This window comes from Pogona vitticeps, chromosome 5, assembly GCF_051106095.1.
Source record: "Pogona vitticeps strain Pit_001003342236 chromosome 5, PviZW2.1, whole genome shotgun sequence".
Taxonomy (NCBI): Eukaryota; Metazoa; Chordata; class Lepidosauria; order Squamata; family Agamidae; genus Pogona; species Pogona vitticeps.
In genome coordinates this window covers 42,824,160-43,034,332 of record NC_135787.1, presented here as the reverse complement: position 1 = coordinate 43,034,332, position 210,173 = coordinate 42,824,160, and the positions used below count along the sequence as shown (strand labels likewise).

The window sequence follows — 210,173 nt, the reverse complement described above, 5'->3', positions numbered from 1 at the left end:
GCCCCCTAGATCGGACACAACTGGACAAAAATTGTCAAGGGGAACCTTTACGTTTACCTGGGCTCTGCATGTGTGTTTCGTGACTGCTCGATGCTACTATAATATCAAGGGATACTTGGCATGTGTGAGTCAACTACCACAGACAGGAACTCTGTTACCAGACATCTTCAGCTCAGATCCAACACTTTGTAGGTGAAATAACACTTCTGGATTAGAGTTACCACATAGTGATCATGTGATGTACATGTACACATGAACCGGTCATTTGAGTTAATTCAACTGTTTCTATTAAACACTGCCAGTTCCCAACAAAAACCCTCACCCTCCAAAATCTGTTTTAAAAAGTTGTATTTAAAGGACTCAACATAGCAAATAGGTAATATATACAACAACATACATCAAAATGAAAAATATGCTAGAGCTTTTTTTTCTTTTCCAGAAAATTTTAAACAAGTATTTGACAGCCTTCCATTCTTCTGGCTGTTGGAAAGAATCAGAACTTAATTTATCCCTTATTGTATAAAACATTTTTGTAATAACTAATGTCCAAACTCAAAATGACATGCCCTCAAGTTTATCTTTCCAACTTTTTCTTTAAACTTAAAAACAGTTATTTATTGGCTATAAGCTGTTTTAAACATTTCCCTTCTGGCTATGTACCCTCCTTTCCCTGTATGGGTGGAAAAACGGGTAGGGAAGATTTTAAGCAGAACATTTGCTGTGTGAGAAAGAGTTTAAGAGTTCTTTCATGTTGACCTTAAGACTCTTGAGTCTCTTGAATGAAAAAAAATAAAAACACTGGGAGAAAATATAAGCAAGTGCATGTCATATCTAGTTTGGGCCTAAATAAAAGTGAATCTCCACAGATTGTCAGAAATATTAAACATGCTTTTCCACAGTGCATAACATCAAATGAATAGAAAAATAGTTTTATTTCAGTTCTGTTTCTGTTCAGCTAAAAGCAGAAATTCTAGGAACCCAAAGGATAGCTTATGGACCTTTACTTTTAAAATTTATCCTAAGTGAAACCATAGTATTTGTCCTAATTCATATGTCCACTATGGACATTTGAAAGATGTATTCCATTCTTTCTTCCTATGGGTTTCAACTGATGATGCTTAATACCTCCCTTTAAAAATAAGGGAAATTAATGGATCTTCAACACCAGAGTATCTTTGTTGTAATAACCACAAAGATGGCAGTTTAAAATGTGAATTAATTGTCAGTATAAATTATTTTTCCAACAATTTGAATTAGTGGATTTAAAATTAGAAAGTTCTAACCTTCTCAGATATTGGGGTGGGGAGTGCAGGGAGAAAAAGAGACTAAATGCTTTTTCCAATGTTCTTTTAACTGGAAGTTGGTTCTGAAATCAATCAAGTCTTCAATTTAACTTGCAGGTTAGGTTACAAACACACACAATATAGCTATATACATATATTTTTTACACTTAAGAAGTACTTTTTATAAAATTAAACCACTTTCCTCAATATAAAGTAACACAAATCCTAACTATATAATTCCTGTTTTGGCAAAACATTAAATCCTTGCAGAAATGTAGATTTTCAATTCATTGTCATGTTCTTCACCAATTTCTTCACCAGCTGAACGTATCTGAAGCCAAGAGAGGCAACTGTATCAAATATATATATCTATATATCTCCATGGATACCATGTACACCTTCCAGGCACTCAATGGAAAGAATTAAAGAAACTGGACATAGTTTTGGGGAATGAGTCCTCTTTGGCCATTTAGAGTTCCTTCTAGCCATCCAGGTTCTCGTGAAAACTGCACTGTACATGGAAGAAAACAGACAAAATCCTATTAATTTGCTATTTATAACAGCACTCAGAGACAGAGCTTCAGACTATAAAACTCTTCAGAAAGTTATTAACTAATCTCTCGCATGAAAAGACTGAGTTGGAGCTTTAGAATCAATCTTGTTTTCTCCAGGACTACTACTTAATTACAGATTTGTCTCAGAACTGTTGTCCCTCTTTCTCTCTCTCTCTCTTTCAGGAAAAGCATCAAGTGGCTCAAATCTTGAGTAGGAGCTCATTTTGAGTAGAACACAAGGATGCTTCCTACTTTCCCTGTGGTTGCCTGCTTGAAATTCTCTCCCCTTCTCCACTGTCTTCCCACCTGTACTGAACAAAACTCTAAGGATCAGGGTTCCCAGTTGGGCATGAAAACTCATTGGGAGTGTAGAACAGGTACAGTAAAACCACTTCTTAAATGCCTCACTTACCTTGAAAGCCTATTAGGGTTGCTATAAGTCAATTTAGACGATGGCCCATAACTAACAAGCAAAATGAATTCTGTGATTGCACAGAATATTGAAATGTGCAAACCTTGAATGAACTGAATGCGGGAAAAGCATGATATGCAAAGAGATAGACTTGCTTGCATGGAGTCTAATCATCAGGACACTGCATATGAAACATACTCAAAATGAAGAGACAGGAGGAAATTTCTCTACCTATCAATCTGTTTTACATTATTGCTTCTTGCTCCCAAATGGGTAAATAAGCAAGCATACAGGCATGTGGGAGGCTTGACAAAGATTTGACACAAAAGGGGTAGGTAATGTCTGCAGATTTTTAAAGGGGACCAGAATTTATATTGGATCAAATAGGGTTATTCTTCTGGGGCATAACAAATTCAGTGTTTCAAGGGCTTTGGAGTCCCAAATTTGGTAAGGAATCGGCAATGCCTGAAGGCTTGGGAGCCAAATTAAAGTCAGGTCCAGAAATAGCCCCAAAGCCCTTTTTTATCTAGGGAAAAGGGGAAAAAATCGAGCAGGATGGGTACTTCTGGTTTCTCTTTTCGAAGAAATTCTAGATTTCTAGAAGCCCTTCCCTCCCCCCTGCCACTGTAAGACTTTTTTGTCAATATTTTGGACGGCGGAGTGTTTTTAACTGAACAAAATTTAAATTGGGGGTGGGTGGGGGAGAGGGAGAATAAAATATCCCTGAAAGGGCTGCATGCAGCTTACAGGCCTCACTTTGTTTACCCCTGGTTAATGTCCTTAGGAAATTTTCAAGCCATAGCAATTCATTGTGCTCTGAATTAATATCGTTTACAGTTTGCTGTGTTATCATATAAAAGGCAACATACCAAATGCTGCAGAAACTAGGCATCAGAGTTAAAGTGGTTTGTAGTAAGACAGCAAAGCAATTCTTATCCCCATTTTGGAAAGAAGAGTAAATTCTCTCTTCAGAACTGAATACAGCTGGAATAAGCACAGTGATGCCAACAGTAGTTTCATGGCATTTTAAATAAAAATAACTGATACTCTCTCCACTTTCAAGTGCTAATAGACAGCTTCAAAATCATCTGCAATGATGTAAAAAATTAAAAATACAGCTCATAATGGAAGGACTTGATTAAAGTTTGCCAAAAGGAAAAATATACTCCCCAAATGGAAACTTAAACCATTGTTAATAATTAGTATGCCATTTATCCTTCTGTTGTATTAATTGCAAGATTATAAAGTATAAGCACAGTTTAAACAATTTCTCTAACATCACTGCCAGGGCTTGAAAAATGCACTTGTCCACTCGTCTGTGATGAGTGAAAAATGCTGCTTGACAAGTCACAGCTCCCTCCCTGCCTGCCTACTTACCCTCTGCCTGTCTCTCTCTCTCTCTCTCTCTAATCCTGCAGTCCTCCCCTCCCCCTCCCACTGCAAAAGGAAAACTGCCCTCTTCTCATGAAGAGTTCAAATGGTACATAGAGATATGGCTCTGCAGGAGAATGTAGAGTAGCCCTATGCTGGAGAATATGGAGATTCCCTGCGCCCAATTTCAACTGAACGAGGACACATCCTGGGGTGGAAGGGAACTGTGGCTCCTTAAGGAGGCTGGGCATTTTCGCTTTCAGTTTTATTTTTTCTGGAGACATTCAAAAGAAAGGCATTCAGAATACAAGCTTCATGACCCCACAGGCATGCAGATAATAAAGCAACCCAAGTCTGAGGGTATTGATTTCCAGTTCCAATAAATTGCAAGGCTATAGTCCGGTCATGCTGACTGGTGACATTTTTGACTGACTGGTGAGACAATCTAAAATTTTTCAAGCCCTGATAATTGCAAATGGCCTTCAAAAAGTTGATTCACAGCAACTGTGACTTTGTCACTTTTGCTCATCTGCCTGTTTAGTATTTTAGAGCATTTCCATACCACTTTTCTATTTTACAATAAAACATACTTTTTAACTTTACTTATTAAGAAGGCAACTACATTACATGCATTGAGTGTGAATATATTCTCTACGTAAGTCTGTATATGGCAGGTTAGCTGGCTGGATAACTCAGTGGTTTAAGGTATTTGGCTGCAGAGCCAGAGGTTGAGAGTTTGATTCCCCACTGTGCCTCCTGAGAGAAAAGCCAGCCTGTGTGGCCTTGGGCAAGCTGTACAGTTCTAGGGTGCCCCAGAAAAAGGGAATAGTAAACCACTTCTGTGTATTCTCTACCTAAAAAATCTGTGAAGGACTGCCCTAAGTGAAAACTGACTTAGCAACACACAGTTGTTATTATTATGATGGACAGGTTATACAACCTCTTACAATCCCAACAAAGTATTGTGGCAACTTAAGGGCTAGCAAGTTTGAATTGGCATATGCTTCCACAGAGTGCAGCCTACTTCATTAGATACATGAACATTTTATGCCAAGTAAAGCTTGCAAGTTGCCACAAAACTCTCTGTTGTTTTTCTTGGGGACAAAAAAATTAAACGAAAAAGCTAACCACCCAGCCCACATCAGGAAATCTTTGATAATTGTTATTTTAAAGGTTATAATATGAGCTTTCATCATAGAAGAGTCATCCGCTATCAGGAGTAGCCTCCTCCACTTGCTTATTACTGCTTAGCATTGTTTTATTATGATTTTAACTGCCTACTCGGAAAAACTAATCACTCAGCATTTCTTTGAATGAGATTTGATTGCCGTCAAAAATAGCCTTTTACTGAATGCTGAATGCTGAAGCTTTTATATATTTTATATTTCTAAATGTATTTTCATATTTTACCTTATATTTTACCTCATATTTTACCTTATATTTTAACTGGAATCTGGATGGTTTGAAGAAGAGCGCCACATAAGACAACGAAGGGCTTTTACTGCCTAACTTTTTAATGAAGATTTTGTCTCTTGGTTTACGGCTGAAGCATTTCTTTTGAGTTTGCTTCACACCTGTGGCTTTAAATTCCCCTTCCAGAACTACAAGCCTCTTCACAAAGGATTACAAAACCTTTACTTCTACTTTATGAGAACTTGGACATTGAATACCGGAGAGGAGTGACTGTATGAGAAGTATTTGAGATAAACAAGGGAGACGGATTGTCTCAGTGAGAGGAGTAAATTGCCTTGAACCTGCAACCAGCAAATCCTCAAACTCTCACCAACCTAAAACATAGTGAAATTAGCAAGAATGGGAAATAAACGTCATAGATCAAGCCCAGGTCATCACCCAGCCAAAGCAGTGAAGCAACTGAAAATAGACAAGCTTCTAACAACCAACTGCACAGTGAGTAATTTAACTGCTGGGCCCCCCACAGCCCTAACCAACCAATTTGCAATATTTGAGGATGAAACACTCCCAATCACTGAGGAGCTAAATGCTGAACTTTCCCTGCCCTCCCCAGCTAAGGCTCTTTCAGATGCCACTATCAAACATCTGCCTACCCACTTAGCAGAACACTGTCTGCTCACAGCTCAAACTGTTTCCGAAATATTTAATAATCTACAAAGGGTGTGTCATAAAATGAATGCAGTTGGATCCACTTTGGGGAAACTCACAGAATCACTAACCCAAGCACCAAGAAACCCTCAATTAAAGAGGAAAATGCAAGGCAACCAGATGGGGGAAAACAACAGTATTGATCCACAAAAGAAACCCCAACCCCAACCTGCCCAACACTTGAGGGAGGCTGCAAGGAACATGAATATCTTTGAGCCTACTCAGATCCTGCTGCAAATCGCACCAATCTCCATCAATAGGAGGAGATGGGATTCACATGAGACTTTTTTTATCTTCCCTAAGCCAACTGTTAATGACAGAAGTACACAAAATAGACTTAGCAACCATTAAATGGCTTCCTTACTCCAGGGGTCAAAAGAGGGTACAACTCTCCTTTGAACATGCAGTGATCCCACCCTTCCACCACCATGCTTGACAGCTGATATGAGGTGCATGTGGTGACATGCTGTATTTTGTTTTTGCCAAACGTGGCACTGTGCATTATGGCCAAACACCTCTACTTTGTGCCCAGATTGATGGGCAGCAACAATTGCTTCTCTATAGTCACTGCTGATGTGTTTCCTCCTTGGTATTGTGTTAACACATACCTGAATGCTCCAGGCCAGCAAACTGCTAAAAACTTGGGTTTTATAGAGGTGGTAACACTTGATGATCACTTACTCAATGGCATTTGATTAGCAGAATCTGACTAGTTAGCCTCTTCATTCTTAGCAGTAAGGGTGTACTTAGTCACACATGGCTTCTCCATTTTGGCTTTATTTTTGTTAACTAAATCATGACACTGTGTAATATGTCATGTAGGATTGTTCATCTGATGTGGTATTTACCTAATTTTCTGACCTTCGAAGGACCAGGTGATTTTTTTTATGTCCTGATATGTAAAACCATAAAATTCAAAGAGGGTATACTTTCTTTTCCACATGAGTATATTAAATGCATGAAAGGACCTTGGCCGTAAGGTTTCCCAGTCCATTTTGTATCATCAAGCAGCTTACAGTTCATTATGATCCTGCAAACTGATGACTTTCCCATTTTGCAACAGGAAAAGGGAAGGATGTAAAGACAGTACAGGGATAATGATACTGGGAAGATGGAGAGGGGAAAGGAAAATAAAATAGAAGAGAGAAAACTATAAAATCCTCTTTAACGCAAGTGATACCTCATGTCAGATACTAATTTAACAGTTACTCTAATGGTTGATACTAACAGTATGTCAATTTGATGGATGCATTGTCACTTTGATAGTTTAAAGTATTGGTAGAGCAGCAAAAATGATGTATTATTATCTTAATTCTTCATTTGAGGGTTATTATGGCATATGGGAATTTACCCTAAGTGATGAATTTGAATGGATTACGTAGTGTTTGAATGCTGTATAAGTGCATAAGGCAGAGAGCAAGAAGAAAAGTGGAAGAAATGCATCTTTTGGAGGACTGTTCAAGGACAAATGAGAACAACTGGATGGCTTTATGGTTTTACCAAATAGGAGAGGTTAGCTAACTACTCTCCTTGATAATGAAAGTGTCAGTACAGTTCAGCTGGAACCACTTCATACAATTCTCTTATTTCCCACTGTCAGAAGGAGGCTGAGAAAGGCAGAAATGTTTAAACTCCACAGCCTCTTCCAATATCAATGGAAAGGCAGCTGGCACTAGTGCTTTCTGGCACTAGTTGTCCAAAAGCCCTAAAGAACCCATAAAAACTACTAAAAAATAAAAAGCAGAGGCAAAGCAGTCTATCAATTAGTCTGTGTCAAAAGCAGGCAACAGTACAACCAACCACCACGACTACTAAACAAATTAGTTCCTCAAACCCATTAAATCATACATCTTTAGCAGAATAAAGGCACAGTTTCCTTCCTTCCTTCCTTCCTTCCTTCCTTCCTTTATAAATCTAAGTAAAACACACACACACACACACACACACACACACACACACAAATAAATAAAAGAAAAACAAACACATATAATACGTCTTCCTAAAAACCAAGAAAAGCAAGCACGGAAATAAGGGCAAAAAATACAATCAAAGCTGAATGGGGAAGATCTCTCACACACACTCCTGCCCTCTTTTTTGAGGCAGGTAGCAAAAATAACCCAAGAGAGGAAAGGACCAAAGGGAGAGGAAATCCCCATAAAACCACCACCACCACCCCCAATACTCCCAACAAGGTACCCTGGCATGGGCAGGCTGCCTGGTGGAATCAGGAGAAATAATCCAAAGAAATGGGGAAAATCCCCACCAAGATTCAAGGAGAGAATGAAACTCTCCAAGAAGACTGAGGCATAGAGGCAGGCAGCACAAGATGAAGGAGACCAGTAGCTCACTCACAAAGAAAAAGTGAGTTCTTTCAGGAATCAACAAAAGAACACAAAGATGAAAAGAGTGAGTTTCTTTTTTTTCCCTTTTGTTAAAACAAGAAAGTCCCATTCTTAATATACATTCAGTAATCTAGTACTAAAACGTATTACAAGTATTGCTGAAAAATAATCAGTGACGAATCTGCAAAGGAAAGATCTGCGTTATTATCTGTTGTAGGGTACACAAGAGAGAAGTAGAGAGGAGAACGCTGTGGCCACTGAATACCTGAATTATTAAAAAGTGTTTGGCAGTAGTTGTCCAAAATTTGATAAGAAATCATACACCTGTACTGAGTACAAGTGTATGAAACAGTTCAGAAATGAAGGGAAATGAAATGAAGTTTCATAGCAAGGGAAGCTAGAAAGGGATCTATACTGGGACTAACACTTACTCCAACCTGGAAGCACCAACTGCTCTCCAAGATCCTTGTTTTTTACCTCACACCTTACTCACCATATTACCTTTTTCATTTCAAGACAGTAGGAATGAACATTAGAGATGGGAGCTTCGTATTTGTCTCCTGGGGAGGACGAATTTGAAGCTCGCCATCATAGATGGCCAGTGCAATTGGACTCTCCTCCCCCGAACCGGGTGTCCATTTACTGCTTGCAGCGCGGCCAACATCCTTCACACCACACCAATCCCAGATAGCCTGCCTGAGACTTCCCGCCTCCCTGCACTGCTGAGCAATCAGCAGCTGAGTGTGGAGGCTTGTAATCTCACCCTCTTGCCGGAATGGCCAGCAGTGCAGGGAGGTGGGGGAGCCCCAGACACGCTACTTCCACGAGCGGTGTGGTGTGAAGGATGATGGCCACGTCAAAGGTGGTAAGTGGACGTCCCAGTTCTGGATTGGCCACCTGTGATGGCAAGCTTCTCTAGTGAACATACAACTGTCTGTGTTCAAATATGTACTCTGCCATGGAAAAAATCTTAGGAAGTTCCTCAAAAACAGGTCTCAGTATGCAGCAGCAGCAATGTAATAACTCAGTAAGAATTATCACAAGAGGGGGAGAAAAACAAACTATCTCCTTCCTCCTTTTTCATTCAGGTGTAGCTCCAGTAATGGGAGAAATACATTACATAAATGTTCCCACATAGCTAAAGTTGTGTGTAATACTGTTGTAAGATTTTATTTTATTCTTGCTGCTGAGATTGAAAAATTCATTTTTTTCCTCCATACTATGTAGAACTAAAAGAGTTTGTGCATTTCTCACATTTTGACACCTATCTGCTGCCCAAAAGGTTGTGCAAGTTGGAGGTGTTTTTTTGGGGGGGGGGCAATCACTGTGACAAGATTCTGAACACAAAAAGAAACATTTTTTTCCACATGCTGTCACTGGCAAAAATGTACTGGCTGTTTTTTAATTTTTTTACAGTTGTTGGAAAGCAAAAAATTTGCAGCAGTTGTCTATTTTTCCAATGTCTCAAGATGCCACTTTGTAGTGAAGATAAGAGAATCTGTGAGGATTCTTTACATTCTTAATGTGTAAAACCTTTGTCTGTGTGGTTTATGGAGCCTTTCTGGTTTGGAACCATATCCACTATAGCCACCAGTTCCAGATGGCACTGCTGGTGTGAGGTATAGATCCACAGTTTCTGCAGTTTTGATGTAATAAGGAATATTTAGTAATGGGGGAAAAACAAAGGACTAGAGTCTCTGCTGCTTAGATATCATTTAAGTAGGATGTAAGAGGAAGGAGCTTACTACATCTTGCCTTTTTCTTTTGAGGAATGGATGCAAGGCACAACATGCCTGAAAATGTTCTGTTAAATTCCTGTGTCATGCACCATGTGGTTCAATGACTAACCTATTCACAGATTTGACTAGAAGGGATCTTCACAGACATGCTAAGCAACTCCACCCTTGTACTAAATCAAATAGGCTTTTAAGAGAAGTCTTTGAAGAAACTTAACATTTATCTAATTTCTCTTTTATCAGCCTTTTGACTTTGACACAATCTGCCTGTAAGGTAGCTTTTGACAAGAAGCATCTGCACGAAGCATGAATCCTTAACGGTAAATACACAAGCCAGGAGCAGCAGAAGAAAGGGGAGAACAGGAAAGGAAATTATATATGGAAAGACCCAAACTCTGTTATGTGTCACACACAAAAATCATAAAACCAGAAGGTATCTGTTACCTTTGCACATTCAAACAACAGTCTTAAAGCATATTTCTGGTTTAAAATATGCTTTTTTCTACTATAGTTCTCCCTTTTCTCTGCATGTACGGAAATATAGCTTTTATGGGTTTTTTAAAATCCGCCTCAGCCTATTTTAAAATGAGCAGAACACTTTGCCAAAACCTGAGATGATGAGAAGATTAGGTTTGTGAGAAACGTCCCCTAATTGGTAGTTTTCGGAAATGCCTGTAATGTCAGTAGGGAGCATTACAAGAGACCTGCGCCATATTTAAATGAAGACTTAATAGTTTGCATGCTTCTTTAAATCTGCTTAACCAGCATTTTTATTGGTTCCCTCATAAATCTCAAGTGAAAAGTCAGTGCTTTCACTCAAAAGAAAGGGAGAGAGGAACTGAGGTCTACAGTTTGCTCACCCTTTCTTCTTACTGCGGCTCTACTCTGATTGATTCCAGAGCTGGCCCTGAGGACAATGTCATTGAGAGATGAGACCCCTAGGAGGTATGGGAAGAAGGTGAGTCAAAAGGACCTGCTTAAAAAAGGGCACGATAGTATATTGCCTTTAGCTGCAGTCAATATTTTTGCAAAATGTAGTATTATGCTGTCACAATGCAACAAGAAGTGTAGCAAATAAAGCACTCATTTTCATTTCACACTCATATGGACATAGTGCCATTTCAGCATTGTTTTCCCCAAACAAAGCTATTTCTTAGGGAAGCTTAGAGAATGAGGAAATTTACAGGATTATATCATCTCCCTAAAAGTTAGATGGAGAGTCAGGAAAGAAAAGGAGACAAAGTATGCCTGCTGGTTTTGATAGACGCCCTATAGCCTCCAGAGCTGGCTGGATAGCTCAGTGGTTTAGGAATCTGGCTGTGGAAGCAGAGGTGGGCAGTTCAATTCCACACTGCGCCTCCTAGGGGAAAAGCCAACCTGTGTGGCCATGAGCAAGCAACACAGCCCCAGAACACTCCCAGAAGAAGGGAACAGTAAACCACTTCTGAATAGTCTCTAACTAGAAAATCCTGGAAAGGGTCAACTTGACTGTATGCAACTAACCATAATGTGCAGTTGCAGCCTGGCTAAGAAAATCCACAAAACATGTTTACCACTGACATGTGGCAACAAATTAAAGTGCAGTCTGTTCACAGGTATATTACAATTTCTGTTAGTGTCCATAAGTTAACTGACAAAAGGAGGAGATAAAACTTTGGCTTAGGAATTGTTAGCCTCAATAACTTTGAAGAAAGGCTTTCTGGGTCATAGCTTAGCAGGGAGGACTCTGTCCTCTTTTAGAACAGAGTTCTCTTGTAAAGCAAGCTGCAACATTGCAGGGGGCAGCTTTCAGACAGAGGCTGAAGTGCAGAATTAAATGGCTACATTCGCAACTGTGTCGCTTCTATCTTTACACTCCCAAGGTCCGGGTCTCTTGCCACTGAAACTGAAATTATACACCAAAAATGTATTTCTTCTGCTTTCTATACTGTGTTGTGGCTGCTTCAGCTGCCTCACTCTAAAGACTTCTGCTTCTTATCAAAAGTCCCACTTCATTTAGGGGCACCACAAGGCCCAGCCTTTTCACCTCAAGCCCTGGATTTAACCTTCTGGCCACTGTACTTTTTCTTAATATATTATGCACCTCTGTATATTGTGTCCATGACTGTCTTTTAAATTCCTGATCTTACTACATTGCTCTCAACAGTGGATTAATGTGGACATAAACTTTACTTAGTTCTAGCTTTTCTCTACAGGCCACAAACCAAAGTCCCCATTCACTTCTTGCTAAACTGTTTTTGCAACAATCCATTCACCTTTTTATATGAACTGAAGGTTTCTGCATATCTGATGATAAAGGTACAGATATTTATGGGAGAGTTGCATGGTCCCGTGGACAGGAGAGTGAAGTCCACAGAACTGAGGGAGGAATTCCATTATAAAAGCAAGTCAAGAGGCCGATACTGGAAGAAGAAGGAATGGTATTAAGCCCAAGTGGAAGCTGCAACAACCTGATGTACTTGAAATCTAATAAGCTTATAGCATGGCAGCCGCCAGGCAGGCAGTAGAAAAGACAGTTGGGGGTTTTGAGTATGAAAGCATCACCAGTTCTTTGCCAACAAGGAAGCAATTGGGCTCAGCATAATAAAGTGCTCCATACAGTATCATTATGACGGCAGATGAAAAAAAGACTGAGGGCTCAAAGTCAGGCATGTTTTATCATGCAATGGTAGGAGGGTGGGGCAGGGTTTCTCGCCTAAATTGTTCAGCTCTAGAATGTTCCATAGGAGACTCTGTGCAGGTACAGAAGCCCTCATTGGTGTCAGTCACAGAGAGATTGCAAGAAGAATGCCTGCCTGTCTTTGACAATAACTCTTGGCTCTTCAGTCGCTTCAGCTACAGAATCAGGTAACATACATATGCACACATGGAATACACTGCCATATTTGACTGAGATTCAACTTTTGTGTTCACACAAGAGAAAAACAAAGAAAGTGAGCATGAACGTTCTCATATGTATTATTTCTTTCGAAGATAATTTGCTTATTTTGAAATTACAAAAACTTTCTTACTCACCATCTTCAAAAACTGCCCCGGTCTGAAAAGATAATTCAGAGCTATGCTCTGCCTCACATGGATACACTGCTCTTGCTTTTCTGCTAACAACACTGAAAAAAAATAGTCAAAAGATTTTTGTCAGTATTTTTTTAAAGAAACTGCCCGAACAGTTTACAGTTGTTCAGTTTTATACCAGAAATGAAGGCAATATCATTCACATGGGGGCACTTTCATCTATATGAATATTTTCACCTGTAAAGATAGCAAAACTTCCTTTGTGTGATAAATCAAATCACATCATCTCAACACCTTGATAAAAGCAGGACATGCAAGATAATACTTTGAACTTAATGCAGAAGGGACTATACAATGTGCAGGAGCCTATTCTATCTTTAAATATGAACACACCCATTCTCAAAGAAATATATGCTGCTAATGGTAGCTACTGTAAAAAAGCCACCCAGGAAGCTACTTTAAAAAGAAAAAAAGAAAAACTGGCATTAGTGCCTTACATTTGTAAAGTTATATTCAAATCTGCACTTAAACAAATGTTCAGCATTAAAAAACTAGAGTACAGTAATTCAATTGTTAAACATGAAGAAACAGAGATCTATTGTATTCATTACTTCATATAATTGCAACCAGATGTTGTACCCCAAAGTAAGTAATGAGGAAAAGGGACCCAATAAAAAATAGCCATAGCCACTACAGAAAAGCTGCTGTTCCACACAGAGAGATGCAGTGTCCTTGCAGTGTAAAATTACGTGGAAGAATAGCCTACACCTATTAGACTTCCCTCACTGATTGACTGACTGATTGATTGATTGATTCATGTGTACATCCTCAAGGCAGCTTACAACATTAAAACAACCAATTGGGGGGGGCTACAAAAAACAGTAGCCCCATTTTTAGGAAACCCTTCCCCCTTAGGCAGCCAATTACTGAGAAAAAGAATGCCTGAAGGGAATGGTCTTTGCCTGCCTACAGAAGGAAAGCAAAGAGCTTGGGACACTTCTACAACCTGGGAGCAGTAACAGACAATTCTTTCTCTCCTCTCCTCACCAAAAGCACTTGTGAGGGCAGCAGGACTGAAAGAAAGGCCTGCCCTGATTATTTTAAAAATCAGGTAGGTTCATAAAGGAAGCTGATGTCTTTGTGATAGCTTGGACCCAAGTAACTGAGGGGTCTAAACCAGCACATTGAATTGTGCCCAGAAATGGAACAGAGCCAGCAGTGCTGTTATAAAAAAGGAGTCACGTGATCTCTGTAACCAGCTGCAGCCAACCATCTAGCAGCAGCATTTTGGATCTGCTGAAGTCCCTGAATACATTCCAAAGGCAACTCCATGTAGAGCACATTATAGTAACCCAAACACATTATAACTAAGGCATGTGTTACTATGCTCAGATCAGACTTTTCCAGGAACACTGCAGCTGATCCTCTAGTTTTAATTGTGCAAATGCACTTCTGGCCACTGCCAAGACATGGCTATCCAGGCTCAGGGATGAATCCAGGAGCACATCTAAGCTGCAAATCTGTGTTTTCAAGGGGAATATAATCCTATCCAGCACAGGATGAAACTATTTAACTATTTATCTTTCACCTGCATCACCAGGAACACATATGTCTGTCTGGATTAAGTTTCAATGTATTCATGCTTCTGAAGAAACCAAGGAACTGAGGATCATAGGACACAGAATTCATCTATTGGAAGCTTCAGTGCTTTTTTTGTGAGTGCTTGGAAAGCTGGCTGGGAAGGCAAAGGTCAGTATGTGCCCAGGACAAAAGGACAATTCACACATTCAACTGACCTGTTAAAGAAGACTTCAAAGGGTGCATTGAAGCAGCACCAGGAAAAATCTATCACTTCTGCTATAACTCTCTACTTGAAAAGCTGGCCCATTTCCCTCCCCAGAGTCACACAAATTGGGGCTGTGGGAAAGAGAGGAGAGGAAGATACTTTTGCATTGGGGGAAGATGAAAGAGGATTGAGATGTTCATCATGACAGATGTGGAATAGCACATTTATTGTATATGAGAGATTAGGAAAACTAATTACGACAGCCTAACCTATCTCCCAGGAAAATGTGCTTTGTTCACCCACTATTCCTTGATGCAGCGAAAGGGCTCAGTCTTACTCAGGAGGAAGAGACTGTGTCCATTTGTTATCCTATAATGTTGAGCCAGGAAGGATACACTCTGTACAAGTTCCAGAACTATAGAACAGCTTTGCTAAAGTTCTCTATTTTAGCTTTTGCTGCTTTCTGGTGTGTTTCTCCTGAATGTCCTTAAGACCATATTCAGAAGGCATTTGACACGATCTCTCACCAAAAGCTGCTGAGAAAACTTCACAGTCAGGGAACAAGAGGACAGGTCCTCTTATGGACTGAAAATTGGTTGAGAACCAGGAAACAGAGAGTAGGTGTCAATGAGCAATTTTCACAATGGAGAGAGGTGAAAAGCGGTGTGCCCCAGGGATCTGTCCTGGGACCAGTGCTTTTCAACCTGTTCATAAATAACCTGGAGACAGCAGTGAGGTGACCAGGTTTGCAGATGACACAACACTCTTCTGGGTGGTGAAGACCAGTAGGGATTGTGAAGAGCTCCAGAAGGATCTCTCCAAACTGGGAGAATGGGCGTCAAAATGGCAAATGAATTTCAATATAAGAAAATGCACATGGGGCAAAAAGTCAAAACTTTAGTTACCAGCTAATGGGTTCTGAACTGTCCATGATGGATCAGTAAAGAGATTTTGGTGTGCTGGTGGACAGCTCAATGAAAATGTCAACCCAGTGTGTGGCAGCCGTGAAGGCCAATTCCATGCTAGGTACCATTAAAACGGGGACAGAAAATAAAACAGTCAACATTATAATGCCATTGTACAAAACCCTGGCAAGGCTGCACCTGGAGTACTGTGTACAGTTGTTGTCGCTGTACCTCCAAAAAGGCATTGTGTAACTGGAAAAGGTGCAGAAGAGAGTGACTAAAATGATGACTAGGCTGAGGCACTTCCCTTATGAGGAAAGACTACAGCATTTGGGTCTCTTTAGTCCCGAGAAAAGGGACCTGAGTGGGGACATGATTGAGACGTGTTACATTATTCAGGGGATGGATAAAGTGGATAAAGGGAAGCTCTTTTCGCTCTCACACAATACTAGAACCAGGAGGCATCCACTCAAATTGAGTGTAGGGAGAGTGAGAACAGACAAAATAAAATCTTACTTTAACCAGCATGTTATTAGTCTGTGGAACTCCTTGTTACAGCATGTGCTGATGACATCTGGCCTGGATGCTTTTAAAAGGGGATTGGACAGATTTCTGGAGGAAAAGTCCATCGCAGGTTACAAGCCATGATGGGGACATATAATCTCCAGGCTTAAAAGGAAGGTGCCTCCAAATGCCAGATGCAGGGGAGGGGGATCAGGAGACTGGTATCTAGCTGTCTCGTGCGCTCCCACAGGCTGCTGGTGGGGCCACTGTGAGATACTGGAAGCTGGACTAGATCCAGCAGGGCTCTTCTTGTGTTCTTATTTTGCTACAAGTATTTTGGGGAATATTTTTGTAACTTTTTGGAATGTCCTTTAAATAATTTTTTCTTTTAATAAAATACAAAAACCCTTTCAAGTAGCTGTCTGGATTCTGGTGTAGAGGGTTTGTGGTATTACTGTGTTTCCCCGAAAATAAGACAGGGTCTTATATTAATTTTTACTCCAAAAATGCATTAGGGCTTATTTTCAGAGGATGTTTTATTTTTTTCATGTACAACAATCTACATTTATTCAAATACAGTCAAGTCATCTTCTTCTAGTTGTTGCACAATGGTGCAGGGCAGGGTTTTGTTTAACAGGGGCTTATTTTTGGGGTAGGGATTATATTACGAGCATCCTGAAAAATCATACTGGGGCTTATTTTCAGGTTAGGTTTTATTTTCGGGAAAACAGGGCATGACACGTCTTACCTTGACCAAGCTACCAGGATTTTTGGTGTTTGTGGGGGGTGGGGTGGCGGCAGCTCCACCCTTGCAAGGGAAGCATCCTGCTTACCTAGCCTTGTAGATTTTTGTTTTGAACTCCCTGCAGACACTGCCAGATCTGAGTAAATTGGAGTGTTGGGAATAATATGATCTCTGTTGGGCTCCATAGTTATCACCATCACTGACTGTTGCCTGGGCTCACCCACTCCAGGAGGAACAAAGGTAATATGGTAGAGTGGCTGTCTCGGGGACCATCACCATGAACTGTCACAACACTCATCCAGTCCATTACTGGCACTAGACATCAATTTGGAACCAACACAGCTTCCTTGAGATTAGTTAGAAAGAAGAGAGAGAGTTGGGTTTCATTTGTATACTGATGACACCAAACTCAAAAACTTGAGAACCTATTACAGAGGTTTTATATATATAGAAACCACACAGAACGGCTAAACGGCAGGAGGGAATGAACAGAACCCAAAGGGATGCCACAGGCAAACAAGCAAGTTTTCAGACAGGAGTCCCCCAGCACCAACCTCTGAGTTCTCGCCTTCAGGAAGGGCTGGAGCTACTATAGAATAGTGCCTCCAAGTCCTATCCGAGACAGAAAGCCCAGGGAGCACTGCTGATTATATTGAGAATCACCAAGAGGCCCAGCAGAACCAACAAGGTCAAATACCCCCATCCAGTTCATTCAATTCATGACCACCTACTGTCTAAACTCAAATCTCCCACTTGTTTCATTAGCAGAAAAATGAATATTTTACCTTGGTAGCCCATTATACTTCACAGTATAACTTGTTTTTTAAATTGTTTTTTGTTATTGTGTGTTTGTCTTGTTCGCCTCTTTAATCTGTAAACCACCCAGAATAATGTGTTGCACTAATGGGCAGTATATAAATTAAATTAAATAATGTTTAAGTTCAGTTGTCTAACTCCTGTATAGTACAGTTGACAAGGAAAACAACGTTTTATTTTCTTTTTACAGCAAGGGAGCCAAACTGAAATGAAAACAGTCATATAGCACAATATTACCTTCCAGAAGGCCTGTCAGTCTCTATGCTAGGGGATGAAAAGGAGAAAGATGCTGCTGGTGGTGCAACTGAGGTAGATGCTACACTTGACTGCACATTCATCCAAGAAACCACAGATGACTGGATCTCGCTGGATCTGAAAGGCATTTTGAGCAGAATTGATCATTTGTTCTTTCAGCTTTATATGTTTCGCAATGTGTGACCTTCCTGATAAGATTGGTCTGCTATCCCCGTTGGACCTAGCCAGCTTAGCCAATAGTGAGTGATCACCGAATGGGAGGTGTAGTTCAGCAACAACTGGACATCCTGAAGGTTGTCCAACCCTATATTTCAGTATGTGCCTTTGTAAGCAGTCAGTTTAAGTTCTGACATCAGTGCTCAATAAAATTATTTGCTGTCTGCAATAATGCATATTTTGTACCTATGATATGCCCTTTAAAACATGCCACCAGCCTTCCATGAAAAGGCTGTACTCATAGCAACTATCCTAATAAAGGAAAAATTATGGTTTGTATCAAACAGGCAAATATGATTTTATTCTTTACTGAGCCAGTTTTATTACTGAGCATGGACAATATGATGCTCTTAGAGCAAAATAGTCTCAGTTGAATGCTGACGTTCATACAGAGCAAGGTTAGTTGCCAGTGTAATAAAAGTTTGAGAACATCAAACAATTGCTAATTGCTTGTTTAACAAGAAGTTACAGATTATTATACTGCTATGTACATTAGCTAATATCCTGAGAGGTACTGATTAAGTAGCCAGTTGAAGTACTTTCACTTTAAAAGAGGGGGGAGCACACAATTCCTTTCTCTTTCTGAAACACCATAACATGATTCTATAGGAGAAATTGAGTTGAATGTAAACATTAGAGTGATGCAATGCCCAGCCCCAGTTTGTAGGCTTTAAGCAGAAGTAAAAAGAAATAATTTCACCAAATGGGAGGTCCATGAACAACTGGACACTCTGCAGATCACCCAGCCCTGCTTTTCTGTATGTGAGCATTTTAGGTTTTGAGACCAGTGGTCAATAAAAATATTGGAGTCTAATTGTCATGATCCCCCACACTAATCTTCCCCAAAGTAGTTTCTTCCCATCAGAAAAAAAAAAATAAGCCAGTTTAGTCCCAGACCCTAGAAGGAGGCAGTCATGACACTTAATTTGAACTAGCAATGCACAAGCTGTATATATTAGGCTACAAAAATATACGGTACTGTAAATACATTTCCATGCCATTCAGTTTGTCAAATGAAAAAGCACAAGTTTTTCAATTGCCATCTAACAGACATGCTACAAACTGAATGTACTATCTAAAGATAGATACAGTGGTGCCTCGCTTAACGAGCGCACCGTATAACGATGAAATCGCATAGCGATCCGTTTTTTCGGATCGCTAATGCGATCGCTCAATGTTTTTCCAATAGGGGAAAATTCGCTTTGCGAAGACCGGTAAGCGTTTCGCTTACCGATCTTCGCAAAACGAACCCCGACGATCAGCTGTTCGGCGGCCAAAATGGCCGCCGGAAGCCTGGAAATGGCCCAAAATGGCCGCGCGCAGCGTTTTCGCGCCCTCGTTAAGCGAGGCGAGGGCGCGAAAATGGCTGCCGGCCATCCTGAAGCATCGCTGAACGGTGAGTATTTGGCCCATTTGGAACGCATTAAACCATGTTTAATGTGTTCCAATGGAAATCCCTGCCCCGTTCAGCGATGCTTCAGCATAGCAAAGGTTAATCCGGAACGGATTAACCTCGCTATGCGAGGCACCACTGTACTTTAATAGCATAATAAACCTGCTCCACACTACTTTCTCTTTTGCTTCATGAGAAATTCAGTGTGGTTGTTCAGAAACCTACTGCAGTATTCTTGTCAGATACAGCTTCTGGATATATATGAAGAGTTCATGGCCTACAATGCGGCAAAGGAAAGTCCTATTTCTGAAAAGAATGTTGAAAACTCTCTATGGATGCAACTAAAAAGAAAGCTGTCTGTCATACATCCACTTGGACTATTATTTGTAATTCATCACATCTCTCAAATCCACTCATACTTTCACATTAAAAGAGAAGACTGGGCTTCAGCAATATAAATGAATACTGAATTTCAGAGATCACTCACTCACTGTATATACTACATCTCACCATTATGTAATGGTAAACTTATACCTAAAAAGATAAACCCAATTGATTATTGAGATTGTAAAACATTAGAATATTAAAGGTACTGAAATAGAAAGGTGGAAACTTATACAAAAAAAAAATCTGAAAAACACGAAACAATGAAAAGTGGCTGAAATGAAGCAAATAATATTACCTATAGAAGAGAGGTGTCCCCATCTCTCTTTGACAAAGAACAGTATTGCTTGGTATAGTTCAGTTTGGGGAGAATGGGTGGGGAGGTTGGAAACCTGGGAGAAAATAAGCTAGAGATCTTTTTTAATATTTTGAAATAAACTCCTTTTAAAAAAAAATTATCCAATATTTATCTGAGTTGTATTCTCAAAGGCTTTCATGGCCAGGATCCAATGGTTGTTATAGGTTTTTCGGGCTGTCTGGCCGTGTTCTTGAGGTTTTTCTTCCTAATGTTTCACCAGCCTCTGTGGCCAGCATCTTCAGAGGATTGGAGTCAGAACTCTGTCTGTGCTCTGGTGCAGTTTGTGGGACAATTGAGTATTTATAGCTGTGGGATCAGCTTTTTTTGTCCTTTTCAGGAGATTGTGTGTTCATGGTGATCAGGGTGCTTTTTTGTTGTTGATGTATTGCTATGATAAGGGGGAGAGATGATCTGTCGCTGTGATTGATGGGTGTTGTTAGCTGGTCTTTTGTGTGCAGTGATCACTGGCCACATGGCTGGGTAGAGTTCATTGACCTTTTGCACACTGTGTTTTTCAGTGCTGGGAGCCAGGCTTTGTTGAGTTTTAGACTTTCTTCTTTTTTGTTGAAGCTGTGCTGGTGTTTGTGGATTTCAGTGGCTTCCCTGTGCAGTCTAACATAATGATTGCTGGTATTGTTCAGTACTTCTGTGTTCTGAAATAGAATTTCATGTCCAGCATGTTTTAGGGCATGTTCAGCTACTGCCAATTTTTCCGGTTGTTTTAGTCTGCAGTGTCTCTCATGTTATTTGATTCTGGTGTGGATGCTGCATTTTATGGTTCCAATATATACCTAGCCACAACTGCAAGGTATCCGGTATACTCCTGCAGTGTTGAGGGGGTCCCTTTTGTCCTTTGCTGACCGTAGCATTTGTTGTATTTTTGTGGTGGGCTTGAATACTGTTTGTAGGTTGTGTTTTTTCAAATGTTTCCCATGCAGTCCGTGACCCTTTGATGTATGCAGAAATACTTTATTTGTAGGTGGCTGTTTTCCCTCTTCAGTTTGGTGTTGTTTTCTTGTTTTGACGGCTCTTGCGATTTCATTCTTGGAATGGCCATTTGTCTGTAGGGCCCAATTCAGATGGTTGAGTTTGGTGCTGAGAAATTGAGCTTCACAGTTCCGAATTGCACGGTGTACCAGTGTTTTGATTATGCCTCTTTTTTGTTATGGGTGGTGGTTAGAGTTTTTGTGTAGGTACCGGTCTGTGTTGATGGGTTTTCTGTAGACCTTGCGTCCCAATAGGAGGTCAGGTTTGCATATGACCATGACATCTAAGAAAGGGAGTTGGCCCTCTATTTCTTTTTCTGTAATGAATTGTAGCTGAACATGCCCTGAAACAAGCTGGACATGAAATTCTACTTCAAAATACAGTACTGGACAACACCAGCAAACATTATGTTAGACTGCAGAGGGAAGCCATTGAAAACCAAACACCAGCAGAGCTTCAACAAATTTAAAATTACCATTTGAATCAAATGCTAAGTGTAGTAACTGAACAAAAGGCCAGCATTATGGAAACTGCAAAACAAGACAAGGCTGCAAAAATCAGTAACTCAGACTTCTTTGTGCCTAGTGCTGTCTAATCTCCTTGTCAAAACATTCAGGCATGACTGAAATATAAATATTATATATGCCTCTTTCTAGTTGTGTTCTGTGTTGATCTGCATTATGTAATAGCTCTGCCATTCCTGTGACAGCTAAGCCACATATGAGATATGCTACAGAACTAGCCATCAGGAATCCACAAAGAGTCCTGGCCCCTTGATCACTGAGTGCCATACTGCTTAAAGAGCATCCCTGCACACTTCTGCATAACTCTTTGTAGTACAGTCCTTTGTACCATACTACAGAGATGGTGGCTTTCTTTCATCCAGTTGCTTTCTTTCTAACTTTACTTCTGGACTTACATACTGTGGTATCTTCTTAGTTTTTATGAGGCTGGAAAATTACAAAAAGCTACAATTTACCACTGCTCTGAAGACTGAATATCTATTTGCCTGTGCTTTATTTTAAGGACTTGTCATGACAAAGGTATCACTTCTATATAGGAAACTGCATATTCCTCACTTGTATATCATTATGGGTAACAAACATGAATGTCCATCAGCCTTGTGTACAGTCTGAAGAGTCCCACAGGTTAGGATCTCCAACATGGCTGCACTCTTAGTGTACATTGCATTTCCTACATAGGAATGAAAAGTGAGCAGAAAATTTGTCATTTATGAAGGGACCTTCGTCCTAACTGTAGAGTCTTCGGAATAGGCGCTGCAGTTTTTGAAGAACTAAAAACAGACAAACCTGACTCTGAGCAGTTGGAGATAGAGAGAGAGAGAGAGCAAGCAAAAGCAATAATAGGAACTTTTTAACAAGCTATGAGCTATATAAGTTTCCTTCTGCATTCTCTGAATGGCAGTAAAAGATTCACTCCTTTTAAAAGGCTTAGCATGATTCACTTTCTACAAAAGGTTTAACCCAGAATAGAATGTTACCCTGGGCTACACAACACAGAAACACGACTAGAACTGCACCACTCTTCAATCTTCCACTGTGACTGCCACTGTGATTCCACATTTCTCTTTTCCAAGTGATTGCACAAAGCACTGAACCTTTAGATGTAATATTATTTGGGGAAGAGGGACACATTACAATGCATCTGCAGCTATTCTTTGTAAAAGCTTTAGGGTAATTATATAACATCCCTGGACCTTCTATGGTACTATGATTTTGATGCACTTTCCCAAATGAAAACAAACCTAAGGCAAATCATTACTTCCATTCTGTAGGCAGGAGGGACTGAAGAAAGATAGCATAGATGAGTAGCAATCAGAGCCTACGGATTACACGAGGAAGCAATATTTTGTGAAGCTTGGGGGAAGAGCAGGGGGGTGAATACAGAACACCCACATTTCCTTGTACAGGTAGCCAAGGAAGGAAGGAGTGAAACAGAGGTTTACCAAGAAAATTGAGGATCCCTTCCATATAAGTGAGAACACACAAGATGATACTTCCACTAAACTGATCCAATACCATTTTAGAAGCAGTTGCCTGGGTGAAAAAAATGAAAATTGAAATTTACAGTACTTCATTCTAGAGCTAACTAGTTGGATCTATACTTAGGTGAAAGTGACAAGGCTAGCAAAAGTAGACATTTCTGCCCCCTCCTTCCCACTGCACATTCTGCAACCTCTTGAAAATGCTAAAGAGGATCAGGAACCCTACCAAATGAGTTGTGCTATCAGTTTGGGGAGCAATGAATTCTGCCCTGCCTTCAAAGAGAAATGTTGTCACTTACGGATTTGTTGCCCAATCTACTGTGTCACCACCATCACTTATAAGATGGTTTTTTTGTGCATCTGGAGGACTGCTGGGACCAGCCATTGTGGGAGACTGAGATGATAAAGAATCCATGCTACCTGTGAGTGTGCATTCTTTTGGAGGGTTAAGACTATCATCTGAAAAATAAGACAGAGAAATGGCATTATTAAAAAAACCCTAAAATGCAGCATGTTGCTTATTTTAGAAAACACAATGAAATCTAAAATTTGCAATGAATCCCGTGTCTCTTGAAACTGAATCCACTGATTGTACTGCACTATCTTAACTAATGGGTAGCTTCAGGCTAAAAGTAAATTTAACTATCCATGAAATTGCTGTTCACTAAAACTGGAAGAGAATGACAAGTCAGCTGTCCATTCATAAAATTAGCACACTGACATAACTGCAACATCATCTGGACAATTGATAATGCTGGATACTAGATAATTTTCTGAATAAATATGGTTAACGTTCAACAATACCTATCACCCAACCATTTGCATGCAAATTAAAATCCAAATAAGCATGTGAATTTCAGATATCCAACAACAGAGGTATGGCTAGAGTACATGTCTATCCAACTACTACCAGCAGCATAAATGAACTGAATTAACTCATATTGAGCTGATGCTTGGAAATATTTAAATACAAAAAAGGATTTTTTTCCCAATTCCTCCCTTGCACCAGACTTCTTGGGAACACAATACATCTGTTATTTTTTTAAAATAAAGCAATTTTTTCACATACTAGTGAAATTAGATCTAAACATATTTGCTTCAAGTAACCGTTAATCTAAACGAATTTGTAGTCACAGGCTATGTAAAACTTCAGAGGATGAGAATATTAATTTTAGAAATAAATCATTTCAGTTTCAGCCTAATTGTGCTTAAATAGCATATTGGGTCTATTTTCATGTTTCTGCAAATTTGATACCTTAAGATGGTGTTTTAGATATCACCTGCAGTTCATATTTGCATAACATAGCAAGAGTTCTTGCAGTAAATTTGTGTGATATTGCTATGTCCAATTTGCAGGTATGCATATGACATTAAGAAACATATTCAAAGAGATTAGACAATATTGTTTTTAAGCCACTTCACCTGCTAGTTCAGCAGAAACAAAAATGACAATTCATAACGGAAAGTCATGTTAACAAGCAACTAGTAGCATCACTACTTAGTAACACTAAAAGTCACATACTGGAAACAAATGTTTCTATCCTAATTACAGAAAGTAGAAATTTGTGCAAGGGCTCCAATAAAACTACGGTAATAAAAGAAAAATCCACTAAGAAAGGGAGAACACCACAAGGAAGAGAGCTTCACATTTACTGGTAAGGCACATCTTGCTACACATTTGCATTCTTATTACAATATCATCTTCAATGTCCTTTGGGGGGAGGGAAAGTGGGATATAAATTTAATAAATAAGCACTACATAGTAACCCAGCATTGTCCAAGAGAGACACAGATTCAGAGACAGGCACACTCATCTCTGTCTGAGGTCATCAGCCTTTGCACATGATTAGGACTGTAGTCCCATTTACACTTTCTCCTGGGATAAGACCTTATGGATTAAGGCAAATACATAGATTTTGCTGCAGTTATATTCCTATAGTTAGACTGAGGCCACAGGGCTGGCCTGAAAAGAACGAACATACAAAATGTGTCCTCCACTGGATCCCATTTTCCTGACTTATGATTCCCTCTCTCTTGTGGCCGCAGTGCATGCTAAAATCCTAGCTCAGATGACTGGAAAACTTCTGGATTAGGTTTCTTGACATCAGCTTTGCTTTTGCTTTTAAGTCTCCCTTCCTCTCTCACACACACTCACCAATCTGTGAATCTACAGAATCTACGGAATAAAGCTATACAGGAGACGTTGTGGGGGAGGGGGGAAGCCTGCCTATTATTCAGCTTGACTAATAAACTCTAAAATAGTTTGTAATTCATGTTTTGAAAAATTATAAAATGGACAAATTGTTATTAAGGTATGTTGCGCACCCCCAGTGACCCCTTGTGTGTTTTGCCTCTCACACAAGTTCACCTTTAGGCACAACTTGTTCTTTTACCACCTTTTATTCGCTGCCACCAGAGGATATTGTCCTCACTGTATTAAATTATGAGTCTCACACTCTTGCTGCCAAATATAATGAAATTTATTCATGGAGTATTAAGTAAATCACAGAAGGAAAATCATAGATGTTCTTTTATCAGTTATTCAATAAATGTATATTTGATTACAGTGATGCCTCGCATTACGACGTTAATTCGTTCCAGCGAAATCGCTGTAGAATGAAAACGTCGTAATGCGAAAATAAAAACCCATTAAAACCCATTTAAGGTGTTCCAATGGGCTAAAAACTCACCGTCCAGCGAAGATCCTCCATAGGGCAGCCATTTTTGGTGGCTGTCTTGCAAGGAATCCATCCCAGAAACAGTGGGGAGCCATTTTATGTCCCCGGCGGCCATTTTGAAACTACTGATCAGCTGTAGGAAAATCCTTGTTTTGCAAAGAATTGGTTCCCGAAGCAGGGAACCGATCATCACAAAGCAAAAAAAGCCTATTCAGACCATCGTTTTGTGATCGCTAAAATGTTGTTGTAATGCGGGGCAATCGTAAAGCCGGGCATGACTGTACTTGGAAGATTGCTTGTATTCATTTACTGTACTTTAATCATAGTCTCAATATATGCTGCCTGTCTATGTACTTCCTTTTAACTCTTTAATAATCTCTAACACATCAACTGTCTAATATCTTGTCTAACCAGTTCTCAGTCTTCTCTTTAACTGTCTGAATGCTTCACCATCTTTCTTATAACCCTGTCTCTGTCCCACTCTAACTGCCTCTCTGGCACTCCCAGTTGCCTTGACTCTGCCCCTCCTGTCCTGTCATAGGCTCCTGCATTAGAGCTCTAAAATGACTGACAGGAGTGACATGTGGGCTGTTCGCCACAAAGTATCATTCAGGAGAAGGAGATACTTATATCAATATGGGCCATCTTCCGCTATCTTCTGTTCCAAATGTGATGAACTGCAGGAACCAGCAAATGGAGCAAGAGTATGTTTTTATTGAGTCATTCAATTAATGTCCAGTTGAATACACACATAGCATGTTATACCTGCGGATCCTGCTTAAAGGGAAATAGTGCGGCACAGATATGAACTCCAAAATGCACACAGTAACTGCATTATCAATTCAAAGATAGAATTGGGTTACCATCTAAACCCATTGAGATGGGAGGGCTCCAGTCTGAATCCCTTACAAAAACAACTTGTACAACTAGTGTGGTACAAAATAACACTATCTGAGATGAAATTCAGAAGTAATTTCTAACAATCCCTTACCAAAGCAGTCATCTGAAAAAGATGCAACTTGAAGAAGACCAACCACTGAAACAAATTCTACTGGTCTGGTAGGCAGTCATACTATCTATAATACATACACATGTGTTGCATTTAAAAGCTGTGAAACAATTCCAATTAATGCAACAACACTTTTCTAACATGGACAAAGAGAGTTTAAGCACTCTTTAGCTACAGTGGTCCCTCCACTTACGACCACAATCCATTCCAGAAGATGGATGTAACTCGAAATGGTTGTAAGTTCAAGCACCATTTCCCATAGGAATGCACTGAAATGCAATTAATCGGTTCTGGCCAAAGGAAAAAAAACACTAAAAATAAAGAAAGAAAGAAAGAAATCACTGCAAGATTCATTAGAAATGTGATTAATTCCTTCTGGCTGAAGGGGGGGGGGAGAAAAACAAACAAGCATGCAAGACACATCAGAAATGGGGAAAAAACACTCCAAAAAGCAACAAAACCCCCAAGACCCATTGGAAATGGGGGGGGAACAAACAAACCTCCCAAGACCCATCACAGTACAGAAGCATAACCCCCCAGCTCAAAACCATGCTGCAAAAACACCCAGAACAGTTTTTAAAAAGTAGAAAACAGCACCTTACCTTACAAGACAGCCCGAAGCCTCCCTGCAAACACACACACACACACACACACACACACACACACACACACACACACACACACACACACACACACACACACACACACACACACACACACACACACACACACACGCTCTCAGAAGCAGGAGGCAGCCCCAAGCCTCCTCCAACAACACACAGTCTCTAACTGCTGGGGCGAAACAGCTAAAAAGAAGCAACTTCATTGCCACCTACAGTTAGCAATTTGAATTTCCTGCCTTTTCCCCCTGCCTTTTCCCCTTTTTTCTGTTCATAAGTGGAAGCTCCATTCGCAAGTAGAAACAAAATTTTGCGGCCAGAGCTGGTCATTACTCGAAATGGTTGTAAATAGGGACGTTTGTAAGTCGAGGCACCACTGTATTTCCCAACAGCTTTGATTTAGCATTTGCACTTACATTTTAGCTTCCTTATGTGATGAGGAAAAACAAAGATGGCATTATAGTCATTCATTATTATTAGGCAGGAGGCTTCCTCCTGTTGCACTAAAAGATTTAGCATTGTAAAAATCCAGTTACTGTATAAAAATCCATGCATCTAATATGGTGGAGTCAAGGTTTGATACCTTATCTGTTTAAGAGTGTTGGAACAATTATACAGGTATAGAAAATTGCCCTAAAAATATAGTATTTTAAAACTTTCAGCATGGAAATATTGTTCCAATATACGCCAGCAAACCAAGGTCAATGAGACTCTAACAGTTCTTTGGCAACCATCTATTTAGTTCCCCCCCCAATATACAGTGGTCCCTCAACTTATGAAATTAACCCTTATTGGAACAGTGGCTGCAACTCGAATCACCATTCCCCATAGGAACACATTGAAAACCATTTAATCCGTTTCAGCTGTTTTTGGTTCTTATGTAGTGGCGCTGTTCTTAAGTCAAAGCATTAGTTCCCATTGGAATTAATGCAAAACCGGTTAATCTGTACTCTACCACTAGGGGGAGAATTTTTCTTCTTTTGAGCTAAGATGAACTTAGGTAAAAAAAGGACAGGAAAGGAGGGGGGAGGGAACACCTTCTAAACAGAACACCTTTTAACTCAAGCACCTTTTAGGTTAAAAAAGGGCAGGAGAACAAACTTTAAACAGAACACCTTTAAAAACAAGCACCTTTTAAACCAAGCCAATTTTAAAAGAGACAGAGCGGTCACAGTACACAAACCCTAAAAGCCACAGAATCCAGCAAGCATTATTCCAGCACAGAACTCCTCATCACAAAAAGAGCACAGAGGGAGAGAGAGAAAAGACAATGGATGTGTGTGTGGGGGAGAGCCTTCAGTCTACAGTAGACTCCATTTTAAAACTGCATTTTAAACTCCATTTTAGAGCCTGCCAGCCTGCATCAACAAGCACCACAGCCCCTCACAGAATATTTTCTGATTTTAAAAGAGACAGACCTTGGAGCCACATTTTAAACACACACCTTTTAAAACAAAAGATAGGTCACAGTACACAAACCCTAGAAGCCACAGAAGGCAAAAACAAATAAATAAATTTTACATTTTAAAATTGCAGTCTAATTTTCACATTTAATTTTAATTTAATATTACAGTCTATTTTTCACATTTTAAATCCACACTGCAAGACCCATCACAGCACAGAAACATAACCCACCACCTAGCCCTAGCCCCCGACCAAGCTGCAAAAAACCCTGTATAGTACAGTAAATACAGTATAGTGCATGTACTCACCCAGAACAGGCAGCCTCTGTTTTTTTAAAAAAGTCAAAAATCAAAAAAGCAACAAAAAAATACAGCCCGTATAGTACAGTACCGTACCAGTTAGTACTGTACAATATCAGGCAATACCAGGCAGTCTAAAGACTCTCTCCCTATCCACTCTCTAACGGCTGGGATGAGCGAGACAGTAGACAAGCAGCCTCTTTCAGGTCAACTGAAAGTTCAAATTTCGCGCTTTCTCCGCCTCCCCTGCGGTTTTTCTGTTCGTAACTTGAAGCTCCGTTTGCAAGTCAAAGCAATATTTTGCGAACAGAGCTTTTCGTATCTCAAAAAGTTCGCAAGTTCATAAGTCGAGGCACCACTGTATACACAAGAGACAGGAAGATAGTAAACACTGACATCTGATGGGTAATTGGTGTAAATACAGGCAATTAACCACTTGTCAGTGGATATGTGATTTATGAGTGTTCATTTCCATGCTAATAGGCAGAGTTCATTGCTGTCTAGCAGTTAATGTTAACTAGCAACAAATTTGTTGCTCTTAAGCCACAGTCACTACTACATAGCAAATTAGATAAACAATAACTTAAAGGATAAGCAGCCTTTTTTTCTCACACTGCCATACGGAGAATCAGAAACAGCAACAGCTGCAAAAGACATCTTATCCAAGGAGATATATAAGGAAGCGGCTCCATGAGTAAGAATATGAAGTGGGTGAGAATATTATGATGTACTGATTTTGTGCATGTCTAAACAAGTTTAGAGCCTCAGAAATGCTTTTCATTTTATATTTTCTTATTGTCAGAACTAACATTTTTTCATGCATTTTTAAGAATTTTTTGCAGCTTTTGAAGTATATGTTTTAGTTTTTCAATGACATGCTCTAGAGATGTATTCTTTGCCTTTATAAGCTATGAAGCTCCTTTATTCTGTATGAATTTTATTCTGATTAGAATCAAAGTTTTGTATTTGAATGTGTGCAACTTTTCATAGTTGTAAGATACTTGCATATGTCTTCAATATATTCTGCATTTGCTATTTTGAAGTAATGAACCTAGAAGCTATATAGAAGAATAAAGGCTTGTAAAATTAACAAGTCTAGAGCTACCTGGAATTATTGCAACAAAAGAAATACTCTTACTCAGATACCCAGATGAATTTTTAAATGCTTGCGAATGATTGTCTGAATTCATCTCGGGATTAAAATGAACCTTTTATTGGGATGTCAGCTATGACATAGGCTTCTGAGACCTGCTCTGTAGGTCTGTATTTACAATTGGCTTGTAAAGGAAAACGTACTGAGCACCTCTCAGCGAGTTCCGGCAGTGGATTACAAGAAGACATCTGACAACCAATGCCTCCATTAAGACAACATTCCCTTTCCAAATAAATGACTGGAAAGCTATTATATACAGTATATATTTTAGTAAAACATTCTGGTTCTTTTAATTAATTCTAAATAATAAATTCTTTTTGCTACTCACTCTTCCTCCATCAAGCTTAGAGCAGGATATTATCCTGAAAATGTCCCTAAAGAAGTAAATTGGTGAAATAGCCACTCACAGAGCTTCACAGCAATATGGAGATCTCTCTGTCTTTGTCACCTGTTCCTGTTCAGGTTAGCACAGTGGGAAGCTCGAAGTTGTGGTCACACTGACCATGCATTTAAATGCATCTGCAACATGCCCACATATTCCTGGTTTCCCTGCCTTTCAGTATAAACTTACAGTGGACCATGAATTCTAAATCTCTGGTACACCTGGTTTTTAATTAAGACCTACTGTATGCCAAAGACCATGCTGTCCATTCTATATAACAAATATTGAATCTTTAAAAATATATATATATACACAAGGAACAATCAATATTCTGAAACTGGATTGGCCAATTGTTCTTTTTGTGATTAGGTCATGATTTTTTAAAGTGACAATGTTGGGTTTCAGAACCTAAGTCAAAACCATTATGGTGGTTCATTTCTTGTTTATATGCATACACACAGATTCTCTACTTGTGCTTTCTCATAACTGTTTCCTGCAGTCTGTGACATAGTGCTTCATCTCTCTACCACTGACTGCCCTGATTTGTTTTAACTTACTTCACAGGACAACATAGTAAAAAGAGTACAGCTAGAAATTGTGATGTTAAATTATTCATTTCTCACCACAGCAGGTTTTATTTGTGTTTTTGCAGTTTTTGCTTCTTCTTGGGTAATATATAAATCCAATGGCTTTTTTTCTTGAAATGTCAGGTTTGTTTCATTCTAAGGCCAATAGTGATCCTGGCTCTTCTCTTCTACAGAGGAAGGAACCATATTAACACCTCAAGACAACCCTCAGGTTGGCTGGAAGAATATCCAGCCACACCTAACATTTTCAATTTTTTTTTTTTAAAAAAAATCTACAGATGCACAGCAACCTCCTACATGAATCTTTCATCAAGGTAGTTAAAAATAAAAGGATCAAGAAATCACAATCTTGGCAAGCTGTGGAAAACAGTTCACAGCAGAGTTACAGATATTGTGTCAAGGTGTTAATTTAGATCTCATAATTAAAATGCCAAGATATGATAGATCCAAGAGTTACTGTACAAAAAGAAATTAGATACCAGCACAGCAAGGAGATGAACTTCATATCAAATTGAAAGTAATGTGACAAGCAGAAGTTCTATCTGAACACTGAAAGACTGAAAAAGAGTCAAAGATAGTGAAAAACTAATGACTATCTAATTCTGGATAAATGTACAATTCTGATTCTCCTAGACTACAGAAAGGTGACAAGGGATTGAACTACAGTATCTGGAAGACTATTGAGACAAAGGATAACTTTTCTTGGAAAAAATGTTTAGAAATAAAGGTAATTAATGAAATAAAGGTAAATAGTCTGGTAATATCATGTCTCTTCTTGGATTTAAACTTGAACAACAGAGAATCAACAGTTGTATCAAAATAAGAGAACTGATAATTTGACTAACCAGGAAAAATCTGTCAAATGATTGCTGAGGTGAAATTGCTTCACCATGAGGAATAATCTAATTTCATCTTCAATTCCCAAAAATGAGACAAAACTTTACCTTGTGATAGACAACAAACTTCAGAATGTAGCAAAAGTTGGTGGTGTTCACTGTCCATATCTTTGCATAGCTATTTAAAAAGTATTGAAGTCAATGATTTGCTTTTTATAAAATCAACCATTTTGACTGATTCCTTTAAGATCTGTTTTACTTTTTCCGGTATCTTCTTAGCAGCTAGAGCTTCCCTATGTATACAGCAATGGGACCAAGTCACCAATATTATGATTTCCTTAATCCATGCTACAAGTCCAGTGAGGTTGTGAGGGTCCCTTTGTCTTCGCCTCCCCCGACCCCAATAAAACAGGAGACGCCTTAGTACCAAACAACTTGTCTTCATTTATTAACTGGGGAAAGGGTATAGAAGTGTCTATTAAGCTGGGGATAAACTTCTCCTGAGGGAGCAACGGCTCAATCAGGGGCACCCAATCTTCGTCAAACGGATTACTTGACTTCGAAGCCCATGGACCGGCCTGAACCCGTCAGGGTTCTTCGGGTTCGAAGTCATCTGGATCTGGTATCAATAGTGGGGTGGCCTCTTCATACCCTGCATATCCCCAAGGTACATGGTTCTCCGTCCTTGAGTCGCCCCAGGGTCCTGGTAGCAACCCAGTTTCCTCAATTCCTCCAGATGCCATCGCCTCTTTTCTTCTCTCTCTTTCTCCACTTTCTTCTTCTCCTCAGCCAACTTACGTCGCCACTCCCTGGTCTCCCTTTCTCCCCAGTAAGAGGGGCGTACTACCATTTCTCTCCTTCTCTTCTCTTCAGCCTCCCTCCTAGTGAGACGCACCTGTTCCCACTGGCCGGTCCAAGGGTCTTGGATGGACACCCATTCCCATCCACCCTCGTCCACGTCACACCGGCTACTGACCTCCCCTGCCGCTCCCTCCTCTGGCTCCTTCCAACCTCTTCCCGCCCAAACCTGAGGAGTCTGGGTCCCTATACTTAACCCTTTCACGCCCCATTCTAAATCAACGGTATCCACTGCCTGGTGTAACATCCGGGGTGGAAATGGCTTGGGTGCTGTCTGGGTGCCCACGGAGGCTCTAGGGCAAGACGGCACTCCCAATATCACCTCACGACCTGGGGAGCGGGTATCACAGAGGTTTCCAGACACTGCTAATGCCTCATCTGTGCTAATTCCAATGCATTTCAATCAGTCCATGTCATGTTATAAACTTGTTTAAGCTGTTACATACTTCTTCAGCTGTAGTGTGTACCAACAAGGAGATGAACAGTATATATCTTCAAAAACATTTCTATCATGCTCATATCTAACATAGCACAATAAGGTTGTTTGCCTCTTATATCTATGCTGTTCGCCAATTGAAGTGCAAAGTAGGGGGGCATGCAAAATCTTTCTAATAATTGTTCCTTGATATTGCCTGACAAACAGTTGATTTGCTTCTTAACAGTGTCATTTCACAAAGGTATTAAGGAAAGGTCCTTGGCAGCTTTCTCACTGATCAATGTAGAAGCCATGATTTTTGCAGCTGGTAATATAATATCATCAGTTATTTTATGTTTCAAATTTGGCTAGCGATCCATTCTGAGGCTCAGCCAAAATGTATTGCTACAAAATTCACTGTGATAATACTGAAAAGTCACTTTATCTGACCAAACAGTTTTATAATAACCAAACGGCTTTATGAACAGAAATCAAAGAAACACAATCATGAAGTCTGTCCGAATACTCACTCACTGATACTGACTGACTCCAACTCTCTCTCTCTCTTCCCATGGCTACTGACTCTCTGCACAACAGCAAGAAATGTCACGTGCTGTCTATCAGCCACTCAGCATAATTCACTTGCATGTTCTCACCATGTGCAGAAATATCAAACAGTTATTTGCTTTCAAACAGTTATTTTCATAACCAATTTTTACTTTTGCTTGTTTTTAACAGAGGTGAAAGGTTAGAAAAAGTCAAGTTTTACACAAACAAGTAAGGGAAATTAAGATTCCTTCCTTCCTTCCTTCCTTCCTTCCTTCCTTCCTTCCTTCCTTCCTTCCTTCCTCCCTCCCTCCCTTCCAATTGCAAAAGGTCATAACATTTCTTCAAGCCTTCATAGACCCCCATGAGGACTTTGTGGCCCCCAGCGGTCCACAGACCACAAGTCTATAGCATAAAACATAACATGGAATGGTACATTGAATATGAGAAGCATGAATCAAGGGAAACTTGAAATCATAAAACAAGAAAGAACAGGTTACTTACCTGTAAACATGGTTCTTCAAGTGGATTCTCTATGAATACACACTGGTGGGTTAAACAGCGCCTGCACTGGTTCCTCTCGGAATTTTCCAGAGCTATGAGGAAAAAGATACAAAGTTTGAGTTGCCCTGCACTGCGCAAGTGCAGCCCGCCAAAAAACCCCAGTTCCATGTGCCGGCACATAGAGAGAGTTGGAAACTCAGTCAGCAGTGACGGACACGTGGGGAGGTTGGGCGGGTCGTGTGTATTCATAGAGAATCCACTTGAAGAACCATGTTTACAGGTAAGTAACCTGTTCTTCTTCAACGTGGTTCTCTTTGAATCCACACTGGTGGGTGACTACCAAGCTACTTACAGGATGGTGGGCCGTCACTGCAGCAGTGATGTAAGGACAGCCCTCCCGAATCTGGTCTCATTCTTGGCCCTGAGGTCCAGTCTGTAGTGCTTGATGAAGGTAGACACGCTGGACCAGGTAGCTGCTCTACATATGTCGGGGATGTCTATCCCCCGCAGCAGGGCCGTGGATGTGGCAACAGCTCTTGTAGAATGAGCACGCAGGTTTTCAGGGAGAGGTTTATGCTGTAACTCATAGGCCAAAGAGATGGTGGAAACCAGCCATCTGGACAAAGTTGAAGTTGAAGCAGCAAACCCTTTGCGTTGGCCATAATAGCATAAGAACAGTCTTTGGACCTTTCTAAAGTCTTTGGTCCTTGAAACATAAAAAGATAATGCACGACGAACATCCAAACAGTGGAGCGTGCTTTCAACATCTGAAGAGGGTTCAGAAAAAAGAGTACGTAACAACAGGGGTTGGTTGACATGAAAATCAGACACAACCTTGGGGAGGAAAGAAACATCTGGGTGCAACACCACCTTGTCCTTGAAGAATTGAAGGTAAGGAGAATCAGCCCGGAGAGCAGCTAATTCACTAGCCCTATGGGCAGAAGTGATTGCCACAAGGAATAAGGTCTTTAGGGAAAGAAACTTTAAATCACAAGTAGCCATAGGCTCAAAAGGTGGACGAACCAATGAGTGTAGCACAGTCTGTAATGACCATTGAGGCAATGGTCGTCTCACAGGAGGTCTCATGTTGGATAGACCTCTGAAAAAGGCTTTTACAGTCGGATGGGAAAACCATTTGGAGGATTGTGATCCCATAGGCTGAAAGGTAACTATCGCAGATGTATACACCTTTAAAGTGGACTTAGTTAGACCTAGGTCAAAAAGGTGCCTGAGATACAGTAGTAAAGTGATAAAGAGATGGGAGATGCTTGTAAACCCCACTCCGTAGTAAACTTGAGGAAACCTTGCCACTTGTGTTGGTAGAGTCGTAAGGTAGAAGGCTTCCTTGCCTTGTCAAGGACCTCCTTTATCGATGGGATATCCTCCACGCTGTCAATTGGAGGGAGTCCACATCTGGGTGGAAGATCGACCCCGAGTCCTGAGTGATTAGGTAAGGGATGAGGGGAAGCTTCACCTTGTCGACCGCTGTCTGCAGAAGTAGAGAGAACCAGGGTTGTCTGGGCCACCAAGGTGCAATCAAGATTGCTTCTGCTCGTAGTTGGAGGGCCCTGACTACTGACTTCTGAACCATGGGAATGGGAGGGAACATGTAGAGAAGGCCCTCGTGCCAAGGGATCATGAAAGCATCCCCCAATGACCCGGGGCCCCTTCTTGCCCTGGATGCATAGTGGGGACATTTCTTGTTGGAGTTCGTGGCGAACATGTCGATCACCGGTGTTCCCCACCTGTGGCAAAGTTCCTGAAAAATTTCTAAATCCAGCTCCCATTCATGGTTCTGAGTGGAGCGGCGACTGAGCTCGTCTGCAATGAGGTTGTTTGTGGTAGCTATGTGAATGGCTACCGGATAGATGTGATCCTGGTAGCACCACTCCCAGAGATGTATTGATAGAAGCAGGAGGGACTTTGACCTTGTTCCCCCTTGCTTGTTCACACAGAACATTGCTGTGGTGTTGTCTGTGACGAGCTGGATCGCCCTGCCTCTCACAAGAGGAAGGAAGGACTTCAAGGCCTTTATGATGGCTAACAACTCCAGATGGTTTATGTGCAACTGCTTCTCCTGAGAGGACCACAGGGCGTTGATCTGGTGACCCTTGCAATGGGCACCCCATCCTAGTGGACTTGCGTCTGTAGTGACCTGTGTTGTCAGATGGACAGGGCGGAAGGGACGCCCCACTAAGAGGTGAGGTCGGAAAGTCCACCATTGCAGCTGCTGTGCCAACTCCGGGGTGACAGTGAGGAGCTTGTTTTGACTGTCGAGGAGTGGATTGAAGAGGGACAGCAACCAAATTTGAAGTGAACGCATCTTGAGGCGAGCATGGGACAGGGTCGCCGTTGTAGAAGCCATGAGGCCTAGCAGATGTCGTGCAAGACTTGCTTTTACTCTTGCCCTTGGCCTGAACTTTCTTATGGCTTTTTCCAACTTCTGGATGCGTTCTGGAGGCATGAACATCCGAGCGTGTACTGACTCTATTCTCGCTCCGATGTAATCTACCACCGGAGAGGGAGTCAGTTTGGACTTCTCGTGATTTACGGTGAGACCCAGTGACTGCAATGTCTGGAGAACGTACTGAGTGTCCTTTAAAGCCTGATGTTTGGACGTCGAGACAATCAGCCAATCGTCTATGTAGGGGAACACCTGGATCCCCTGAAGGCGCAGGTATGCTGCCACCGGAGCCATGCACTTGGTGAAAGTCCTGGGTGCTGTGGAAAGGCCAAAGGGTAAGGCCACAAATTGATAGATGATGTTGTTGAAGAGTAGACGCAGATATTTCCTGTGGCTCCTGTGTATGGTGACATGGAAATATGCGTCCTTTAGATCCAGGACCACAAACCAGTCTCCTTGCCTCAGAAGGTGGATGATGGACTCTAAGGTCACCATCTTGAACTTGTGTGCCTTGAGAAACTTGTTGAGGCTTCTCAGATCCAGGATGGGACGTAGACCCCGGTCCTTCTTGGGGACCAGAAAGTATCGGGAGTAAAAGCCGTTGAGGACATCCTCCAATGGTACCTTCTGGATAGCCCCTTTCTGAAGGAGAGTTAAGACCTCCTCCTCCAGGACAGGATCGAATGATGTAGGGTTGACCTGTCCTAGAGGAGGCAACCTTATAAACTCCAGGCGGTAACCGGAGCTGATAATGTTCAGAACCCAGATGTCATTGGTGATGAGAGTCCAGTTGTGGAGGTAAGGAGAGAGACGGGTGGTGTGGGAGGTTGGTACCGGAATGGTCAGGGAGTCAAAGGTACTGTTTTTGTTTTCTTCCAGGTGTCTTGAAAGACTGCTTCTTACGAGACGGTTGGGGTCTGAAAGCAGCAGATGAAGAAGAAGCCTGAGGAGGACGTTGAGAAGAATTGCCCCCATAAGGACGGTAAGTACTGGTGGATGGCTGCTTGTAAGACTGGGTGGTGTACTTTGGACCCCACTGTGGTTTGGATTGTCTAGGTGCAGGTTGCACTGAATATGATTTAGCCGTTTTCTTACTTTTGTGTAAGTTTTCCAGGTTCTCATCAGTATTTTGGCTGAAGAGGCCTGAAGCATCAAAAGGCAGGTTTTCCACCCTAGTTTTAATGTCCTCAACAATGTTGGCTGAGCGCAGCCAAGCATGCCTCCTCAAGGTGATAAGAGAGGCGAAATTCTTAGATGTGGCCTCTGCTACATGGCGGGCGGCTAGCCGTTGGTATTTGGATACTGTGAGAGCCTCCGCATGAGTATCCAGACAGAGCTGCCTTATATCTTCTGGTGCCATTTGAAGGGCTGGGAGAACCCTGGACCAAAGCTGTTTTTGATAGGCACCCATGGCCACCAGATAATTAACCGCACGTAGGATGAAGGTTGTCATTGAATACATGCGACGTGCCAAGATCTCACGCTTCCTTCCCTCTTTGTTGGTTGGGTAGGGTGACCCTTTGTCGGAGTCTTAGTAGAACTAGATTCTACTATTAAAGAGTTAGGAGCCGGATGCATGACAAGGAAAGAAGTATTCTCGCCATGTATTCTGTAGAGATTTTCAGTCCTTTTTGAAATCGTGGTAGCATTAGCAGGATGCTCCCAGAATTCTTTGATGAGATCCATCAGTTCCGGGATGAAGGACAGACTAACTGGATGTGTCCTTTCAGCCTCAATGTCTCCAAAGGTTAAGTTTTCTTCTCTCCTAGGAGACTGTTCAACTGCCAGCTTAAGAGCTTGGGCCATACGAGCGACCATTTGAGTGTAGGAAGAAAAATCTTCCGAAGGAGAAGACGGTTTTAGGTTAGCCGCTTCTGGGGGCAAAGGTTCCCCAGGGACAGGGACTTCTAGGGACACCTCGGACTCGTCGTCCTCTTCTGCGTCCGAAGAGTCATCTTTAGGATCCTCCTCCTCTGAATGGTATGAGGATGGAGGCCGAGGTAGCTTCGGCCCCGAGGGTGTCTTTTTTGGGCACGAAGGAACCCCATCTTCAGTCTGTCAAGGTGGTAGAGCAGGAGGTACAGTGGGGACATCCTTCGGCGCCGTGGGCTTGTCGGAGCCCGTGTCCAATGGCTTCTTCGGGGGCGGGCTTCGACGCGGAGACAGGGAACGAGAAGTTGAGGAATAGGAGTACTTAGACCTCTTCCTTCTATGTCTCCTTTCTCTCGAGGCCGAAGAGGAATCAGTGGAAGAATCCCTCCTTCGCCTTCTCCGATGGGACCTCTTCCGACCCCGACTGTAATCCGAGTCGGACGGTGAGGAGTCCCTTCGGCGTCGGTGGCTTCGTCGGTGCTTTCTTCGGCGATGACGCTTCTTCACCGGTGGTTCGTCGTCAGCAGAATTAGAAGCTGGACGCCGAGGGATTGGTTCCTCCAGTGGCTTTATTGGTCGGCCCTGTGGAGGGGGAGGAGATGTAGAACAACCTGACTCCGAGAGGAGTGAAGGAGATCGGGTTGTTCGCCCGGTAAGTATCGGGCTGAGCGGAATGCTCTCGGCGCCGGCAACGAGCTTGTCAAGCTGGCTAACCGTAGGCGACTTTCCCAAGTCCACCGGTGGCGGTTGATGAGGTGGAATGGGGGCGCCCAAATCGGAGACCGAATCCCGGTCCCAAGAAGATTCCTCAAGGAATGGAGAAGGCACCGACGCCGACACAGGCGGGACGACCAGGGTAATCTCTTTGGCCTTTGGTTTAGCCTTCGGCGCAGCCTTGGATGGTCCCTTCTTCGTTGGTGCCGAGGTCGAAGAAGCAGGAATATCGGAGGAAGACTTTTTCCCTGTAGGCAATTTCTTGGATTTCCCCTTTGAAGTCTTCTTGGGCACCTCCTTAGATGTCGAAGGAGGGGAAGAAGAGACCAAAGTCACCTCCGAACGGACAGTGGAGACCGACTGGACAGATTCCATATCCGACGGTTGTGAAGCGGACAGAGTTCGATTCCACAGGAAATACTTGAGGCGTTGCTGACGAGATTTCAGGGTCGCTTTGGTGAATTCCTTGCAATGCCTACAATTGGTGGGCGAATGGGCCTCACCTAGACAGAAAAGGCAGAAGGAATGATGATCCTGGAAGGGGAGCTTCCCGGAGCAGGCAGAACAGCGGCGAAAGGGTCCTTTTTTCGCTGACATAGGCCAAGCAGTTAGCAAACAGCAGAGAAAGTCAGTAATTGAAGGAATCCTGCAGGCGCGTGGTGCCTCAGCAGGAGGTAATAGGCCTCATTAGGATCAAGCGGGAAAGCGAAAGTACTTGCAATGAGAATGCCAGAGGCAAAGGAAGGTCAGCCGGTCCGAATTCAGGGCAACGGAGATGCGGATAGACGAAAGACAAGCCAGGTCAAGTCCGAAAAATCCGAAAATAGCGAAAAGAGAGGCAAATCTCAAGAGCTCTAACCGAGAGGTTCCAACTCCGCGGGCGGATAAATGGAACTGGGGGTTTTTGGCGGGCTGCACTTGCGCAGTGCAGGGCAACTCAAACTTTGTATCTTTTTCCTCATAGCTCTGGAAAATTCCGAGAGGAACCAGCACAGGCGCTGTTTAACTCACCAGTGTGGATTCATAGAGAACCACGTTGAAGAATTGAATGTTTAGACATTTTAGTATAAGTATAAGCAAATCACTCATAGAATTATATGAAGCCCACATAATTCATTACAAATAAATGCTTCAAACAACTGAACAAATCATTGTACACATGAACATCATGAGATGACTAATACATAAATAAAACAAAATAGATTACATAACCAGAAGCAGAAAGTACAGAAGACTTATTCGCTTAAACAAAACAAGATTGGGACTGGACTGTGACACAGTCTATGAACTGTTATTCTCTAAAATTAGAGCAGAGCTAAACAAGAACATTAAAACATTTACGGTGCCATAATATGATCTAAATAATAATCATCAATTTCTGATGCATGCTAAATCCATAAAGATTTACATGACTAAACTCAACTGGCCATAAACCAGAAGAACTGTAGATTGAACCCTAAAGCATTATCGGGAAAGAATCAAAAAAAGCTGTTCTTTTTGTTAAAAGAAAATAAAAGCTTAAAGGGACAACTGACAAAATTGCTAATAACAGATGAGAAGCAAAAATAAAAGATGACTGGAGTAGTTTTGAAATCCTAAATACAACTTTACAGCAACTTTCATATATGAACTAAAAAGAACTATTACAATAGTAAGTGCAAAGAAATATAAAAAAGAAAAAACAATTCATATCTTTCATAAAGGGAAGTTTAAATATTGATTAAAATTTTACAGCCAATATAGTTACCATATATGGAGTAGGAAATGTCAGATGTTCAAACTGGATTCAGAAAAGGAGATGAATTAGAAATCATATCACAAAGATAATTTGGTCTGCTACTGGGACAGACTAAAGAATTTCAGAAGAAATATCAATTTTTATTTTACAGCAAAGCCTTTGACTGGGTGAATCATGAAAAGCTATGGATTGTTCTAAAAGAAAGAAGTGTGCCATGAAGTCTGATTGTCCTTACGTGTAATCTATGCTCTGCACAACAGGACTACTGCAAGAATAGAACATAGAGAAACAGAAAGGTTTTCCATTGGCTATGGTGTCACACAAGGTATTTCATCTTCCTAGCTGTTTTATTCGTATCTGCAGAATGGATCATACAAAATACTGGGTTAGATTCAGATGAAGAAGCAGTGAAAACTGGTAGAAGATATGCTGATGATGCTATATTACTGACAGAAAGCAGGAACAGCTTGAAATGACTGGGAGAGATTTTCTATACCTTAAAAGCTGGGCAATAAAGAGAGGTGGCAAGGAAAAAATTGATTCATTCATTCAGGAAGGCTTTACCAAAGAAAAGTGCCTTCAGTTTCAGCACAGCATTTTTTGCATCAAGAAACTGGACACTGACATCAACAGATTAGGAACAGGGTTGATCAATGTTTGTAAACTAATCAGTGGAGAGATTTGAAAATTACTTCCTCCTTTTTTGTCTTTGTTTAGTAATATGTTGTACTGGAGAATGTTTACTTTGAATCTGAATGCATGAAAAAGAAAAAGAAATAAGTGGATGCTAGATCAAATCAAGCCTGAATTCTTTTCCGAAGTGAAAATAACTAAACTGAAGCTATCAGACTTTGAGCCTATACTGAGAAGACTTACTGGAAAATGCAATAAAGCTGGGAAATGTTGAAGGCAGAAAGAGCAGAGGAAAATGAAAATGAGGTGATAGACTCAATAAATGAAGTAACTACCTTTGATGTGGTGGCGCTGTGGGCTAAACCGCAGAAGCCTGTGCTGCAGGGTCAGAAGACCAAGCAGTCGTAAGATCGAATCCACGCGACAGAGTAAGCGCCCGTTGCTTGTCCCAGCTCCCGCCAACCTAGCGGTTCGAAAGCATGCAAATGCGAGCAGATAAATAGGTACCATCTCGGTGGGAAGGTAAATAGCGTTCCGTGTCTAAATCACACTGGCCATGTGACCACGGAAAGATTGTCTTCGGACAAACGCTGGCTCTATGGCTTGAAGAGCGGGATGAGCGCCGCCCCCTAGAGTCGGACACGACTGGACAAAAATTGTCAAGGGGAACCTTTACCTTTACCTTTTTACCTTTGGCTTTCAAGAACAGGGTGATTAGTGGTAGGACCTCATGGAGGCTACTAATTCCTAGAGTTATCGTAAGTCAAAATTAACTTGACAGCACATAACAACCACCCTATTTTTATTCCGATCTGACACCTAAACAGGAAACAGTGTGCACCACCTTGTTCTTCAGATATTGGGGGGGGGGGAATAAGATCCAGAATTTTGCTTCAACAGTGAGTCACAACATTCCCTGAGCTTCAGGATAAGCGATCCCAATAAGATGGTTACAGAAGCATGGAAATAAACCTCCAGATAGCAGTTGCATGAAACAGCTATAAAAAGAGACAATGCAGAGTCCTTACATAAAGCTCTGTGGTGACACATTAAGATTTCAATATGCCTCCTGACCTGGAAAAAAAACTATTCAAAGAACTCAACAGGGATTTCAACAGCTACTATTAAGTATTCTGTAAATGGCAATTTAGAATCTATAGCTCTTCCCTGTTTTAAGATATCCAAAGATCTGAGTAGCAAGGACAAAGAACATTTAGCCATAGGCCATCAATGGCTGCTATAATACTGTTGGGCTTTTACCAGCATGCTCAAACTCTCAGGAGTTTCAACTATGAAGTTTGAAAATAGGAAGTTACTATTTTAAAAGGCCTGATCAACATAAGCCATGGCACCTTAATTCAAAATTAATAAAGACATTTATTGTGACAAAAGCTTTCATACCAAAATAAATCAGCCATTCATTAAGCTCTCACAAGACTTTTGTTGGGTATTCTGTAACAGACTAACATAGTGCTCTTGCCTGAAGTTAACTAAAATGGTACCTCTGACAAGATGAACATAAGAAACTTTTTAAAAAGGATTTTTAAAACCCAAAAATCTTTTCAAACAACAAAGCTTTTATTTTCAAAACATATGGCACTATATTCTTTTACACATGTACAACACATATACTATTTGTACATCTTAACTGCTATAGCATAGAATAATTTTTAAAAAAGAGAGATCTATAGTAATCTTTAAAGATGCACATAGACAACAGCATGCAGATTTATGAAGGTGGGGGACATTTGCTATCTCAAAATGAAGTGAAAAAGTACAGAAAGCAAACAGTATTTCTTTTATTTGTATTCCAGATCTAGGTTTCTGACTGTGTTCCATATAGTTATAATTGTATTCATAGCTGGTTTCTTCTGTCTTTTATTCTTCCATATACTGTATGTTTAGCTGACTTTGTGAGTTCATCTGAGTATATGATCCCAAATTAAAAAGCTACTGATTATACCTATTGGCAACAATGCTTTCTGTGTTGAACCCATTTTTACTATGGGAAATAGCAGAGAAACAACTAGAATACATTATTAAATTCACTTTGCCTATCAAGAATAGACTATAGCCTCAAAGAAATAAAAAAGATCCTGTACAAACAAAGCAAATATCATACTTTTTGTTCTAAACCGGCAAAATATTATTTCCCTAATTATTTCAGCTCCATCTCTTAGTAGGTCATGGTTGTATGTAACTGTTCAATCAACTCATGTCCAGTGGCTATCAATACTAGTGCTGTTTGCCGGAACTCACCCTTTGGTCCAGATTAAATAAACATGCAAGTACATTTATTCTATCAGTTTATTAGGGATCTGTTTTACTTAAGTTTCTCATCTACTTCCATTTACCTTTCAGTTTTTAAACTGCCAGCAGAGGTAAAACAAATTTTGCAAAACAAAAGCAAAAACAAAAACAAAACAAAAACAAAACTTTTTATTGAGAGGAAATTTCTCCTTTAGCCCAGATAAATACAGTAGTATGTCTCAAGACTGGATCCTGCCTGCCTCCTCTCTCCATTTTCCAATTTAAAAAATGATAATAGAAATAGTGAAATGGAAAACTACTGTAGATTGCCCTGATGACACAAGATATACTGCAACTGCACTCTGCTGCCAAGATAGAAAACATAATTAACATCTTACTGTCATCCAGCTCAAGACAGAGATTATATACAGCAAGAGGCCTCTTATTACGTTGCCCTTGTCTTCTTGATTGTCGTGGTGGAGCATTTGGAGGAGACACTGAGGCAGAAATTGGCTGAGGGAAAGTGGCATCAGGCACGGTTTGGAAAATCTGTAAAGAGAAGCACAGAGGGTATTAATTATTTACTATGAACAGCAACTAACCTAAAAGTAGCTATAAGCAATTATAAAAACATTTGTTTTGGATACCAATTGAACTAGGAATGGATAAAATAAAATTCTTGAAGTTTTGGCATTACACCACAATTCTTAAAATAAAAAAAATAAAAAAATAAAAACAAGCATAAACACCATCTATACATCAACTGTTCCACAAATAATTTAAATCCATAGACCTATCTATGTGCAACTGAGCTTGCCAGCTCGTATGGCAAAGATTAATTTTATTTAATTACAAACTACCCATGAGAAAAAAAGGTCTACAGCTTCATTTGCTCAAATGAGTTTTCAACACTGAGAACAGTAACATCCTTCCTTTCATTCTTCCTCTTTAACATTACATTTTTTGGAAATTGTGCCTTAGATAGTTATTGTAAATTGCTTTGGAAACTCTGAACAGTAGGGCAACATTAAAGCATTTTAAATAAACAAAACACTGTTAATTAAAGAGGCTCTATCTATCTACTCTTTCCCACCATCTGAGTGAAGGCAACAAATAATCTGCTTTATTTTCTGTTTGTGGATCTACCATTTGTCGCAGACACAGGAAGGTTCTCTTAACAACGGCCTGTCATGTGCTATTCCAAGCCAATAGGATAGTAAAATGTAACAGGTAGTTTTTGTCTTGACTCTTTCTCCTTCCTCAGTCTAGCCCCCACGAAACACAAATACTTGACAAAAACACAATGTGTAAGTATAAAACCCTGCTGGGGCCAAAGTGGAGATGTGTGAGCGAGCTTTGCTATGAAGACTTGTGTTACGCTGTGTTTTTTTCTAGCAATGTTTTTACTAGAAATCTTTTATGCAAATATGCACGGAACTGTTTTTCATGTGTGCACATGTGTATATATCTGATGTAAGTGATGAAAGAAGATACGTATTACACATATGCTGTTATCAAATTACTCTGTCACTATTTTATGTGTTAAATATGTTAAATGAAAACTGTTTGCATACATATTTGTTATTCTGCAATAACTTTCTAAGTTATTTTATAGTCATTTAGAAACATGTTATTACATATTTTAAAGATAAGTAGAACTGGGAAAAAAAATACAAAATTCATAACATAAAAATACCATTGCATAATGAATTGCAAATATAAGCCTAGATAGAATAAATGAGTCAATCTAAATCTGTTTTATAGATTATTTCAATAAAAGCCACATGCCACACTTGAGAAATACAGTGGTGCCTTGACCATTTCGACTTACGACCAGCTCTGGCTGCAAAATTTTACTTTGACTTGCGGCTGGAGCTTCAAGCTACAAGCAGAAAAAGGCAGGGGGAAAAGGCGATGAATTCAAATTGCTAACTGTTGGTGGCAAAGAGGCTGCTTCTTTGTAGCTCTTTCACCCCAGCGGTTAGAGAGTGTACGATCAGAGGAGGCTTCCGACTGCCTGATAAGGTAAGGTGCTGCTTTCTGTTTTTTGAAAACTGTTCTGGGTGGGTTTTACAGTGTGGTTTTGAGCTGGGTGGTGAGATTATGTTTCTGTGCTGTGATGGGTCCTGCAGGGTTTGTTTGTTTTTTCCCATTTCCGATGGGTCTTGGGGGGTTTGTATGCTTTTTGTGTTTTCCCCCATTTCCAAAGGTTCTTGCAGGGTTTGTTTGCTTTTTGGGTCCCCCCATTTCTGATGGGTCTTGCGGGGTTTGTTTGCTTTTTTTGCATTTCTGAAGGGTCTTGCACAGTTTGTTTGCTTTTTGCTTTGCTTGTTTGCATTTCCAATGGGTCTTGCACGGTTTGCTTGGTTTTTTGCATTTCCGATGGGTCTTGCACAGTTTGCTTGCTTTCTGCTTTGCTTTTTTTGCATTTCTGATGGGTCTTGCATGGTTTGCTTACATTCTGCTTTGGGGTTTGTTTGTTTTTGCATTTCTGATGGGTCTTGCATGCTTTGCTTGCTTTTTGCTTAGCTTTTTTTGCATTTCTGAAGGGTCTTGCATGGTTTGTTTGCTTTTCTTCCCCTCCCCTTTGGCCGGAATGGATTAATCGTGTTTCCAATGGGTCTTGCAGTGTTTTTGTTGGGTTTTTTGGTGATTTTTTTTTCTTCTGTTGGAATGGATTAATTGCATTTCAATGCATTCCTATGGGAAATGGTGCTTTGACTTATGACCACTTCGAGTTACAACCAGAGTTCTGGAACGAATTAAGTTCGTAAGTCAAGGCACCACTGTAATCATGAAACAATGAAACTGCTTTTAAATCCACATTGATAAGGATCTGCTGAAAAATACCTAGAAAGTTTATGTCAAAGAAGACATAAACCAACACTCCTGGCTTTACCTTGCAGCGTCGAAACTGGCAAAGACATCTAAGCTTCAGTTTTTGGATCTCTTGTGTTTTCTACTGTACCATCCACGGATAATTTATGCTCCACTAGATTAAGGTCCATATACACCAAAAGCTAGGGTATGTTTATGAATTTTTTTTTAGCAATCTAGTAGAGGTATCACCTACCCTTGCCTTTGACGTCAAACGGATCTTCAAATGGTGACAGTTGTGCCATTCACATTTAGTGTATCATAGCAGTCAGGAAGCCATCTGGGCATAATATGAAGATGGAGCCTCCTGCCGATTTTCCTGAAATGTATATTGGCACTTACAGACCCTTCAGCCACAATTTACCTAGTCTACTTGGCCCAAACATTTTGACAGCAATCACAGAGCCACAGCCAAAATCTACCCCTAGGTATGATTCTTAATTGTCTCCCTCTCCTATATATAACTTGGTGAAAAAATGGAATGGTGTTAAGATTAAAATGAATCTAATCGTAACTGCTCCAAGGCAAGGGAGACCAAATATTATGCAGAGGTCATTTAGTGTTTGGAACTGTCTCTGGTGTGTAACTGAAAGCTCTGTGGCAGACTGCCTGTACTGCATACAGAAGACCCTTGGCTGAATTTATGGAATTTGAACTAAACACTCAAGATAGCAGAGCTACAAGACCATGAACATCCACATCTAGTCAGAATTAGAGTATGGTATTTATTTATTTATTGAATTTGTACCCCACACCATCTGGCAACCAGGCTACTCTGGGCAGCAAACAACAGTATGAGCAACAATATTAAAACACGATAAAAAAATAAATTACAAGAAATTGAACAAGAGTAACAAGAAAGTGGAAATACGTGCTGTCAAACTCCAGTCTTCAAGAGCTGGTAGTTTCTTTTTGTCTTTCCTATTTTTCTTGCTTTCTTTTGTCCATATTTTAGATCATATATTTTCTCACTGATAAGGAAATTAATTCTAATATTCTCATGTATATTGAAAACAGCATAGTGTTTATACTACTGAATTACAATAAAAAAGCCTTGGTTTCACATCTCCATGCACTCATAAATCATATTGGATGATCTCGGGCCAATTATTATTTCTTAGGAAAACGTTTCTCAGAGTTGTGATGACACAGGAGGGGACAGTGTATACTTCACTGAGCTATATGGAAAGATAACAAGATAAACAGTAACAGTAGCATCGTGTTTGTACCGTATGTAATAGAGCTTAAGTGCACAGGAGTACTTCATGTCTGTTTAGACAACCGTAACCAACACTGATGTACATACCTATATGATACTAATTCATTCTAAACTTAAAATTATCATTTGATAAACAATGAAAAATTAATCTAAAAGAGCCCTTATGCTTTCATATTACCTATTTCTTCCAAAACACTACAGGTAAAAATAGGACTATAGCATGAAACAAAGATCATGTCCACTGGTGCAAACCATTCTAATTCCAACATAGTTCTCCTGGCTATCAGAGATATCTCACAAGATTACAAGAAATGTGAACAGCTTTCAGCAATGCTTTATAATTATCCTTGCTTCCTATTCCTGATATTGATTCTGTGCCAAAATTCAAGTAATGCTGTACAGCAATGCAGACTTCGCATTTATATGCCTAGTACTACATTTATATGTATTATACTAATATGTTAAACATATTGGAAAAACCAAGCAGGCATATTGTATCTGAACAAAAGGACAAAAAAGTAATGATTTTCCTACACAGGTCATAATCAGAACTAAGCATGGAAGAACTATTCTGAAATTTATCCGTACCTGCCACATAGCCATTAGAATAAGAAATTACCAGCAGAACTCTGAGCTATGAAACTATTTTTAAAAAAAAAGATAAACATAACACGTGTCCTTTCATCACTTGTAGTTCATGTATTTGTTAACTTGACCTTTTCTAAAAGTAGTAAAGACTTCTTTTACAAAAGCTTGCTCTTCTTCTGTAACCTACTCATGTCCCACTTTTAACAATTCATGACAATAACATTCTCAACAGAATCCAAGGAACTACTGCTGTGTGAAGAAAGGGTAAAGAGTCGAATATGCTAGGATTAAAACATAAACACCTGCCCAATGCTATGAACAAATACAATGGAGTCGCATAATATTATCCACTGCTGCCTACATATCGAGATTATGAAGATATGCTAGGTCTGCCAGCTCACAGAAAATGAAAAGATCTAATCTGTTTTTAGCAGTTAATAAGGAAACTGCCTTTCTACAACAGTTGCACATGCAATTCTTTTCCACAACTCTTCAAAACATATACCCTGTTTCCCCAAAATAAGGCCTAACTTGAAAATAAGCCGTAGTGTGATTTTTCAGGATGCTCGTAATATAAGCCCTACCCCCCAAATAAGACCCAGTTAAGTGAAATCTCGCCCTCCACCATTCTGCAGCAACCAGAAGATGACATGACTGTATTTCAATAAATTGTTGTACATGAAAAAAATAAAACATCCCCTGAAAATAAGCCCTGGTGTGTTTTCTGCAGCAAAATTTAATATAAGACCCAGTCTTATTTTCGGGGAAAGGCAGTAATAGAATTAAGTTACAAAGATGGAGAAAATACAGGCTTTAAACTGGCATTCCAGAGTCCCATTCAAGGATTAAGCCCCAACATTTATCGAGCTCACATGGTAGTAGTGGAACACGGACTAAGGTAAACTCTACTGCCAAATCCTCTTTCCCCTGAAAAACATCCAGACTCTCATGTTTTTAATGCAAAGATCTGCACAGATGCTGTAAGAACACTATCCTAAACCTGCTTACAGCATTTCCATGATTTGGCAGCCCTAGTAAAAATATGCTCTAACAGCATTCAGCCAGCACAGACCTTTGCACTGAATATGCAAAGGTTAACATGAGTTCTAAGGAGAAGTATGACACATTGAAGGCTGCAATAGCCTTTAATATGTCATACTCCCACCTAGAACTCATAGGTACTTTCACTGATTATAGATTAAGAAACCACTATTCAGCGATTAAACCTAACAGCTCAAAGGGTAATGTGAGTAAGGTGCACATAAAAGCTTTGCCCCCACATCTCACCCTATCTGAGTGAAGCAATGCTTCACTCCTTAGCATGCCTGATGATAAGGTGTACCCGTACACAGTCTTTTGAGAAGGAACAGTCCTATAAGCCTATCCCTTGGACTACTCTTCCCTGGTTGTGAATTCTGATAACTGCAAACCTATACAATGGTTTGGGAACTTTTTCACCCAGCAACTGAAAACAGAACAGCAGGCTTGAAAAACATGGCCATATTCAAATTGATTCAACAGATGACTTAAAGTCAAATGGTGCACATTTCTAGGGACTCTTTAGTGTATATATCAGTTTCAGATAGAAAGAAAAATATGTAATTGGATACATACCTCTCTATGGAAATATACAATCTGCAATTCCAAAATATACTTTGCCCTGGAAAAATGTACATTTTAGAAGCTCTGGAGGGTGAAATTATGCACAAAACCATGCACACATTTGAAAAATGTACACAAGAACACTTTTAATGGAAAAATGCACAAATTATGACGGAATTTCCATAAAGATAGAAAAAAGTCTTGCAACTCAGTATAGAACAAGAATACAGATGTGTTCAGAGAAACACAGTCAATTCTTCACATGTCTGCATTTCATTGTTTTAAAGTCTCAGCTCTAACACATAGATGTAAAACTTCTTTCCCTATTTAAAAGGTCAGCAAAAGTGACAAAACATTGCATAACTTCTAGGAGTGTATATTGACCTCACAATAGCTCATGTCAAATAAAATGATCTAGAACTTTGTCTGCATCATGTGCTTGTCTGATCTTTTGTTCACTTGTGACTGAGGATTACATATGATACAGATATCTGTATTTTCTTTTGCAGAAAATTAAACATTAAAATTGAAATTGAGTTGTATTTGATTATTTTAAGACAGTCAGTTGCAATAAAGCCATTCAAGGTCATAGAATTAGTACAAGATTTTTCCACTGCTACGTGCACTACAATCATTACATATTTAGCATTCTATTGTGCCAAATTCATCAGTTCAAGATCATACAATTCAAATGACTGTCACACTATCAGTATGAGAGAAAGGTACAATCCAACTAAGCTGAGCACACTTACAACTCACTGATTTCAAGGAGAGCGAGCTATTTTTAAGTCATTGTGCACCACTGAAAATCTGTTATTCAGTGTTTTGTCATTTTTCTAGTTCTTAAAATGGCAAAAGAGGGTATCTAGCTGTCATAGCTGAGACTCTGAAACCTTGAAATGTAGACAAGCTATATTATGGACTCGTTGAGTTCAGGTACTCCTGTTCTAACCACTCAGCTGCATGACTCTGCTGATCCAGGAGTGGGTGAGCCCAGAGAGTTAATTGTGCTGATGGCTAGAAAGTCCACCTCTCCCAATACTCTAATCCAGGGGTCCCCAACCCCCCGTCCGTGGCCCAGGGCTGGTCCGTGGGCTTCCTGGAACTGGGCCACAGAGATGGATCTCTGCCCCCCATGGTGGGCATGTTGAGCTTGCAGAGGGGAGTGCTGCACTTGTGTACATGTGCACGAGTGTGACACACCCTCTGTGAGCACAGGGGTGCCACCCCTGCGCACGGAGCCCACACACCCCAAACGGTTTGCGGTCCCAAAAAGGTTGGGGACCACTGCTCTAATCTACCTGACTAAGCAGTGCTTCCAGGGAGTTTCCAGAAAATTAACTGCTTTGACTTTCATGGTGACCCTGCAAGGATTGCTACCACACCCAGAAGATTGTTAAGGTAAGGTCTCTCTTTAGCCAAGAATGCAGATCATGGAATAGAGAGATTTTTATATTTTATTAAAGATAATGAAAAAGGAAAAATTTCAAAAAGTTTTAAAAGGTTTCAAAAACGAGTATTTTGGAGTAGTAAGCAATAAGAATCCAAGGCAGGACCAATATAGAGCAAACACACAAGAAAATGAGAAAGTTAACTATTGCACTGCACATATACACTTCAGCATACAGTGGGGTCTCTACTTAAGAACTTAATCCGTATTGGAAGGTGGTTCTCAAGTTGAAAAGTTCTTATGTTGAATCTGCATTTCCCATAGGAATGCATTGAAAACCATTTAATCCGTATCTGCTCTTTTCCGTCCATAGAAACTACAGTGGAACCTCTACTTAAGAACTTAATCCGTTTTGGAATGGTGTTCTTAAGTTGAAATGTTCTTAAGTTGAAGCAAAATTTCCCATAGGAATGGACTGAAAACCAATTAATCCGTTCTGGCTGGGTTTTTTTTGTTATGTAGAGGTGCATTCGTACATTGAAGCATTAGTTCCCATAGGAACTAATGCAAAGCTGGTTAATACGTACTCTACCACTAGGGGGAGAATTTTTTTTAACCTGAAATGACCTTTAAAAAAGAGCAGGAAAGGTTTTTTTCCTGTTCTTATCTTGGATTTCTGTTCTCAAGTAGAAGCAAAATTTAGCAAAAGGAGCTGTTCTTAAGTTGGATTGTTCTTAAGTAGAGACGGTCTTAAGTAGAGACCCCACTGTAGTCTCAGGGCATGTACAGAATGCATCCTGCACAGCATAAGAGGACAGCAACTGAGGATGGTGTCTCCCCAAGCCAACCAAAATAACTTTCCAATTTCTTTTCATGCCTTATTCATCACCTTCCAGACTTTTCAAGAGGTCCACCAATCAGGCTTCAATTTTCCTCATATTTTTAGGAAGACAAGAGCAATTTCTGCCCCTCCCTTCACTGTAGCTGAAGTCATTTCCCAATCAATCAGCTAATTACCAGGGAACAATCTGGCTGAACCTTGATGTCTTAGTCCAAATGATAAACCACAGATGCTACTTCCATTCCTTTGTGGGCAAAGGAATTTGCTCAGCCAACTGTTCTCAGGCACCGAGAAAAGCCTGAATTTTCCAGAAAGGTTCCCCAATCCATGTCCTCCTTGTTTCTTAGTTTCTTCACAAATAAATATTGGGATGTGAAAATTTGTCCCATTTGTTGTGGTTCTCAGACTGCAACAGTGTTTCTATTCTGTATTGGGCTTCTGAAAAATGCATATATTATGGTCAAGGATATTCTGTGCAAGGAAAATGTGTATAGCAACAACAGCTGGAGCTCTGCAGATTTCCAACTATCCAAAGAAATTGTTGAAAAAACAGTGCATGTTCTGCATCCCAAACACATACTCTGTCACTGAGCTATGCCTCTCTTAACAGTGTAGGCCAAAATATTTCAAGTGGCAGCTTCTTGTGTACATGTAAAGTAGTTGCGATTGTTTCAAACAATTTTCTTCATATACCCACGTAGAGATGTGGGACATGAAAACCTAAGTTCCATTAAGTTTTTCTTTTTAATCCTGAAGAGAATATGTTCAGGCCTTCTCTCCTGTCAATATGTAATTCTTTTTTTTATTTTTTTTCCTTTCATTTATTATTTGTTTTATTATTGTATATGTTATGAACTGTAAAATCCTTATGTTTTATCATATACACCTTATTGGAAGCCACCCAGAGTGGTCGACCAGACCAGATGGGCGGGATATAAATCAAATAAATCAAATAAATAATAATAATAATAATAATAATAATAATAATAATAATAATAATAATAATAATAATAATAATAATAATAATAATAATAATAATAATAATAATAATAAATAGTTGATGCCTCTTATAGAATTGTAACAGTTTTTTCTTGATGTTGCAGAAAATGCTCACTGCTGGGAATCCCAGTACACAGTATATCTAATCGACTAAAAGGGGCTGTGGAATAATTCTCACTTATCTGGCTGTAAACATTATTTTTCTAAGTTTCTCTACAGTATTATACATTTCATTACATGAGGGGGCTAACTGTCAAAAAGGATGTCTTCCTTTGGGGAGTAAAAGAACTGAGTAGAACCAGGGATACAGGACTATAAAGCTCTCAACGTCTTTCGTGGCACCCTGACTATGGAATGCCCTCCCCTTAAAGGCTTGACTGGTACCAACACTGGCATTGTTTCATTGCCTAATCACAATATACTTATTTATCAGAGGTTGATGATTGTGGCCTGTGCAGGTTTTACAATGGCTTTAATATTCTGATGTTTTAATTAATGTTCAATGAAAAACTACAATGATGTATAACTTGCTAGCCATGATAATGAGCTTCCTGCATTGGCCTCTCAGAGCCAAATGACAAACACATTGTGCTCAGAAGCTGCATAACGTTCAATGCATTATTTTTTTCAGTATCTCAGGGAACAGTGCTGTGGAGGACAGCTTATTCCAAGAATCCCTAGTTACACAAAAGAGAGTTGGAAAATCACCATGGAATTCAATTTGAGAAGAGGTAAAACAAGATATTTGGGGAGGGAGTTTCCTAGGACTTCCCTATTCTGAATAGGATGCGGTGGTGCTGCGGGATAAACCGCAGAAGCCTCTGTGCTGCAAGGTCAGTAGACCAACAGTTGTAAGATCAAATCCACGCAAAGGAGTGAACTCCCGTCGCTTGTCCCAGCTCCTGCCAACCTAGCAGTTCAAAAGCATGTAAATGTGAGTAGATCAATAGGTACCACCAAGGTGGGAAGGTAACGGCATTCTGTGTCTAGTTGCGTTGGCCACGGGACCACGGAAACTGTCTATGGACAAACACTGGCTCTATGACTTAGAGACGGGGATGAGCACTGTGCCCTAGAGTCGGACACAACTGGACTAAATGTCAAGGGGAACCTTTACCTTTACCTTAGCTATTCTGAATACAGTTTAAGCTTGTCACTAGACAAGAAAGACTTGGATCGTTTCCACAATATGATCAAGGAAAGACTTCACAACCTCATAAAAGACCCCAGAAAGAAATACTGGAGATTGATCCATGTTGTAACCTATGTGTGCTGTGGAGACGGCAAAGAAGAACATTGCTACATATGTCATGTGCTTTGAAAATCTCCACTTGAGCTGTCAAAAGCAAACCAAAGGTCCGTTTCTTAATTCAATGTCATAGAAGCACATAATATGGGATAGAGGCAGAATCATTTGAACAAATTATCTGTACTTACCCTCAGATAAGTTATTAGCTCACATTTATTAGTGTATATACTGTATATATAATGAGTTAGCCACGAGAGATGAATGTACTGTATTCTATTAAAATGGGGTGGAGGTAGAAAAAGAGTTCTGAGTAGCTACTCAGATTTTCTCTCTTCCCTGTATCATGAATCCTGTAATTTCATTATGACAGAAACTTTTTCTGTTAGTCTACATCCCAATTTAAAATGTATTTAACAGAATTCTCAGGTTTTTATTGTCTATTATGAAAAAAACATAAGTGACATCTTTGGAAAAAAGGCAAATGCAAAAAATGGTAATTCAGTGAGTCTTGGCAGGCAGCATTAAAGATGGTAGTAATAATCTGCATGTCATTTCTCATGTTTGCTTCCATTTGTCTACTTAAGGAATCTATGGCACTCTGTTTCAAACAACAGAACAGCTGTCTATTTCATTTGGAAATTTTATATTTGAACTGAAGAGATTTATTTCAAAATGATCTACAGTATTGGATAATTAAGAAACCATACGGTATGTCTAGAATTTACAGTTTGTATTACATTTCCTTGGCAGTGTTTTGAAAGTAAAAGTTTCTCTTAAAGCCACATTGATTTGCTTAGCATATTTATTCTTGCCTTTAAAAGCTGTACACCTGATAATATTAATCTGACATTGACTCCATGTGATGTGAGTTGCAGCTACGAGTATGTTTATACACTATGGTAAGTGCAGAAGTACCTCTGAACCTAAGTGATTCTTGTACCCTCCTCTTCCTTTCCTAACTGAGGTTCTATACTACCATAGCTATTTAGATTTGAACATGACAGCTCTACAAATGATGCTGTGTTGCATTCAAGGCGGATTTAATAACCTTACCTCCTTCCTGCACTCCTGTCTCAGTTTATTTCACTCTGAAAGATAAAATATAACAGTCTGAATTTCTCCTTTCTGGTTAAGTGACCAAAAAAATCTGCTTTCCTATATGATTGATGGTTTCTTGGTTTTTATTAATCCACTTCAAATGTTTTTTTTCTTTCAAATGTTTCTTTTAAATAGTAGCTTGTGTTAAGGTCAACAATTTCATATACTTGAACTGCGAATTCATAGCACCATGCAATGCATATTCTAAAAAAAGTTGCATATCCATCTCTACTCTGACTTACTGCATGGTTATGATCACACTCCATCAAATTGTTGTTGTTTAGTCGTTAACTCGTGTCCAAGTCTTTGTGACCCCATGGACCAGAGAATGCCAGATCCTCCTGTCCTGCACTGCCTCCAGGAGTTTGGTCAAATTCATGTTGGTAGCTTCAATGACACTGTCCAACATCTCGTCCTCTGTCGTCCCCTTCTCCTCTTGCCTTCACACTTTCCCAACATCAGGGTCTTTTCCAGGGAGTCTTCTCTTCTCATGAGATGGCCAAAGTATTGGCGCCTCAGTTTCAGGATCTGTCCTTCCAGTGAGCACTCAGGATTGATTTCCTTCAAAATGGATAGGTTTGTTCTCCTTGCAGTCCAGAGGACACTCAAGAGTCTCCTCCAACAATTCAAAAGCATCAATTCTTTGGCGGTCTGCCTTCTTTATGGTCCAGCTCTCACTTCCATACATCGCTACTGGAAAAACCATAGCTTTGACTATGCGGACCTTTGTCAGCAAGGTGATGTCTCTCCTTTTTAAGATGCTGTCTAGGTTTCTCGTCGTTTTCCTCCCAAGAAGTAGGCGTCTTTTAATTTTATGGCTGCTGTCACCATCTACAGTGATCATGGAGCCCAAGAAGGTAAAAACTGTAACTGCCTCCACCTCTTCCCCTTCTATTTGCCAGGAGGTGATAGGACCAGTGGCTATGATCTTAGTTTTTTCATATTTAGCTTCAGACCGTTTTTTGCACTCTCCTCTTTCACCCTCATTAAGAGGTTCTTTAATTCCTCCCCACTTTCTGCCACCAGAGTGCTATCACATCTGCATATCTGAGATTGTTGATATTTCTTTCGGCAATCTTAATTCCGTTTTGGGATTCATCCAGTCCTGCCTTTCACATGATGGATTCTGCATATACGTTAAATAAGCAGTGAGACAATATACAGCCTTGTACTCCTTTCCAATTTTGAACCAACCAGTTTTTCCATATCCATTTCTAACTGTTGCTTCCTGTCCCATATAGATTTCTCAGAAGAGAGATAAGGTGGTCAGGCACTCCCATTTCTTTAAGGATTTGCCATATTTTATTGTGGTCCACATATTCATTTGGTTTTGCGTAGTCAATGAGGCAGAAGTAGATGTTTTTCTGGAACTCTCTGGCTTTCTCCATAATCCAGCGCATGTTAGCAATTTGGTCTCTAGTTCCTCTGCCCCTTCGAAATCCAACTTGTACTTCTGGGAGTTCTCGGCCCACATACTGCTTGAAGGATTTTGAGCATAACCTTGCTAGAGTGTGAAATGAGTGCAATTGTACAGTAGTTGGAGCATTCTTTGGGACTGCCCTTCTTTGGGATTGGAATGTAGACTGATCTTTTCCAATCCTCTGGCTACTCCTGAGTTTTCCAAACTTGCTGGCATATTGAGTGTAGCACCTTAATAGCATTAACTTTTAAGATTTTGAATAGTTCAACTGGAATACCATCATCCCCACTGGCCTTGCTGTTAGCCATGCTTTCTAAGGCCCCCTTGACTTCACTCTCCAGGATGTCTGGCTCAAGGTCAGCAGCCACACTATCTGGGTTGTTCGGGACATCCAAATCTTTCTGGTATAATTCCTCTCTGGAAGTCTTCTGCTTCTGTTACATCACTACCTTTTTTGTCCTTTATCATGTCCATCTTTGCACAAAAGGTTCCTTTAATATCTCCAATTTTCTTGAACACATCTCTGGTTTTCCCCTCTCTATTATTTTCCTCTATTTCTTTGCACTGTTCATATAACAAGGCCCTCTTGTCTCTGCTTGCTATTCTTTGGAAGTCTGCATTCAATTTTCTGTAACTTTCCTTATCTCCCTTGCATTTTGTTTCCTTTGCATTTTTAATCTCCCAGTAAGCTTTACATTTTCAATTTGAATCTTCAACTGCAATTCATCTACTTGCTCTTTATTGATAATTAAGAATTTAGCTAGGGTTTTAGGTATCTAGCTGCAGAGCCAGAAGTTGGAAATTTGATTCCCCACTGTGTATCCCAGGACAAGAGCCAGCTTGTGTAGCCTTAGGCAAGCTACATAGTCCTACGATAGCCCCAGAAAAAAGGGTTACCATAAGTCAGAATTTACTTGATGGTGCATAAGTATTATTACTAACTAGCATTTTTATATTGTAGTCGTTCCTTACTTCACTGATTCTATTGTATAACCTCTGAAAGTCATTTAATATTACTGTCAGCTAGCTATTAATATTGCCTGCATATTGGACATTGTTGATTTTCTCTCACTGATAATGATGCCACCCTTTGAATCAACAAGTTAATCTCTAAAAACATTTTCAGAGTACTAATTGAAAAACAGTTGCTAAAGCATACATTCTTACCATACTCCTTTTTGTATCCCTTTTGTCCTCTGTCATGTGATCTTCAGCCATTACTGAGGCATTTTATTTCTAGTAGACAGTCAATTATGTCTCTTGTATCAAGAGCTTTGTTTTTCAACAACTCCATCAGCTTGTTATGTTGGACTTAGTCAAAGGCTTCCTCATAAATCAGTGGTTCCCAACTTTGGGCCTCCAGATGTTCTTGGACTCCAACTCCCAGAAGCCTTCACCACCACGTCTGCTGGCCAGGATTTCTGGGAGTTGAAGTCCAAGAACATCTGGAGGCCCAAGGTTGGGGAACACTGTCATAAATAATACAGGAAGCATACAGATCCATGCAGATGTCACGGTATCTTTCCCCTTGTATGTGTAAGGTAGAATACTGTTTTAATGATTACAAAACCTCATCTGATCAGAAAATGTGTATCTGCTGCCCCTTCTTCACATTTCTTGTAAATTTGGCCATGTAGTTATCTTTTTTAAAAACTGAAGGAAATGGCATATTCCGTTCATCCTTCTGCAGTCAGCTTTCAAACCTTCCTTTCTGGCAAATGTAGTCAAGGTCTATCTCAACCATTTTTCAGGAATGATTTCTGTTCCGCAGATCTGATTGAAAAGATTCACTACAATATCTAGGTCATTATTTTCCACTGGCCTTAATACTTCTGTGAAAACTTAGTGACATCCAGAAGCATTTTATAGCTTGTACTGCTTTTTGGATTTCAGTATTTCCAGTCCAGTATTGACATCTGATATAATAACTTATTTTTCTTTCTTATCTTCAAACAGTTCTTTAAGGTCCAAACTCCACAATATGATTTTACCGTTGATGTCAAGTATCAGAGAATTATCACTAGCCAAAAGTAATGGTCACTGGGAGATTTTTTTTTCCAAAATATTCTTCTCTTTCGTGCTACTTATACCACCATAAGATTAAAAGTATTTCAAAAAGGAAATTAAGAATGATTAGTAACCTTATTAAGGAGATGATAAAAACAATGGCTTTAAATTGTAAAAGGCAATCTAGTTAACTTTCAGAAAACATTAAGTTAGAGAAGCATATGGTGGGGCTGGCAATCTTTTTTCCAGACAACTAATCAGTCAGTCATGAATCACATGACCTATCTACACTTGAAACTTCCTCAGTGTGTTAATTACCACAACAGCAAAAGTTCATGGTTATGCTGCCATCAAACTCAGCAGCAGACCCTCCCTTTACTCCTAGTTTCTGATCAGACAAGCTTATTGATAATAAGGGGAATTTAGCCTTAAAAGCTTGTCCAGAGTAGACCACCGCCTAGAGTGGTCTTAACCGACCAGATAGGCGGGATATAAATAAAATAAATAAAAAATAATAAATAAATAGATAGGCAGGATAGAAATCCAATCAATCAATCAATCAATCAATCAATCAATCAATCAATCAATCAATCAGTCAGTCAGTCAGTCAATAAATAAATAAATAGTCAGAAATTATCCCCCTCTCCTCCAAAAGATCTTTTTCAATCATAATCCTCTCTTTAAAGCAGTGGTCCCCAATCTTTTTGGAACCATGGACTGGTTGGAGGGGTGGGGGCACACCCTGAGCTCACGGGTGGGGCATGGCTCTTCACAGGTGGGTGTCACACATTCGCGGATGAGTGTGGTGCACTCACGTACATACGCAGGTGAGCGGGGTACGCTTGTGGATTGGCATTGTGCACTTGTGGCACACTTGTGGCTGAGTGGGGTGCACATGCATGTGAGCATACCACGCCCACCCGTGAACGTGCCATGCCCGCCATGCATGCATGCAGGGGGGACGGAGATCTGTCTCTGCGGCCCAGACCTGCGAAGCCCACAGACTGGCACCAGGCCATGGACTGGGGGTTGGGGATCCCTGCATTAAAGGATAGATTCGGTTTTGAATTCTGTTACTGTGTTGCACTGGGCACAGTTAATACTACGACATATACCCAATTAGGGGTATGGTTTTGCCCAGTGATAGCTTAATGAATTTCCAGGGTTAGCACCAAATCAGAATATTAGCACAGTTGGCTGAGCTTTCAGATATATACCATCCTATAGTGAAGACTGTAATTTATTTCTAGGTATTATTATGGTTTAGATTAATAATTTATGTTTATAGAATAATATTTTTGTGTTTTTAAATAAAATATATTTGGCGGAAGTCAAGAAGCCTCATGATGTTGGGGAGTATATGGGAAGGAAAGCTATTACATAGGGGAATAACAGGTCGTTTAGGGTACAGTTGGCATTAGGCTCTTTATTTAGTAACTCTGCGGATCTACTCTACTTAGTTATCTATAACCTTTCCAAGTGCTAAATTTCTAAAGCCAAATTAATTCAATATAAAATATACTTCACTTATTGCACTGTAACATATGATGAAACTGACCTGGCATTATTTATTTATTTCATAGATTTTAGTACTAAGCACTACTCTATGTAGTTAACAGTGTTTTCAAAAACACTAAACAATAAGAAACAAATTATATCCATCCACCCAACACCCACATTGAATTATGGCTGAAATGACACAGGGGGGGGGGCTGCATGTGCAAAAACTACTGTAAGTCACATTCTCTGTACAGATGTAAACATTGTTAAGGATTACTGTAGGAAACAGTCCTGCCCTCACCTGTCCGTCACAGCAGAACAGCGAAGAAGGAGCCTATGAGTGGATGGAAGGCGGAGCCAAGAGGGGAGGGAGTTGGATGTAAAGGCTGGTGGATGGAGTCTGAGGGAGATTCTGGTAGAGAGAGACTGTGTGAAACTTAAAAGTAAACTAAGAGTGAGTTAGAGATCTGAAAGAACGATGAATGGAACAGAGAATTCAAAGAGGTTTAAAGTTATATCAGATGTGATTCAAATATAAGTGATTGGCAGCCTGTGATTTATCTATTAAATAGTAATCATATATTAACGTCCCTAATCTAATAAATGACTTGAGTTTTAAAAGCACACGTCTCCATAATTAAATGGTATTAAAGCAGTAATACCTGGTGGCAGTGAGAAAAGGAAGAAGAGCGAGAACCTTGTGAAGGCCTGGGGGGGGGATAGGGGCTTCAGAGGAGATCACCACAATTACAATGGAGCTTATGTAACCCATTCAAGAAGGACACCTTGCTCAAGGTACAGTTCATTTCAAACATATGTATGTGGACAAAAAAAGAAACAAAGGGTTTTTTACTGGACCTACTGACACAGCATTACAGGGAATGCCAACATATCTGGTCTGTCCACCTTAACAAATAACAGCTATTTTGTACATAAATCTATTAAGTGGAATTTGAGGTTCCAATTTTTAAAAAAGTAGATCTCAAAAACTTGAAGAATAACTACTACTGAAGGAAAAGGGAAATTACTTCTGCATTATTATAAGATTATTGTTCCATGGATTCTATGTACTGTAATAAACTGTGTTGAGGGCCATTTCTACGCGGAAAAACAGCATAAAAATATAAATGAATGAGGGTGAAAAAGCCTAGGTAACCAATATCTAGAAGCACTAAGAGTTTTTCCTGTTTCTGGCTTCTGCAAATGTGTACAGGGAAAACTTATTCCATCCTTCCCACATAGTCATTTTAAGAGAATGTCAGTATTCCTATTAAAATGCACAGGTGACGTAAAGCTTTTTTGTATTACAAAAACAATTATTGGTTTAACAGCTAAAGCATTCTAAAATTACTTAACCATGCTTTTAGCTTTTAAGTTCAATCCAGCTTTTTTCTGTAAATCATTATACTGAAACCACACAATGAAGATACAGTATATGAATAATAAAAGTTTACTGTAAAGTCTTCCCCTTATGAAGAAATTATTATAGTAACAGTGTCCAACACAGAGGAAATGGAAAATCTAGCTAATGTGCTTTACATATGTAGCTAAAAAAATTATGTTCACCCTTTAGATAATTATTACCACATACTCTCACAATACATATATATCACGTTTTCCAATTTTCAAGAAACAGAAAGGGCAATCTTCTCTCGTCTTGTCTCCCCCTTCTTAAATATTTTAGATTTTGCTTGATTTGTACAGAAATAAACATGACTGCTAACACTCTCTTTTTTCCATTAACATTCTCTTTTTCCATTGTCAGTTTCACTCAATAACATTGTGAACCTATAATTTATTCCTTTATATTTAATATATATGAAGAATGTGAAAAGAAACATTTCCTGAATCTTTTTAGCCTCCAATACAACTGGTAGTTGAAAGCATTTGCCAGTCTTTCCAGTCTCTGCTTTCATGTACTTCAAGCTGTTATGGCCAAAGTTGTCTGGCTTACTATTGTAACTTGAAAAGTTCTGGAAAAGGCCCACAAATAAGCAAAAGCTGATCTGTGATTTAGCAAAATATGATATATACACATGCAAGTTACCTTAATCTTCCCTACTACAGCTTTAACACAAAAGCCAGAGTCCTACTGATGTTTACATAAGATCTGCCTATCTTGTCATGGCTAATTCCAACTAACTGACAAGGTGGCAAGGCATGTCTTCGTTATGTGCCTGGTCAAGGTGTCCCACTGCATAAGCAAGAAGCACCACCACTTTGTTCATCAGCTCTAATTAGCCACAACAAGTTACATAGACCTTACACAAATGCTGGTAGGATCCCAAAGAGTAGGAAATTGGGGGTTCAGCAAATTACCTTTAAATGAAAACAACGGAACAATAAACAATACTTCGACCTCAGCAACAATCAATACATGCTTAGTGAAATCAATAGTAAATACTATTTTCCTTCACTAGTGGAATAACTTTACAATTTAACAGCATAACATGAGCTAAACATCTTTATTAAAATCATAGGGGAACACAAATAATTTAGTTTCAACTCCTTATCTGTAACAGATGGATGACAATACAGGCTATTATATGACTACTATAGAGATCAGCAGCAAAAGAAACATTTTGTTTGGAATTTTGAAAATACTCTTATACATCTTGAAACAAGGTGGTTGTATTAGTTAATAATGAATAAGGATAGATTCTTCTGCATCACAACTGAAGTGGGACCTGTGAAAAATCCATTTGTCTCTACTGCCATCTCTCAGTTGCCATTATTGTCTGGGAATATACAATTAATTTCTAAAAATTTTAACTCAGACATTTTTAGTCTGAGTTGATCTGTTGGTGTCATAGACATTTGTCTGCCAACTTGGCTAAAATAAATCTAGCTGAGTCTCCATCGTACTAAAAGAAAGCTTTTTGCCAGTCTGCAAAGCAGTAAGATTGCATGTGGGAGAGTCAACTGAACAAACCAGCACTTTCTGGCAGACTGAGAAATGATAGTAGAATATATAAGAAATCATTGCTATTAAAGTGAAAAGCAAGTTATACTTCTTGCATTTTTGAGAAATATCTAGAACAGGCTGTAGAAATTAACATGTGCTTTCATTTGCTTCCTTCCGAAATACTAAAATTGTTCCTTTGAAAATAAAAAAAGTATTAATTTCCTAAAGCAATGAAAAAAGATAAACTAACAAAAGACAAACAAATCTTGTTTTGGTGACTGTGATATTTATTACATTCTCTACCTGACAAAAAAACCAAAAAATCTGCATTAAGTTTGAGGTTGCCATTTAACTCCTTGTCCTGGACTTTTTCTTTTATCAAACCAAAAAAACAAAAAACAAAAAAAAAAACAGTCTATGTTCTACTTCTACTGCTGTTCAAATAATGTCACACCTAAGGGCTAACTTTCCTGTGCTTATTTATAAGAGTAAAAATGCCTCTGGTGAAACATACACTCCTTGTTATTCTGATGATAATATGTGTGGGTAGAATATCTTATGACGGCTATTTCCAAAAATCAGAAACAGAATTTCTAGAATAGATTGTTTATTACAAAAAAACCCCACAAAAATGCAAAAGATTAAGAATGTTCAATATCTGAAGCTCCATATAGTCTGAAGAACAAGGTGGAAGCAGCATAAAGGAGAGCACAAGTGATAATAGTTGGAAAATAAACATTTTCAGTGTCAGCAAGGAGAAAATTGGGAGGATGGTTGTAATATAGAACATACTGATGAAATGATGCAACAGTAAACTCTCAACAATGCAAAAAACCCATTTTCAGTCACAGTGCACTAAGCAAGGCATTACTAAACATTTTTAAAAATATTGTTTTTAAAAAATTAAGTGGTAAAACTATAATGCCAATAGCGCTCAAAATCAACAAAGGCAAAAAGTAAATCGACAGTAGCATTCACAACCACCACATGAACTGAAATAAATCTATTTACAAGCATATTTTAAAAAGCCTCTACCAGCCAGTTAAAAAACAACAACTCACTGTGCAGCCCAAATTGATTCCACCCATGCATTGTGTGCCCAGGAATTTATAAATTGATTTAAATAACACTTAAATCAATGTGACTGCAGTTCACATTGACTGGGCCTCTGGGAACTAGTGAGCTGTGTGTACTTTGATTTGATCCACTTTTTCTGCATTTCTATAAAGACAAGGTGATGTTGTTCCATGACATGTCATTCTTTCCTAAGATGGTTTTGGATTTTCACCTCAACCAACCTCTAGTATTACCTACATTCTTCACATCTTCAATTTCAGATTTAGAAAAAGAAAATTACATATATTGGATGTTCACACGGCGGTTGAGGAGGTTGGACTTCATGGCCTTATAGGCCCCTTCAAATTCAATTATTCTATGATTAGCAACCAAGAATCTGGAAATGGTGAACGTGTTACCTATCAGCGTTTATCCAAATGGATAGTGAACACTATAACCTCGGCTTACCTATCAATGAAGGAAACTGGTGTCCAAGACTTTGAAGGGGCATTCAACTAGAGCAGTTTCTGCTTCTACAGCTTTCCTTAAAAGTGTTCAGCCAAGAGACATTTGTAAGGCAGGAATATGGCCCCAGCCCCTGATGTTTGTCAGACATTACAGGTTGGCTTTCAGAGCAAAGATAGTTCTTTAGGCAGAGGCGTTATTTCTTCTGTTTTGGACTGATATCCCACCAGCAAGTAAGTGAGCTTGACAGGTATCCAAATGTGTGATTCACAGAAACCACAAAGAAGGACAGGTTGCTTGCTTGTAACCGTAGTTCTTTGGTCACCTGTGAATTCACACAAGCCACCCATCTTCCCCTCAGTCTGCTATGCAGACACATATTTTATCAGTGGCAGATTGGAGCAACTGAGGATTATTGGCAGGGTGGAAAAGCATGCAGCAGTGGAGGGAACAAGAATGAACAAACTTTTTTTCAGACTCTACAGCAGGGGTGTCCAACCTTTCACCTTTAGAAGATGAAAATTTGGTTTGGGCCGCACATACATTTGGTTTGGGCCACATGGGGGGGGGCAGCCCTAGCCTTCCTCCGCAGCCTCACTCCAAGTGCGCTTACTGGCAGCTGCGATCTTAGACAGCAGAGGCTGCCAGCTTCGACTCCGGTGGCTTTATGGGGCCGGGAGGGGGTCCACCCATTGAAGGGGATGGTGCAATGCAGTCACGCATCCCCCCTGTCCCCTCCCCTGCCACTCCTTCCTTCCGTCCGTCTCCTCTCCTCTACTGTTGTGACGTGCTCCGGCCACATTCCAGCCGCAAGCACTGGCAGTGTAACTTGAAACTTTGGAATTTCTTTAAAAAAAAAATTGCACTGGGCCGCATTACGAGCTAACCTGGGCCACAGGTCGGACAAGCCTGCTCTACAGTGTCCTGAAGATCTCTGCACAGACACCAGGACATTCCATCACTAAACCTCAGTTTTCCATTTATTTCCTCCAAGAGTGGGTTTGTGAGTGTACTCAACAAACAATGCTCCCCCACGTCTACTGCTTTTTAACAATATTTTATCTTTCAAGAAATACCCTGTCTACACCTTACTGGATGTATAGCTAGCACTGCTCTGGCTGCATAACCAACAGCAGCCTAAACATTGGAAACAAAGGGAACAGTGTTGTTTTTAAAAGGCATAGAACATTGTTACATATAGTACATAACATCATAAATGAACTGTGGAACAAAAGTAAAGCCTTGCCCACCCCACTGCTCCACCAGTTTACCTTATCATGATTTTCTATTAAGATCTCCACCACAATATTTTGAAACTTCAGGTCCATGAGGGCAGCCACAGTTTCTTCTTGTGGCCTCATTAATGTTGGTCCAAATACTACTCCTAAATTTGCTACAGTCATGAGATTCTTCTTGGCATTGGTTGAAACACTTCTCATGAAAAAAGAAAGAAGAGAAAACCAAAATCAGTAATAGAATTTTCAGAGAGAAACAAAAGCTATTTATCTAAGCTAGAGAAATGAAAGACTTGGCAACTTATGTAACTATGATTCTATTATTGGTGATCCATGTATCCACACAAAATGGGTGTCTGCGCCTGCATGACATTGCTTTTGAAAGTTCCAGAGCCTCAAAAACAAAAGTGCCTTAGCCTATACCATGCAAGTGTAGCCCTGCTTTCCTCACTGCCAATTGTCTGCCGCAAGAAAGGAATAGAGAAGGATGGAACAGGAGGGGAGGATTGTGCAGATACATGGATCACCACTCAAAGAACCATAGTTAAGTAAGTAACCAAGTCTTCTTTTTCATGGTGTCCATGTATGCACATAAAATGGGTGACTAGTAAGCTATACTTTGGAGGTGGGAGTTACACCAAGATAGAGGATAAGATAGCTCATCCAAAAGCAGCATTCTTTTGAGCTCTTAGGTCTAAACTATAGGGTGTGACAAATGTCATTGAACAGAACCAAACTGCTGCTCCACCGATCTCTTGGATGTCGACACTTTGGATGAAGGCCATAGAGGAGATGTCTCTTTTAGAGAGACTGTGGAAGGTCTGAGGTAGGGGCTTGATTGCTAGTTCATAAGCGGGCAAAAGCCTGAGAGAGCCATTTGGAGAATCTCTGAGAGGAGACTGTGTGTCCCTTTTTGTGACCTTGGTAGGAGGTGAAGAATTTAGTCATTTGTTTAAAGTCCTTTGTAAGATAAAAGACCAAGGCTTGCCTGACATCCAAGGAATGAAGGACCTGTTCTAGGTTATTCTGCAGAGACGGATAGAAGGCAGGTAAGACAACGAGTTGAGAGATGTGGAAATAAGATGCAACCTTGGGTAGGAAAGTAATGTCCATGTGGAGAGTAACCTTATTATGTGAGAAGAGGGGGCATGGGGAACCACACTGAAGTGCTGTAAGCTCTGCGGCCCAACAGATGTGAAGGCCACAAGGAGTGCCACCTTGAGCGTTAGCAGGTGGAGATCAGTTGTAGGCAGTGGTTTGAAAGGGTTAGTGAGCTGTGATAGTACTTGTGAAAAAGACAATGGGTCATGAAGGGGCCTCACATCTCGAATGGCATTCTGGAGGACCTTGAGGAATTTTTTGATAGTTTGATGTTTGAAGAGATGCGAGGATGGGTGATTAGCTGGTTGATGAACCACTATGGCTGCCAGATAGACCTTAATAGAGGAAATGGAAAGTCCCTTTTGCTTGAGATAGAAAAGGAAAATAAAACAGCGGAAAGGGATGCTGGTGAGTGTGGCTGACCTTGTGACAATGCATAAAGCGGATACACTTCCATGTATAGACATATAGGTAGTTGGTGGAAGGACTTCTCGCTTGGCTCAGAATATTTGCGAAGAGAGGCATATCCCCCAGGTGGTGAGCTTCAGGCAAGTGTCATTCGGATGAAGTATCTTGCCATGGTGACAGGAGAGGAGGTCTTAATGTGGGGGCCACTAGAACGTTCCAAAGCAGTGTTGCGCAGACACACATACCTATTTTGTGCATATACATGGCCCCCACGAAAAAGAAGTTGAACTATTTCCCCCATTTTTCAAGGTTTTAAATAAACAAAATCTGATACTTTCACCATACAAAATAACTCATTTGAATATATACTAGCAAATTTAGATTTTAAGAAGGAGGTGTGAAGCCAATTTACATTTACCAACAAATCTTCAATTTTGGGGGACGTGGGGCATATACACATACACACACAAGACAAAGTCAAACTCTCTTCTTTTATCTTCAACCAAACCAGCAAAATATGTTAATACATTACATTTCAGCCTGCTTCTCTCAGATATATACAGAAAAAGGTGAGGTTTACTCTTTATTCCAAGTAATGTTCCTAAATAAATTCAGAGTTCATCTCTGAACACAATTCCTTAAGTTGAGTCATAGCAACTGGACTTCTTTCTTATTAGGTTGAAACGTTTCACTATTCATCCAAGTAGCTTCTTTAGTCTGAGGAGAGTTGGTAGGAGATCCCTGATATATCCTCCACTTTGGTTACATTTCCCCAGATCTGAATAGGCTTCTTAGATGGACAAAGGACGCGGGGTGGTGAGTGAAAATCCCACTTCTGCAGTTCTTCTCCAACTACTGTCATGGGTCGTTAACAGTCATTAACAGTGGTCTCTCTGGTGGGTGTGGTCCTGATCTTTCTGGGGACGGACAAAAGGGCAGCATGATAAATGGGAGACAGATTGTATCTTAAAGCCTCCACCCCTGTTGAGTGGGGGATTTTTTATACGCACCTGTATGGCCTCCCTGACACTTGTATGGCTTCTCAAAATGGCACCTGTATGGCCTCTCAAACCACCTATCTTCTCGGTCCAAAATTAGTACATTTTGGTCATGAAATGAGTGTCCTCTATCCTTCAAATGAAGGAACACTGCTGATTGTGGTCCTCAGCTATTGCCCCTCCTATGCTGGGCCATTCTCCTGTTTAGTGGCTGTTTGGTTTCTCCAATGTGGAGCTCCGAATACCCCTCTTTGCATTGGACCACATATACTAAGTCTCTGCCTTAGTGTGTTCATGGGTTTGAAGTGCACAGGTATGTGGTTTTTACAAAAAAATCCTTTTGAGCTTTTCAGACACACCCACCATGTAAGGAATGACCAGGTTCTTCCATTGGCTCTGGGTCTCAGACTGTCCCATTGTCCTGCTGGGTTGGGACATTGCCTTGTTAAAGCTCATTTGATGACCAAAATGTACGCATTTTGGACTGAGAAGAGAGCTCATTTGATGACCAAAATGTACGCATTTTGGACTGAGAAGAGAGCTGGTGGGTTTAGCATCGGTGGTGACCTGAACAGTGAGTTGGAGGGCCTACCTACGAAGAGGTTGATAGGTGTGTCCAACCAAAGTAGTTGGGCTGCACGTTCTGGTGTAACCTCGAGGAGCTTGGTAGGTGGGCCTGAGAGTGAGTCAAATAGGGACAGGTAGCACGCTTGGAGTGAGCACATATTCAATTGGGCATGTGGTATGACCGACGTGGTGGAGGTGATGAGGGCTAACAGACGTTGAGCATGGTGTGCCGTCACAATGGTACGGGGCTGGAAGTGTAAGAGGAGTGAGTGGAGTTTCATCACCTGTTCCTGAGGGGGGAAAGCTTGAGCTCTTCATGAGTCAAGAACGGCTTCTACGAATGTGACTCTTTGAGATGGTAAGAGGGCACAAAGTCTCTGTTGACTCTTAGGCCCAGATCCGCTAGAAGCGAGAGTGTTAAATTTATGTTTCGTGTAGCCTAGGAATGAGAAATGACTAGCAAGCAATTGTCTATGTACAGGAAGGCGGAGACTCCTTGGGTGCGAAGATAAGACACTAGGGGGCCATGCACTTGATGAAGACCCGGGGGGGGCAGTGGGGAGGCCGAATAGAAGGGCCTTGAATTCGTAGATGGTGTCTCCAAGGGAGAATCTGAGGTACTTGTGATAATCTTGATGAATGGTAATGTGGAAGTAGGTCAATGACAGCAAACCAGTCGCCTTCTTGAAGAATGGGTAGTATGTGCTCTATCATGACCATATGAAAATGTCTCTGAACAATGTAGACATTGAGGTCTCAAAGGTCAAGGATGGGTCTGAGACCTCCGGCTCTCTTTGGGACAGTAAAGTACTGGGAGTAGAATCCTGGGTCGTCATCTGGGGGGGATGACAGGAGTGATGGTGTCCTTTAGCATTAGAGACTGAATTTCTTGTTGTAGTATAGTTGATGGAGTAGTCAGGATCATTCTTGATGGTGGTAGGAGAGAGAATTCGATTACATACCCCACAGTGATGGTGGAGAGGACCCAAGAATCGGTAGTGATAGAAGCCCAGGTTGGAAAATGGGCTTCAAGACATGGTGGTGAATGAGAAAATGGGAGGTGGGTGGATTTGGGCAGTGGGAGAGTCAAAGATTCTGCTTTGGTTTTTTATCAGGTTGCCTAAAAGACTGTCAAGGGCGCTGTAGTTGGTTGTTGTGACGAGGTTGGAAAGATGAAGAAGTTGATGATAAGTATCTCTGCCTAACCATAGGTTGTCTGTACAGTAGGGGAAAGAGTGGCGCCACTGTTAGCGCCACTCTTTCCCCTATGATTGCATATTGTAAGAGTGAGCAGTCTTTCTCATTTTTTGCAGGTTGTCAAGAATTGTATCAGTCTCGTCATCAAAGGGGCCCTCACCATTGAATGGTAAGTTCTCAATGCACAGACAAGGGTCCTCTGAAATATGGGTGTGTCGAAGCCATGCATGTCTACAGAGTGTGATGGCAGTGGCCATGTGTTTAGATGGCATGCTCCCATAGCACCTAAATAGTTGGCAGCTTGAAGGGTGAAGGAAGCTGAAGAATAGATTCTTCTACCAATGATGTCAAGCTTTCTACCTTCTCGGTTATTAGGAGCAGCATTAGAGCGATTACGAGCTCTATTTTGTGTAGCATCAACTATGACTGAATTAGAAGGCAGATGTTTGGAGAGAAAGGTAGTATTGTCTCTGTGTGTCTTGTACAAATTCTTGATACATCTGGACATTTGAGGTACTGAGGAGGGTTTAGACCATGATTGTTTAATGAGAGAATGGATAAACCCCATGTGAAGTGGTGGGGTCTGGTCCTGACTGGTGTCCTCATAACCCTTGTCTGATGCTGTTGATACTAGCTGTTGGACATCAAGGTCCATCACCTTCACTATGCAGAGAATGAGTTGTGAGTAAGAAGAGAAGTCCTCGGATGGAGACAGTGGGTTGGTATCAGCTATGTCAGAATCCGATGTAGGTAGATTAGGCGGAGACTCATGTGGAGGTGAAGAGTCTGAAGTGTCAGCATCAGAGAATTGGTAAGTTGAGCGGGGGTGATATTCTTGAGGCAGAGGGGATTGTTCTCATGGAAATCCTGATGCATGAGGCAGGTCATCTTGTGGCGGTGAAGTGGGATAAATTCTAGACTTGCCAGTACAATGAAGTTTCAGAGGAACAGACTGAGTGGATGGATGAGGTAGTATATAAAGTGACTCACTTTGGGTAGCAGTATTGAGCATGAGCATCCTGTGGTGCCATCAACCCCGGTGGTATCAGAGGTTGTGAATGTTCAGCAGCAGATCAGCAAGTCTCTGAAGTATAGTGAATATTTCAAGATTGTTTGCGCAGTAGCAATAGATCAGCCAAAGCAGAGGCTGAATTGGACTCGAAAACAGACAGAGCAACCCACAAATTTGGGACTTGAGTGTGTCGATAGAGGAATTGCTGTAGCGTTCAGCAGAACTGTTAGGCCAGTCTGGCGACTGTGGAAGTAGAGAAGATGGTGAATGTCCAGACGGAGGAGGGATGGGGTAATCATCCACAGAAGGCGAATCAAGACATACAGTCAGCTGGTCTTGAATGGGAAGAGAAGAGACAGTTTTGTCGGGTGCAGACCGTGAAGAAGGAAGCCTGGTAGAGGGTGAGTCTGTAGATGGTTTTCTTTTTCTTCGTAGACCTCAAATGGTCAGACGCCGAGGTCAGTTTTGATGTCAATGTCATTTTTGATGTTGATCCTGATGTCTTAGATTTCAAAATTGACTTGGACTTAGGCTTCGAAAGTGTTGGTTCAGGTATCAAAGAAGCAGAAGGCATGTCTGTAGAAACTGTGCTAAGAGCTTGGAGAACTGAAGTGGGTTCCATTGAAGGTGGTAATGGTCAAATGGAGCATTCCCAGAGGAAAGATCTGAGGTGCAGTTGCCTGAGCTTGAGGGCCTGTTTGGTGAGATTTCAACAGGCCTGAGAGGAAGAAGGTTGGTGCGATTCTCCCAGACAAAAAAGACAGGAATCATGTCTGCCGGAAAGGAGGTTCTTGTTAGGGCACAAGGTGCACCATTTGAACGGTCCTGTGGGGTCCATAAAATGACGGGAAGGGAAAGGGAAGGGAAGGTGTTCAGGAAAGGGCGAAACAGTTCAAAAGTCTCTTAATATTTTCCCTATGTAATTTTTTGCTTTTAGTAAGAATCAAAAGCAAGGCGAACGGAGAGCTCGTCGAGAGATGAAATCTCAACGGCAGGAAAAAGGAACTGAGGCAATTGCCAGAATGCTCAGACCACATGTACCTGGGGGCAGTCCTTGCGAACACCTGATAAAACTCTAGAGTATTCCAGAAACCTCTGAGCAAGCATAGATTAACCCATTAGTATGCATTCACAGAGACTACGAAGAAGAAATCAGAGATCTCCTACCAACTCTCCTCAGACTGAAGAAGCTACCTGGATGAGTAGCAAAATGTTTTAACCTAATAAGAAAAAAAGTCCAGTTGCCATGACTCAACTTCCACATAACCTCACCTGGATAACTGAGAATCTTCACGGATAAAATTCCTTAAGCTTTCTTTAGGCACACTGGGGGGGGGGGGACCATTTAAAACTAAATCAGTATGCAAGATACTTACTTTGCTAAATGTTTCACCAAAATATCCAACATTTCTTTATTCTTCTCTGGAAGTTTATGAACCAAGAAGTGAATAGCATTAATACGAGACTCAGGGCTGCCACTTTCTAGACAAGAAATGAAGCAGGAATTCTTCTTAGTCATGCACTTGACACAACATATGTGCTTGACAAAAATTATACATAAATATTTTAATTGCCTCTCCATATTCTTAATTTTCTTTTTCAGGAAGGACCAGAATTGCATTTAAAACTATTCTCCCCCTGCCCTTTTAAAATAATACAGTTTTCTAGTGTGTTTTCTTTGGAAGGGATTGAGGATAGAGAACAATAATTACTGAATGACATTCTTGACATAATTTATGGGCTGTCTTAAGACACAAGAAGGCATTCCTCTAAAATAAGAATGGATAGGATACTTAAACTCCTAGTCAGGTCTACTCAGAATTTTGCCTCTTTATTTCAACACATGACCCAGAAAGTCACTTCCACTTTCTAAAAATATATATCTTTTTTGGATTAACATTTACATGGCAACGTACGTGTCCCAATTGCTTTGGGGGATCATCTGCTATTCTGGGACAATTTTTATTAGTGTTAGGTGTGCTAGAGATAAGACAGGGGGGCCTGTACTTGGGGCTTTCGTAATGAGCCTTTTCCCACTTATCTTTCCAAATGAAATCAATAACCACAAGTGGCAACAAAACAAATCACCTTATCTTTGTGTGCCTATATGTATGTATGCACTGAAATGCTCATATATGTATGAGAATATCGACCTGAATAAATCACATGTAGACATTCTACTACTCTGACTTAAACTGACTAACCAATTATAACAATTCTTTAAATATATATTTTGAAAGTTAACATTGATTTGTTAAAATATATTTTGATCACTTATAATGCTGAAAGATTCAATTAAAATTAATGTTCGCCTATGAGGTACTGCACATTTATATTGGTTTTGTAGAAAACAGGAAGAGAGCCTATTTAGAAGCTTTAGATGTGGAGAGATAAGCATGTATTTATTTTCCAAAATCAAGACATAACTCTTTCCAAATAGAGGATGAGATCTTGTTTCTTCCACTTCCCAGTCTTTTAAAGACAAGGACCTGTTTTCAGAATACTTTAATTTCACTTATCTAATTTTTATCTAAAGTGCTAGAGGCAAAAGAACACATTTACTGACTAATATTTATGCAGTATCTGTTCCCATGGTGATTTTTCTCCTTAAAATTATTTAAAATCATGCCCCCCATGCCAGTTGCTCCTTCTTCAAGTCTTTTTTTTTACATTCTACGTATTGAATTCCACCTGATAATTCATTGTTTCCACAAATTTACAAGAAAATGCTAAGAGAGGGAAAGAAAAGAATAAAGACCTTATAAGCATCTGATACAGACCACCACTATCAAATTAACAGGAAATGTTGAGATATAGAGAGTGTGCCATTCCCATTCCCCTCGATTTTACTACAAAGTTCCACATAAAGAGACATGAAAACATGCATTTAAAGTAATGCAAATCGCTCATTCTCTAGGAGGCTAGCCATGTTGTACCTAGTACAGATGTAAAGTTAATCCAACAATATCAATATGCAACATATTTTAATACATTTGAACATATTTTATATTTGCAGGAACATTTTATGCATCTAGAGGTTGGGGGAGATAGCTGAATGGTCCAGTGATTTAGCTATCTGGCTGCAAAGCCAGAAGTTAGGAGTTTGATTCTCCACTGTGCCTCCTGTGAGTAGGGCCAGCCTGTGTAGCCCTGGGCAAGCTGCATGATCGCAGGGCATACCCAAAAGAAGGAAATAGTAAACCACTTCTAAGCATTCTCTATCTGGAAAATCCCAAAAACGGCTGTCATCAGTCAGAATTGACTTGATGGCATGTGACTTTCATTTGAGGTGTGTGTGTGTGGGGAGAAATATGCAATTCTCAAGTGGCCTTGATTAAAGCTTCTGAGTATTAATTACACTTTTTATGCTGTAAGTAGCAGTATGCTCAAAACTACTGTATCTTGTGTCCACTACTTAAAAAGACATAAGGTTTTAATTGTAAGTCCAATATTTACTGGCAGGAATGATGAACTCTTTGTGCAATTCATAGGTCATTAAGGGCTCTGGAAGGCTTCTGTTAAGGGAAAAAAACACACTCAATTATTAAGTAGAAATAAAATTAAGTACACTGACTTCTATCAGCATTAATTCCTAGTATAAAGATCCTCAAACAGCCAACCTACATATTCCCAACCTTGGGTGATCCAGATGTTTTTGGAGTGCAACTCCCAGAACTCTTCACCACTAGCTGTGCTGGCTGAGGTTCCAGGAGTTGCACTCCAAGAACACCTGGTTTACCCAAGGCTGGGAATCACTGCTTTACCAGACTATATTACATCTAGTAAAAGGAAAGCAAAGTGTGCTGCTTATATACCCCCCACAGCATTTCAAGCACTCTCTGGGAAGCTTACAAGTTAATTATGCAGGCTACACATTGCGCCCCCCCCAGCTAACTGGGTATTCATTTTACCGACCTTGGAAGGACAGAAGGCTGAATCAACCTTGAGCCGGCTACCTGGGATTGAATCCCAGGTCATGAGCACAGTTTGACTGCAGTACAGCAATTTAACCACTGTGCCACGAAGCAATAGTATACTATTGTCTTGAGTTGTACTAGCCCTAAAATATGTCTCTGACTAATATACGAGAAGTAGCATCCTATCAAATATTCCCTTCAGCATCATTCATTCGGTGTACAAAAGTGAGGGAAACCCTTGGGCCCTATCACCTTGGCAAAGAAATGACTTGGTAATGGAATCCTTCCTTTAAAACCTAAGTGTTTCAGATTATATGATCACACATTAGCTAGTTAAGTTTTTTAAAAAGATTTTAGCAAAAAACATCACTCAGAATGTAAGCGTCTGTTATCAGTACTTTAAAAGCCTTTGTAATCAAAGATGCTAATGCTAAAAGAAATGTGTTTTTCAACCAAAATTTTTCAGTTTAGCTGCAGTTAAATTGCAATTAATTTTTATGTGAAGTTTACCTTAAATATTGCTTCAGTGCACTTGTTATTGTCTTCACTTCCCATTCTGTGGAATTTTCCAGTTCAACTTCATCACATGTTTTTGCATCTAGAAAATGATCATGGGGGAGGGGAGAGAAAAGAGATTTAAGCTGTTCTTAACCAAGTCCCTACTATTAACCTGTGGTTACCAAACGTCAGCATCATGTTCCCTTTTACATTTCTGAGACTGTTACAGCTCCCTACTTTTCCTTTACCACCCTCCAAACACTCAAAAAATTCAATTAAAATTAAAAAAAAATAAATAGAAAAATGTTAAAAAATATTTTAAATTAAAAATAAGCTCACATTGTTTTCTTTGAGAAATTCTGGATTCCAGTAATATCTACCACAGAAACTTGTTTAAGCTGATAAAAAAACAAAATTGTTCATGAAAATTTCATTCTCCCTGCCCAGAACCTCCTTTTGTCCTCTTAGGACCTCGCACAATCATTTGGGAATCCGTGCTTAAACATCAATATCCACTGAAGTAGAAATGATATTACACTTGCAAATAAGTTATAGATTATGCATGTGGGATGTATGTGTTCAACACTATTTCCAGTTGCAAAACCAGTTGCACACATCGTTTCATGATGTAACACCCAGTTACAAAAGTAGTAGTGTGCCTACAGGCATAAAAATAAACACTTAACAGAATTTCAGTAACACACAGTTTTCCTTCACTGCTATTATACTGCATTTAGACTATAAAACAAGTTTTATAAAAGGCAAGTTCACGGCTTTCGATCCCAATTACCACCATTCAGGACCCAACCTCATATATCCTTCCATCATGTCAATATATCCAATACAGATTAAGAGTGTTAGCTGTACATCCTCCATGTAACTTCCCCAACATCATCCAAGTATAATGTATTTCACACAAGTCAGCTGAGCACTAATGACCAACACATATCCAGTGTGTAAGCATTTATACTACAGCACACAGGCTGGATGTTGCATTTAAAGGGTACGTTAAAAACCTGTTTGTACAGTGAAAGTTTAAGAGAGCTGGAATGGGGAAAAAATTTTCTTAATGACAATAAAACATAACAAAAACTACATGCATGCCACTCAAGTACAGTACAGTATAACCAAATGAGAATTGTTGTGTGTTACTAGAAAATATTCAATAGAGTTACGGCTCAAGAGACTATGTTTCTGCAAACTAAAAAAGAAGTTATATAACTACACTTTTTCACCATGTAAAAATTCTGTCAGTGTTACACAATACATGGGTGATAATACTGATTTCATCTTCTACAAGCAGTTAGATTCATTGAAACTGATTTGTAAAAAGCCTGAATGATCATATGTAAAAGATTCTTCCTGACAAAGACAGTGAAATGAGTCTAAGCATGGATTTTATTTTATTTTTAAAAATAGGTCTATATGGCATTATCTTGAAGGTAACATTTCACAGCCTAGTATTCCATGATTTGACTGGAGTATCCTGTGATTTTTTTTAAAAAAAAAAACAGGTTACAATCCATTTGTTTTTACAGCAGGTAACAGAAAATATAAGAAAAACTACAGCAATGGTAGGCTATTTTTTATCAGTTTATATGTTTTAGACTTTAAATTTAACAATTCTTAAAAGATCAGCAACAAATTATATTATGATTCCTTATTATAAGTGGTCCTTTCTAAGACAGAATAATTATCTTCAAAAGGATGTCAACCAATTAATTATTGTTACTCAACATTCTCTCATTAAAAACACAAGTCAAATAACATTTGCTATTAACTTACAAGTATTAACCACTACCCAAAAGACATGTCTAATGTTGTTCTTGTCTTTCAACATGCTTTCCTCTTCCAAAACTTGAACAGTGTCGGTAGAATACTGCCTGAAGAAAGGGAGAGGAAACTCTTTTCTATTTCTGCATACCTCCCTGGAAAAGTTATTTCAACACAGAAAGCTGCGCTCTGACAAACCATGTAGTTGTGGCCTAGTGAAGCCCTGATTTCTCCTTTCCCACCAAAATTAAAGCTGAGACAAATTGACCTAACACTTGATATCAGGAAGTAAGATGGGAATGTGGTCAAGAAATTGAGCTGGAAAAAGGAACTACAGTGGTGCCTCGCAAGATGATGTTAATTCGTTCAGCAAAAAACGTCTTGTGAAAACATTGTCTCGCAAAATGCGGTTCCCTATAGGAATGCATTGAAATCTAATTAATGTGTTCCAATGGGGAAAAATCATCGTCTTGCGGAAAAAAGTCTTGCGAAACGCGTTTTCCCATAGAAATGCACTGAAATCTAATTAACGCATTCCTATGGGCAAAAAAAGTCAGAACAAAGTCAAATCAAAAAACTTCATAATTATCATAGAAAAACATTCATCTTGTGAAAAAGGGTCCGTTAAAAAATCGTCTTGCGAGTTGCGGACCCAACTATCAAAAACATTGTCTTGCGAAAAAGCGTCTCTTTAAAAAATTGTCTTGTGAAGCATAGACCCATGCATTGTCTTGCGAAAATCATCCATAGGAGAAACCGTCCCGCGAAGCACAACAGCGATCACAAAAACTAATCGTCTTGCAGATTAATCGTCCCACGAAGCAATCATCTTGCGAGGCACCACTGTACAGTGTTGATTGGAAAATGGTGGCTGAAAGAGTTAGTACACCATTCCATTCAACTACCATCAAATCTGATCAGCATTTTACTGACATGAAGTCTCAAATTAAACATGAATGTGCTAATTTGGAAGTGATTTTATGCATGGTGCAAACACAGGAGGATTAGTAGTTTATTTTTACCACTTTGCTGTGTAATGAAATAACTGTTTTAGATTACATTTATACTGGTGACATTATAATTAGAGAGCCATGAAATAAATTAACAAAGATTCTAAACTCTTTTAATGTAATTTTCAAGACTGGCTATTGATGCTCTTTATACTATTCTGTTGTTGAGGTTCACATAAGGTAAGTGTAACCTGCTCTGATTAATTGCAGCTAACTGATGATAAGCTGGGCTGCATCATGTTTGTGTGATCAAATGAATGAACAGGCATATGACTGAGACACCTCATAACTTGCCACTTAGCTGCAATTAGCCACATAAACTTATGCAAACCTTGTTTAAGTACTGAGAAGATTCTGGCCTCTATTCATGTCTAGAATAACATTTGTATCATGTATTTATACTCTCATCTTCTTTGTTGCATGTGATAGTGTTCAAGTCTGAACTATCTCTGTAGACAAAAAAGATAAAACTGACACTATCATATTTTGGGCACATCATGAGAAGGCAAGGTTGCTGGAAAAGACAATAACGCTGGGAAAAATTAAAGGCGGCAGGAAAATTGGAAGACTAACTATATGATGGATTGACTCCAAAAAGCAAGCCACAGCCTCAAAGTTTACAAGAGCTGAACAGGGCTGTTGAGGACAGGACATTTTGAAAACCATTCATTGATAGGGCCTCCGCATAAGTCGGACACAACTTGATGGCACATAACAACAAACCTTAAGCTTCTGATAAAATGTGTCAGACATTTACATACTCCTGTCATAGGGTCACTTTAAAAAAAACTTATCTTTTGACAGCATTTTAAAAGGCAACAAGCAATATCCTGATATTTGAAGTGGAAGAAGTACCATATCCACTTGTATCATTGCAGGGGGGTCCTTCCATTACAAAAAGCAGTACCTTGCTTCCCCTCACCACCTTCCCTGCTTGCTGCTCTCATCCTCTTGTTATTAACCTCTATGCAGAAGCACCAGTCACATTTCTGCAAAGTCTGCACTTAGCCAGGTGGCTATGAGAACAAAGATGATAAGGAAGAGAAGTCACTGCCAACGCAGCTAAATATGGACTGAGCAAAGCAGGGGTGGGGGTGGTGAGAGGCAGAGTGAGGTAGGGAGGTCTGAGGAGGAGGAAGAGGTGAAGCTACCATCACTAGAGCATGTTAAGATAGCAGCCACAAACCAAACAAATGGGAATGATGAAGGAGATGATGGCGGTGAGGGAGGCAATCTGGCGACAGAGGAGATGGCAGTGGCAAAAACACTAATGGTTGGAGGAGCGAGTATTTTGGGGGAAGGCTGTTTTAGCATGAGAAGTTAGGCTGCGCAAGCAGCAGAATTCCATGACAAGCAAAGTGCACTATGTTAACTGTTATATGTCATCAAATCAAATCCAACTGATCGTGAACCTAACAGGATTTACAAAGTATGTGAGATATTTATGAAGTGGCTTTATCATTGCCACCACCCAGTGAGTTCAGCAATGGAGACTCACTGTAGAGTGGCAATGGTAAATCACTCCTTAAACATCCACGTACAATGGTGCCTCGCTCAGCGACATTAATCCGTTCCGGAAAAAATGTCGCTAAGCGATTTAATCGCTAAGCGATTTTTAAAAGCCCATAGAAATGCATTAAAACTTGTTTAATGTGTTCCTATGGGCTTTAAAACTAACCTTATGCGAAGATCCTCCATTGCAGCAGCCATTTTCAGTGCCTCTAAAGCGAGGCAACACAGCGGGTGGCCATTTTGTTTTCGGGCAGCCATTTTGAAACCACCAATCAGCTGGCCGAATGGGGGCTTTGCGGTGATCACTTCCCCGCGATCATCGCAAAGCGATTTTTCCCATAGGGACCATCGCTAAGCAATCGCTCTGGCAATGGCCAAAACCCCATCGCTAAGCGATTTCATTGTTCAACGGAGCGATCGCTAAGCGAGGCACCACTGTACCTCGAAAATCCTGTTAGGGTTGAAATAAGTCAAATGCAACAGCAGTGGCACTTCATCCATCATAGTTTTGCTGCTTGAGCAGCCACCTCTCCCTGCTTAATGACAGCAAGTACAGGTTACTTATCAGAAATTTGCAAATTCTTAAAGCTTCCTCCATTTATAATTATACATACTAGATTTCTTTCTAGATTCCCTTAGAACCTTAGTTATTGAGGGAGAGTTATCCATGCTGTAAATTTTAACGTTTCTACGTCTAGGTGACAAATCTAATTGTTGTGACATGTTAGGAGATCTGAAGTAGCAGGCAGTTTCAGATTGTCCATTGTCATTAGCAGCAGGGTCATAAACCATGACTGTCACGGCCACCATGTGGTTATTAGTATTGCATCTGTCTTCTCCTGTCTGATTTTCACAGTTGTTGGATTCATTAATGGAAAGGGAGGGAATACATACAAGTTTGTGCAAATGTATCCCCCATGGGTTTTTCACCTTTGTTTGTCCGGGAACAATACACCTCGCATTTTTGTTTCCCCAGGGTAATATAAAAGTCTATCTGTGGCAACCCCCACCTCAGTGTTAACTGTTTGTAAATCCTGTCTGACAGCTCTCATTGGTGAGTCTGCATCTGATTTCTGTTCAGGGCATCTGCAATTTGGTTCTCTTTGCCAGGCATGTGGATTGATACAAAGTGAATATATCTCTTGATGCATCTTTCCCAGAAGTATGTCAGTAGAAGTACTATGGTCATGAAATGTATGCCACCCTGTTTGTTTATGCAATACATTGTGGTGGTGTTTTCTGTGATCATCTGCAACTACTTTTCCCACCATGATAGGTTCAAAGGCCTTCACAGCCTTGAGGACTGCTAACATCTCCAGGTGATTTATATGCTGGACTCTCTCCTGAGGAGACCAAAGTACACGGATTTCCTTCCTTAATAGTGAGCACCCCAGTCTGTTAAGGCTGGTGTCTACTGTTACCGTTGAGGAAGCTTGTAGAGATCTGATAGCAGTTGCAGTGTCTTCTGGACATTTCTCCACAGTTTTCCCCTCAAATTTGCCACAGCTAACCAGTCACCTATCAAGGGAAAAACATTTAATCCCCTCACTCTGTGATACACTGCCAATGGTACCGTACATCAGGGTGCTATTAAAAAGTCAAAAAGAAGCACCCTGAATTGGTATATTCAACAATCTAGGGTGAAACAAAACACGTTGAGGGTTTGATGATATTGCTAAGTGGAAATAGGGTTCTTTCAAATCCACCACTGCAAACTAGTCTCATTCCTACAGAAGTGGATAGCTGCCAGCATCACCATGCTTAACTTTCTTATAAAAATATGTTTATGTTTATGTTCCTAAAGATTAGTAGTCTTGGGACCTCAGAGGACCTAAATGGAAATGATAACAATGATAAACAACACTTAATATTGTGTTTTTTTTTCTTTTTTTGCAATGAAGAATGAATATGAAGTGGAGATAAATTGTAAGGTGAGCAACACACACACAAAAAAGGAATAACTATTTCAAAGACAGAATACTGACTGTAAATGCTCCCAAGATACTGCTTAGGTGGTTAGAGGGAACTGTGGAACAACCAATGGGTATGGGTGGAGCAGTATATTAGATGAGAGGAAGGGTTAAAGTTCTAGATCTAGAATGTTACTGAGACTGATAGCAAAGCAGCAGAAGTACCCATTGTGTGTGTGAATGGGTAGAATTTATCATACAAAAATGACACCAGAAAAGTTTATCATGTGGACTACACAGAAATAAGAAATGGACTAGAAGAATTCAGAATGCTGTTAGCTACATTAGAAATGAAGGGTTTACACATCAAGTATATTCACCTCGTTTTTCAAGGAGAAACTAGTGTAACGATTTCAGTCTAGTCTGACACAGAGAAAGTAAACGTCTTTACCACAACGTACTATGAGCTAAGTACTCCCAGGAACTGTTTGGACTATTAAGTGTTAGTGTGGGAGGTGGGTGGGGGTGATAAGTAATATGTATAGTGGTCAATTTTAGGACAGTTTTCTAACAGCTGAGAGATGGATCAAAGAATGGGATTGTGAATTATATTAAAGCAGTGATAGGTAATGTCCCAAAGATTAAGAGCCACGCAAACCCATCCTTGGGCTTCCATACATGCTTCTGTAGCTCCCCCACACCATGTTCTTATAAAATCTGGGTTTCAAAATGAATTGAAAAAGTTCCCTTGCACTATGTAATTACCAAATGCTTTTTAAAAAGTTAAAAACAATTTTTAAACTGAAAATATGGAAATAATTCCTCTATCTCAGTTCTCCATAGGAAGAGTAGTCTCATTAACCATCAGAGTGAGATGGAGAACATCTCACTGGACCATCTTTCCCATAAATCACTGCAGCAGCATTCAGGGAGCAGTGAGACTGAGGTGGCATTCCATACTTCTTGTAAGACAAAATATATGGAATGAAGAGGACAATGGCGATAGAAATACATCTCTTTTCCATCTTGGTTTCTCCTCTCCCAGTTCCAGAAGTCTTCCTGGGCAACTCTAAATGACTTCTGGTACTGAACATTCGAAAATTCTAAAAGTTCCATCCCTAACAAATATTAGGCAATTTTAAAGCACTGTATTTTAATTGTTTTATCTTTTAAACTTTTTATTTTATTCAAATTGTAAGCTGCCCAGAGACCTTTGGGTAGTGTGGGCGGCATACAGTATAAGTTAGTTAATTAATTAATTAATGCAGCCAGAAATATTTCATTTCTTTCAGAAATTCATGTGCTCTTCATGCAAATGTGCTGTATTTATTCAGACCAGGGTAGACATCTGTAGCACTTCAAATGTTTCCATTTAGTGCAAAAAAATTTTCACAGAACTAGAAGAATGGGCTTCTCTTTGAGACAGCTTAGTGTAAAAAAAAAACTCAACAAAAAATTCTGTTTATTTTTTTTAAAATTAAGCAGGAAACTACATTCACTTTTGTTTATCTTCTGATATTTGAAATACCTCATATTCTTTCTCTGACAACCAATTAACAGTCTATTAATTCCTTATGGGAACTTTGAATTCCAGCACAGATAATCTCATCTGTTTTGTCTCAAATGGCTTTTGATAATATTATTTTTCACTTCCTACTACTTCTTCAGTCATGCGATGCTTCAAGATAGAGTGACGTTTATAGGCATTCTTTGAACACCACAGAACTGCTGAAAATGAATCAACTATGAAGCAAATTAATACTTAGGAAGAGCACTACAACAAATTTTCATGGAAAAGGATAGAAGATCTCAAGCCTGACATCCTACCACAACTCCTGAAAAGACAGCCTGTTAAAAGAGTCATACAGGTGGCGAGGATTTGACAGCAGCCTATAATATAAAAGTGCTTTGCCATTCACATAATGTCTGGAGTAATGAAATAAATCCACTTGCTGGCTTCCTCTAGTTTTCTCTGCCAAAGAACACTGTGTTATCAGCACAGATGGAGCATGCATAGTTCTGGAGAGGAGCCTGTTGCAAACTAGCTTCTCTGAATATCAATGAATCCTTGAGAATCAGACACGTGCTACTGTCAAATGACAGGTTTGGGACACTCGAAAAACTGAAGTAATCCCGGTGGTCTCATCTGACTGCATATACTGTCAAGCTTCCTGGACAAGAAGTCTAAAAGTGTTAGAGTCTTGACTGTTGTAGTGGGGTTAGATAATTGACAGGTGAAGAATGCCACTTAAGTACCCATACCTTGGAGAGCGTGATATGTACCCAGAATTGCTGATGTGTTTAAGTGAAACTGAAGACTTTTTTTTTGGAGGGGGGGAGAGTTGGGGGGGAAAAAAGAAAAGGATACAGGAAGATGAAACTTCTCAGAGCCTCACTATCAACCCAAAGAAGAAGGGATATTAACATATATAGTGTTCACTGCATATGTGAGTTGGAAATCTCACAAAGGAATCTAATACGACATAAATCAGTTAACTAAGCCAAAAAAAATTGCTCTACCTCATTGTTTAACCTATCTCTTTGCTTTGTATGTGAAGCTAAAAATTAGAACAAACTTCTTGGATCTATATTAAAAAGTATTTAAACTAACAACCTTTAGCTTCACTAAAATGATTAACATGATATGATGCCTAGGGAAACCCTAAAAATGGAATACTGCTCACTCTTAACTTTCCTAGAAGTTTCCATCCATTACAGAAATGTAAAGCAACTGACACGAAAACATTAGGTAAGACCTTAAATATGCACAAGATACAGTATGCAAAGTATGTCATGACAGTATGGATTATGATAGGGAGGAGCCATAGGAGTTTTACAGAACTGAGGGAGATATTAATATAATAATAATGAAGATCAGATCAGACGATAGGATTTCAACCTGTGCTGGACAGGGTTACATTTCCCCTGAAAATATAGGTTTGCAGTTTGGGTGTGCTCCTGGTTTTGTCCCTGAGCCTGGATGCTCAGTTCTTGGCAGTAACCAAGAGTAGATTTGCACATTTAAAAATAATGCACCAGCTGCACCCATTCTGGAGATGTCTCACCTGACCACAATGACACATGCCTTTGTTATATTTCATTTGGATTACTACACTTACATGGGGCTGCCTTTGGAAAGTGTTAGGAAACTACAGCAGATCCAAAATATTATAGCTAGTTAAGTGGATCTGGTTACAGGGATCAAAACCCCTTTTGCAACTGCTCCAGTGGTTACCGGTCTGCTTCTAAGCACAATTCAATATGCTGCTTTTGATTTATAAAGTCCTAAATGACTTGGGTCCAAGAGACTGGAAAGCCCACATTTCTCTTTATGAGTCTGTGCAGGCATTAAAATAATCAGGGGAAACCTTTTTTTTTTATCCCACCGCCCTAAACAGGTAAGTTTGGTGAGGACATAAAAGAGGGTCTGCTCTACTGCTGCTCCCAAGCTGTGGAATTCCCTCTTCTGGAAGGTCTTTGCTGTCTTTCCACAGGTATACAAAGACCTTTCTCTTCACGCATGCTTTTTCTGCCTAAGAGTTGGTTGCCTAAGAGTTGGACTGCTGTTGTTTTTTAATCATTTTGATTTTTCCCCTCCCTCTCCAGTTTTTATATTATTTGTTTTTAATATTTCAAGCCACCTTGGGTTCTCTTGAGGAGAAAGTAGGGTATTATTGTTTTAAAATAATAATAAATAAATATAAAAATAAGAGGCATACCCATCAACAAATTCAGAAGTCGCTGGACCTTTGAACTCACCCCGACAACTCTGTAAAGTCCTTGGTCATTTATACCTGGTAAAGAGACAAAAGCGATCAAATCTAGAGTACTAGAAATTAAAGCCCTGTTTCAAAATATACAAAGCAAAAATTAGAGATTACAAAGCATGCTACATTATTAAATTTATCAATACCACAAAACTGTATTATATAAGGGAAAAAACCAAAGTGTTATAGACCACTGGTTCTTAACCTTGGGTTACTCAGGAGTTTTGGACTGCAACTCCCAGAAGCCTTCACCACCAACTGTGCTGGCTGGGGTTTCTGGGAGTTGCAGTTCAAAAACATCCGAGTAACAAAGGTTAAGAACCACTGTTATAGACTATCACATCAACATATTATTTATATACAAACATTGCAGTTCTGCATTATATACCAATTTTCTGAACTGCAAAAATTAAAGAAAGACATTATTAACAAATTTATCCTGATTAAGTTGGTGCTTTCAGTTAACATTGCAGTAATAATAAAGACCAAGCCAAAAAAACCATTTGTGGCTAATATTAATTTTTTCACTGTTATAAAACCATATAAAGTTACAGTTTTACGTAGACCAATAGAGCATTTATCATTATAAATAAGTAATTATCAGACATTTAGTGAGATTCACAAAATACAACAGCTAAGTTTAATTCTCAATAATGAATGCTATAAAATAAATAAAGTTACCACTATTTATTACGTGCACACAGAGAAACTATTAAGTTGTACAATAATTTAATAAATGGGCAGTGTCAGTATACATGTAAGGTTATAACCCTATGATAATTGGAAGTACATGCCGGCAGCCTTAAGCTACCGTGTTTCCCCGAAAATAAGAATGGGTCTTATATTAATTTTTGCTCCAAAAATGCATCACAGCTTATTTTCAGGGGATGTTTTATTGTTTTCATGTACAACAATCTACATTGATTCAAATACAACCATGTCATCTTCTGCTTGCTACAGAATGCTGCACAATGGTGGAGGGCAGGGTTTCACTTAACTGGGGCCTATTTTGGGGGTAGGGCTTATATTAGAAGCATCCTGGAAAATCATACTAGGGCTTATTTTCATGTTAGGGCTTATCTTCGGGGAAACAGGGTAGTATACAGATTCCTCTCAGCAGGTAAAGACCATCATTCATAGAGCAAGATAAGTCGTTTCTGTCACTGCTTTTCTGACAGTACTTTTGGCGGGTGGGGATGATGCATGGGAGGCATTGTTCAACAAGATCTTGGACTCACCAATTCCTCCCAACCCTAATTTATCTGAGGATAAAAATGACATCAGCTCTCAAGATGACAGAGTTACTTTTCCTTTATAAGGAAACTATGGAAGGGAGGAAAAAGGAAAACCAGCAAGTAGAATGAGGAAAAAAGGGAAATTTCCCTCAGATTCTGTCTTGCCGTCTGGCTGCATTTGGAAATAGCAGTTTCTCCACCACAGGTCTATTCTGTAAGTAAATCTGATTGTAGCTATTATTTCCTCAGTAAAAGAATGAACAGAGGTGGCTATTATGGGATTTTCCCAGCTTATTCTTTGCACTTCAAAGCAAATAAATTCCCCGTCTCTCCACCCATTCCATTGGGGCATGTTGCTGGAAAATGTCTTTTAATCCTTCCATCCAATACTGTTTCCCAATGAAAATCCACATACCACCTGAAGGTCCTATTCGCTGATTATAGAAATCAGATTCAATGTGAATATCAGTAACCGGACCGAAGAATGTGGTTTCAACTGAGAAAAAAAGGGTACTAGGATGCTTAATACCAACAAGTACCACAGTGTACCTCCAAGGTACCAACAAGTACCTCCAAGGTAGGCTTCAGCAGTATGTGGACCGAGAACTCCCAGAAGTACAAGCTGGATTCCGAAGAGGCAGAGGAACTCGAGACCAAATTGCTAACTTGCGCTGGATTATGGAGAAAGCCAGAGAGTTCCAGAAAAATATCTACTTCTGCTTCATTGACTATGCGAAAGCCTTTGACTGTGTGGACCACAGCAAACTATGGCAAGTTCTTAAAGAAATGGGAGTGCCTGACCACTTTATCTGTCTCCTGAGAAACCTATATGTGGGACAGGAAGCAACAGTTAGAACTGGTCATGGAACAACTGAGTGGTTCAAAATTGGGAAAGGAGTACGGCAAGGCTGTATATTGTCCCCCAGCTTATTTAACTTATATGCAGAATACATCATGCGGAAGGCTGGACTGGAAGAAACCCAAGCCGGAATTAAGATTGCCGGAAGAAATATCAACAACCTCCGATATGCAGATGATACCACTCTGATGGCAGAAAGTGAGGAGGAATTAAAGAACCTTGTAATGAGAGTGAAAGAGGAGAGTGCAAAAAACGGTCTGAAACTCAACATCAAAAAAACTAAGATCATGGCCACTGTTCCCATCACCTCCTGGGAAATAGAAGGGGAAGATATGGAGGCAGTGTCAAATTTTATCTTCCTGGGCTCCATGATTACTTCAGATGGAGACAGCAGCCCTGAAATTAAAAGGCGCCTTCTTCTTGGGAGGAAAGCGATGACAAATCTTGACAACATCTTGAAAAGCAGAGACATCACCTTGCCAACAAAAGTCCGAATAGTCAAAGCTATGGTTTTTCCTGTCGTGATGTATGGAAGTGAGAGCTGGACCATAAAGAAAGCAGACCGCCGAAGAACTGATGCCTTTGAATTGTGGTGCTGGAGGAGGCTCTTGAGAATCCCCTGGACTGCAAGGAGAACAAACCTATCAGTTCTAAAGGAAATCAACCCTGAATGCTCACTTGAAGGACAGATCCTGAAGCTGAGGCTCCAGTACTTTGGCCATCTCATGAGAAGAAAAGAGTCCTTGGAAAAAACCTTGATGTTAGGAAGGTGTGATGGCAAGAGGAGAAGGGGACGACCAAGGATGAGATGGCTGGACAGTGTCTGCGAAGCAACCAACATGAACCTGACACAACTCCGGGAGGCAGTAGAAGACAGGAGGGCCTGGCGTGCTCTGGTCCATGGGGTCACGAAGAGTCGGACACGACTAAACGACTAAACACACACACACCACAGTGTTAACAGAATCCTCCTCATATTTCATCTATACAAAGAAAAAGACACTGAGAAATCTTATTACATCTATTTTGGCCTTTATGGGGTCCCCAAAACAAGAACCACAACAAAGGTAGCCATCTGGGTCTATGAGGGGGGGAAAAACATCCACAGTTGGGCAATATCTTTACTAGGACAAACTGAAGTACCAAAAATATATAAGCTTCATACTTTTCCAGAATTGTTCATAAGACCTATATAAGAATAAATGCCGACTTTTGTTGATTTAACTACAAAAGTGTATGTTTATTTTGGAATCGGGGCATTCCAAGTTTCAGAAAATAAACTTTCACCCATGTATGTATTATTGAAGGCTGCAGAAGTATCAGTGGAGAAGCTCACCTAATCTGTGACATTTTCTTTTTCTTTAAATTAGGACCTTCTTCTCTCTAGGCAAGTTCATGCAACTGGACAGCAATTTAGGAATCCAATGAAAAGCTTCATCTATTATTTTCATCTGTGGCAGGGTGTTGTTAAAGGAAAGACACAGAACTTGCAAAAACCATGGCAACCCTAACAATAGATTTAAGTGGATTCTACTGCAAATGCTCACTATAGCAGACAGTAGGTGCAGACTATGTTTTCACTCTGAGATGACTTATGTTTTGTGTAGTACAAGGATAACTGGCAACTCCAGTGCATAAGAGTTCAATCTTATTGCATATATATTTATTTTAGGCTTTCCAGCCCAATGTTCTTCAGATGTTTTGGACTTTTTTTTCCTCCTGAAGGAAGTTTCTTTCCAGTTCTCACCAATGAAGTAGACGTGTCCTTGGTCCAGAAATAGAGACGACAGCTAACTGCTGCCATCTATCTTCACAAAGATATACCAAAATATAGAAATTGCATACAATTCCTCATTGCAGAATGATTTCGAAGTGGAACAATCAATTCCCAAGTATTGATATGTTCATATTCTGTAACCTATTTGCATGTTTGACTAAGCCAAAAATACTGAGTTAATAAGCCAGAATACAAGTGAAGCCAGTCTTGTTCCTCCCTTTATGTGAGCTGACAGCCTTGAATTCAGCACCTAAAACTAACTTCCTATAACACACAAATGAAGGAAAGATAGTCAGGCTCTTGCAAACAAGCTGTGTTTTGTGAACCAAAGCCTGGTGTACAGTTGGCTTTAAAAATCCCAGCTAGTTCACAAGCATTTAGTTATAGTTCCAGCTGTGCATTTCCTAGGAAGTTGAATTTAAATGCCAAATTCACAGTTCTTTTCTAACTGTGAGAAGGAACAAATCACAAGGAAAAAATGATATATAGGTCCACAATACTCATTCATTAAAAATCTGTATCATTAAAGCATGATTTTCTACATACTGTAATAATACAAATGCAGAAAAAAAACAAGGTTTTCTGGTACCATTTTGCACAGGAAACTTAACCTCCAACATGACAAAACTGTTTTCACTCTCTTTCATCCACATTAACCTTACATAAAAACCTGAGAGTGAGACTTTGAAAAGGCATTTCTCCTCTTTAGTGTTTTAATTTCATACAACTGGATTTATTAATATGTACTAGAAAAGTGCAAAATAATTATGGATAAGCTATTTTAAGGTCAAAGCCTTATACCCACTAAGTTGAAGGGTATAATTTTCTCCATGTTCACTGCACTGCTATACAAGCTCAAAGAAATCAAGAAAATCTTAATCCTACTTGCTCCCATAGAGTTAACTCCATGAAGATTTATCTTGTACCACAGGAAACAAAAAAGCTCTTGAGATAATTGTGATATGCAAAAAAAACACATTGTTTAAAATTAAGGAGGCAGAAACGAATCAGGGATTCATGAATTTTGGGTGGCTGTTAAACAAGCTATGCTCAGACCTTAGAAAATATACTTTTTGGACTAGAGCTCCCAGATCCCTCAGCCAGGCTATCAATTGGTCCTACTGATTAGGAGATTCAAGGAAATGGAGTACAAAACAAGCAACTTGTCCAAATTCTAGCCTGGAGCTTTCAATACAATCTTGTGTAGCCCTGGAATTTTCCATTGTGTTAAGTGGAAGATAAATCCCCAACATACTGGAATTTAGTTCTGAAAGGGATTCATGTACCGGTCAAGCATTGAATTGTGTCTATATGCAAGAGGAAGGAAAATCTTCTACTTCTTTGCCCCAGCCCAACATTGAAGTTGGAGAGATAGGTTGCTGGAAACCACGGAGCTGCTCTTGGGATCACAGCACCTTGCCAGAACAGCATAACTGCTTGCTTTGGGAACAGAAGAAATAGAGCAGGAAGCAAAAGAGAAATTGTTTGCTTCACTTTGCACCACTTCAGGAGGGTAAACTTTGGAACTATTATCTCGGCAACCACAAACAGAAAGGCATAACTCTAGTGCTGTCCAACTGTGAGCTTTCTTCCCCTCCTACCACTATCGCCCGTGCATCCCAAAGAGCAAATTCTGGAGGGGTTTCTCAGCTCCTGCCAAAGCAGTTTCATGAGTTGTAGAGGGCTCACCTCCTCTTGCTCCTGCTGACAGAAGCTGTTCTGTCAGTGAAAACACCTTACTGGGAACTACCTGATATATTCATATAAAATATTACATTAAAATATTATTTTTTAGAAGAATTAAAAAATTAAAAGGCCATCTTTAGACCATATATTCTGAATCTTCATTAAGATACCATATAGCTCTCCAATTCTATTAGACATGCTGATTAATATAAAACAGAAAGTTAACATAAGGAAGCTTGATAGATAAATCACAGTAGTGACGTAAGGAAGGGGAAGGGAGTATACTTGAAAAAAGATTTTAGTTATTTTAAAAATGAAGCAGGATAAAGATGCTTTGTTTTCTAATTATTTCAAAGATTTTCTAAACAGGATTGAAAACTTACAACTGTCCCCATCTATACACACTCTCACACAAAAGCATAACAAATAAGCCCCTGACCTGTGAAGTTGTGATCTTTAAGCTTTCTTGGCCAGATGCCCCAATTTCTGTTGCCACCACCAATTCAGTCCAGGAATAAAACTCTAGGCTGAAGGAATGATCATCTATACTTGGAGAGGGGGAGACTTGTGGCCCCTCTGCCATTCATCAACTCGCCTAGATCTTCCTCCTGTACTCCCCAATGTCTACAGAGGACTGGAAGACTGGTGTCTTGGAGACCCAACTCATGAGTGTCAATGAAAGTTGGCACCAGAAATACTTGCAGATACTTGCAGTTCCCTCCTCAGTGGACTGGAAGGAAGTTTTCACCTGTTTATCAGAATGGAGGCCAGAACTCATCTAGGCTTTCCACACCAAAAGAGGAAATCCAGGGGAGGGGGGGGACATCGTATTGTGCCTACACAAATTTGTACCTATTAAAGCAAGTGGAAAGGACAACCCAGGCTAAGTTAAGGATGCCCTCCTCCATCATAGGAGAATGGTATAACTCCATCCAATATATGCTTATTTGTCTTCTTGTACTGTGATATTGAGAGTTTGCCCAATATCATAACAAAGGTGATCTTGAAAAAAAAAGTATAAGGCTTTAAGCAGTCATTCACAAAAGAACAAAGTTAAACAAAACATGTAATTTTTTCATTTTGTTCCCTCATTAGCCATTTCTTTATCTCCTTTTCAGCTTAACCATGAATCTTTCTGAATAAAATGGAGTTGCCATTACCTCTTGTTTCAACAGCACTGATGCATTTTCTGATTACTGTAAACCCAATCTTATCTAACTGTGCACCTAAAAAAAGAAACATTTGAAAGTATTTCAACTCCAATGACAGATCAGGTCTTTTAAAAACAAAAATACAAACATTAACTTTGCAAAATAATGCAAAGTTGTAATTACTCAAACTTAACACAAAGTATTTCCTGTAAAATCGATTTTTTTTAAAGTAAGAAATGGGACTTTAAAATAATGTCTTCCATTCTGATATCGTGCCGGACCATGGCTAAACTTTACATGAACAGGCTTCAGGTTGTCAGTTCCTCTGCCTGGATCTAACTACACTCTTACTCCCTCCAAGATTCCACTTTCTTACTGGAAACAGCAAAGCATCCCTCAACAGAGAGGGATTGGCTGTCAACCTTGAAGTTTTGGCATAAGATGTTGATCTTTAGCTTGGCCCCTTGCTACTACCTCTGCCAATGAAAGCTACAAAACATTTTGGGCACAATATGTTTGTGAAAGTTTACACATAGGTAACAGAAGCTGACTGCTGCCCATTTATCTATGCCTATTAGACTTTATAATTTCAATGATAAAGTGAAGACTTTGGGATATTTCATTGCAAGAACATTTTACTTCCTCTTGTATGGCCTATTCATTTTCTTTCAGAATCCCTTACCAATCGTCCCCCTATTTGATTAATTTGTATGTAGCCCAAACCATCATTTAGCTCCTGTTAATATTTCACTTTCTCATCTGCTATATACCCAATATGTTGGTGTTTATCCACCTGCAAGGGTTACTGGCTGTGGAATAAGTGGAGCAAGTCTATATCCTGGAACTCACCAATCAATGACTTTTCCCCTAGTGGCCACTCTGCCTGCCCAATTTGCCCAGTCTTACCCCCGAATTTCTGCTAGTGGACAAAAACCATGCTCAAGTCATGTGGTGAGCCTCCATGACAACAGAGGCTTTCCTCTCCAGATCAACAGAAGAGAACAGAACTAGTGCCCCTTCTCATACAAACACCCGAAAGAGGCATTAGGTACATTTGGAATTCCAGACTGACACTGACATCCTGAAATGCTTCTAAAAAGTATAGCTGTCCAGCAGTTTTTAAAAATGATACTTTTTACTCAAATACTTACTTACTTCCCTTTTTGTAATAGCTTTATTCAGATTGAGAAAAACCTAGGAAAGAAAAATAAAGAAAAGTACACTCAAATATGTATGTTTTAAAACTGAAGGTGGGTGGGGAATACTTTTTCTGCTAAAGGTCAAAATAAGGTTTTTAAGAAGAAATCAGATTCTCCTTGAATCAAAATACAAGTCCAGTCATTCAACTTACTGGCTTCTGTATTATCTTTTGTCATTATACCTTTCTTACTATTTCAAGTTTTTTCCTCTGGCTGCCACAATTTGATATTAATTAGAATTTATCATTTTACAAACACCCAAGGATTACAGTGGGGTCTTGACTTGAGAACTTAATCCGTATTGCAAGGTGGTTCTCAAGTCAAAAAGTTCTCAGGTCAAATCTGCATTTCCCATAGGAATGCATTGAGAACCATTTGATCCGTATCTGCTCTTTTCCGTCCATAGAAACTAATGGGAAACTGCTATTCTGCCTTCGACCACTAGAGGGGGATATTTTGTTTCTTTTTTTCTTAGGTCAAGAAAGGTTCAGGGAAGGCAGGGAAAATACAGTCCAGGCAGTACAGTACCAGGCAGTCCGAAGACTGTCTCCCAATCCACTCTCTAAACGCTGGGAGGAGTGAGGAAGCAGACAGGCACCCTTTTCACTGGCCAACAGTTAACTGAAAGTTCAAATTTTGCACTTTCCCTGCCTCCCACGTGGTTTTTTTCAGTTCTTAACTCAAATCTAAGTACTTAAGTCAAGTCAATATTTTCCTATGAGAGTGGTTCTTAAGTCAAAATGTTCTTAACTCGAGCCGTTCTTAAGTCAAGACCCCACTGTAAATTAACAAAATGGATAGAACGAATAAAAGAAATGAGGGAGAGAAGCATTTAGGGCTCCTGTAATGCATTCTGGCAGCAGCAACGACCATCTACTTTGCCTCTGGAACAAAAATCTGGCATTGACAATGGCACTGACAGAGTCTATATAAGGTTGTGTGCCTAAAATTCTAAGATAAATATCAATACAAAATTATATCAGTACTTGCCACCTGATTATCCCAAACATATATCCATATGCTTCCATTCTGTGTTAAGTTTCCAATCTGCATTACCGTTTTGCGATTAGTGGGCTTCATGTCACTTTTAGGTCTCTACAAAAAAAATCTGAGAATTCCTGGCCTATGTTTTTTAAAAAATCATTTCTCAGCTTACAGCTTCTTTTCCATCTAAGGCTTCGAACCACATATTTCTGTCCTCCTCTGAGAAAGCTTGCAAAGTCATAGGCATCCCAGGTCTATAAAAGTAAAAATGATGAGAAACAATTAAACTTTAAAATTCCTAATAACCTTTCTACTGACTTCCAAATAATCTTGTCACGGGCACTTTGTAAATGCAACCTGCCCATCTTTGAAGAGTTCAAATACTCTCAAAGATGGCATATAGTATAGTTCATTATTTGACACATTAAAAAACATTAAATATATGTACTAGTTCTCTGTGCTCTTTGGATGAAGACTGCAAATAGAATCTGCTTGCTCAAATTATTTTCAAAAGATGCATTATGGCTCCTTCCCATAAGCAGGCAGTGTACATTGGCAACATTCAGCCACATTACTCAAAAATACACTGTGCACATGTTGTTATTGTTGGCTCACAGTTACGTGCTTGATCCCCAGACCTTCTTCTCACTTCTACTCTGTCATGGCTAAAAGGAGGAGACTGGAAGACCAATTTCCAGATTCATTGGTTAAATATGTGATTTTGCACATGCAAAAAACAATCATAGTGTCTAGTTATGGCCACAACTAGAGATGGGGGTATTCATATGCGAATATCCCTGCACAGGTGGCGTTAACGAAGGTCCACCCCCATGGGCCTGGATGGTCCACTCACCGATCCACCGCAGATGGTGCAATTCTATGAATAGCTCTGCAGCATGCGATCCGCTCCCCACTACTGGCAGGAAGTGGGAGGACAAGCCTCGCTGCAAGGTCAAAGAGTGGTGAGCGGATCACACACTGCGGAGCCATTCGCAGAATCTCGCCGTCCGCAGCGGATCGGTGAGTGGACCGTTCAGCCCCCTGGGGCTGGTCCCTCGTTAATGCCACCTGTGCAGGGATATTTGTATTTGTATACGAATATCCCCATCTCTAGCCACAACACTTTAGGAGGGTGGTAAGCTATAACCGATTCACAAAAGGTTAACCAGATGATGAAGGGTTGAGAAAACACATCTGATAAGAAAAGGGTGAAAGGATTGGGTACATTTCACTTGGAGAAGAAAAGACTGAGGGGTTTTTGAGAAGCCTTTGAGAAGAGTCATATGCTGGATAAATTCAACTTCTAGATTTCCTTCAATAGAAATGGGGCTGCACAAGATGAACTATAAGACTTCCTTCAGCTACATTATCCTATATTGTAGCACCTCATTTTCAGTATTAGCTTCTCAGAGAAGCTTTTCTTGTACCACTTTTGTTTTCTTCTTAATATTAGATGTTATTTATTTTATTTTTTGGCAAGGGAAAGAGATAAGCGAGTTCCAAGGTTTTCATGTTTTAATCTGGTTTGGTGTTATCAGTTAGTCTTCACATACATGCTCCACCCCTCCCCTCAAAAACATAGACATTTGGGACAACAAACCCAGCATATGAAAATTCAATGCCCTGATGAACTTTCAACTAGCCACTTGTGGTCTTTGTTTTCTTGCACACAGCTATTTTATTTCTGTATACAGTGGTGCCTCACTAGACAATGATAATCCGTTCCACTGAAATCGCTGTTTAGCGAAATCATCGTCTAGCGAAAAGCATTTCCCCACTGGAATGCATTGAAACCTGTTTAATGCTTTCCAATGGGGAAGAATCATCGTCTAGCGAAGATCGGCCATAGGAAAGCCACTTTGCGAACCGCCAATCAGCTGTTTTTAATTGCCATGTTGCGAAAAACGGGCCTGAAAACACCTGTTTTGCGAGGATCGCCCCTAGGGAAGCCATTTTGCGAACCGCCGATCAGCTGTTCTAAATCGTCGTGTTGCGAAAAAATGGTCTGCAAAGCACGGACCAAATTGTCGGCCACCAAAATTCCCCCATAGGAATCACTGTTTTGCAAAGCAAAATGGCTGCCGCAAAAGTCGTCATGCGGATTCGTCGTTTTGAGAGGTAACCATCTTGCGAGGTACCACTGTATTTGAAAAACATACACAGTCAAAATGTATCATACAGAAACACAACCTTACTATTTATATGGGCAACGTACCTGTCTACTACTTCCATATCAAAACAGAAACGCCTGTCTATAGTATCCGTATTTCTTTTGATACAGTGTTTAAGGAGAAAAACTTCCAATTCACCCTGGAAAAAAATCTTTCATTAAAACTTCAGTAGTAGACATTCATAAAATCTTCAGGTCATTTATCAAATAAGATAAGCCTATATAATACTGAAAATGTCAAATGGTGACATGCTTAGGAGTTCACTTACTGTTGCCACTCAGTTTGCCAAAACAAAATCATCCATCAATGCAGTAAAACTGTTGGGATCAAAGGCACTTTACATACTCAACACAAATTTTCACCAAGAACAGTTCCAACCATATATTTTGCTATCACACAGACAGAAAAACCAATGGAAGGACTGAAAATAGCCTACTGAGTTTCTTGCAATATTTGGCATAGTATCAGAAGGCCACAAAACTGCAATTGAGGCTATTCTCTTATATTCCTTACTTCCAATGAACAGCATATCCTGAAATTTTGGGAGGATGGGGGCAGAAGATTACCCCAAGGAATATTAAATACTGCTGTCCAAAAAGGAGCTGAACAGTCGGTCCAATGAGAATGTCCAGATCCAGAAAACCAACATCTCAAACAGCTTTCACTACTACCTAAAATGGCAAACACAAACACTTTCAAAACAAAGGAAACAAAAGCAAAAAACAAAAACAAAAAAAGCATCCATTTTCCAAGCGGACATAGTTTCTGTATCTCTTAGCTATTTTCAAATAAATGTAGAATCCCTTTAATGTTAATTAAAAACCATAAATTAAAAAAAACATAATTATATTTTGGTATAGCATGTTCTCTGCTCCCTATAACCCACCTTGGAACATTTTGAATTGTTATCATTCCATTATAGCAGTTTACGTATTATGCTTAAAACAAACATTGTGAAATACACAACGATATGAGGCTTATCTGATCTCACATAGTCTAGTTTAGTGACAGAGCACAAAGCATAATGAAATATGAAATATACTCACAAGTTTTCCTCCTGACCTGTGTTCAAATGGTATCATAGTAAATTTCTTTGTCTCCTTCTTGTACATGCAGTAATGTTTTACCCAACTGGAGCCAAATGGTGCAGGTCCTTTAAAAAACCAATAAGAATTAGCTTCAGAATCGTTTGATATATATAAATATTTTACCATCTACAGGTATCTTTTTACTGAGCCTAATTTCTTTTAATATACTCTCTAAAAATCATTGATACTATGATGACAACTAGCACTTCAATTCTTTATTCATTGCATATATACCCTATTGTCCCACTAAAAATAGTGTTCAAGGCACCTTAGAAACACCTTTAAATAGTCAAAATCCTGTTGCAGAAGTTATTCCTGTGGAAGGGTAATGATGTCACCAGCAGGGGGGGAATTTTGGTCATTAAAATGTTCCTATTCCTGTTGAAAGCTTGTGTGATATACATGTAATCAGCCTCATCATATATAAGAGGTGTGGGGCCCAGATAGAAGGTAGAACTCCTGAATTACAGAAAATCTCCCCCTGACAGTGATCACACTACTCTTCCATAGGCGTAATGTATGTAACATGACTTTGGTCATTAAACTGAAAATTAGAGACAGATTTTAATCTTGAGAGTGTAATGCAAAAGGACAAGTTCATTAACTTTCTTTTAAAGATAATTCTAGAATACAATGGCTACCTAAAAACAACATAGCATTTTGCCTGAATAGCTGCCAAAGCATCTGGGGGGGGAAATACAGATTCCAGTAAATGATCCCTTCAAATAATTTCAGTAGTCAGGCTACCTGGGACAACTCTGGGGCTTCATTGATGGTTTAGCCACCAATCTGCTTCTCTTATAGAGTGTTCTCCTTGGTCTAATGTTTTAATCTTAATATTGCCAGAGCAAGCTTGGGTGAACTGTTAGGATGCCTGGCCCACCTCAGAAGCCATGTGTGTTGCTCTATCTTATTCAGTAGAGAAGAAAAGAAAAGAAAAAGAACAAATTGCCCAGATTCTGTCTGTCTGGCAACTTTCTTCAAATATAGTGTACATCTTTACTAGATACAATGGTACCTAGCAGATACCTGAAACTAAAACACCACACACATAGTATCAGTTTTGAACAGATTAGGCAACATGATTCTCTTTAAAACACTACAGCTCCCATAATCCCTGACCCTGCTGTTGCTGGGTGGGGCTTACAGGAGCTGTAATGAAAACATTATTCTGTCCAACCCTCTGCACTAGCAAAGGGTTGGACATGTATTTTCTGGTTTCTATATCATAGTGGAATGTAGCATTTGAAACCAATTTGAGAGCTACTTCAGCTAGAATGCTGAATGCCTGGAAAATTTTTGCTATGGATTATATTTTTGCAAGCAAGCCATAAGGGGGAGAACTGCTGTTCAGGAATGGTTAATGTTATGCTTTTGTACCATTAAATATTTTGTCCATAATCATAGCATTTCACACCTAGCTACTGTATATTAGGGTATACAGTGGTGCCTCGACTTACGAACTTAATTGGTTCCGGAACTCTGGTCGCAACTCAAACTGGCCGTATGTCCAAGCACCATTTCCCATAGGAATGCATTGAAATGCAATTAGTCTGTTCCAGCCGAAGGAAAAAAAAATCACACACACACACACACCAAAAACCAAAACAAAACACTGCAAGACCCATCGGAAATGTGATTAATCCATTCTGGCCGAAGCGGGGGGGACAAACAAATCGTGCAAGACCCATCAGAAATGCAAAACAAGCAACACAAAAAGCAAACAAACCCCGAAAGACCCATTGGAAATGGGAGGGAAAACCCCAAAAAGCAAACAAACCCTACAATACCCATTGGAAATGGGGGGGAAAAACACCAAAAAGCAAACAAACCCCACAAGACCCATTGGAAATGGGGAGGGGCAAAAAACAAACAAAGACTGCAAGACCCATCACAGCATAGAAACATAATCCCACAACCTAGCCCAAAACCATGCTGCAAAACCCACCCAGAACAGTTTTTAAAAAGCAGAAAGCAGCACCTTACCTTACCAGGCAGTCCAAAGCCTCCTCAAATCACACACTCTTTAACCGTTGGGGTGAAAGAGCTACAAAATAACAGCCTCTTTGCCACAACAGTTAGCAATTTGAATTCCCCACCTTTTTTCCCTGCCTTTTTCTGGTTGTAACTTGAAGCTCCAGCCGCAAGTCAAAGCAAAATTTTGCAGCCGGAGCTGGTCATAACTAAAAATGGTCGTATGTCGGGACGTTCGTAAGTCGAGGCACCACCAATGCTAGTTGGCTTTTTTTGTTGTTGTTGTTCTTTTAATATGCTGATTTTGCATTACATTTTCTTGAAAATATCTTAATTGGAATAAATTTTAGTCTTAAATTGTGACAAGAAGATTGAACAGTGATATAAAAATGTAAAGAATTAAATAAGATGTGCATAGACCTATGCCAATCGATTCTTTTAGATCTTGAGGAGTACTAGGCACAAGTATAAAGAAAACATCTATATGGTAAACTCTTCAAGTTATCAGAGTGCAAGCAGGTATACATAGTATTGTCAGAGTACAGAAAGCAATCCTGTTGCCTTCATTTAGCACGACAAATGAATCTGTGGAAACACCTGATGTATCCTTGGCATTTGCATTCAAAAACATCTCTTGCAAAAGTGAAAAAGTCTCTTACTTTTCTCCTGCACATAAAGATAACCTTCCAATGTAAAGAGATTAGCTCTTTTATGTTCCTGGGGATTTTGCTTGATTTTGTTCATAAGCTCTTCTACTTCTGACCTTGTTCCTTCAAAGCGATTTCTTGTCTACATAAGAAAATATTTTTAAAATTATTTTATGGCTAAAACCAGTAAACAAATATCTTAATAAGAAAGAAAATAACAGGAATATTATTTAGAAGTTTCTCAGTATCCAATGTTTTTAAAAAGAGAACTAGAAGATGGTTGTTGTGGGTTTTTCGGGCTCTTTGGCTGTGTTCTGAAGGTTGTTCTCTTAGGAAGAACAACCTTCAGAACACGGCCAAACAGCCCGAAATACCCACAACAACCATTAGATCCCGGCCGTGAAAGCCTTCGCGAATACATAGAACTAGAAGATTCTATCATTTTATGAAGTTAAGATTTAAAACTATAGCAATGCTAGCTTTGAAGAGATTGCTCAAAATGGAAAGTATTCACTTATTTCAGTGAGGATGGGGAAGCAGATGATAGAATAACTAATAACTTATTTAGACACTGCTTTGGACTGCTAATATAACACTGTCTCTCAACTATCAGAAAATACATTTCAAAGAAACTATAATGAACCTAGTGACTGCGAGAAAATATGTTCATGCATGCACATAGTCTTATTTTTTTAATTGTAATTAATATTACACTAACCTAGAAAATCAAAGTTGCAAAAACAAATCCTTAATTCATTGCCAGGCAAAACAATTATTTCATATCATGCTGATATTTCCTGGTTAGTAGTGGTCAGATGACAAGCTTTTCAAAACAACTCTATCCTTTAGATGGAACAAAACAAACACTAGCAAACACAACATATTCCAGGCAGTCTAACATAAATAAAAGAAATTGAGGATCAGTAAGAATTCTTGGAAAGATTCCTAATGGCTCAGATTTGAAGGACCATTAGAACAACAGCAAAAGCAAATAATATTAGTGCTGTTGTATGAATTATTATGCAAGAAACATTTTGTAGTGCAGTGACAGTGTACTGGGTACCGTACTGTAGTATCCAAAACATGATAAATGAAAAAGATACAAATTAAAGTTTAGTGGACCATAAAAAGTCTTTTAAAAAGTTTTTGACATTGGGATAATTTTTCTCTCAAGTCTAAAATAGCCCTTCAGTGAAACTAGGCACAAAATCTGCCTATGGATTCTTTTCCATCCATCCAATATAAAAAGCTAAAACAATGAATCATTATAATATTGAAACAGGATAAAATACATATAATATTAAATAAAGAAATATAATATTAGTGAAGGTAAAGGTTCCCCTCGACATTTAGTCCAGTTGTGTCCAACTCTAGGGGGTGGTGCTCGTAGAGCCAGTGTTTGTCCGTAGACAATTTCTGTGGTCATGTGGCCAGTGCGACTAGACATGGAACACCGTTACTTTCCCACCGTGGTGGTACCTATTTATCTACCCGCATTTACATGCTTTCAAACTAAAATTAAGTACAATTCTGCATTTTATAGAACTACCAATACACTGCTAACGTACTTCATTTTCATTCTACAGCTTCAATGTAACTAAAAACAGCATCACACATTAGTAACCAGAGATGGGGAACGAAGCACCAAACTTGATGACTCATGAACCATGAACCCCAATGGCCCGATGAACCATGTCCAGGCCTTATTTCTTTTAAACAGTCCATGGGGCCATCTTAAAATAAAACAACCCGGTCCCCACAGCCACATGGACACAGGAAGAGAAGGAAAAGGATCAAACTGGAATCAAAGAGATCCCCCAGCCCCGCTGTCTTTGCAAAGGCAGCAGGGCTGGGGGATCGCTTGGGTCCCCCGTCCCTTCTCTTCCTATGCCAGGGAAAGGATCAAAGCCGGATCAAAGTAATCCCCCAGCCCACTGTCTTTGCAAGGGCAGCGGGGGTGCGGGAATCTCTCGAATCAGGCTACGCTCCACTTCCTATGCCATAGAGGAATGTAGCCTGACAGAAGCATTCCCCCAGCCCCGCTGTCTTTGTAAAGATGGGGGGTTAGGTGGGGGATCACTTGGGTCCCCTTCACTCCTCTTCCTATGCCCTGGCAGAAACAGCAAGAGGAATGTAGCCTGATCTAAGTGAGCCCCCACCCGTTTGTCTTTGCAAAGACACTGGGGAGAATTCCTTTGGTCAGGCTTCCCCTGAGGCATAAGCAGATAGGGATAGACGAAGAAACAAATATAAAAGGGTTATATCCATTGCTTCGTATTTGTTGGGGTCTCTGGACCCCAAGAATACAAAGCAACGAATATCTGAGGAATCGGGGATATTGGTTGAATATTCCAACTCATTTTTATATTTGTCCCCATGTCTATTAGCAATCTAAACTAGATTCCTCAGTGACTGGCTACTGAATGAGATGTTTAAATGAATTGTTATGCATTACTGGTTTGAATATATTTTTAGTACTGATTTGGTTTACAACTTCTCAGAGTGCCATTTGTTCCTTTTCTATACTTTCTATACTATATTTCGATACTTATTGTTTTTAGCCTTAAGTATTGTCTTTTAATGATGTAAACAGACTTTGTATGCTCATTGTTTTTAGTTTTCAATATTGTCTTTTACTGATGTAAGTTGCCTAGATTCCTTTTTAAGCAGAAAGATTGGGCATAAACAAACAAACAATTTTTGGCTCCAAAATAATTTACTAAATTTGTTTAAATATGCAAGTATAAATTCTGTGCTGCTTGTTAAATGAATGAGAGCATTTAATAATAATTACCTTTGAACTGCAGAGCTGGAAAGGACCCTATGGATCATCAAATCCAGCCCCTCCCAAGGAGGTATGCACCGTGGGAAATCCCAACCTCTGGCTCTGCAACCAGAAACCTATGCCACTGAGCTATCTAGCAAGTCTATGCACCAACAAGTTACATTAACTGAACCACAGGTTACAAGTAACCATAATAAGAAAACCCTCCATGTAGATCATCATACCAGGAATATCAGTTACTGTATTACACAATGTCCAATAACCAGAATTATCTACAAAAGTATACCTTTCATATGATAATGTATGTTCCTAAAAACAAAAAAGCGTATGAACAAATAATGTGCACATACACATTAGGTAAAGTTTTATATATCCATTTTTGCATAGGTGAAATACACAATAGATGGCAGAAAAATTACATGAACAAGTGATACATCCTACAAGCCTGAAGATGGCATTACATCCTTTGAAACAACTGCAGAACATTAGTTTATATTACAGATTTTTTAAAATGCAACAGCATGAACAAGATATATACAGTACAATGTTTTAATGAAAAATAAGGAGCTCAAATTAGAAGTACCTTCACTTACATTCTGGATATTGATCTGCAGAGCCATTTTGTAATGGTTAAAATCTTTAGCAAGTTCATAGCCTTGATGGTAGAAAGTGAACATACCCTGGAAAAATGACAGGACCTAAAATACAAGAATTCTTTTTTAGATCAGCTAGGAAAGAATTTCCTTGCTTCTTAGTTTTCTTTTAACACATTTTCAGATGAAAACTGCAATTCTGAATCTCCTTCATGGTAGTAAACCCTGCACGAAACAGTGGGATTTAATCCTTAATATACATAAAATTGCAATATAAATCCTAAAATCTTTCTAGCTAGATGCACTCACCATAACTTGATGCAGCATAATAAGGATGATATCATCAATTGGCAACATTGTTTTAATTTAATTTACAATGTCCTACTTCCATTGTTTTAGGTTCTGAAGCTCCCTAGGGTTCCCTTTTACCCTAAGGATGCCTTTAGGAGCTTGGGAACAGAGGAAGGGGAGATTTCTAGTATAAGAAAATTGTTGTTGAATCACCAGTGGTACAATTTTCCCATATGAAAGGCTCCCCCTTCTATCGCTGGATGATGATAACATCCACATTGCAGTGTAAAGGTGTGCAACAGGATTTCAGCTCATATCACAACATGATGCTGCAATGCAGTATCCATTACAAGCAACATGGCTAAATATCTTGGAGTAAGTTACCAGGTTCAAAAAAGGATGTACCATCCATACATGCAAACATGGCAGAACTTCATGTGTTTAAGCTTAGTTTACCATCTTATATATAGTACAGCCCCCTTATCAGTGACATCAGTATGCACTGATTCACTTATCCATGGTCTGAAAATATTAAAAATATTAAAAGAAAAATCCATATGCATACATATATAGTATACATACATTCCAGCTTTCTCTGTAAACTAGCATTCCATGTTTTCCAGCATTAGCAGGGGGATATGAGGGTCCTACTGTATATAATAAACTAAATCCAGTCAGTTTCTAATAAAATTAATTCAACTAATATTGCCTACATGGCCTTAGCATACACACATCTCAAAATGATGAGATGTCACCACATGGAAGAAGGTTCCTTGTGGCAAATTATAACGAGGACTTCTTCCATTATATTTTTCACATTTGCTTACCTTGCAAATGAAAATAATTTGAAGAAGACCTAAATAGATATAGAGCAAAGATGGGGTTATTCGCATTTGTATATGAATACCCCCCTACACAGCTGGAGTTAACTAGGGGCCAGACCATCTACTCAAGCATCCACTGCTGGTGGTGGCCCCACTCTTCCCTCCACTCACTCCAGTGTGCCCAGTTGGCTAGCAGAAGGAGGGAAGATGAGTCTCCCTGCAAGGCTGATGGTTTGCTAGCCAACCAGGCACTCTGGAGCGATTGGAAGGAAGAGCGGGACCGCTGACAGACGCATGAGTGGACGGTCTGGCCCCAGGGGCTTGACGCTTGCTAGCTCCAGCTGTGTGGCGGGATTTGTATTCATATACGAATACCCCCATCTCTAATATAGAGCTTTAGAGCATTCTTGAGCTAAAATCTTAAATAGCACATTTTCTTTTTAGCTCTCTCCTACATGCAATTATACTTTCACCACTCTTCAATTCTGACATTTTCTTCAATAAACTTTACCATGGACTACTTACAGGTTCTACAAACTCAAACTTCTTTCGCTCTTGTATCTCCTGTAGCTTACACACATATTCAAGTGACAGTTCATAGAAATGTTTTCGATTTTGTTCCACTAGCACGTCTGCCTGCACAGCAAAAGCACTGCTTTAAAATTTACAAATCTGTACACAATTAGGTCCAAAGGTATACATAGTGTATAGTGCCACAATCCAGTAAAAAACAGCACAGGTATTTCAGACAAAACAGATAAAATTCAAAGAACGTCCCAAGAAATTCCTTAATGCTAATTAGATTAATCTCTACATAGAAAATGAAGCATTTATTTGATGTAACATATGAACAAAACTAACCAACTACATGGACAGGGAAGTTTCTAGACTCTTCTACCTTTATACAGTGTCCAGAATCCTATTGCTGATAAACATGGACATAAGTCAAAATCAAAGCCACAAGTTAAGAAACTGATGCTTGTATTCCTCATCCTAAACCTACTTGTGTGATTAATGTACAACAAATACAAGCATTGACATCTTTGTTAGCAAAAATTCCATGGAAATTTATAGCATTTGATTTACTCTAGCAGACATAAGTAATAGAATTGCTGCCAATTTATGCTTCTATTAACTAACAGACATATAAAGCAGAGTAATGCAAAACGGTGAAACTTTTTACAAGGCTCTCCAATCAGACAGTGCAGTGGTTCAGCTTTTATTTCATCACCACTTCACAAAACTATTTTTCACTACTATTAAGTATTTAACATGTCTCCACTGTATTTACGCAGAAAAATATTAAACAAATATGCACGCTCTTGCCTGTAAATTCAATGTGCCTATGATATACAAACCAAAGGATTTTATATATAAGCAACCCCAGACTAGAATCCAATCGTGTACTTCTGCCAGACTCCACCGTTTCTACCAGAATCTGCACCCCTTCTCTCCTGCAGCACCCTATGTAAAATCTGCTCTGGAGTGCTGGCCAATACTCTGGAGCAAGTTGTGGCACCACGTAGGAATGCAGCGGGAGAAGGAGGGGAAGGAAGTCTCTATTGCACTGGCATGGGACACCAAAATAGACCTTGGCCATAATCACCAGCTATTAATGTTTCCTGGTGAAAGACAAACAATGCTAGGTGATTAATTTTAAAATAAATCAGTACAGTGAAATTACATTTACATTTTCTATCATCTTTGACAAGATGATACAGTATAGGTAATACCTCCAGTAGTTGGGCTTCTTTCTTCTTAGCAGACATATTTAAATGCTTATCTAGTAAACTGTAGTTCTTTTCTGTCTCTTTATCAAATTTCTTCTTTTCATCCTATAAATATTTTAAGAACATTTACACTGTGAAAACATAATACTGCAGCAAGCTTGTTTTTATTATGTTATCTAAGCATTTTTATCTAAAGCAGGACAACCATTTGATTATATCTTGAATTTTATTAAGGAGAACTCAACATTTTACATATGTATGTACACATATGCATGTATAAATGTGCACTGAATGTAGAAATAAAAATCACAATTAGTTCCCAGTTCCATACTGTGCATATTTATTTTGGCTTTCCTTACAGAATTCTGAACAATTCTCACCAATGCTGTTTTAACTATACAGTACTAAACTAAAAAAAAGCAAAGAAATGAAATACACAGGAAGACTAGTATTTATTGAGTAAATGTTACAGTATCAACAGTCACAATTCTATTTATAAATGTATATATTAGAGTTTTGAATTTTTACACAAAGAACTTGACAACATGAGTATATCCAGATGAACTCCATAATGCAACACACACATATTATGCTCCAAATCTATCTCTCTGTTAAAGAAAACATACTAGTGTGAACTGAAACTTTGTATTTAAACCAGTTACTTCAATTCATTAAATCTGCATTAACGTACAAGTTGATAGAACAAGTTTTATCCATTAGTAATGTATGATAATCTGATACTTGTCAAAGAGATGGAAAAATCAGTATGGTTCAATTTCTTTATGAACCTGGAAAAAGATATGCCCCCTATTTCTTTATGAACTAAATTTAAAATGCATTAAGGAACAAAACCCCCAATCTGCTCTAAGTTAAATATGACCACCTTCACTTCCCACTCCAAAAGACACACAATTAAAAGGAACTAGAAAAGCCAAAAGTTAACAAACCTTCACAGCTCCAAGCTGTTCTTTTCTGAACCTTTCAAGAGGCTTGATCAGAGTTTCTGTAACACTAAGGGCCTTCCAAGGGAGGGGGAAAAACAAATATTAGCCTTTCAAGATTATACAATGCACTAATAAATATTTGAACACATTGTATGGTTGATATTATTTCAAACGCCATATTACCTAATTCTGAATTCAACAGCTGTGTTGCCACTGACTTTAGGAAGACTCCAAATGTTCACATACATTGTTGCTTCAGATAGGAATATGTGTTAGACTGACATGAAAGCCATCCCATAGCATATACTTAATGCCATGTGACAAGACCACTATGCGTGCAGATAGGTGCAGAAGAACTGATCCACACACGAACAGCCAGGCTCACCTTTTCAGAATTAGTCTTGTCCTTTCTTAACCATGATGCACATTTGATATTTTAAAAGAAGGATTTGAAAATTAGTTTGTTTTAGAAATCTACAGAGGAACGCTGAATATAAACACATATATCATTATGTGTACACCTCAATAGCCCTGGGATACATTTAGTAAAAGTACGAAACCTCACTATCTCCACAACATGTTTGGTAGCTACAGAAAGAAAAGAAGGGACAGAGCATTCAATCTCTTCTTGTCCTCGGGACAGAAATCAAGCAAACTGTCAAAGAAGCAAAGCTCCCTCTTTTGCACTCAACATCATAATACATCAAATCCACTAAAATAAGACTTAATCTGAAAATAAGTCCTAGTATGATTTTTCAGGATGCTCGTAATATAAGCCCTATCCCAAAAATAAGCCCTAGTTAAGTGAAACCCCGCCCTCCACCATTGTGCAGCAACCAGAAGATGACATGACTGTATTTGAATAAATGTAGATTGTTGAACATGAAAAAAATAAAACATCCCCTGAAAATAAGCCCTAATGCATTTTTGGAGCAAACATTAATATAAGACCCTGTCTTATTTTCGGGGAAACAGGGTACTACATAAGGCAAAAGAACCCTACACAATTAGGAACTCTTTTTACAAGCTAACAGTTTCTGTAGGCTCATTCACAATAACAAAACTATGCAAATACTAGATTATATCATTAGCAAATTGACACCAAATTAAAAATAACTAAGACAAAGAAATGTCATGTATGCTTACTATCACCTTATACACATATATGCATACTTGCTTAAAGAAAAAGAAATTATGTCTATATGCAACAGGTTCAGACCATTATGACTGAAAAGCTAAATGCTGACTGTAAAATTTCAAAATTTAGTAGTCAGTATAGCTCTTTAAACTGGAACATCTGGCTGAGAAGTCAGGGGACAGGAATTCAAGCACCCATTGTGCTTCCTGGAAAGGGGGCCAATCGAGATCACATGGAATGTGTTTAACCAATGGGATCAACTGCCCTGTCACTTGTACAGCCATGGGCATGCTGTATGTTCCCAGAGCTCCACCTGAAGAAGGGACTGGTGAACTACTTCTGAGAACTTTAGAATTAGAAAATCCTAAGGCACATAATAAACTTGACAATCCATTATTTTCATTACACTATACAGTACTTCATCTCAGCATTGTTGGTGTATGAGGGAGAACCAAAGAGTCAAGCCTAATAATTAGGAGTCAGTCCTAAAAATGTGAGGATGAGATGACATGTTTGCAAAGTCACTCATTTTTGGATTTCAGGAAGGGAATTACCAGCTATTGGCAATTGTTTTAAACTGATAACCAAAGATTTCAAAATGACATGATATCTGGCAAAAAGAAAACAAAAAGAAAAAATAAAGACAACAAAAACGTTGTGGCACCTTAAAGACTAACTGCTATATTTTAATGTGAGCTTTCATGGATAAGTCCACTTCCTCAGAATGTTTCCAGTTGCTGAAATTAGTACAGTAAGGAAGATGACCTGATGTTGCTTCTATATTCTTTTAATTTCTTGCTTTAATATTCAGTATTTAGGAATTTTTGTACTTTTTGTTGTTTCATTTTCTAAAACTGGAGGTGGGTAGAATTTACAATACAGAGAGAAATATTGAGTAATCTGTAAAATTTAGCAAACTGCTGAAAAATCATCTTTGCAACTTGATTATGCTTGTGAATATAATCCATTGGTGTTAGCTTATAGCATCCATGGTATGAAGAATTGTTTCTTCAGATTTATGAAAGGCCCTACATACAGTATATCACTTACACCTTGCTTCACATTATTCTTGTTGTTGTTGCTACTGCTATTACTATTCTTAAATGAATATTATGAAATGTATTCTATGCATAGTGTTCAAGACTGAACTGCATGCCGCAATAGTCAAACAATACAGTGTTTTATGTTTAATTTATGGTAGTAATACTTTTAATACTTTGTCAATATGTATTTTTAAAAATCCACAGCTCTGGGCTCACTGTGAATAAGGAACGTGACCATAGTTTTATCTCAAACATTTTTTGAAATTCTTCCCACGACCCGCATACTGCTCTGTGTTCCAGTTTAAAAGAACATTTTGCAGTCATTTCACTGGCAAAAGAACAACTAATTTTAGCGTTTACAAACTTACTTTAAAAATATTTTTTAAGGAACTACACAAAGGAAACTGGGCTATTTATTCTAGCACAAAATTCAGGGTTCCTCTTTGATACTGAAAATATCAAGAAACATATATTTTAGATTGAATCAGGTCCTCCGTAGGTTTCATTAATCCAAACGGGCCTACCATAGTTGTGGTTTACTTTGGCATAGTAAGTCACAACTTAGAATAGTCCCATTTGAATCAATGGAAACTACGGAGGAGTTGACTCACTAAATCCCCACTGATTCAGGGACTTACTCTAGTGCAACTTACAGGATTTTGGTAAGTGTTAAAGAACAGTTCTCACTGATGAAATATCAGTATTATTTTACAAAGAAAGCACATGCTTCAAATTTCTCCTGATTGCTTGCTAAGAATAATTCTTGGAATTTTGGTTCTTTACACTTACTCTAAAGGTCTTATTATGACTCAATAACACCTTTAGCAGAAGTGGAAAGATTTGGACGTATAAATACATAGGTTCAGAAGAGTAAAGTATTAATTAGAGCTTCTTAAGAAGCAGATAAATGTGTTCCAAAGAAGCTATTCATTTATATTCTAAAATTTAAGAGATTTGGCCCTATATGCCAGCTTCAACTCAATGGAAAAAGGTAGGATATAAATATAACTAGTAAACAATTATAATAAATAATAATTAGCTACTGGAAAACAATATTCAAAAATATTTTCTTCATGATAAATGAACTGAAGAAAATGCATCCCAGCTTAACACTAAACCTTATATGCTGCATTCCTCTTAATGAATTCCAGAAACTGTTCTGTAATGCTAACTAGCTGAACTTTACTTTTTTGGATTCCACTCAAAAATGTCCCTTGGGGGCAAAAATGTCCTTTGTGACATGCAGCTTTAGAAGCTGCAATAAACATTGTTGTTTATTTTACCAGAGTTATCCAATAATAATTTGTGGGAATTTCTAAGTTGAGCCCCCTCTTTTGCCTTCAAAATGTACTAATCTTTTTTAACATTCCACTAGAAGAAACAACATTAACAAGCAAAATGTAACTCAGTTGCTGATAAATTGATACATATCAATTGAACTAATATAGCACAAAGAATGACATCTGTACAGGGATATTTTTTCCTAAAATGGTCTTTGAGTTTGTGGATATTGTCGCAATGAGACTTTAACAAAGTAAACAAGCCTTTAAATCAAAGTCTGTCTGTCTGTCTGTATTATACAGCCTGAATAAGCCACTGCAGGGGCATTCATATATTCAACTGAAGGAGCTATCTTAAATAGGCCAGTCAGTGCCATGGGAAGAGAGATGTATTTTATTTATTTATTTTTTGTCTAGTTAAGGGTAGAAAAAGTATACCCCTTGAGATACTGCAGTTCCCTGAATTTTTTGTCACTATTTAGGCTGGCTATACTTAAGAGATTGGCAACCCAATATTTGAATGGCAACACTGTGCTCTCCCCAAGTCAAAGTGAAGCAGTGAGGATAAGTGCAATAATAAGCAGGGTTAGGTCCTCCAAATTTATATTCATTCCAGCTAAAACAAAAGCTATGTTGCTAAGTGATACAATGAGCTGGATTAATGATGTTCACAATGGGTTAGATGGGGCTGCATTCCTGGGGTTCTCCTTTATCAAATGTTGCCATTGGAGGTACAAGCCACCTGTACACTAGGAAGCACTTTCTACTAGCTTAGGCTAGCATCCTTACCACAACCATATCTGGAGGAGGATAATCTGGCCTTCCTGAGCCTTGGGCCTGGTACCATCTATATTATACCACTGTGAAGTATTATAAAAGGGGCTGGTTGTGTGTTTACTTTGATGTATAAAGATTAAAAAGAACAACTGGAGAGGAAGAGGATCCTCGGGACCACCTTTGTAATTTTGACTTATTATCAAAGTATCACAGATAGGCTTTTACAATTCTGGCCTTGATCCAAGTCATGGGAACAATATATCCTGACAACTCATTCAACGGAGCATATGCAGAATGTTTGCATTACTGCACTGTAGAATGATTTGAGAAGACATATAACATGAAATATACTTTCATTTTCTTCCTTTTTCTGCAATAAGTTCTTTTAAAAATAATTTTTAAAAAAGTTTTTAATAATATCCTGAGAGCATCATATTACTTCAAAAAATTAATCAAGAGGTAAATTTTCTACATTAAGAAAATGTTTTTTCCTACGCTTGCTTTTCAATATTATAATTTCTTTTAAAGCTGCATCCATTTCCTTGAACTCAGACAATAAGCCTCTTTTGACTGTACAAAAAGAAAGGTGAAATAAAGATAATTAATGAATTAACTAGTGGTTTACATTTTGAACTACAAAAAACATTCTTCCTATTTTAAATTGAGCTTAAGCTCATCTGCATCTGTTTTCAAATAACTACCTTAACTTAGAGATTTAATGAAAAATGAAATACCCTATGAAAATAAATAGTTAAGTGGTTAAGATTACAAACCATATGAGACAGAAGTTTTTCCTTAATAGAGAGACATTCTGCTGAGGAGACATGCTAAGACATTCTGCTACCAGAGGTGATGATCAAGAATAAGCCACTCTTCTGTGACACATCTAATATCTGACCAGACTGGCTGCAGCACTTTACTTCAACACTGCTGTTGGATCAGCAGCATAAGCTGCACCTGAGTGTGAACAGGACCAGGCAAGTCACACGGCACATACCAGTCTGTCTTCCACCAGCTCATCAACAGTCCCTTTCTCCTAAATATCGTGCCAGATCTAATGAAATGATCAACTTATGTTTTTTAATATCATGAAGAATATCGGAGGCTTATGTCTGTAAATAAAAAACAAAATCTTCTTCTTTTGCCTCAAACAGAGACTATTTCAACCTGTTCTAGTACAATAACTCAAACAGGAATGTCTGTCATCACCACACCCTTTTGTTGAGTACACAGTTCGTTATTCCTTCCAGGCAAAACATATTTTTTTTAGGATTATATCTGTAATTTCTCTCAATTTTGATGATGATGAAGTGATCACACAAAACATCTGTAACTAAATATAGATGTAGGAAGGTCCATACCAAGCTTGCACAAAAATCACACATCCAGCAAGTATGATAATTATTAACAATGCTCTATTCAGTTGCATACATTCTTGCAGAATGTATCTATTCAGGCAGCCTTGCTCACTAACTCTTACTCCACTGATCATTGCATAATTCAGGGTGTAAAGCACCCTCTTTCAATCTGGTGCCCTTCATGCTGGCTGGAGATGAGAGAGGCTGCGGTGCAACATACATTAAGTACATTAAGTAATAGACATTGCTACAGAGGAATAGCCTTTGGTCAGGTTGTAGTTCCCTAGATGACCTCACAGTTCTCCCTACAATGTTCACCCTTTACAATTTCCTATCCTATGATACAAATAGATAGGAACAAGCAACCTCTATAACAACTCTTGCTGGCTTACTCACTGAGTGCCTGAAGTAAGACATTTAATATACAAAGTCACAAACAAAAGTAGAAGCAGCCATAAAATCCAAAATCCAGAGTAGGATACTGGATCAGGCCTTTCTCCTACCCTCTTTCGCCATACCTTACTCTTGTAATATCTAACTCTGAACAGTTGATATCTGTAATATCAAATGTTTGCTCAACTATCGACTGAAATCCTATTGGTAAGGTTGTGTTATGCAGTGAGGATAATGTCATAAACCACAGCTCTGCTGCAGCAGTTTCAGGGCAAAAAAAAAAAAAAAAAAAAAAAAAAAAAAAAAAAAAGCCTCCTAGAACCCCCCCTCAAAGTTTTTGGATCCCTAAAAATCCACTTCATCTTGGGGCAGCCTTCAGGAGCTAAAGAATAGAAGGGGAAACAATTTAAAGCCACAAAATTGCTGCTGTTGGTCCCATTTCCACCAGTGGGACCAGAAACAGTGATTTTTCAGGTTTCCCCTGTTCTGTAGCTCCTAAAGGCTGTCCCAGGATGAAGAAGATCTGTAGGCATCCCCAAAAACTAGGAAGGGATTGGGCAAGGTTTTTTTATTTCTGTACAACAGATGCAGTATGACTGCAGCTGACAACATCATCCTTATTGTGTGTCATCAATTTGTACAAGATTTCAGCCACTATGTGGTTTTTTTGGGGGGGAGGGCTAATAAAGATATGACCCCTACACACAAAGTGGCTGCTTCAGATCCAACCTGCAAATAGGTATCTTCATGCTCTCTACTGACATATAACAAATGTAAATTCAGAATCCAAGGAATTATATACTTAGAAGATTAACAAAGCCAAAAGTTACTCTGCTTGAACAACAACTTTTGGAAGTTCTTGTACAAGCAGAAGCAGGAGAATTGGCATGGAATCTATAACAGCAGTTTGCAATTTTCTGCTGCTGCAAGTTTTTATGGAACAGTGTTAATAGCTATTTCTCCTGCCCATTATTTGTTGCATACACGATTAGTGTAATAGAAGTACACAACTATACACTGCTTCTTCCAAGATGCATCTGCCAAAATCTATTCTATGCATTATGCCTCTGCCAAATGCTACAGTACTTTATAATTAGGAACCAGGGAAACCCTGTCTTACCATCCACATTTAACTGTCCAGAGAGAAAATCCAGAACAACAAAGGCAGACGGTGGCCCTTGGGCCACATGCATTCCCTATGATTATTCTTGCAGCCCCTGGCACCACTAACCTTTCCATGTCATAGCATGTTTTCTCCAACCACTCCCCAACAAAGAGGTAAGTTGCCATCCTGGAGGTTTTCATGACCAATGATGCAGCTTTAGATAGCTTGCAGGATTACCTCTCAGGGACCCCAGAGTGGAAAACTGGCCTCTAGACTAGTTCCTTTACCAAAAAATACATCTACCCAGTGTCAGCTGCCTTTGAAATTTATTAAGTCACTCAGTGTATTCAGTTGACTATTCACTTTTTTCCACAATGCATTTCTGGAGCAATGCATTCTTTGATTGGTTGGTGTCCTTAGTTAAACATTATATGCAATACTTATTTTATCAATTCCATCCAAAAAAATTAAATGACGTTCTTTTTCCTGAACTTTCTAAAACGTAGACATGGAATTTCACATGCTTTAAGCCCAGTGTGGGCATCATATTATTTTGAGCATTTAAAAAACAAAAGTTTAGAAGTAAGGCCTAAACAGGAAAGCTCTTAGCCCTACCTCCACCCAAGCTTCCTGTTCTTGTTCTGGTACTGACTGGGAGCTTTTTTTTTTTTTTCAACAGGAAGCTAGGCAGGACTCAATGCTATTTAAAAAATTTAAAACTTTCAAGAACTCACCATTATTTCTCTTTGTTCTTCTAAATTTTTCAGAAAGTTAGAGAATTCGTGGAGGGCTGCATCTGTAATAGAAATGAATATCAGGTCACTAAATACTGAAAGGAAAAAGGAGAGTAAAAATTAAAAGATAATTTGGCATCATCATGATGACAACTCTCATACCTATACACCGTTCATCATCTGTTTCAGCATCTCCAATACATTCAAATCTAAATTCTCTCAGCGATCGAGCAAACTTTCTTTGGGCAGCTGAAAGATCTAAAAATCAAAAGCAATATGCAAAATTGATTATCTTCAATTCAAACAAAAACCTGTATTAATACTTAGTGGCCGGAATCCTGTTTCTGCAGCTCTACACATGCAAGACTGATTTTTTTTTAAAAAAAGGCTAAGGTTTATTATGCAATTAAAGGTTTCCTGTCCCACCCCACAACCCCAGATACCAAGCCTCCCTAGGGATCCTTTTTCAATTTAGGATCCTCTTACTAGCCAGTTTCATTTAATCTAAACGTAGATGCCTGGAATTGTGTCCAAACATCTTACTAAATGAAAACAGAACTTTAACTTTCATGAACAACAATGTGTTTTAAAAGAACATAGGCTGAAAATTAATATATGATTAGACTAGCTCATACACAAGTCTTCATGACAAGATAAAACTATGATTTGTTGTATAGTAACTTCCAACGAGCAGCATCAAATATCCATACTGCTGAAACTCTACATAGGAACAAGAAGTCAACTAAGAATTAAATACATATCTTAATATAATTCCTTCATACCAAAAAAGTACCATTGTTTATAAGTGATAACTATGATAGGGATAGTGACTAGCATAGTGAGGGTCAAAATTGTGGCACATATGATCATACCATTCTAGTAGTTGCAGTATAATACACACTCAGGCCTACATGCCTTAAAATTGTCATGAATGTTTTAACTGTTGAATTCACTAACACGTTTATGTTTATATAAAATATTTTTACCCTGTCTTTCTCTTTAAAAAGGACCCAAGGTGGCTTACATCATTATTTAAAGCTAAAAACATCAAGTCTACAAATACTAAAAAGGATCAAACAAATGCCACACTAAAAGACAACAAACAAAGCATTGCCAAAAACACATTCAAAGCCATAAATTATAACCGTCAATTTAAAATCCCACTCAGGCAGCCAATCATTAAGAGAAAGCTCATCTGGAGAGGAAAATCTTCATCTGGTTGTGGAAGAACAGTAAAGATGGGGCCAGCCTAGCCCCCTGTGGGAGGGAGTTCCAAAAGCTGAGAACAGCAACAGAGAAGACCCTGTCCTGTGTGTCCACCAAATGCACCTGTGAAAGCAGTGGGACTGAAAGAAAAGCCTCTCCTGATGATCAGCAACTGCATGCTCATAACGGGAGACATGGTCTTGAGACAGCTTGGATTCAAGCCATTTAGGGATTTATAGGTTAGAACAAGCACTTTGAATTGTGTCCAGAAACAGACTGGCAGCCAGTGGAGCTGCTGTAACAAGGGGTTATGTGATCCGTATAACCAGCCGCAGTTAGGCTGCCATATTTTGAGCCTGCTAAAGTTGTTTTGACAGTTTCCATCCTGCACAGGATGATTATATAAATTAATGGAAGTCGGTTCAATCAATGGCTAACAATGATTATGCTTATTTATGCCCATGGGAAACATGAAATGGAAGGGGCTGTTAATCCAGCATGGTTTTCCTTGTGTACCTAAAATGTACTGTATTTTTCCATGTATAAGGCTATACCTTTGTCTAAAATCTTCAGACTAAAATTGAGGGTCGTCTTATACATGGAAATAAGCTGAGGAGAAAAAAAACAGTGGAGGGGAATGCAGGGATCAAAGTGCTCCTGGATCGCTTTGATCCGTGCTTTCCCCTCTGCTTGCTAAGTCCCCTGGGGCTTAGCAAAAAGAGGGGGAAGGATCAAAGCAATCCCATGGCTGCATAAGGGGGAAAGGGATCAAAATGATTGTGCAGTGGTGGAATTGCTTTGATCCCTTTCCCCCTCCTTTTGCTAAGCCACATGGGGCTTAGCACTAAGGGAGAAAGCAGGGATCAAAGCCATCCTGCAGCACTTTGATCATTTTTACCCTACATTTGCTAAGCCCCACTTAGATTTCTTAATTTTGGGTTAGAAAAGTGGGGGCGTCTTATACATGGGGGTCTTATATACAGAACAATATGGTATCTCTTGCCTGCTAAACCAGCAAAAAAGGGGGAGCACAACAAAGAAGATTGGATTATGGCTTGATTCTTTTCTATAGTACCAAACTATGATTTGGTACTATAGAAAAGAGTCTAGAAGCAACTTAAGTATCTTCCCCGCTCTTTCCTCTGCATGCTCAAAAGAATGAACTGGCTCACTAGGAAATTATGAAGCATATCTGACCTGTAAACCATGATTTGACCCTGGCACACAATCGTAAATTATAGCTTGCCAGAAAGCAGAAAACACTTAATTACTCCAAGTACAAGTGGGGAGAGGAAAAGAAAACAATCAAAGTTCTTTCCAAGCTCATTCTTTTAGAACAGTGTTTCCCAACCTTTTTCTTTGAGTCATGAGCTCCCCCCCCCCCTTTTATAATAGCCAAATAACCAGAGACCCTTCCACCATATTTGCATATAAAGGCATTTTAATAGGGTAAAAATACACATTAAAATAGTCTTTAACAATAATCGTGATCACAGAGACTGGCGATACGTTGGGAAGAAAAACCTCCAGAACATGGCCAAACAGTCTGAAAAACCCACAACAACCATCAGATCCCGGCCATGAAAGCCTTTGAGAACACACTGAATATAAAGAATTGGAAAAACTAACAAAGTACAGAGACCTGGCAATCAAAACATCTCAACTCTGGAAGAAACACACTTCAGTGGTCCCCGTAGTCATTGGGGTTTTGGGAACTATATCAAGAAACTTCACACAGTACTATAAGCAGTTGCAGATCTCATAAATCAAACAATCAGAGCTACAAAAATGGCTGTATTAGGAACAGCATACATAATGCTCAGATATTTAACAGATACAGTACTTAGGTTTTAGGTATCCCATAAGGGAGTCCCTGGCTCTTCTTGGAGGCATTGTTGTTGCTCCTTTTGCCTCTTACACTTCCAGTACCTCCTTTGTGTTTTTTTTTGGGGGGGGGATGGCTGTCCCGCTGGCCAGTGTCTCCAGTGGGCTGTGGGGAGTGGAGATGGGTGAAAGGGTATCAGCTTAAAAATGCCCCTGCCACAACCCCTTCCACAGGGTAGATGGATCTGCACAAGCACCTCTGTATAGGGGTCCTCAATGTAGGTGCAATTCACCACCCCTTCAGTGCACAGGGCTGCCCCCAGCTCCTCTGTGGTGCCTCTTTAGATCTCTTCCTCCTCACACTTGGTGGCCTCTTGGTTTTCAGTCTCAGTGCCCTCCTCAGTATCCAGTACTTCTTTTCCCCTCATGCAGCCTCCCACTCTATTTCCATCTTTCCCTCCATTATTTGCCACAGTTGTCAGCTTGGGCCCACCCTCATCTTCTCTCACAGGTGGGGTCCTATTAGCTACCTCCTCCTCCCTGTCCTGGTCTAGCTGACCTGCTTGTGCATCCCCCTGAGGCCTGATGGATGCTATCTCTGACAGGCCATCCAGGTGGCACACCGTGAGAGCAGAGGCTCTGAAGGCAACAGGTCTACAGAACAATCCCACATATGTTTAATCAGAAATAATTTTAACCATGTTCAGTGAAGCTTACTTCCAGGTAAATATGCATAGGACTGTGGACTAAGAAATAGTGGCCAAAATCCATAGCTTTTAGAGACAGATTGCCTAAAGTTAAAAAAAATCTGCATACACATTACCTGTTGTGCACTATGTTGTGTGACTCAGCACGCAACAGATAATGTCTACGGTGATTTCTTAGCTTGAAACAATTTGCCTCCAAATTACACTGTCACCATTACACCAGAATAACTCCACTAGAGGGTCTGACCACTCAGTCATGTTTGTACGGCTCTTAGAAATTCTACTGTTCACACAAATATGTTACTTGACCTGGTAAGCAAGTATAGTAAGTCAGGCTTTTGATATACTATGAGAATTCCAGAAGTTGCAGAATTATTTATTATCATAAACAGGGTTAGCATAAACATCTGTTTTTCTGACTATCTAACAAATCTTGTTTAGACGTGACTTTATCCTAACTGTTTATATTATTGCCAAAGCATTCCAGTCACTAGACAAGAACAGTGAACCCAACACTATTCAAATATCTGTAAGCTACAGAGACTAATGGCCTAACTCCACCAGTTCTTGCTTTAAAAAAGGTTTTAAGAAAAATGTTGTTGGAAGAAAATGAACCAGAATTAGGAATCAACTACTTTCCATGCTTCTAGTCAACAGTAGCCTTCTACACAATAAAATAAGAAGAAACCAAATGACAATTTAATTTATGAAATGATAATTTGGCCCTTGCACACAGTCACCAAAGCCAAACCATACATGCCAAAATTGATATCCTAAGAATGATACCAGTCACATGAATTCTATATTTCAATTTATTACTCTATACCTAGAGCTTCTCAACTCCAAGCTTACCAGCAAGATACACATGTAATCAGATTCCACTTCTCCATTAACCCAGTTTTTCATGAAATGAGTTTTTTTATTATTCATTCATATGACTTCTATAATTACTTTGCATGTTTTTTTTGAAATTACAAACAACATAAAAGTCATAATTACTTTCAACCACATGAGTTAAGAAATTACTGCCAACAAAAGGGTGTTGGTAAACAGATTTCATATAGCGACTTCTCATTGATATGCTCTATCTTCTTAATTTGAGTACGCATTTACATTGGACCCTCGACTTACAAAGGTCCCTACCTACGAAAATTTCGAGGTATGAAAAGCTCCAGCCACAACATTTTAGTTTGACTTGTGGCCGGAGCTTCGACCTATGAAAGGCAGGGGAAAAGGGTGGGAAATTCAAAGCTTCCCCCGCTGCCCTCTACCTACCATCCCCGCTGCCCTCTGCCTTCTGTCCCCACAGAGACAGAAGGCAGAGGGCACCGGTGATGGGAGACAGAGGGTAGCAGAGGGGGTTGCTAAGCTCAGAAAGCCGAAAGCTGCTCCGCGCCTGCTGCTGGCTTTCTGAGCCGCTCCGCCCCCACTGCCAGCTTTCAGCTTTCCAAGCTTCACAACTCCCTTCACTGTCCCTGTCTCCCATCCCCGGTGCCCTCTGCCTTCGGTCCCCACAGGGACAGAAGCAGAGGGCACCGGGGATGGGAGACAGAGGGCAGCAGATGCAGCTTTGGAAGCCCATGATTTTTTTTTCTTTGCCTGGAATGGATGAAATGGTTCTCAATGCATTCCTATGGGAAATGGACTCTCAACCTACAGACTTTTCGACCTGCGGCCACCATTCCAATACAGATTAATTCTATAAGTCAAGGGTCCGCTGTACTCATATAAACTATATTTACTTCTGTACTGCTAATTCTGTGTGACTGAGATAATCAAAACAAGCACGTCTCATATCTTCAAACACATCCTAAGCATACTCTTTACCCCCAATCCAAAAGCTCTGGTTTAAAATTATTTCCTGATAATAATTGCCAAACTGACACAAATGTATCTAAAACACTTACTGTATATACATGAGTATAAGTCTAGTTTTTCAGCATAATTTTTTTACTGAAAAAACACGCTCTGCTTATACTCGAGTCTGTGCCAAAATTACATGTTCTCCCCTGCAGTGCGGGTCTTCTCCGGACTCCCCCGCTCATCTACGGGTGCCTGCAGCCTCTCTGGGTGGTCCGATGACTCGGGTTAAGTACACTGCATTTCCGCTTCCAGGACATTCCCATCCTTGTCCTCCTGCATTTTCTATGAACCCACCATCCTCCGTCTCCCTCCATCTTGTTACACAGCAGTAGAGCAGTAGATAAGCACAGCATCCAGTATGAGTCCTCCCACTGCAGACAGTGAAGTGTGTCTCGCAGGTCAGAAAGGCAGTATCTTCAAATACATTTTACTGATGCCTCAACTAATGTAATTTTATTGGCATCTATTTTTATTTTTGAAATTTACCAGTAGCTGCTGCATTTTCCACCCTCGGCTTATACTCGAGTCAATACGTTTTCCCAGTTTTTTCTGGTAAAATTGGGTGCCTCGGCTTATATTTGGGTCAGTTTATACTCGCGTATATACGGTATTCAAATTCAACATATTTTACCAAACCTGGAGCAGTCATGAAGGGCTCTAGGATTGGTAAGCAGCCAATTTCATTCTTCTGCATAAAAGCATTTGTAAACAAAATGGGATTTGAAGCTGAATGGATGTATAGATGTAGAAGCAAGAATTCACTGTAGCACTTTTTAAAAAAAGCTCTGGTAAAAAAGAAGGGTGAGGGATAAGTAGTTAGGCAAGCTAAACACAAACCTTTCAAGTCTTAGGACAGTCTTCTGAGAGCAATTGTGACCTGTAACCTTCCTTCACCAGCATCTGCAAGCAGCTAAGGACCATGGAAGCTAGGAAGCTTTCACATTTTTCAACTGCTTGGAAATGTGTCACAGGATTACCCTTACTTCTGTGAAGCTGCCATTTGCACAGGGTACTAAACAAGTTTTGAATACCGCAGAACTCCTGGCTGACTTTTATACAGCCAAGAGAGGTCCAAGCAGGGCTTCCTCCTGACTGCCCCAAACTGCAACTTGCAGCCCATAATTCTGAAAGCTTTGGAGGCTTTGTTGCAGATATTTGCCATGGCCAGAAGGGATTCAAAAGGCTATCTCCTGGTCACAATTTGTATGTGGCTGGTTAGTTTAAGTCAAGGTTCTGTTATTCATATCCAGCAAGTTTTGTCAGGAAAATCTAGAAGCTGAAGAAGAATGTTTCCTGCTTCTAACCACCAACAATTAAATCCAAACATCTTGTACCCGTTGTGATAAAAAAGGGAACAGTTATAGCTCACCAAATTGGCTGAGCACTTGCTCTACATATAAAAAGGCCCTAGACTGAATCTCTACCTGAATTCCTGGAGAGCGCCTGCCAATCAGTGCAGACAATACTGAACATAATGGAAGCAACAGCCTGGTTGGCACAACATAACTTACTACGCTCCACTGCAGTGTGGAGTCCATTTAAATCAAACTGATTTAAATTTTTTAAAAGCAGGTTTTTTTAACTATTTGAAATTTAAAAATTGATATTTTAATTTAAATCATGATTTAAATCAATCTGATTTTTAAGAAATTATTTATTTTTATCCACCATGCTCATCAAACATTAACTAACTCATTATTTCCACTATATAGTAGGAAAAAAAACAAGAGGTGCCAGGAAGAACTGATCACACTCTTTTTCCACATCCATGTTTCTATGATTTGATCAAATTAACAAGATGATTCACAATTTCTCTAGTCAAGTGGAATGAAAACTACATGTGATGGCAGTAGTCCTTACTTGGTAAAGGAGGAAAATATACAGTACAGTATTCCAAAGTTGTGGTTGGACATAAACATTTTCTACAGAAACACAAAACCAGATGAGGTTAATATCATTTACTTCATTGTTGTTGTTTAGTCATTTAGTCGTGTCCGACTCTTCGTGACCCCATGGACCAGAGCACGCCAGGCCCTCCTGTCTTCCACTGCCTCCCAGAGTTGGGTCAAATTTATGTTGGTCGCTTTGATGACACTGTCCAACCATCTCATCCTGTCGTCCCCTTGCAATTGTACGGTAGTTGGAGCATTCGTTGGTACTGTCCTTCTTTGGGATTGGGATGTAGACTGATCTTTTCCAGTCCTCTGGCCACTGTTGAGTTTCCCAAAGATGACTTGTGTCATCTTTTAAGATTTTAAATAGTTCAACTGGAATGCCATCACCTCCACTGGCCTTGTTGTTAGCCATGCTTTCTAATTACTTCATTACAGCTCTCCAAACTCAGTGTAGTTAACCACATTTTATAGCTTCATAGTTCATAGATGTGAAGTCAAAGCAATATACTATTCAGTTCAAAATCACTATTCAGTTAGTCTGATAATGGTGCTTTCTATATTTTCTCAAGGACAACAGTTTCTGTCCCTCTTTCTAACTCTTTCTCTAAGATTTCAGAAAACAAATACAGTGGTGCCTCGCACAGCGATGTTAATTGGTTCCAAAAAAAACATCGCTATGTGAAACCATCGCTATGCGAAACACCATTTCCCATAGGAATGCATTGGAAACCGGTTAATCCGTTCCAATGGAACGGATTGCCGTTGTTAAGCGAAAAAACCCATAGGAAACATCGCTAAGCGAAACAATGTTTCCTCCATTGGAATGTATTGAAGCTGACTCAATACATTTCAATGGCTTTGTGAAGTCAATTTTTGCAAAATTAAGTGTGTCATAAAAGGGTCAAAATGGTTTTAAATGCTTGGATTAGCTTCTGCACCCTCTAAAATGGATGCAAAAGTTAATTTGGCTTTGATCTGACTTTTCGTTAATTTTTTCTGAATTTTTTCCCCCCAACTTTTGACAGCTGTCAAAATCTGACAGCTCCATTATTTCCTATGGGGGAAGAAAAAATTCATAAAAAATTAATGAAGACTCAGCAACTGTTCTAAATGCTTGGGTTCGTTAGAGGACCCCCTAAGTCATGTGCAAACCTGATTTGGCTTTGATCTGAACTTTCCTTAATTTATGGTGAATTGTTTTCTCCCCCATAGGAAAGCATGGAGCTGTCAGATTTTGACAGGTCCATTGGTTCCTATGGGCCAAAAAAAAAAAATTCACAAAAAATTAACGAAAAGTCAGATCAAAGCCAAATCAGGTTTGCACATGACTTAGGGGGTCCTCTAACGAATCCAAGCATTTAGAACCATTTTTGACCCTTCTAAGACACTTTTTTAATTGAAAAAAGAAACATCGTTAAGTGAAGCAGGGGACCTAAAATCGCATTCGTTATGCGAAGCATGGTCCCAAACTTCGCTAAGCGAAAATCGCCCATAGGAAACATCGTTATATGGTGCATATTATTTTCTAAAAAAACACATCATTATGCGAATTCATCGCTAAACGAGGCAATCGTTAAGCGAGGCACCACTGTATTTTCGTCATGTTTGCAAAGCTTTCTGAAAACTTTCTCATTCATAGCTTAAAGTTGTGCCTAGCACAGCAGTTTTTTCCAACAGTTTGCAGCACAAAACTACAAATAACCGGTATGTTCTCTCACATACATCATGTTCGACTGGGTATGCTTAAGAATTTTTCAAGAGATTCCCCTACTGCCATTACCTCCAAGTGCAAAAAGATTTAGGTCTTACCCTTTAACTCAGATTCCTAACATGCTCCCTGCAAGGAAAGTGTTTTCCCCCTCCACTTTCTTTGCAAAAAGCTGCTTTCCCCCTACACTTTTTAGAACAAAAGTGGAGGGGGAAAGGGATTCCTTCTTTCTCTCTACACTTTTTCCCACGTTTGTTACAAAAAGTGTAGGGGGAAAGCAGCTTTTTTGCAATCAAAGTGTAGGGGCAAAGCAGGAATCACTTTCCCCCTACACTTTCTTTGCAAAACATGGAGGGGGAAAGCAGCGATCAATGCGCTTTGATCCCTCCCCCCTCCTCACTTCCGTCTATAAAATGGCCCTCAATTTTTCCTCTAATTATTTTAGAAAAAAGTGTCATTTTATACATGGAAAATATGGTAATTTACCTTACCAAATAAATTGGCAAGATATATGTTGACACTTCGATAGCCAGGTGTGTGATAGGAGTGAAGAGGCCTTCATCACAAGCACTAATTAATTTGAAGCCTCACTTCAAGCTTTGGAAAACAAGCTTAAAGCTATGCTTAAAAAATAAACTGCTGTTAATTTGTACTATAGTGATAGGAACTGACCCCTCCCTTCCTGAATTCAGACACACTTCTAAGGTTACGTTTTATGCTTATGTTGTTTCCAACAGTAATAATCTATGCTATGTCAGTGCACAATATCCTGTTAATTATCTCATTCAAAGCTTTCCAAAACACTGCTTGTTTACTTATATGGATAAAAGGCATATTTATTTTCAAATAGGAAACAGATGATGTTTTAAAATCCTTATTTAAAAATGATGAAGTATTACAATGCTATGGATCTTGATGAAACTCATAGTTCACAGCCTGATAGTTTCATATTCAAATTCCCAGCTGACACATTTGTATTTTTACCTTACATTATGTTAAAATGTTATTCCTTACATGTGAATTTCCATGAAACTCTTGTCACTAAACCAAAACAGTAGTTATTTTTCTAAAATTACTTCAGCACACAGTACTTTAAACATTCTTATTTCTTTTATCCGTCCACAAAGTTGGGATTTCTTGCTTGAGGCTGTCCAGAAAAATATTACACAAGCACCGTTCTGAGTCCTGTTATTCAACATCCAAACTGTCCATGCACTTCATCAGATTCATCTTGAAAACAAACTTCTAAAACATACTAACTCACAGCAAGAAAGTGCACTTCCATTGCAGAGCACCATATTTATCCATACCACTTTATAAATTATAACACTAAAACTGCAAAGATTGCCCACCAGTCAATGAATAGATGAACTTCATGAAAACTTGTTGGATTTTGGCCATCTTCTGTCTTGGCTACTGAATTTTAATCCCAGTTAACATTATCTGACTATAGGAATTCACAACCTTAAATTTGTTCCTACAAATGTTTCCTTTCTATTCCTGATTTGTCTTTAAAACGTTAAAAAATTGTGCATTGATGTTACACGGCCGTATTTTGCACACACATTTAAATCAAAGAAGGTTGATTTTGTATAATGAGTCTTACCTCAACATTTGATATTTTATAATCTCCCCTTTATACCTGAATACCACAGCTATCCCTGCCTCAACAGTTGCACATAAGGAGTGACATCCTCAGCATAATAAGGTGCACTAGGCCCACTGGATTTGTGCGGATTTGTTGAGTCAATTCCCCTGTAAATTCCATTGATTCAAATGATCCTACCACTATTTAAGTAAATTATGACTTATTTAAATTACAACCATACTTGAATCAATGGAATTTACTGAGAAGCTCACTCACCAAATCCCCACTGATCCAATGGGCCTACTTTAGTGGACCTTACTTCACTAAGCAACAGGATTTCAGCCAAAGGGTGGTTGCCCAGAAGTGAAACTCTAATTCCTACTGGATAGTGAACAAAGACATTACATAATATGGTTGGCTTACTGTGGCAGTGATCAGCCAAAAAACGAAAACAAAACACATTCAGATAACAGCTTACAACCAGGCACCCAACTAACAATGGAAAATGTTGACACAATTGAAGGAGATCAGCGATTGAGGGTCAACAAGTGAATTCCCAAAGGAAAGGTTTGTCTGAGTTTGCTTACAAACTGGAATGATTAATATTTGTATCTCATATATTATTCGTTCTATTGCTTATAAAAACTGGCAGAAAAAAAATGAAGATGAAATTGCTAGGTAAGTTAGAACTGCTTAGACAAAAACACTTATTGTAATATTTCCTATTGTACCTGTAGACGCCTATCTACCCACACACTCTCAGGCAACATCCAAATGACTTCTGAAAGAGATTTGCCAGAATAACACATTAGCCCTGCCCCATGCAATGAATCAGAGAGAAAACAAACTCTTTAACAATTGCCAGCTGTACTGCCTTACTGCTTCCAATCCCTTACCTGACTCTCATAAACAGGTTATAAAGCAATTTAAAATGTAGTGCTCCTGAATCTCAAGTATCCAGAAAAGAGAATGGCAATGTAAATACTACTGAGATAGGAAATCAAGCTGTAACTGTGCAAGTGGTCGCTTAGACTACAATGGTACCATTCAGTTAAGATTGCATTTTTTAAAAGGCAACATAATTACTAACACTGTGCATTTAATTTGAAATAAAATTCAAAAACACCATTAAAGTCATTATGAAAGCACAAAGTAAGTAATTATTCTTATTTTGTTTCATTTTTTATGTCAATTCGTCCTCTGTGTATACTGTATATAGAAAGTACAAAACAAACGAAGAGGTAAAAATCTGGAATTCAGCATTATGGCCACAAAGCTCTGTATCATTCCTTCTAAAAACAAATACAATTGCTCTGTGTCATATGACTGTGTCCTATGACTCCAGCACAGGACTCCTGAAAAAGAAATGGGAAGTATCAAAGTTTTAGAAATCCTAATTTTCACACATGTGCAAAATATCTTGGGAAGACAATTCTTCAAGGGCCATCTCTGCGGGGGGAAAACAGAGCCCCCACACAGATCGGATCTGCTTCAGGTTTTCTGCCATCACCGCTATAGTCTCCTCACTAATTTCATAATCCCCAACTCCCTATTAAATGAAGGAGCTAGTCTGACTGCACTCCATAGGAGGGGATGCTTAGAAGCAATCATGTCAATAGCCTTTGCCAAACACCACTGTTATTTGCATATGGTCTGCATATTTTTGTGGCTAGCTATATGTAATTGATTAGGTGCTGGAGTATGATTCAGTTGTGTGCCTGGTCATGTGCCCAACTGCAGAAACAAGATTCACCCTGGCACTTCATCGGTCAGCTGCAATTACCAGTGGTAAGTTACATAAACCTTACCGCAGTAGGGTCCCAGCTAATGTCTGCAGAATCAGCATTTCCAAACCAAGACTAAAAGCGAAAAAAGGTTTTATATTTTGCAAATGCTTCTCCCAGTAAATGTATGTCTGTGCATATGCATGTATCAGATAAAACATATGCACACCCATACCCACATGCACAGCATAAATACAAAACAGCATTTGATTCTAGCCTGCTGAACAGGACATTGTCAAGTCTCAGCTATATTTACCATTCCACCCTTTATTTACTTCACACTAGTGCCATTCAGGGCAAATTATTTGAAAGAAACTTGTATCTCAGTATGCTAACTTTTTACAAACGAATTCTAACATTACCTGTTTTAAAACCCTCCTAGTCAGAATGAGTCTTCCATCTTTTAGAAAGCAAACTGCCAATAAATTACAACGCCACTTTACCAGATTCATATCTCCTTAGGCATGAGGATAAACAAACCCCTAATTAAGAGCTGGTTCTACCTCTATACAGCTTACAGAAGATAAGTCAGGATGAAGAAGGCCTTTTAATTACTTTTAATGCAATAAGACACACAATTACTATAAAACATTGTGTGTGTGTGTTGAAATGGAAAGTAGACCAAATCTTCTTTTAAAATTTGTCATAAATTGTGTAGCAAAACCCACAAGGACTAACTTGCTGATTCCAATGCTATGACTGCTCATTTTGATTCTCAAGAACTGGATTATTAGCAAAGTAATGTGTTTAGGATATGTATGTTACAACAGGTTTTGTTCTGACCATCATGTTACCATAACACTGAAAAGGTATGCTATAAACAATCATAATAGTCTACAAGTCTCAAAGAAAAAACAAAGATGCACCATGATATTGTCCAATACCATAATATTTCAAAAGCACTGAATTTCATGATTCTAAACTATAAATAGAACATATAAAAGCATACCTTCCCAAAAGCTGTTTCTACCACTTTGGGAAGATGACTATTTCAAGGACCGATGCATATATTTTACTATCCCACTGGTGCATCATATACCGTATTTTTCGCACCATAAGACGCACTTTTTACCCACAAAACAGGGGGGTGGAAAGTCTGTGCGTCTTATGGAGTGAAGAAAACAGATTATATTTTCCTGTTTTCTTCTCCTAAAAAATTGGTGCGTCTTATGGAAAGGTGCGTCTTATGGAGCGAAAAATACGGTAAATTTAACTAAAATGTTTAACTAAAATGTTTATCTTGCCCACCTTCAACAATTACATTTTGTCCTGGCATCTTTTCAGCTTATTGACCCTCATCCAACCCAAGACAATCCAGATGAAGGAATTCCATTTTTGCTCCTCTATCAGATAAAAATATTTTTAAAAAACGTAACCAGTTTAGTCCACTACTGGCACCATGTTCCAAACTGATGAACAATCTCTATCAATACCTTCAAACAGGTGTTAAACGATAAGATCTGCAAACCTCACCCATTTTTCTCTTGGGAAAGAACAGCAATTACAGTATTAATATCTTGGTCAGTAAAAATGAAATTTAAAGATTTGTAGCTATGCACCTTTACATATTAAAAATAATGAGCTCTAGACTCATTATTTTACTGGATCCTACATTTGTAAAATCATTTAATTAGAAGTTACCCTAATTATTTACTTCATTATAGCTGACAAAAAAGTAAGACAACAATGCAGTCAGTATATAGCAAAACAACCTCAATAAACTCACCACTAATTTTTCTGTATGTCTTTTTGCTTATTTAAAAATGATAAGCAACATACATTTTCCTCTGTGTGTGTAGCCTGCATATTCTCACACCCATACTGACTGAATATTACCGTCTTTCTGGTTGCCTCCTGGTTTTCAGGACTCAGCAACCAATTATCACAAAGTAAATATGTTATGCACTGTTCCTGCATAGATACTGATAGTGGAGTTCAAGCCACATCTTTTAAAGTGAAGTGGCTGGATCCTCAAAGTACAACTTACAATATCAGAACAAATTATCACACCAATCCTAAGTGGACCCAATGCAGAATTCCATATTTCATTGCTGAATATAAAGTAACTGATGTACAAAATGTATCATTGTAAAAGAATTGTATGCTCTAAAAGAATTTATAATCACCTCAAACACAAATATTGTGTTAGGCCACTTCAATTTTTTACCTATCTGCATAATAAAAACTATCCACTGAAAAAAAAATCAATGAATACTTTTAACTACTGTATTCACAAGTGATAAGACCCTAAGTCTTATTTGTTGTTGTTGCTTAGTTGTTAAGTCGTGTCTGACTCTTCGTGATCCCATGGACCAGAGCACGGCAGGCCCTCCTGTCTTCCACTGCCTCCTGGAGTTGGGTCAAATTCATGTTGGTAGCTTCCATGACACTGTCCAACCATCTCATCCTCTGTCGTCCCCTTCTCCTCTTGCCTTCACACTTTCCCAACATCAGGATCTTTTCCCGGGAGTCTTCTCTTCTCATGAGATGGCCAAAGTATTGGAGCCTCAGCTTTAGGATCTGTCCTTCCAGTGAGCACTCAGGGTTGATTTCCTTCAAAAATGGATAGGTTTGTTCTCCTTGCAATCCAGGGGACTCTCAAGAGTCCTCCTCCAGCACCACAATTCAAAAGCATCAATTCTTCAGCAGTCAGCCTTCTTTATGGTCCAGCTCTCATTTCCATACATCAATACTGGAAAAACCATAGCTTTGGCTATGCAGACCTTTATCGGCAAAGTGATGTCTCTGCTTTTTAAGATGCTGTCGAGGTTTGCCGTCGCTTTCCTCCCAAGAAGCAGGCGTCTTTTAATTTCATGGCTGCTATCACCATCTGCAGTGATCATGGAGCCCAGGAAAGTAAAATCTGTCACTGACTCCATATCTTCCCCTTCTATTTGCCAGGAGGTGATGGGACCAGTGGCCATGATCTTAGTTTTTTTGATGTTGAGCTTCAGACCATTTTTTGCGCTGTCCTCTTTCACCCTCATTAAGACGTTCTTTAATTCCTCCTCACTTTCTGCCATCAGAGTGGTATCATTTGCATATCTGAGGTCGTTGATATTTCTTCCGGCAATCTTAATTCCGGTTTGGGGTTAGAGCCCCTTCACGGATTGCTGCCTTGTCGTGGCAAAGTACGTAATTCACAGAAGCTATGGGCTATGCCATGCAGGGACACCCAAGACGGACAGGTCATAGTGGAAAGTTCTGAAGAATTTGATCCACCTGGAGCAGGAATTGGCAAGCCACTCCAATATCTTTGCCAAGAAAACTCAATGAACAGAAACAAAAGTCTTATTACACAAGAGCAATTATGCATACACAGATTAACCTGGTACAGCTTTGATTCAGGTTTCAATCCTGTGCCGTTTTATTTGGGTATAAGGCCCATTAAACCCAGCTATTTCTCCAATCTGTTTTATACTTCAACATCATTATAATGAACATATACTTGGTCATTCACTGTGAATACTTAAAATATTTATTTCTCTAATAATTACAATGCAGTATAGCTTGTCTCTTTACGTGAGCTGTTAACAGAAATTTCTCTCACTTTTACAACTCCTGTAAAAACAATTCCTGTAAATCAGAATCTGGCAAGCTGTCACCATGACAATAAGTATTATTATTTTGACTAACAGTTACAGCCTGTGGGTTACACTGAGTGTAAAATAAGGCAGTGCAAATTACTGGATCTAGTAAAATAAAGTTCATAGATCTGCAAATGCCTCCTACTAACCATGTCAACATTTTACATAATACAAATTATGTTAATATACTTTCTGAAATGAGGGAAGGCTAATTGCTCTAGACCAGAGCAACTGAATTTTAATACCAAATTGTAATAGATTCACAACCTGCTTCCACAGTGAAAGAAAGAGCTTATGTCCCAAAGTCCACATAGATGTAGTCTTGCATGTCTGGTTAATTCTAAGATGATGACTCTCAGGACTGCTGTTAGCTTATTACTAAAAGCAGTTTTCAGAGAGGCAGTGTATGTTAGATTGCTCCAGCAGAAACAAAGATAGAACAAAAAGACACAAAAGTATTATAGCACCTCCAAGAGTAAAAGATTTATTTCAGACCGAGCTACCCACTTCTTCAGATACTTCTTTAATAGACTATTTATTAAAAACAGCTTCCTCCGCCTGCTGTCTTGATTAAACATTATCAGCACCTACTGAATAAACAGTATAATTTTAAATTGGGATGCTAAAATAATAATTTTTAAAAGCCAGTGAGTAATGTAATGTTTTATCCATTTGTTATTCTATCCAGATAATTACCAATAACGTAATGTTTTGCCCATTTGTTATTCTATCCAGAGAATATAAAGTCAAGGTGAAGTAAAAGAGATTAATAGAAAGAGCAAAGTAAATGAGGTAAGGATGGAGGTAAACATAATTAACACAATAGGTAGTAATTCTATATAGAAAGAAAAACTGGGGCTTTGTTAGCTACCATAAATTATTTTGGATGCAAATTCCAGAATAGCTCCACCTAAGGTCCTACACTTACCACTTTTGAGATTCCAGAGACCCACCCATCCAGTGACTCAATCTTAAAACTTAGCAGCTGTTCACATCTTTCTCACTCATGGCACTAATAATAGTTTTCAGGAAGCAGCATTCCAGTCAGAACAACGATTAATAACCCCATGATCTGCAGGTCAATTGTTAAGAAAATCAGATGAGTAAGAAAGTATAGTTTTTTCCCCCATATTAAAATAAACTAACATAAACTTTTCTAAACAAATGTGCTAATTTACTGAATTCTAAAACTACTGTAATGAGTTGCCTTACTAAAGATACTCAAATCTTAATTAGCCTTCAAAATCAGTGACAAATTGGTAAAGCAGTGAAAGAAAACAAAAAATAACTAACAGATGGAGAAGTACCAAATGATTTTTTTTCAAAACACGTGTATCTCAAGATAAATCTTAAAACAAAATACTTCATGTAGGCAACCTTTGAAAAATAGGAACAAGACAAATTTGTTTAAACTGTTCACTTTTAAATAATTTCCCCCCTTGTCTGCGTTCTTTAGAAATAACTATGACACAATTCTCACACGCAAGAGAAATTATGGAGGATGCTTTTACAGGAACAATCCAATTTCCACTCCAAGTTTTGTATATGTAACATAGACAAAGTTACTTTCTATGACTTCTAGTTTCCTATGGAGGTTCAAGCTACAGTCCTATTCTGGCCTCAAAACATTTTGCTTATCACACATCTAACCAGGTAGCATAATTCGCATCCAATCACACATATGTCAATTTAAACTTTATTCAACAGCTTAAAAAACAACTAAAGAAAGAGAGAATTGAAGGATGAAGGTAAATCAGGATAAAAGAAAGGTAAGATGAGCAGTAAGGTGAGATTAAAAGGCAGTTGAAAGACAATTTATCATCCTAGCTGTTGAGTTTGGGGATACAGCACTGCAATGGCTTCAATCCTTTCTTCAGGACCAATGGCAGATGGTTCAGCTTACGGATGCAGTTTCATTCCTGTGGGTGCTACAATGTGGGATCCCTTAGGGGTCAATTATATCTCCTTTGCTGTTCAACATCTATATGGGGCCACTTCAAGAGGTCATCCGAAGATTTTGAGTGTGTTGTCATCAACATGGTAATGACGCACTTTCCTTTTCACTTTCAGCAGGGGAAGCCATGCACAACTCTGGAGTGCTGCCTAGCCTGAGTTATGGACTGGACGAAGGATAATAGGCTGAAGCTGAATCTAGACAAAACGAACACTGTTAGGGGGCCTTTTGCCTAGTCTGGATGGGGTCACACTTCCCCTGAAGGACCAAGTTCATAATCTGGGTGTGTTCCTGGACCTGGCCCTCTCAATGAAGAAACAGATCAGTTGTGGCCAGGTCTGCCTTTTTTCAACTTAGGTGGATCACTCACCTTTAGCCCTACCTCAACTGAAAGTCCCTAATAACACTGGTTCATAAGTAGGCAATCTCAAAGACTGACTATTGCAATACTCTCTGTGTGTGGCTATCCTTGAAGGCGGTTGGACGCTGCAGCAGGTGCAAAATGCAGCAGCCAGGCTTGTATTTTGGACATCATCATCATCATCTTAGAATTGCAGAGCTGGAAGGGATCCTATGGATTATTAATTCCAGCCCCTGTCTAGGAGGCACACTGGGCAATCAAACTCCCAATCTCTGGCTCTGCAGTCAGATATCTAAACCAGTGAACTATCCAGAAGTCCTGGCTGGTTTGCATTGGTTGCTGGTATGCCTCTGGGGTAAGTTCAAGGTCCTAATGTCGACATACAGTACAAAGCCCTCAATGATTTGGGTCCTTGCTACCTATCAGAGTGTTGTCCCACTGATCTATGACCTATCTCATCCACACTTCCCAATCCCTGATGCTGTGGGTGGCCACTCCAAGGAAGGCCCAGAGATCTACAACCAGGAACCAGGCCTTCTCTGTGGTGCCTGCCTCAATATGGAATATATTAGTGATGGAGGTGTATCAGATCCCAAACTTCCTAATGTTCTGAAGATAAATAAAAACATTCCCAGGTTTTTGAGAATCTTACTCCTATTTAATTATTTAACTCTTTAATGGTTTATGTTATTATTGCTGCCATCTTAGGATCTGTGTACCTTTGTTTGTTTATTTTGGTTTTCTTTTGTTGTTTTCATTTTAAGTTTATATTTTGTTGTAAGCTGCCCAGAGTACTGTCCTGCCACTAGATGGGCAGGACAGAAATGTAACAAATAAATAGTTTATTTATTACTTTTGCGTGCATGCCATTTTTTCCAAAGAGACCCAGAAGATGCACAACATAAAATAAATACACAACATGCAGAATACTTTGTATAAATTATAAAATGCAATAAAACATAGCAACAACCTAAACAATTTTATCTTACATACATTAACATACAAAATTGCTTGCAACATAACTGGTGAAATAGTGGTTCCCAGTCTCCAAAGGCCCACAAAAACAACTGTGCCTTACACCCTCTCCTAAATCCCTGCAAGGATGTCTTATTTTGCAGAGACTCTGAACAGAATTCCAAAGCACGTGGGCGGCAACACAGAGAGACGTTTTTGAATACTAGATGCTACAGACTGCAATAAGGAGAATGACTGAATAGAGTTGCCAAATTGAGATCTGCCAGAAACAAGTGATCAAAAGTAGCAACAAAGAGTACGAATCTATTAATTGCTAACAAACCTGCACAAGAAACGTAAGGCAGTTAATGGAAAAACCATAGAGCAATGTAACAAATATGATAATGTCCAGTTGTGGCAAAGCACCCTGTTTCAAGGTAGTTATTAAAAAATAATAATTCAGTAGTATGGCTGGATGGTGGGTGGATGTATTCCTAATGATTTGGTTCTTAACAGATTTAGTTTTCCTCTTTCCCAGTCCATTCAAGCATGTATACCCCTTTAAATATCTTTCCATGCTCCCAGAAAACTAGTCTCAACCTAAATCACACAATAAGCAGAGGTTCTACACATCCTCTGGTTCCTCAAGGAGGATGAGAACGTCCTCTCAAGAATCTTTAAGCTTATCCAGATGTTACAGATATTGTTCTGAATTCAGCTGTTAGTCCCAGCTCAGGTTGACAGACTGTATCAGTGGCAAGTTGGTAAGTTAATAATTATATACGTTTACTGACTCAATTAGGCTGTTTTAGTTGGGCTGAGTAATTTAAGCCTTCTTCAGACAGAAAAGGAAAGCATGCAAAATGTTGTTTTGACAAGCAGATACACAGTCTGACTAACAGAAAAGAACAATAGTGTAAATTAAGTAATAATTAAAAATGAAGTAAAAATATTAAAAATAATTTCTTTAAACAAAAATGTCATAGTGATATGACATTTTGTGGTATGCCTCTTTAAAATAATTTTGCCCATTATTTTAAAAATGTTTATCAGTGTCAAGCTTGATTTAAATTAGAGTTATCTGCGGACGTCATGATTTAAACCAGAAGGGGACGACCGAGGATGAGATGGTTGGACAGTGTCATCAAAGCAACCAACATGAATTTGACACAACTCCGGGAGGCAGTGGAAGATAGGAGGGCCTGGCGTGCTCTGGTCCATGGGGCCACGAAGAGTCGGACACGACTAAACGACTGAACTACTACTAAATTAAAATTAAACTATTATGTTCTCTTTATACAACACTTGGTGTTCATTAGTATCAGCATACTGTTAAACAGAAATGAGCATGCAACACATGACTGCCTCAATAATATTCATTGATAGTAATAACTACACTACCGTGAAGTAGTGCTTGAGGATTTCATGCTCTTAAAATAGTGTCTGTCCCTTCAGTGAACTTGGGAACTCAATACAGCACTGAAAATGTGTGAGAAGAAACACTGAGGCAAATTTTTAGGCACTGATCCCATAATGAATGTAACCATGTTCACTTAAGCAGTAATATATATGAAAAATCCTATGCAATCTTATGGATTTTTAGCAAAAGGTTTTAGAGTTCCATGAAGATTATTCTTAAGTAAGTCAGTAAGTCACTGTAACTCTATAGTTTTTTGATGTTGGGTTTAACACAGACCACAAGAAATTAATCTGTAAAGAATTATATAATTCTCCTGTAAGCAGCACAGATAAGCATGGATCATCAATTAAATATATAACCAATCAAGTTTTGTTGAAGTTCTGCTGATGTTTGTAGATTTCAATGGCTTCCCTGTGCAGTCTAACATAATAAAACAAGCTGGACATGAAATTCTATTTCAAAACACAGAAGTACTGGACCACACCAGCAATCATTATGTTAGACTGCACAGGGAAGCCATTGAAATCCACAAACACCAGCAGAGCTTCAACAAAAAAGAAGAAAGTATGAAACTCAACAAAACTTGGCTCCAAGCACTGAAAAATACAACATGCAGAAGGTCAATGAACTCTACCCAGCCACAAGGACCGGTGATCACTACACACAAAAGACCAGCTAACAACACCCATCAGTCACAGTGACAGATAATCTCTCCTCCTTATCACAACAATACACCCACAACAAAAACACACTGATCACCATAATCACCCATCTCTTGAAAAGGACAAAAGCTGATATCACAGCCATAAATACTCAACTCCCAAACAAACTGTACCAGAGCACAGAGTGCTACTCCTGTCCTCTGAAGATGCCGGCCACAGAGACTGGCGAAACATTAGAAGGAACAACCTTCAGAACACGGTCAAAGAGCCCGAAAAACCCACAAGAACCATTAGATCCCGGCCATGAAAGCCTTCGCGAATACAATGCTTTAATCTCTTTCATTCCAGAATCATTCCTGCAATAGATCATTGACTCCTGGAGAAACGTGAGACAGGGAGAAAAAGTAGAATTCGACTGAAAATGTGTTTGTATGCAAAGGCTGAAATTCCACAGTAAATAACAATTTGAGTAGGCCCACTAAATAAATTGAAGTTCTGGAGAAACTAACTTATAAAGTGATGTGTTCATTTCTAGCTATTGGCCATTAACCAGAAACTACAAACAGATTTTCATTCAGTACTGTATTGTTTTGCGATTTTGATAGTGGTGAAAATTTACTTAGTTAGTTATGTTGGCATAACACAAATAGCATAACTACTGGGTACAAATTGCCTCAAGTTAAAAAAAATCACTACAGACATCAGTTGTACAAAGAGTTGCAGGACTCAGCCTGCAACTGATAAACATCTATGGTAATTCTTTTTAACCTGAAGCAATTTGCCTCTAGAAGTTATGCTATTTGCATAGTTACACAAGAAGATTTTGGCCTATAAGCTTCTACGATATTTGGCAGTGTTCAACAAGTTGCTTGTTATTAGCACTACTACATATTTGTACATGAACAAAATAATTTTGAGGACTTTGAGTAATGCCTGTAGAATCTGTTTTACTGTATGCTTTGCATATTCTCATTCATATGAGAAAAACAAATGATAAGGAATAATTAACATACAAAATGCAATGAATGTAAATTAACTCATTATTCTATTCTTGTCACTGTCACATTGAGTTCCATATTCCAAAGAGGAATTTGGAAAGATTGTTCCAGTTTTCAGCCTGTAAAGAGGAATAAGGCTAGTCTATGCCACATGGAATACCTCCTACAGACAACACAGCATGGATAAACACCCGCCATCCTCCCAAGCTTGGAACTGGGGAGAACTGTAAGCTTTATAGTTCTGCTGCTTCAGGATGCTCAAACTACAACTGAAATGGACAATGAATCAGAGATCCTGACTCCTGCACCTGACCTCAAAGCTAAAGATGGAAGAAATGAATCCCAGGTCTGTTATACTCCCAAGCAGCTTGGAGAACCTGAACATCATATTGTGATTTCCCTCAGTACCTACTACAACATGCATGGAGTGATTATATTTGTTGCATTTACCTTCTGAGGATTATACCAGCAATGGGCACCTATGCCTCTCCAAATGTTTTTACGCTGTCTCCCATCAGCCCTAGCCATCATACCTAATTATGAGAGATTGTGGAAGTTAAAGTCTATCAACATCTGGAGAGCAATGGATGTCCAATCCTGGCTTAAGTTTATGCTCAAAGGGGTGAGCACAAATAAAATAGCAAACATATTTGTGGATCCATGGAAATGCAGCATTAATTTTGGAATTCTTTTTCAGAATGGAATTATGCCTCAAGAGTTCTAGGACTATGTAGGTTAAAGGGCTTATAATGAACATCTTTCTTGCAAAGGATTTGTGGGCGGTGGGGGGACTAAACTACGTGATTTAGTGAGTATCAAAATGGTATAATGTTTGAATGGAAATCTTTGTTTTTATTTATTTTGGAAATACTGCATAACTATCAGCAGTAGATAGAAGCGAATCTGATTTTAGCACTGATGGCCTTCTGAAAAAAAACAACCAGGCAGGTAAGGGATTGCATAAGAGGAATGGAAAATCATTGTGGCCCAATTTAACTTAATCTCTGCAAAGACTTTGAGTTCATTTATTATTTTTGGTTTAATTTGCTGGCTAGATTATTTTTCCATACAGATGACAGTCTAATAAGATAGCAACAACAGTACTACAATCATCTGAAATCACTCTTCAACAGTTTTCCTACCCAGCAAAACTAAATTTGTGGACTGACTGCTCAGACTGTGAGCATATTGTTGAAATATTGGAAAATACCACTGCTCATTGTTTGTTTATTTGTTAGAATTCTGTTAGAATTTCCTCAGGCTTGTCATATCAGCAGTATAACCTCACAGTACAACATGCACTTAAGTGCTATGTAGGTAAAGTTTCAATTCAGGTTTGTGTGTGTGTTGTGTGCTGTCAAGTCAGAACTGACTTATAACAAACTCAATAGAGCTATAAGTTCACCCACTCCCTGCTGCCATGAGTTTCCATGGCTGAGTAAGGATGCAAACCCAGGTTTCCATCACTTTACCCACTACACCACTCAAAGACTACCTTGTTTTTCAAAATGTAAAGATTCAACTGTGTCACAGTTCAAATTTCAATAACTGGGGGAGACAAGATAACCACAGAATACAAAAGGGCTTATTTGCAACATTTGACTCATGCTGCATACTGCCTTAAATATATGCATATTTCATATGAGAGTACTTTACAAACCAAGGCTGTTGGAACAGTACTAATATTTTAAAAAACACATCCTTTACTTCAAGTAGTAACAGTCTTAAAAACAAACAAACACATGGTTTCACATTCTTCCAGGCATGTTGCTTTATTACAACATAACCTCATATTTTCAAAGTCTATCGCAAAAATAAATAGAGCGTATACTAATAAGAGATGAGAGGTGAGATAAAAGGCTATACCCGTTGAATTAATTTCATAGAATCATAAAAAAGTGAAGTTGGAAGGGTCCTACAAGGCCATCAAGTCCAACCCCCTGCTCAATGCAGGAATACAATCAAACCATATCTGCCAGGTGATTGCCTAAGTTTTTATTGAATGCCTCCAGTGTCGGAACACTCACCAGCTCCTGACGTAACTGGTTCCACTGTCATATTGCTCCAACATTTAGGTTTTTCCTGATGTTCAACCAAAATCTGGCTTCCTTTATCTTGAGCTCATTGTTGCATGTCCTGCACTCTGGGATAATCGAGAACAGATCCTGCCCCTCCTGTGTATGACAGCCTTTCAGTCTTCTCTTCTCAAGGCTAAACATGCCCAATTCTTTCAGCTTTTCCTCATAAGGCTTGGTTTCCAGCCCCCTGATCATCCTTGTCGCCCTTCTCTAAACTTTGACTGCTTTTTACTTGCCCCTCGTTCAATAGAAACATTAGAAAGTTAATTTCTTTGCTTCAAATAAAGTACTATAGGTGGCACATTGATGGCAACTTCATTATCAGATTATACCAATTCAAAAGTGGCACCACAAGATTTTCCTCATGAACATCCATCTGATCTTCCCTCGTAACAGAAACTCACCATGATATTGTAGAAGGCAAGGGCACTCAAGATGGAGCTCCAGCTGATCACTTTGAGCATTAAGACACTACAAGCCAGCATGCTGATGTATGCTGACTAATAATTTCCTGCCTGTTTCTAGCTGTATGCCCCCTCTTCAACTCTTTGGTTCTTAGTTTCTTCATCATGGTGTACAAACCCAACAGGAGTGCTCTGAAAAGCAGATAAAGCCTCTGGCTTTCCCAAAACCCATAGAGCCAGATATTGCCACAACAAAATAAGAATGAACCTAAGGTCAGTACTGTTTAGCCCAGGGCTCTCAAACACGTGGCCCACTGGATGATACTTTTTGGCCCCTGTCTTGCCTGCCCCCCAAAGCGCTCACACATCCTCTGCTGTCAGAGGCAAAAAAAGCCTCACCTTGTTCGCCAGGTCTCTACCAAGACAGCGCCTATTGCACCCTCCATCCGGAACTGCAGCCTGCCAGCTGGCCGGCTGCAATTCCAGATGGAGGGTGCAAAAGGCGCTGTCTTGGGGGAGAGCCGGCAAACGAGGTGCGCTGCCAGCCCTTTTCCCCAAGCACCTGAGCCACTGCCAAGCAATGCCTGAGAGCGGAGCTCGCTCCCGGCCCATCCTCAAAGAGCGCCAACAGCAGCTGCCATCACAGCAGCCTCTTCCAGGGAAGCAGTTCTCTGGCTCTCTCTCTCTCAGTACCCCCAGCACCAGCCTGGCCAGTGGCCACCTCAGTGCCCGGCAGTGCTTCCTCCTCCTCCTCCTCCTCTTCGTCCTGCTTCAGCCGCCTCGGCTCTGGAAGCTGCCTGGGCTCGCCTCACAAAGTTTACTCCTCTGTCGTGGCGGGGGTAGCTAATACTGCTGAGTGTGCCTTTTTTTGAGGGGGAGCTCAGAGGAAAGTTGCCGGACCTTCGTGTGTGCGCTTTTGTGTGCATGCGCACCTGTGGGGGGGTGCCTTGTTCTGTTTAATTTCGCAGATACCAGTGAGGGCTTTTCTCCTTTGGCAAGGCGAATTCTGTGAGGGTTTTAAAAATATTTTATGTCGTGCCCTCCTCCCCCGGGCTACGCGGTCACCGGTGCTCCCTCCCTTCTCCGCTTCTTCGTCCTGCTGCTGCTGCTGCTGGTGGTGGTGGTAGTGAAGCAAGAGCTGGAGGGGTCGTGGCTGGCGACGAGGGCTCATGCGCCCCTCCTCCTTGGAGCCCCAGCCGGGCTAAGGAAAACCCTGGGCAGCTTCCTCTGGCTCGTGCTCCACTTGGCAAAAGTCTGATGTGGCCCAGCCTCACCCAGACTCTGCCTGCAGTGGCCCCCAGGTAAACTGAGTTTGAGACCCCTGGGTTAGCCTCTGTGTGGCTTGTGGTCCTCAAGGTCATTATAGTGCCCTTCCAACCCTCAAATGCCCCTGCAACAACAACAAACAGCCAAAGTAAGTTTTCCTATGTACTATACATGCAATGCTTGCATGTAACATATAGCCACCCTCCAACCCCAAAATTCCCCTCAGACCCCAATATTAAAATCAGTAGTGAGCATCCAGCCATTTGCAGTATTGATTGTGGACAGCCTTTTTTTTTTTTTTTTTTTTTTTTTGCATAATTCCGGGTGCTGGGGTAAAAATGTGGCTATCAAATTTTTTTAAAAGTTGCTCATTTCTGCTCAGACATAATGTTGATCATACCTGGCAAACCAGAACCCCACAAAACCCTGCTGTAGTCATGATATGAGAACCAGAGTGCTCCATACCAAAGAAATTGTCATAGCTTAGTCATAACATATGAGTGGCTCTTAAATACACAAAAGTCTTGGATTTAGAAGCAAACAGGCAGAGGTATAACAGAACAAGATTTCAGAGATAATAAGAACAATCTGAATCACGGAAACGCCAAAGGATAAGAAAATACTACTCTATTAACAGGACATACTTTTACTGTTCGTAGACTGTTACATTCCATTCTCCAGGGCCATTGATTCAATTGGTTTCCTCCAGTTGACACCAATAGCTAGATTTAAGCCACAGATGTGAACACTGATGAAAGAAAGTCTGTCTTTACTGAATAACTTCGGGCAAGAGGGATAAAAAATTACCTTTTAGATATAGAAAGAAACAACAACATAACATATTGGAGTCACAAACATCTCTCAAATTTGCCTAGCTCTGAGAAAAGCAATCATTCACAAAGGAGAATCGCCATTTAAGCCTCCTCATAAAACAACAGATCTTGATTATTACAAAGTGTTACAAATCTGCCCCCATATAGTGCTAGTGTAAGGCTTAACTTTTTCACTCACAAAGCATGTTCCAGGATTAAACAAAGCTTGTCCTAGACAGGGAGGGGAGGAAACAAGAATCTTCAAAACATAACTGCCACTCTTAATCATCCACCTGAATAAAAGCCACAAGTAGGGGCTCCCTAGCTTTTAAAAGAAAGCAATACTGTACTGGAAGTTAAAACTGCAGCATCAAATGAACAGTTGCTAATAACAAAAAGGCCACCAATGTGGGGGAAAATGCACACCATACACCACCAGTTTCTGTAGGGAAGATAACATGGAAACCTCTCAACAACCTTATAATATGGATCAAAATGCACTAAAATCTCTGGAATTTGCTCCTGCATGGAACTGCAGCCTAATTGAAGTCCAGAATTCTTCCCTACTGATACATGGCAATTTACATAACTTGTTGAATTCACCCATAACAAGATAGCTATTATCTGCTTGGCTAAAGAGCATAATGAAATATTAATACGAATCATACATGTGTTTTCTGTGCAGTGGAAGATGAATTCCAATAAGCTATATTGTTCACATTTCCAAAACTCTGTTTACATCTACAGGTTTTCATCACACCTATTGCTGTCACACAAAGATAAACAAAAAAAACAAAGATTAAAAACAAGCCACAAACCCAACAATGAAACCACATTTTGCATGGATATCAACCTCACGAACACTGGTAATCAGAGATCACCAAAATGGTAATCAGGAACTATGTAAGATTTGGGATTGTAGTGATGTAATAGAAAAAGGACACAGATTTGGAATCAGGCTGCAGTTAGCATGCAGCTAACCTAATTTTTAATACTGACTTTTGTTTACACTTCCCAAAAGGAAGAGGTCTGAAATCGCATTTGCTGACATATTTCCCAGCTATAACTGATACAATAAAAAAGTTGGTATGCAAACTATGCAGTTAACAGGACTACTTCTTTTTATGGAAATTCTTTTCCACGTTTCCACAGAGGCAGGCATATTAGTCTTTTATAATAAATAACAAAGAGTCATGTGGCACTTTAAGGACTAAAAAAATTATTACAGGATGAGCTTTCCAAGCACAGTGTACACTTCCTTAGAAGTATGGACTACAGGTTGGAGGTTACAGAAATGTGTGTGTGTATACTGTATATACGTTGGGAGTAAGATACAGACTGTGGACTTAAGGTCAATTTAAAGGTGTACTTCTTCTGTGACAATTACCTTAACAAACATCCTGGTATGCTAAGAATCTGTTATCTGATGCTGGCGCTCCTTAAGGAGCAGTTCTTTCGGTGCCTCTTAAATCTTGCGTTTTATACTCAGGAAAGTATTTGTGCTGGACAGAATTTTTATCTGTTATGTATCATACCATGAAGTTTGAGGCATCAGCTTTTCCTCAAACCAGCAGCCCCCCCCCCGCAGCTCGCCCGACAGATGGTACTATTCTCATTTTACACCTCAGTGGCTTCTTTGGCCAGAAACCCTAAACGGTTTGTAAGGCAGATGCCTCGCTAAAACGCAGGCCGAGGCAAAGAGGCAGTCCCGAAACCAGCAAAATCAGGGAGCTGGACAGGGGACAGATTGTATTTGTCTTCAGTGTGGAAAGGGATTGTCACTCTCCAATCGGCCTCCTCAGCCACACTAGATGCTGTTCCAAGACCTCTCTATTCTCGAGACTGAAGGATGCCTACCAGGCTAAACGCCCAAAGAACTAGGCTGGCAGCCGCAGTCCAAGCTGCGGATCGCGCCTTGGGCGACCCAAGCGGCCGCAGACCTTGTAGGGACAAGGAAAGGATTCCGAGGTCTGGACGTGAGAGGGCTTCTTACGCCAGCTGGGCGATCCGCCTTGGCCGGGTTGCGGAGGCCGACCAGTTCCCATCCTCTCGTCTCCCGTCCCTCCACAACCCCGATCCCTTCCCTTCCCGCCTTCTGCGCAAACTTAATCCACTCACTCTTGGTGGCGGCGATCAGGTTCTTGCTATCCTTGAGGAGGTCTTTAATGAACTTGTTGGTTTTCTCAAGCTCCGCTTCGTGGGATCGGATCTTCTCGCGGAACCAAGGGCTGTCCAGGTAGCAATCGCTGAACTCCAACGGCTGCAGTCCCATGGCTGCTGAGGAGCGGCTCTACCGGATTTCTCCTCGCAAATCCCTCTTCGCTCGGCGTCTGAAACAGAAAAAAAAAAAAAAACTCGCCTTGGGTTGTTGTTGCTTTTTTTTCTCCCCTCCCCTGTCTCTCCTCCAGACCAGAGCTGCTCCCCACAGCGCCTCACCAGGGCAAAACAGGCGGCAAAATACCACAACACCCTGCAAAGCGCAACATGGGATCCGGTGCGCTGAAGAGCCCTGTACGAAACAGGGGATGAGGGAGAACAAAAAAAAAAAAGGGGAGCTTCTCGGCGGCAAAAGACAAACAAGCCCCACAGCCAGCTGGCCTCTCACTGGGAGCCGCCTCACGGGCACGCCGCTAGAGGTCAAGAAGACGCCAGCAAGGCTGCGAACGAGAGCCCTCCTCTGAGGAGCCTCTCGCGGCTTCCCGGCGGCGGGAAAGACAAGAGAGAGAGAACAACTCGCGTCTTTACCTCAAGCCAGCGCCAGGGAGAGAAAGAGAAAAGAAGAAAGAGGGAGAGAGAAAGAAAGAAAGAGGGCGGCTCCGCCTAGCGGCTCCAGGCCCGCCTCCTAGCAAGACTAACCTCTGGCCCGACAGCCGGCGGACTCTCTGCCTCTCGTTCTTCCTCTTGGAATGCTAGGCAGCCCGACCTTTGCCTGGCGGCTCCTCCCTTGATATGCTTAAAGACTCTGTACCATAGGCAGAAAACCACACTTGCTCAGTTTTATGTTACGACGACTCACAGGCGCTGTGGTGAGCGGTGGAAGTGACCCCCTCAAGACTTCTCCCCTCTTTGACTTCGCTTTCATTGCTCCCGACATTATTCCCCCGACCCGTTCCGAGCTCTAAATTCAGTTAAAAGTAATGTAGGAGCCGGGAGTTTCCTACCATGCGCATCATACCTCAACACTGGCCTGCTTTGCCTTGGACTGGAGGGAACAGGGATTCAAGAGCAATTGAAAGGGCACCCGCTCCCTGGTTCTCCTCCATTAAAGAACAGATTGGTTTAATGGCAGGTATTTTAAATCCGCCTTCCCCATAGACTGCTCCCGAGGCACCGAATAACAATACAATCAAGGACACCGGCGCGACTAAAATGTTTTGAAACAGGAGCAGCAAACAATAATTGCAGGCGTTGGTGGTGTTGAATAAGTTGCAATACTGTTTATTTATTTATTATTTATGTATTTATTTAGACTTCTACACCGCCCATCTGGCTACAAAGCGGTTTACAACACAGCAAAACACTTTAAAAAATATAGAACACTATGGTTATACAGGAATCAAAATCAAAATTACAACATACGATCAGAAATACCAAAACAACATCAACGGAAACACAAAAAGGCTATGTGTGCCATTGAGGCAGTCATTCCCAAAGAAAGATCTTAGGACGTGAATAGAAGTTATTCTCTATTGAAAGGTTTCCCAGCGATTGCTGAAAGGACCCAAACTCGTCACTGACAGACAAGTTTTGTTGTGCCCGGTGTTTCCGCCACCTTGAGAAGGGACCTCAGGGGTTTCAGATCTTTCCGAAGAAATCCTCCTGAATTCAAGTCTACTGTTCCAAGTCGACCCTAAAAAAAGACTGCACTGTAACCATAATTTTTAATTGACGAAATAACGCCCCCGCCGGGTGTGGCGACGAGGAGGAAGAGGAGAAGGCGGCGGCGGTGACGCAGGCCTACGAAGAAAACCGCCTGGCCCCGCCCCCTTCTCCCCCCCCCTCCGGGACCGCGGGGCCGCCGCCTCCTCCTGCTTGCTTGCTCTTCCGAGTCTCCTTCCCCTGCGTCACCACCACCACCTGGTCAACGCGGTGCTCTCGCGCCTTTCTTCAGGCAGGAAGTGCTCCGCGAGGGAGAAGGTGGGGCTGCGCCGGGAGACGGGAATGTGTCTGGGGAGCGGAGAGGGGCGGGAAGAGGGAAGCCTTTTTCGGGCCGGAGAGTGCTCTCTAGGCGAGGCCAAGGGCAACCCGCGGGCGGGTGCGAGGAACGTCGTCGTTCCCCCTCCCCTCCCCCCCAAAGCCGGGCTCTCCCTTCCACATCAGAACACGACAGAGAGGGGATTGACTTTGGTGCACCTGGTGAGTACTGTACGTGAGAAGCCGAGCGCCTCCTAGGCGTGCACCGTTCAAGGCAAGGCAATTGATGGGACGGATGTTGTTGGACTGCAACCCCCATCATGCCTCTGCTTTGACCGTGCTTGCTGGTGTTGATGGGAGTTGCAGTCCAAACACATGAGCAAAACCTCGGGCTCCCTGCTCCTAATACAGTACCTGGTTCTGGTGCGGGTGCTTCTTCCTCACATTCACAGGAGGGAACGGAAGGCACAGATACCCCTTACACCGGCTGCTGATCCGTCGAAATACTGGCTGTTTCCCATATTTCTTCCCCCCCCTTTCTTCCCCCCCCAACACTCTTTGTTTTCTCCTGTTTTCATCAGCTTTAGTTACAGTTGAGTGAAAGTGGTTATCTAGGTGTCTTTCCCTGAGATAGGATCAGCCGTGTCTGACCACATTGGAAAGAGATGAACACTGGTTTGCTCGTCCTACAGGATGACCATTACAGTAGTGGAGGGAAAAGACTTGTGTTGGTGCAACTCTGCTGATTCGTTTGTCCTGTCTCCAACGGAAGGGCAATGGCCTTTTTTCAGTTCTCAGCTCATTTAATTGGCAGGTGGATGGGTCACTAGGTCTTAAGCTGCCATTGAAAAACACAGTAGAAGATTCTGCAAACCTAAAGTCTGGCCATCTGCTCTACTAACCAATTGCAGGATTGGTTTCAAGGACAGAAAGTGCTTGAGGGAAGCCAGCAACTTCTCAGGATGATGCAACAGATGAAGATGAGCAGAATATGACTGTAGCAATTCCAGTTAGTATGTCCACATTTGAATCCCCCTATGGTACATTGGGAGGCACACTCTATAAAGCCTAATGAGCAGTGAAACTACAACTTCCAGGAAGTACTGCAGCAGCTTCCTGTTTTATATATTAACAACAGGAAGTAAAGGCTAGAGAAGACCATGCAGCCTTAGATGTAGGTCCTGCTCCAAGTGAGTGAAATGTAGGTGTCTGAAGCTATGTTTATGGGCTGAATCTCCCAGAATTCTACCTGGGCAATTCTTGGACAACTCTGGAAGCTGGAATGTGGAAAAATGAAAGAGAACAGCCCAGTTGTTAACACTAGTAGTCTAATCACTTTCCTTCCATCTGTTAGGAACCAGCATTGCATCCATTGTCCAGAGCAGAGTAAATTCATTCTTAGATCCTGTTTCTATAACTGTGTTATTGAAAATACAGTATTAAAAAGAGTAGTAAATAGATTTGCAAGATGTCACTTGTAATTTTTTTTAAGAAACCTGATTTATTTTGTAGTAGTTGAGCTCTAATGAGTACTTGAATGTTAAAACAATCATGTATGTGTAGTTTTCAAGTCTTGTTTTGCTTTGGCAGGGGAAAGTGCAATTAATTTCAGTTCAAAATGCCTAATTCTAAAAACAAATCACGACGTAGGCATAAAGTTGGTCAAGAAGCTGGGAGAAATGAATTAGTCTCTAGATCATTGCAAAGTGCTCAGCATTGTCTGGAGGATCAAGACTATGGAACTGCATATGCTCACTATCTTTTGGTATTAAATATAGCTCCTGAGCTTAAAAATGATGTCAAGGTGAGGAATTTTGTGTTATTTCTTTTCCTATGTCAAATAAATACTTGTAGTTATATGTTTAAAAACTCTGTACTATAGGCAGAAAATCACACTTGCACAATTTATTTTATGTTGATATCTATTTACCAGTAGAAAGCATTTTATTTCTATGGACAAGTTAGTCATGTCAGCATATATGTCATTGTCATTTTTCTCCAGGAAACATTTCAGTTTACCCTTTTGAAATGGGCAGAAGAACTGGATTCTCTTTCAAGAATTCAAGATTTATTTGACTGCTATGAACATGCCCTGGAGTTGTTTCCTAATGATGAGGTCATATGTAACAGCATGGGGGAGCATCTTTTCAGGTTTGTATGTAACCTTACTGTGTTATATTTTGACTGAGTCTTCAGACCCCTGAGGTAGGGAAAGATCTCTCTTTGGCTACAGCTCCAAGAATTCTCCATGAGCATACCTTTGATTGCTGGCAACAAGGCTCATCCTGAGTAGGATTTCACAGTGTTCCAGTAAAACTGCGGGTGGAAAAGGTCATAGTCTGAAGAAGGCTAAATTACAAAGGGGATTCTGGGAGCTGTAGTCCAAAAAATATCTTACCCAGTTTCTCTCTAATGCAGTGATTGTAAACTCCCATGGGTTATGCACATTCAGTTAAATCCTTTCACGAACTGTTTAAGTGGATATGTGTTCTTAATTCTAAGGGCTGAAGTGTCCACCAGTGTTCTGGCTTCTGCTTAGTAGGGCTCTGTAATGGAAACTCAATATTTTACATTTCTGCAATATTTTTTAGTTTATGATTATCTTTATTTTTCATCATAATGACAACTTCTATGACTACTCTGTGCATAGATTGCCACTACTTTTTCCCACCAATAATATGGACAATGAAGTACCTCAGTAGTTTGTTACCAATCTGTAGTTTTACCACAGCTATTTTTCTGAATGTTTGTTAACTAATAGTGTGACAAATGGCAAAATGTGCTCACATGCTAAGTATTTTTATATACTTAATGCAATTCAAGTATGATCATGGATGATACTAACCTAAATTACCATCTACTTTGTTTTGTAGTCCTAGCTGCCATGTGCCCTCAAAAAATGAAACATAAATTTTATGACACTGTAAATAAAGGTTCAACAATTTAATCGCTAGTTTGATGCTTTACATCATGTCAGTTTTTCCCTTTTAGAATGGGCTTCAGAGATGAAGCAGCTGCATATTTCTATAAAGCTGTGAAGCTAAAACCTGACTTTCTAGATGCGAAGGAGAATTTTTACCGTGTTGCCAACTGGGTAGTAGAACGATGGCACTTCATCATGCTTAACGACTCCAACAGGAATTTGCTGTATCAAAAAGCAATTCAGAAGGCAGCCCTTTCAGGGTGTAGAAGTGCTCTTGATATTGGAACAGGAACAGGCATTCTCAGGTTTGTTGTAACTTCATGTTTAACATTAATTGTTAATAAAGATCGTGAAAGGCTTTTGTTACTTAGCCTTCCTAAGGCTTTCTAATGTTAAGATCTTTTCCACCTCCAGTTTTGTTATATCCTGCTATTTCTATGATGTAGTGGATTCTAGCTCTGAAATTGGGTGGACCAAAGTGGAACTGAATAGATAAACAGAATTGAACATGCACCAATCATAGTTCATTTTGTAGTTAAATGGGTTTAGTTCTTTTCAAATAATTATTAGATTAGATTAGGCATCCTTCAGTCTTGAGAGATTATGATAACGTGCTCTGTGTGGAGGACTTGGAACAGCGTCTAGTGTGACTGAGGAGGCCAATTCGAGAGTGACAATCCCTTCCACAATGAAGACAAATACAATCTGTCCCCTGTCTACTTCCCTGATTTTGCTGCTTTTGGGACTGCCTCTTTGCCTCAGCCTGCTGGACAATGGTCTCTTCAAATTGGGAGAGGCCATGATGCACCGCCTGCCTCCAGGCTGAACGCACAGATGTCAAGGTTTCCCATCTGCTGAGGTCCATTCCTAGGGCCTTCAGATCCCGCTTGCAGATATCCTTGTATTGCAGCTGTGGTCTCCCTCTGGGGCAATTTCCCTGCACTAATTCTCCATACAGGAGATCTTTTGGAATCTGAACATCAGCCATTCTCATGAATGTTTCATGTATTGTATATATTTTACATTTATGCCTGCCCATTGTGCTTCTTTTAAAGAGCAAATGCAATATTTTTAATAAGATGTCTTGTAAAGTAATTTTGATTTTAAATTGAAACTGTCTATTAACATTAGCCAGAAAAATAATTTATGATGATTTCTGTTGTCTTCTAATTTTGCAGCATGTTTGCCAGAAAGGCTGGAGTGCCTTCTGTCTATGCTTGTGAGTTGTCAAAGACCATGTATGAATTGGCTTGTGAAGTGCTAGCGGCGAATGGTTTTGATGAAGAAATCAAACTTCTGCATATGAAATCTCTTGATATTGAAATTCCAAAACACATTCCGGAAAGGTTATATGTTATCTACTGTCTCAATATCTTGAATTAATTAGTTTGTTATTCATCAAATTAGGTGATAAAATGTTCTGCAACACAACACAGCTAGAATAGCAAACTGTAATAGTTTATGAAATGTTAATCTTTTCCAATTTTTGGACAGGATGTGCTTTTCTGTGTAAGTTCTAGTCTTGACAATATTTTTAAGGATCCTATAGATCCCCAGAAAGATGAATAAATGGGAACTAGATCAAATCAAGCCTAAAAGAACAACTATACTGCGGCTATTATACTTTGAACATATCATGAGAAGACAAGAAACAATGATCATAGGAAAATGTAAAGTAGTGGGGGGGGGAAAGATGTAATATGAGATAGATTGATTCAGTGAAGGAGGCCATAGCATTTAATTTGCAGGAACTGAACATGGCTGCTAGTGATAGGATCCTTTGGAGGATTTGAATTCATAGGTTTGCTCTAAGTCAGAAAAACTTGATGGCACATAATAATAGTAACAAGAAATGTGCCAGGGTTAAAGGTAAAGAGAAAACAATTCCCATCACATCCCTTTTAATATTAATTTTTTAAAATTACAGTCATGTGCTTTTTCATATAGTAGCCAGTTTTGTATTGCTGATTTACACAAACATAAAGGAAGTTTGCTGAGTCCTGGCCACACATTGTTTCCTACTAATGAGGTGCTGGCTGCATTCCTGGCTGGGTGCCTGATCGTGTTTTGAGGTGCATTCTCAATAAGACAATGATTTCCTTTATGCACATGTAAATCAGCAATAATACTCTGGCCAGTTTCTAAAAATTATAGTTGTGTATAGTTGTTAAAAGCTATCCTGCTGTTTTTAATTACTTAATGACCCACAGTTTATCATTTTGTGTCATATGATACGTATGTGTGTTATACCATTGTCAAATAAGAACATTTGTGTTGATCATACATGCACACACACCTCAATATTTGGAAAAGATAATTATGTAATATCCCACAAGTGAGTTAAAATTCATTGTGATGTTTTGTGGGGGGTTGGTATATGATTGTTTGCCAAGGTTATGAGCACAGATTAAATCATGTAATCTTAGGCTTATAGACTTGGAAATGTCCATAAGGATCATGTAGTCCAACACCCTTCTGATGCAGGAAATCCACAGCAAAAGCATCCCTAACAGTTGGCCATCAAACCATTGTTTGAAAACCTCCAGTAAAAGGTTTTGTGTTTCAAATTGCATAATTTTCCTCTGTCATTAAACAAGGTGGCTGTTGCATCCTTCCTTTCTCTTATAATTGTTTATTTAACCATTTTAAAATAGAGTTTCCCTGGTTGTCACAGAAACAGTAGATTCCGGTTTATTTGGAGAAGGAATTGTGGAAAGTTTGATCCATGCTTGGGAGCACTTACTTTTACCACCAAAGGTTAGTATTTCTGGGTGTCTGAAAACTAATCTGAAAGTTCCTTGACAGTGTTCTTGCTTCCAGTGTGATTAATGTTCAAGTGCCACAAAGATTTTAAAACTTTTTAAAAATTGTTATTATTATATAAAGGCCATCACATAAACAGAGAACTAGAAATGTGACACAGAAATGCAAAGCAGTCATCATGTCAGAGCAGCTTGATGGCACAGAACAACAACAAACATCTTACACTCTCACAGTCACACAGGTCTTCCATATCTGAGGGCTAGATAGCACAGGCACAGAGTCTTGCCACACAGTTCATGTGGAAAAAGTCATACAGTGGACCCTCGACTTACAGACGGCTCAACTTACAGACTTCTCTGGCTGCAAAATTTAAATTCGACTTGCAGCCAGAGAATCGACTTACAGACCAGAAAAAAAACAAAATGGAATAAAAATAGAATAAAAACCACTGGTTATGGGATTAATCGGTTTTCAGTGCATTGTAGGTCAATGGAGATTCGACTTACAGACTTTTCGACTTGCAGCCGCCATTCCAATACGGATTAATTCCTTAAGTCGAGGGTCCACTGTACAAGATTACTTTCAGTTTTAAAAAAAGCCAGAACTATAGAATTGCATTTTTTGGCCATGGTCATGTTCTGACTGAACCTTAAGAACACCTTAAAGATCCTAGCCTTATTTATTTGAATCTTCACTGGCATTGCAATTATATATTGTGTGTGTGTGTGTGTGACAGAGAGAGAGAGAGAAAGAGAGAGAGAGATTTAAAATAACGTTTTTAAAAGAGCATGATTCTTCCCTTCATAGTCAATACTGGTCAAAAATAAAATCCTTTCTCCCTGATAGAAATGTCTATCAAAGCAGAATCCCTTGTTGATCCATTGTTGTCAAAATTTCTGAGACGGTATAGCAGATGGTATACTATCTCAGACATTTTGATACTAGACCATTAAGAGGTTCTGTCATGATATACGTTTCTGTCAGAGAGACGTAGCTCACTGAATAGCTCAAGTAGCTTTAGGTATCTGGCTGCAGAGTCAGAGGTTAGGAGTTTTATTCCCCACTTTGCCTCCTAGGAAAAGAACCAGCCTGTGTGACCTTGGGCAAGGTGCACACTCTCAGGGCGTTCCCCAAAAGAAGGGAAAGGTGAATATTCTGTACCTGAAAAACCCTGAAAAGAGTCACTTTAAATAAGAGTTGCCTTGATGGCACATGATTATTTTATTATAGCAAATGGTGACAATTGGAAGACATATAAACTATAGTAGTGAATTTCTTTTCTTCAGTAAGTATACTGACTGGCCAAAAATAATCTTCCTAAAATATTAGTGTTATCAATGGCATTTCCCATCATTTGAGCTCAAGCTTGTCTTGAATGCTCTGAAAATAGTTATCTTCAATATCTAGTAGTAGAACATGTGAATCCTAAATTAGTCTAGTTGTATGGTTTTATATCTTCATTTCTTTCCAGCCTAATAATGCTGGAGTTGATGCTGAAAATTATGGCCGAGTTATACCAGCAGGAGCTGCCATCTGGGGTATGGCAGTGGAATGCAAGGAGATACGTAGACATCACAGGTATATTTGAACTTCTGATATATGTTTGTTAAAGCTGTTTAAACTCTTCACAGTGGTGATGAAGTGCTTCCATTTAAAGAAATTGTTTTTCTTTCCGTTTCCCTTTGGTTAGGTTTTATGCTTGGATTCCACTGAACAGTTCTACAAGCGTGGATAAAGTATCACCATACATGGAAATATAAATAGTACAAACATTAATTTAGAGCCATCTGAACTGACATTCAGAAATCAACCTTTTGGCAATGACGTCCTTGTCTTCCTGCCTGCAGGATTTCACATGTACATTTTTCATTCTTTATTTAGAGCCCTGCTCTTTTTTATTGCTGCAATTAAAAAATGCAGTTATATAATTATACAACTTGTTAGATAACCTAATGCTTGCATGGCAGTCCCACATACCGAGAAGTATATTTGTTTGTAAACTAAAAGAAACATTTGTTCCAAAGTTCAGAAATGGCTCAATGACATTCTTGGTGACTTCCAAGCCCTATGGAATGTTGGAGGCAGATTAGTTAAAGAATGTTAAAAATGTCATTTGGGGAAAAAGGAGAGAATGGAGGAAGATGAAAAAAAGAATTCTTTGTGAGCCTCTGATATAGCAGATTTGGAAAGCATTGGCTACTCTCCAGTTGAGATAAACTACTAAGAGTGAAGTGAGAATGGGGTGGGTGGGTTGGTGCCAAAGCAGATTTGCACATGTGCACCAGAGACACAGAAATGAGAAAAGAAAACTTGGTGTGGATGGGTTCCCTGCAGACACTTGAGAGGATCAATGCAAAAGAGAGGCCAACTCTCAGATGTACTTAAATTAGTTTTACTCATTGAACAGGCCTAGCATAATTCAGTCAATTATTTTATGATGTTCTTCAGTGGCTGTTAAAAAGAACAGAGCAGTATAATAGCTATGGTAATAATATGTACAGAGAAATCCCATCAGGATTAAAACATCTTAATTTACATCCATCTTCATATTAGACTTATATATGCCAATAATTTTAATCGTAACAGGCACCTACATACATTGTTAATATGTATGAAACTTGTGAATATGCATCTGGCTTAAATGTTTTTATTTTGGCATCTTATGTATCTCATAGTAGTGTCAGTTGTATTGTCACTTTCTTTATAGTAAATATTGAAAACACTGAAAAAATTATTAATTGGATAAAATGCACTGGGCCTGTTCGAGAAATGTAACTCGATTTTTCTTCATCTTGAGGCAATCTGTTCTTTGCATTGGATTTCAGAGAATATTTCCAGCTTACTTTGGATTTTGTTTCAACATGTCAGGAGATTGGTGCCAGCGATAGTTGTGACTCCGTCCAAGCTAGTTTATGGCTCTCACTGTGTTTACTTTGAATTGGTTTAGTTCTTAGGCTGAAATAGATTCCTCACTCCTGGAATATACCATTTTGAAAGAGGTAGATTCATGATTTGAGATTAAAATCATCTGCCTGGTATGGTCAGATTTTAGGATTGGAAAAAAGTCACAATTTTTCCTTTTCCAAATTCCCAGTAGCTTGCTCCCTCCGATATATTTCAGTAAAGCCAGTCTTAAACCTGAGTCCTATTATGGCACAGGAGTGAACACTGGAGGCAGGGAAATACCTTTTCTTTTTGGCTTTCTTGAACTGTCCCCTTCACAAAGACACCACTGTTATTATTACACAGGAATGCTTGTTAATAGATATCCAGTTGTTGCTCCCTAATACTGACTTTTGTTTTAATTACATATTGTAGGTTCTTTCTAGAATCTTTTGTACTGTCTTTAAAGTAAGTTTGAAAGCTGTTGCAGTAATGGCTACACAGTTAAATCTGTTAGCCATACATGACTTCCTAGCTTATAGAACATTTCTTGTGGCACTTGCTTTGCTAACTTGGTTGTTCACCAATTCTCCAGTAAAACATTAATCTTTATTGTTTGAAGATACTGCCCTACCTTCATGTCCATTTCTAGTTGTACTCTGTTACTATGGGCATCTCTTTCCATAGAATTTTGAAAATGCTTCTAAGAAAGTGACCAAAGGCAGCTCTGCATACTTACATATTAATGTAATTGTTTTTATCCTATTTTATTGACTTTTTTCCATATAAGGTATTTTTCTTATAAACTGCTCTGCTTTTGGTTGAAGAGAAAAAGATACACATTTCATAATGAAACAAAATAGCTAGGCAGCTTATTAAACTAAGCTCTTTTCAGACTTTCTCCTTAATTGAATTGATTTATCATGAAAAGAGATGCTGAATCATTTTATCTTGTTCAACCTTATTGTTTTTTTTTTCAGGGTGGGTGTAAAAGAAATTGCTGGTGTGTATTTGCCAGAAGAACTGGAGTTCCACAGTCCAACAGACGCATCTGTAACGTCAGAGGAGACTCTTGAACCATACACTACTGAAAAACTCAGCAGAGTTCCTGGTGGTTATAAGGCCCTTACAGAACACTTCCAAGTGTTCACAGTCAATTTTAATAACGTTCAGGTAACACTGTGCACAGAAGATGCCGAGTACAGAGAATGTTCAAAGAATCATTTGCCTAGAATTTCACCAGGATAGGATTTTGTACAATTGCCCATGTCTCCTTGCCATGTTGATTAAGAGAAGGTCCCCACATATAGTACATATTCATCAGCAGAATCATGTGTCACACTTGATTAGCTTGACTGAGCTGATCAGCTTACTAGGCTCTTTCACACAGCTGGATGTCCCACTCATACAGATTCCTGCACATGAGGAGCTCCTTGTTTTCATGCACACAACCATGGTAACAAATGAATATCTGTAGGTGGGGCCAGGAGTGCCACTTTTACCAATGGAGTCATTCAAGTGAGAAGGTTTTTGAAAGAAAGAATATTGAGAGTGACTTATATGTTTTTTTAAAAGCTAGAGTTTTTGAAGCAAAACATTTGATTTGATTTGATTTTCCCAGTTTCTTGCAATTGTCTTTGAGAGAAATGCTAGAGCATCTCCAGATGTAATCCAAATGTCCCATTATCATTATACAATCTTCCTTCCTTCCTCATCAGCACTGCAGACAGCTGAACTTCATAGCAAAGATACTTAGGATCCATATACCTCACCTTCCATTGACCATAGAAGTACCATGAAGTCTGCTGCAAATGTTAGACCATGCAGTGTTCCCATATCCCATGTGTGCCTTCTGTTGGTGTTTGTCAGGACTCTGTAGTACTGGAGAGGAGAGTGTACCCATCTATTGGGTTATGTCTTAATGTACACAAATGTAAAGGAACACGTCCCAAAGTTTGAAATCCTTTGTCTTCAATAAATCACTTTCATTAAATATGTTACACTATCTGCTAGCATTAAGTATTATACATACTTTGTCTTATAATCATTTGAACCTTTTGCACTTTGTTGATTTCAGCTGGCACATAAAGCAAAGACCAGAATCATATAAAATCAGTTGGAAATTTTAGTTCTTTCCAGTAAATTTTATTTGCGTGGCACAGGAGACAGGATAAGAAACCTTTTTTTTTCCCAGGAATTGAAAAGCTTTGCAACCAGGAAGCCATCCAAGATTGACGTGACAGTTATTGAAGAAGGAATAGTAGATGCCATTGTGGTCTGGTTTACACTCCAGCTTGATGATGAACATACAATTTCTACAAGTCCAAGTGAGGATAGCTGTTGGGAGCAAGCAGTCTACCCAGTACAAGGCCTCCTTGGTATGACTTTGAGATTGCTGAGTGAGAGGGTTTGTATATTTTCTTTCAAGGAGCCAGCCAATTTGTTTTATGTGTTTAAGCAAAGTCATTTGTCATTCTTTGTTAGGATTTTTCAGAAATAGTTTTCACACTGTCCATGATTATATAAAAGTGAAGATCTCTAACATAGCCTACTTACTGTGGGAGTACCATTTGACTGCATGCTCTAATGAAAAAGATTAAATCAGTTTAGTAGAAGCAGCTACTGAGTCAGTGCTATCAACTTATCATTTGTGCTGAATAACAGAGAAAGTTGAGACAAGCAAGATGCCCAGTGGGCAGAGAGCAAATGGATATCCAATGATTATCCAGTGATAAGCGTGGATTAAATGGAAGCTGTGATCTAAGGCAGTGGTTCCCAGCTTTGGATCCACAGATATTCTTCGACTAAAACTCCCAGAAACCTTCACTACTAGCTGTGCTGGTCAAGATCTTTGGAAGTTGTAGTCCAAGAACATCGGGGGACCAATGTTGGGAACCACTGATCTAAGGGAAATTGATAATTATGGTACATACAAAACTGAATTCCAGAGTTTTACACAACAGATCTGATGGTGCCTCTAAATAATATTCCTTTTCCCTATCCTGTGTTCTCTTTTATCATGATAATGCATTATTGAAACAATCTCAAAGTAATTTTTGCTTTCTGCCATAGAAATTTAGGTTTAATAATTTCAATAGCTACACTTCAGAGATGACCTTGTGTGGGATGAATTTAACTACTGAATGCATTAAGACACTGGTTCTTAACCTTGGGTTACTCAGGAGTTTTGGACTGCAACTCCCAGAAGCCTTCACCACCAGCTGCCCTGACTGGGGTTTCTGGGAGCTGCAGTTCAAAAGCATCCGAGTAACAAAGGTTAAGAACCACTGCATTAAGAGACCACCCAGGTTTCCGTTTACTAAAACAAATGTGGCATGTACTGCAGAAGAAGGGAGTAGAGGCTGTACAAATTACTTTTTTTGTTCTTCATGATCACAAAGCCACTGCAAAAATAGTCAACATTTTAGAAAAGGTACTTGAAACTACCTTATTAAAGGCAATATAAATAATATTTAAATTTTCAATTTTTTTGTCATTTAAAGATTACTCTGTAAAATCTGGAGATTCTGTTACAATGGAAATATCCTGCCAGGATTGCTATATAAGGATCCAAAAGATTTCCATTGTGACTGCTGATTATGGGATGGATGATGAAAGGAACTTGAGGGAGAAGAACAGTGAGGCTGAGCTGTGCAGTGCTCTGGCCAGTCTTCAGACAGCAAGCAAACGAGAAAGTACGCAACAGAGATGCATGGTGGAATCCACTGAGATTGCTTTACTGAACAATATACCATATCACGAATGTTTTAAAGCTGCCATTGGCAAGGTGCTGTCATCATTAAGTGTCCATGAACAGTCTCAGTCCATGGATGTGGATCGCCACAGTGATGCTGCTCTTGCAAGGAACCAAAGCAAAAACTCTGTGACTCCTGACCCTCTGTATGTTTTGGATGTATCAGAGGGCTTTTCAATCTTGCCAATAATAGCAAGCAAATATGGGCCTGTTAAGGCATACAGCTCAGTTGAAAAGGAGCAGCACCAAGTAGCTCTCAGTCTGATTTCAGAAGCAAATAGATGTCCAAAGGAAGCATTGGAGTTTTGGCTCAGCCAGCTAAAGGACGAAAACATGGTATTACAGAGGCCTAAATCAGACAAATTATGGAGCATTATAATATTGGATGTCATAGAGACTTCTGGTCTAATTCAGCAAGATGTGATGGAAAAGGCAGCAATATCCAGGTAATGTATGGCATTGATTCTCGAATCTCAGTCTTGTGAGGGGAAGAAGTGACATAATATGTATTAATAAGCTTTCTGAACTATATTTTACTGCCCTGTATGCCTGTAAAATCTCTGTTAATTTGTTTTCAAATTATCTGTTATGTAACTAGTATGACATAATTTGAGGAGAGTATTATCTAAAAGATAATGACTTGCTAATTAGTGAATTCATGTGCAATAGGCCCTTTACAAAAATTAAAGCAGATTGTTATAGCTTTTATGCTCTACCACATTTTCAAATAATGTATAGCTGCCGCTTAAAGTCCTGACAATCTTGTTGCTCAAGCCCATGCTGAGCATAATACATACCTAATTTATGTCTTACATCAAGGATGGACAGAACACAGGCTTCTGGGGATGTACTTTGTTGTCGCTTTTTATAACCTCAAACTCCATCTTCTGCTCAAGAGTGAAATTGTGGATGTCAGCAGATGTAGATCTAGGAGAACAGGATGGCTTAGACCAAGAATGTGGCCATAGTATCCAAACTGGGCTTGCAGTTCTTTCACACAAAAATCCATTGCTGTTTTCTCTTCCAGGTTTTCATTATTTCACCCACCTGTTTTAGAACGATGAAGGAACCCATTTTGGGCTTGCAGTTGTTAAAGAAGTAGAGGTCACAAATGCTTGCAGAGGTTTTGGAAGTCACTCAGAAATAGATCCTAATTAGAGAGCTTTGTGGAACAGAATAGTTTTATTTGTTAACCGTTTTACATTTTTTTACACACAGGTGTTTGCTTCACTCTGGAGGAAAGATATTCCCACAGCATGTGAAGATGTATGGCGTGCTTGTAGAATCCAGGGCATTAGTACTTGAGACAGAAGTTCAAGGCACGGATCCCACACTTGGTTTCAACATTGCACCTTTTATCAACCAGTTCAAGGTATGAATTAAATGCTGTGGTCCTCAACCCAGATTAGGAGTACTCCCAGCAGTTAGGGATTTTCCCACACAAAACAGCTGACTCTATTTAGTATCATCCTTCCCTTAGGAGGCCAGGTTGGCCACCTCTGTGATATTGTTCCAGTGACAAGTAAAGACTTTACTTCTTGTCTAGGCAGTGCAGGGGAGAAATCCACACAACTGAGATACAACAGTACGTTATAGTTTTTATAGTGTTTTTTTAAAGGTTTTTAATTTGTTTTCAAATTATCAGTCTTCAATATTATAAATTGTATTTTTTTAATTTCATAATTTTATGTGGATGCATTTTTAATCCCTTTGTGAACCATTTTGCAGGGGAAAGGTGGGATAGTGAATAAGTGAGTGAGTAAGTAAAGGTCACTGGTTCTATGTGTACCATTTTCAAGGGCATGAAGGGGCCAGTCCAGACTGCACATGTCCAAATCTAGATCCAGCCCTTAGTCACAAAGATTAGGGTACCACATAAAGAAACCATCCACATTTTGTGAAGGCCAAACTGCAGATACAGCCTTTGTCTTTAAAACAACAACAGCCTTCTGTGTGGTATGGAGAGAGCAGTCTGCAGTCTGGCACAGGAAACTGCAAGTCAGAGACATCAGACGTCTCACAGAGATGCTCTGTATCCAGACCCATTTCTTATGTTCTACAAATAGTGTTACTACTGTTCCTTAAGGAAAGGTATAAGTAAGACAGATGGGAAGGTTCAGGAAGTTTTGTAAATTCCAATAGCTTGTTTCTGAGCAAAACTGGAAACCTATTTCCTTCTTATTTTGAAAAATGTTTTAATATGAGCTACATCTGACTGGTGGAACATAAATTCTGACTTAAAAGTAGAATAATTTCTGATTGCAATGTGATGTCCTAGAAGCCTAGATTCTGGAAGCAGAGCAGTTGGAGCTCATTTCCCATTTTGGATCATTAGCACAGTATTGGCAGAGAGTAATTGTGTCTTGTTGGTATGAAAGATTACACAACCCTAAGGCTTCAAAATAAGTGTCTGTATCAAGAAAGACAGAACAGTCTTCTTTTTCACACCTGTGTCATGCCTCTGGAAAAAAACTATCAGAATGAATGTCTGTTTTGAAAAGCTACATTTTCTCTTCCAGGTTCCTTTCCGTATATTTTTGGATTTATCCACATTGCCACACGTTCCTTTAAGCAAGCCAGTGGAACTTATGCGACTGGATCTCATGAATCCATATTTAAATAGCTGCAATAGAGAAGTTAAAGTAAGTCCAAGAAGTAGTAGATGTTCTGTGCTGCACTTTATCACAATATCATGTTCACCTTGATTAACCTAAGTACAGATATTTCCTATATTGGGCATCTGGCATGTTCTGTGCATAATACTTTTGGTGTTCAGTTTTACTATGCATTATTTAATCTGACCTCTTAAAATGGAAATCCATGTTAGAAGAAGAAATAGAGTTATTTATACAGGCAGTAGTATCACTCACACTTGCTTCTCAGTGCAAAAGAATACAGGGAAAGTTGGAGTTACCAGTTCTTCCAGTAGAAGCAAGAAAACAAAAACAAAACAAAATTTAGTCCTCACTGAAATGCCAGTGTGAAATGTAAAAACAGATATAATGGTACCAACAGTCTTTAAAGCATCTCTGGATCTGCTCAGAAAGCATAGCAAGGAGCGCCACTCCATCCCAAAGCTGAGTTGCTATAAAATAATACCAACATTTTACTTTTGTAGGTAAAGGTTTGTAAAACTGGTCACATTACTGGTATTCCATTTTGGTATCACGTGTGTCTGGATGAAGATACTGTTTTGGATACGTCAAGCAAGTCCTCTCATTGGAAACAAGCTGCTGTTGTGTTGGATAAGCCGATTCAAGTTCAGTCAGGAGATGAACTTGTGCTCTGTGTCCAGTATCTCAACAGTAACATCAGCATTACAGTAAAACAGTGACCACCCATCAGGTAGTTGGTTTCTAATATGATTTCACTGTAAATAAAATCTCACATATAGCTGCAGAGATGCATGCGTTAATCATGGTCCAGGGCCACAGCGTTTGAGCTCTGCTTTGAGTCACTCTGCAGTTCAGCACAACTTGTTCAGCAAGAACTATGTTCTGCATCACAAATTTTGTAATTGAGATTTGATTATTGGATGAACAAAATAATAATTGGAGAATTTGCTCATGGAAAGTCTCTACATTGTGTGTGTATGAGAGAGAAAAAGTGTGTGAACAACTTTCCTACAGTATTTTGTTGCCTTCTGGAAAATGAATTGTCTAAAATTAAAAAAAAAGATTGTACAGCTTTTCAGGTCTTACTTCTTGAAGGTAGTAAAGCAATGATGTGTAGTAGTAAAGGATAGCACTGTGTGTCCTCCAGTTTCTCTTCCCCTGTATTGCCTGGTGGGAGAGGCCTCTTCATTTACAAAAAAACTTTTTTTTTTACGAGACCGGAAATCCTTATCTTTTCATGTTAAAACAAAGCAAGAAAGTATCTTGCCACAACATGTACATATAACAAAAGCTAAAGTACTGTGGCACCTTTAAAGATTAGCAGATTCATTTCAATGTGAACTTCAATGAATTACATTCCAGAAGTGGATTGTCATCCAAAAACTCTCACATGGAAATAAATGTGTTTGTCTTAAAGATGTCACAGTTCTTCAGGTTTTTCATTACATCTGCTGCAACAGGCTAATATAGCTGCCTTTTTGAAAACTGCAGTGTGCATTGAAGTAGGGTTTTAAGTTCAAACACTTTGATTCAAAACTTTTCTTTTGTAGAAACGAACAAATGAAGATCCAGTAACTACTTTTAGAAATGAAGAAAAATTTTCAGTTTAGAATTCCATACGGATGGGGAAAGTATTTTAATTTGGTAAAGCTATGTGCAGTAACAATCTCAGGGAGAAAAGGGAAAAAAATAGTATGGACCCAGCTCAATAACTATTCCTTGTCATTAATGTACTCAGACAAGAAATGTAAAAGCATGAATGTAAAAGCATTCATAATCTTACTGGGTACATTCATGTTTTGTGTCATGTGTCACCAAGTCACATCCAAATTAAACTGACCCCAATAAGGCTTGGATGAATCCCAAACCGGAATTAAGATTGCCAGAAGAAACAACAACAACAACAACAACAGCAGCAGCAGCAGCAGCAGCAGCAACAACAACAACAACAACAAACAACAGGGCTTTCAAGGAGAGTGAGATACTTCAAGAGCCATTTCCAGTTCCACCACGACAATGAGTTGCTGAGCAAGGCGTTTGGACCCTGAGTCCCAGCCCTTTGCTCTATCCACTATCCACTGGTACAAATGCACACATGGGCCCTTCAGATTATATGTATAATAACTTTGCGGAGGAAATATTGGAAATATGTTATTAGAAGTGCTGAAAAAACTAGGGGATAAATGGTACCTAAGCCTGTATAATTTAGGAGTCTCACTAGACTCCCTAGACTATTCATATACGGGTACATGGCCAAAAATATTGGCACTCTTGCAATTCTGTCAGAAAATGCAACCTTCTCTCAGAAAATTGTTGCAATTGCAAAGGTTGTGGTACTCACATGTTCATTTCTTTGGTTTGCATTGGAACACCACAAAAAACAGAAGAAAAGTCAAATCTGATACAATCCCAAACAGAAACCCAAAAATGCACTGGCCAAAACTATGGGCACCCTGTCTAAATTGTAAAAAAAAATGCTTTTCAAGCATGTGATGCTTCTTTAATTTGTATTTAGACACACCTGTCGCAAGTAAGAGATGTAGGCAATATAGTAATCACACTTGCAACCAGTTAAGATGGAGAAAAGTTGACTCAACCTTTGTGTTGTGTGTGACACTGAGCATGGAGAAAAGAATGAAGTGTAAAGAGTTGTCTAAGGATTTGTGAGAAAAAATTATGGAAAAACATCGACAATCTCAAGGCTACAAGTCCATTTCCAGAGATCTTAATGTTCCTGTGTCCACCGTGTGCAATATCATCAAGAGGTTTACAGCCCATGGCACTGTAGCTAACCTCCCTGGACGTGGACGGAAGAGCAAAATTACTGAAAAATTACAATGAAGAGTTGCTTGAATGGTGGATACAGAACCCAGATTAACTTCCCAGCAAATTCAAGCTGATCTGCAGACACAGGGTACAACAATATCAGTTTGCACTATCTGTCGCCATCCGAATGAAAAGGGTAGGAGACCCAGGAGGACACCACTGCTGACACAAAGGCATAAAAAAGCAAGACTGGAGTATGCCAAAACCTATGTGACAAAACCACAATCCTTCTGGGAGAACGTACTGTGGACAGATGAGACAAAAGGAGAGCTTTTTGGTCAAAGACATCATGGCATTGTTTACAGAAAAAGAAATGAGGCATTCAAAGAAAAGAACACAGTACATACAGTCAAACATGGTGGAGGTTGAAATATGTTTTGGGGTTGCTTTGCTGCTTCTGGCACTGGATGCCTTGACTGTGTGAACGCTATCATTAAATCTGAGGATTACCAAAGAATTTGGGGGCACAACGTAGTGGCCAGTATCAGAAAGCTGCGTTTCCACCAGAGGTCATGGGTCTTCCAGTAGGACAATGACCCGAAACACACTTCAAAAAGCCCTCAGACATGGTTACAAGCAAAGTGCTGGAGAGTTCTGAAATGGCCAGCAATGAGTCCAGATCTGAATCCCATAGAACACTTGTGGGAGAAGGCATCCTTCAAATCTTGAAGGCCATGGAGCAGTTTGCAAAAGAAGAGTGGTCCATAATTCCAGTGGAGAGGTGCAAGGAACTCATTCATGGTTACAGGAAGCGATTTATTTCAGTTATTTTTTCCAAACGGGGTGCTACCAAATATTAAGTTAAGGGTGCCAATAATTTTGGCCAGTGCATTTTGGGGTTTCTGTGTGGGATTGTATCAGATTTGACTTCTCTGGTTTTTTATGTTCCAACGCAAAGCATTGAAATGAACATGTGAGTACCACATTTGCAACTGCAACAACTTTCTGAGAGAAGGGTTGCATTTTCTGACAGAATTTCAAGGGTGCCAATATTTTTGGCCATGACTGTAGATTAACCAGGACTGTTTAAGCATTCACTCTAGATATCCTGTACATTGTTTCCTATATACCCTGGGGTAAGCCACTGTTTGCTGGCTGCACCTTGGGAGCATCATTGTTATGGTGAGACCCTCTGCCAAGCTTACAGATGGGCAAAGACCCCAACTCCCTCTTGCTTATGGCAGCCTAAGACAAGTAAGAGCACTCATAGAAACCGCTTCCAAAGAGTGAATTCTTCACAAACACACCTAGAAAAGATAGCCTCTAAGAACATCTTTATACCTAGAGGACAATGGGGCAGTAAAAGGTATGATCTCCCCTGTGCCACTTTCCTGCAGACTAAATCTGAGTACGGGTGAAAATAAACCAATAGTGAGCATTACATTTGTGGCTTCTCTTGAATCAAGAAATGTGAAGATGAAAGCAGAAGCAAGGTAACCCAATCTTCCAAAAACAATTTGCTACTACTATCTCATCTAAAAGCTACAATACATCTTAAGAGTTTAAATAAAATTTTATTTGTTTATGTACAATAGTGAATAAACATGATTTGCCTCTTTAACAAGTTTCACTTAAGGTCACATTAAATACAGCCATAAAGTATGCAGCCTAGTGAATAAGGCCAAGTATTTACAAACCACACTAGTACTGCAAAAGCACTTGTAGGATGAGTTCACTGTAGTCGCCACAAGATCAGATAAAAACTCAAGTTCTATAAAGAGCATCTTACTATTGAAAATACCTTGAGATCTTTCTGAAGATGCCACTTAAAAATGCAAATCTTGCTGACATTTTTTATATGAAGGTAAGACAGCAAGCATGCAATGCAGGTACAAATGTGATAATAGATCAGTAAAGTCCCCGTTGTTAATCAACGTGTAAAGTCCTCAGAGCAATGCTAGTTTGTTACATTCTTGTATCTTACATCTGTACCACATAGATTTATTGATTCTACTTAAGAGTAGAAAGCAAATGTACCATGAATTCAAGAATTGGATGCATGGACATCATATCCATGTCATAGAGTACACACTATTTGCCAAACTAATGAAAGTTAACCTATACTATATGTCTGAGATTCATGAAAATACAACAGTACTGCTCAGTGATTTTCATTAAATCCTTATTCCATTTTATAACATTAAAATGCCTATATATGTTTACTCTGGAGCAACTTCCAGAACATTAAGGCTAAGATACACTTAATAGAGTAAAAATAGAGCACTGAGACAGTGGAACCTACAAAGCTTACACCCAAGCATGTGGATGCAACTCATGGTTAAGGAACAGGTAACTGTACAGTTTCTGGGCTGCATCTCTCATCATCCTTCACCAGTAGCTATCTTAATAGGGCTGATGGGAATTAATAGACCAGCAACATATGGAGGATTATATGTTCATTTCCCCAGTCCTAGTGGACTGTACAGCAATACATGACACTGCTCTTATAAGTTCAGTCACTATTCCAACTGCATTCCCTAATTCTATAATTAACTCTAGCATATTAAAGACAGTATCCTGGATTTGGAATAGAATATGTATCACTGGTTTGAGGAGGATCAGGATTAATTCATCCTTCTTGCTATGAACAGAAAAGAATCTGGATGAGGAGGCATTCCCTGTTCAACTTACAGTTACAATTATTTAATTGGTATTAGTTTTTTTTCCAGCGGGTTACTGTAAAACTTGAACTCAATGGTGTGCTAGTGCGAAACTGAAATTATGTTCTGTATGCATGTTTCATTCCAGAATAATACAGTATGCACTCTCATCTGCAGTTCAGGGATTCACTATTTTAACTGAATTCCCAACAGTGTCCTGTTCGTTTTGTGTGCTCCATGGCAGCTAACATTCTTCCAGGAAGAACAGGGTTTCCAAGGCCAAAAAACAAACATAGCAAGTAATCCCTGACGTACTTGAGGAAAGAGATTTAACTTTTAACTGCAGGCTTCTTTATCTGAACCATGGAATTTTCATTCTCCTCTGCAGCGTTACAGAAACCGTCAGACATTGGCTCAGTAGTGATTGTTGGGGTCACTGTATGTCCAAATCCTTGATAGAGGCCTACAGGTGATGTTGGTATGGAAGAGGCAGCAGAGATTGGGTCTTGAGTGGATGACGAGAGCAAACTTGTGTGTTCGTTCTGTTCAGGATCCTCACCAAAAAACATTTTTCTTGGTTGGCCAAAAACTGTCCTTCCTAAAGACAAGACATTACAAAACATGTTAATATTTCCGTAATAGAAAAATTAGTAAAAGCAGTTTTAACAGGCTGTGTATATAATTTTAAAAATTGAAAATATTTACTGAAAACCTTTGCCTTGGATATATTTAATGCATTTCTCACTTACCAACATTGCGAACTTGTTCAGATACATCTGCCCTGATATCAGAAATATCCCACATTGCAAGAAAGGAATCAAAACATGATCCCTCTTCAGCTTCTTGCACGTAAGGCTTGTAAGAAAAACTGTAATGGTGAGCAATTGCAGCAAAGAACATTTCCACACAGATAATAAAATCCTGAAAGAAGAGGAGGAAAAAACACTTCCATGTAATGCCCCAATTATAATCATCATATTTATTATTTATTTATTTCGCAGATTTTTATACCATCCAATTAGTGTGATGAAGTTAATCACTAGTGCGGGCAAAAGCAAAACAAATCATATAAGTCAGATCATAAAATTCTAAACCTGGATGGCACTACAATTTCATAATAAATTGACAAGGCACAAGGTCGAATTCATACAAGATTGCCATCAAAACCCTTTCTAAAGTTTTTGTATAGAACGAATGTCAACTTCTTCCCACTTATCCCTTACAGCTAAATGTGTATATTTATATAAGGACTGCAACTGTGTAGGTCACAGAGATGCCCAATCATCATACAGCTGGAATGTCAGTTTAAAGTTAGATGCCAAAAGTTTACTTTCATATTTGCAGTTATTATACATCAGCTTGAGGAGTGGAACTGCCAGGCCAGCCATTTTGCAGCTATAACCCATTCTCTAAGTGAGAAAGAAGTCATTGTGTGAATTCATAATGCTTTTAGCACTAAAAAACCCAATCAGCCAATTCCAAGTGATACTTAAGGGTGGAGAGTTGTCTTAGTAACAGCTGCTTCTACTTACCTGTAGACCAGTTGCCACAGCTTCAACACTCTGCCATTCCCATGTGTGCTTTTCAGAGATAACACCAACTTTCACCAATATTGCAATAAGTACAGCTTGCCTGTTTAAAAAGTGACATTGTTGAAAGAGATTAGGGTACCACCACAATCAACATCCCATAGTCCAGAGAGGGTTTTGCACAACTTTTCAGTAAGTTTGTCAATTTAAAAAAAAAAGTCAAAGACCAGTGTTGAAATGTAATTAAGATGACAAAGTGCACCACTTGAGGTGAGGGCTAGGAACATAGATGAAGTTATAAGCCAGGCAATCACTGGGATTGTGAATGGGCCAAAGCAGAATAAAGAAACCTCCAGGGGAAGAAACAGTGTGATGGGCTGAATGAAAGAAGAGAAGCTGGAAATCTTCTAACTTAAATAATGATTGTCCATTCTTCTGAAGTGAGTTCTCTAATACTATCCCATTTCTAAGACAGATTGATGCAGGAGAAAAGGAGATTTTTAAGCTCCACAAGTTCAACAAGCCAAGTACACGGAATATATTGAGTAAGAGTGCTTAACATTTGGTTGATGACACCCTGAGTTATTTTTAAGTTGGATGAACAACCAAGGGGATTTTTCAGGTCTGCAATTACCATATTTTTCTGGGTATAAAACAACACTTCCTAAAATCAGGAAAAATGGAGGGTGGTCTTATACACGGGTGGAGGCGGAAGCGAAGGAGCAGCCACACTCAGCCACCTCTTGCGGCTGCCCATTGACTGCTGCCACCGCCACTGGATCACCTCCTCCAGCACCACTCGCGGGCTCCTTTCGGGCAGGGGACAAGGCAGCAGTGTGAGCTGGAGGTGAGCCCCAGCAGAGGCGATCTGGTGGCAGCAACAGGAGGTGGAAGCGAAGGAGCAGCTGCACTTGGCCGCCCCTTGTGGCTATCCATTGAGTGCAGCCCCCCCCCCCGATCGCCTCCTCCAGCACCACTAACAGGCTCCCTTTGGGCAGAGGACAAGGCGGCAATGTGAGCTGAAGATGAGCCCCGGCAGTGGCGATCAGGCGGTGGCAGCATCAGGAGGTGAAGGAGAAGCCGCGCTAGACTGCCCCTCACGGCTGCCTACCTACTGCTGCCATTGCCGTCCAATCGCCCCCTCCAGCACCACTGCCTGGGCTCACCTCCAGCTCACGCCACTGCCTTGCCCCTGCTCAAAGGGAGCCTGTGAGTGGTGCTGGAGGAGATGATCGGGCGGTGGCGGCAGTCAAGGGGAAGCCAAGCATGGCTGCTCCTTTGCCTCCGCCTCCACAAAGGATCAAAATTGGGGATTGTTTTATACTTTGGGGGTGTTATACACAGAAAAATATGGTAAGTGCATGCATTTGCCCCCAAACAGGACATACTCCAGCACCTTGTCAATTACCCATGACAAGTTACACAAACATCATTAGGAGGCTGGCTGTTGTATTTAGATGTTAACTTAGATAAAACCTTCAGTCCTGCTATGTAACTAGGCGTTAAATGGAAAACTTGGAGGGGGAGGACTTCACTTACCAAAAAGAAACAAACACCACCATCTTCACACAGAGAAATTTCCCTACAGGTCTGATAGGATTCAGTTCATCCCGCAATACTTTATAAAACAATACAAGGCAGTACATAGCAAACTAAAAAAAAAGAGAAATAAAAATGCTTAGCCGCTTTTTTAAAAAAAACATCGATTGTATAAACACTTTTAGACAGATAAATTCCAAAGTATATCAAGCCTATTCAATTCTTGTTTCAAATATCTAAAACAGTATTTCTGTGTATCTAAAAAAATGGCTGCTGCATTTCTCTTGCATAAAGAGAACCTCCTCCACCTAGGCTTTTAATTTTCAGTACAGCAAGTTTCAAAACTGTTTTTCAGCCACTTGCATGTTTCAGTTAAACTGAATACAACTCCAAGCAGCTACCAAGCCAGACTGTTCTGGTTCTTCGCAAGCACATATATAAAACATTGTCTGTGGACACCAGTGGAGTATATGAAATACATGTTCTCAGCACAAATTATTGCATATTCAGTGTTGGCAAGAAGCTTAGACTAATGCCATATTGCCACCAACCTTCACCAACGTAACAGGACAGTGGAGACAGCCCATTTATGAGTACCAACACTTCCATTTTGTGGTATTCATACTAAGTCTACTTCATTTAATAGCTGAAAAAGCACAACTATCTAGTGACTAATCATTGGACATAAGGTCAGATGAGACAGACAAGGTAATATCACCCATTAGTGCTGTCTTATTTGGAAGATGTCCCATTTACTGAGATTTTAAAAACTAGAACATTTTTAATCTAATCTTTAATATAACTCTTATATTTCTGTATATGTATTTTGGGATTTTTTTTAAAAAAAAACAATGCTTGCACAGTTTAATCACAAATAAAATCTTAATTTTTAAAAAAGAAGAGATTTGTTTAACTTCACTGCAAAACAGACAAAAGACTAGAATCTCAATACTCACAAGCTGGGATAAGTTGTTGAAAAAAACCAAGTATGTCCAAGCATTTTTGAAGCTGAAGTTTCCTTCATCATATACGCCTACCAATTCACAGATTCTAAAGAGTTTAACATAAGAAATTATACACAAAACCCAGGGACTATGCTGGAGAGGAAATAAATCACGTTAAAATAATGGGATTTGCTTTTGAGGAAAACGTATTATATTTATTCAGCTTGTTGAATTATTTATTATGTTTATTATATTATTTTTTATATAACTTATATCCCACCATTGTCACTGCTGCCACTGCCCTACTATGTTGATTACAGCATCAATAACAGTGCTATAACTCCTTTAAACTCAAGAAAGCACACTTAATAGTAGCTGAAAGAACTGAGCAGTCACACCATTACACCATATTTTGAGAGGAGACAGAACAGATGTAAAACCTTTGTCTTTAGCAGCATACATTTTGGCTGGGCAGGGCAGGGCAACTAATAATTGTTTCTGGCTGATAAAACAAGCATATACCTTTCATACATTCCCTCGGGCAGTAGCTGCAAGGCGTGGTAAGCACCTCTTTATAGAAACCTCTCTGCAACCTACGACACTAATGTTAAACTCTCTGGATAAGATACAAATTGGCATCACTTTGAAACAGAATTGTGCACTGCCACCTGACGTTTAAAAAATCCCTACCCTTTTGGCAGAAAATACCAGAGGCATTCCCAGAACTACCTACCTGGCAACTGTATTTTTGGACTGATCCTTACTCTATGTTTAACATCTGATAGCAAACTTTCTTTGAATATCAAATACCTGATCATCAGGTTGGTCAGATGTTGGAAAAAGAATCAGAATAAGAAAAGCCAAAATTACCAACATAACTAAACGAATACATAGAGGTTCCTGACTGGGACTACTTCCCCTAATACTACTGTTCGGCCTACAATAAATTTCTCTCCAAATGACGTCTAAAAGATATAATTCCTATTCATACTCCCTAAGAATTTTCCTGAAGAGATACATGTAACTTATTTACAATAAGTAAATTTACAATAACTTATTTCAGTCGTTCCACTTGCATAGCAACTCAATTTCAATACCTCAATTGCTAGTTGATAAGACCATTAAGTTTACAAAGAAAGGAAAACTAAATGACATCACTATGGTTCTGCCTTAGAGCCCAAAGGTGTTTGGTGTCTATGAAAGACAGCAGGGGAAGGCAATTGCATAACTACCACAGGCGTCGATCAACAAAATATATGAGTACATAGGATTTCAAGACAAATGCTATTTTTTTAAATACTTACAAAGCAATGATGGTGGTGAATGGCCTGACAACTGTATACTGAAGAACACCAAGCTTACATCGGAACAACAACACCCTGCAGAAAAGTCACAGAAGAAAAACAGAACATAAGCAGCTCTGCTCACTTTTATTGTAACTACTTACTATTAGAACAATACAAACATTCTGTACATTGCAGAAAGCAACTGAGAGCAAGACTGAAATTGTTTATGTAATCAAATTTTAAAGATATGCATACTCATAGCAATTATGGCAAGGAGAAAAGACTTTTGCTTTATTTTCAGAGACACATTCTGCAAATATTTAAAACTCGCTCTACATGTAGAACAACTATTTCCACTTCAGAAACATTAACTCCATTCAGTGATTGTTCAAAGCTTCTTAAAACATGCCTTAGGAATCCAATCTGCCATGAATGCAGCCTCCTCCCTCATAACTTCCCTTTCTTCCTGTCGTATGTACACACAGTTTTGAAGAAAAAGTGTATGATGCACTTACTCTCCCATAGCCCATGGTGGACAGCAACACAGAGGTGGCAGATGTTTTTGCTGATCTTTGGCTTCTATAATTAACACCAGATTTGGATAACGATTGGTCAAGTAACTTGAAAGAAATACCATGAAGTTGTAGATGACGTATGCTTCATAGCATTCCCTACAAGTATCCACATATATTGCAATGTTGGGATACTTCAATGCTATCCACTGTTAAAGAGGAAAATGTGATTAGAACACACTTTGCAGTGTGCACAAAGCAGGCTATACAGAGATTTCACATTGGACACACATCAGAAGTCTCAGTATTGCCTATTAACAATTCATAGTTAAGAAAATCTTTTACTCGGTCCTTTGTAAGTCATGCTAAGATAAACTCAGTTCTTACTAGTTATACAGTACTGAGCACATGCAGAGAAGCAACATTGACAGCTTTTATATGCATACAGTATTTTACACAAATGGGCTTATCTAAGTTGCGTAATATATTCTTTTCCAATGCTGTATAAGAAGCAACAACTCTACAACTGCATCTTCATCCACAACTTTGATTTTCTGCAAGTTAACTCAACAGAAATGAGTACACTGGCCCAAAACACCACTTTTATTTTTACAAATATACTGTATCACGCGAGAGTCAGAAACATGAAATGCTCCTGAGATAGCTCAGTTGGGCTCTATACAACAAAAAGAACACAGTAAGTTGACAAACTATGAAACAAACAAACAAACAAACAAAAAGACACTTACACTGTCTAGACTGTAAATTGGCACCATCCAGAGAATCCTGTCATAATGAAACATATTTGCAGTTAATCCAAGTGTTTGTATAACTGCATGGAATAATCAGCAGCAATACAGATGAAGAGTTACCTTATTATTGGCTTCTGTAATTCAGGCTGAGTATAATGAACTAAATGTTGTAATATTCCCCAAAGAGATATTGGTATTGTCATCAATAAAAAGATTCCAGCAATAAACCATGCCTTGGTATGGATTCCAACCTTGAAGAACAACAACAAAAAACAAGGAGGGAAAGAAAAGCACAGGTGTGAGAAATTATACAGTACATGGTAATTTAAGGAACAATGACAGCAAACTGATAAAAGCAAATGGTATGACGTAACTTGCATGCTAACTGTAGGCATCAGGTACTTATTCAAAATTTTTAGTTTTCAAAAACAATCCATCATTTAGTGACAAACCAAATTCACACCCAACTGGGTAACAAAGACAAAGCTATCATTTGCATTCCTACTACCAAACTTTCCCTGTCACAGCAGCTGTGTGAGAACATCTGGAGAGGCAAGCAGGCATCAAACCTGGTTCTTGGATCAGATGGAAGTAAACATCAAGGAACAACATGTACTATGGAATGGCCGATCATGGCATCAACTGAAGACCAATGGGAGTTCTCAAACATCATGGACTCTTGACACCAAACAAATGTACTGCAGGCTAAAGTAAGCATCCAGCAGGTAAAAATAGTTATTTGTTTTAATTTGGCTTAATTTGTTCCTAGAGGTTTTAACTAAATTCCTAATCCCAATTCTGTTAGAGGCAGGTCATGTTCCTGGGCATTCTTTCCTCCCCTAGCCAAATAAATATATATATTTTCTTGGGTGTTTCTAAAAGGCAGACAAGGGGGAATGTGGGGGGCAGATTGCCTGGTTGTTCTCTATTTTAAGAGATGGCCATACATTCCAAACTGCTAGATTCTTAATGGTCGATTAAAGGTATCACCTCTTCATGCATTGATACTGTTTCCACAACCATGCAGCATTTCTCAGATTTTTTCCTGTGTAAAGATTTACTTTATTTCATTGAGGGATATTATTTTAAAAGTTCTCTTTTAATTCAAATTTTAGTTGTCTCTTCTAGGGACACAGGGAGATAAACACACCTGTAAATAATGCAGGCCTGCTGTTAGCTTTCCAAAGACAGAATAGGATATTAACTAACAGCATACATTAAATCTAACATCTATGCAGAATAATCCTGACAATGCTATCGCCCTGTTTCATTAACTGCTTCAATCTTATGTCCAGGATGAAAACTCTATAGTCCTTCAAATGTTGTTGGACTTTAATTCCCTTGAGCCCCACTCAGAGCAGCCAACAGTCAGAGATGACTAAAGGCCAACAACATATAGAACCTACCTCTTTCTCATGCCTTCCCCTACTTCCATTGCAACACAAAAATTTCCACAGACTTCCAATTGATTTTACAACAGAGACAAGAGGAATCCCCTTGATCATCTTCCAGGCATTTCAGTGTCCTTGCTCCCACACTACAAAGTGCTGCATTTGCAATAGCTAAATGAGTTGTGTCTATAACAATAACAGCCATGTGCTGTCAAGTCAGTTCTGACTTACGGTGATTAGAGATAAGCATGAACCGTAAATCGGCCTGACTTCCACACAGATGTTCCACAGGCGCCGCACACTTCCCGCTGTAATCTTCACGCGATCGCCCCATTCACTGGCAGCACCATGCTTCTCTGCCTTCTCCACAGGATCATCCACTCAGGCAAGGAAGTGAGGCAGGGAAACCCACGGTGCTGCTGGTGAGTGGAGGATTTTATGGAAAAGGCAGAGGAGGAAAACACACTGCTGCCTATAAGTGGGCAAATACATGGAGAAGGCAGGGAGGAAAGCATGTTGCTACTGATGAGCGGGCAACTGGGCCCGAAGACAAAGCTATCATTTGCATTCCTACTCCCAAACTCTTCTTCCCAAAGAAGAGGGAAGCGTGTGACACCCACAAAGCATTTGTGCAGCTGGTGCCCATATTTAACAGTGACCATTTCCAGGGTTTTCTAGGTAATGAATATCAGAAGTGGTTTACTATTCCCTTCTTCTAGAAGTGCCCTGGGACTGTGCAGCTTGCCCAAGGCTGCATAGGCTGGCTCTACTCACAGGAGGCACAGTGGGGAATCAAACTCCAAGTCTCTGGCTCCACAGCCAGATACTTAAACCACTGAGCTATCCAGCCAGGTGTTGTATCTATATAGGGCCCTCTTTCTAGAAGTCACTGACATCATCCCTCGCAGGAAGCTACTTTAAACAAAATAATATGATTGGTCCAACTAACCAGTTTTCTCTTACCTGGTGCTTCCAACAGCTGTGTATGTTATGTGTCATCCAGTCAGAACTCTTAACAGGCCTTTCAAGGTAAGTGACCTCGTTTTACCAGTGCCACCATCACCACCATCCCACTGTTACCATTAGTTTCCATGGCTTAGCAGGGATTCAAACCTGTATCTCCTGAGTCTTAGTCTGTCACTTTATCCAGTACACCACACTGGGTATCCCCTTCTAGAGCTATTGTATCACTTATCACATAATTTCCAGCCGACACAGTCATTGGTAGGAAGGAATGGTGTGCGCTGTAGTTCAACATATCAGGACACCCAACGAGAGAAGCCTGTCAACACTTTAGCACAGAACCTCTCTAGGGCTTTAGCAAGTCTTTCCCAGCTTTTGTAGAGAAGATAACAGCAACTGGATCTCAAAACTTTTGCATGCAAAACCTATGTTTTGCCAGTAAACATCATGTAAACTTCTTTTTGGTACTTGCGGTCAAGCAAACACGTATCTGAGTTTTGCAACTCACCTTGATCCCAGGACAAGTCCCTCCAGAGCCAATTTGGAGTGAGGGAGATTTTTTTTCCCTTTGGCGACATCCCTTCTCAACCACCCAGAGGACGGAACAAAGGTAATTTCTAATCTGAAATGAATGTTGGCTAACCCAGGTCCGATATAGCCCTACCACAAGGACAGGATGCGGCCCCTATATCGCGGAAGGCCGGCTGGGCCTGCAATCTGTCAGCCAAGGAGAGGAATAACCGGGGCTGGACGGAACAATTCAAGCCCGTACGCCTCTACTCTCCTGTAGGTACTTCCTCGCTTGTCGCTTCCAGGGACGCAGCGGCTGCTCTGGCGCAGGAAGGCGCTCCAGCAGTCCAGTCATTTGGGGCCCCTCTCCAGCCGTCCACAAAGCCGGATTTCCCTCCCTTCTCTTCGGCCGGTGTCCACAAAAAAAGCAAAGCCGCCCAAGAAGGCAGGACCGGAAAAAAAAGGCAAGGAGCCGATCCCAGCAAATCCAACCATCACTTTAGGCGCTCCGGGTGTCCTCCTCTTTTTTATTATTATTAACTGAAGAGTCTTGGGGCACCGTAAAGACCACACAAGTTTTATTTATGCGCGCAAGCTTTCGGAAACCACAGGCCTCTTTTTCAGAGGCATGGAGTCTTTCCGGGGTGTGTTGACTCATCGCGGCGGCGAAGAGGAAGGAACCGAAAAGGTGCCCACCCCCCCCCCACACACACACCCACACACCCCTTAAGTCCCCTTCCCCTCCGAGGCGCCCTCCCTCCCTCACCCACCTCCAGTTTCTGCAGCTCCCATATGCAGAGCGGCAGGGCTATCAGGAGCCCCACGATGTAGACCGTGGCCACCAAGGGCCGGATCCAGCGCCGCCAGTTCCCGCAGGTGCACGGCATGGTGGGGCCGGGCACAGCAGAGGCGGCGGCGTGCTAGGAGGGGGTGGCGGCAGGCGGCGCCCCTCAGCGCCGCCGCAGCTCCGACGGGACCGGCCGCCCGATCACGGACGGCCCGACAGGTCGGTCCCACCAAGGCACAGCCGAGGAGCGAGCATCCCTCGCGGCCTGCCTGCCGCCCCGCCCACCTGCCGGCCTCCGGCCCGCCCACCCGCGTCCTTCCAAAGGCCGGCGAAGGGGCTCCCGGCCCCGAAGCCCCGCCCCTTTACCCACCGCCAATCCAAATACGAAAAGCGTCGGAGGCCACGCCCTTTAAATCGGCCGGGATCACATGGCGTCAAACAGGAAGCGCATTTCCGGAACCTGAAGATAAACAACGCGCCTCCGACCGGAACCAGCGCTTCGCTGGATAGTCAGAAGAGGGCGCTCAAGGGTTGTTGCTTTTCCTTACACGTCAGTCGAAAGGAGCCGGGGATCGTTTGATGTGTCTTGTCTTTTATTATGCAGTATAACAAGAATTCTCCCTCGCTAGTCGTGATAGAAATGTTTCTTGCCGGTTTTATTCCATCTGTGCTCCATTTGAGGAATCGCCTTTTCTTGTGTTTTCTCTTCCTGCCTCGGGCTTCGGTTAACAAAGACGAGACAGGCCATTTATTCAAAAATCACTGCTGCAGAATTTAGTGGCATTCGCTGACATCCTATTCAGAATGTTTGATTTAGGAGTGAGGCGTGCTTCTTGTGTACTTCTACTGTTTGCTTTTTCCTGTGGAGAGAAATCCCTGTTAAAACAGAAATCCCTGTTTTAAATCGCCTCTCCTGTTATTTCAGGACAGGAAAACAGACTTCGAGAAAGATGTTGGAGGGTTATGTTAGTTGTTTGTTTCTGGTTAAAGGTATAGCTTTAAAATGACTGAATTGAGGCTATGGTGCTTTCGATATATTGCAAGGGTCCAAAGCACATATTTGCAAAGTTGCATCTTATACTCTACAAGAACATCTTGAATTAATTGTTTCTGTATTTATTCAATTAGGTGATGACATTTGCTCCAGCAAAAATTAATTGTTGGAGCAAATTAATACCACTCTCCTGTCTGTCCTCCCCCACCCCACCAAGAGAAGAGGGGCAAAACATTGACAGGAAACTAGTGAGAATTCATACATTCAAATGAAGGCACACAATAACTTTGAATCAACTCCATTCTCAGTGTAAGGAGATTCAGGAATGACAGGGAAGAGCCTTGAAACACACAGGAATATTAGCAGTGGAACCAGTGTAAGCTTCATTTCTCACATTTCTGCAACATGTCTATCACGGGGCTACTGTAATGCCATCATCAATACAAAAATCAAATACTGTACTTCAAAACCTTTTTGCAACTTTCTGAGCATTCAGTTTCAGATCAAACTGGATGACACACTAAGTAGTATTCTCCCAAGAGACTATAAAGATGCCTGTTTGTCACAGCAGAGATTTTCCTCATGTATTTCACAGGTAATGTTTTTTCTTCTGATTGGTCATTGGAAGGCAAACATGGACTTCAACTGCAAGTCTGATAAATAAAGCACACATCTCAGAAGAAATATCACAGGAGGACAAATATGCAGACTGCAAGAGAAACTTACACTGTTTAATGTCTAGCTTGACCCTTAAACACTCAGAAAGACCTATTGAATCAGATCTCCATGTCCCTGTCATAAGCAAACCGGCAGCAAATATAAATACAGTTTGTGTGATGTATCTTTCTTAACACCTTTACTGCTTCTTATAGGCATCCTTCAGTCTCGAGAGACTATGATAACATGCTCTGAATTGAGGAGTGTCCTCTCCAGAGCATGAAGCCTGGGTAAAGTAATATGGAAGATAGGCTGTTAACCAAGCAGCAGATTCCCCCCTCTCCACGTTGCTGAAATGGTCCAATGGAAAGGCAAGAGCCCATACAACTGGTTCCAGCAACATCGCAGGAGTTGGCAGAACGACACGAACTGCCTTTGGGACTCCAGCTCCGGATTTTGCCTCTAGGTTACCTCCTGAAGCTAACCTACAAGGCAGTGGAGGTTTGAAATCGGAGTTTTCCTTCTCCTTTACTGCTACATTCTGGAGTAAATTTAGAAATATCTCTGGAAAACATAGAGAATGCATTACAATAATCAAATCTGGGTATTTTCAGACTATGGATTGACTGTGCCCAGATTTGTTCATAGTGAAAGTGTACACAAAAAAACACAGTGATTTTTTGTGTGTGCTACAGTTACTCATATTATCTGTAGCTTGCTTCACTTTCCAGTTCTGCTGTTCAAGACTGAAGCATCATTTTCATTATATATGGGCACTGTCAGAGGCTTGTAACTGCTTTTTTCCATTCAGAGTACAGTAGTGCAGAAGAAATGCTTTAGTAGATTAGAGGTAAAATGGTCTATAATAACTTTGTTGTCCAAGAAAAAAAGAGAAATGAAAGAAAAGAGCATACAGAAGCCAAAGATTAACCTCCTCATTTGTCCAAATGTTTCATAGCTGCTTGCTAGCTTTACTAAACAAACAGAAGCTATGTTTGAATTACTGTACTGTGACACGTTCTATGTGGGGCTGCCTTTGAAGACGGTTTGGAAACTTCAGCTGGTGCAAAATTCTGCAGCCAGACTAATGACTGGGGCTAGCTAGAGGGAGCATATAATCCCTCTATTACAAGAACTGCACTGGCTACCAGTCCATTTCCAGGCCCAATTCAAAGTGCTGGTCATTACCTATAAAGCCCTATACAGCTTGGGTCTAGGCTACCCGAAGGGCCCTATCTCCCTATATGCGATTAAGAGCAGCAAAGGAGGTCCTCCTCTTGGCCAGCATAAACACAGCTGATGGGGACACGGGAGAGGGTCTTCTCTGTGGCAGCTCCCAGGCTATGGAACACTCTCCCTCGGGAGATCAGAATGTCCCCTCCTTCCCTGTTATCCTTCCGAAAAAATCTAAAAATTCATTTCTTCAGGCAGGCGTTTAACAATTACAACTGAATCCCTGAACCCCATTTCAACAAATAATTGTAATCTTTCCATGTTTTAATCTTTTAATTTAATTTTAAATCATATATTGTTTAATTTATCTTTTAATATTTAACTTACTGTGCTTTTAAATTGTGTGAATTTTAATGTTGTGAGCCGCTTTGGGTCCCTTGTTGGGAGAAATGTGAGAAATGTGGCATATAAATAAAACTACTACTACTACTACTACTACTACTACTACTACTACTACTACTACTACTACTACTACTACTAATAATAATAATAATAATAATAATAATAATAATAATAATAATAATAATAATTTTGTTTTGTTTTATTTACTGTTTTTAAAAACAATGCAAATGGTATAAAAGTGCAAAGAAAAGGGGAAATATAAATTCAACTAAGAACAGAATGAAGTGGGCCTACTATAATCTAACCTGACCAATAGATTGAACCTGGATATTAGTTTCAATCTATTGGTCAGTTTAGGTTATCAGAGACCCACTGAAATCAAGGAGATTTGGTAGGCCTGAACATCAGGAAAATACAGGCTGGACAGATAGGTGCATAGGATGGGAGGGAGGCCAGTGGCTTAGATGGAGAGGTCCTGAAAACTGAGACCAGCCTGTGGACCTCTTTTTCTCCACTGTCTTATAAGAGAGTCATATACCAGCAATGCTGGACAGAGCCACCTTTCTCTGGAGGTGAGGAATGGAAACTTGTACAATGAATCCTGCAGAGGCGTGACAATGAGTGTGAGAGCTTGTGGGGTAAGTCAAGGAAGTGATATGGTGCCTAGTCCTGAAATAAACTCCTTGGCTGGTGAATGTCCTTGTCACAATATTCATGTAATCACAACAAAGATCATCTACTGAAAGAAGTCACACCTAACATAGATCCATAAATTTGTAAATATCAGGATGTTGGGCACTGAAAAATTGATATAATCAGTTGCAGACAGGAGCTCAGTTTCCCCAATGATTTGAGTTGCACTACTTAAAAAAGTAAGTGTTAGCGGGCACTTAAGCACTTGTAAAATCAAAACTTTTGCATTTGCAACTTGACTACTACATCAAATGTATTTTTCATAGCCATATACTCAGGTCATAGGCCTCCTTGCTTTTATAAGGAATACAAACACAGCATACAAATGGTTTCAGAGTGGCTCTGACAGTGGTTACATTTATGTAGGCTGTAATTCCCATATATACAGTTCCAGCTGCTACCTCCTTCAACAACCAGCTGTCACTTTCCTTTTCCAGTTGCAGGTTAAGTACCACTCCCATGTGCTGAGCCGTTCTTTCCCCAAATGAGCACAGAAAATTCTAGTTCCAGTTTCCATCTGGCTTGTTTATCTGGATGGAAACTTCCGCAGACAAGATCCTTCAACACTAGAGTTGAATCTACTGAGCACAATACCTTTCCTTGCTGGTTTCAGTTCTCTTGTGGCTTATATGTCCAAACAGATGTTTTAACACCAGAACAATAATTGTTACAATATAACTACTGGTTATAATATATCTGTTATCAGGGAGAGCTGAGTGGTACATATGGAAATACAGAAAGGATAGTGAGTTTCCCCATCTCTTCAGTATCTTCCTTGCGAGATAAGGGCCAAATATATTGGAGTTAACCCATCACTGGAGTTGAAATCACACTGGCGTTCAAGAGATTTCACACACCCAGTCTTTCTGTCTGAGAAATCAGACTAGCAAAGGAAGAACTTGCAAATGGCTTTAAGAGTAATCCCAAAATAAAGCAAACTGATTGGCAGATTAGAAAAAAATGATAAAAGCTCTTTAGCCCAAACCTGTCAATCTCCTCCAATTGTTAAATTTATTTATTTTATTTATTTATTTATTTTATTTTATTTTATTTATATCCCGCCTATCTAGTCACGGTGGACTAAAACACTGGCAAGCAGCTAAAAGGGTGTTGAGATATTTAAAGGAAACCCAAAATAAGGAATTATATCTAGACCCTAAGGGAGAATTAATCATAACAGTGTATGCAGATGCAAACTATGGGAATAACTTTGTTACAAGAAGGTCCACGTCGGGAATGACTGTACATTTGGCTGATAGCATAGTTAACTGGAAAACAGCTAGACAGAAATTTATATCACTTTCATCAGCTGAATCTGAGTATGCAGCTCTATCAGAACTTTGAACAGACCTCATATTCTACAAACAGTTAGCCCAGGATCTAGGAATAAATTTAAAGGATCCAATATCTGTAAATGAAGATAACCAGGCTGTGATACAAATGGCAAATTCTCCAAATGTAAAAAGCAGGTCGAAACACACAGACATACGTTACCAAAATGTGAAAGAAAGTATAGAAAATGGTCTAATCAAACTGATTTATTGTGAGACTGAGAAAAACGTTGCTGACAGCTTGACAAAGGTATTAGGACCCGACTAAACATGAAAAAGCATGTACAATGTTGGGAATGAAATGAAGTGAATGTAAATGTGAAATGTAATGTAAATGTGTAATGATGAAAATACAATTTAATGATGTATATGAATGTAAACAATTTACAATCATTGTTGTTAAACAATGATTTAACAATTGGAGGAGATTGACAGGTTTGGGCTAAACCTGATAGAATTGTTACATCAAGTTTGTACCAAGATAATAAGTATTGACAGGATCAGTATTGTAAAAGAGAAGCAAAGCTTGAATATACACAGCTGAGGTGATTGTTACAGCTGTGAAGGCAATCACAGGATTGGTCAATACTGGGATAAAACTAGCAGACCAAGCATACACAATCTGTGGGTTGTTGTTGGTGATGCTGGTTGGTGTGTTTGTGGAGAAGAGAATCCTGGAGGAAGCCGTGTCTACGTGGTTGGTATTGAAGAGGAACTCTGGCTACTTGGATGGAACGTATGGTATATGACTACTGAAATTATTTACTGGACATTGACTCTGATATATGCATGTGATTGGGTTCTTTTCCTGAAGAGGGCGGACCAAGGGAATCGGCGGGAATAATAGCCGGAGTCGATGTAACAGTCAAAAACGGATTGGTTTTATTAACTTTAACATCAGATAACTCTGGACCGAATGGGTCCGGCAACTCTTCGTCTGTTAACAAGTTATACTTCTTGGGTTTAGTCCCAGGCGCCACATCTTTATGTTTCATTGTTTCCTCACCCCAAAACGAACGGTTGCGTTCGGGTTCGCGACCGACGCAGTCAGAACTGAGCAGGTAGTCCTGCAACAGGGATGGACCACGGTCGACCCCTCCAACCTGGGTAGGTAAGGGCTGACACCACCAGGGGTTGCCTTGTCCATCGTAGGGCGAAAAGCCATACCCCCTCCCGGTTTCCATCCCTCTTTGGACTCACGGACTCCCGCCTGACTCAACTCTTTAGACAGAGGCAGCAAGCCGTCTTCTTTCATCAGGTTAGGAAAGTTCTTAACCAGAGTCGCGATTCTTTCCCTCTCTGCTCCTGTCTCTCTCGTTTGGGTGCCCTTTTCCTCCTTTTCTCTGTCTGTTCCCCTTTCTTCCTTCCCCTCCTTTATAACCTCATCCCATCTCCACTCGCTCGACTCCTCCCCCCAGTCTCTCGTCCTCTCCGCTAGGAACACCTCTATGGCTTTATTGACGCCCCCTTCTTCCTCATCTAGTTTTATCAATTCTCCCACAGCGCATCCTCCGCCTCCTTCTTCTGTTGACACTTGTGAGGACGGCTCACTTTCCTTCCTTCGCTCACACGCCCCCCCTGAGGAGTGGGCCGTCCTCTCTTCGGTTTGCTGTAGCATCTCTCCCTGTCGGGAAAAGTAATCCGCATTAGCATGGGCACTTCCCTTACGATATTTCACTGTGAAGGTAAATGGTTGTAAACTTAGGTACCACCTGGTCAACCTGGGATTCACATCCTTCATCCTGTTTAACCATTGTAATGGGGCATGGTCTGTGATGAGCGTAAAGGGTGCTCCTAACAAGTAATACCTTAAAGCCTGTATAGCCCATTTAACCGCAAAAGCCTCCTTTTCAATAGTTGAATACTTCTGCTCTCTAGGGGTAAGTTTCTTACTTAAATACATTACTGGGAATTCTACCTCGTCCTTCTCTTGTGATAACACTGCTCCCACTCCTCGGTCTGAAGCATCAGTCTGAACTATGAAAGGCCTGGAAAAATCTGGAGCATATCTACTGGGCAATTCAGCTAGTATCTGTTTCAATTCCTCAAAAGCTTCGGTCTCCTTTTCTCCCCAATGAACTATTTTTGCCTTCTTCTTTCTGGTCAAATCGCTTAGGGGAGCCGCAATATGGGCAAAGTTGGGAACGAACTGCCTGTAATAACCTGCTAGCCCTAAAAATCTCTGTACTTCCTTTTTTGTCCTGGGCACGGGCCAGGCAGTCACTTGGTCGATTTTGTCTGACACCGGTTGTATTCTACCTTGTTTTACTTGAAACCCCAAGAATTTCACCCCTCTACGCGCCACTTTGCACTTGGTTGGATTAACTTTCAGATGAGCCTCCTGCAACACCTGTAGCACCTTCTCCAGATGCTCTAAATGCTCCTCCCAGCTTTTACTATATATGAGTATGTCATCAATATAAGCTCCGGCAAAATCTTTTACGGGGGCTAACACTTTATCCATCAGTCGTTGAAACGTCGCCGCTGCCCCATGCAACCCGAAGGGCATACGCGAGAATTGGTAAAGGCCCTTAGGTGTTACAAACGCTGTCTTTTCTTTATCCTCTGGCCTCAAGGGTATCTGCCAATATCCCTTGGTCAGGTCTAATGAGGTGAGGTACTCCGCCCCTCCCAACCGTTCTAGTAAGTCATCAATTCTTGGCATCGGGTAAGCATCGAATTTGGACACTTCATTTAACCTGCGATAATCGATGCACAACCTGACACTCCCATCTGGTTTTGGTACCACTACCGGATAACTCCTCCAAGGGCTATAAGATGGCTCAATCACGCCCAGCTGCAGCATCTCTTCTATCTCTTTATTAATAGTCTCCCTCAGGTGTCTAGGCCAGCTCCTACTTCCTGATCTGACTATGACCTGTGGTTGTGTGTTGATTGCATGTTCGACTAACGTGGTGTTACCCGGTTTTCCTGAGAAAACTTCCTTGTATCGGTGTTCTATCTCTCTCATCTGCCTCTCTTGCTCCGCAGTTAACTCTTCTCCCAAATCTAATTCTACTCCTTGACGCAAAAAATCCTTCGTTTCCGGGCCAAATTCTTCGTCCTTTACTTCCCCCCATAATGCTTCTCTCTCCTTCCACTCCTTTAACAAATTTACATGAAAGATGCCTTTCTTTTTAACTTTGTCAGGCATCCAGATCTCATAATCCACTTCTCCTATCTTTCTCAACACCTTATAAGGCCCTTGCCAAGTGGCGAATAGCTTTGATGAAGCTGCTGGCATCAATAACAAAACCTTTTGTCCCGGTTCGAATTGTCTTGCTTTAACTTTGGCGTCATATCTCCGTTTCTGCCCTTCTTGGGCCTTTCCTAAATTTTCCCTCGCCAAGGAGGCTACTAACTTCAAATGTTCTCTCATCTCTATGACATGTTTAACGTTTGTTTGTACCTCATCTCTCCCACTCTCCCATTTCTCTTTGACCAAATCTAGTATACCTCTGGGGTTCCAACCATACATCATCTCGAAAGGCGTAAATCCCGTGGATGCCTGTGGAACTTCCCTCACTGCGAACATTAATGGCGCTACTAGCAGGTGCCACCTTTTCGGTTTCTCCATCACTAACTTCCTCAGCATCCCTTTAAGTGTTTTATTAAATCTCTCCACTAATCCATTAGTCTGAGGATGATAGACTGCTGTATGAAGGGGTTTTACTCCCAATAATCCCCACATTTCCTTCAAGGTTTGTCCCATGAAGTTGGTGCCTTGATCTGTCAAGATTTCCTTTGGAAAGCCCAGCCGGGTAAAGACTTGTAACAATTCCCGAGCTAACACCTTAGATGTTGTGGACCGCAAGGGCACCGCTTCTGGATACCTGGTAGCATAGTCTATAATAACCAGAATGTGTGTGTGGCCCCCCGCCGACTTGAGAAGGGGCCCCACAATGTCCACCCCTATTCTCTGGAAGGGCTGATCCACTAGGGGCATGGGTACTAAGGGAGCTCCTGGTCTGGGTTTGGCTTGAGTTTTCTGGCACTCTGGGCATGTCTGACAATAACTTTCTATTTCTTTCCCCATTCCTGGCCACCAAAACCGTTGTTCAATCCTGGGTTTCATCTTATCATATGCTAGATGCCCCGCCATAGGAATATCATGGGCCAAATGTAAAATCGCCATACGCCATTTCTGTGGAACCACCAACCTCCTTTCCCCTTTTTCTGTCACATTATACAATAGCCCATTGTCCAAAATCATCCCCTCTTTTCCCCCAGCTACTTCGCCCACCTCACGCGCGGTTCGCAGGTGTTCTTGTAGCGTGGCGTCATCTTGTTGCAACATACGCATGTGGTCGCGTGTTGTCTCCTGCAAGAAATCATCTCCCACTTCAATTTTAACACAGTCTCCTTGCATCACTTCTTTACATTCGGCTAATGTTCTATCACCCACCCAGTCTCTTCCCAACAACATTTCTCTCGAAAGTCCTGGAACAATCCCCACTTTCATTTTCCGTTTCTCCTCTCCAACTTTAACTTCGGCCCACGTCGTCTTATAGGTCTTAGAGTCTCCGTGTATGCACTTCACTGTAAACCCTTCTTCCACCCCTTCTAATTTTATGTCCCGTACCAAGGTTCTGCCGCATCCTGTATCAATTAGCGCCTGTTTCTTTTCCCCATTCACCCATGCAACCACCTCCCAACCTACTTGTTTCCCAGATTTCTCTTGGGTATTATTCGATCCGCCTACCCAAGAGCAGTCTGTCCCAGGGCAATCCCGACGCACGTGGCCCGGGGTCCCGCAGCCGTAACACACAAGCCCCCCAAACACGCGGTCGTCCACTGTAACTGGGCGCACTGGCTTCGGCCCCATAGGTTCGAAGGGGCGCCCGCGAGGACGAGCTCCTCCTGGCACGTCCATCCCTCTCTTCACTCCGCCGCCTTGTGCCTGCGTCCCCGCCTTCTCACGAGGTCTCCCGCGTTCCCCTGAGAAGGCGGGACCTTCTTTGATTGCTTCTTCTGAGGCGCAATAGTCTTCGATCAGCTTGATGGCTTCTTCCAACTGCTTCGGGTTATTCTTCTGCACCCACCCTTTCAGATTCCCGCTCAAAGTCGTCACCAAATGTTCCAACACAAACGCCTCCATGACTTGTTCTTTAGATTTGTCTTCTGGTTTAATCCATCTAGTCATGTTAGCTTTCATTCTTTGCACTAAGGTTCGTGGATGCACCCCAGGTTTCCACTTAAGCTCCCTGAACCTTTTCCTGTACGCTTCCTCCGTCAAATTAAGAGTCCTTAGAATCGCTGTCTTTACGGATTCGTATTGTGCGGCTTCTTGGGGGCTCAGGGTGTCTACCACTTCTTGCAATAGTCCCGTTAAGCAAGGTACCAATATTAAAGTCCATTGTTCTTTAGGCCACCCTGCAGCCACCGCTACGCGCTCAAATGTATGTAGATACGCCTCCGGATCATCGCTAGCACTCATTTTTTGTATCCTGATGGGGGCAGGGCCGGCCACTAGACCATTCTTTATAAACACATTGTTCTTTGGGGTTCTTTCATCGTCCATCCCCAGCTTCATCATGTGTCTGGTAACCAACATTCGCTGTTCCGTCAAACTTTCAATCATCTTCTCTTGCCTCTCTATGGTCTTCAACATCCTCGTCATTTCCCTGCCTCCCCATTGGTCCGCCCCACGTTGGGCGCCACTGTGATTGGGTTCTTTTCCTGAAGAGGGCGGACCAAGGGAATCGGCGGGAATAATAGCCGGAGTCGATGTAACAGTCAAAAACGGATTGGTTTTATTAACTTTAACATCAGATAACTCTGGACCGAATGGGTCCGGCAACTCTTCGTCTGTTAACAAGTTATACTTCTTGGGTTTAGTCCCAGGCGCCACATCTTTATGTTTCATTGTTTCCTCACCCCAAAACGAACGGTTGCGTTCGGGTTCGCGACCGACGCAGTCAGAACTGAGCAGGTAGTCCTGCAACAGGGATGGACCACGGTCGACCCCTCCAACCTGGGTAGGTAAGGGCTGACACCACCAGGGGTTGCCTTGTCCATCGTAGGGCGAAAAGCCATACCCCCTCCCGGTTTCCATCCCTCTTTGGACTCACGGACTCCCGCCTGACTCAACTCTTTAGACAGAGGCAGCAAGCCGTCTTCTTTCATCAGGTTAGGAAAGTTCTTAACCAGAGTCGCGATTCTTTCCCTCTCTGCTCCTGTCTCTCTCGTTTGGGTGCCCTTTTCCTCCTTTTCTCTGTCTGTTCCCCTTTCTTCCTTCCCCTCCTTTATAACCTCATCCCATCTCCACTCGCTCGACTCCTCCCCCCAGTCTCTCGTCCTCTCCGCTAGGAACACCTCTATGGCTTTATTGACGCCCCCTTCTTCCTCATCTAGTTTTATCAATTCTCCCACAGCGCATCCTCCGCCTCCTTCTTCTGTTGACACTTGTGAGGACGGCTCACTTTCCTTCCTTCGCTCACAATGCACTAAACTCTGTGGAACCAGTTGTGCATTACTTTGGGACTGAGAACAAAGACTTAGCTGTAAATATACCTGTATATTCTGTAAATAATACAATATCTGCTATTAACACTGCTCTGGTGCTTGGCGTCTTCATCATCTCAGGGAAGATCTTTTGGTTATCGCCCCCTGGTGTATACCTGTACTACTGCTACTCTGTCATAACTCATGCAGCCTGTGCATATGGTTAGTTTACACCCAAATGGAACTAGGGGCAGTATTCATTGAGGACAGAATCCTGTGATATATTAGATGCATTGTGATACTAAAAGCAAGGGCAGTAAATTTGCTCTGTGTGGACCTGTAGCACAGGACAAGAGAACCCATAGCACGATCTGTGGGCAGAAAGATTACTCAAGTGCAGTTAAAATAGATCTCTCCTAAGATAAAAAAAACCTTTTAAGCATGAACCAGACCAGACCAAATTTCCCAGTGTGGACAGGCCCAGTGGCTGAAATTCAGTAAGTCATCACATCTGAAGTAGGCCTGTTGAATCAGTGTAAATTACAAAGGAGTTGACTCACCAAACTCCCACTGATTCAAGAGTCCTTCTCTAGTTGCAATTTACTACTGGATTTCAGCTAATATGCAGTTATCCCTGAACCTGGAATAGTTACGGTACTTTTTTGGATGACTCCTGATTTTCTGAGGTACTCTGGGAGGCTGTAGCCCCTCAAAAAGCAACCTTTCCGAACTGTGTGTCCCATTGTTTAGATTTGGGTGTCCAGTTAAACAACGTTTGGCTCCATCCATCAATAGAAGTGAGTAATGTTCATATATATCAACCGCTACCCGCATGATCAGCAAAGTAATTTAGATGTTCAAATCAAAGTTACCTCTTTTACAGCACAACTTTTGCTTTTGCCAGTTTTGTGACAACTTGTTTTCCTGATGTTGGTTTATGTTACACTTGCAGGCATGAATTTAGATACAAGTGCTGGGAAGCTTAGGAGGAGCTTTGACAGGTTCCTGGGCTGCCATTCAAGCCTGTGTACTGCCATGCCTCTTTAGTGGATAGTGATGGCTTTTCTCTCTGTTCCAGAAACACGACTCTTTTGTAGAGAGTTAACTCTGATCTCTGTAATGATCACTTGGGGGAAAATGGGAGCCTTCTACTTTTGCCATTACAAAACTGACTGCCCTTTTAATCATGAGTTCCTGACACAGGAAAATTACTGTCTCTGTATTCTTGCTTCGGCACTGGCTCCATTTTGTTTATTTATTTGAAGTACAGGGGATTGTACTTCACAAATTGTATTATACAGTCAGAAGTCCAGGGGCTGTGGATAACATAAAAATGCTGGCCATAAAACAATGAAATATAAATAACTCACAGGCATGAAGTCCTTTAAAGGGCTCGTCTGTCATTATTCTGACTTGTTAAAATGTTCAGAAAATGAGGGCAAATGCGCTGGAATTCAAGGGGCTTATTTTGAAGTCTGGCCACAAGGTGCTCATAGGAGACACTTGCCCAGTTTTGTAGAAACCAGAAATACAAAGCTGTCCAAGGTTTCATCATACATGCCTGGCAGCATAAGATAAATGGTGGACGAACTAGTTGCCATAATGTAATAAATCTCAGCTGCAGTCCCAAGAGCCTTGTAGCTCACTTTTAGAAAAGGGAGGAAGGAACGAGACACTCACACACCTGTTCACAGCATAGTGGATGGTGTATTCTGGGTGGGCATGATATTTTTATTTTTGCAAAAAGAAAACCAATGTGTAGCAAAGGTTTTAAGTAATACAGAGGTGTTAAATCATACCCACGGTGATGTGATGGTTACTATTCCTTACTATGCTACTATGCTCTTCAAAAACAGATAATAAAAAGAAAAGAAAATCTGAAAGCCTTTTATTTACATTCAAGTACCATTAAAGGATGTGGTGGGGCTGCGAACCACAGAAGCCTGTACTGCAGGGTCAGAAGACCAAGCAGTCGTAAGATCGAATCCACGCGACGGAGTGAGCGCCCGTCACTTGTCCCAGCTCCCACCAACCTAGCGGTTCGAAAGCATGCAAAGAGCCTCGTGGCGCAGTGGTTAAAACACTGTATTGCAGCTAAAACTGTGCTCAAGACCTGGGGTTCAAATCCCAGGTAGCCGGCTCAAGGTTGACTCAGCCTTCCATCCTTCCGAGGTCGGTAAAATGAGTACCCAGCTTGCTGGGGGGCAATGTGTAGCCTGGATAATTAAAATTGTAAACCGCCCCGAGAGTGCTTGTAGCGCTATGGGGCGGTATATAAGTCCAAAAAAAAAAAAAATGCAAGTAGATAAATAGGGTCCACCTTGGTGGGAAGGTAACGGCGTTCCGTGTCTAAGTCGCACTGGCCATGTGACCACGGAAGATTGTCTTTGGACAAAACACTGGCTCTATGGCTTGGAAACGGGGATGAGCACCGCCCCCTAGAGTCGAACACGACTGGACAAAAATTGTTAAGGGGAACCTTTACCTTTACCTTTACCATTAAAGGAACTCTGTTTGGTTCAATACACTATAGCACTTACCTAAGCTAACAAAGTCAGATTTGAATTGTAACACTGCTGTGCTGTGAACAGGTAGGCTGGGAGTCTTCCTTGTGGAAACTGGTGATTGCACTGTCTCTTTCTTCACCAGTGTCTACTTTGAAAGGGAGTTGGGTTTATTTATTTGTTTTATTTATTTATTTATTCGATTTTTATCCCACCCATCTGGTATATTTTACCACTTTGGGCGGCTTCATATAATAAATACATAAAAGGACAGAAAAACATTACCATTCAAAACTAACAAATACTGTGCAAAGTATAATAACTAATAAATAGCAAAGCAAAAAGAGATTAGATGTTGACAGGAGGGAAGGCCTGGATGTACATCCATGTTTTCAGTTTGGATTTGAAAGTACCCAGCGTAGGGGCTTCGTGAATCTCTGGAGAGATGTTGTTCCAAAGGTGAGGAGCCACCACCGAGAAGGCCCGGTTTCGTGTCTTTTCCCTCCGGGCCTCCCTCAGCGTCAGGCTCCTCAGCCTCACTTCCTGACTCGCACGGGTGATCCGAGTAGATCTTGGTGGGAGCAGGCGTTCCACCTGGTATCGAGGTCCTAAACTGTTTAGGGCCTTATAGGTAAGCATGAGAACTTTGAAGTCAATGCAGAAACGGATGGGCAGCCAATGCAGCTTGGCCAGAATAGGAGAAATATGTTGGTGTTTTCTCACTCCGGTAAGGAGTCTGGCCGCTGCATTCTGCACCACTTGAAGTTTCCACATCAGCCTCAAAGGCAGCCCCACGCAGAGCGTGTTACAGTGGTCTAATCTTGAGATTATGAGTGCATGTACCAAGGTAGTAAGCGCCCCTGTGTCAAGGTAGGGTCGCAGCCGGGCAATCCGCCAAAGATGGAAAAAGGCGGTACGGATTACCAACGCCACCTGGGTTTCCATGGTGAGCGTCGGGTCCAGGTGTACCCCCAAACTGCAAACCTCACTCTTAGCAGCCAGGGTCACCCCCCCCCAGATGTGAGAGAGCCCCCCCAGGCCACCAACCTCAGGGGCGCCCACCCTCAGAACTTCCGTCTTGTCCGGATTCAGCCTCAGCCCATTTTCCTGCATCCAACGCAGTACAGCCCCCAGGCAGCGCTGGAGGGTCAGGACGGCATCACCTGCAGTTGGTGAAAAGGAGATGTAGAGCTGGGTGTCATCAGCATATTGATGACACGAGGCTCCACACCCCCTGATGACCCCAACCAGCAGCCTCATGTAGATATTAAACAGCATTGAGGAGATAATCGACCCCTGTGGGACCCCACAATTGAGATTTCACAGGGCCGAGTCACTCTCCCCAAGCTGTACTCTCTGGGGTCGGTCCTCCAAGAAGGAACGGAGCCAGGCTAACGCCAAGCCACCAATTCCCAACTCGGAAAGCCTCCCCAGGAGGATACCGTGGTCAACGGTATCGAAGGCCGCCGAGATGTCGAGGGGGACCAACAGAGACGTTTTGCCCCTATCAGCCTCCCTCAACAGGTTGTTATACAGGGCGACCAATGCCGTCTCTGTACCGTGGCGCCTGACTGAAATGGATCCAGGGCATCTGTTTCATCCAAGTGTGCCTGAAGCTGGTCAGCCACCACCCTCTCGACCACTTTGCTCATGAAAGAAACATTGGCGACGGGCCTATAATTGCCAATCTCATCCGCCACCATATTAAGTTTCTTTCTAATGGGCCTAATGAGTGTCTCCTTGAGGGCAGATGGGAAAGACCCATTTATTATTACTGTGGCCCATTCTGTTGTTTGCAGCCTGGCTGCTTTAATTAGCCAGGCCGGGCAAGGGTCAAGGGAGGAGGTGGTGGCTCGACAGCGATCAAGTACCTTGTCTACAGAATCAGGTGTCACAGGCTGAAAGGAATTAAGAGTTACCGGGCAAGACAGAGTGCTGGACATCTCAGCTCGACTCACTGTATTCAAAAAAGGAGAGAGCTCCCTGCAGATGACCTCCACTTTAGATTTCAAAAATGCTGCAAACTGGTCAGGTGAAAAACTAGGGGGAAGCCTATCACCTGAACCAGTTCTGGATAGGTCACGCACTATATGGAATAACTCCACCTGCTGGTTTGACACTTCACTTATCCGGTTAGCGAAGAATGATCAACATGCAGTCTTTACCTTATTCAGGTAAAGGTTAGTTGTGACCTTAACAACTATCCAATTATGATCCGTCGGGTTCTTCCTCCATCTACGCTCTAGCCTTCTCCTCATTCGCTTCATCGCTCGAAGGTCCTGGTTAAACCAGGGCGCTGGCCGAGCTCTATGGTGGAGAGGGCGTTTAGGTGCGATCATGTCTATGGCCCTGGTGGCAGCAGTGGACCAGCTGTCAACCAGAGCGTCGACAGGAGTGCTAGCCAGGTCAGCCATAACTCCTCTCATGGCATCCTGGAATCCAACAAGATCCAGTAGCCTTCGAGGGCGGACCATAGAAATAGGTCCCTGCTCCCTGTGAGGGGGGAGTACCACTGAGAGCTTACATTTTATTAGATGGTGATCTGACCATGACAAGGGGACTGACACAAGGTCCGCCACCATCAGATCATACTCACTCCAACTGGAGGAAAAAAACAGGTCCAACATGTGACCACCCACGTGGGTGGGGCCGTTGACATGTTGGGACATGTTCAAGGAAGCCATGGTTTCCAGGAACTCAAGAGCTGGCCCAGAAGCCTCTGCCCCCACATGCACATTGAAATCGCCCAAGACCAGAAGCCTTAGGGATCCCAACAATGCCGCGGAGACAAAGTCAGCCAGCTCCGGAAGGGAAGTGGCTGGATCGCGGGGAGCACGGTAACCCAGCAAAATCCCAATAACATCCCTGGCCCCAATTGACACGTGGAGTGCCTCTAGACCCAGCTTTACCACCGAGGAGTGCCTAGTAACCTCTAAGCTGGATTTATAAACAATGGCTACTCCCCCACCCCACCCCTCCAGTCTACTCTGGTGCTGGACAGCATAACCAGCCAGACAGATGAGAGCCAGGGGAGGGGCCCCCTCTCTGCTTATCCACGTTTTGGTTATGCATGCCAGGTCTGCATCCTCCTCTAGGATAAGGTCGTGAATCACCTGGGTTTTGTTGGATACAGACCTGGCATTCAACAGTACCAGAGTTAGGGTGGAGGGCTGGCTGGGCTAGCTAACTCGATACTGAGGGTTGGTCACAGTCTCAGAACACCAGACAGCCTTCAAACATCTGCTCATTGTTCTTCTGACATGAGTAGGGACTGTGCCAACACCATATCTCCCTCTACCCGTGATCACCGGAATGTTGAAAGGCCCCTCACTGGGCAAACAGGCCTTCCACTCCATGTAAAATAGAAAAGAAAAGAAGTAAAGAAACAAAACCTTAAATAATACTACAGCTTAAACAAAAGTGCAAGACAAATACAATTATAAGAAAAATACAATGTTATACAATATTATAATTAAAATCCCAATAGAAAAGCCCCATATATAAAATTAATTAAAAACGAACACCAAGAAATTACCCCCCACATATATTCCCAGGTCTGTCCACCTTCACCTCGTAATCTTGTCCTTTTAAGTTTTACTGGTCTTGATGTTATTTGAATTATTTCCAGAGTTGTTAAAGTTGAAGTTGTTAACAGTAAAAACATCGGAGTGAGGGTATTACTCACGGGTTGCATGGGGAACATCAGGAGCAGTAAAGTCCAGGCAGAGAAGTATTCAGTCCCTGGCTTTTCCTTTACCCTTCCTTGTTAAGGAAGTGTGGCATCTTTGTAGATGATCCAAAAACAGCAGGATGGGCAGTCCAGTTCTAGGAGGAAAGCTGCTGTTAGGGCACCCAACATGGCGATTGCCCAACCGAGGTCCACAACAATCAACTCTGTTTCCTCCACGGCCGCCCAAGATCTCTCCTCCACCTTCCCACCGCCAGAGCCTGGAGTAGTCATCAGGAACCTGGTCCTTGAAATAGGTAGCTACCTTTCTTTCCTCTGTTCTTACACCACAAACTGCTAAATGTTTGGAAACATAGTAAGCTTTAACTAGAGGACTAGTAGAAGATTAAAGGCAAACATAGTGTCATATAAATGGCTAACCATGGTAATTTTGAATGTTATAGCTTCATTGAATACTTTAATCCAAGTTGTTTTACATTACACTTTTCATTTAACCATTGTGTTGTATTTTACCTCAAATTCATTGATTTTCCTCTGGTTTCTTTCATACTGCTTTTTTTCATGGAACCTATTCCCTGTTTATATGCTATGAATACATTTTCAAATTAATGGTACGTACTTTCAAACAGTCCAGGTCATCTCTGGTTGCATGCTTTCACTCATTAAGGCAAAAACTCACTAGGCCAAAAACTGAACTTGATTGTCAGAATCCAAAAATATATATGAAGGATTATGATTGCCCACCCATGTCTTGGTGTGTATATGTCTATGTGTCTTAGAGGTTCAGGGCCAAAACCTAAGAGGGTGGGGTCCTGAGATGTCACAGGGGCACAACCTTGGGACACACCCTTGTAAAATTGGGAAGGACAAGAGTACAGCTACTGGCCTATGTGCACATTTCTGAGGGAAATATGGTCAAGAGAGTACCAGAATCTGGGTAAAATCCAACTAACCAGGTAATATGGCAGATCCAGGGGAGGGGGGCAGGGACGGACTTGCCTGCCTCTTAGCAGCCATGCAGACATCAAAAGGCACCCAGCAGCTCCAGGGGTTGCCACCATTCCTGCCAGGGTTTACATCCCATGTTCTCTAAAAGCACACATGAAATGTGAGGAGGTTTTTTGTTTTTTTGCACCCTGTGCTGCTGGGTGTTATGAAAGGTGCACCACTTACCCATGGGGAATTTTTCTACCAAATCCAATTTTCTCCTTAAAAAAAACCCCAAGGTGGCTTTTGAACTAAACGTCTGTAGGAAATGCACTGTGGCATTTTTGAAGGTTTCATGGTTATGGCACAAGCTTTTGTGACCCGGAGAACTCGACATTCCATAAGGAACAGATCAGCGGAGCAGCTCTTCTTGACAACGAAATAGGCACAGACAGAGCTCAAAAGAGTTATTTTTCAGGACTTTAGCAAATATCTTAGAAAAAATAAATAATTTTTTCTAAGATATTTGGCTATTTTACACACACACATACATACACGATTCTGAACTTCTAAAAAGTTAGTTTTGGAAGCTCTGTTAGCAAAGTTATTTGTCCTTTCACCACTTGGGTGTGCTACAGTTCTATTTTTAAATACTGTAGTGCTCTGTATTAGCAAAGAATACCATGTTAATGTATGTACTAGAATTCCTTTATGAATTTCCTGAGAAAGAAATATCAAATGATGCTTTCTTTTTGGTAAGAGAAATGGAATAAGGAGCACTGATTGATATTCCTATAGGGATCATTAATATTACCTCTCCTCTCCTTTTTCCCTCCAGAAATCTCTATAGAAGTTTTTCAGTTATGAAAGAGAACCTATTATATTTGTACTATATATCTGTACTAAATGGGAGCATATATCAGAATTATTTTCTGAAATAAAACTGAAAGCCTGCATTTATTTAAAGCCACATTTTAGAAACTACAAGATTTTTTTAAAAAACCTAAGAAGAATCTATCACTGGAATCATTCCATGGAAAGTATCATCCAGACAACCCACAGTTATAAAGACACTCCTGAATTTGCCACTAAGAGAGAAACAAATGCTTTTTGGAAGACATGGAAGAGTGTTTTTGGAACTCACTCTCAATTAGTCCAAACATATTTAGCTTTCTTTAATGAAGCACCCTCCAGCTCTCAGAAATGTTTCAGTACAGAACAGTTCTCAAATGTGACCACAATTTATAAACGCCTCCAATCTGTGTCTTGAGTTTCCGTAAATGCAATTTTGCAACAAAAGATCTTTTAACAGTGGCTTACTTGTCAACAACTTGTACACTCCATTTACAGAAAATTCCATAAAGAAGAAATGAAACATTAAGTTGGGATGTACTTTTTGCCTTCACTTTTCAGGATTTTTCATTAGTGCAAAAATGTCCTAACAATCTAAACAACAAAGGTGAAGAAAGAGTGAAATGTGGAAACAAACATGTGTGGTATGTTTTTCCAAAAAAGGGTGAGGATACAGCATCAGACTCAAGGTCCGGCTAGTTCAATATCCTGTTTCAGATGTGAAACTATATATTACATATAACATCCCATTAGGAGATGAGAATACTTGTGTCCCAGAGGAGTAGTTCCAGCAGACCTTTGCATTTGAACAGTTACACTTGCAAACGCAGCCATGATGGCTGAGGAATTCTGGGAGTTGAAGTTTAAAGAAGGAACTTTCCCAAGAATTGAAATGTAATGGATTAAATCCAAGCCATTAATATCATCAGATTGCTCTTTTTGCTGCTGTATCCAGCCTCCATTTTGCAGGATGTTTGCTCAAGAATCAACATAACCAGTGACAGCAAGTTCAATGTGAATTACCGTATTTTTTGCTCCATAGGATGCACCTTTCCATAAGACGCACCAATTTTTTAGGAGAAGAAAACAGGAAAATATAATCTGTTTTCTTCGCTCCATAAGGCGCACAGACTTTCCACCCCCCTGTTTTGTGGGAAAAAAGTGTGTCTTATGGTGCGAAAAATACTATGTTTTGTATGAAGATTCTCATTAAATCACCTGTAAGTATTTGCTCTGAACTGAAAACAAAAGGAAAAGAAAGGGAAAAACGCCTGGTTAGGCTTTCTTTGTAGGAAAGGTACTTTAACCTCTTTAACGATTTGGTTCTCCCTTTCTGGACTTTTTCCAGTTACACAATACCTACCCTGTTCCCCCCCCCCCAAAATAAGACCTAACCTAAAAATAAGCCCTAGTATGATTTTTCAGGCTGCTCATAATATAAGCCCTACCCCAAAAATAAGCCCCAGTTAAGTGAAACCCTGCCCTCCACCACTGGCAATCAGAAGAAGATGACATGACTGTATTTCAATAAATGTAGATTGTTGTACATGAAAAAAAAATCCCCTAAAAATAACCTCTAATGTGTTTTTGGAGCAAAAATTAATATAACACTCTGTTTTATTTTCAGGGAAACACAGTAGTGTTGAAGACAGATGTAGCAAAAATATTGTGGCCAAAGATTTACTTTGCCCTACATAGGCCTAAATGTTTTTTTTTTGTGAGATTGCTGAATGCTGACTGATTTATAAAACATTTTAACTATCAGAAAATGTATTTTTTAAAAAAAAAAGTTTATAGAATAGCAGCATTAATTAACATATTCATGTATCTGTGGTCTGACCTAGTCTGCTTTCTTCCATATTGGAGAGTTAAGACAAGTATAAAAGACACTCACACTGCCTCTGAAAAAATAAATGTATTTTAGATTTTAAATCAGCTTGTTAGGTCTCTTGAGTCTTTCTGACACATCATTCTCAGACCCTTACTGACTGGGTTGCTGCCAAATAGCTCTTTTCCCACAAAACTTTAATAAACTTTGAATGAAAACTGGACTTCAGTCATGCATTTCCCAGAAGAAATACTGACCTAGTTCACCCTGAGGTGGTAACCATGTCTGGGCAATACCATTTCAGGCTGCAGGTAAGAACTGAATTATATTCCCTGGAAAAAGGTTCCAGTAAACAGCAAACCACCTCTTGAGGGAGAAGGCAAGGGTGCAAACTTTTAATGCTGACTTTATCTCTCTATCCTGCCAACCTAGCAGTTCGAAACCATGTAAATGCGAGTGGATAAATACAGTAGGTACCTATTTAGCTCTATTCATGCATTAACTTTCTTCAAGTGAAATCTTTGCTTGTCTTGTCTGTGCACACAAAGATGGGATAAAAATAGATTTTTTTTCTTGGTCCACAAGAGGGCAAAGTATTTTGTCATTTTCTATACAAGATAACAGAAAGACAGTGGAAATGAACTTCTGCACAAATAGAGAAAAACTGTGAAAACAGTGCAAAGGGCACTTTAATGCAAATAAAACAAATTTCACTATTAGTTGCTGCTTTGTTGCATGGACTTTTTAAGGTTTAGAGGCAATAAAGTTGTTTAGATCTTCTAAAACTCATATCAGTTGTTCTGTGCTTGCTGAGTGCACGTGCACTTTCCTTCTCAAAGCAAAAGTACTCTGGTTTTATGCAGAGCGAATGTGCATAAATTCATTAGACCTTGACTAGAAAAAACATCACCCCTAACCTGCAGGCAAGGGATTTCATAAGGCTTGACAAGTCCTTGTTGAGGTATCTTATGAAGGTAAGCAGTAATAAATAAGAAGTACAAGTCTAGCAAGTATTCATTACATCCTTATTTTTTTTATCTTATACTTTTTGTGTCAACATCCCTTTCTCCTTTCTGCAACCCTTCTTTAATTTTTTGCTGCCTGCTTTTCTGTATGTCTATTAAACTCTGAATACCTTTTAGAAGACCACTCAGTGCATTGTGACTGTTTCCTGGCCCCACTGAGCCAATGAACTACAGTGGTTTTGTATAACCACAACAAAAGCCAAATGCACTAATATAAGATAGGTGACACCTGGCTTGGCAGTACAGTGGTGCCCCGTATAGCGAGGTTAATCCGTTCCGGATTAACCTTCGCTATACGAAAACATCGCTGTGCGGGTAAGGAAAGCCTATTGGAACGCATTAAACTTAGTTTAATGCGTTCCAATAAGCGTCCAAACTTATCCCTCCAGCGATGTTTTCGCGTCCGGCAGCCATTTTGGAGCCGCCGATCAGCTGATCGGCAGCTCCAAAATGGCCGCGGATGACCCGAAATACCCCCCCACAGCATTTTCGCGACCTCCGTAAGCAAGGGGAGGGCGCGAAAACACTGATAGGGGCCATTTCGGGTCATGCGGCGGCCATTTTGGAGCCGCCGATCAGCTGTTCGGCGGCTCCAAAATGGCCGCCGGACGCCCCGATCGTCGCAAAGCGAGTGCGGCGATTGGGGCAGATCCGTATAGCGATCCCCAAAAAGGGATCGCTATACGGATTCTTCGTTAAACGGTGCGCTCGTTAAGCGAGGCACCACTGTAGTGTGAAAAGGATCTAGGGGTCTTTGTAGGCCACATGCTTAATACCAGTCAAAAATGTGAAGCAGGAATTTTTCCAAAAAGCCAATGCAATATGAGGCTGCAACAGTAGTGCCGCTATGCTGAGATCAAGGGAAGTAATAGTACCACTCTGTTCTGGTTTGGCCAGATATCATCTGCAATACTGCATCAGTTCTGGGTATAGCAGTTTATGAAGCATATTGACATGCTGGAACATGTCCAGAGGATGGCAACCAAGAAAGTAAAAGAACTGGAAAGCAAAGCCTGTGTGGAAAAATTGAGAGAGCTGGGTATGTCTAGCTAGAAGACTGATATAATACCCATTTTCCAATATTTGAAGGACTGTCATGTGAAAGATGGCACAAGCTTCATTTCTGCGGCTCCAGAGGGCAGGACCCAAAGTTGATGAATTCAATTATAAGGAAGACTTCAGCAAAACCTAGAAAGAACTTCTTAACAGTAAAGCTGTTTAACAATGGAATAGACTACTTTGGAAGTTGATGGACCCTTCTTCACTAGAGATTTTTAAACAAACGTTGGATGGCCCTCCATTGAGGGATCTTTAGCTTCAATTTCCCTCTTCAGCTGGAGGCTGGAAACAATTATGCTTGAGGTCCCTTTCATCTATAACTTTTATAGTTCACTGCTTCTTTACATGAGCAAACAACCTGAGGAAGATGAAACACACACTAACAAATCCCATTGGTACATCAGTTTCCCCACAATTGCAAACCTACCCAAGTTGAAGAGAAAATTAGTGGAGCCATCTTGTCTGATATAAAATCATGATGATCTTGGCTTCTGTCTTGTGAAGAAGAAGTTCCTTGCTTCAGACTTTGACCTTTCAGCTATTAGAGGGCCATGAATGGCAGAAGGGAATGGCACACTGGTGAAAGCAGGGCTTACCAGTATACCATGCTTGACAGCTTTGAAAAAGTACTTTTTCTGATTCCCAGTATCCCATCAGCAGAATGTCTCTGGCTGTAGGTTTCTGGGAATTAGAGTACAGCCCTGCCCAGCTCTTCCATGCTCTCCCTTCATGTAATTTAATTTTAATTTGTGAAGAAATATTTAGTTGTGTAAGACCCTGCAAGCTATAGTGAGAACTACTTCTTGCTGGGCTTTTTGTGGAGCTGAAAGTTGGGGTAAGAAGCTTCTATAATAAGTAAATTGATTAACTAAAATTAAATATTGCCAGAACCATAAGAATGAGCTTTTAAATGAAGCTTGGAAATCAACTCTTCTCCTTCCACCCACTTTTTAAAGCTCTCTGTATGGAAAAAAATAAAATCAAACCACCACCTTTCATTGGCTCAGCACTTCCCCACATTTTCCCACTCATCTTGCAAAATAGCTCAATAATTTTATATAATTGGTTTGCAAAGGTATGAATGTACCTTTTATAATTTTTCTTTTAAATTTCAACAAGTAATTAGTAAATTATATGGAAAGCGAACTAGACATAGTTTTTTTCCATATTGAAAAGCTAGTAATTGCACATGTATTAAAAATTGACCATCATTCAACATATCCAAAAGTATATAATTATCATTGGCTCTGAATTTCCACTAGCATCAGTTTTAACTTTCTATGCAACATACATATAGCTGAATTAAAAAATCTTTATGCCGATGAAAACTTCTCAGTATTTAAGAGGCGAGAATCCTTTTTGTTGCAATAGAGTAACATAGTTAGTCTTTTAAAAAAAGAGTTTATTTTATTTTAAAGACTCGTTTTCAAAATATAGTATAAGAATAGTAATTTTAAGAAAATAAATGTATTGCTCCAGTCCAGGAACTGGTAGTCTGCACAGTGAAACAGGTTTCCACACATGTAACATGTGTGTGTTTGTGTGTGAAGTACTGTATCTGTTGGAGTATTTGCAACCTTGCATGCTGCCTTCAGTAGGTTTGGCCAGGAAGGACCTCTCTGGGCTGGGTTGACTGTCAATCTATTCAGCACTAACCAAAAGTTCCTTCCTGCCTCTGAATTCAAAGACAAAGCAATCTTTCTGCTCTCTGTCTCTTTCCTTTGTGAATCTGTTGAGGCCTGTTGTTGAAAGCAGTCATGTTTGTCAGTTTGCTATTTGATTTGTTCACAACTATAAATAAAGAAAATGCCCTTTATTTTTTCTCCTACATATGTTTCAAAGTGAGTTCTTGAGACTATAAGTGCCAGTTAATGAGAAAAGGGGTGGTCTACTACAGGATACTTGAAGCTATTCTGTTCTATGAATCCCTGCACTGCTGCTGCACAGCTAGTGGAATTTAACAAAAAAAATTCTAAACTCTGCAACAGTACCCCAAAAGCCTGGTCACTCATCTCCACCCATTTCCAGAGGGTATGGGAGTACTCACTGGCTCAGCATGCAGGTGTTCGTATGTGTGTTGTGTCTGTGGAGCTTTGGAGTACCAAAGCAACAGCACTGATAAAACTGTAGAAAGACTCAGTGGGTGCTTGCACTTCTGCCCATCATGCTATTTGAAGCTAGGCAGACTGCAGCACCAGCATCATAACTAATAAGCTTTCTTCTTGTATAAGCCAGACAGCAGCACCGCAAGGCTTAGAAGGAGGGGGAATAACATCCATGAGTTAGCAATGAGCCTTCCAGAGAACTCACAATCAGCCCAGGTTCTAGAAAAACTTCCCAAATATTACACATGCTGTAAAACTGAATCATATGATATTTGAGTCTAGTGGATCTCATGTTAATTGCTGCAGTTCATGACTGCATTTTGTTCCTTGTCTGATTGATAAAATGTGTTTTATTCCTGATTCTTAGTTGCCACAATACCTTGAGAGCTGAGTTTTATCTAATTCTGGGCCCATTTTCTGGGATTTTCTTTTTGCCCATTTCTACAATCAGCTGTTTTACAAGGACTTCCAGTTCCCCATCAATCTATGTCTGCCCCACCATGAAATCGCAAGGTCTTCTCCAAGTCAAATTACAAGTTCCTCCCACCTGGTTTCAGGTTTGATCCTGAAGCGCATGTAAACAGGTGCTACAGACCTGACAACCCTATGGAGGCTGCACAAACCAATCTGTTTCTGATACCATACACTGTCTTTGTTTTCCAGTATAACTCTGCAGCATCCTGTTCCTGTATTAACATGTTTTTTTAGAAGCCTACATAAAAATGAATATTTCAACATGTACTTCAATATATTTTTCTTACAAAAAATACATTTCTGCAGATACTTTCCCATGAGGTATTTATACATGAATTTTATTCTAAAATGTGCAGTTTGATGGGGGGGAGAGCAAAAACTGCACAAGAAAATCAAGTGTCACATAATCTAAATAATTACTATGTTCTGTTCCACATATTAATCCAGAAAGTATGGGTCAGATTGGTACTTTTACAGATGTGAAGAAACTGAAATCCTTGAGCATCCAGTAACATTTAGCATTATCTTAACCTAACATCTGTTCTTGTACAAGGCCAGTTTTTCACTAGGGACATTAGAAGTTATCATGTAACATAATGAGAAATCTGACAACTTCATCCTGTTTGGAGAAAAACACTTGAATTTTCTTCTTTCCATCCACAATCACTTTCATATAATTTTACTTAAAATCTTTTAGATCAATGGCATTGCCTTGTGTAATCTCTCTGGACAGGATAGCAATAACATAGCATTTGGGTTCCCATGTAAATGTTCTGGTCATGTAAACTATATTTTCCCAAAGCCTACAGGACACATCTTTGGAAAGAGCAAAACTGACTAATCAGCCACAGGAGACGAAACTTCTAGTCAGTGTTGTATCTGTAGCCCACTGAGCAGTTTGATTTTCAAATTATTTAACTAGAATGTGACTACCATCAGTTGAGAGGAATAAACAATGTCACTCCTGCTAGCCCTGAACTCGTCATGATACACTTCCCGCAGACCTGGTACTTGAATACCTGTCAACATTCTAGAAGTGATATTCTCATATGGTCCAACAGGAAGGCAGGATACCAGAGACCCTGAAGCACTGTTCTGGTGAAGTAACAAAGAAGAGAGAGGGGATAGACCTGCAGCTCAGTGCTAGAGTCCTTGCTTGGTATTAAAAAGCTTCCAGTTTCAAGAAGTGTCTGAAGCAGAGAGCTGTTGCATGCAGATATGCCTCCCATGTGATTTAGAATCCTCATCAGTGCTTGAGAAATTCACTTTTCTGACTATTCCCAAAATCCAGCCAGTGAACAAGTAGGATTCTGAGAATTAGGGTAATTAAAATAAAATAAAATAAAAATGTTGAGGCTCTAGTCCTAATTGTGCTGGGTTCTAAATTACTATTAAGGGACGTGGTGGCGCTGCGGGCTAAGCCGCAGAAGCCTGTGCTGCAGGGTCAGAAGTCCAAGCAGTCGTAAGATCAAATCCACGTGACGGAGTGAGCGCTCGTCGCTTGTCCCAGCTCCCACCAGCCTAGCAGTTCGAAAGCATGCAAATGTAAGAAGATAAATAGGGACCACTTCGGTGGGAAGGTAACAGTGTTCCGTGTCTAAGTCGCACTGGCCATGTGACCACGGAAGATTGTCTTCGGACAAACACTGGCTCTATGGCTTGGAAACTGGGATGAGCACCGCCCCCTAGAGTCGAACATGACTGGACAAAAATTGTCAAGGGGAACCTTTACCTTTACCTAAATTACATGGAGAAGCTATATAACAATAGCTCCTGGCTTCTGGAGGGATCAGGGCCAGCCTTACTCACCCAGTGTCTGTAAAACTCAACACAGGATACGTAATTATTTCATCAGAGTTTGGGAAAAGTTACCTTTTGAACTACAACTTTCAATGTCCTGTAGCCAGGATTGCTACTGCCCCTGCTGGCTGGATGTTGTATTCCAAAAATATATGGTACATTTTTCCAAGCTGTGTACTATTTCATTCCCTTCAAGAACAACAAGGGTCTCTATTCATGTGACTAAAAAGGGGGGTCATTTGGGGGGGATAGATTTTTTTTAATGCAACTAGAAGGAAGAAGTCTCTTGTCTGGAGTTATTTTTGCAAATCAGAGGAGGAAGAAGACTTGGCGGGAAGAGCAGGGAGGTTGTTTATTCTGCTTCCTTTATCTCTAGAACCTCTGCTCAGTCTGCTTTGTAAAGATTCCTCATACCTAAGAAAACCATAAAAGAGACCGAAGGGAGGTTGTGAAACAGCTACACAACAGGCATGTTTGTGAGACAGTTTCATTTGTGTTAGCAGGATGTCTGTAGAGTAGACACATATGTGGAAACTTCCAAGATTTTTCTCAACAAAGATTTTAGGTAGAAAATATATTCATTTATTAAGCCTCTTTCCCTCCCTGTTTCCATGTCTTTGGGGCTATTTATAAACAAGAAAACAGTGTTGCAAGGCAAAATGACAGAAATAATGTCATGCCTACTTTGACTGTAAGTCGGTCACGAGAAGACTTAGCAATACTGAAGCTCTTGAAGTACAGAAATCTGGTAGGAGACCAATAGCCTGGTTGTTTTCTTCCATGTACTAGTCATTCAAGTACAGCCATCATAACTGTGTATTACAGACTGCAAAAAGGAGCCGAGGAGTGGGATCTCCACATTTGTTCCTGCACAGAACTTAACTTCTGTGCTTCTTTACCTCACATCTTGCAACCTAATGGTCACTGCTACCTAGTAGTAGTAGTAGTGGTAAGAAGCAAAGTAGGGGTGGATATTTAATTATGCATTGATTTTATTGTTTTTACAGATGCTTTTCAGCTAAGAATGTTCTCAAGAGGGTGTACAAAAGCAGTTCAGCATACACTTATTAATATCATAGTGAATGAACATTTGTGCTTAATAACTTCAAGTTGAATGACTAGGAAATAGGCAGATCACATACTTCTGGCTCAGCAGGTTTTTAATATGGACATATCTGTGGCTTGCAGTTATTGGGAGAGACCAGACTTATCTTACTTCAGTAGGAATCTGAGCTCTGCCCCCCCCCATTGTAGAAAAAAGTGGAGATCATAGTACTTGTTGAAGGAAGGGATCAACTTTGTACAGCTCCAGCTCTTTTTCTTTAACGCTGGTTCAGAAATGCAGGGGTCCTCAGATCCAAGTCATGAAGGGTGGTCTCTGAGGTTGCCCACTTTGGAGCACAAAGGACACGCTCAGTGTACTTAATGGTAAGGTCGGACAGTTGTAGCAGTTTCATAGCACTTTCATCTTCATGGTTCCATTTCAAGGAATCCTGGGATTTGTAGTTTGAGGAGGCACTAAGGAGCCCTAGTGTTGTATTGTGAGGGAGTACAAATTTCCCCAAGTAATTTTTACATAACCACATCCATCAATACTGCAGGCATACAAAAAGCACACGCTACTCCAGAAGCGTCCACACAGCCCATACATCAGATCACACAGGAAGCACACACAGATGTCTGATCTTTCTTCCAATTGCCCTATCAGGTTACTAAGCATCTTCACAAGCACCTCGCCATCTTACCCAACATCTCCACAAATAATCCAGTTACCATTTTTTTTTAAATTAAAAATCATTTTGTGAAAATTAAAAAGAGATCCAAGGGCGGTACCAAAGTATACACTGACTACACTGCAAGCATCAAATCAGACTTTCAAAGCAGTGGTTCCCAACCTTGGGTCCCTAGATATTCTTGGATTAATACTCCCAAAAGCCTTCCCCACTAGCTGTGCTGGCCAGGATTTCTGGGAGTTGTAGTCCAAGAACATTGGGGACCCAAATTTGGGAACCACAGTTGTAAAGCATTAGCTGATATATAAACAAGCAAAACTGATTGAAAATGTATCCATCACTACTCATAATCTGCCTTTGGCAGATGGCCAAAATCAACCATTTTCCATGACAGTCACCATAACATGTCTTTGTTGTATGATGGAACTACTCCACTAAAATATCCCCTATGAAAATTCCCCATTTTCATTTATTTGTGACTGCTTAGCACACAATAGTTTAGAATAGGGGATAGGTAAATTTGTGCAATATGTGTTGTTTAAAGGATAGTTAAATACAGAAATTTGTAAATCTGATCTTTTATATAGGATGATAAAGAAATGAAACTTGATTCTAAATTCTAAAGTTTTATGAAGCTCTTGGTTTGCATGTTTCTTTAAGGGACTCTCGTCACATGAAGCGGCTGATCTGGAATCCCACTGTAGCTTCAGCATTTGTGCATAGTATAAGATTTCGCTGGGATCTTGAATATATACTGTATATGTATTTAGTTTTGAACCAAACAATCTCTGGAGACAACTGTAACACAAAGCTGTGAAAATCAGAATCAGCTGGCTGTTGATTCCAGCTGTAATCATGTCTACATGGAGGGGAAAAATCTTGTTGACAGTAGATTGAGATATCAGAAGTCAGTTCCATTTTTATCTTTTCAAGAAAAAGCAGTCAGTACTTTTTAGATCAAACCCCCCCCCCTTCAGTCTCCGCTGTTATACAATGGATGTATTTACTGCATCAGGATTTGTTATGTGCACACAACAAGTTATAAAAATAGCCAGTTTTTTAAGACAGGCTGAACATGCATGAAGTGGAGATAACTTGTAACCAATGTTTTCAGTTACAGTATATGATTCCCTTTATGAGATGATGAAAGACAGTGAACTTAACTGGTGATTTGATTCTTGGGAAAGCTTGCTACACAATTAAACCACCCACAAAAGTTCTACTACTAAATTTGATTTTAACATTTGGTTGTCATTGTTTTTATGCCAGTATTATATTCTGCAAAGAGCAGAAGGCTCCCTTTTATTTGCATAAAAAGAACAACTTTAAATCTGACCATTTACAGACATTGTAATCTAAATCTGAGATAGGAAGGCTTAAAACATCTTATTTATTTCTATACCTTTCAGGTCAACTGACTGGAACTTGGTACCCAAAAATTGCTTTCATAGATATTGAAATTTAAGGAAGAGAAATATGCTCTGACCAAATGCTCAGTCCAGGAATTAGTAATCATTATCAGAACCAAGCTTTCAGTCTATTCCCAAGCTATCCAGGGTTACGACATTAACTGCCAGGAATCCGAAGGGCACATAGATATTGCACACATCCCTAACATATTAAAGATTTTGTGCTCTTTTAAATGTAAACTGCTTCAGGAACAAATCTTGGCTGAAAGCAGAACCTAACGTTAATAAACCAATAGCTTAAAATGAAAGCCTTTCAATAAGGAAAAGATGGAAGCTCCATTTGAGCTCTTGTCTTGTTCAGCACATGTCATCTTTTCAGCTGACTCTTTCTTATATATAATGGGAGCCCTCCTCTCAATTTGTGATTCACCTAAATTGTTCTCCTGATAGGCAACATTGTCAAGGGGGCAGTTCTCCACCATAATGCACTAGAGATATCTGCATCTTGTCATTTAAAGCAAGAGCTAAGGTGAGGAGGAGGTGACTTCAACAATCCAACATTTCCATGGCTTGCATTCCAGTTGCTAGTTACTGCTAGTACAAGTAGCACTCATATTGAGTCCTGTGTGGCCATGGGCAAGCTGCAGTCCCAGAATACCTCCGGAAGATGGGAATAGTAAATGATTTCTGTGTACTGCCTAACTGGAAAACCCTGAAAAGGGTCACTATAAGTCAGAATTGACTTGACGGCACATGACTATTACTTACTATTGAGTCTGTAGTAATGCTTATTTAAGTCTGGACAGTGGAGGAAAAGGGATTATTGTCCTAATCATGATTATTATTTGCCAGCATTGCTAGAGCTTGGGGATGGACCAAAAGATCAAGCCAAATAATTAGGAATAACATTCTAAAAATTTGTAACTGAGATGGCATGCTTGCAAAGTGATTGATTTTTGAATTTCAAGGAGCAGATTAGTTGTTATAGGCTATTGCTTTAAAATGGAAGCCAAAGATTTTGGAACAATCCGAGGTGCAAAAATTAGTATTGGGAGGATGATAACCTGATTGTACTTCCATGTTCTTTTAATTTCTTGCCTCAGTGTTTAGTACTTTGTAATTTTTGTATTTTCTCTACTTTTGAGGTGGCTTGTTGGTGGAACTCCAACTATTATTATTATTATATTGACATACTGATATATTATTAATTATTATGTATGATTAATTTTATAATTACATTTTATATTAATCATAATGAGGAGGAAGAGGAGGAGGAAGGAAGAAGAATGAAGAAAGAAGAAGAGGAAAAATTTCAGAAG

The 210,173-nt window shown here is 40.0% G+C and overlaps 3 protein-coding genes and 2 long non-coding RNA genes across 11 annotated transcripts; 2 read left to right on the top strand and 3 right to left on the bottom strand.

Annotated features, from left to right (window-relative positions):
- Positions 1–331: 331 nt before the first annotated feature.
- ARHGAP10 (Rho GTPase activating protein 10) lies at positions 332–146,290 on the bottom strand. 5 transcript variants are annotated; one of them, XM_078394762.1, is made up of 24 exons: positions 146,221–146,290; positions 145,164–145,375; positions 116,137–116,232; positions 115,975–116,036; positions 108,150–108,221; positions 107,206–107,307; positions 105,998–106,108; positions 104,358–104,462; positions 100,992–101,121; positions 98,317–98,423; positions 97,315–97,409; positions 95,272–95,353; positions 94,068–94,110; positions 92,926–92,991; positions 86,161–86,235; positions 76,249–76,336; positions 75,278–75,336; positions 73,198–73,303; positions 66,575–66,734; positions 44,486–44,636; positions 23,485–23,644; positions 17,825–17,959; positions 12,835–12,926; positions 332–1,789 (listed from the first exon to the last, which is right to left on the bottom strand). In XM_078394762.1, exons 2-24 carry the CDS (start codon positions 145,315–145,317, stop codon positions 1,653–1,655), a joined length of 2,388 nt encoding a protein of 795 aa, XP_078250888.1. In that variant the 5' UTR covers positions 145,318–145,375; positions 146,221–146,290; the 3' UTR covers positions 332–1,652. The 5 variants fall into 5 exon arrangements, with proteins under 5 accessions (XP_078250888.1, XP_078250887.1, XP_078250889.1 ...); XM_078394761.1 differs by lacking the exon at positions 146,221–146,290 and adding an exon at positions 145,902–146,030; XM_078394763.1 differs by lacking the exon at positions 146,221–146,290 and adding an exon at positions 145,902–146,028 and having other exon boundaries at positions 332–1,794.
- A 744-nt stretch (positions 146,291–147,034) lies between these two features.
- Positions 147,035–163,190, top strand: PRMT9 (protein arginine methyltransferase 9). 3 transcript variants are annotated; one of them, XM_020783011.3, is made up of 13 exons: positions 147,035–147,182; positions 148,770–148,983; positions 149,182–149,330; positions 150,171–150,407; positions 151,281–151,448; positions 152,757–152,859; positions 154,337–154,443; positions 156,729–156,921; positions 157,943–158,126; positions 159,252–159,948; positions 160,721–160,874; positions 162,022–162,144; positions 162,621–163,190. In XM_020783011.3, exons 2-13 carry the CDS (start codon positions 148,798–148,800, stop codon positions 162,834–162,836), a joined length of 2,517 nt encoding a protein of 838 aa, XP_020638670.3. In that variant the 5' UTR covers positions 147,035–147,182; positions 148,770–148,797; the 3' UTR covers positions 162,837–163,190. The 3 variants fall into 3 exon arrangements, with proteins under 3 accessions (XP_020638670.3, XP_078250884.1, XP_020638674.3); XM_078394758.1 differs by having other exon boundaries at positions 147,096–147,401; XM_020783015.3 differs by lacking the exons at positions 147,035–147,182; positions 148,770–148,983; positions 149,182–149,330; ... (2 more) ...; positions 152,757–152,859; positions 154,337–154,443 and adding an exon at positions 154,583–154,722.
- Positions 163,191–166,437: 3,247 nt separating this feature from the next.
- TMEM184C (transmembrane protein 184C) lies at positions 166,438–178,053 on the bottom strand. Its single transcript, XM_073001580.2, has 10 exons — positions 177,740–178,053; positions 174,226–174,356; positions 174,103–174,139; positions 173,357–173,562; positions 172,860–172,934; positions 171,568–171,661; positions 170,612–170,724; positions 169,076–169,175; positions 168,293–168,464; positions 166,438–168,141 (listed from the first exon to the last, which is right to left on the bottom strand). The coding sequence occupies exons 1-10, from the start codon at positions 177,854–177,856 to the stop codon at positions 167,873–167,875; spliced, it is 1,314 nt and encodes a 437-aa protein (XP_072857681.1). The 5' UTR covers positions 177,857–178,053; the 3' UTR covers positions 166,438–167,872.
- Positions 170,721–174,043, top strand: LOC144589635 (uncharacterized). The gene is made up of 2 exons (XR_013545880.1): positions 170,721–170,923; positions 170,967–174,043. It is a non-coding gene; the product is annotated as an uncharacterized LOC144589635 (long non-coding RNA).
- Positions 175,984–177,368, bottom strand: LOC144589636 (uncharacterized). Its single transcript, XR_013545881.1, has 2 exons — positions 176,113–177,368; positions 175,984–176,069 (listed from the first exon to the last, which is right to left on the bottom strand). It is a non-coding gene; the product is annotated as an uncharacterized LOC144589636 (long non-coding RNA).
- Positions 178,054–210,173: the final 32,120 nt, after the last annotated feature.

What these genes read in the sequence shown, in the direction of transcription:
- PRMT9 (XM_020783011.3), top strand. Translation starts at nt 148,798, where the DNA reads ATGCCTAATTCTAAAAACAAATCACGACGTAGGCATAAAGTTGGTCAA. An exon ending in GAAAAGGCAGCAATATCCAG is followed by an intron (nt 159,949 to 160,720) that starts GTAATGTATGGC and finishes TTTTACACACAG; the next exon opens with GTGTTTGCTTCACTCTGGAG. An exon ending in GCTGCAATAGAGAAGTTAAA is followed by an intron (nt 162,145 to 162,620) that starts GTAAGTCCAAGA and finishes TTACTTTTGTAG; the next exon opens with GTAAAGGTTTGTAAAACTGG.
- TMEM184C (XM_073001580.2), bottom strand. Translation starts at nt 177,856, where the DNA reads ATGCCGTGCACCTGCGGGAACTGGCGGCGCTGGATCCGGCCCTTGGTG. An exon ending in CCACCATGGGCTATGGGAGA is followed by an intron (nt 172,935 to 173,356) that starts GTAAGTGCATCA and finishes ACTTTTCTGCAG; the next exon opens with GGTGTTGTTGTTCCGATGTA. An exon ending in GTGGTGTTTGTTTCTTTTTG is followed by an intron (nt 169,176 to 170,611) that starts GTAAGTGAAGTC and finishes CTTTTTAAACAG; the next exon opens with GCAAGCTGTACTTATTGCAA.
- ARHGAP10 (XM_078394762.1), bottom strand. Translation starts at nt 145,317, where the DNA reads ATGGGACTGCAGCCGTTGGAGTTCAGCGATTGCTACCTGGACAGCCCT. An exon ending in TATTACAAAAAGGGAAGTAA is followed by an intron (nt 92,992 to 94,067) that starts GTAAGTATTTGA and finishes TTCTTTTTTTAG; the next exon opens with GTGCACAGTTAGATAAGATT. An exon ending in GTAGATTGGGCAACAAATCC is followed by an intron (nt 17,960 to 23,484) that starts GTAAGTGACAAC and finishes AATGCCTTTCAG; the next exon opens with ATCCAGCGAGATCCAGTCAT.